A 288,358-nucleotide genomic window follows, 5' to 3' on the forward strand; every position below is an offset into this window, starting at 1 on the left:
CTTCGCAGTCCCAGGACATCACTGCAGGAGTTCCTCAGGGATACATTCTCGGATTGTGGGCTTCGCTAGGAAGGCCAGCTCTTATTGCCCATCTCTAGTTCTTTGAACTGCTGAGGTATTCTTTGTAGTGGTTGGATACCAACTGAGTGACTTACCAGGGCAGTTAAGAGCCAACCACTTTGGTGTGGGTCTGGAGTTTCCTATAGGCCAGACCAGGTAAGGCCAGCAGGATTCCTTCACCAAAGGGCACTAGCGAACCAGTTTGGTTTCTACGACAATCCGATAGCTTCATGGTCACTTTTTTACTGATACCAGCTTTCAATTTCCCAATTTTTTAAAAACAGCAATTCAAGTTCTGCAACTGCCTCGGTGGGATTCAAACTTGCGTTCTCTGGATTACACAACCGTACCCAGATGGGACTTCTTAAAGCTTCTCCATCAGATACAAGGCTCAAATCAGAAGTGTGATGGAATGCTCACCTGGATGGGTGCAGTGCAACTGCATTTGAAGCTCGACACCATGCAGGACAGAGCAAGTCACTTGATTCGTGCTCCTGTCACTGAGCTCAATATCCACCTCCGCCCCTGGCATACTGTGGCTGCAATATGTACGATGCACTGCAGAAACTCACCAAGATTACTCCGACAGCACCTCTCTCCCCCCATAACCTCTACCGCCAAGAGCAAGACCAGCAATATCATGGGTACATCACCTCCAAGTTCACCTCAAATCTCACACAATCATGTAGGCCCAGCAGTATAATTCAGCGATGTCAGCTCTGCATTGCCTAAATGAGATATTGGAACAAAACAACACCTGCAATAAAACCACCGTAAAATACAAAATCATGAGAGTTTACAGAGGAGTGTATTGTGGCTGCAAAATTCACTGGACTCCATCCGTCTCCCTGGCAACTGTCTGATGCTGAACCAGACCATTCGCAACCTTGGTGCCTTATTTCACACCAAGATTAGCGTCTGACCACATACCCGCTCCACCTCAGTAACATCGCCTGACTCTACCCCTGCCTCAACTCATCTGCTGAAACCCTCATCCATGCCTTTGTTACCTCTCGACTTTGACTATTCCAATGCTCTCATAAGAACATAAGAAGTAGGAGCAGGAGTAGGCCATACGGCCCCTCGGGCCTGCTCCGCCATTCAATAGGATCATGGCTGATCCGAATCTAGACTCGCGTCCACTTCCCTGCCCTCTCCCCGTAACCCCTAATTCCCTTATCTGCTAGGAAACTGTCTATCTCCATTTTAAATTTATTTAATGTTGCAGCTTCCACAGCGCTCTCGGGTAGCAAATTCCATAGATTTACTACCCTCTGAGTGAAGAAGTTTCTCCTCATCTCAGTTTTGAAAGGGCAGCCCCTTATTCTAAGATTATGCCCCCTAGTTCTAGTCTCCCCCATCAGTGGAAACATCCTCACCGCATCCACCCGATCAAGCCCCCTCACAATCTTATATGTTTCGATAAGATCGCCTCTCATTCTTCTGAACTCCAATGAGTAGAGTCCCAACCTACTCAACCTTTCCTCATACGTCAACCCCCTCATCTCCGGAATCAACCGAGTGAACCTTCTCTGAACCGCCTCGAGAGCAATTATATCTTTTAAATATGGAAACCAAAACTGCACGCAGTATTCCAGGTGTGGCCTCACCAATACCCTGTATAACTGCAGCAAGACTTCCCTGTTTTTATACTCCATCCCCCTTGCAATAAAAGCCAAGATTCCATTGGCCTTCCTGATCACCTGCTGCACCTGCATACTAACTTTGTGTGTTTCATGCACCAGGACCCCCAGATCCCTTTGTACTGTAGCACTTTCTCTCCATTTAGATAATAACTTGCTCTTTGATTTTTTCTGCCAAAGTGCATAACCTCACACTTTCCAACATTATATTGCATCTGCCAAATCTCTGCCCACTCACTTAGCCTGCCTATGTCCTTTTGCAGGTTTTTTATGTCCTCCTCACTCACTGCTTTCCCTCCAATCTTTGTATCGTCGGCAAACTTGGATATGTTGCACTCGATCCCTTCCTCCAAATCGTTAATATAGATTGTAAAGAGTTGGGGTCCCAGCACTGACCCCTGCGGAACACCACTGGTTACTGATTGCCAGCCCGAGAATGAACCATTTATCCCAACTCTGTTTTCTGTTAGATAGCCAATCTTCCACCCATGCCAGTATATTACCCCCAATCCTGTGATTTTTTATCTTGATCAGTAATCTTTTGTGTGGAACCTTGTCAAATGCCTTTTGGAAGTCCAAATACACTACATCCACTGGTTCCCCTTTATCCACCCTGTATGTTACGTCCTCAAAGAATTCGAGTAAATTTGTCAAACATGACTTCCACTTCATAAAACCATGCTGACTCTGTCCTATTAAATTATGTTTATCCAAATGCTCTGTTACTGTTTCCTTAATAATGGACTCCAACATTTTGCCAACCACAGATGTTAGGCTAACTGGTCTATAGTTTCTGGCTTTTTGTCTACTTCCCTTCTTAAATAAGGGTGTTACATTAGCAGTTTTCCAATCTGCCGGGACCTTTCCTGAGTCCAGGGAGTTTTGGAAAATAATCACCAATGCATCCACAATCCCTACCGCCACTTCTCTCAAGACCCTAGGATGTAGGCCATCAGGTCTGGGGGATTTATCTGCCTTAAGTCCCATTATTTTACTGAGTACCATCTCCTTAGTGATTTTAATCGTGTTTAGCTCCTCCCCCGCCCCCCCCCCCCCATTGCCCCCTGTTTGTCCAGTGTTGGGATATTTTTAGTGTCCTCTACTGTAAAGACTGATACAAAATATTTGTTCAGTGTCTTTGCCATCTCCATGTTCCCCACCACTAGTTTCCCGGTCCCATCCTCTAAGGGACCAACGTTCACTTTAGCCACCCTTTTTCTTTTTATATAGCTGTAGAAACTCTTGCTATCTGTTTTTATATTTTTTGCTAGTTTACTTTCATAATCTATCTTCCCTTTCTTAATTAATCTTTTAGTTATTGTTTGCTGGCTTTTAAATGCTTCCCAATCTTCTATCCTCCCACTAGATTTGGCTACTTTATATGCCCTTGTTTTCAGTCGGATACTATCCTTTATTACTTTACTAAGCCACGGAGGGCTGTCTTTTTTACTCCCCCTTTTTCCTCAGTGGAATATATTTATCTTGAAAGATGTGAAATAGCTCCTTGAATGTAGACCACTGTTCTTGTACCGTCTTACACTTTAATCTGTTTTCCCAGTCCACTTTAGTCAATTCTACTCTCATACCTTCATAGTCTCCTTTATTTAAGCTCAGTACGCTGGTTTGAGATCCGACTCTCTCACCCTCAAACTGAATTTGGAATTCAACCATATTATGGTCACTCATTCCAAGGGGATCCTTTACTAGGACATTTTTTTATTAATCCTGTCTCATTACACAGGACCAGATCTAAGATTGCCTGCCCCCTGGTTGGTTCAGTTACATACTGCTCAAGGAACCCATCCCTAATACACTCTATTAACTCTTCCTCAAGGCTGCCATGCCCAATTTGACTAGTCCAGTCAATATGAAAGTTAAAATCCCCCATGATTATAGCTGTTCCCTTATTACAAGCCCCAACTATTTCCTGATTTATACACCGACCAACAGAGTTGCAACTGTTAGGAGGCCTATAGACTACACCCACTCCTCCAACACTACCTCCTGGATCCCCGTACCTGCCTCACTTCTAGTCACACCATCCTGACCCTGGCCACGGACTACATCTGAATTAATTAATCTAATTGGTGTGACTACCTCCTGAAACACAGAGTCCAGGTAACTCTCCCCCTCCCTGATGTGTCTCAGTGTTTGAAGCTCGGACTCCAGCTCTTCAACACGGAGCCGGAATTCCTCGAGCAGCCAACACTTACTGCAAATGTGATCACCGTGAACATCAATGGTGTCCACCAGCTCCCACATATTGCAGCAGCAACACATCACCTGATCTCCCATTCTATGTAATTAATTACATTTATTAATATTATTTTTAAATACCCTCTGCCCCGATTCTAGATGATGAATATCGCACCCTAGAAACTAAACCAGAGTTTAAGTTTAAAAAGAGAGAAATACCAAACAATCACTTACCTGCTTTCTGGTGACGTCACACTTCGATTTCTTTTTACCTCTCTCCTTCCCTCTGTGTTCCGAGTTCGGAGACTGGTCTCGGGAGCCTTTTATAGACCCGCTCTGCCGCTGAAACACCTGCCGACGCTCTGAGGCCTTACCTGGGTCTCGGGAGCCTTTTGTAGCCCCGCTCTGCCGCTGAAACACCCGCCGATGCTCTGAGGCCTTACCTGGGTCTCGGGAGCCTTTTATAGCCCCGCTCTGCCGCTGAAACACCTGCCGACGCTCTGAGGCCTTACCTGGGTCTTGGGAGCCTTTTGTAGCCCCGCTCTGCCGCTGAAACACCTGCCGACGCTCTGAGGCCTTACCTGGGTCTCGGGAGCCTTTTGTAGCCCCGCTCTGCCGCTGAAACACCCGCTGACGCTCTGAGGCCTTACCTGGGTCTCGGGAGCCTTTTATAGCCCCTCTCCTGGCCAGCCTCCCATCTTTGACCCTACATAAACCCAGAGCTCATCCAAAACTCTGCTGTCTGTATCCTAACTCGCACATAGTCCCTTTCACCCATCACTCCAGTGCTCACTGACCTACATTGGCTCCCGCTCTGGCAAATGCCTCAATTTAAAAATTCTCATCCTTGTCTTCCAATCCCTCCAATGGCCTTGCCCTTCCCTATCTCTGTAACCTCCTCCAGCCCTACAACCCTTCAAGATCTCTGTGCTCCTCCAATTCTGGCCTCTTGCGCATCCCCAATTTTAATCGCGCCACCATTGGTGCTGTGCCTTCAGCTGCCTAGGCCCAAAGCTCTGCAATTCCCTCCCTAAACCTCTCTGCCTCTCTACTGCTCCTCCTTTAAGACGCTCCTTAAAAGCTATCTTATCCGTCCTAATATCTCCTTATGTGGCTCGGTGTCAAATTTTGTTTGATAACACTCTTATGAAGCGCCTTGGGACGTTTTACTACATTAAAGGCGTTATATAAATGCAAGTTGTTGGAGTTTTGTTCAATAAATGCTGCCAAATATAACGTGATGTATAACCCTATAGTGATGGAACATGTGATCATTTCTGTTATTGGGTTACTGAGTGGGCGATACTGGCAAGGCTGCATTTCTTGCCCATCCCTAGTTGCCCTGAGAAGAAGCTGGTGGGCCTCCTCCTCCAACCGTTGCAGTCTGGAAACGGTGCTCTCACGATGGTGTTCAGTAGGGAGTCCCAGGAATCTGTATACCCAAGGCAGGGTGGAGTGTGATTTGGAGTTTCTGATGTTCCCATGATATTGCTGCTCGCCCCTCTAAAGAAAGACTTGCATTTATATAGCGCCTTTCACGACCTCAGGACGCCCCAAAGCGCTTTACAGCCAATTAAGTACTTTTGAAGTGTCGTCACTGTTGTAATGTAGGAAACGCAGCAGCCAATTTGCGCACAGCAAGCTCTCATAAACAGCAATGTGATAATGGGCAAACAATCTTTTTTTTTGTGATGTTGATTGAGGGATAAATATTGGCCAGGACACCGGGGATAACGCCAGCTCTAGGTGGCAGAAGGCGCTTGGTGAGTTGCTGCAGTGATCAGTTGGTCAGATGAAAGATTATTTGAGATTCTGTCGGCACTGGTAATGAAGATTAGTGCCCTTTCACCTTATTGTAACCGAATTTAATCCAGTTTGCGGCATAACATTGAACCCTGAAGCAATACCTGTATTTTACGTCATCTGATGTTCAAATATAGAGTCAATGTGCGAAAGTAATTACATTAAATTTTGATTATTGTACACATTAAAAAAAAAAGACAAGTTGGAGCTTTTAAATAGTAGCGCTGGGAGACCTGCGGGCGGAACATGAGTGCCGCGTCCTGATTGGTTCCCGGACGCTTTAGTTTGGATACATTCAGGTCCCGCCCGCTGATTGGCTGTGCGGCTGGTTTGTATCTCTTTGCTCTGTTAGTTACACCGTGCTGTTTGGCTTTGGGAAGAGGGTAAGTGGAGTGAATGGTTTTTGCAGCAAACATATACACACACACACACACACACACAACTCAGGTTGCTGCCACCCCAGGGTCGGTAGTGTAGGAAGTGCTGACTCACCAGGGTTTGTCTGCAAAGTGCACGCTGTTTCTGTGGGTGCGTTCAGTTTAATTGCAAGTAGGCCGGACCCGTTCAGTCTTTGATTTTATAACACGCTCGGGGTTTGAGCAACTGTCCAGCTGGAGGTCATTCAGATCTTCGTGCGAGACCTGGTACTGCAATGTATTGCTGTGTAACCGGGCTGCTCTGAGACCGCGCTTGTGATACAATAAATTATATCGAGCGATGGGGCTCAACCAGGTCTGCAGCTTGTAACTGGCCTGAAGTCTCAGACTGGGGATGTGCACGGGGTATTGTTGGGTCGGTCCTTGGCAAGCACCACAATGTGACCTTTAGAAATAACAACAGAAAATGCTGGAAAAACTCAGCAGGCCAGGCAACATCCGTGGAGAGAAAATAGAGTCAACGTTTCGGGTGAAAACCCTAAAGAAGCACAGGAAATGAAATAGATTAAGAGGCCAGGCTGGGAGAGAACAAAAGAGAAGAGATATTAAGAGGTATTCAAAACCAGACGAGATGGTGATAGGACTAGTGGAGACAAAAGACGGCTCTAGATTAGGTGTGAAATGTGCTGGCAGAATGGGAGACAGCTGCCATGTGGGAGAGAGAAAAAAGGGGGGGGGAAGGGCCAAAACAAAGGTGGGGATAAAACAAATAAGTAAAAATGTAATGGGGGCCGAGGTTATGATTGAAATTGTTGAACTCGATATTGAGTCCGGAAGGCTGTAAAGTGCCTAATCGGAAGATGAGGTGCTGTTCCTCGAGTTTACGCTGAGCTTCTGTGGAACAATGCAAGAGGCTGCGGACGGTGAGGTCTGAGTGGGAATGGGACGGTGAATTAAAATGACAGGCGACCGGAAGCTCGGGGTCACCCTTACGGACTGAACGGAGGTCTCCCCTAATGTTTCAGGTCGATGGCCTTTCATCAGAAGTGGAAGATGTTCAAAATGTAACCGTTTACAACCAAAAGAAAGAACAAAACGAGGCAATCTGTGATGGGGTGGAGGGCAGGAATGATTAAATGACAAAAGGGATGATGGTGGTGTGAGGCAAAATGCGGTGATAATGGGGCAAGTAAAGGTGACGGATTTACCTTTCCTCTGAGAAGATATCTGCCCTCTTATTCAGCTCATCGTACTTGAGCCGAGCATCAGTGCAAAAATAAACAATTGTAAACTAGTTTGAAAATTAAACTCTAATTTTGTTTGGGTAGCCAAAGACAGAAAGGAGATGTTTGAGCAAACTGGACACTGAAATAATTAAATCGATCGACAAGAACTAATTATGTTAGTAGCATAAAAAGAGAAAATGCTGGAAATACTCAGCAGGTCAGGCAGCATGTGTGGGGAGAGAAACAGAGTTAATGTTTCAGGTCGATGACCCTTCGTCAGAACTGGGTCGGGGTCGGAGCCGGAGACAGTTGCTGAGGAAAGAGACGAGGCTGTGAAAGCAAGTTTTGGTAGATGCCTGATCAGTTCTGACGAACGGTCGTCGACCTGAAACATTAACTCTGTTTCTCTCTTCCACCCTCCTCCCCCCCTTCCCCCCCCCCCCCCCCAAACGATCTGATGGGTTGGAAATCTTGCCTTGTGATGTGCAGGAAACTTTTTTTAGGTACGAGAGCTCCGTACACAGCAACAAATCCAGGCTTCCCTGTTGCTTAGCAACAGGTGCAGGTACCCCGGCCACAGACCAAGCGTTCCTGTTGCTTAGCAACAGGTGCAGGAACCCCGGTTACACAGCCACAGATCCAAGAATGGCCACTAATATGAAATAAAACTTACCTGAACCTACTCCTGAATTTTGCCAGTTAACAGAGATTTCCGGTAAATCGAGAGTTTCCTGTAGTAACATAGAATTTACAGCACAGAAACAGGCCATTCGGCCCAACTGGTCCGTGCCGGTGTTTATGCTCCACACGAGCCTCCTCCCACCCTGCTTCATCTCACCCCATCAGCATATCCTTCTATTCCTTTCTCCCTCATGTACTTATCGAGCTTCCCCTTAAAAGGCATCTATGCCATTCGCCTCAACTACTCCCTGTGGTAACGAGTTCCACTTTCTCGCCACTCTCTGGGTAAGGAGTGGAGGTATAGTGGGACCTGGAGCCTGGTTGTGATGTTTAGCTGCTAACCAGCAGCCTCGAGCTACTCCAAGTGCCTGAGGCCAATTGCAGCACCCTACTACCACCAACTAAATCAGCCGAGACCAAGGATCAAACCTGGAACGTTTTGGTGGACCACAGATAGAAATTTCCATTCTGGTGCGTTAATGCATTCTTATGAAATCCCTGTTTTTTAAAAATTCATTCATGGGATGTGGGCGTCGCCGGCAGGGCTGGCATTTATTGTCCATCCCAAATTGCCCTTGAGAAGGTGGTGGTGAGCCGCCGCCTTGAACCGCAGAGGGCAGTTAAGAATCAGCCACATTGTTGTGGGTCTGTAGTCATGTATAGGCCAGACCGGGTAAGGACGGCAGATTTCCTTCCCTAAAGGACATTAGTGAACCAGATGGATTTTTATGACAATCTGACAGTTTCATGGTCACCATTACTGATACTAGCTTTTTTTTAAATTCCAGATTTATTTAATTGAATTTAAATAGCAAAGGAATTTTATCCAAATGCACGGACACGTTTGTTACTAATATCACAGAACGCAAACTCGGCCCATGAGAGATTTTTTAGTTCATTAGATTTCCAACTTCCTGTTAATTGTATCTATGTTGTTTCTTGTAGCTGGGTTATATCGGTGTGTGGGATACAACAGCACAAGAATCATGGCCTCAGCTAACCATAGTTTGGATTGTAGCTGCTGTTCTCATGGCTCCTCAGTGCCGAGAGATGTACACCAGACACTGGAGGAAATGGACTTTGACAGAGGTACAGGGGAATTTTCCCTCTAGTTGTTTTTTTGGGTGCGCGGCCCCTTTAACGGACTGTGGGGCCCATTCAAATTTCCGCGCATGCGCGTTTTTTTCCATTTTAAAGCCGGTGAGCCGGCTGCGTGGGACCTCCAGACTGCCGTGCGGCCGCACAGCTTAACAAGAGCATTGTACAGGGGCATTTAAGTTTTTAGCAGGGGTGGTCCGGTGAACCGGCATGTTGATGTTTTCCCACGCGGCATTCGTTGGCGGCAATCTCTTTTGTGCTCGGATTTACAAGAATGGTTCTGGGATGAGGGACTTCAGTTCCGTGGATAGACTGGAGAAGCTGGGGTTGTTCTCCTTGGAGCAGAGCCGGTTGAGAGGAGATTTGATAGAGGTGTTCAAAATCATGAGGGTTCTGGACAGAGTAGATAGAGAGAAACTGTTCCCATTGGCGGAAGGGTCGAGAACCAGAGGACACGGATACGTGCTGGTACGAAGGCAAGTTGGATAGAAGAAAGAGCTTGCATTTATATAGCGACTTTCACAACCTCAGAAAGCGCTTCACGGACAGGGAAGTACTTTGAAGATGTTGCTTGAGGGATAAGTATTGGCCAGGACGCTGCGAGAACTCCCGTGGGATCTTTTACATCCACCTGAGAGGGCAGACGGGGCCTCACTGGAAAATATTGATGGGGCATTTTGCTCCTGAACAATTAATGAGTCAGCCTAGATTATGTGCTCAAGTCTCTGGAGTGGGGTTTGAACCTGCAACCTTCCGACTCGGAGGTGAGAGTGCTACCCACTGAGCCACAGCTGACAGCTTGATGCCAGGCACATACTTATTTTTATATATATATAGATTTTTTTTAATGTTTCTGTAGAGCGTCCCTGTTGACAGTAGGAAGAATACAGCAGGGTGAGGTGGCCCTGTAAACCTACCAATAAGTAACGGAGCTGTGCAGACCCAGGAGATCCCAGGTTTGATTCTAGTCTTTGCTGAATTAACTACTCTCGGCCAGTGCGTGTTATGGGTGCAACAACTGGGCTCAGTAACTCTGGGCTGGGGCAGAGGAAAGCAAGCAGGGTCCCGCTCCTGTATCCAGGGAATCTTTGCTGGAAGTGCATGTGTGTTGATGTCCGAGGAGGACAGGATAAGCAGCTTAATTATTTAGCAGTTGGCAGGTTCCTGTTCCTCCTGTGCTCTTCGCCCCTCTAGGCTTGGATGCGATGGTTGGTGGGGAGAGTCGGTCATATTTGATACTCAGGAAGGGAGGTCAGAGGCTTTGGTAGTTTTTTAAAATTTCCCACAGGAAAGAAAATCGGAGGGAGAGACACCCCATGGCTGCTTAGCTGCACCTTCCAGCGGCTTGTCCCTTGGAGAGGGCGCAGAGGAGATTTACTAAATAGTTCCAGGGATGAGGGACTTCAGTTATCTGGAGAGGCTAGCGTTGTTCTCCTTAGAGCAGAGAAGGTTAAGAGGAGATTTGATAAAAAGAAAGACTTGCATTTATATAGCACCTTTCATGACCACCGGACATCCCAAAGCACTTTACAGCCAATGAAGTAATTTTGAAGTGTAGTCACTGTTGTAATGTAGGAAACGCGGCAGCCAATTTGCGCACAGCAAGATCCCACAAATAGCAATGTGATGATGACCAGATACTCTCTTTTAGTGATGTTGGTTGAGGGATAAATATTGGCCAGGACACCGGGGATAACTCCCCTGCTCTTCTTCGAAATAGTGCCACGAGATCTTTTACACCCACCTGAGAGAGCAGACGGGGCCTCAGTTTAATGTCTCATCCGAAAGACGGCACCTCTGACAGTGCAGCACACCCTCAGCACTGTACTGGGAGTGTCAGCCTAGCTTTTTGTGCTCAAGTCTCTGGAGTGGGACTTGAACCCACGACCTTCTGACTCAGAGGCGAGGGTGCTACCCACTGAGCCACAGCTGACACTATAGAGGTGTTCAAAATCATGAATGGTTTTGATGGAGTAAATAAGGAGAAACTGTGGCAGGAGGGTCAGTGACCAGAGGACACAAACTTCAGGTAATTGGCAAAAGAACCAGAGGGAGAGATGAGGAGAAAGCTTTTTACGCAGTAAGTTGTGATCTGGAACGCACTGCCTGAAAGGGCGGTGGAAACAGATTCAATAGTAACTTTCAAAAGGGAATTGGATAAATATTTGAAAAGGAAAAATATGCAGGGCTATGGGGGAAGAGCAGGGGGGAGTGGGACTAATTGGAGAGCTCGTTCAAAGAGCCGGCACAGGCACGATGGGCTGAATGGCCTCCTTCCGTTCTGTATCATTCTATGTTTGTCAGAGCTAAGTAGAGGCGGAGGCTTGGGAGCTGGTCTCCTGCCTTCCATCTCCAGCAGGGACAGTGACAAGTAGGGCAAACCATTGAAAAGGGGACTGGGATTGGGGGGGAAAAAAAAATCTTAATGTAAATAAAAAGCCACCTTCCCAGGGCCACCGGCTGAGAGAGAATGCACGGCCCGTGGGCACCAAAGGAAAGAAATAAGAATAAGTAGCTTTGGGAAAAAATGGGAGGAAGTTACATTCAAGGTGAAAGTTGTGTTGGTTGAATCAGTGGAATGTCTTTTGACCCAGTTTCTCCTCTTCCCTCGTGCAGGCATCTGGTCAGCTGCCAGTAATGGTGACTTCAGCCGGGTGCAGAGTTTTCTGAAGAAGGGAACCGACCCTAATTCGCCCGATTTGTCGGGCTACACCGCTTTGGTGAGTAAAGAACATAAGAATTAGGAGCAGGAGTTGGCCATTTGGCCCCTTGAGCCTGCTCCGCCATTCAATAAGATCATGGCTGATCTTCTACCTCATCCCCACTTTCCTGCACTATCCCCATACCCCTTGATTCCCTTAATATCCAAAAATCTATCGATCTCTGTCTTGAATATACTCAACGACTGAGCCTTTATTCTGAGACTGTGACCCCCCGGTTCTAGACTCCCCAGCCAGGGGAAACATCCTCCCTGCATCTACCCTGTCAAGCCCTGTAAGAATTTTGTATTTTTCAATGAGATCACCCCTCATCCTTCTAAACTCCAGAGAATATAGGCCTAGTCTACTCAATCTCTCCTCGTAGGACAAGCTCTGCAGTCCTGCCACATTTTTTTTGCTGGAAATCACAGCAGGTCCGGCCGCATCTGTGTAGAGCGAACAAGCCAACGACGACTTGAGTCTGGATGACCCTACGTCAGGTGGGGTTACATGTAGCGTGACAAAATGTTTTTTTGTCTGCTTTTTGTTTTTCATACAGACCCCAGCATCTGCAACATTTGACCCCTTGTGACCCCACCTCATTGTTCTTTGATGTAATGTTTTCCTGACTGACCTGTTTGGACACCATTCACACCTTTGATTGCTGTGATTATCTCTCTGCCGAGGTGTGATAAATGGCAGTTAGAAAGATTACCTGTAATCATCTGGCATTATTCTCTGACTATATAAGCTGTGTCTTTATGCATCTCTCCACTTCACCTGACGAAGGAGCAGCGCTCCGAAAGCTTGTGATTTCAAATAAAACTGTTGGACTATAACCTGGTGTTGTGTGACTTCTTACATTTGTCCACCCCAGTCCAACACCGGCATCTCCACCCCATCCTCAATGATGGTGGAGCCCAGCACGTGAGTGCAAAAGACAAGGCTGAAGCGTTTGCAACTATCTTCAGCTAGAAGTGACGAGTGGATGATCCATATCGGCCTACTCCCGAGGTCCCCACCATCACAGAAGCCATTCTTCAGCCAATTCGATTCACTCCACATGACATCAAGAAACGGCTGAGCGCACTGGATACAGCAAAGGCTATGGGCCCCAACAACATCCCGGCTATCGTGCTGAAGACTTGTGCTCCAGAACTAGCCACGCCTCTAGCCAAGCTGTTCCAGTACAGCTACAACACTAGCATCTATCCGACAATGTGAAAAACTGCCCAGGTGCGTCCTGTCCACAAAAAGCAGGACAAATCCAGTCCAGCCAATTACCAGTCTACTCTCAATCATCAGCAAAGTGATGGAAGGTGTCATTGACCGTGCTATCAAGCGGCACTTACTCACCAATAACCTGCCCACTGCTGCTCAGTTTGGGTTCCGCCAGGACCACTCGGCTGCCGACCTCATTAAGCCTTGGTCCAAACATGGACAAAGGAGCTGAATTCCAGAGGTGAGGTGAGAGTGACTGCCCTTGACATCAAGGCAGCATTTGACCGAGTGTGGCATCAAGGAGCCCTAGTAAAACTGAAGTCAATGGGAATCGGGGGGAAAACGCTCCACTGGCTGGAGTCAAACCTAGCACAAAGGAAGATGGTTGTGGTTGTTGGAGGTCAATCATCACAGCCCCAGGACATTGCTGCAGGAGTTCCTCAGGGCAGTGTCCTAGGCCCAACCATCTTCAGCTGCTTCATCAATGACCTTCCCTCCAACATAAGATCAGAAATGGGGATGTTCGCTGATGACTGCACAGTGTTCAGTGCCATTCACAACTCCTCGGATAATGAAGCAGTCCATACCCACATGCAACAAGACCTGTACGACGTTCAGGCTTGGGTTGATAAGTGGCAGGTAACATTCGCACCACAGAAGTGCCAGGCAATGACTATGTCCAACAAGTGAGAGTCTAAACACCGCCCCATGACATTCAATGGCAATACCATCGCCAAATCCCCCCACCATCAACATCCTGGGGGTCACCATTGACCAGAGACTTAATTGGACCAGCCACATAAATACTGTGGCAACAAGAGCAGGTCAGAGGCTGGGTATTCTGCGGCGAGTGTCTCACCTCCTGACTCCCCAAAGCCTTTCTACCATCTACAAGGCACAAGTAAGGAGTGTGATGGAATACTCTCCACTTGCCTGGATGAGTGCAGCTCCAACAACACTCAAAAAGCTCGACACCATCCAGGACAAAGCAACCCGCTTGATTGGCACCCCATCCACCACCTTAAACATTCACTCCCTCCACCACCAGCGTACCATGGCTGCAGTGTGTACCATCTACAAGATGCACTGCAGCAACTCGCCAAGGCTTCTTCGGCAGCACCTCCCAAACCCGCGACCTCTTCCACCTAGAAGGACAAGGGCAGCAGGCGCATGGGAACACCACCACCTCCAAGTTCCCCTCCACGTCACACACCATCCTGAGTTGGAAGTATTTCACCGATTCTTCATCGTCGTTGAGGCAAAATCCTGGAACTCCCTCCCTAACAGCACTGTGGGAGTACCTTCACCACGCGGACTGCAGCGGTTCAAGAAGGCGGCTCACCACCACCTTCTCAAGGGCAATTAGGGATGGGCAATAAATGCTGGCCTTGCCAGCGACGCCCACATCACATAAAAAACGAATTTAAAAAAAAATCCCTCCATCCCTTGTGCAATAGTGACTATCTCCACAGTAAACAGCCAGTGGGCCGCAAGCTCGGCACAAATAGTTCAAATTTAACAACTTACAGCCAGGAGAGGCAATGGCGGAGGAGATTTTCGGTAAGTTAAAGAGGGAGCTTTAGATAGACGTTCAGTGGAGAAAGCGATTAAGGGCCGTGGGAGGTAGGGTCGTGCGTGGTCATTCTTGAACTTGGGGATGGACCAGACGGATCAATGGCATTTACTTCCAAGTTGGGCTGAGATTTATGTTTTCATCCCCGAGATATGGAGGTGAAATCCCGTCACTTGCCCAGCCGCTTTGAAACTTCACCGTTTATTCTGCAGATAGTGCTGGAGTCATTATTTTGGACGGATTTGTTTCCCATGAGCCGAAGGCACTTTCTGCCCCAGGCCTCTATCCATGCAGTTCTTGAATCAGCCACTCGGAGGCATGCAAGAGCAGTCTGGGCTCAATGTCTGGGCTTGTACATGAATCGTTGCAGGTTGGCAGGACATGTTCAGAAGGCTGTTTTTAAAAAGAGCATACGGGAACCTGGGATTTATAAATAGAGGCACAGAGTACAAAACCCAGGGAGTTACGCTAAACCTTTATAAAACACTAGTTTGGCCCCAGCTGGAGTATTGTGGCCAATTCTGGACACCGCACTTTAGGAGAGGGTGCAGAGGGGAGATTTACTGGAATGGTACCAGCGATGCGGGACTTCAGTTATGTGGAAAGATTAGCGAAGCTGGGATTGTTCTCCTTGGAGCAGAGCCGATTAAGGGGAGATTCAATAGGTGCTCAAAATTATGAGGGGTTTTGAAAGAATAAATGGGCAGAAACTGTTTCCACTGACGGGAGGGTCGGTAACCCGAGGACACAGATTTGAGACAATTGGCAAAAGAACCAGAGGGGAGATGAGAGAGGTTTTTACGCAGCGAGTTGTTGTGATCTGGAATGCGCTGCCTGAAAGGGTGGTGGAAGCAGATTTAATAGTAACTTTCAAAAGGGATTTGGCTAAATATTTGAGGGGGGAGGGGGTGAAAAAACCATTTCGGGGCTATGGGGAAAGGGCAGGGGGGGGAAAATGGGACTAATTGGATTGCTCTTTCAAAGGTCTGGCACAGGTATGATGGGCCAAATGGCCGCCTTCTGTGCTGTATCGCTCGATGAAGAACAGGCAGAGGGGGCCGCACCCCAGCTCCAGTCGGCTGAGTTAGGGGAGGAAAATTAAAGGCCAGAAGGTTTTGCTTTCCATTCCGCCCTCCTTCCGAGTTATCTCTGCATTTCTTTTACACAGCACTATGCCAGTCGCCGAGGGGATTACGAGATCTGTGAGTATTTACTGAAGAACGGTGCGCACAGCAACGCTCAGACTAAAGGAGGGGCAACCCCGCTCCACAGGGCTGCCTACTGCGGCCACCTTCCCGTCCTCCAGTTGCTACTGTCCTACGGAGCCACCCCCGCGATCACAGACGACGATGGTGCAACCCCTTTACACAAGGTACGGGTGCAGCGATGTGGCGTTCGGCGCAGGCTCCGCTACTCCTTTTGTTTTTTCAAAATTCTCCTGCTGCCTTCACCCTTTCCCCATGCAGCATCCCTGGCCAAGATGGGTTCCCAAAGAACAGGTTTACAATTTCACCAGAAGTAGCGGTCAGGGTTACGGTGTCGCTTGCGCCCAGCGGCGAGAGGAAATCTTTTAATGTACAGGAAACTCTTTTATCCAGCACCGGCGTGGTGCCGGTTTATCAAAAAGTCCGGATTACAGAGAGGTATAGTAAAGGGTACGAGAGCCCCGTACACAGCAACATATCCAGGCTTCCCTGTTGCTTAGCAACAGGTGCAGGAACCCCGGTTACACGGACACAGATCCAGGAACGGACACTAATATGAAGTAAAACTTACCTGAACCTACTCCTGCATTTTGCCGGTTAACAGAGATTTCCAGTTATTTAGGTGCCGGTAAATCGAGAGTTTCCTGTATTTTAATTTCTCTCCCATTTGATGATGAATTTCTCTTTGTGGCCACGTGGTGGCGCTGCATGGTGCCCCAGAATGCAGCACAGCAGGTTCCTCACCTCAACAGCCGCATCTTGCATTTCTATAGCGCCTTTAACATTGTAAAACGTCCCAAGGCCCTTCACAGAAGCGTCAACAGACAAATTTTGATACCGAGCCACACGAGGAGTTACTAGGACAGGTCAAAGAGGTGAGTGTTAAATGAGGAGAGAGAGGCGGAGAGGTTTAAGGAGGGAGTACCAGAGCTTGGGGCCTCGGCAGCTGAAGGCACGGCCGCCAATGATGGAGCAAAGAAAATCGGAAACGAGCTAGAATTGGAGGAGTGCAGTGATCTTGTAGGTCTGGAGGATGTGTAAGATTCTGGTCTCTGCCTTATCTTATTAATTAATAGGTTTGAGAGTCTAGTTTCAGTTACTTTAAGAAATACCTGTATAAGATTTAGCGTCTGCCTTATCTTGTACATGTACACATATCAATCATAGTGGACAACACATGATATACGTCTACATACTTGCAAATGGACAACCCCATTGGCCAGAGCTCCAACACCCTGAGCTTGATCTTTAGTCCAAACTCTCCACAGAATACATTGCATTTTAGATTAATAGTTTTACTACAAAGCACCCTATTTTGACCACAGGGTATGATGTAACCATTGTGTCAGCCGTGGCTCAGTGGGCAGCACCCTCGTCTCTGAGTCAGAAGGTTGTGGGTTTAAGTCCCATTCCAGAGACTTGAACACAAAAGTCTAGGCTGACACTCTAGTGCAGTGCTGAAGGAGTGCTGCACTGTCGGAGGTGCCGTCTTTCGGTTGAGACGTTAAACTGAGGCCCCGTCTGCTCTCTCAGGTGGACGTAAAAGATCCCATGGCACTATTTCGAAGAAGAGCTGGGGAGTTCTCCCCGGTGTCCTGGCCAAAATTTATCCCTCAACCAACATCACTAAAAACAGATGATCTGGTCACTAATTTCATTGCTGTTTGTGGGATCTTGCTGTGCACAAATTAGCTGCCTTGTTCCCTACATTACAACAGCGACTACGTTTCAAAAGTACTTCATTGGCTGTAAAGCGCTTTGGGACATCCTGAGGTCGTGAAAGGCACTATAGAAATGCAAGTACTTTCCTTGAAAGCAGTCATTCATTCATCTCTCTGTCTGAAAATGACTAAAACCATGTGATATATAAGTTCCGTCCTAAGAGACTGTTGTGGAAACCCAGTTTTATAAGAATATACATTTCATTCCCTGAACCAGCTGTGTTAACTTGCTCATATTGTCTTCTGCACAGAATTGTCTCTGGCATGTGCTGCTCTCTCTCTCGGTAGCTCTCTATACCAAACTCAACAACAACTTGTATTTATATAGCGCCTTTAACGTAGTAAAACGTCCCACGGGAGTATTCTAAGACAAAAAAATTTGACACCGAGCCACATAAGGAGAAATTAGGGCAGGTGACCAAAAGCTTGGTCAAAGAGGTAGGTTTCAAGGAGCGTCTTAAAGGAGGAAAGATTCACCCAAATCAAGCTGTTAACCTGTTCTATTGCATGTTATTTCTACAGTGGGGAAGGCCCATGTTACAGCTCGGGCTCCTCTCCGGATGCTCAGCGAAAGCGAGGAGTTCTCTACAAGCCACTTTCCCGCACCTTCTGGCGGCAGGCTGGGGGTGATAAAAACTCGGCCCCTATTACATTTTTATATATTTTTTATCCACACTTTTGGTTTGTGCCTTTTCCTTTTTTTTTCTCTCTCCCACATGGCAGCTGTCTCTCACTCTGCCAGCGCATTTCACACTTCATCTAGAGCCGTCCTTTGTCTCTTTACCTGTCCTATTACCATCTCGTCTCGCCTTGAACATCTCTTAATGTCTCTTCACCCCCCACAGACTTTCCCTTTTGTTCTTTCATCCCCTCCCCCATTTCCCAGCCCCCAAACTGGCCTTTTAATCTGTTTCATTTCCTGCCTTTTTTCTCAGTTCTGACGAAGGGTTTCGACCTGAAACGTTGACTCTATTTCTCTCTCCACGGATGTTGCCTGGCCTGCTGAGTTTTTCCAGCGTTTTCTGTTGTTATTTCGGATTTCCAGCATCCGCAGTATTTTGCTATGGTACTCTTGGGTGTAATTGCGTGACCCGGGGTGCTAGCAAAATGGTGGGGGAGGGGAGGGAGGGCTCTCAAATAAAATGTTTAAACGACGAGTATCAATGACTTCAGCTTCGTGCTAATTTTGAAGAGTTTGTGGGAGGCACCTGGGCTAAGATCAGTCGTGGAGCAGTCCACATTACAGCCTGCTTGAGCGATCGTGCCATTTGATCTGTGAGCATGTCATTCTCCCAGCCAGCTTCCCTTGACCATCGCAAGTTTAATTAACCGCAGGGCTCCAGCTCTAGTACGATAGCAAAATACTGCAGATGCTGGCAATCCGAAATAACAACAGAAAATGCTGCAAAAACTCAGCAGGTCAGGCAACATCCGTGAAGAGAGAAATAGAGTCAACGTTTCAGGTCGAAACCCTTCATCAAGACTTTGTCTTTACAAAGGGTTTGACCCGAAATGTTGACTCTATTTCTCTCTCCACGGATGTTGCCTGGCCTGCTGAGTATTTCCAGCATTTTCTGTTGTTATTTCGGGCTCCAGCTCTAGATGTCCATTCTTTTGATGGGATTATTAACAGGAAGGTCTTTTCCGGGTGGATGTCTTTTGTCCGTAGGCTGCGGAGAGGGGTTACCAGGAGGTGTGCGAGGCCCTGCTTCAGCAGAATCCAGCCTTAAGGACTGTGAAGGACCGAAGAGCCCGAGCGCCTCACGATCTGGTGACGGACCATCCAGCTCTGAAGCAGTACCTGCAGCCCGAGATGTTAACGTGAGGACCAGGTTCGAGGTTTGATGTGTTGACGTATCTGCCCTGCCAGCACGGCACTCTCAACACCAACCTCGCCTTTGTTGGCACAGGTACAGCACTCCGCTCTGCAGTATCCACGCCGTGCTGGTGCATTGTCTCATGGAGCAGCAAGCTGACGTGGCTTGCTGCAGAAGTGTGCTGATCAAGTCGTGGCTGATTAACAACACGCGTAACGAAATCCTCACTCAACTCGGGAATATCTGACGGGACAGCTGAAGACCGGGATTTTCTTTCCTTTCCGGTTTATTGAATGCCACAATAATGAAGAAGCCAAACTTTGTTTTGTACTCCTGAAACAGACTGATGTTTTAAGGTATTAAAATGTTCAAATCAGCTGGCTGTTCTTGTCCATCGCTTTATTTTCCCCGCTCCGGCTTAGCTTTTCCATCTTTGCTACCCTCCTCAGCAAGTTAGCCCCAACCCAAAAGGACATTTTCACCATATTTCCCCTTCAAGCTAGTCCATCACAGATCTTCCCAATCCTTAATAACAACAGAAAACGCTGGAAAAACTCAGCAGGCCAGGGCAGCATCCGTGGAGAGAGATACAGAGTTAACGTTTCAGGTCGAAGACCTTTCGACAAAACCAATCCTTGCTTGGGAAGCCAGGGTGAGTGGCTATCCCAATACTACATGCCTTGGCAGACTCGTGCGGGAGCATGCTTTCAGTCAAGGCAGAGATTAATGATATAAAATCAAGTTATGGATAATAGCAACAGGTCTATAATGTAAAGATTAGATAGGGATTGTGGAGTTGAGCTTTACTGACCTTTAGAGCAACGGGAAGGAAGGTTCCCCAGGAGAGTAAGTAGGGGTTGGGGTAGAGTCCACATTTTTGGATGTTTGCTAAATTCAAGAGAAAGGAATCAACAAATGAGCCTAGAACTTTTAATGTCCGTCAGTGGCTCAGTTGGTAGCACTCTTGCCTGAGTCAGAAGGTCATGAGTTCAAGCCCCACTCCAGAGACTTGAGCACAAAAATCTAGCCTAACACTCCAGTGCAATACTAAGGGAGTGCTGCACTGTTGGAGGTGCCGTCTTTCGGATGAGACGTTAAACCGAGGCCCCGTCTGCTCTCTCAGGTGGACGTAAAAGATCCTATGGCACTATTCGAAGAAGAGCAGGGGAGTTCTCCCCGGTGTCCTGGCCAATATTTATCCTTCAATCAACATCACTAAAACACAGATTATCTGGTCATTATCACATTGCTGTTTGTGGGCTCTTGCTGTGCACAAATTGGCTGCCGCGTTTCCCACATTACAACAGTGACTACACTCCAAAAGTATTTCATTGGCTATAAAGTGCTTTGGGACATCCGGTGGTCATGAAAAGCGCCCTAGAAATGTAAGATCTATTGAAGGGAAAGTCTTTGAGAGATTAGTAAGTGAACAGTGAAAAGCCCAATTTGTTAAAGGGCAATCTGTGGATTTGGAAACGAGAGATCACCTTTAACCAACCTGGTGGAGTTTTTCAGAAACATTCAAAACAGGCAAAATGCAATTGATGTTACACAGCTGGATTGTCAGAAAACCATTGAGAAGATCAGAGACTAAAGCAATTGGAGGTGAAAGATTGTGTTGGCTAGATTTTGTTTTAAGAGCAGGAAATGTGGGATAGCCATAAGTGCACATTTCCCAGGCTAGAAAGAAAGACTTGCATTTATATAGTGCCTTTCACGACCGTAGGACGCCCCAAGGCGCTTTATATCCAAAAAAGTACTTTTTGAAGTGGAGTCACTGTTGTAATGCAGGAAACGCGGCAGCCAATTTGCATACAGCAAGCTTGCAAAAACAGCAATGTGATAATGACCAGATAATCTGGTTTAGTGATGTTGATTGAGGAATAAATATTGTCCAGGACACCAGGATAACTCCTTTGCTCTTCTTCGAAATAGTGCCATGGGAATCTTTTACGTCCACCTGAGGGCAGACGGTTTAACGTCTCATCCGAAAGACGGCACCTCTGACAGTTCAGCACTCCCTCAGTACTGCACTGGAGTGTCAGCCTAGCGTTTTGTGCTCAAGTCCCTGGAGTGGGACTGTGAACCCACAACCTTCTGACTCGGAAGGAAATTGCGAGCGAGCGATCCCAAGGGAGCCCTTGCTTTTAGCCAGCAAAATCTTCAAGTTTATAGATGATATCAAAGTAGAAATAAAGAAATACTTGTATTTATATAGCACATTACCGTGTTACTGAGACACCTCAGTGGTTCGCACAGTGAATTACTGGGAAAAAGAACTGCTATATTTGACGAGAAGTAAGCCAAAAAATGAGGAATAATGCAACCAGATTCAAGAATGAGATCATTTGAGGTAACTGGGCAAACAGGTTCTATTTGGAATTCAACGCATTTAACATTTGTATGGGATTCAGCAACCACAAAGGGGGGGGGGGGAGCATATGTTAAATGGGTCAGTCATACGGTGCACCGATCATAAGGAAATACAGAGGTTATAGTCGGGTAAACCAATGAAAGGCAGCGTGTGTCTGCCTCAAATGCTCCCTGATCCATGAGTGTGTGTCTAATTCCATTTGGCCTGGTTCGTACTTTCCAGCGCTTTCCCCCGAGGCAGTCATCAGGGCCATGAGCCATCCAGCAGCTTCAGTTTCTGCTTTGGAGACGGGGGAGTAGGTGGAAAGAATATTTCCAGATGCTGCCGTGTTAAATTGAGTTGGTCTTGAAGCACTATCATGGGCCAACGACAGGGCAAGGAGCAAAATCATGGTGATGGGGAGACTTTCACACCACGCCTGCAAGATTACTAAGAATTGTATATGTTCCTTCTGTATGCACGCTTTTCCATTGTCTGGATGTAAGTCTGCCTCTTCTAGCCTACAAGATTTATATTGCTGTTTGTGGGAGCTTGCTGTGCGCAAATTGGCTGCCGCGTTGTAAAGCGCCTCACATCACTTTTGGGTTTCATCAATGAAACCGGACAGAGCTTCCTGCTACTGCAGCCAAGAAGGAATATTCACATCTTTATCTGAATAAAAGCTAGTTTGTGTCATCAGGCATGCCAACCCCACCGTCTCATAAACCAAGAGACAAACTCTTTGAAAAAGAGATTTGCTATATCTACACTCTGTTCCCTGGCCTGCCCTCACTTTTGATACCGTCCCTCTGACCGAAAGACACCAGCACCCGCTCGCTGTACACCTTCAGCACCAGATCGTGCGGGTAGCTGAAGGTTTTCTCCGCGTCGGCGCGGGGGGCGAGTAGCTATCGTACTGGTAAACCAGACCGCCAGCTTTATTTACATAGACGCTGGAAACGGCCATCTCTTCACCGTGCAGGGGGTGGCTGCTGTGAAATGCAGTCCCTCTGCCCTCATGCAAAGACTGGAACTCCGCAGGCTTGAGAAATTCATCCGATGCATCCCAAAAAAAATCCCGAGATTGCAGAGTTCCATCGTGAGATCATGAGTGATGCTTTATTTCACTCGGATATCGCATCCCTCGCAATAAATTCGCCAGAGTTGGCAATACTGTGTCATCCTGATTTGCTAATTATCTTCTCTCTTTTCCCTTTGGGACTTACTCTTTCGCTCTGATTCCTCAATAACGCCAGAAATGGAAATTCAGTGCGAGGTTTGTGTTTATGTCTCCAGATGCCACTCCATTTCCAGCAGCGACAACTGCAAATTGGCTGCAGGGACTTGCTCCGGGCAGTGGCTGGCTCCATTCAGGAAACATTGTGATAAGACGGCTGTATAAGTTGCACCCAAGAAGATATTTCACCCACAGATAAAAGCTGTGCGGTTCGCACTGCGAGTTCCTGTAACTGTTGAACATTAGCAGCTTGATCGTCTGTCCATGGGGATCCTTCACTGCAGGAAGCCCAGCTCATTGGTGGGAGCTGCTCCCGCGCCACGTGGCTATGGCCCCGCCCGTTGTCACGTGACGCCCATTGTTGCTCATTGTCACGTGGCGCCCATTGTTGCCCGCTGTCACTTGCCCTGGTTCCAGCGCTGTCACGTGGCCTCCATTGTTATTCACTGTCACGTGGCTTTGGTTCCATCGTGCTGTCACGGGGCCTTGGGTCAGCCGCATTGTCACATGGCACACATTGTTATTCACTGTCACGTGGCTTTGGTTCGAACGCTGTCACATGGCGCCCATTGTCACGTGGCACCCATTGTTGCTCATTGTCACGTGGCACCCATTGTTGCTCATTGTCACGTGGCGCCCATTGTTGCTCATTGTCACGTGGCACCCATTGTTGCTCATTGTCACGTGGCGCCCATTGTTACCCATTGTCACGTGACGCCCATTGTTACCCATTGTCACGTGACGCCCATTGTTACGTCACCCATTGTTGCCCTTTGTCACGTGGCACCCATTGTTGCTCATTGTCACGTGGCACCCATTGTTACTCATTGTCACGTGGCACCCATTGTTGCTCATTGTCACGTGGCACCCATTGTTGCTCATTGTCACGTGGCACCCATTGTTGCTCATTGTCACGTGGCGCCCATTGTTACCCATTGTCACGTGACGCCCATTGTTACGTCACCCATTGTTGCCCTTTGTCACGTGACACCCATTGTTGCTCATTGTCACGTGGCGCCCATTGTTACCCGTTGTCACGTGACGCCCATTGTTACGTCACCCATTCATCACAGAATCACAGAAACCCCACAGTGCAGATCGAGGCCATTTCGGCCCATCGAGCCTGCACCGACACATATCCCACCCGATCCCCGTAACCCCTACACCAACACATATCCCTGTAACCCCACGTATTTAATCCCCCTAACACTAAGGGTCAATTTATCATAGCCAATCAACCTAACCCGCACATCTTTGGACCATTGTTGCCCTTTGTCACATGTCTCCCATTGTCACGTGACGCCCATTGTCGCCCACTGTCAGGTGACCTAAGTTCCAACGCCGTCGCGCGATGCCCATTGTTACTCTCTGTCAGGTGATGCCCTCTCCGGGGGCTTGCGGCTGGTTGTGGCGCAGGTTTGCTGGATCCCGGCCCGGGAAGCCATGGGGAGGGGGCGGGCAGAGTGGAAAGCCGCGGGCCGTGAAGGCGGCGGGCTCCGGCCGGCCGGCACCCAGCGACACGGCTGCTGAAGATGCTCAGTGTGAGCGGACTGTCCGCCTTCCGGCCCGAGCGGTCCCGGCTCTACGTGTCTGTGCTCTTCAGAGGTGAGCAGGAGGGGGCTGGGGCTGAGCACACTCCTTCAGCAATGGGCAGTCCCGGTCCACAGAGCCTCGCAAACACCGCGGTCACTCGGCATCAGCCTCCTGTCAATGGCACCATTCAGACTCGGGAGCCTTGGCTGGGAAGGGCAGCAGGAGAGCCACCGAGCCAGTGGCAACCCAGACACTAAAAGCCTGCCTACCCTGGCTGCTTCCTGCATGTGAGACCATGTTTGTTCCCAAAGCTCTGTCTGACTTCCCCCTTTTGCTTTTGAATAAGCCAAAAAGTGGCCATTCGGCCCCATATTGACTATTCCTGGCCGGCCTCCCTCGTTCTACCCTCCGTAAACTTGACCTCATCCAAAACTCAGCTGCCCGTGTCCTAACTCGCACCAAGTCCCGTTCACCCATCTCCCCTGTGCTCGCTGACCTACATTGGCTTCCGGTTAAGCAACGCCTCAATTTTAAAATTCTCAACCTTGTTTTCAAATCTGCCCATGGCCTCGCCCCTCCTTATCTCTGTAATCTCCACCAGCCCTGTAATCTCCTCCAGCCCGATAACCTCCCCAGCCCTCTGCCCTCCACCTTTTCTGGACTTTTGAACATCCCTGAGTTTAATCGCGCCACTGTTGGCGGGCATGCCTTCTGTTGCCGAGGTCCTAAGCTCTGGAATTCCCTCCCTGTATCTCTCCGCCTCTCTACCTCCCTTTCCTCCTTTAAGACACTCGCCTTAAAACCTACCTCTTCGACCAAGTTTTTGGTCACCTGCCCTAACATCTTGTATGGATCGGTGTCAAATTTTTTTTATATTACACTCCTGTGAAGCGCCTTGGGACGTTTTATTACGTTAAAGGCACTATATAAATATAATAAGTTGTTGATGGTGACTGTGCTAACTCTTTGTTAAAGCAAATCCAACACTGTCCTGTGCTCCCTCTATAACCCTGTATCTTCCTCAGCTTCACATATTTATACAATTTTGTCTTTGCCTCAACCGATCCCCATGGCGACACATTCCATGCTCCAACAACCTTCTGCACAAAGACATTTCTAACCTCTAAAGGATGAGGTGTTACTTTAAGCACCTTGGGATTTTTAATTTATTCACTCATGGGATGTGGGTGTTGCTGGCAAGGCCTGCATTTATTGCCCATCCCTAAATGCCCTGGAGAAGGTGGTGGTGAGCCTCCTTCTTGAACCGCTGCAGTCCGTGTGGTGAAGGTGCCCCCACAGTGCTGTTAGGGAGGGAGTTCCAGGATTTTGACCCAGCGACGATGAAGGAACGGCCGATATATTTCCAAATCAGGGTGGTGTGTGACTTGGACGGGATCTTGGAGGTGCTGGTGTTCCCATGCGCCTGCTGCCCTTGTCCTTCTAGGTGGTAGAGGTCGCGGGTTTGGGAGGTGCTGTCGGAGACGCCTTGGCGAGTTGCTGCAGTGCATCTTGTAGATGGTACACACTGCAGCCACGGTACGCCGGTGGTGGAGGGAGTGAATGTTTAAGGTGGTGGATGGGGTGCCAATCAAGCGGTAGGAAGGTGGTAATCCACAGGTTTCCTTGCCCATGTTCGATGTGCTATGTTAAAGGCACTATATAAATGCAAATTGTACTTTAAAGTATAAGAATTAATTATGAACAGTGCCAAGTTACAAGACAGGCTGCACTTATTTGGCAAACTACTTTAAGGTATTAGAAATATTAAATACAATAAAAGACCATTTAACCCAACAATGCTGGCTGATACCGCTGGTATTTCCACTCTCATCCAGATGCGCTTCACCCTTTAAATGAAGAATTTTTTGCTGGTATCTGATTTCATTTTATTTTCCACTAGTTTCTACCTCCGACCCCTGGTCCCACTCTCCTGTGTTACTTTTAAAATATTCATTATTTGTATTATCTAAGCGGTTCAATCATTTATACCCAGAGAGTGGCGGGAATGTGGAAATCGCTACCACAGGGAGTAGTTGAGGCGAATAGTATCGATGAATTTAAGGGGAAGCTAGATAAGCACATGAGGGAGAAAGGAATAGAAGGTTATGTTGATAGGGTGAGATGAAGTAGGGGTGGGAGGAGCCTCGTGTGGAGCATAAACACCGGCATGGACCAGTTGGGCCGAATGGCCTGTTTCTGTGCTGTACATTCAATGTACAGTAATGTGTAAATGTGTTAAGTGTTTGCGCACTTAAAAGACTTGCATTTCTACAGCCCCTTTCACAACCTCAGGACATCACAAAGTACTTTGCAGCCAATGAAGTACTTTTTGAAGTGGAGTCATTGTTGTAATGTAGGAAACGTGGCAGCCAGTTTGCACACAGCAAGCTCCCACAAACAGCAATGTGATAATTGTAGTGTATGTAACCTGTACCACCTTAAGAGGCTACCTTAAGGTGATGGACTACTTTCTGATGGCTCCTGTACATTGTAGTACCGGTGGTGACCACACCGGCATATAAACCCTGTGGAGCAAAGTGTATTTCAGTTCAGCCCTGACCCTCAGTTACTAAAGACCTGTTTTAAGTATTCTGTAGTCTGTGTCCAGTTATTCAGCATAACTACACTTGAAAGCACAGACTCAACAGTGGCGACGAGTCTGATCGTACCTAGCGGCAGTTTTGCATCCAAGGAAGCTTCGTCCTCAGAACGGGCGTCGAAAAGGGGCATCCGCCCTCAACATCCTGCTGAGCACTGCATCGCACGGGAGGCCATCGGGAACCCGGGTTGGTTTGCTGGCCACGAAGTCCACCATCAGCAACAGGCAGTGATCATCCCTTCTACGACAGCGGCGGGTAAGCCCGATCGAGCGGCACGGAGGGGAAGTCGGCCGAGTTGTCAGTGGGAGAAGGGGAGGGAAAACGAAGAAAAGGGCGGAGAACACGACCGCAGCCGGTGTCAGGGGCCGGACTGCAATCGGGGCAGAGATGCGCAGCAGCTAGAAAAGCGTTGATGTCCACAAGGACCGCGGGAGCGGCGGGGAACAAGAGCAGCAGCGTCGGGGGAAATAAAGGACCGCTGGGAGGCGAGAACGGCAACAGCGCGGTAATCGCCATTTTTAGTCGGCGGGGGAAGAAGACAAGCGCGGGAAAAGCCGCCAAGCGCGGGAAGCCGCCATTTTGAAAAATAAAATGAAATAAAGGAAACTCAACAAGGATGCCAAAAACAGGTAACATCGCTGCTTTTGATAGCGATGTGGAAGATTGGGCCACTTATGTGGAACGCGTTGAAGTTTACTGTACAGCGAATGAGGTACCGGTGGATAAGAAAGCACTAACCCTATTAAACTCGATGGGTGCGAAGACGTACGGGTTATTAAGGCACCTTGTAACACCAGATAAACCGGTAGGAAAGAGTTTCGCGGATATTGTTACTATCCTGCAAGAGCATTTAAACCCCACGCCGCTGCTGATAGCGGAACGATTTAAATTTTACAAAAGAATTCAACTTAAGAGGAAAGCAACGCTGAATTCTTAATCGAACTGCGCAAGTTATCAAAGTACTGTCAGTTCGGTACAGGACTAGCAGACGCTCTGAGAGATAAGTTTGTGTGTGGGCTACTAAGGGAAGGAACCCAGAAGCGACTGCTAGAGGAAAAGGCTCTTACGCTGGACAAAGCTTTCAGCATTGCAGCATCGCACGAGGCAGCAGCACGAGACACTGCAGAAATGCAGCAAAGGCCATTGGAATTCAGCACCAATGAAATGGCATTGGGCGCAGTAAAGTGCTATCGTTGCGGAAGGACAACGCATGACCAGAACCAGTGCTGGTTCAAAGATAAAGAATGCAGGCAATGTGGCAAACTTGGTCACATAGCGAGAGTATGCCGGTCAGGAAAGAAGACCAGCAGCAAAAAGTCGCCGCAGGAGAAGTACAAAAAAGTACACAAGGTGACAGAGAACAGTTCGGATAAACAGAAGACGGATTCAGACTCCAGCAGTAAGGAACTGGGTTGTCTAAAAATACATAATGTGGGTAACACGGCAGACCACCAAACTATCTGGGTCATGCTTCGGATAGCAGGAGTCCAAGTGAAGATGGAATTGGACACTGGATCGGCATTGACGGTCATGAATAAGCAAGATTACAAAAGGTTATTCTCACACATTCCCCTGAGGGATACGGAGATTGTATTGAAAACATACACGGGGCAAAGAGTATACCCCATCGGAAAGATAAAGGTAAAGGTGGTCTACAATGGTAAAGAAAGTCAGGAAATGGACTTGTATGTGTTACCTGAGGGAGGTCCGCCACTACTGGGACGGGAATGGATCCGGAGAATAAATGTGGACTGGCATTCCTTACAAGCACTAACTGTAGATTCCTGTAAAGAGGACGACGTCAAACCTAAACGACTGTCCAAAATATTGAACGATGCTAAGGAGGTGTTCCAACAGGGACTGGGAACACTGAAAGGAATTACGGCAAACATCAAGGTTGAAGAACATGCAAACCCAAAATTTTTCAAAGCCTTTCTGCAGTGCCTCGTGCTGCTGCCTCGTGCGATACGACCCGCTGTGGAAGCAGAGCTGGAAGGGCTAGAACGTTCAGGAGTACTGTCAAAGGTGGACTGGAGCGAATGGGCCACACCCATTGTTCCCGTCATGAAGCGTTCGTTGAGCAACAAGCCGGGGGAACCTGGGAAGGTTCGCATCTGTGGCAATTTCAAGATCACTGTTAATCCGGTTCTCCACACGGTGCAATATTCGCTTCCGAGGATTGAGGATATCTTCGCTTCGCTGTCTGGCGGGAAACACTTCACCAAGATAGACCTGGCGCAGGCGTACCTACAGATGGAAGTTGATGAAGCGTCACGCCAGTATCTCACGATCAACACACATAAGGGCTTATATCGGTATAATAGACTGGTTTTTGGAGTGGCATCGGCTCCAGCGATTTGGCAAAGGGCCATGGAGCAGGTATTGCAGGGAATTCCAGGCACACAATGCTACCTGGACGACATTCTGATTACAGGAGATGATGATAAGGAACACCTTGCGAATTTGGAGCAGGTGCTCACCAGATTGAAAGAATATGGACTCGAGAGTTAATCGCCAGAAATGTGAGTTCTTTCAGAAGCGAATCTCGTACTGCGGCCACGTCATTGACCAGGAGGGGCTTCATAAGTCACCTGACAAGATCGAAGCTGTTGTGAAAGCTCCCGCTCCGGAAAATGTATCCCAGTTGAGGTCGTTCCTTGGGTTGATTAACTATTACCACAAGTTTCTTCCAAATTTATCCACGGTGTTACACCCGCTGAACTCTCTTTTGCAAATGGGAGTACCATGGCAGTGGAGCGAGGACTGTAAGCGGGCTTTTCAAAAAAGCAAGGCACTGATCACCTCTAAGGAAGTGTTGGCTCACTTTAACCCAACGCTGCCTATTCGCTTAGCTTGTGATGCTTCTCCATATGGTATCGGGGCAGTGCTCTCACATAAGTTGCCAAATGGCTTGGAAAGGCCAGTCGCGTTCGCATCCAGATCATTGACCTCCGCAGAGTGTAACTATGCTCAGATAGATAGGGAGGCTCTCAGCCTCGTGTGGGGAGTTAAGAAATTTAACCATTACCTGCAAGGCCAAAAGTTTACGCTGCTGACAGATCACCAGCCGTTGGTTTCCATTTTTAACCCTAAGAAGGGTGTTCCGGTTATGACGGCGCAGAAGCTTCAGAGATGGTCCCTTTTCCTAGGGGCACATCAATATGATATCGAATTCAAAGGTACAAAGCAACATGGTAATGCTGATGGGCTGTCGCGCCTGCCACTACCTACAGCGGAAGAGGCACCGGCAGTTGACCCTGTCGAGATATTTCACTCAACCATCATCGAATGCTTACCAGTCACCAATGCGAGTATTGAGAGAGAGACCCAAAACAACCCGACACTGTCTCGGGTCTACTATTTGACAGTGAAGGGATGGCCAGCACATGGCGAACCACTGTTACCTGCATTCTCAGCCAGACGAGAACAGCTGTCCGTCTGTCAAGGAACATTGATGTATGGAACAAGGATGATTATTCCTCCTAAATTAAGGGAGAGAGTTCTGAAGGAACTGCATGAAGGTCATCTGGGGGGAGTCAAGATGAAAAGCCTTGCTAGGGCTTATGTGTGGTGGCCAGGTATCGACAAACAAATAGAGGATCTGACTAAAAGCTGCTCAGGGTGCCAAAAAGTTCAAAACGCACCTCCAATTGCACCGCTGCATCCGTGGGAATGGCCTTCAACCCCATGGCAACGTGTGCATATCGACTTTGCAGGTCCATTCATGGATTCCATGTTTTTGATAGCGGTAGACGCACATTCTAAATGGCCAGAAGTGATTAAGATGCCGACCACTACCTCTGAAAAGACGATTGCAGTTCTAAGAACCATATTTGCAAGGAATGGGTTGCCGGAACAAATATGTTCAGACAACGGACCATAGTTCGTGTCAGAAGAATTCCAGAAATTCATGAAAAAGAATGGGGTGAAACACTATACATCTGCCCCATATCATCCGGCTACCAATGGGTTGGCCGAGAGATTTGTACAAATGTTCAAAAAGGCGATAAAGGCCATGAGCGAAGACCATATTCCACTACAACACAAGGTGGACAATTTCCTGATGGCATATCGAAACGCCACGCATGCAGTGACAAATCAAAGCCCTGCCATAATGTTCTATAACAGGAGGTTGCGGTCCCAGTTGGATTTGTTAAAACCCAATGTGCGTAGGGAAGTCGAAAACAAGCAATTCCAGCACGTAAATAACAAGGCCACTTAGAGTTTCGAAATAGGACAACCAGTGTTGGCCAGGGACTATAGGAATGATAAATGGCAATCCGGAACAATTCGTGCCCGACAAGGACCCTTGATGTACACGGTAGACGTTGGTGAGAACGTAATACGACGTCATGCTGACCAACTTGTGGAATCGAGAACAAGGGTCGACCCCATGTCTACGGCAGAGACACCAGTTGAAGAAGTTATTGAGCCTGTAGCATCTACCTCAGACTCGAACGTACATGATGATGTTCAATCCATAGGAGATCAAATGGATGAGTCACCCCAGCAACGAGAACCAGAGACCCCTGAAAGGCGTTATCCAGCCCGGATCAGGAGGCCTCCTCAGAGACTGAATCTTTGAACAGTTTTGTGTGAAAGTTGTATATATGTTATCCATGTTATGTTTAAATTGGGGTGTACACTGTTAAGCTAAAAGGGGAGGAATTGTAGTGTATGTAACCTGTACCACCTTGAGGCTACCTTAAGGTGATGGACTACTTTCTGATGGCTCCTGTACATTGTAGTACCGGTGGTGACCACACCGGTATATAAACCCTGTGGAGCAAAGTGTATTTCAGTTCAGCCCTGACCCTCAGTTACTAAAGACCTGTTTTAAGTATTCTGTAGTCTGTGTCCAGTTATTCAGCATAACTACATTTGAAAGCACAGACTCAACAATAATGAACCAGATAATCTGTTTTTAGTGATGTTGGTTGAGGGATAAATATTGGCCCCAGGACACCGGGGAGAACTCCCCTGCTCTTCTTCGAAATAGTGGCCGTGGGACCTTTTACGTCCACCTGAGAGAGCAGACGCCGCCTCGGTTAAACGTCTCATCCTAAAGACGGCACCTCCGACAGTGCAGCACTCCCTCAGTACAGCACTGGATTTTGTGCTCAAGTCTTTGGAGTGGGCCCACAACCATCTGTCTCAGAGGCGAGAGTGCTACCCACTGAGCCATGGCTGACTCCTTGGTCTAGGTGGGCACAGTGGGATAGACGCTGGCTCCTGGCTTTAAATCCAGCCCGACTGATGGGATGAAAATCTCCTCTGTGCTGGCTGTTGAGGTCCTCTGTGAAATGAGTGTGGCCAGCCTCCCTCCAGATCCTGGTGGGCCCGAGCCAGCACCATAGGATGGCTGGTGTGGGAAATGGAAAGCACGTCACACGGGTGCAGTGGGGGGAGTTCTGCTAAGGCTGTATGCTGAGGGTTGTCCAGTCGAAGTAGAGGGAGCTTTACTCTGTGTCTTACCCCAAAAGTGCTGCATGAGAAATGTTCCATTTCGAGCATTAACGCCTCTGCTTAGCGCAAAGCTCTATTTTGCTTTTAAAGAAACAAGAAGATTTTAAACAGTGGTAGAAATTAAACATTTATTTCTTCTACCCCTTTCTGGTCTCCCTGTGTCACATACTAGTCCCTTCTTCTAGACTTGTGGCAATGCTTCTCTTGGCCCAGACACTGAAGGTAGGAGAGGCAGGCTCACTCGACCTTTGGTTACTTTTCCGTTTTATCCAATTGTCCAACTGTTGACTTTAACCCTGCGATGTTGAGTGTTAACATGTTGCGAACCTACCAGCTCAGTACTTTTTAAAAATTTGTTTATGGGATGTGGACGGCGCAGGCAAGGCCAGCTTTTATTGCACATCCCTAATTGCCCTTGAGAAGGTGGTGGTGAGCCGCCTTGTTGAACAGCTGCAGTCCGTGTGGTGAAGGTCCTCCCACAGGGCTGTTAGGGAGGGAGTTCCAGGATTTTGACCCAACGACGATGAAGGATCGGTGATATACTTCTAAGTCAGGATGGCGTGTGACTTGGAGGGGAACTCAGAGGTGGTGGTGTTCCCATGCGCCTGCTGCCCTTGTCCTTCTAGGTGGAAGAGGTCGCAGGGTTTGGGAGGTGCTGTTGAAGAAGCCTTGGCGAGTTGCTGCAGTGCATCTTGTAGATGGTACACACTGCAGCCATGGTACACCGGTGGTGGAGGGCGTGAATGTTTAAGGTGGTGGATGGGGTGCCAGTCAAGCGGGCTGCTTTGTCCTGGATGGTGTCGAGCTTCTTGAGTGTTGTTGGAGCTGCACTCATCCAGGCAAGTGGAGAGTATTCCCAACACTCCTGACTTGTGCCATGTAGATGGTAGAAAGGCTTTGGGGAGTCAGGAGGTGAGACACTCACTGCAGAATACCCAGCCTCTGACCTGCTCTTGTTGCCACAGTATTTATGTGGCTGGTCCAGTTATGTTTCTGGTCAATGGTGACCCCCCAAGATGTTGATGGTGGGGGAATTTGGCGATGGTAATGCCATTGAATGTCAAGGGGAGAAGGTTAGACTCTCTCTTGTTGGAGATAGTCATTGCCTGGCACTTCTGTGGCGCGAATGTTACCTGCCACTTAACAGCCCAAGCCTGAATGTCGTCCAGATCTTGTTGCAGGCAGGGAAGGTTCTATTACACCCCATAAATCCGGAGATAAATGGTAGTGAGCACAGAGGACCCTCCATGCTATGCGCTCCCATTATCTGCCAATTATCCACAATCATTTGTCTGGGAATCATCGCCTTATTGTGTAGCCTCCTGTTATGTGATACAAACTTCATCACAGATTATATTGAACTGCTCCCCGGGCCTTGCTGTAGTGACACCTGAGAATAAAAGTTGGGGAACTCTTATTATAGGGAATCTGCAGCACAGAAACAGGCCATTCAGCCCAATAGACCCATCCCAGTGTTTATGCTCCACACGAGCCTGTTTTCTGACCGTTAACCAATCCTCAATCCATACTAGTATATTACTCCCAATCCCATGAGCCCTAATTTTGTGTAATAAGCTCTTGTATGGCACCTTTTTGAATGCTTTTTGAAAATCCGAATACACTACATCCACTGGTTCCCCTTTATCTACCCTTCTGGTACAACCTCAAAAAACTCTTAATAGATTTGTCAAATACGATTTCCCTTTCATGAATCTGTGTTGACTCTGCCAAATCATATTGTGATTTTCTAAGTGCCCTGTTACCACGTCTCTAATAATAGATTTTAGCAGTTTTCCTACTATTGATGTCAGGCTAACTGATCTATTGTTCCCTGTTTTCTCTCGCCCTCCTTGAATAGCGGGGTTACGTTTGCTAACTTCCAATCCACGGGGATCGTTCTGAAATCTAGGAAATTCTGGAAGATCAAAACCAATGCATCCACTACCTCTGTAGCCACCTCTTTTAAAACTCTAGGATGTAGGCTATCAGGTCCAGGGGATTTTTTGACTTTTAGTCCCATTAATTTCTCCAGTACAATGTCTTTACTAATACTAATTTCTTTTAAGTTCTTCATTCTCGTTAGACCCTTGGTTCCCCACTATTTCCAGAATGTTATTTGTCTTCTACCGAGAAGACAGATACAAAGTATTGGTTGAATGTCTCTGCCATTTCCTTATTGCCCATTATAATTTCTGCTGTCTCTGCCTGTAAGGGACCCATGTTTACTTCCACTAATCTCTTCCTTTTTTCATATCTATAGAAGCTTTTGCAATCTTTTTATGTCTCTTGCTAGTTTACTCACATATTCTCTTTTCTCTTTCTTTATCCATTTCTTAGTCATCCTTTGCTTAATTCCAAAATCCTCCCAATCCTCAGTCTTACTATTTTTGGCAAAACATTATAAGCCACTTCCTTTAATCTAATATTATCTTTAACTTCTCTTGGTAGCTACGGTTTGACCACTTTTCCCATGGGGTTTTTATTGCTTAAGGGAATGTATATTAATTGCGAATTGTGAATTACTTCTTTAAATGTTTGCCATTGCTTACCTACCATCATATCTTTTAATCTAGTTTCCCAATCTACTTTAGCCAACGCGCTTCTCATACCTACGTAGTTTGCTTTGTTCAGATTTAAGACCCTAGTTTCAGACTTAACTAAATCACACTCAAACTCAATATAAAATTCTATCATATTATGATCACTGCTCCCCAGAGGCTCCTATACTACAAGGTTAATAATTAACCCTGTCTCATTGCACAATATTAGATCTAAAATAACCTGTTTCCTAGTCGGTTCCTTGACACACTGATCTAGAAAACTAGTTTGAATACGTTCCACGAACTCGTCCTCCACGCTATTACTGCAAATTTGGTTTGCCCAGTCTTTATGAAAATTAAAGTCCCCCATGATTACCGTATTACCCTTGTTACTCTAGTAAGCACCTCTAATTTCCTGATTTAACCTGTGCCCGACACTCCAACTACTGTTTGGGGGCCTATAAACTACTCCAACCAGTGTTTTCTGCCCCTTGTTTCTTAGCTCCACCTAAACTGATTCTACATCTTGGATTTTATGAGCTAAGATCCTTTCTCTCTACTGTCTTTATCCCATCCTTTATTATCAGGGCTACCCCTCCTCCTTTTCCATTTTGCCTATTTCTTCTAAAAGTCAAGTATCCTGGAATGTTTAGTTCCCAACCTTGGTCACTCTGCAACCACGTCTCCATGATGGCTATTAGATCAAACCCATTTATTTCTGTCTGGTGCTATTCAACTATTTTGTTGCGAATGCTTCACGCGTTCAGATATTGTGCCTTTAGCTTTTTTCTATTTTTCCCTGATGTCACCTCAGTTAAGCTCTCTGCCCCTTCCTGACCCACTCTGCTTATTTTTTTTTACCTGAATCGCCACTCTGCAGCTTTGACATTTCTCTCGCTGCTTTTGCATTTTCCCTTTCCTGAATCAGCCCCCCCCAATTAGTTTAAAGCCCTGTCTACCACCCTAGATATTCAATTCGCCAGGACACTGGTCCCAGCCCGGTTTAAGTGGAGCCCGTCCCAACAGAACAGCTCCCTCTTTCCCCAGTACTGGTGCTAGTGCCCCTTGAACTGAAACCCCTTCTTCCCACACCACTCTTTGAACCACGCATTTAAACCTCTAATCTGTTTGTCCCTATGCCAATTTGTGCGTGGCTCAGGTAACAATCCAAGGATTATTACCTTTGAGGTTCTGTGTTTTAATTTCGACCCTAGCTCCTCAAATTCTCTCAGCAGAATCTCATTCACACTTCTCCCTATGTTGTTGGTTCCTATGTGGACCATGACAACTGGATCCTCCCTCTCCCACTCCAAGTTCTGCTCCAGCTGTGAGGAGATGTCCTTAACCCTGGCACTGGGCAGGCAACACAACCTTCGGAACTCCCGGTCACAGCTGCAGAGAACAGTATCTATCCCCCTGACTGTACTCTCCCCTACCAATACCACATTCCTTTTCACTCTCCGCCCCCCCCCCTTGACTGGCCTACTGTACCATGGTGCCGTGGTCAGTTTGCTTATCCACCCTGCAGACTTTGCTCTCGTCCACACAGGCAGCGAGAACCTTGTACCTATTAGATAAGGGCAAAGGCCGAGGCTCCTTCAGCACTGCAGCTGGGGTCCCCTTACCTGCCTTGACTCGCAGTCACACCCTTCTGTCCCTGACCACTAACCAGACCTGTACCACTACCCAATCTAAGGTGTGTGACTGCTTCCTGGATCAAAGTGTCCAGGTAACTCTCCCATAGGAACAGGAGTAGGCCATTGAGCTCCTCGAGGCTCTTCCGCCATTCAATGAGATCATGGCTGATCTGTGACCTAACTCCATCTACCCGCCTTTGGCCCATATCCCTTAATACCTTTGGTTAACAAAAAGCTATCAATCTCCGATTTAAAATTAACAATTGATCTAGCATCAATTGCTGTTTGCGGAAGAGAGTTCCAAACTTCTACCACCCTTTGTGTGTAGAAGTGTTTCCTAATTTCACTCCTGAAAGGTCTGGCTCTAATTTTTAGACTATGCCCCCTAGTCCTAGACTCCCCAACCAGCGGAAATAGTTTCTCTCTATCTACCCTATCTGTTCCCCTTAATATCCTGAAAACTTCGATCACATCGCCCCTTAACCTTCTGAATTCTAGGGAATACAACCCTAATTTGTGTAATCGCTCCTCGTAACTTAACCCTTGAAGTCTGGGTATCATTCTGGTAAACCTACGCTGCACTCCCTCCGAGGCCAATATATCCTTCCTAAGGTGTGGTGCCCAGAACCGCTCACAGTGCTCCAGGTGTGGTCTAACCAGGGTTTTGTACAGCTGCAGCATAACTTCTACCCCCTTGTATTCTAGTCCTCTAGATATAAAGGCCAGCATTCCATTAGCCTTTTTGATTATTTCCTGTACGGGTTCATGACATTTTAATGTTCTATGTACCTGAACCCCCCAGTCCCTTTGGACCTCCACTGTTTTTAGCCTTTCACCATTTAGAAAGTACCCTGTTTTCTCCATTTAGGTCCAAAGTGGAGGACCTCACATTTGTCTACATTGAAATCCATTTGCCACAGTTTTGCCCATTCACTAATCTGTCGATATCCTTTTGTAATTTTATGCTTTCATCTACACGGCCCACAATTCCACCTATCTTTGTGTCATCGGCAAATTTGGATATATGACTTTCTATGTCATCATCTAAGTCATTAATAAATACTGTGTGTGAATAGTTGAGGCCCCAACACCACTAGTCACATCCTGCCAATTTGAGTACCTACCCGTTATCCCTACTGCCTGTCTCGTGCCTCTCTGATCAACTGAAAATTTTCAAGGTGTTCAGCGTCACCCTATCCTTAATAATGGACTCTAGCAATTTCCCGACGACAGATGTTAGGCGAACTGGTCTACAATTCCCTGGTTTACCCCTCTCACCATTCTTAAATAGCGGAGTGACATGATCAATTTTCCAATCTAAAGGAATGGTTCCTGAATCGAGAGAACTTTGGAAGATCATAGTTAGGGCATCTGCACTGTGCTCACCTACTTTAAAACCCTGGGATGGAAACCATCTGGCCCTGGGGATTTGTCACTTTTTAGTGCCATTATTTTCTTCATTGCTGTTTGTGGTAAACCACTGTTATACCTGTCTGTAAGTGTATGTGTATTCCACTAGGTACAGGTCTGGACATGCCTCGGCTGACTCCTCCCACTATTCCAGGTATATAAGTGACTACCTCCCAGTCCCTTAGTATTCTGGACGGGTCGACCACTCGAGACAAGACCGTCGTTCTTTAGTTAATAAAAGCCTGGTTGTTACTCGCTTAACCTCAGTCTTTTGAGTAATTGATGGCGCATCAATTTTATTAACTAAATTTTTTATAATGGAGAAGATCCTCACACCAGCATGCCTGGACCTGGACAGTCGGGAAGCGGACGCTTCCACCAAGTTTGCTCACTGGCTCATGTGCTTCGAGACATTCCTGACTGCCTCCACTGCGGTCGTAACGGATGCGAACAAACTGTCTGTCCTGATCTCCAAGGTGAACCACCAAGTGTACTCAGTCATCCGGGACGCGACCTCGTACACAGCCGCCCTCCAGCTCCTCAAGACCAAGTACACGCGCCCTGTGAACGAAGTGTACGCCAGGCACCTACTGGGGAGTCGCAAGCAACAACCTGGGGAATCGACTGAGGAATACCTCCAAGCTCTGTCCGTGCTTGGCCGGGCCTGTGGGTGTAAGGCGGTAACGCCCACTACGTACACGGAGGAATTGATCCGGGATGCCTTCGTAGCGGGCCACAGGTCCAACTACACCCGACAGCGACTGCTGGAGCAGAGTGACCTCACCCTCGACAAAGCCTCCGAAATTGCACTAACGCTGGACGCAGCCTACCGGGGCATGGATGCCTACTCCTCTGCACCGTGGACGCCACGGGGAACAACAACCTGGGACACGGTAGGACAGCCCCATAGCACCGTGCCACCCCAGCCACAGCCCAACGACGGCCCAACTACCGCAGCAGTGTCCCAAAGCCAGACAGCAGTATCCCAAGGCCAGAAATGCTACTTCTGTGGCCAGGCCAAACACCCCAGAGCGCGTTGCCCGGCGAAGAATGCGACCTGCTCGGGCTGCGGGAAAAAGGGACACTGCGCCAGCGTCTGCAAGGCCAAAGACACCCCGAACGCCAGCAGCGCCGTGTGTGGGCCGTGCGGGCCGCCATCTTGGGCCCCCAACAGCGCCGCGTGTGGGCCGTGCGGGCCGCCATCTTGGGCCTCCCCAACCATGTGCGAACCACCGCAGCAGCAGCCATCTTGGACGACTCCAGCCACATGGGAATCATGGACGCCGCCATCTTGGACACCAGCCGGGACGCAGCAGGCCGCCAACCCCCCCCCATCTGATACCCGCAGCGACATGGTCAACCTGATCGTGCAGTATCGCGTCTTTTCGACCATTGACCTGAAATCAGCGTACCACCAGCTCCCCATCCGCCCTGAAGACCGCCAGCATACTGCTTTTGAGGCAAACGGCCGCCTCTATCACTTCCTTAGGGTTCCCTTTGGCGTTACCAACGGGGTCTCCGTCTTCCAAAGGGAGATGGACCGGATGGTCGATCAAAACGCGCTGCAGGCCACTTTCCCTTACCTAGACAATGTGACCATCTGCGGCCATGACTTGCAGGACCATGACGCAAACCTCGAGAAATTCCTCCACACCGCCCAACTCCTGAACCTGACCTATAACAAGGAGAAGTGCATATTCCGCACAGACCGCCTCGCCATCCTTGGCTGTGTTGTGGAACACGGGGTCATCGGTCCCGACCCGGACCGGATGCGTCCCCTTATGGAACTCCCACTGCCTAAAAGCTCTGAAGAGGTGCCTAGGGTTTTTTTCCTACTACGCTCAGTGGGTCCCCTACTATGCAGACAAAGCCCGTCCGCTGATCAAGTCCACCTCTTTTCCCCTGACGGCAGAGGCCCGCTTGTCCTTCCACCGTATCAAGGAGGACATTGCCAAAGCCACCATGCACGCAGTGGACGAATCCATCCCCTTCCAGGTGGAAAGCGACACGTCCGACTTTGCCCTGGCCGCCACCCTTAATCAGGCTGGGAGACCTGTGGCCTTCTTCTCACGAACACTCCAGGGCCCGGAGACCAGACACTCCGCGGTCGAGAAGGAGGCCCAGGCCATTGTGGAGGCTGTGCGCCATTGGAGGCACTACCTGGCCGGAAAACGATTTACCCTGCTCACTGACCAGCGTTCAGTTGCTTTTATGTTCAACAACAAGCAGAGGGGCAAAATCAAAAATGACAAGATCTTGAGGTGGAGAATCGAACTTTCTACCTACAATTACGAGATCTTGTACCGGCCTGGGAAGCTCAATGAACCCCCAGATGCCCTATCGCGTGGCACCTGCGCCAGCGCGCAGATCGATAGGCTGAGGGCCCTCCACAATGACCTCTGCCACCCGGGGGTCACCAGGTTCTTCCACTTCATCAAGGCCCGCAACCTGCCTTACTCCATCGAGGAGGTCAGGACCATGACCAAGAACTGCCAAGTCTGCGCTGAGTGCAAACCGCACTTTTATAGACCAGACAGAGCCCACCTGATAAAAGCCACTCGCCCTTTCGAACGCCTGAGCGTCGATTTTAAAGGGCCTCTCCCCTCCTCCGACCGCAATGTGTACTTCCTCAACATCATTGACGAGTACTCCCGTTTCCCGTTCACTATCCCCTGCCCGGACATGACCAGTGCCACGGTCATTAAATGTCTGAACAGCCTCTTCACCCTGTTCGGTTTCCCCAGCTATATCCATAGCGACCGGGGCTCATCGTTTATGAGCGACGAACTCCGCCAGTACCTGCTCGCTAGGGGTATAGCCACAAGCAGGACCACCAGTTACAACCCCCGGGGGAACGGACAGGTGGAAAGAGAGAATGCAACAGTTTGGAAGGCCGCCCTACTAGCCTTAAAGTCTAGGGGCCTTCCGACCTCCCGCTGGCAGGAGGTGCTCCCCGATGCGCTCCACTCGATTCGGTCACTGCTCTGCACTGCCACCAATGCCACCCCTCACGAGAAAATGTTTGTCTTCCCAAGGAAGTCCACATCGGGGACATCGTTACCGCCATGGCTGACGTCCCCAGGGCCGGTACTACTGAGAAGACACGTGAGGACCAATAAAACGGACCCCCTGGTCGAGAGGGTCGACCTCCTCCACGCCAACCCCCAGTACGCTTACATTGCGTACCCGGACGGGCGGGAGGACACAGTCTCCATACGAGACCTCGCACCCTCGGGGACCGCTGTAACCCACTACCCATTACCACCCCCCCCCCCACGACCCGATATCCAACCCCAGCAGCCGGCACGCCTGAGCCCGTCACCCACGAGGACTACACTCCAGTGCACCAGCCTACACGGGACGCGACGCCGGAAGCTCCACCACCCCTGCCGTCGCCACGTCGATCACAGCGGCAGATAAGACCTCCGGAGAGACTCCAATACACGAACTTTTAAATACACTTCACCCCGCCGGACTCATTTTTAAACAAGGGGTGAATGTGGTAAACCACTGTTATACCTGTCTGTATGTGTATGTGTATTCCACTAGGTACAGGTCTGGACATGCCTCGGCTGACTCCTCCCACTATTCCAGGTATATAAGTGACTACCTCCCAGTCCCTTAATATTCTGGACGGGTCGACCACTCGAGACAAGACCGTCATTCTTTAGTTAATAAAAGCCTGGTTGTTACTCGCTCAACCTCAGTCTTTTGAGTAATTGATGGCGCATCACTGTTATTTTACTTATGTTAATTTTATTGAGTCCCTGTCCCTGATTCAGTATTAGTTTCCTTGGGATGTCCGGCATGCTATCCTCTTCCTCTACTGTAAATACTGACGTAAAGTGATTATTCAACATGTCTGCCTTTTCCTTATTATCATTGATAATATCACTGCTTTCAGTTTTTAAGGGGCTAACATTGCTCCTGACTACCCTCTTTTTCCTAATATAATTGTAAAAATTATTTGTGTTGATTTTGATATCCCTTTTTGTAGCTCTTACATGTTTTGTGATCCTTTACTGTTTTTTGTATCCCAGTCGCCAGGATCTGTGGTATTTTTTGCATTTTTGTATGCTTTTTCTTTTAGTTTTATGCTGTCCCTCACCTCTTTGGCTGTCCATGGCTGTTTTTTTGGCAAGGGGTTATACCCTCAGAGGTGTAAACTGGTTCTGCATCACCTTAAATTCTTTTTGAACATCTCCCACTGATCATCTGTCATTTTACCCATTAACAGATTTGCCCAGTTTACTGCGGACAGTCTCTATCTCATCCCATCGAAGTCGGCCTTACCCAAATCTAGAATCTTAGTAGTTGTTTCGTGTTTCTCCCTTTCAAACGCTACGTTGAATTCGATGATGTTATGATCGCTATTGGATAAATGTTCACGCGCAGTTAGGCTGTTAACTAAATCTGACTCATTACTAAATCTAATATGGCATGCCCCCTTGTTGCCGCTAGGACATATTGTTGTAGAAAACTATCCCGGACACACTCCAGAAATTCACTACCTTTCTGACAGGTGCTAGTCTGCATATCCCAATCTATATGAAAGTTAAAATCCCCAATGAAAACCACTCTGCCTTTACTACATGCTTGTCTAATCTCTGCATTTATACAATCTAGCACTTCACAGCTGCTACCAGTCTTAAATCCTTTCCTATTTCTTAATCCTACCCATAAAGTCTCCACTGCCTGCTTACCTCTTGTTTTTTGATTTCAGTGATTTCATCTTTAATCACTAAGGCTACTCCTCCCCTTCTGCCATTTTCCCTCTCTTTCCTGTAGACCTTATAACCTGGTATATTTAGTTCCTAGTCCTGACCGTTTTGAGCCATGTCTCAGTAATGGCTACCATGTCATACCCTCCAATTTGCGCCTGTAGTTCATTCAATTTATTCCTTATACTCCATGCGTTTGTACAAAGAACGCTTATTTGGGCCACACCTACTGTCCTTCAGTCTAATGTTTTACTCATTTGTTTCTTATTTCTCTCTGGTTTAATCGCATTACATCTTTTAGTTTTCCCTTTTACCTGTTGTGCCTAAAGCACAATTTCTGACTGTTACTCTACTCTCTTCTCTTTCATTTGTTTTTGAGCTACTATTTTTACTACAATTTCCACCTGAGCCCTCCGCCCCCAGCATTTAATGGTTTAAAGTCCTATTTATCCTTTCCGCTGGGACCCTGGTCTCAGGTGGAGCCTGTCCTAACGGTACAGTTCCTTCCTGTCCCAATACTGGTGCCAATGCCCCCCTCCCTGATGCCCCGCAGTGTCTGCACCTTAGATTCCAGCTCAACACCTCTAAGCTGAAGTTCCTCGAGATGCAGACACTTACTGCAGATATGGTTGTCCGGGATCGCGATGCTCTCCACAAACTCCCACACGCTGCAGTTGTGACGCACCTCCTGCACTGCTATCCCTTTATAACCTTGTTTTATTTATTTCATTATTTAATTAAAATTAAAATTAGGGGCTCCTTTTTAAACTGCTCTGGTTCCCATTCTTTTTCTCTGCTCTGGACCTTGTTTTTTGCTCATTAGCTCCTTTATTTTATTATTTACTTAACTCTTAATTATATATGTCAGATTTTAATTTAATGAAAATTTGCAACCCTTTAAAGTCAGTATCCTCTATTTAGTTAATTCATTAAACACTAAACTTAATTATATAATAAATTACACATTTGACTTAGTTATAAAATAAATGAATTGCTTAGCTGTAGTTCCTGGGGCTCCACCACTCCTTGGATTTAGAATTATTTTTTCAGATTCTTCCCTGTGTCACAGAGAGACCGCTCCTCTCAGCCGCTTCTCCCGTTCTTTATGACCGCTTTATAAACTTCTCTGCTTTTGAATTCTATCCCTTTAGAAATGACCCCCAGTGCTTGGGTTGCCTTTTTTAAATAGCCTTGTTAACCTGCGTCACTACTTTTAGTGATCTGTGTATCCGTACCCCTAGATCCCTTTGCTCCTCTATCCCATTTATTTTCCAAGGAGTGTGTGGCCTCCTTATTCTTCCTACCAAAATGCACCAACTCACACTTCTCCGCATTGAAATTCATTTGCCAATTACACGCCTGTTATAAATCTCATCATCATGAAGAAACGACTCATGAAATAACACTGGACGGCCAGCTGGTGGCGCCGTCCAAGGAGTATAAATACTCGGGCGTGGGCCCAGCTTGCTCAGGGACATTTTGTAAGACAGGGAACTAGTGAAGTACAACTAGACCTCCATGTTCTGAAACAAATTGATTAAAGCCTTGCTTTATGCTCAAACCAAGTACGTAGTGAGTTTTATTACGTCAACGCCCATTCTGCAAGTTTCTTAATGCCTTGCTGTAATACCTGCTGCTTTCCATTAATCTTCTGGGGGAAGGGGGATCATGGAGACTGCAGAAAGCGACGGCGAGTTGTAAGGCGCGATGCTGAGCTGTGATTTTTACTTTGCCAGGAAAAAAGAAGAGGACAATCTTATCGGACGAGGATAAACATGTACGGTGGAATGAGGCAAGTGGAGAAGCAATGTCAGAATGTGAAGTTTCCAGGTAGTTTGAAGGTCTGAAGCTGACACACCAGCTACAACCCCCAGGGTTGTTGAAGGGGTAGTTGGTGGGGGCACCGTTGGTCGATGTTCTTCCGGGGGTGATGAAAGGATAGTGGGTGGGTAAGAATTGCTGTGATCGTTGTTGCTGTTGTTGTCGTTACCGGCTGGGGCGACGTCTTTTATGGACACGGTGTCCTCCCTTCCGTCGGCGTGCCGGACATACGCGTATTGGGGGTTGGCGTGGAGTAGGTGCACTGACTCCACGAGAGGGTCCGTCTTGTGGCCCCTCACATGCCTTCGTACAAATACCGGACCTGGGGTGGAGAGCCATGACGGCATGGATACGCCTGAGGTGGATTTCCGGGGAAAGACAAACATTCGTTCATGAGGCGTGGCATTAGTGGCAGTACACAATAGCGACCGTATCGAATGGAGCACATCTGGGAGGACTTCCTGCCAGCGGGAGATAGGGAGGCCCTTGGTCCTTAGAGCTAGGGTGACTACTTTCCATACTGTCCCGTTCTCTCGCTCCACCTGGCCGTTACCCTGGGGGTTGTAGCTGGTGGTACGGCTCGTGGCGATCCCCCTGGACAGCATGTACTGGCGTAGCTCTTCACTCATGAAGGACGCCCCCCTATCCGTATGGATGTAGCTCGGCATACCGAACAGGCAGAACAGGCTGTTGAGGCATTTAATGACCGTGGCGCTGGTCATGTCTGGGCAGGGGAAGGCGAATGGGAAACGGGAGTATTCGTCCACAATGTTCAGGAAGTAAACATTGCGGTCGACGGACGGGAGGGGGCCCTTGAAATCTAAGCTGAGCCGCTCAAAGGGCCGTGTAGCTTTGATTAAGTGGGCTCTATCTGGGCGGTAGAACCGAGGCTTGCACTCAGCGCAAGTGCGGCAGTTCCTGGTCAGAGACCGAACTTCCTCAATCGAGTAGGGTAAGTTGCGGGACTTTATGAAGTGGAACAGCCGCGTGACCCCTGGGTGGCAGAGGTCGTTGTGGAGGGTCTGTAGCCGATCCCCGGGCGAGGCGGCCGCAACTGAATTTGGCCATCGGGCCGGAACAGCATTGCAACCGGGGCGCTGCGCACACCGATGATGTCATCGGTGCCGGCGCAGCGCTACCGGCTAACGCCGATGTTAGGGTCCATCTGAATTTCGGGCGATAAAAAACTCCAGGCGCAAACCACTTTATAGCCAATAAGTGGGCGCAAACGCGACTGAATTTCTAGGCCATAGAGTCATAATGGCGCAGAAGGTGGCCATTCGACCCATCAAGTCCGTGCTGGCTCTCTGTAGAGCAATCCAGTCAGTCCCACTCCCCCGCCTTATCCCCGGAGCCCTGCAAGTTTATTTCCCTCAAGTGCCTATCCAGTCTCCCCTCGAAAACATTGAGTGTCTCCGCTTCCACCACTTCCGTCGGCAGCGAGTTCCAGTTCATCACCACTCGCTGTGTAAAAAAGTTTTTCCTCACGTCCCCCCTGTATCTCTTGCCCAAAACCTTAAATCTGTGTTCCCTAGTCCTTGTACCATCAACTAGTGGGAACAGCCTTTCCCCGTCTAGCCTATCCAAACCCGTCATAATCTTGTACACCTCTGTCAAATCACCCCTCAACCTCCTTTGCTCTAATGAAAACAAATCCAGCTTCTCCAACCTGTCCTTATAGCTAAGATCCCCCATCCCCAGAACCATTCTGGTAAATCTCCTCTGCACCCTCTCGAGGGCCTTCAGATGTGTCGTTGCAGTGTGAGACATGGAGAGGTGTGCAGTATAAGGTGAGACAGGGAGAAAGAAAAGAAAGACAGACTTGCATTTCTATAGCGCCTTTCACGACCACCGGACGCCCCAAAGTGCTCCACAACCAATGAAGTACTTTTGAAGTGTAGTCACTGTTCTAATGTAGGAAACGGGGCAGCCAATTTGCACAGCAAGCTCCCAGAAACAGCAATGTGATAATGGCCGGATAATCTGTTTTAGTGATGTTGGTTAAGAGATAAACATTGGCCAGGACACTGGGGATAACTCCATTGCTCCTCTTCAAAATAGTGCCATGGGATCTTTTACGTCCACCCAAGAGAGCAGACGGGGCCTCGGTTTAACGTCTCATCCGAAAACCGGCACCTCCGACAGTGCAGCACTCGCTCAGCACCGCACCGGAGTGTCAGCCTAGATTATTGTGCTCGAGTCTCTGGAGTGGGACTTGAACCCACAACCTTCAGACTGAGAGGAGTGCAATAGAGGGTGAGACCGGGAGGGAGAGGCGTGCAGTAGAGGCTGGGCCAGGGTGGGAGGCAGCCTCCTTTCAAGGCCAATTGCTGTTTGTGTTGAAATTTAAAAAAAAAATGTAATCAGTCCTCTTCATTCTTTTAGAGGCTGGAATTTAAGTTGAAAGGAAATCCTTTAGACGCAAAATCCTCTCTGCAGATTCACCTGAAAGGCAACGACCAACGTGGAAAGGGCAGGTAACATTATTCTGCATTTTGTGAAGAGGCTGTCCAGCACGTCAGCCGGTGCCCCGTGAACACGCGACGCGAAACAGCCACTGAGATTATAAATCCACAGCAGGTCTCTGAGCTGTTGGACAGAGATACGCCATTCTGGGTGTAGACCCTTCTTCAGAACTGGAGATCGAAGGATAAATGGGACCCCCAAATGGAACAAAATATGGGGAGGGGAGGGGACGGACGGGCGGAGGGAGGGGCGAGGGGACGGGGCGGAGGGAGGGGCGAGGGGACGGGGCGGAGGGAGGGGCGAGGGGAGGGGACGGAGGGAGGGGGGAGGGGATGGAGGGGCGAGGGGACGGAGGGAGGGGCGAGGGGACGGGGCGGAGGGAGTGGCAAGGGGACGGGACCGAGGGAGGGGTGAGGGGACAGGGTGGAGGGAGGGGCGAGGGGACGGGGCGGAGGGAGTGGCAAGGGGACGGGACCGAGGGAGGGGTGAGGGGACAGGGTGGAGGGAGGGGAGGGGACAGAGGGAGTGGCGAGGGGAGGGGACGGAGGGAGGAGAGGAGGTGGCGAGGGGGGAGGGAAGTGAACAGCAGGTAGTGGTCATGAATCAGGAGCGCTGGCTCCTGTCACGGAGATGCGAATGCTCATTAAATGAGATTTACTTTTTGAAAGAGTCACGATGGACCGAATGGCGGCCTCCTGTGCTGCACCATTCTATGATTCGCGCACCTGTGACCCTTTGCCCACCACCCTTCGAAATAAAGCTGGGTTCTGCTTCCCATGTTGAATTGTCAATAATGAAGATAGATAAGCGGACGGAATGGCATTGTGTTCAGTCATAATTTAACCCGGGATTTGACGGGATTTTATCTTGCTTGTTTTCTTCAGGCTTCTTGGGTCTGCCAACATCCGGCTTGTCTATCTGATTGGAGAGAAGAGCAAAGATCTAGCCTTTGTCAAAGTTCCTCTGCTGGATAAGAAGAAGCAAAAAACTAAAGTAAGGCTTCTGTGGTGCTGCTGAGCTGACCCAGCTCCCTCTGGACCGACCTCCCATCTCCCACCCTCCATAAACCCGAGCTCATCCAAAACTCTGCTGCCCGTATCCTAACTCACACCGAGTCCCGTTCAGCCATCACCCCTGTGCTCGCTGACCTACATTGGCTCCCAGTCCGGCAACGCCTCGATTTTAAAATTCTCATCTGTGTTTTTAAATCCCTCTGTGGCCTCGCCGCTCCCTAACTCTGTAATCTCCTCCAGCGGGCCTCTTGCGTATCCATTTTCTACCTTCTGTAAACTTGAGCTCATCCAAAACTCTGCTGCCTGTGTCCTAACTCACACCCAGTCCCGTTCACCTATCACCCCTGTGCTCGCTGACCTACACTGGCTCCGGTTAAGCAATGCCTCGATTTTAAAATTCTCATTCTTGTTTTCAAATCCCTCCATGGTCTCTGTAACCTGCTCCAGCTCTACAACCCTTCGAGATAACTGCACTCCTCCAATTCTGGCCTCTTGAGCATTCCTGATTTTAATTGCCCCACTATTGGTGGCCGTGCCTTCAGCTGCCGAGGCCCTAAGCTCTGGAATTCCCTCCCGAAACCTCTCTGCCTCTCTCTACCTCTCTCTCTCCTCCTTAATGATGCTCCTTAAAGCCTACCTCTTTGACCAAGCGTTTGGTCACCTGTCCTAATGTCCTCCTTATGTGGCTCAGGGTCAATATTTGTCTGAGTACGCTCCTGTGAAGCGCCTTGGGAGGTTTTGCTACATTAAAAGCATTATATAAATGCAAGTTGTTGTTGTAAGGCCCTCCGTGATTGAATAGCCTGCGACACTCATCTGTGAAATGTGATCATTTGGTGAGGGTGCTGGAGGGCGGCCAGTGCCTGTATCCCAGCAAGGGGCAGGTGGGTGGATAGGCGGTGGGGGCGGGTTGGCCTTGGGGTGGCGGGTGGGGGGCGCGGGTTGGCCTTGGGGCGGTGGGTGGGGTTTGGATGGGAGGGGGCCTGGGGGGCAGGTTAGGCTTGGGGTGGGGGGGCGGGCTAGGCTTCGGGTGGGCGGGGTGGTAGTAAAAGAAAACAAAGAGCTGGTGGGAATTTAGCTTTCTGATTTTCATCTCCCTCTGGTTTGCAGAACACAATAAGTTTTGAAGTATCCCATGAACCAGCCGCACCAGATATAAAAGCAAAGCAAGGTGGTAAGTGAGGTGCTTTATAAAACTTTTTTTTGGCGAATTTTGTGGTAAACAACAGTGACTACACTTCAAAAGTGCTTCATTGCCTGTAGAGCACTTTGAGATGCCCTGAGGCCGTGAAAGGCGCTATATAAATGCAGACTTGTGCTAATCAACACGCGGGGCGATGGTGCTGGGAACGGAGCACATTTCCCACGTCAGGCACTTGGTGTCCGCACCAAAGAATGGGGGTAATTGGATGGATGGTGTTGGACTGCTTTCTTCCTCTTTCTTGTTTTGTTGCTTTAAACGTCAGATTACACACACACTCAGTTGTAGTCTTTATTGAAACCTCACACTATCCACAGCCAGTATGAGTGCACAAGTCTTTGCATACTACGCAAGACCAGTATGAGAGCTGCTGAGACACACACTATCCGATTCCAGTGCGAGCTACTAAATAGTGTTCCCTTACATTTCTTGTACCAATTTTCACCATTGATTATTAGATTCCATGCAAACCTAAATAAATCATAGTACATCAAAGATGCACACAAATACCAATAGAATAACAACATAAACTAAAACAACCAGGCACGTGACTCTTTTCATTGTTTTATTGCTGTAATTAACTCTTCCCGTCCATTTTATTACTATAAACACAAGTGACCAAGCTGACACATTCCAGACCATTACAGATATGGCTGACTGACCCTCACACATTCTACCATCTTCTTTCCTGAAATCCTCTTACCCAATTTACTGTACAACCCATGCTCAGCAGAAAGCTGTTTTAACTTTCAACTCATCGTGTGCTGGTCTCACAGACTGCTCCGAAAGAATAGCGAGGTACCCCAAGTAGTGTGGGCCCTTGTTCCCGCAGATGGGTTAATGGACCCGCCCCAGATATGCTGATGTGTTGATATCAAACACTCCCCGATCCGGTATGGCGCAGTTTGGTGCAGAGTAAAGCCCCTGGACCTGGTTTCAAATCGAGCCCCAATACGAAAGTCTTTGCTGCCTCTTCGCTGTAAAGATTATACAGGTTGAGCGTCCCGAATCCGGCAACCTCGGGGCCGAGGCCGAGCCGGTTTTTCCAGAGTTTGGAACGTGTTTCTGATTTCCGACGTCCGGAAATATCGCAACCCGGGCTCGGGCATTTCCGGAGTTCGGACATCAGAAACAGGTTCCGAGTCCGGAAATGCCTGGGCCCAGGTTGCGGTTTGACAGGATGTCTGGATTCCGGAACATTTTACGGATTCCGGACGACCCTGCCACCAATCGGTCCGGAGTCCAGATTCCTAAACATTCCGGATTCCGGAATTCTGGATTTTGGACGCTCAACCTGTATGTGAAATGAGTGTGACCAGCAAAAAAAAAAACCTCCTCAAATCTGACACTAATCGGTTCTAAACTTGCCAATCGGAGACAACATAATGGCTGTTGTTGAAAAGAATATCACACTGGTGCAGTAAGTAGTGTGGACGGGAGCATAAAATTACAACGAGACATGGATAGATTGAGTGATTGGGTAAGACTGTAGCAGATGGATTTCAACGCAGGTAAGTGTGAGGTCATCCATTTTGGACCAAAAAAGGATTGATCCGTGTATTATTTAAACGTTGAAAAGCCAGGAACAACGGAGGTCCAAAGAGATTTAGGGGGTCCATGTACACTGATCACTAAAATGTAGAGGTCAGATTCAAAAAAGCTAATGGAATGATAGCCGGTTAGAATGTAAAGGGGAGGAAGCTTTTCTACAGCTACACAAAGCCCTGGTTAGACCACATCTGGAGCCCTGTGTACAGTTCTGGGCACCACACCTTAGGAAGGATATATTGGCCTTGGAAGGAATGCAGTGCAGATTCACCAGAATGATACCAGGGCTCCAAGGGTTAGATTATGAGTAGAGATTACATCAAACTAGGCTTGTATTCCCTGGAATATAGAACGTTAAGGGTGATTTGATTGAGGTTTAACTCCTGATGCTGACGTTGGGTGACTGGAATGTGAGATTGCTCCATTCCCCAACACAAAGGCAAACGCATAAACTTAACCCCTTCATTGACTGGCCTGACGGGCACAGCTGGGACGAGGGGAGTGTGTCTGTTGCTCCCAAACCTCCGTCAGTCTCTGGAGCCAGTTCTGTGTAAGTGTGGAGACTACCTGGCCGTGACTGTACCAGTGTCCCTTCCGACTCCCCCTTCCCCTTGCTCGGGGAGCTATTTTATATTGTTAATTGTGAACATGAAGCAACAATTCTATTGTTAGGGTGAAACGAGATTTATCACCAGCGGAGTTTGGTCATTTCCCTTCTGTCTAATCACAGAGAAGATGTACATGTGTGTGTATGTACACGCGTGTGTGTTGCACGTCTGCACATTTGTTTGATGCCTGTGTGTGCACGTTGCATGTGTGTGTTGCGTTTGTGTCTGTGCGCGTGTACTCATGTGTTGCATTTGTGCGCGTGTTGTAGTTGCGTGTGTGTGCGCACGTGTTGCATGTGCGCGTGTTGTCTGTGTGTGTTGTCTGTAAACCGTGCTGATCTGCGTCCTTTTCAGGCAAAGCAGAGCATATACAGCAGGAAGACGCCGCAAGTATCACCAGATTACAGGAGCTTCCAGGAAGAACTCGACCACCGTCTCCAGAACAAGGTGCAGCCAAGGGAGCCTCGAAGCCTCGAACCTTTGCAGACAAACCACAGGACTTCCAGGTAGAGGGGAAGTTGTGTACGCAAACCGTATGTGTCATTGTGGAAAAAAATCACTTGTGCACAATCACCCAGTTGGCTGTAATGGGTGAATAAAATGCTCTTTGCTTCAGGTCTCGTGGCCGGAGTCGGGAATGTAGGGAGCCATGTAGGTTGGCGCAACGCCGCTGTTCTTCCCTGTTTATTCAGTTGGAAGAAAGGATGATCAGTTAGGGAAAGGTATACACTGAGGCTTGCTTGTAACAAGTGAATGTTCTAACAGAGCCTTGCATTTGAGGGTCTGATGTCATGCTAGAATCAGCACCCCGATGTTAAACATCCCACTGTTTGAAGAAGAGCAGGGAGTTCTCCCAAGTCTCCTGGCCAGCATTCATTCCCCCAAACAATCAATCAGCAAAAACAGTTAACTGGTCGTTTATCCTGTTGCTGTTTTGTGGGACGTTCCTGCCCAGAATAGTTGCCGACTTAATGACCGTCACTGCACCTCGAGACTAACCTGCCCTGCAAGGCGCGGTGTGTGACAGTTCGCTGCGATATAACACTACGGCCGATTTTCCAAATTTGCGCGGCTGGTGGGAGCCTCACGTGTTGCCGGTGAATATCGGGAGGTAGGCGGTGTGTCGCGGCTAGCCAGCGAAGCTCCCCACAGGTGCAGTGACCTCGCAATTACCCCGCTGTATAAAGGCGCAGGACCCGTCACCGTTTCATTGGAAGCTAGGGCTCAAATAACAGGAATATGGGAGGGCTTTAATGGAGAAACTGTTTCCACTGGCGGGATGGTCGGTAACCAGAGGACACAGATTTAAAGTACAGGAAACTCTTGTTTAAACGGCACCTAAATATCTGGAATTCTCTATTAACCGGCAAAATTCAGGAGTAGGTTCAGGTAAGCTTTACTGTATATTAGTGGCCGTGTAACCGGGGTTCCTGGATCTGTGGCCGTGTAACCGGGGTTCCTGCACCTGTGGCCGTGCAACAGAGACTCCTGGATCTGTGGCCGTGCAACAGAGACTCCTGGATCTGTGGCCGTGCAACAGAGACTCCTGGATCTGTGGCCGTGCAACAGGGACTCCTGGATCTGTGGCCGTGTAACAGGGACTCCTGGATCTGTGGCCGTGTAACAGGGACTCCTGGATCTGTGGCCGTGTAACCGGGACTCCTGGATCTGTGGCCGTGTAACAGGGACTCCTGGATCTGTGGCCGTGTAACAGGGACTCCTGGATCTGTGGCCGTGTAACCGGGACTCCTGGATCTGTGGCCGTGTAACTGGGACTCCTGGATCTGTGGCCGTGTAACTGGGACTCCTGGATCTGTGGCCGTGTAACAGGGACTCCTGGATCTGTGGCCGTGTAACCGGGACTCCTGGATCTGTGGCCGTGTAACAGGGACTCCTGGATCTGTGGCCGTGTAACCGGGACTCCTGGATCTGTGGCCGTGTAACGGGGCTCTCGTACCTTGATCGGTATACATCTCCGTTATCCGGAATTTTTAATCAACCGGCACCATCCCGGTCCCGTAGGTGCCGGATACCAAAGAGTTTCCTGTAATTGGCAAAAGAACCAGAGGGGAGATGCGGACACCTTTTTACGCAGCAAGTTGTTGTGATCTGGAATGCACTGCCTGAAACGGCGGTGGAAGCAGATTCAATAGTAACTTTCAAAAGGGAATTGGATAAATACACAGAAAGAAACAAATTGCAGGGGTATGGGGGAAAGGGCAGGGGGGAGTGGGGCTAATTGGAGAGCTCTTTCAAAGAGCCGGCACAGGCACGATGGGCTGAATGGCCTCCTTCCTGTGCTGCATCATTCAATGAAGACAAGAGTTGTGACATTTCCTTGTCGTTAGGTTCGAATCCGGATTATCGAAGGCCGACAGCTGCAGGGTGCCAATATCAAACCTGTTGTGAAGGTGTACGTGGGGGACGCTGTCTTCCGAACCAGAATCAAACGGGGAAACAATCCTGTCTTCGATGAGGTAAGGGGAGTGGCTTTGTGCTGCAGAAGGTGAATTCCAAGTGCACAAGAAGGTAAGGGTGACCCCGAGCTTCCGGTCGCCTGTCACTTTAATTCTCCGCTCCACTCCCACTCCGACCTCTCCATCCTCGGCCTCTTACACTGTTCCAATGAAGCTCAACGTAAGCTCGAGGAACAGCACCTCATCTTTCGATTAGGCACTTTACAGCCTTCTGGACTCAACATTGAGTTCAACAATTTCAGACCATAACCTCTGCCCCTATCTTTTTTTTCTGTCTCTCACATGGCAGTTGTCGATCATTCTGCCAGCGCCATTTACACCTCATCTAGAGCCATCTTTTGTTTCTTAACTTGTCCCATTACCATCTCCTTTTGCCTTGCACCATCATCCCTGTTGTCTCTTAATCTCTCCTGCCTTCCATCCTATCACAGACCGTCCCTTTTGTTCTTTCCTCCCCTCCCCCCTTTCCCAGCCCCTACACTTGCTTAAAACCTGTTCCATCTCTGACTTTTTCCAGTTCTGACGAAGGGTCATCGACCTGAAACGTTAACTCTGTTTCTCTCTTCACAGATGCTGCCTGACCTGCTGAGTATTTCCAGCATTTTCTGTTTTTATTTCAGATTTCCAGCATCCGCAGTATTTTGCTTTAGCGCAAGATTATAATCTGACTGGTGCTGATGTCACTGTATAGTATCAATAACCAGGTGGTATCAGGACCCCAAGCAGGTTGAGGGGCGATCCAATTGAGGTTTTTTACTAGGCTAGATGGAGCGAACTGTTTCCTCTGGTGGGGGGAGTCCGGAACAAAGGGGCATAATCTTAAAATTAGAGGTAGGCCGGTCAGGGGTGTGATGTCAGGAAGCACTTCTTCACACAAAGGGTGGTAGAAATCTGGAACTCTGTTCCCCAAAAGGCTGAGGGGCAATTGCAATTTGACTGAGATCGATAGATTTTTGTGAGGAACAAATTGAGTTGAGGTACAGATCAGCCATGATCTCGTCGGATGGTGGAACAGGCTTGAGGGGCTGAATGGCCTCCTCCTGTTCCTATGTAAGTATGCGAAGAAGTCATTTAAAGCTCCTGCTAGTGGGTCCGTGCACTGCCTGGCGTGGGACTTGGCCAAACAGACCGGGGAGTCGCTGCTTCAAACCCTGGATCCTGCTGTGCTGGTTGATCTGAGCTGGGGGAGGAGTTGGGTGCTAAAGCTAGACTCAGTGCCCCGGGCCCGGCTAGGGAGGAGAGAAACAGCCGCGATTCTCACTGCTGATCACCAATGTTCCCGCTAATTTTTCTTTTCGGCTGCGCGGCCCCTTTATTTGGCGGGCGAGGGAGGGAGGGGGCGAGGGACGGGAGGGGACGGGCGAGGGCCGAGATGGGGGCGGGCGAGGGACGGGATGGGGCGGGCGAGGGAGGGAGGGGGCGGGCGAGGGACGGGATGGGGGAGGGCGAGGGACAGGATGGGGCGAGGGGCGGGCGAGGGACGGGATGGGGCAGGCGAGGGACGGGAGGGGGCGGACGAGAGGGGGCGGGCGAAGGTGGGAGGGGGCTGGCGAGTGTGGGAGTGGGCGGGCAGCTTGCAGTTGAGATTCCATGTTCAGTATGTAATGTTTTTAATTGAATTTGTTTGATGTGGAGTGATGAGGAACCTGCTTTGGTTTTCTAGTTTCTCAGTACAGTAGCTAAATTAATGCTGCGTTTCCCTTTGATACAGATTTTCTTTAAGAATTTTCATAAAACGCCATGCGAAGTCTTCAACACTTTAATCCACTTGCAGGTAGGTTGACCACAGGCTAACACAGCGTTTAAACCGCTCTCAAATCACAGCTGAAGACAGCCTGAGAGTATTTCCGCCCCACTGCTGACGTTGATGAATAAAATAATTTGCCAGTTAGGAGAATTACAGAGTATTTACAGCCCAGAAACAGGCCATTCGGCCCAACGGGTCCATGCCGGTGTTTATGCTCCACATGAGCCTCCTCCCACCCTGAGACTGTTGCGGCTCAACTCCTGCGATGACTTGGCGGTGATCGTGCTCCCAGTGGGGCTGTGCTTCTTGCTCACTCATCGCCAGTGAATGGAATGTTGAGCCCTTACATTTAAACATAAGAACTGGAGCAGGAGTCGGCCATCCGGCCCCTCGAGCCTGCTCCGCCATTCAGTAAGATCAAGGCTGATCATCGACCTCAACTCCACTTTCCTGCACTATCCCCATATCCCTTGATTCCACTAAAGTCCAGTTGATCTCAGCCTTGAATATACTCAATGATTCAGCATTCACAGCCCTTTGGGGTAGAGAATTCCAAAGATTCGCAATCCTCTGAGTGAAGAAATTCCTCCTCACCTCGGTCTTAAATGGCCGACCCCTTATCCTGAGACGATGCCCCCCTAGTTCTCGACTCTCCAGCCAGGGTGGGCGTGTGTGCTGTGAGGAGGATGCAGAGAAACTCCAGTGTGATTTGGACAGGTTGGGTGATTGGGCAGAAGCATGGCAGATACAGTATAATGTGGATACAGGAAACTTTGGTTTATCCGGAGGTTAACTGTCCGGAATGCTCGAGCCACCGGCAAAAATCAGGAGCCGTTTCATTAGGTTTTTTTTCTTTTCGTTGCTTTTTTTTCACCAGTCAGGCTCTGCAAGGTCTCGCTGAAGCTGTTGCTAAGCTACAGAGACACTTGCAAGGTACAGCTGACTGTTTAGAAGCTGTTGCTAAGCAACAGGGTTTGTTGCCAGATACGGAGCTCAAAATCTCCGTATGTTTCAACATTAGCGCTGGTTTGTCCGGCAGTTTTGATGGGACGGCAACAACTCGGTCCCGTCGGTGCCGGATAGCACAAAGTTTCCTGTAAATGTGAGGTTATCCACTTTGGTGGCAAAAACAGGAAGGCAGATTATTATCTGAATAGATTGGGAGAAGGGGAAGTGCAACGAGACCTGGGTGTCCTTGTGCACCAGTCGCTGAAGGTAAGCATGCAGGTGCAGCAGACGGTTAAGAAGGCAAATGGTATGTTGGCCTTCGTAGCGAGAGGGTTTGAGTACAGGAGCAAGGATGGCTTGCTGCAGTTGTACAGAGCCTTGGTGAGACTGCACCTTGAGTATTGTGTGCAGTTTTGGTCGCCTTATCTGAGGAAGGATGTTCTTGCCATGGAGGGAGTGCAGCGAAGATTCACCAGACTGATACCTGGGATGGCAGGAATGACGTATGAGGAGAGATTGGGTCGATTGGGCTTATACTCGCTGGAGTTTAGAGGAATGAGAGGGGATCTCATTGAAACTTATAAAATTCTAACAGGACTGGACAGACTAGATGCAGGAAGGATGTTCCCGATGGTCGGGGAGTCCAGAACCAGGGGTCACAGTCTAAGGATAAGGGGTAAGCCATTTAGGACAGAGATGAGGAGGAATTTCTTCACCCAGAGAGTGGTGAACCTGTGGAATTCTCTACCGCAAGGCAGTGGAGGCCAATTCATTAAATATATTCAAGAAGGAGTTAGATATATTTCTTAAGGCTAAAGGGATCAAGGGATATGGGGAGAAGGCAGGGACAGGGTACTGAATTTGGATGATCAGCCATGATCTCATTGAATGGCGGAGCAGGCTCGAGGGGCTGAATGGCCTACTCCTGGTCCTATCTTCTATGTTTCTATAACAATCTCTCAGCATTTACCCTGTCAATCCCCCTCAGAATCTTATATGTTTCAATGAAATCACCTCTCATTCTTCTAAACTCTAAAGAGTATAGGCCCAATCTCCTCATCGGACAACCCTCTCATCCCAGGGATCAACCTCATGAACCCAGGAAGCTCGCATGTCCGGCTTGAGTCCGGCTCACTGATCTCAGCTGGGACTCCAATTGGTTTAACGCCACCAAACCCCTGGGCTAGGGAGGGAGAAGAATCAAACCGGGTTCCTGCTGTTGCTCACTCCCTACTGAAGCCTGCCGGCAAACCCGTGTATGTAGGCTCACTGGGGTCAGTGCTGACTTTGGGCGATAGTGTAAAATGGGCGATAGCGAGTTGGCCTCCCGTGTTGCGTCTCTCCCCATTTTTATTCAGATCTACCCCCCTTGGATGAGGAAAGGATTGGGTTTAGCTGTGAGTCCATTCAAGGTCGAGCAGCCTGCTAACTTGTCGCACGTAAAGAATGGGCACTGGGGCGAGATAGCGGAGGGGGGCTAGTGTCATCTAATCCAGGTGTTTAAGATGATTAAAGGAGTCGATAGGGTAGATAGAGAAACTATTTCCTCTGATGGGGGAGTCCACAACAAGGGAGCATAATCTTAAAATTAGAGCTAGGCCATTCAGGAGTGAAATCAGGAAGTACTTCACACAAAGGAAATCTGGAAAAAACTCTCCCCCAAAAGGCTGTGGATGCTGGGGGTCAGTTGAAGCTTTCAAGACAGAGATCGATAGATTTCTGTTGGGTAATATCAAAGGATATGCAGCTAAGACGGGTAAATGGGTTTGAGGTACAGATCAGCCGTGATCTAATTGAATGGCGGAGCAGGTTAGAGGGGCTGAATGGCTTCCTCCTGTTCCTAAGCATGAGGGTGTACCCCAGCTACAGCCAGTGTCTTCAGGAAGGGGTGTGGGGGGGGAAAATGGAGAAAAAGGAAACAAAAGCAGCCTCCCAGTCATGCTCTCTGTCACAATGTAACGCTGAGAGAACCATCTTCGGAGTTCCTCCAGGCAGTCTGTTAGAAAAGACAGAGGAGAGAGTGTGTGCCGGTGTCTGGGAGAATGTTGGTGTCCCCCCCGCACAGTGATGATAGCACTCTGTGGCCCAGAAATTCGGGTCGGGGGCTTCCCGCGGGTGCAAGCCTCCGACCTGCACTTACCTAGCGCACCGGCTGTTGTGCTGTGGGCCCGCGTGGGATTCCGATCCTGGGCCTGCTCCAACTGCCGGCGCGCAGTGCTTGCGTATCCCAGGGGCGCAGTTAGTTCGAAGCGTCCCCTGGGATCACGTGGGCCATGGAGAGCCAATCGTAGCAGGGAATCGCTATTCATAGATTTGACAGGAAGGCCTGTCAAATCTATGAATACAGTTCAGCCCCAAAACATCACTAAAACTTCAAATAAATTTTTTTTTAAATCACATTTTTAAAATAACTATTTTAAACAATAATTTAAATTTTTGAAAAAGTTAATTGCAGTTTCTAACGGGGCTAAAAATAAACTTACCTTTCTTTAAAGTATTTAAAAATAATAAAACTGGAAAAAATGTTTTAATTTTACTTCGAACTAACTGCGCCCCTGGGATACGCAAGCACTGCGCGCCGGCAGTTGGAGCAGGCCCAGGATCGGAATCCTACGCGGGCCCACAGCACAACGGCCGGCGCGCTAGGTAAGTGCAGGTCGGAGGCTTATAGATCGAAGCCTCCGACCCGAATTTCTGGGTCACAGAGTGCTATCATCACTGTGCGGGGGTACACCAACATTCTCCCAGACACCGGCAGACACTCTCTCCTCTGTCTTTTCTAACACACTGCTTTTTAACAGCGTAGCTCCTGGAGACTTACCCTCCCGGAGAAACCTGCAAAAAAAACGGAAGTTCCAGGCGTACGCGCTGCCTCTCCGGCGCACACGTTCGACCTGTGAACCCCTTCCTTTAAGGGAACGGAAGTTGCGGTTTCCCGCGCATGCGCAGTGCATGCACGAAACCGGCACTTTCGTTGGGCCTACGCGTGAGTACCCAGCGCGTACTCACCCGTGGGGACCCGAAGTTCTGGCCCTGTATATTATCGTGCCCTCTCTTCTCCGCTGATACATCACAAAAAACAAGACCTTTAATAAAGCAAGCCAACCAAAATGGGGGTGTACGGCTGGTGCCATGGGGGCGAGGACATTGTTCTTTTAAGCTCCAGGACCTGGGGTTTGAATCAATGTTCCCTCTAATTTTTTTTTGACGCCGCATAGCCCATTCAAAATACCGCGCATGTGCGGTTTTTACATTGAAAAGCCGACTCCCTGGAGTACTGCGCAGCCACGCAGCTTAAAGGCAATGTTGGTTTGAGTCCAGCCCTTTCTGCTCGGATGAAAGCCTCCTGTCTCCGTGTTAGCTGTAAGGGTTCTATCATGTGAAAGGTCTATGGGGCAGTCTTGGCGCAGTTCCTCGTGTGAGTGGGCCCACGACACAGAACTACCCCCTAATTTGACAACCTCACTCACAGGCAGATTTCTATACCCCGCCCTAGTCCAGGCGACCGAGGCTGCTTGTAACACCTCAACCTCCTTCCCTCGCACCCAGGACCTTCCTGGTTCAGTCCCATACTGTGCGGTGAATCTGGCAACCGAACCTTGGAGAGGGTGCAGACGAGATTCACTAGAATGGTACCAGGGATGAGGGACTTCAGTTATGTGGAGAGTCTGGAGAAACTGGAATTGTCCTCCTTAGAGCAGAGAAGGTTAAGGTGAGATTTAATTGAGGTGTTCAAAACACAGCAAGTTGTTGTGATCTGGAATGCGCTGCCTGAAAGGATGGTGGAAGCAGATTCAATAGTAACTTTCAAAAGAGAATTGGATATGTATTTAAAAAGGAAAAATTTGCAGGGTTATAGTAAAAGAGCTGGGGAAGTGGGACTAATTGGAGAGCTCTTTCAAAGACCCTGCACAGGCAAGATGGGCCGAATGGCCTCCTGTGCTGTAAGATTCTATGGGGGGAAAATTTGGTTGCTTTGCGCCTCCCGTTGGTGCACTCTTAGGGCGCTAACGGGGCGCAAAGCAACTAGCGCCCGGGCGCAGCGCCGCCAACACCTCCCGCGAAATTCAGCGGGAGGTTAGCAGCGGCGGTAACCATTAGCGCCCCGTGGCGCTGCGCCGCCGGCAATGATGTAATCGCCATGCACAATGCCCCGGCCGCGATCTTCGGTAGCACCCCCTGACTTACCGCCGGACGCTATGTCCAACGGGGTATGGGGGGACTACCTGCGGCTGGGGCGGCCATTTTTGTTGCTGGCCACCTGCCAGCACTTGCCCCTGTTGCTGTCCCCGGCCTCCTCTTTGGGCCCCCCCCCCCCCCCATGGGGTGCCGGCTGCGCTCCGTGAGCCCGGCACTTCTCTTGAGTGCCAGGCTCTTCTGCCGGCACTCCGATCCCTGGTGGCCCAGCTTGGCCCCAGGTCGCGCTGCACAAGGTCCCTCCCCTATAAGAAGGGGAGGAAGGCCTGGAGTACCGTGGCGCGACATGATGCAATATTCCCTCATTTTTCCCCCTGTGACTTGTATATTCTGGAGAGGGCACCTATGTCCTATATTGTAATGTTTTGGATGAACTGTAACTCCCTGTCACATGTGAAAATCAAAATGGAAAAAAAATTAAATATCTGATCGTCTGTATGTTTGTAAGTAATCTTACTTCTGTGTTTGCATTATAAATTCCTATATCCACATTTATAATGGGAATTTCCCATGTAAACTTGTCACGCTGTAATTACACTCTCCTGCCAGTGATGGCGCTGTTTTGCATCTCTCAGCTCCCCGGCCTGTACTGCAGAGAAACCCCTGTGCTCTAACCAACTCTGCTTCCCAAATTTCTGTGCAATTTGCTACTTAATCATAAATAATGATATAAAATGCTTTGCAAAAATAGGGATAGAATTTCTAACTTTAAAACGGTGACTGAATTATGTTTGCACGTCTTGGTCGAGTTATAACCTGGTCTCTGGCATATTTGGTCTTAATTACGTGCGTGCAACCTCACGGGCGATCACCGCGTGTATCCAAAGGTTCCTTTTATGAGTGTGACCATTTCTGAGTGTGTGTGGTGAGATTAGATGGTTCTGCACATCAGATACGGAGCTGAGCATTGCCAGCTCTTTAGCACCGAGCGTGGTAGTTTCCTGTTATCCTCATAGACCTTCCCTATTTTTAAAGGTGTTAAATTCACACTCGCTTCGAGCTGACTCCATGATCGGTGTTTTCAAGGTGAGTGTTTTCACACCGATTGATGTCTCGCATGTTTCAGGTGCGGTATAAATTTTAATTAAAAAGTCTTTGTTTTTGGAGTGCCCAATGGAAATATTAATAGGTGCATGAAACCCTGTCTACAGTGCTGCCCTTGGTAATGATACGAAAGAAATCCCACAAGATTTAAAAGGGTACGGGGAAAGGGGCAGGAGAATGAAACGAATTGGGTTGCTCTTTGAGAGAGCCGGCACAGTTACGATGGGCCGAAGGGCCTCCATACTGTGCTGCAAAATTCTATGGGGGAAAAATTGGGTTGCTTTGTGCCTCCCGTTGGCGCCCCTGGTGCTAATGGGGCGCGGCGCCGCTAACGCCTTCCGCGAAATTCAGCGGGAGGTTAGCGGCGGCGGCAGCCGGTAGTGCCCCGCGGCGCTGCGCCTCCGGCGATGACGTCATCGCCATGCGCAGCACCCCGGACGCAAACTTTAGTTGCACCCCCTGACCTATCGCTGGACGATATGTCCGACAGGGTCAGAGTGGCGTTTTTGCAGCCATTTAAATTAAAGGGCAGGTGTCAGGCGGCGGTTGTTTTTTTCTCCACTTGAGTTGTCGGGCTGCTTGCCCAGCACCCAGCTCCCCGGTGGTCTAGCAGGGCCCCGGTGTGCGCAGCACTAGGCCCCTCCCCTTTAATCAGGGGAGGGAGGCAATACCGCAGCGCTACATGCTGACGCGGGTGGCGCTGTTGCATGCAGCGCCGCGATATTCACTTGTAGCGCCCCAAGAAGGAGGGGGAGTGCTTCCAGTAGCGCCCCGCCTCCTGCTTGGGTCGCTACCACTGAATTTACGGCGCAGGGGCGCTAACTGTTTCGGGGCGCTAAAAGGGGGGCGCCAGCGAATTTTTCCCCCTACGGGACTCTACCTTTTGCAAGGTACTGTGTCAGAAAGGGAAAGTAGCTGTTCTACTAAAGGAAATTTATATGAAATAAAACCAGAAAATGGCGGCAATAAGCAGCGGATCTATCAATGCCTAAAATAGGGACGGCAGGCTAGAAGGAAAGAACCTGCATTTATATAGCACCTTTCACGACCTCCGGACGTCCCAAAGGGTTTCACAGCCAATGAAGTACTTTTGACGTGTGGTCACTGGTGTAATGGAGGGCTAGGTGTAGACCGTTAACCAGAACTGCATCCAGAATGCCAGCCTGCCTTCTCTCTTTACAGGCGAGCTTCGAGCCTGCCACCTATCTCTCGGCATTCTCAGTTTTTAATTTCAGATCCCCAGTTTTTGTCTCCACATGGTTTGTATGATTTCTTTTCAAACACCGTTGAATCTGGTTAGCGGGGATTCGGTTCACCCAAGTGATCAGAATTAGCCAATGCTGGCTCTACCGGACTCCCCCGATTGTTCTGCTGCTCACCCGTTCAAGTTGCCAGTCCGAGCCAAGTGGAGTTGGGCTCCGGCGTGCCGGTTTTGGACTAAGTCGGCACGACGGGAAAAGCAGCAGCATTGAGAGCAGCTGGTGCTGAAGACACACATGTTCGACATACTGTTTAAATTGCTGCTCACCTGAACTTTCAGAAGACGAGAAACGTCAGGAAGCAGCAACGCGGTGGGATTCCGGGATGAAGCTGATGGATGGGAAATGCTCAGAGGATTTCAGCATCACAGGAGAGATCCTACAAGCAGCATAGAAGATAGGAGCAGGAGTAGGCCATTCGGCCCCTCGAGCCTGCTCCGCCATTCAATGCGTTCATGGCTGATCATCCAAATTCAGTACCCTGTCCCTGCTTTCTCTCCATATCCCTTGATCCCTTTAGCCTTAAGAAATATATCCAACTCCTTGAATATATTTAATGAATTGGCCTCTACTGCCTTCTGTGGTAGAGAATTCCACAGGTTCACCACTCTCTGGGTGAAGAAATTCCTCCTCATCTCAGTCCTAAATGGCTTACCCCTTAGACTGTGACCCCTGGTTCTGGACTCCCCCGCCATCGGGAATATCCTTCCTGCATCTAGTCTGTCTAGTCCTGTTAGAATTTTATAAGTTTCAATGAGATCCCCTCTCATTCTTCTAAACTCCAGCGAGTACAAGCCCAATCGACCCAATCTCTCCTCATACGTCATTCCTGCCATCTCGGGTATCGGCCTGGGGAATCGTCGCTGCACTCCTTCCGTGGCAAGAACATCCTTCCTCAGATAAGGCGACAGGGAGCAGGTCTCGGGAAATACCAACAATGGCGGACAGGAAAAGACCCTCTGGTCCATCCAGCCTGTCCCACGCGACTGCGATGCCCTGTGTATCACAACATAATACATCCCCCACCCCACCCAAACCCGGGTGATCTCCTGGGAGAGGCGAATAGCCAGATTAAAAACCCAGGCCAATTAAGGGGGAAATAGCTGGAAAATTCCTCTCCGACTCCCTTAGGCGATCGAAACAAGTCCAGCAGATCCCTCTGGCCCTGATTAATGGCTACCTCTTTTACAAGGTGATCTCCGCCCCAGCCAGAGACAGGCCCAGCTCTCGCTTGAATCGGCCTTCACCACACGAGACGGCAGCCTGCTCCACAGGTCCGCTATTCCCTGGGGGAAAGAACCACCTCCTGACCATCTAACCTGGATCTGGCCTTGTACAACTTAAAGATGTGCCCCTTAGTCTTCCCCAACCTGTTTAGTTGAACCAAACTGTCTGCACGAACACAGTCTATCCCCTTCATTATCTTATAAACCTCGATCAATCTACGCTTCTCTAAAGTGTAGCGTCCCAGCTCTTTTGAGCCTATCTTGGTAACTAACGTCACATCCACAGGGACGTGACTTTGAGCCCAAGATCAGCCATGATCTTATTGAATGGCGGAGCAGGCTCGAGGGGCCAAGTGGCCTATTCCTGCTCCTAATTCTTATGTTCTTACGTTCTGCTGCACGGGAGTGTTTGCCTAGATTTTTGTGCTCGCATCCCTGGAGTTTGACCTGAACCCACAACCGTCTGACTTGGAGGTGAGGGTGCCCCCACTGAGCCAGGACTGACACCTAAGTAATGCTTGCGTTCCTCTATAGCCCCTTGTCTCTTCAACACACCCGATAGAGCTTCACACAATAACTTACGGGTTGCAAAGACGTTTTATGTAAGAAAACCAGGCCACCATTTTGCGTGCAGCAACATCCCATAAACAGCAAGTTTTTTTTTTTGGGGCAAGACCGACCCGCTTTGACCATGCTTTGAGTCACCTCTCCTAACATCTCCTAACTCGGCTCGGTGTCACTTTCTAGCTGAGGACGCTCCTGTGAAGCACCTTGGGACATTTTTCCCCACATTAAAGGCGCTGTATAAATGCAAATAGGTGTGGTTTGAGGGAGGAATGTTGGCCAGGGTATAGAGAACTACCCGAGTATTGTCATGGGGATCCTTCCTGTGCACCCAGACCGCGGGGGCAAGCTTGGGTTTTATTGTTTCATCCACAAGCTGACCCCTCTGACCAATGTTCCCGTTAAGCCGCGCGGCCGTCTGGAGGTCCCGCGTGGGCCGCTTGCCGGTTTTACAATGGAAAAACCGCGCATGCACGGAAATTTGAATGGACCCGCTGCCCCTTAAAGGGGCCACGCGCCCCCAAAAAAATTAGAGGGAATATTACCTCTGACAACAGGCCCTCAATCACTTCGATGCCACGTCTAGTGCAGCCACAGAGGAACTTGACAAACTGTTACCCCCCCCCTCCAGTCCAGCTATCAGTTTTGTGAACTGTGTGATACCTTCTCTTACAGCTGGACATCGGCTCTGTCTATGATCTTCCAGGTATGTGATGTTACTGTCATTCTGTGCAATATAAACTTTAGCTTTGAAAGGTGTCGGGGAGGGACCTATCGGGGCTAAAAATGGTTAAATTTTGAGGACAGGTTACATAGACTCGGCCTGTATTCGCTCGAGTTTACAAGATTAAGAGGTGATCTAATTGAGGTGTTTTAAGATGATTAAAGGAGTTGATCGGGTGGACAGAGAGAAACTATTTCCTCTGGTGGGGGGAGTCCAGAACAAGGGGGCAGAACCTTAAAATTAGAGCCAGGCTGTTCAGGGGGTGATGTCAGGAAGCACTTCTTCACACAAAGGGCAGTGGAAATCTGGAACTCTCTTTCCCACCCCCCCCCCCCCCCAATAAAAGCTGTTGAGGCTGGGGGTCAATTGAAAATTTCAAAACTGAGATCGAGAGGTTTTTGTTAGGAATGGGTATTGAGGGTTACGGAACCAAGGTGGGTAAATGGAGTTAAAATACAGATCTGAGGGGTGAGCTGATACAGGTCTTCAAAATTATGAAGGGTTTGATAGGGTAGACATAGAGAAGATAGTCACCAAGAAATCCAATAGGGAATTCAGGAGAAACTTCTTTACCCAGAGAGTGGTGAGAATGTGGAACTCGCTACCACAGGGAGTGGCTGAGGCGAATAGTATAGATGCATTTAAGGGGAAGCTAGATAAACACATGAGGGAGAAAGGAATAGAGGGATTTGCTGATAGGGTGAGATGAAGAGGGGTGGGAGGAGGCTCGAGTGGAGCACAAACCCCAGCAGAGACCAGTTGGGCCGAATGGCCTGTTTCTGTGCTGTACATTCTGTGTAATTCTCTGGCGGTGTCCTGCGACAGATCACGCGGTGTTACGGAAATGGCTGCTGCTGTACGAGCCGGATGAGGTGCACACCATGGCCAAGGGTTACCTGAAAGTCAGCATCATTGTCCTGGCAGTAGGCGACGAGGCACCGGTGAGCACAACCGCATTGTTCAGCCAATGTATGACTGGTACTCGGTCTGACACCAGCTTTATGAGTTGACTTGTGGTTCAGATAAAGAATGGAATAAAGAACTTGCATTTCTATTGCGCCTTTCATGATCTCGGGACGTCCCTAAGCGCTTTACAGACGGTGAATGATTTTTTGAAATGTTGTCGCTGTTGCAATGTAGGAAACACGTAGGCAATTTGCGCACAGCAAGCTCCCACAAACAGCAATGTGATGATGGACAGATAATCCGTTTCAGTGATGTTGTTTGAGGGATAAGTATTGGCCAGGGCACCGGGGAGAACTCTCCTGCACTTCTGCAAATAATGGGCTTGGGATCTTCTGCATCCACCTGAGAGGTGGAGGGAGCCTTGGTTTAATGTCACATCTGAAAGACGGCAGCTCCGACAGAGCAGCGCTCCCTCAGAACTGGACTGGGGTGTCGGCCAGGATTAGGGGCTTGGGTCTCGAGTGGGACTTGAACCCACAACCTTCTGACTAGAGGTGAAAGTGCTACCCACTGATCCACTGCTGACACCTGATGTCAACCACAGACATATGGAGAGGCCAGCCAAAGGGCAGGCGATGGACTGTTCCCTGACCCCTACCAGTGACATAAGGGCAACCTGACCATGATTTACCCGCCTCCTCCAGGAGAATCCAGGACTCCGCTCCATATCTCAACACACTGGAGGATTGAAACTCTGCCTCCACCCTGTGACGACGTGAATTGAGGCGCAAGTGGAAAAACTGCCTGGGTCCCTTTCTTTTTCTTCACCAATTTGTTCCCCTTCTCTCCATAAAGCATTAACTCCCATACTAGGGCACGGTTCAGGGGTCAGTGGGTGCTGCCTGGTTACTAACTCCCCCTCCCCTCCCCCATCTCCATTATCCTTGATTAATAAGCTACGTGACTGGGGAGAACACCTAGCCGAGTCCAGTCCGCTATCCTCGCCCAACCTCCGCTTGTGGAGTACTGCGTAGAGTTCTGGTCACCACATTACACTGGAGAGGGTAGTGAGGAGATTTACGAGGATGTTGCCAGGACTGGAGAATTTTAGCTATGAGGAAAGATTGGATAGGCTGGGGTTGTTTTCTTTGGAACAGAGGAGGCTGAGGGGAGACTTGATTGAGGCGTATAAAATTATGAGGAGCCCAGATAGAGTGGATAGGAAGGACCTATTTCCCTTGGCAGAGAGGTCAATAACCAGGGGGCATAGATTTAAAGTAATTGGTAAAAGGATTAGAGGGGTGTCGAGGAGAACTTCTATCACCCAGAGGGTGGTGGGGGGTCTGGAACTCACTGCCTGAAAGGGTGGGAGAGGCAGAAACCCTCATCACATTTAAAAAGTACTCGGATATGCACTTGAAGTGCCGTAACCTGCAGGGCTACGGACCAAGAGCTGGAAAGTGGGATTAGGCTGGGTGGCTCTTTACAGCCGGCACAGACACGATGGGCCGAATGGCCTCCTTCTGTGCTGTAAATTTCTATGATTCTGTGTGCACTTCTAACAGGCATCACTGCATGGTGATCAGGGGCAGGAGCCCTTTCCCAATACAGGGCATGGCTCCAAACTGTAGTAGCCCTTCCATCAGCAAATTTAGCTCAGACTCGGGATGGAACTTGTGGTCTTTCTACTGTGTGGGATTCAAAGATCACGACTTCAACTCATAAGCTCTTGTTTCAAAATGCCCGTTGACGAATTGGCTTGCTACACAACTAAGTGAGGGAACGTGTGAACGCCTCCATAATTGCCCATGCTCAGAGGGTGTCTGATCTCAGAAGAAGTGTAGGGAGAAGTTGGGAGTTGATGGCAAGGGTAGAGTTGGTGGCGGGGCCAATGACGATGACTTCAGGCTTCCCATTGTTTAGCTGGAGGAAATTATGGGCCATCCAGGACTGGCTGTCGGACAAGCAGTCTGACAGCACAGAGGTGATGGAGGGGTCGTGAGAGGTGGTGGAGGGGTCGTGAGAGGTGGTGGAGAGGTCGAGGTGGGTGTCTGCAGGTGCTGTCGGGGCAGTGTGTAGATGAGGAAGAGGAGGGGGTCAAGGATGGATCCTTGGGGGGGATTCTGGAGGGAATGGTGCGGGTTTAAGAAGCCGTTTGGCTGTGGAGAAGAGAAGCCAGGGGTTACCTTTGCATTCTAGGATGATCCTGGAGTCGGGGATGGTTTTAGCAGAGGAGAGTGAGGCCCAATCATGCTTAATGTGGTCCAGCCAGATCTGGTGATGGACGGCTAAGCCAATTGTGCACCTCCGATCCGTGCTTCTTGGACTCAAGGGAGTGCGGATGGCGGCATATCGGGGGTGGGAAATGACCAGGATGGGAGACAATAAAGGATTTGTTGGGGACAAGGACATCAAAAGTGGAGGTGAGGGAATGGTTGAGCAAATGGATAGCTGCAGAAGTATCGTGAGAGAAGGGCCAAAGCTGAGAGAGTTGGGAGTTTGAAAGTGCCTTTGTAAGTGACCTGGGGAAGATTTTTCAAGGGGTGGATGCAGAAAGGAGTGAGTTTGGACGGGGATAGGGGGGTGTGGGTGGTGAAGGAAATACAGGAAACTCTTTTTTATCCGGCACCGACGTGGTGTCGGTTGATCAAAAAGTCCGGATTACAGAGAGATACTTACCAAGGTGTGCAGGAGCCCCGGTTACACGGCACTTGTGCAGGAGTCCCGGTTACACGGCACTTGTGCAGGAGTCCCGGTTACACGGCACTTGTGCAAGAGCCCCGATTACACGGCACTTGTGCAAGAGTCCCGGTTACATGGCCACAGATCCAGGAGTTCCTGTTGCACGGCCACAGGTGCAGGAACCCCCGTTACACGGCCACTAATATATAGTAAAACTTACCTGAACCTACTCCTGAATTTTGCCAGTTAAAAGAGAGTGTCCTGTAGCTGAAGCTGCTCTAGACATTAATTGCGACCATGGGATTAGAGAGACTATGGGAGATGGCAAGGTCAAGGGGGTGGCCGTGAACACGGGTAGCAGAGATTATACGGAGGGAGAAGAATGTTTTTTTTTTGTGTAGTTGCAGAACTTTAAAAAAAAAGTGAATATAATTCTTTTGTAATTGAAATCTGTTTCCTGCACCAGATAGACAAGAAAGGGACCAGTGAAGAGGATGACGTGGAGAGTAACTTGCTCCAGCCAGCTGGCATCCTTTCCCGATGGGTCACATTCATCCTGAAGGTCTACAGAGCTGAGGACATTTCGCACAGTATGTCACAGAGACACGTATCGGGGTTGGTTTCAAGCGAGTGCCGATTTGGAGAGTATAGCTACGCCCTGACTGAATTTTGCCGCTCTCTTTCCCCACCCCCAATTCCAACCATGAGATTCTCCCTATCTGCCGACCACTGCCACCCCATGTATCTCGTGGCTTCTCCCTGCTGTCCATTCCGTTTGGCGTTGCGATCGAGAAGGATTGCCACCTGGGGTCCACCCAGGTGCTGGCAGCCTTCCAGCACTTTGCCAGAGTGACGACTGTTTACCAGGTTTACAGGTTTCTCACCGGACATCCACCTGTGGGCTTTCCAGCAGGACTCCCTGAACAGTAGCCAAGGGCGGGAAAGCAAGCTTCCTCCGACCAAGGACAGTGAGACTAGCGCTGCCCCGTGACCAGGCCACTTCGCATCACACCCGAGACCTCTCCAGTGCGTCCGGTCGAGAACCACACCGCAAGGTACCTGACCCATGTTTAAGGAGTTTCGTTCCCGAGGGGACTCTGTGCAGGTGTGTACGGTCTCTTGTTGCTGCGTCCCGCCAGTTCCTTATATTGAGAAATCACAGGGAAGGGTTGTCATAGGTCAGACCACCATCAAAGTTGGAAAGAGAAGACTATATAAGTCAAGGAATAATGGGTCGGTGTTGCCTGAGTTTGGGCTCGAACATCCTGCAGATTATAAAATGAAGGAAGACTGAGGGAGACTAAAAACTTCACGGTACTGAGATCCTGTGAAAGTACGGGGCAGATCTTGACTTGATGCGATCATGTAAAATGGGTGATAGCAAATCAGCAGCCAATTTTACACCTCTCCCCAGTTTTATTTACATTGAAAGAAAGAAAGAAAAGACTTGCATTTATATAGCGCCTTTCATGACCTCAGGACCTCTCAAAGTTCTTTACAGATAATGAAGTACTTTTTGAAGTGCAGCCACTGATGTGATGTGGGAAACGCAGCAGCCAATTTGCGCACAGCAAGCTCCCACAAACAAATGTGATAATGACCAGATCATCTGTTTTTAGTGATGTTGGTGGAGGGATAAATATTGGCCCAGGACACCGGGGATAACTCCCCTGCTCTCCATGGGATCTTTTACATCCACCTGAGAGAGCAGACGGGGCCTCGGTTTAATGCCTCATCCGAAAGACGTCACCTCTGACAGTGCTGCACTCCCACGGCACTGCACTGGAGTGTCAGCCTAGATTTTTGTGCTCCAGTCTCTGGAGTCAACGGTGGAAATTAAAATGGGGAGATGTAAAATGGGCTGCCGACTCGCCATCGCCCGCTTCACACTACCGCATGCAGTCACGATCTACCCCAGGAGTCAATAAATGGGTCTCTATTTTGAACTCTGCGAAGACTCGGGGGAGGAAGACTGGGCTGGACAGGAGACTTGGAATGTTGGAAGAAAGAAGGGAGGAAAATTCCGAGGAGCGCAGACAATATATATTTCAACAAAATGGAGAGGTGAGGGTAAAAATGCTTGTAGGCTGAAGCATTTATTCTGTTTCTTTTTTTCAGTGGCGAAAGGGCTCATGACAAACTTGAAGCACATATTTGGGGTGGATACTGATAAAAAGGATGGTGTTGACTCCTTTCTTGAAGTTAGCTTTGCTGGCAATAAGGTAAGCAGCTGGTAATCCTCATCGGGTCAGCCAGCGGTGCAGTGAGTTAGTACAGTGGGTACCCGAGCCCTAGAGACCCGAGTTTCATATCCCAGACTGTGTAATGATGGTGGTGGCGGGTACCCCAGGGTGGAGGGCGTGACTGCCCCGGGGCAGGGCAGGGGAGGGGTGCGAGTGTTCCGGGGCGGAGGGCGTGAGTGCCCGGGGAGGGGACGTGAGTGCCCGGGTAAGGGGCGCAGGTGGGGGGCCAGGAGGCCCCGAGGCAGAGGAGGTGGGTCATCATCCTGGGCCGGGGTGGGGACCAAGTGCCCCGAGGCAGAGGAGGTGAGTCATTGTCCTGGGTCGGGGTGGGGGCCAAGTGTCCCGGGGTGGAAGGTCAGTGTCCCGGGATGGAGTGGGGCCCGAGTATCCCGGAGGGGGAAAGAGCAGCCAGTGCTTTTTTATTATTCATTCTTGGGATGTGGGCGTCGCTGGCAAGGCCGGCATTTATTGCCCATCCCTAGTTGCCCTTGAGAAGGTGGTGGTGAGCCGCCTTCTTGGACCGCTGCAGTCCGTGTGGTGAAGGTGCTCCCACAGTGCTGTTAGGGAGGGAGTTCCAGGATTTTGACCCAGCGACGATGAAGGATCGGCGATATACTTCCAAGTCAGCATGGTGTGTGGCTTGGAGGGGAAGTTGGAGGTGGTGGTGTTCCCATGCGCCTGCTGCCCTTGTCCTTCAAGGCGGTGGAGGTCGTGGGTTGGGAGGTTCTGTTGAGTCGGTGCTCCTGAAGCGGAAACTGATTGTGTGATTCCTGCTGGCCACTTGCTGACGTACTGTGGAACTGTATCCCAGTGAGAGTAGATATTGCAGAGTGCTGACCGTGCCTCATCCCCACTCACACTTCGGGAAGAGCACTGTAAATGCAAGAGTTTGTTTAGTCGCGAAGGTGGTCTGTCGAAAGTTGGGAGGGAAATTAAACTTAACGGATTCGCCAAAGACCTGGTGAAAGGCGGGAATTTAACTCTATCCTCCTTGCAGGTAGCTACAAAAGTGGTAGAGAACCACATAAATCCTGAATGGAACCAAGTGATTTACCTGAGAAGCAGGGTAAGGTTTGAATTTTCACTTTTTAATCATAAACTGAGAATCAAAGGGGCCGAGGCTCAAGGTGATGGGGACTGCACAGAGTAGCATTGATACTGAAGCCAAGGAGTTACTGCTTGGGTTCTTAGTGTATGAAAGGGGTTAACACAGGTTGTGACATTCCCCTTGTCCACAGGTTTTAAATAAATGGGTTAAAGCCTCCTGCAAATAGTAGAGAGGGCAATGTCATCCAAGGCTCTACGGCTTTTGAATGGTAATATCGCCACCAGAAATACCAGGGCTAAAAGGGTTAACTTAGGAGTTCAGGTTGCATAGACTAGGCTCGTATTCCCTCAAGTATAAAAGATTAAAGGGCTGATCTAATCGAGGTGTTTGAAGATGATGAAAGGATTTGATCAGGTAGATCGAGAGAAATGATTCCTGATTGCCACACCACGGCGTTGCAGGAAGGAATCAAGAGTACACGGTTCGGTGTCTTTCGAGGCGAGAAGATAGTGCGGAGGATTGACCAGAGTTTTGAAGTCCCCAGAAAGAATTAATTGCTGTAGGTGATGACTTGCAAAGAAAGATGGAAGGTTTTACAGTGAAGTCGTGCTTGCCATAAAGGAAATGGTGCTGTATCGGGCAGCAGACAGTGTCGGGCAGTGTGCGCAGAGTGTCGCAGTGTCGGGCAGCAGACAGAGTGTCGCAGTGTCGGGCAGCAGACAGAGTGTCGCAGTGTCGGGCAGCAGACAGAGTGTCGCAGTGTCGGGCAGCAGACAGAGTGTCGCAGTGTCGGGCAGCAGACAGAGTGTCGCAGTGTCGGGCAGCAGACAGAGTGTCGCAGTGTCGGGCAGCAGACAGAGTGTCGCAGTGTCGGGCAGCAGACAGAGTGTCGCAGTGTCGGGCAGCAGACAGAGTGTCGCAGTGTCGGGCAGCAGACAGAGTGTCGCAGTGTCGGGCAGCAGACAGTGTCGCAGTGTCGGGCAGCAGACAGAGTGTCGCAGTGTCGGGCAGCAGACAGAGTGTCGCAGTGTCGGGCAGCAGACAGAGTGTCGCAGTGTCGGGCAGCAGACAGAGTGTCGCAGTGTGGGGGGCAGAGTGTCGCAGTGTGGGGGGCAGAGTGTGCAGAGTGTCGCAGTGTCGGGCAGAGTGTCGCAGTGTCGGGCAGCAGACAGAGTTATCAGAGATCTCTGGAAATGCAGGGAAAGATATCGGCAGGCCATCGATGAAATGAAACTTTATTTTCTCCACAGTTCCCGTCCTTGTGTGAGAGTATCCGCTTTACCGTGTGTGATCGGTAGGTGAATGTTACTTTATTTCATCCACCCTTGCTGTTAAACCTGCTCCAGACTCCTGTGCCGCAAGGGTCTGCTCCACTTTGCCGCTTTTTTCATGCTGCCATTTCTACCTTCCCCACAACGCACTGCCTCAGCTACGTTCCCTGTGTCTCATAAATGTCTTTTTTATGTCGTTGATTTCTCTCATTCTACCTCCAGTTGCCTCATGCTAATATCACCTCCCCTGTTGAACTATCTCCTGTTTTCCCACTTAAGTCTATTTATTTTCTGGCGCATGGGGATGTACATGTCTGCATGCGCGTGTCTGCGAGCACATGTGCCTGTGCGTGTGTGTCTGTGCCTATATCTCCCCCCACCTCCCCTTGCCGCTATTCCCTTTGTTTGGTTCCTTTTTAAACGTTACTCATCTATACGATGTCCTGTTCCCCCAATCCACTCACGATTCCTCTTAGTGTTAGTCAGTGTTTTTATATCTATTTCCCTCTCCCCTTTTTCAGCCAATTTGCACACAGCAAACTTACACAAACAGCAATGTGATAAAGGACCAGATAACCTGTTTTTGTTTTGTAATGAAGGATAAATATTGGCCAGGACAACGGGGGATAATTCCCCTGATCGTCTTCGAAATAGTGCCATGGGACCTTTTACGTCCACCTGAGAGAGCAGACGGGGCCTCGGTTTAACGTCTCATCTGAAAGACGGCACCTCCGACAGTGCGGCACTCCCTCAGCACTGCACTGGGAGTGTCAGCCTAGATTTTGTGCTCAATTCGCTGGAGTGGGACTTCAACCCACGACCTTCTGACTTGGAGGCGAGAGTGTTGCCACTGAGCCACAGCTGACACCTGTATGGTTCCATTCGCCACTGCACAGTGCGTTTAGGCACCGAAGCATCGAGGTTGGCGGGGGGGCGAGTGCTGCAAACATTTTTTCATGTCTCGGAGCCGATCCTGGCACCCTTGACTGTGCTGCTCGCAATCTCCTGATAGCATCTCCAGCTAGCGTGGCTCATTGTAAGTGGCACAACCACTGAATACTCAACTAAAACATTTATTTAAAGTCGGGACAATTGTAAGAGTTGTGGAACGGAGCAGAGACTCCGGCTCGTGTTTATAGATGCTCAGTACATTAGGGCATCAGAACTGCGCAGAACATTAAGATCTTAACTGGTTCATATTTTCAGGAAGAGTGCAATCAAAAGTAACCCTTTAGGAACGACATTCTTGAGCATCTCAAAAATCTCCTCCAGAGGACCCGGGGCAGAAGGTAAGGGATATTAGTCTGCGTGTTCAGGAGGAGGCCATTCAGCCCCTCAGACCAGCTCCGCCTTTCAATTAGATCATGGCTGATCTGCACCTCAACTCCCGTGTTTCCGCCTTTGCTCCATATTCCTTGGTACACTTACCTAACAAAAATCTGTCGATCTTGGCCATGAAAGCTCCAATTGTGCCCCAACATCCACAGCCTTTATATTACTCACTGATCCTTTGTAACGTTGCTCAAAATATGTCAGTGGACAGGAGCATTATACGAAAGTAAGAAAAACTGGCATTTCTACAGCGCCTTTCATGACCTCAGGATGTCCCAAAGCGCTTTACGGCCAATGAAGTACTTTTTGAAATGTAGTCATAGAGTCAGAGTTATACAGCACAGAAAGAGGCCCTTCGGCCCATCGTGTCCGCGCCAGCCATCAAACCCTATCTATTCTAATCCCATTTTCCAGCACTTGGCCCGTAGCCTTGTATGCTATGGCGTTTCAAGTGCTCATCTAAATGCTTCTTGAATGTTGTGAGGGTTCCTGCCTCTACCACCCTTTCAGGCAGTGAGTTCCAGATTCCAACCACCCTCCGGGTGAAAATGTTTTTCCTCAAATCCCCTCTAAACCTCCTGCCCCTTACCTTGAATCTATGCCCCCTGGTTATTGACCCCTCTACTAAGGGGAAAAGTTCCTTTCTATCTACCCTATCTATGCCCCTCATAATTTTGTACACCTCAATCAGGTCCCCCCTCTGCCTTCTCTGCTCTAAGGAAAACAACCCCAGCCTGTCCAGTCTCTCTTCATAGCTGAAGCGCTCCAGGCCAGGTAACATCCTGGCGAATCTCCTCTGCACCCTCTCCAATGCAATCACATCCTTCCTATGGTGTGGCGACCAGAACTGCACACAGTATTCCAGCTGTGGCCTAACTAGCGTTTTGTACAGCTCCATCATAACCTCCCTGCTCTTGCCTTCATTAGTCGAGGCATAGAATATAAGTATCCCATATGCCTTTTTAACCTTATCTACCTGTCCTGCTGCCTTCAGGGATCTGTGTACATGCACACCAAGGTTCCTCTGTCCTTCCTAGGGTCCTACCATTCATTGTGTATTCCCTTGCTTTGTTAGTCCTCCCAAAATGCATCACCTCACACTTTTCAGGGTCAAATTCCACTTGCCACTGTTCTGCCCATCTAACCAACCCGTCTATGTCGTGCTGTAGCCTGAGGCTTCCCTCCTCGCTATTTACCACTCCACCAATTTTCGTGTCATCTGCGAATTTACTGATCATACCTCCTAGTCACTGTTGTAATGTAGGAAACGCAGCAGCCAATTTGCGCACAGCAAGCTCCCATAAACAGCAATGCGATAATGACCAGATAATCTGTTTTTAGGTTTTAGTTGAGGGATAAATATTGGCCAGGACACTGGGGAGAACTCCCCGGTTCTTCTTTGAAGCAGTGCCTTAGGATCTTTCGCGTTCACCTGAGAGAGCAGACGGGCCTCGGTTTAATCCGAACGACGGCACCTCCGACACTGCGGCACTCCCTCGGTACTGCACTGGGCGTGTCGACCTAGATTTTGTGCTCAAGTCCCTGGAGTGGGACTATGAACCCACGACCTTCTGACTCGGGGGCCAGAGTGCCACCCACTGAGCCACAGCTGGCGTTGCTTAAAGTACGTCAGTGGATCCACAGTTCGAAAAGGACAGGAGCATTATATGAAGCGCACAGTGTATTACAGGAAACTTTGGTTTATCCGGAGGTTAACTGTCTGGAATGCTCGAGCCACTAGCAAAAATCAGGAGCCGTTTCGTTAGGTTTGTTTTCTTTTCGTTGCTTTTTTTCCACCAGTCAGGCTCTGCAAGGTCTCGCTGAAGCTGTTGCTAAGCTACAGAGACGCTTGCAAGGTACGGCCGACTGTTTAGAAGCTGTGCAACAGGGTTTGTTGCCAGATACGGAGCTCAAAATCTCTGTATGTTTCAACATTAGCACTGGTTTGTCCAGCAGTTTTGATGGGACGGCAACAGCTCGGTCCCGTCGGTGCCGGATATCACAAAGTTTCCTGTATTCAGCTGCGTGTTCCTGACGGGCACACAGTAGAGCCAGTTAGAGGCTGTTTTCCAATCCAGAGCGCCTGGTAATGGCAAGTTTATGTTGCGGGTCTGTGCCATTTAAAAACTGGCTTGACGTTACCTCCATCTATCATCTACTGGTCTAAGTGGGGGGTGAACCCAAGTACTAGAGATGAAAAACAAGTGTTTAACCCACTACATAGCACAGTCCCTGTGTTAGAGGAGGGGTAATTGTGTGGGTTCTTGCTTGTAATTTACTCCTCAAATTAATAGGGTTCGCAACATTTAATGTCAAATGTTCCAACACTCACTTTTTCTACCTTTTTTCACCCCTTCTACGTGACTATTCACATGTTTCATAGTTATATTACATAGTTATCATTCAACGCTGATTTGATTTGATTGTGCCCTGCCCTTACAGCCATAGATCCGTAACTCCCTAACATGACCACATTCCCTAACTTTCCAGATCTATGGGCCTAGAAATTCACTATGGCCCCGCCAGCTGGCCAGCACCCAAAGAAAGCCAGTTGCGACCGTCAGATATTCAGTTTTTGCGCCCCAAGTCGGAACCGGGCGCTATTCCAGGGTGTGCCCGCCCCCGCTTGGGGCGCTGAAACTGAATTTCAGCGCTCTAGGTGCCGCTGCGACACCCGATGCGGTGCGGCAGGCTGCGGTACTGCAGGCCTCCTCCTTCTCTTAAGGTGGAGGTGCCTGCAACGGGGAGATCGCCGCTGGATTGTGCCGGCAAATGAGCCCGGCACCACGGAGAAGTGCCGGGCTCGCGGAAAGCAGCCGGCAATGCCGCGGGGGGGGGGGTGGGTGGTGGAGGAGGCCAGGGAAGGAGGTGCGGGCATGCGGCCGCCGAAAAAGCGGCCGGCCGCACCTCCACCTTTATGCGCCCCACTAAGGCTGCAGTAAGGCCCTGGTCTCCGGATGTTAGTAGCAGCCGCCACGGAGGAGGCGGCGACAACTGAATATGGGCGTCGGGGCGGAAACGGGGCACTGCGCACACTGATGACGTCATCGGTGCCGGTGCAGCACTACCGGCTGCCGGCGCCATTACCGCCGAGCTCAATATCAGCGAAACCTCCTCTATTGGCGCAGAAGCCCTCTTTGGGCGGTAACTGGCCGCAAAGCTGGCAGCGCCTTAGTGAATTTCTAGGCCATGGTCTTTCCCAGGCAGGTGCTTATTTTCAGGGTCTCCCCTTCCAATAAATGAACAACAGGAGCTTTTCTGTCTCGGTGACTTCTAACCATTTTACAAAATTACGATTTGAGAATCATACATCCCTACTTTGTTCCCTTATCGCTAGTTTCACTCTTTCTTACTATTCTACCAAGTGACACTTCTAATTATAAACCTGTCTTCTGAAAAGGATGATGCAGTCTCCGATGTTCCCTTCTGCAGAATTGTTATCAACTAATTAAAGTTCTCCATTAGGTTTATTGTCTAAACTGACATTGCTTTAAGGTCAGTCTTAATTCAACCGTTCAGCGAGCGCCAACGTTCCCTCTAAGCTGCGCGGCTGTGCAGCGGTCTGGGGGTCCCGCGCAGGCTGGGACTGGCTTTCCAAATGTAAAGTTTCGCGCATGGGTGAAACTGTGAATGGGCTGCGCCATCCGTTAAAGGGACGGCGCACCCCGAAAAAAATTAGGGTGAACATTGTTGTTCTAAACTGCATCTAAATTGCCATATACTTCCTCGCTCAACAGGCAGAAGCTACAGGTTACGATTGCCACCATATAAAGGGAAATCAGTGGCAGTATAACATTAGCAGACTTCAGGACAGTCTGATTAACTCTTTCCTTACATAGAATTTACAGCACGGACACAGACCATTCGGCCCAACCCTTCCACATGAGCCTCCTCCCACCCTACTTCATCTCGCCCTATCGGCCTATATGAACATAACTACGAACATACGAATTAGGAGTAGGAGTAGGCCATTCGGCCCCTCGAGCATGGCTGATCTGATTACTCCACATTCCCGCATACCCCTGATAACCTTTCACCCCCTTGCTTATGAAGAATCTATCTACCTCTTGTGGTAAACCACTGTTTGTATTCCACTGTGTACATGCCTGGACATGCCTCGGCTGACTCCTCCCACAAGTCCTAGTATAAAGGTGACTGCTCCCCAGCCCTTTGTATTTCTGGACCGGTCGACCACTCGAGGCAGACCTTCATTCTTTTGTTAATAAAAGCCTTTAGTTACTCTCTTAACTCTCAGTCTTTTATGAGTAATTGATAGCGCATCACCTCTGCCTTAAGAATAGTCAAAGACTCTGCTTCCACCACCCTCTGAGGAAGAGAGTTCCAAAGACTCACTATCCTTCTATTCCTTTCTCCCTCATGTATTTATGTAGCTTCCCCTGAAATGCATCTATGCTGTTCGCCCCAACAGTTCCACATTCTCACCACTCTCTGGTTTCTCCTGAATTCCCGATTGGATTTATTAGTGACTATCTTACATTTATGAGCCCCTTCCACCTGGTGACGTAAGAAAACTACGAGGCACTTGGTCTAAGCGTTAAACAAAGCTTTAATCAACTGTTTTTCAACATGGAGGTCTAGTTGTGTCCTTCACTAGTTCCTGTTAAGAATGTCCTGCGCAAGCTGGGCCCGTGCCCGAGTATTTATACTCTCCCTGGACAGCGCCACCCGCAGGCCGCTCAGTTGATTCATGTCACCTGGTACTTGTTCAGTTGACACCTCTGCTCACAGTTTAGGTCAGCTCTCTCCTGTCGGCACCTACTTTATTTAACCCTCGTTGTTGATTGTTTGGTAACAATGCACATTGTTTTCTAACCAAACAGAAGAGGAAACAGCCGGGTTCCTTCCAGCTTTCGGGCCGTGCTTTTTAAACCTTTACGGCAGCCCCAGGGAAGGCATCGAGCGTATCGACAAGGACGATGAGCTCAATCTTGGCAAGGTGTTTAACTTATTTACATTTTTTTTTATTGAGCGAGGTTGCAAGACCCCATGGGGGACAAATTCAGTTGTTTGCGCCTCCCATTAGCGCCTTAAGAGGGCGCTAACGGGGCACAAAGCAACTAGCGCCCGGGCACGGCGATGTTTGCGCCGCTCGCGAAATTAACTAGACATTTTGCGGCGGCGCTAAACACTACCGCCACGATCTCCTGCGCCAGCAGATTGTGACGTCAGTCGAGTGCGCAGCACCCCGGACTGGGTATTGAGTGGCGCCCCCTGCCTTACCGCCTGTCGCTAGCAACGACAGGTTGAGAGGAGCGTTATGCTGTCGGAAAGGGACTAGGGGAGCGCTATTTAAAGGCGACCGCTTCCTGCCTTTTTTTGTTGGTGACATTTTTGCACCACGCATTCTGAGAGAGAGAGACTTCTGGAGAGATTCAACGCTGTGTGAAGGAGTTTTGGGTACTGAGCAGCACTTTGCAGGTTTATTTTGATTTGCCCTTCCTTGCTTCGCCAGCGCTCTGAGGTAGCGCCTCGCTCCTCGGCCTTTGCACCTTAAGACAGTGTGAAGCGCCTGATTTAGCGCTCCAATCACCTCCAGGGGCGATAAAAGCCAAGTTTGCTGTCGGAGGTGATAATTAGCGCCAGGCGCTAAACTTTGCGCATGGCCGATATTGGCGCCCCAACTGGGGCGATACCGAATGTTTCCCCCCATAAGTGCAGGCAACTGCCAAAGTTTAAAAAGAGGAGAGAAGGCAAGAGGTAATGATTAGAATCATAGAGCGATACAGCACAGAAGGAGGCCATTCGGCCCACCGTGCCTGTGCCGGCTCTCTGAAAGAGCGATCCAGTTAATCCCACTCCCCCCTGCTCTTTCCCCGCAGCCCTGCAAATTTTCCCTTCAAGTATTTATCCAATTCCCTTTTGAAAGTTCCTATTGAATCTGCTTTCAGGCAGTGTATTCAAGACCAGAGCAACTCGCTGCGTAAAAAAATTCTCCTCATCTCCTCTGAAGTAAGAAAACTACTAGGCAGTTGGTCTAAGCGTTAAACAAAGCTTTAATCAACTGTTTTACAACATGGAGGTCTAGTTGTGTCCTTCACTAGTTCCTATTAAGAATGTCCTGCGCAAGCTGGGACCGTGCCCGAGTATTTATACTCTCCCTGGGCAGCGCCACCCGCAGGCCGCTCAGTATTATTTCATAAGTCTTTCTTTCATGAATGACTGAATCATGTCAGCCTCCCTGGCTTTTTTGCCATTTACAGGAAACTTTTTTTTATCCGGCATCGACGGGACCGGCGTGGTGCCGGTTTATCAAAAAGTCCGGAATACAGAGAGGTATAGTAAAAGGTACGAGAGCCCCGTACACGGCTACAGATCTGGGCATGGCAACAGGCGCAGGAACCCCGGCCACAGACCAAGCGTCCCTGTTGCACAGCAACAGGTGCAGGAACCCCGGTTACACGGCCACAGATCCAGGAATGGCCACTAATATGAAGTAAAACTTACCTGAACCTACTCCTGAATTTTGCCGGTTAACACAGATTTCTGGTTATTTATGTGCCGGTAAATCGAGAGTTTCCTGTATCTTAAATCTGTGTCCTCTGGTTACCGACCCTCCCTCCACTGGACACAGTTTCTCCCCAACTACTCTATCAAAACCCCTCATATGTTCATCTCCCATTCTTCTTTTTGTAAAGGGCAACAAGTTCATCTTGGGCAACGACAGGCTAGGGTTTTGAAAATCTGTCAGATTGTAGGAAGAGGTAAAGACTGTGAGGAAAGTGAGGAGGTCCTGGGAAAGAACCAAGAGTAGGAGACGAGTCTTCACTTCAACACGGTGAGGATACAGAGAAGAGGCAGAGTGTGAAGGTTTCTGTATTTGGACATTTTAAGAGAAACCAGTGAGGTGAACTTCAGAGAAGCGTAGAAGATTCAACGTAACCGAGGGAGGCTGGAGGTGAGATGGGAAAGAGGGATCACCTGTCACACAGTTGTTTCTTCCATCCTGTTCAGTGTGAGGAGGTGCTCGAGAGTCCGTATTCAAACCTTTGGGCAGATGTTGGCGTAACATAATGGTCGAAGCTATTGAGGGAACAAGAAGTATGAGCTGCAGCGTTTTCCGGGGAGGAGATGTGGAAGGAGGTCCAATTTTTTTTATTTGTTCATGGGATGTGGGCGTCGCTGGCAAGGCCAGCATTTATTGCCCATCCCTAATTGCCCTTGAGAAGGTGGTGGTGAGCCGCCGCCTTGAACCGCTGCAGTCCGTGTGGTGAAGGTGCTCCCACAGCGCTGTTAGGGAGGGAGTTCCAGGATTTTGACCCAGTGACGGTGAAGGATCAGAGATATACTTCCAAGTCAGGATGGTGTGTGACTTGGAGGGAAAGTTGGAGGTGGTGGTGTTCCCACGCACCTGCTGCCCTTGTCCTTCTAGGCGGTAGAGGTCGTGGATTTGGGAGGTGCTGTCAAAGAGGTCAGATGAGACACTGGGTGCAGCAGTGGCAAGGAGCACCCAGGAGGAGTGGTATCTGGGGTTGGATAGTTGGGTTATTCTGCTCGTGTATCCCTTTTATTTTAAACAAAAGGGTAATTGTCCCTGAGGGAAAACAGTAGAAGGGAGTATTTGGTTGAATAAAACCTCCCTACTGTTTATTTTTCCAATTTTCTCCCTTCCTTTCCACAAGGTGTTGATTCTTGTTCCTTGGGTATCATCCACCTTCCAGTACCTAACACAAGTGGTGATGCGGGGAGGTATGAGTCTCAGTAGTGAGTCGGCTAAGGATCGGAACCATGGACGGATCCACCGTCCAGGAAAGTTTAAGCACGATTAACTCTACCCATTTACAGGCCATCCTTCGCCATTATTGCACAGAATGAAGTCTTGAGGTAGGAGAGGGTGAAACCTGCCACGTTAACACAGTATAAAGTTCGAATTGTTCTCCTTTCTCGTTCCCTCACAGGGTGAGGGAGTCTCCTACCGAGGTCGGATTTTGATAGAATTAATCACGAGGATGGAGGACAATTGGGGAAAAAGCATCGAGAATTTGCACGTTGAAGAGTGTTTGGGCGTACAGGTATTGATGTAATAGATTCAGCGACGACAGGCTTGCCTGGGGAAATGTACTGCCTTTTCTTTCCACACACCAAAAAGGTCCGTGGTTTGATTCCCGGTATCGGGAATTATGGAAGAGTAGATGTTTGTTTGAATGATCTAGTTCCTGTGATTTGAAGTGGGATTTGGTGCTAGATTCAATTGGGCTGCTGTTAAATTGCTAATGGCTGCATTTGATGTAAACCGCATAAGTTCCCACATTCTAAAAGAAGACCCTTCAAGTCTCATTTTGTTGATGCTCATGGCTCTGAGAGGAGAACACGAGGAGTTCTATATCTCTACTTTGCTGAACTGCAGGCTGTTGTGTTTGTGTAATCATATGAGGCCCACTCACTGGCGGTGGCACTTGTAACTGGTCCCCTAATCCCCCCCACCCGCCCCAACCCTGCCCTGCCCTCGCCTCAACCCCTCCTGTCATACATCCAGGGGACAGAGAGGATTCCTTCAGCTCATCAATCTAGACTGGATTTTAACCCAGGTTCCAGAAGTAAATAAAGGAATCACAGAATCTGACAGCACAGAAGGAGGCCATTCGGCCCATCGTGCCTGTGCTGGCTCTTCGAAAGAGCCCCACTTCCCCCCCGCTCTTTCCCCATAGCTCTGTAATTTTTTCCTCTTCAAGTATTTATCCAATTCCCCTTTGAATGTTGCTATTGAACCTGCTTCCACCGCCCTTCCAGGCAGTGCATTCCAGATCATAACAATTCTCAAAAAAAAATTCTCCTCATCCCCCCTCTGGCTCTTTTGCTAATTATCTTACATCTGTGTCCTCTGGTTACCGGCCCTCCGACCAGTGGAAACAGTTTCTCCCGATCTACGCTTATCAAAACCCCTCTTAATTTTGAACAGTATTTTGAATCATTAAATCTCCCCTTAACCTTCTCTGCTCAAGGGGAGAACAACCCCGGTTTCTCCAGTCTTTCCACATAACTAAAGTCCCTCATCCATTCTAGTATATCTACCCAGCGTTCTCATTGAAGGAATGTGCAAGCCTTTTGCACCCAGTCCACTAGTGATTTTATTTTTAACGATCGGATTATGATTGCAATGCTCAGAGGGTTAACAGTAGGGTTCCATTGACTAAGCAATGGGGCCCTGCTGTAACATCGGACGTCTCTGCCCCCCGCCTCAGCACCTCTGCTACAAAACCCTCGACCATGGCTTTGCTACTTCCAGACTCGACTATTCCAACGCTCTCCTGGCCGCCACCCATCTTCCATCCTCCGTAAACATGAGCTCATCCAAAACTGCTGCCCGTATCCTAGCTCGCACCAAGTCCCGCTCACCCATCCCCTCTGCTCACTAAACTACATTGGCTCCCAGTTAAGCAACACCTTGATTTTAAAATTCTCATCCTTGTTTACAAATCCCTCCATGGCCTCGCCCCTCCCTATCTCTGTAATCCCTCTAGACCGACAACCCACCGAGATCTCTGCACTTCCCCAATTCCGGCCTCTTGCGCATCCCCGATTTTAATCGCTCCACCATTGGCGGCCGTGCCTTCAGCTGCCAAGGCCTTAAGCTCTGGAATTCCCTCCCTAAACCTCTCCGTCTCTCTTTCCTCTTTTAAGACGCTCCTTAAAACCTACCTCTTTGACCAAGTTTTTTAGTCACCTGCCCTAATATCGCCTTGTGTGGCTCGCTGTCACATTTTGTTTGATAACGCTCCTGTGAAGCGCCTTAGGATGTTTCACTGCTTTAAAGGTGCTATATAAATGCGAGTTGTTGTTGTCGTAAGAAGTGAGAGTGTCGTTTTGATTGCACGGTTTCAGAGGTACTTGCACAGGCGGAGGTACGGCCTTTGCGTCGTGTTCTACTCGGCCACGCAACTGCAAGAGATCAAGGAGCCGGTCCAGTTCGAGGTCAGTGTGGGGAATTACGGGAACAAGTTTGACAAGTCGTGCAAGCTTCACGCGTCCACCACTCAGTACAGCCAAGCCATGTTTGACGGTAAGTGGCAGCACAGGATGGTAGGAAAGGTCGTCACGGGACTGCTGAACAAGAAGGGTTAAAATAATTTAGTCATGTGTGTTTTTTTTTTTTTAATTCCCTGCTTCCAACAAGAGATTCTTGTAAACGTTGATGTAGACAGATGGGGAAATAAAAGCTGCTCCTGGTCTGTGCTGAGCGAACTGTTCTCGAACAAGGTAGCAGATAGTGCACTGGGATTGGCCACAGCCCTTCCCTTCCAGTGACTGCTGCTGGTAAGTGGGAGTTGAAATGACATCGGATACAGAGGAATGGGAAAGGAAAAGAGAAGGGAAATGGGACTGCCGCAGATAGCTTCAGTGAAAGATAGGAAGATCTTGCATTTCCATAGCACCTATTACATCCTCAGGACATCCCAAAGCACTTTACAGCCAATTAGGTGCTTTTTGCAGAGTAGTCACTGTTGTAATGCAGGAATCGCAGCAGCCATTTTGCGCACAACAAGCTCCCACAAACAGCCATGTGATCATGTCCAGATAATCTGTTTCTTAGTGATGTTGGTTGAGGGATAAATAATGGCCAGGACACCGGGGTTAACTCCCTTGCACTTCTTCAAAATAGTGCCACCTGAGAGGGCAGATGGGGCCTCGGTTTAACGTCTCACCCAAAAGATGGCACCTCCGACAGTGCAGCGCTCCCTCAGTACTGCCCCTCCGACAGTGCAGCGCTCCCTCAGTACTGCCCCTCCGACAGTGCAGCGCTCCCTCAGTACTGCCCCTCCGACAGTGCGGCGCTCCCTCAGTACTGCCCCTCCGACAGTGCGGCGCTCCCTCAGTACTGCCCCTCCAACAACTGTCTGAGGCGGAACCAGACTGTTCGCAACCTTGGTGTCATATTTGACCCTGAGATGAGCTTCCGACCACACATCCGCTGCATTACTAAAACCGCCTATTTCCACCGCCGTAACATCGCCCGTCTCCTCCCCCTGCCTCAGCTCATCTGTTGCTGAAACCGTCATCCATGCCTTTGTTACTTCTAGGTTGACTATTCCAACATTCTCCTGGCCAACATCCCATTTTCCACCCTTCATAAACCTGAGCTCATCCAAAACTCTGCTGCCCGTATCCTAACTCGCACCAAGTCCTGTTCACCCATCACCCCTGTGCTCGCTGACCTACATTGGCTCCTGGTTAAGCAACGCCTCGATTTTAAAATTCTAATCCTTGTTTTCGAGTCCCTCCATGGCCTTGCCCCTCCATATCTCGCTAACCTCCTCCAGCCTTACAACCCTTCGAGATCTCTGCACCCCTCCAATTCGGGTCTCTTGCGCATCCCCAATTTTAATCGCTCCACCATTGGTGGCCGTGCCTTCAGCTGCCGAGGCCCTAAGCTCTGGAATTCCCTCCCTAAACCTCTCTACCTCTCTCTCCTCCTTTAAGACGCTCCTTAAAACCTACCCCTCTGACCAAGCTTTTGGTCACCTGCCCTAATATCTCCTTATGTGGCTCGGTGTCAAATTTTGTTTGATAACGCTCCTGTAAAGCGCCTTGGGACATTTTACTACGGTAATAGCGCTGTATAAATACAAGCTGCTGTTTTTCTAAATCTACACTTGTTGAATTGTACACGGATACGGTAGTGTAGTGATTATGTTACTGGACTAATAATCCAGAGGCCTGGACTAATAAGCTAGATAGCGTGAGTTCAAAACCCCACAACGGCAGTTTGGGAAATTGAATTCAGTTTTAAAAAGCTGGGCTCAGTAAAAGTGATCAGGAAGCTGTCGGATTGTTGGGAAAACCCAACTGGATCACTAACGTACTTTAGGGAAGGAAACCTGCCGTCCTTACCCGGTCTGGGCCGACATGTGACTCCTGTCCCACATCAACGTGGCTGACTCTTAACTGCCCTCTGAAGTGGCCAAGCGAGTAGATCAGATGCGTCAAACTCGGGGCAACGAGGGATGGGCGTGGTCAGCCCACGTTCTGAGAATGAATATTGAAGGGATAATTACAGTCCTAGCCCTTTTGAGCTACCCCAGATCAGGCGTATTCCCCAGACGTTCACCTTCAACTTAAGTTAGAGATAGCCGAATTCTATAAGATGCTTAAATGGGTCTAAAGGTCCAGGCTATCTCTCCCTAAAGGAAAGGAAAGACTGAAGATGTTACCATCCTCTGGATAGTACTTTTAATAAGTTGAACTAGACTGTAACCTTCCAGATATTATGAGGGTCCAGAATACCCCCCAGAATTCTGCAACTCCTTATAAAAGAGTGTACAGAATTTGTGGGTTCGCGAGTCTGTACAGAATTACTCTGAGACAATTCTAAAAAATAATATAGTTTTATTTAAGAGCCGACATTCAGTTAACAGCTGTTGAATCAGTCGCAACATTAACAATTCAAAATACAATTAGCTTACATTTCTTATTTCTCAGAGATCCTTATTCTCAAATCTTTACTTCGTTACATTTCTTATTTCTTACTTATTTCTAAATCCAGAACATCCACCAAAATCAAACACTTTGACTTCCCGAGACTCATAGTTAAAGACTTACAGAGATGCCTCTGAGTTGAGAAACGCTTTGTCCGCTCAGCGAGTTCTGACTTTCTGTTAAAAAGGTCTTATTTTTATACCCTTTTGGCAGTGGTTTCTCCTTTGATGTTCTCTGCTGATGTCAGCTAATTGTTTTTATTGATACCTCTTTCGAATGCTTTCTATCTTCAATTCAACTATTGCATGCATAATTATTTCTCTATCTTTTAGGTGTTCCAAAAACCATCATAAAAACAATGACAGCTATGGTTTCTGTTTGATGTCATTCTTATCGAAGATTCTTCATTCAATTCTTAATATTGGCTTTACTGGTTTTTTGCAGACATGTGACCCTGTTACTGCAACAAGTTCAATACAAACACAATGCAATTGCTTGGTGTCTCTATTGAAGTCATATTTTCAAAGCCTTCTTGTTGGTATTATATTTACAATATGTAAATCAAAACCACTTTAACTGTGTGTTTACTTGTTTTCTAGCTATCTCGATTGGTTGCATATTTAATCTTATGGTTCCTGTTTTCCAAGTTTAACATAAAACTATTTGACCAGCAGGTTTCTTTACTTGATGTCATGTTTCAAAGGCACATGCCTCTTTTAATGTTTGTATTTCTGTTTTACGTGTTAGCTCTTCACACTTTAAACTGGGTCTTCTCATTGTATTGGTTGCAAACCGTAGACCTTTCGGAAGCACCAATGGTTTGCTTCAATCTTTCATTGTTTTAGAATATTTAACTAATTCCCATTTCAAAGCTTGTTTACAACTTTGTTATCAACTGCTCTTTATCTCAGAAGCTTGTATTTCTGTTTACAGCCTGTCTGCTGAGACTTGTGTCTTTTAAACCCAGTATATCTTTTATTAATAATATTAGAAAATCTGTTCATAGTATCGTGTATTGCTCTGAATCATGGCTATTCCTTCACATATAAAAGAAAATTGGGGCAGTGTTTAGGGGTGCAACTGCAATGACTGGATTGTTTATGAATTATTCCACAAAGTTGGTCTGCGAAATTAATTGTGGGTCAAGCTGTTTTGGCAAGAGACTCTCGGCATGGCACACCTGGATGTCCAGATGTGCACAAGCAAGTCGCGCAAGTAAATAGAAATAGAAAGAAAGACTTGCATTTATGCGATGGTTTTCACATCCTCCGGGCGTCTCAAAGCACTTCACAGCCAACGAATTACGTTTAAAGTGCAGTCACTGTTGGTCAGTAGGGAAACGCGGCAGCCAATTTTTGCACAGCAAACTCCCACAAGCAGCAGCGAGATGAACGAGCTGTTGATCTGTCTTTGTCGGTGTTGCTCAGGGACACTGGGAGAACTCACTGCTCCTGCAGCGAGACCCAAGGACCTAGTCCAACTCAACCAACACAACTGAAGCAAGATGCTGGAAATCGGAAATACAAACAGAAAATGCTGGAAATACTCAGCAGGTCAGGCAGCATCTGTGGAACGAGAAACAGAGTTAACGTTTCAGGTCGATGACCATTCATCAGAACTGGAAGATGTTAGAGATTTAAAAAAACAACAACTGGCATTTGCTGATATTAGCCTTCGATAAGGTAGACTCATAGTAGACTCGTGACTGAGGTCAGAACATGTGGAGTCAGGGAATAAGTAACAGAATGGATAGCAAGCTGTCTACAAAACAGAAAACAGAACGAGGAGGTTAAAGGTAGTTAATCGGATTGGCAATTGGAGGGAAGTGGTGTTCCACAAGGATCGGTGCTGGGACCGCTGCTGTTCACCATTTACATAAACGATCGGGACTCGGGAATCGGAAGTACGATTACAAAATTTGTGGCTGACACCAAATTGGGGGAGTGCAGTTAATACAGAGGAGGACTACGACAAAAGACATGAATAAACTTGCAGAATGGGCGTGTAATTGGCAAATGAACTTCAATATAGATAAGTGCGAGGTGATACATTTTGGTGGGGAGAATAAGGAGGCCACACACTCCTTGGAAAATAAGTGTCTAAGGGAGGTCGAGGAACAGAGGGATCTGGGGTACAGTTACACAGATCACTAAAAATAGCGACACAGGTTAATAAGGCCATAAAAAAAAAAACAAGCACCAGGGTTCATTTCTAGAGGGATAGAATTGAAAAGCAGAGAAGTGATGTTACACTTGTATCGAACCTTGGTTAAAACACACTTGGAGTACTGTTCACAGTTCTGGTCTCCATATTGTAAAACGATATAGAGGCACTGCAGAGGGTGTAAAAAGGATTTACTAGAATGAAACCTGAACTGAGAGGTTATACCTATCAGGAGAGATTGAACAGGCTGGGGCTCTTTTCTCTAGAATGAGAAGACTGAGGGGTGACCTGATAGAGGTCTTAAAGATTATGGCCTAGAAATTCAGTATAGCCACTTTTGGGGCGGTAAAGTCGGGCGGGCGCTAAAGTTTGCGCCCGGCGCAAAGTCGATGGCACTTCGCCGATATTCAGTAGCTTCGCCCTAAGAGGTTGCTTGAGCGCTAAAACTGGCGATGCACGCCTATCTTTAGGCGCTAAGCCGGCGGTGCTGAGGGATAGCGCCGAGGCCGGGCGCAGCGCAGGTGCGGTCATTTCTTGATTAACAGCAGACACCGTGGCGCCGGCCAGCTCTTAAAGGGGGAAGGGTCGACTTGCTCTGCTGCAATGGCCTGCACACTGCAGCCTTCCAGCTAGGCCTGAACACTGCTGGTGATCAGAAGGAGCCATGGCAACGGTACAGAAGGCCCGTGAGCGTGCCCTGCGCTTCTCAGCCCATGACTTGAAGGTGATGGTGAGGGCCTTGGAGAAGAGACAGCACATCTTGTTCCCTGACACTGGCAGGAAGCCTCCCACCAGCGTCTATAGGAAAGCCTGGAGGGAGGTCGCCCGCTGGGTGTCGGCCACCGGCGATGCCCCCAGGGACAATGTCCAATGCCGGAATAAGTTTAATGACCTGACCAGGATTGTCAGGGTGAGTACCCTTTCCAGTCTCCTCCTCATCCTTGCATGTACACCTGACATGATGGGCAAAGGGACCTGAAAGCCCTAATGGCCAGCCCTCAGCCAGCAGCTATGGGACAGTCATGAACATCAATTGCACATTCTGCACTTTACACCATGGGAGGCAGTGCACACCACATCAGGGCTACACACTGGCCAAGCTATTCCACCATGGGAGGCAGCGCACACCACATCAGGGCTACACACTGGCCAAGCTATTCCACCATGGGAGGCAGCGCACACCACATCAGGGCTACACACTGGCCAAGCTATTCCACCATGGGAGGCAGCGCACACCACATCAGGGCTACACACTGGCCAAGCTATTCCACCATGGGAGGCAGTGCACACCACATCAGGGCTACACACTGGCCAAGCTATTCCACCATGGGAGGCAGCGCACACCACATCAGGGCTACACACTGGCCAAGCTATTCCACCATGGGAGGCAGCGCACACCACATCAGGGCTACACACCGTACTTACAGGCCGTCCTTTCTCTTGCAGGCAAAACTTGCCAACAACCGAAGGCACCAGGAGCAGACCGGGGGAGGCCGCCCCCAGATCCAGGAGCTCACTCCCCTGGAGGAGCGCGTGAGTCGCCTCATGGGACCCCGGGTGATTGGGCCCGTCGCCTGTGGAGATGCCGACCCTCTTCTGGGCCACAATGGTATGGACATCACCTTTTGGACCTCTCTCGTCGCACTTGCGCATCCGATCTACCTCCTTTGCCATTGTCCGACCAATGCGCTGAATGCCACCAGTCATGCCTCCCTCGCTGACGCCCTCTCCTCACTCTAAAGCTACTCTTGTGCCTTCCTGCTTTCAGCTGGTGACGAGGAGCTCCCTGAAGCTGCCAGTGACAGCCCCTCCGAGGAGGAGGAGGAGGAGGAACAGGAAGGCGGACCATCAGGGCAGCAGTCAGGTGCGGCTGCAGATGCCGAAGTAGTGGACACGTCTTCCCTGGAGGAGAGCCTGGAGGAAGTGTCGGAGGGGAGTGGAGCTGCTGGGACCAGTGGCGTCCAGCAACCCAGGAGGGCTGCGGTTGGTCCGCGGCCTTCCCCCCCAGAGGGGGGAAGGATCGGAGGGGAGTGCAGTTGCTGGGCCCAGTCGCCGCCGGCAACGTGGCAAGGGTCGGGCAGCTCTGCCCCCTGCTCCCCAGCGGGAGAGTCCGGACTCCAGTCCGGCCACGTTCAACTCAGAGGAGGCGCGCCACCTCGATCAAATGGCCCAGGATTCGGATCGCCGGCACACCGAGCTGATGGGGGTAGTGGCACGGATGCCTGAGGCGATCAAGTCCCTGGCTAGTAGTGTGCGCGAGTTCGGGGCCTCACATGCCGCGAGTGGCCGGCTGATCAGTGATGCCGTCCAGACAGTGGCTGCTCTGTTGCGGTCGCAGACCAGGGCAACAGGGGCACTGACTGCTGCCACACGCGCTGCATCAGCCAGGCATCACCTGGACACCCGCCGCGCTGCAGCAGCACAGTGGGCTGCCCTTCGGCAGATTGGTGCGCATGCTGCAGTGCAGGCCCGGGCGAGTGCCAGAGTACCACATCACCAGCCAGGGCCGACCATCCGCCAGATTGCACACATTCCTCCAGCCGTCACCGCCACTCCCCCAGTGGCGCCTCAACGGCAAGCGGCTGCGAATGATGTTGGCCAGGCACAGCTGCGCCAATCACCAGCTGGCCCCTCGAGGGGCAAACCCCGTCTAGGCCGCCCCCCAAGGGCATCTGCCGGAAGGACATCTGACCCTCAGGAGCCTTTCCCCAGCCTCGCAGCAGCCACTGGGCAGAGCTTGCGGAGGAGCAGCAGGCCGGGCAGGGGCCCCAAAAGGCTCGACAAGGTCTCGCCCTCGCGGCCCAATAAGTAGACGGTGTGGCCAAGTGTTATTTTATATGGCGATGCCTATGTTTCTTTTGGGGATGGTTGTTTTGTTTCTGGGGATGTTTTTTGGGTTAAGGCCGAGGATGAAGGCCATTTTTGTACAAATGTTCAGTTATTCCTCCCCAGGTTGTGGGAGTGAGTCATTTGATGTACTGTTTTTTGGGGCCGTTGAATGTTTCTGGGTTTCATGTGGGAAGGGGTTTCATTGGTCTAAAATAAAGATTTCTCTTTATTCAGAGAGTGTCCATGTTTGTTGCTGTAAGTGTTTGTTGCCTTCGCCGGCTGAGGGCTTGCGGAGCGGCTGCGTTCATGTTCCTTCATGGCCACAAGGCATTCCCTGACAGGGGGCTTAGAAGTGACGTTCAATAAGCCGCCGACGGACGGCCCTTGGACCTTCTCGCTCCCTCCTGGGATGGTACTCCTCCTCCTCCTGCTCCTCCTCCTCATGCTCCTCCTGCTCCTCCTCCTGAGGTGGTGGTCCAACGTGAGGTGGCAGTGCCTGAGTCCTGCGGAGAGCCAGGTTGTGCAGCATGCAGCAAACAACAACGAATTGGGACACTCGGTCCGGGGAATACTGCAGAGATCCGCCGGAACGATCCAGGCAGCGGAACCGCTGCTTGAGGACGCCAATTGTTTGTTCGATTATGTTCCTGCTCGCTTGATGACTCTCGTTGTATGCCTCTTCAGCAGGGGTCCTGGGCACGCGGAGCGGGGTCATGAGCCAGGTACACAAAGGATAGCCTTTGTCCCCGAGAAGCCACCCTCTTGGGGGAGGCTGTGCCTCGAACATGTCACGCACAGTTGTCTGCCGCAGGATAAAGGCATCGTGGCTGCTGCCTGGAAAGCGGGCATTGACAGCTAGGACCAGCTGCACATTGAGGGAATGGTAGCCCTTCCGGTTGCGGTAATCCTCGGCATGCTCCACAGGTGCCCGCAAAGCCACATGCGTACAGTCAATGGCGCCCTGCACCAAGGGGAAGGCCGCGAATCTTGCAAATCCCAGTGCACGCTGATGCTGCCTCTCCAGGGCCATGGGGAAGGAGATGAATTGGCGTCTCCTTCTGAAAAGGGCATCGGTCACCTGGCGGATGCAGCAATGCACGGCGAACTGGGATATGTTAGCAATGTCCCCAGCAGCGGATTGGAAGGAGCCGGTGGCATAGAAGTTCAAGGCCACCGTCACCTTCGCCTCCACCGACAGAGACGTCCTGCTCCTGAGCTTTGGACGCAGATCTCTGCGAAGCAGATGGCAGATCTCTGCAACCACCTCCTTTCGGAATCTCAGCCTTTTTACACATCGCGCGCCACTCATGTTGAGGTAGGAGCGCTGCTGGCGGTATGCCCTGACTGGGTAAGGCCTATGTTGCCGACGCCTGTTGCCCCCTCTGCGTCTAGCCAGGGCTGCCCCTCTCACACCGCGTCTGCGAGCCCTACGGACATGACGCTGAAACTCAGCGTTGGCACCCCATGCAGCCCCCATAATATGCTGCCAAACAGTCAAATATCCAAGAGGCCACTCGCAACGCTCTGGCCTGAAGCCAAAAATACCTGAGCTAGTGTTGGCCCAAACCAGAAAGCTGTCTTCCTTGGTCTCTCTCCAGAAATCCGTTGCACAAGAGTGTTTGCTGCAAAATGCCTGCCCTTTATAGTGCAGGGTAAGTGCCCTTTAATTTACGCTCCCCGGGGCCCGCGTCGGCTCTGTTGCGTTCCACTAAACAAGCGTGCGGGCCGCCGGCCGCACAATGGGGCGGTCCCACTGAAGTTCTGGATCGGGGCGCGCAAAGGGCGTTGCACGAGGATATGACGTCATTTTCTGCGCACGCAGGTGAGCGCGCGCTAAACTTTGCGCCGGCGCTAAATGTCTACTTAATTTGAGGCGAGGCGCAGATTGCGCTGCGCCCGGACGCTACACGCATAGCGCCCGAAATTCACTTCTCTTAAGGCGCTAACGGCTGGCGCAAGCAACTGAATTTCTAGGCCACTGTTTCCACTTGTGGGGAAGACCAGAACTAGGGGCCATAAATATAAGATAGTCACTAATAAACCCAAAAGGGAATTCAGGAGAAACTTCTTTACCCAGAGAGTGGTGAGAATGTGGAACTCGCTCCCACAGGGAGTGGTTGAGGTGAATAGTATAGATACATTCAAGGAGAAGCTGGGTAAACACGAGGGAGAAAGGAATAGAAGGATCCGTTGATGGGGTGAGATGAAGTAGGATGGGAGGAGGCTCGTGTGGAACATAAACACCGACCGGCATGGACCTGTTTCTATGCTGTAATACTTGGTAATATGCCATCTGTACAACCTCACACTCGCGTGAGAGAAAAACCAACCAGTGTTACGTGAAATAATTTTACTGGAATCTGGATCATTTTATTTGTTATTTTTGGCATTTTCAAAGCAACAGTTTGATACCTGGGATGGCAGGAATGACATATGAGGAGAGATTGGGTTGATTGGGCTTATATTCGCTGGAGTTTAGAAGAATGAGAGGGGATCTGATTGAAACTTATAAAATTCTAACAGGACTAGACAGACTAGATGCAGGAAGGATGTTCCCGATGGTGGGGGAGTCCAGAACCAGGGGTCACAGTCTAAGGATAAGGGGTAAGCCATTTAGGACAGAGATGAGGAGGAATTTCTTCATCCAGAGAGTGGTGAACCTGTGGAATTCTCTACCACAGAAGGCAGTTGAGGCCAATTCATTAAATATATTCAAGAAGGAGTTAGATTTATTTTTTAAGGCTAAAGGGATCAAGGGATATGGGGAGAAAGCAGGGACAGGGTACTGAATTTGGATGATCAGCCATGATCGCATTAAATGGCGGAGCAGGCTCGAGGGGCCGAATGGCCTACTCCTGCTCCTATCTTCTATGTTTCTATGTTGAGACTGGCCTGAAAAAAATATCCCAGTTAGTTTCAGGGACACTAACCTCTCCGTGTCACCATGTGTTTGCAGGTAATTACTATTACTACCTCCCCTGGTGTGACACTAAACCCGTGGCCGCTGTGACATCGTACTGGGAAAATATTGACCACCGGCTCGATAGGTTAAATATTCTGCTGAAAATCATTGACAAGCTGGTGAGTATTTTATGCAATAAAAACCAAAAATGCTGGAAACACTCAGCAGGTTCGGAAGACTCTGTGGAGGGAGAAACAGAGGTAACGTTTCGTTAAAGGTCGATGATCTTTCATCAGGATTGGAAGATGTAAGGGAACGGTAGCATAGTGGTCATGTTACTGGACTACTAATCCAGAGGCCTGGATTAATAACCTGGTGATAAGAGTTCAAATCCCACCACGGCAGCTGGGGAATTTTAATTCAGTTAATTAAATAAATCTGGAATAAAAAGCTGGTATCAGTAATGGTGAAACTACCAGATTGTCATTAAAAAAACCCATCTGGTTCACTAACGTCCTTTAGGGAAGGAAATCTACCGTCCTTACCCGGTCTGGCCTATTATGTGACTCCAGACCCACAGCAATGTGGTTGACTCTTAACTGCCCCTCAAAAATGGCCTAGCAAGCCACTCAAGGGCAATTAGGGATGGGCAATAAATGTTAGAGGGGAACAGCAGGAGGCCATTCAGCCCCTTGAGCCTGTTCTACCATTCATGGCTGATCTGTATCTTCAGCACCATTTACCCGCCTTGGTTGCATAACCCTTAATACCCTTTGACATGAATCAGTCATTCATGAAAGAAAGACTTATGAAATAATACTGAGAGGCCTGTGGGTGGCGCTGTCCAGGGAGAGTATAAATACTCGGGCACGGGCCCAGCTTGTGCAGGACATTCTTAACAGGAACTAGTGAAGGACACAACTAGACCGCCATGTTGTAAAACAGTTGATTAAAGCTTTGTTTAACGCTTAGACCAAGTGCCTAGTAGTTTTCTTACGTCACTCTTGCCTAACAAAAATCTATACATCTCAGTTTTGAAAATTTTCAGTTGACCCCCCCCCCCCCACCAGCCTCGGCAGCTTTTTGGGGACGAGAGTTCCAGCGTTCCATTGCCCTTTGTGAGCGTTTAACTTAGTTTCCACTTTCTCCTTCTGTGCTCTCCCTTAGGGGAAGTGATTCACCTCGAGGCTGCTGGGAGGAGACCATAAAAAAGCCACCTGGCGAATAGCCTGTGCCTTCCAGCCTGTGCTGTGCCAGGAAGGTAACACCAGTCATCTGTCCCGTCGGTGAGCTCCAATGAACCAAATACTGGAGTTGTTGAACTGCTGGCTGAAGGGAAGTTGAGTAAAGAATCTAATCTCTGCACAGCCTTCAGAAGAGGAGGGTAGAAAAACAATCAGTCGCTAAAGTACGATGCTGCTGCAGTTGAACAGCCTTCTGACACACAGGGCTGGATTTTCCCAGCCCTGAGGAGACGGGTCTGGAGGCAGGACTGCTGGGAAAATCAAAAAGAATGGGAGCGGGTCCCGAACCCGCTCCCAAACCGCCTCCAATCAGTCTTCCCGGGAGTTGGGTCCCTGATTTGCGTAGGGACCTGACTCCTAGCGGCGGGAAGAGGATTACAGCCACTTAACTGCCTGTTAACAGATAGTTAACAGGCAGTTAAGAGACTTTTTCCCATTTTGAGACTTCTGCGGGCTTCCCAGCGTCGGGGAAACCCCGCCAGGCTAAGTAAGGCGTGCTGTGGGTCTGTTGTTATGTTGGTGTATAGATGACAGCTGCAGAAATGGTGTGAAGGATGCAATGGGACACTGGTGAGTATCAGAACTAAGGAGATGTTGGGAAAGTCATTTTTAATGTGTTTAGATTTTTCTGTAGGTGACGAGCTTTGAAGTGTTTGTGTGGCCTCACCTCATTGGGAGAAGTGACAGATCGCTTCTGTAACTTCACCTGCAGCTGCCATCTGTTTTATCCTAAGGAGGGAGTCATTGGAGAGCCTGGGTGCAAGGGCTCACCTTTGTACAGTGATTGTCAGTGTTTGACAGCACCTCAATGCTGTCAAACACTGTAATCGTCTGTTAAAAATAAATGGTTCATGTCCCTTTAAGAAAACCGGCAGATGAAGTGTCATCATCTGACACCGGCTTTCCTGTAATTGGCCAGCAAGCCCGCAGGGCGGGGCTTAACAAGGCCAATCGGGGGAAAATCGCGTCTGTGCGTCGGACGTCGCTGGGGGCGGGACTAGAACCCGGAAGGCAGCAGTCCCACCCCGAACTCGTCTCGGCAGGTAAAATCCAGCCCACCATGTCTAGACTTGCATATGAAAAATGGCCACTTGGAAGGGGTACGGGAGGGCTCCCTCAGGAAGAGCCACTGCCTTCTGATTGGGTAGGGGCACACAATCACGGCAAGTAGGGTAACATTTTTGATGCCGCTGCATTATTATTTTATGTCTTTCAGAAAGCCAATTTGGAAGACATCAGACAAACCTTGCCATCTGAAGGGACTCGCCTCACTGGGATGTGGGTGAAGATGCTTGACCGTGTTGTGAAAGATTGCAGGTAGGTCGACGAAGCAACCACCCCCAAAACGCCCACCTTACACCCTGGGACCAGAGAGCACCTCAGACTGAGGAAATTAAAGTCTCATCAACTCCTCTCTAATCCTTCTACCAATGACTTTAAATCTATGCCCCCTGCTTATTGACCTGGTTATTGCTCGTTCAAGGAACTGTCGAACAGCAATCACCTCTGCTAATTGAAAAATTGCACACTTTGTATAACTTGAGTCCACCCTGGGAAAGATGATTATTTTAATGGCTTAAACGCCTACTCGGTTAAAAGCTGGAGGTTGTAATAGGAATAAAGTCAAATGAAAGAACAGTTTCACTCACAGTTTTGAGGGCTACAGCATGGCAGCTGCCTCAGACTGGTGAAACCCTCCTCTTCCCGCCGGCTGTAATGGTCCGAGGTAAAGTGAGTCTGGGGGCATTGGAGCCCGGTCTTGGGCACTCGGAATCTACAGTGGAAAGCTACCCACAGCTCGGCAAGGCGGATACTTGCTGTGGAAATACCGCACTGATCCTCGGAGGATGCGGTTAAGGCACCTCATTGGGCAGGTCCTGCTTAATACCTGATTCATCCTATAACTGACCAGGGGAGTGTTGGACACCAGAATTTGGGGTGTAAAGTGGAAGATTTGCAATTCCCTGCATTGCCATCCCTCACTTTACATTTTTATGACCTTACCCAGTCTGCCCCAGCAATGAAAAACAAAGAAATGTCTTGGCTTTGTAAATATCGTCCGCACCCCCCTCCCCCCCTCTCTCGGACAGCCCCTCCCCCTCCTCACTCAGACAGCCCCCCCTCACTCGGACAGCCCCCCTCCCCCCCCCGCACTCTGACAGGATCGAAGGCCGAACTAGTCTGTGATTTTTATTCTTCTCTTCCTCCCTATTGCAGTCGCTCACTCCCACCATTGAAAAAGCTTCCCCAAGTGACTGCCCTCGATCACCACATGCATGACCAGCAAATGTTGGTTCTTAAGATGATTAAAAAATCAGCGGAGAAACTGAGAGACAAAAACATCAATGTGCGGGACAGGCTGCCTGAAGTGGAAGAGTGGATCGCGAGGCTCACGTCAGTAGCAGAGGAGGTTTGCTTTCTTGTGTCTAATACAAGTGTAAGGGGGGATATTCCAATGTGACGTAATTATGCTCCTTGTATAAAGAAAGACTTGCATTTCTGTAGCGCCTTTCACGACCTCAGGACGACCCAAAGCGCTTTACAGCCAATGAAGTATTTTTTGAAGTGTAGTCACTGTTGTAATGTAGGAAACGCGGGAGCCAATTTGTGCACAGCAAGCTCCCACAAACGGCAATGTGATAATGACCAGAGAATCTGTTTCAGTGATATATAAATATTGGTCCGCGCACCGGGGCTAACTCCCCTGCTGTTCTTCGAAATAATGGCCATGGGATCTTTTACGTCCACCTGAGAGAGCAGACCAGGCCTCGGTTTAACGCTTCATCTGAATGATGGTGCATCCGACAGCGCGGCGCCCCCTCAGCACTGCACTGGGAGTGTCAGCCTAGAATTTTGTGCTCAAGTCTCTGGAGTCGGATGTTTAGGGCGCGACAGCACCCCGGCCGAGGAGGGGGGGAAAGGTAGCCAGTGTTTCTGCTCCTGGTCGCTTCCGACATCAAGATGAGGGTGCGATCGGGCTCCGCTGTGGTGGTCGATGAGCCTGCCAGCACTCGGTGTCCTCGGCAAGAGGAGGTGGGATAGTCGGCAGTTCTAGCCCGAGAGCAACAATTGGCAGTTCACGCGTTCTACTTTTCCGCCCCTTGCAGCCTCAGAACAGCCTGCCCGACGTAATACTTTGGATGCTGTGCGGGGAGAAGCGAGTTGCTTACGCTCGGATCAAAGCACACTCGGTCCTGTTTTCCAGAGACAGCATGAAATCCTGTGGGCAATTTTGTGGGAAGCTCCAAACGGTGTTTATGAAGGTAGGTCAAAATTCGCCTCAAATGTGTGTTGCTTCCGTAGATATGACTTTGTTCTGCATTTCATGCTGCAAATTCCTCCCCCCACCCCCATTCCACGCACTTTACTTCCTCCCCGCGTCCTCACCACTTTCAAATCAAAGGAGCATGCGACACATTTCAGCTTTTCTAGTTATTTTACTGAAACTTAAGATAAAACGGCTAATGTAAGAATTACGGGTCGGATAAAATGTGGGAAACGGAGTGGGTCTTTCTGACTCATGGTAAAAACATCTTAAAGCTAACAAACAGGAAGGCATTCCGGCAGAGACGAGTGTAATGAAAGATAGTTGGCCGCTGCCTCTACCTTCAGACAATGGCACCGGATATTGGTGAGGTCGGAGCCCTAGAATTCTTCATGTTCAGCCATCCGTTCAATAACTAAAGAGTCATAAAATGTCCAGCAAAGTTAAACTTGATGACCTAGGCATCGCTCACAAGCTGAAACTTGCTGACATTTTGAGTCGATCGGGCCTATACTCTCTGGCGTTTAGAAGAATGAGAGGTGACCTCATTGAAGCATATAAGATTCTGAGAGGGCTCAACAGGGTAGATGCTGAGAGGGTGTTTCCCCTGGCTGGAGAGTCTAGAACTAGGGGGCATAGTCTCAGGATAAGGGGTCGGCCATTTAGGACTGAGATGAGGAGGAAATTCTTCACTCAGAGGGTTGTGAATCTTTGGAAACATCTACCCCAGAGTGCTGTGGATGCTGAGTTGAGTATATTGAAGGCAGAGATCGATAGATTTTTTGGATTCTAGGGGAATCGAGGGATATGGAGGAATTGGGCGAGAAAGTGGAGCTGATGTAGAAGTTTGGCCGGGATATTATTGAATGGCGGAGCAGGCTCGAGGGGCCGTGTGGCCTACTCCTGTGCTGTGACCATTCTATGATTCTATTTCTTCTGCTGTTAAGTGAATTGTAGAAGTCACAAACATGACCAATGAAACAGGTGTAAAAAAAGAAGGAAAAGTGCGTTGAAATTTGTCGCTTTGAGAGAACAGGGGAAGCTACCGATCCCCAGCCGTGAGCCCCGAGTGCGAGTCGGCAGCCAGCTGCTTATTACGAATAGATCTGATAGACTTTTGTTAAAACTGTCTGCATGGACTTTTGACAAACTGACGTCTCGTGAGTTAATTGGAACCACATGTTACCAGAGTAATTCCGTGACCTTCCCCTGTCAGGAAGTCGCCGGCAAAGCCCGTGATTGGCTCTCTCGTTAGCGGAAAGTCATGCGTTGCTGACCCGCGATTTCCGGAGGTGCCAGGTCGTAGAATCGCCCCCTCAATACTCGTGCAACTCAGTTACTTTGTGGCAGGGCGCATTGGGGCATTCTGGAAGGAGAGGCCCTCATTGTACAATCTCTTAACTCATCCAAAACTGTCGCCTTTCATTCCCTCACTCTGTCCGTTCTCCTACAATCCAGTGGTTTTCCAAACTCAAACTTACATAGAATGTACAGGACAGAAACAGGCCATTCGGCCCAACTGGTCCATGCTCCACGCGAGCCTCCTCCCGGCCCTCTCCATCTCACCCTATCAACATATCCTTCTATTCCTTTCTCCCTTGTGTTTATCTAGCTTCCCCTTAAATGCATCTATACTATTCACCTCAACTAACCCTGTGGTAGCGAGTTCCACATTCTCACCACTCTCTGGGTAAAGGAGTTTCTCCTGAATTCCCGGTCGGATTTATTAGTGACTATCTTATATTGATGACCCCTAGTTTTAGTTGCCCTCACAAGTGGCAGCATCTTCTCTCCATCTACCCTATCAAACCCTTTCATCAGTTTAAAGACCCCGATCAGGTCACCCCTCAGCATTCTGGTGTCACTGAACCATGACTTCACCTCACTTCTTTCTCCCGACTCTCCTTATCCCTGCCGGTGTCCTGTGCTACGGGCCTTGACCCTTCGCCCAAGCCTCCTCGATGAACAGTTAATAATCCGGTCAGGTGCAGGTATCGAGTTAGTTGTGTCTGCACCGGGCTGGAGATTGGAGGGTTTCCCCGGGAACAGGTGAGAGCAGAGGTGGCTGCAGAGAGTTTGAATCAACTCTCCCCATCTTTGGACGCTCAACATTGTAACTATTAGCAACTGTACATCAGTCTGCACTCGTATTTGGCCAGCCGGTCACACTGTCAGGAACATTCCTCCCATTGGCTGCTGCTATGCATTTCATGTCCCAGAAATTCGGGTCGGGGGCTTCCCGCGGGTGCAAGCCTCCGACCTGCACTTACCTGCGCGCCGGCCGTTGTGCTGTGGGCCCGCGTGGGATTCCAATCCTGGGCCTCCTCCAACTGCCGGCGCGCAGTGCTTGCGTATCCCAGGGGCGCAGTTAGTTCGAAGCGTCCTCTGGGATCACGTGGGCCATGGAGAGCCAATGGTAGCAGGGAATCTCTATTCATAGATTTGACAGGAAGACCTGTCAAACCTATGAATAGAGTTCAGCCCCAAAACATAACTAAAACTTCAAATACATTTTTTTAAAAATCACATTTTTACAATAACTATAAATTACATAAAATAACTTTTAAACAATAATTTACATTTTTGAAAAAATTTATTACAGTTTCTAACGGGGCTAAAAATAAACTTACCTTTCTTTTAAAGTGTTTAAAAATAATAAACCTGTGGAAAAAATGTTTTAATTTTACTTAATTTACCACTTACCTTGTTAAAAGCAGGCCTTGCGACAGCTTTTTAAAAGCGTAGCTCCTGAAGACTTACCCTCCCGGAGAAACCTGCAAAAAAAAAGTTCTAGGCGTACGCGCTGCCTCTCCGGCGCACGCGTTCGACCTGTGAACCCCTTCCTTTAAGGGAACGGAAGTTCCAGTTTCCCGTGCATGCACGAAACCGGCACTTTCGTCGGGCCTACGCGTGAGTACCCAGCGCGTACTCACCCGTGGGGACCCGAAGTTCTGGCCCATGTGTTGCAATGAACCTGTACGATACGTCCAATATCGTAACTAATATAAACTAAATGGTGCAATTTTAAAGGGGGTGCAGGAACAGAGAGACCTGGGGGTGTATGTACACAAATCATTGAAGGTGACAGGACAAGTTGAGAAGGCTGTTAAAAAGGCAAATGTGACCCTTGGCTTTATTGATAGAGGAATAGAGTATAAAAGCAAGGAAGTTATGCTAAAACTTTATGAAACACTGGTTAGGCCTCAGCTGGAGTATTGGGTCCAATTCTAGGCACCACACTTAGGCAGGATGTCGGGACCTTTGATCTCCAGAGGAGATTTTACCAGAATGGTACCAGGGATGAGGGACTTCAATTATGAGATAATTGGAAAAAGAACCAAGGGGGAGATGAGATGAATTTTTTTTACGCAGCGAGTTGTTATAATCTGGAACCCACCAGCTTCTCGAGGGCAACTAGGGATGGGCAATAAATGCTGGCCTTGCCAGCGACGCCCACATCCCAAGAACAAATTTTAAAAAAAAAGAGGGTGGTGGAAGCTGATTTAATAATAACTTTCAAAAGGGAATTGGATAAATGTTTGAAAAGGAAAGCTTTGCAGGGCTGTGGGGAAAGAACAGGGGGAGTGGGACTACTTGGAGAGCTCTTTCAAAGAGCCGGCACAGGCACGATGGGCCGAATGGCCTCCTGTGCTGTATTTTCTACGATTCTATCATGGCCCAGCAGTCTTGTAGCAGAGTCTGCACTGCAGCTGATGGCTGCGTGACCAGGCTGGGGTGTTTTGCAGAGAGAGTGCTGCAGTAGAGCGCCTTATGATGAGGACGAGGTGTGTACACTGAAACTTGTGATGCCTTAAAATCTCCGTCGTGATTTAACAGTGTGTGTTGTTTTTTTTTTTAACAATGGTTCCGTCACATTTTTGACTGTTGCCGTGCCCTGTGGGGGATATTGCCTGACCGTTTTCGAGAAGCATCACCCAGAGATAATGAAGTGACTGCTCTTTGTTGTAACCACTGTGGTGCCTGTCGGGGCCACTGTGGACTTTGCGGTTGCCAATGAAGACTAATTGCTGAATTGTTGTGCCGATGTTGATAGCACCCGCTGGACAAGACCCAGGAAATGAGGAGTGTGGCCCAGCTGCGTGTGCGCGTCTGGATGGGGCTGTCTTCAGATGAAGAGGAATTTGAAAAGTACATCGACGGAAAAATGTTGGTAGCTGCAGAAAGAGTGAGTTGAGCCAGTCGTGGAAAGTTTAAAATGTGTGTATACAGGAAACTCTCGATTTACCGGCACCTAAATAACCGGAAATCTCTGTTAACCGGCAAAATTCAGGAGTAGGTTCAGGTAAGTTTTACTTCATATTACTGGCAGTTCCTGGATCTGTGGCCGTGTAATTGGGGTTCGTGCACTTGTTGCTAAGCAACAGGGATGCTTGGTCTGTGGAGGGAGTTCCTGCACATGTTGCTAAGCAACAGGGAAGCCTAGATTTGTTGCTGTGTACGGGGCTCTCGTACCTTTTAACTATACCTCTCTGTAATCCGGACTTTTTGATAAACCGGCACCACGCTGGTCCCGTTGGTGCCGGATAATAGAGTTTCCTGTATATATATTTTATGAAAAATACATTTTGGGGAACAGCGTAGCAATCATCGGGTTCACTTACTCCTCCAAGGCAATTCCCCCAGAGACGTGACCGAGAGAGACTTGCCTCATCGCCACATGGTATTCGGCAATGACCACCCCCCCCCCCTATTTTATTTCGGGTGCGCAGCCCAATCACAGTTTCACGCATGCTCGGAATTTAAGCTGGGAGAAGCCGGTCCCGGGCTGTGCGCAGCGACGCGGCTTGGTGGGAACCTTGGGGCAGGATTTTCATTGGACCGTGGAGGCGGGATTGGAGGCGTGTGGGGGGTTAAAATCTTGAAATCGGGGGGGGGGGGGCACGAACCCATCCCGCCCCCAACCCGCCTCCATGCCAGTTTCAAAAGAGGCGGATACCCGACCTGTGCTGGGAGCCGCCTCCCCGAGGCGGGAAGGGGATTAGTGCCAATTAACTGCCTGTTAACAGGCAGTTTTTAGCCTAATCCCAAGTGTGGGATTCCCAACGGCTCCAAACCACGCCAAGTTAGCGAGGCGGGCTGAAGGGCTTGGAGGGTTTGAGATGTCCGGTGTTCAGGTGAGTGATGGGTGCATGAGTTCAGAGGTAAGTGTGTTTGGTGTGTGTAAAGTGTTTAAAGAAGTTTTACTTACATTTACTTACCTTTACAGCCTTCCTTCCTTCAGGTGTCGGGAGTCCCTCATCTCACCGGCACAGAAAGCAGAATGGCCGCGAGCTGTCAAAAGTTGCAGCATTCAGCTTTCTGTTCTGGAGAGATCTTTAAATCAGCCTGAGAGGAAGGAATTAACCTGGAATACAGATTGTCAGTGTTTGACAGCTTCAAAGTGCTGTCAAACGCTGATATTTCATCTGTCAAAAGCTCTTGACAGATGAAAAGTCAATCTGTGATGTCACCTGTTGCCGGGTGCCCCTTAATTGGCCTGCTGAGCCCAATGGAGGCGTGGCTACAACCCTGAAAGTTGTAGTCCCACCTCCTACACGCCTCCTCAATAAAAATCCAGCCCTTGGTGTCCGTTGGCGATGCTGATCGCTGAGGACGTACTGTGTGACGGAACGGCAGGCAGCCCCGGCCAGCCTCCTGCTCTCCCTCCGCATCCTGCAACGTGCTACTTGTTCCATCACAGTCCGGAAAGGCTGAGCGCAACCTCCAGGGATTCGAGCCCAGAATCCCGCCAGGCGAGTGCTGGACTGAGCTGAGCTACCCAATTATTAGTGATGTGATCGGGACCGTGTTCGTCCTTCCGCTATTCCCCTTTTTGTCTTCTCCGGGAGGACTGGTGTACGGTCCCACGGACATCAGCAGCCCTCTGATATCTCGCTTCCAAGCCCATTCATCATGCATGTGTCTGCACAGTGAGCGTCCGCAAGCTATCTGGTCATGTATGTTGGGCTTATATAGGATATTGTCCTTTTTTTAAATTCGTTTATGGGATCTGGGCATCGCTGGCAAGGCCAGCATTTATTGCCCATCCCTAGTTGCCTTTGAGAAGGTGTTGGTGAGACGTCTTCTTGAACCGCTGCAGTCCGTGTGGTGAAGGTGCTCCCACAGTGCTGTTAGGGAGGGAGTTCTAGGATTTTGACCCAGCAACGATGAAGGATCGGCGATATACTTCTAAGTCAGGATGGTGTGTGACTTGGAGGGGAACTTGGAGGTGGTGGTGTTCCCATGCACCTGCTGCCCTTGTCCTTCTAGGTGGAAGAGGTCGCGGGTTTGGGAGGTGCTGCTGAAGAAGCCTTGGCGAGTTGCTGCAGTGCATCTTGTAGATGGTACACACTGCAGCCACGGTGCGCCGGTGGTGGAGGGAGTGAATGTCTAAGGTGGTGGATGGGGTGCCAGTCAAGCGGGCTGCTTTGTCCTGGATGGTGTCGAGCTTCTTGAGTGTTGTTGCAGCTGCACTCATCCAGGCAAGTGGAGAGTATTCCATCACACTCCTTACTTGTGCCTTGTAGATGGTGGAAAGGCTTTGGGGAGTCGGGAGGTGAGACACTCACCGCAGAATACCCAGCCTCTGACCTGCTCTTGTTGCCACAGTATTTATGTGACTGGTCCAGTTAAGTTTCTGGTCAATGGTGACCCCCCAGGATGTTGATGGTGGGGGATTCGGTGATGGTAATGCCATTGAATGTCAAGGGGCGGTGGTTAGACTCTCGCTTGTTGGAGAGAGTCATTGCCTGGCACTTCTGTGGCGCGAATGTTACCTGCCACTTATCAGCCCAAGCCTGAACGTCGTCCAGGTCTTGTTGCATGCGGGTATGGACTGCTTCATTATCTGAGGAGTTGTGAATGACACTGAACACTGTGCAGTCATCAGCGAACATCCCCATTTCTGACCTTATGTCGGAGGGAAGGTCATTGATGAAGCAGTTGAAGATGGTTGGGCCTAGGACACTGCCCTGAGGAACTCCTGCAGCGATGTCCTGAGACTGTGATGATTGACCTTCAACCACCACAACCATCTTCCTTTGTGTTAGGTGTGACTCCAGCCACTGGAGCGTTTTCCCCCTGATTCCCATTGACTTCAGTTTTACTGGGGCTCCTTGATGCCAGACATGGTCAAATGCTGCCTTGATGTCAAGGCCAGCCACTCTCACCTCACCTCTGGAATTCAGCTCCTTTGTCCATGTTTGGATGAAGGCTGTAATGAGGTCTGGAGCCGAGTGGTCTTGGCGGAACCCAAACTGAGCATCAGTGAGCAGGTTATTGGTGAGTAAGTGCTGCTTGATAGCACTGTCGATGACACCTTCCATCACTTTGCTGATGATTGAGAGTAGACTGATGGGGCGGTAATTGGCCGGATTGGATTTGTCCTGCTTTTTGTGGACAGGACATACCTGGGCAGTTTTCCACATTGTCGGATAGATGCCAGTGTTGTAGCTGTACTGGAACAGCCTTGTGTGGAGGTATTATTGTCAATCCTTTGCCTCTAATACAAGTTTGAGGAGTTGGAAACACTGAAAATGTCTGGTTAATACTCTTTATTAAATCAAGTCAATGAGATAATAAAACACAACCCCTTGCATGCACTGTACACGAGATATCGGCATGAATTACACTCGCATACCAAGGACTCCTTCAGGAGATCATAAGCCTGTCCCCTTGACTGCTTGTGCTAGCCTCAGTAAGACTAGGTCAGAAACCCTCGGGAGTTCCAGTGTGTTGTATCTTTTATACATAGGACAGATGTGGGCAGCATATCTCGTCATGTTCTGTGTGTATGCTGTTGATATAGATGTTATTTTAGTGTTAAGGTTAGCTGTTACCGTTTGTTGTGCATGCCTTTGATGCCTTATCGCTTCCAATCTTTATTGCAAAAGGCCCTATCGACACTGGAGTCCATTCAGCAATTGAGATTTCCTTCTCCCACTCCCTCCCTGCTGTGCTTAAAGCCTGCCTGGTTGATCTGTGTGTCTTTCTGAAGTGTGCTTTAAACAACGGTGTATCGACACTGCAGTGTCAGCCAATGAGTTGGAGGCAGGGTGGGACATACGGCAGGACTTACAGCAGACAGAGTCTACTTTGCAGCAGACAGAGTCTATTTAAACATGACTGAAACTCTCCTGAGGGTCTCCTGATTAAAGCAGGATTATTTCTCCAACGAAAGGCAGAGTGGGGGATAGTTACATACAGTAATACAAATTCTGTATGTAAATTTAATCCCAGTCACTTACTCTCCAGGAGTGATTGACGAGGGAATTACCCAATCATCTCCATTCTGGCCAGGACACGCGGTGTCATTATATGCAACCTTTAAACAAATAAGCTTACAGTACTCTCTCTCTCTCTCTCTCATTTTATATAATTCTATATAATGCCAACTAGCTTGTTCTATGTAATCTATACGTGCCTATTCTTACAGCGTATGGCATCACAACTAGAGGCCAGCCCTTTCCCAGCTGTTGTCCAATTAGATCGCAGTCACGAGTGGGAGGCCTGGCTCAGAGGTACTGAGGCAAACACCCGAGCTGCTGCCGTGGCAGAGACCTTCGAACTGAACCGGGACAGAGGATTGAACCAGAGTCTTTCCTGCTCCTATGCATCTCTGTTCTACGCTGGGCAGTGCTCTCTACCACTGAGCCTTCACGGGAGCTGCATGCATCTATTTTTGCCCATCCCTAACTGCCTTCTTGAACCGCTGCAGTCCGTGTGGTGAAGGTGCTCCCACAGCGCTGTTAGGGAGGGAGTGCCAGGATTTTGACCCAGCGACGATGAATGGACGCCGATATATTTCCAAGTCAGGATGGTGTGTGACTTGGAGGGGTACTTGGAGATGGTGGTGTTCCCATGCGCCTGCTGCCCTTGACCTTCTAGGTAGAAGAGGTCACGGGTTTGGGAGGTGCTGTCGAAGAAGCCTTGACGAGTTGCTGCAGTGCATCTTGTAGATGGTACACACTGCAGCCACGGTGCGCCGGTGGTGGAGGGAGTGAATGTTTAAGGTGGTGAATGAGGTGCCAATCAAGCAGGCTGCTTTGTCCTGGATGGTGTCGAGCTTCTTGAGTGTTGTTGGAGCTGCACTCATCCAGGCAAGTGGAGCGTATTCCATTACACTCCTGACTTGTGCCTTGTAGATGGTGGAAAGGCTTTGGGGAGTCAGGAGGTGAGACACTCACCGCAGAATACCCAGCCTCTGACCTGCTCTTATTGCCACAGTATTTATGTGGCTGGTCCAGTTAAGTTTCTGGTTAATGGTGACCCCCAGGATGTTGATAGTGAGGGATTCAGCGATGGTAATGCCGTTGAATGTCAAGGGGCGGTGGTTAGACTCTCGCTTGTTGGAGATAAACATTGCCTGGCACTTGTGTGGCGCAAATGTAACTTGCCACTTAACCCAAGCCTGAATGTCGTCCAGGTTTTGCTGCATGCGGGCATGGACTGCTTCATTATCTGGAACTGAACAATCATCAGAGAACATCCCCACTTTTGACCTTATGTTGGAGGGAAGGTCATTGATGAAGCAGCTGAAGATGGTTGGGCCTAGGACACTGCCTTGAGGAACTCCTGCAGTGATGTCCTGGGGCTGTGATGATTGACCTTCAACCACCACAACCATCTTCCTTTGTGCTAGGTATGACTCCAGCCAGTGGAGATTTTTCCCCTTGACTCCCACTGACTTCAATTTTACTCGGGCTCCTTGATGCCACACTCGGTCAAATGCTGCCTTAAGGTCAAGAGCAGTCACTCTCACCTCACCTCTGGAATTTAGCTCTTTTGTCCATGTTTTGGACCAAGGCTGTAATGAGGCCTGGAGCCAAGTGGTCCTGGTGGAACCCAAACTGGGCATCAGTGAGCAGGTTATTGTGAGTAAGTGCCGTTTGATAGCGCTGTCGACGACACCTTCTATCACTTTGCAGATGATCGAGAGTAGCCTGATGGGGCGGTAATTGGCCGAATTGGATTTGTCCTGCTTTTTGTGGACAGGACATACCTGGGCAGTTTTCCACATTGTCGGGTGGATGCCGGTGTTGTAGCTGGACTGGAACAGCTTGGCTGGAGGCGCGGCTAGTTCTGGAGCACAAGTCTTCAAGCACGACAGCCGGGATGTTGTTTAACGGTTGCGATTTCTGTTTTAATTTGCAGTACGAAAATCAGACGAAAGTAATGGGCCATTGGGGCACCAGTGGGTTGCTGCAGCACCCAATGTTCTCCGATGCGATGGGTAAAATGCGGCTGTCAAAAAAAGACTTCTATCCTCTGAAAGGCTGGCATTGGGATGGCAAATGGACGATTGACCCCGAGCGGTGGTGAGTTTGTTTTATCCCTTATTACACCTTGGCGTTTTCCAAATCATTTTGACTGGTATTAATGCACGCCTCATTTTTGTTTAAAATTCAGAAACTCTGAATAAAGACTTGCATTTATGTGAACATAGAAACACAGAAGATAGGAGCAGGAGTCGGCCATTCGGCCCCTCGAGCCTGCTCCGCCATTCAATACGATCATGGCTGATCATCCAAATTCAGTACCCTGTCCCTGCCTTCTCCCCATATCCCTTGATCCCCTTTAGCCTTAAGAAATATATCTAAATCCTTCTTGAATATATTTAATGAATTGGCCTCTACTGCCTTCTTTGGCAGAGAATTCCACAGGTTCACCACTCTCTGGGTGAAGAAATTCCTCCTCATCTCTGTCCTAAATGGCTTACCCCTTATCCTTAGACTGTGACCCCTGGCTCTGGACTCCCCGACCATCGGGAACATCCTTCCAGTGTCTAGTCCTTCACAACCTCAGGAGGTCACAAAGCACTTTACAGCCAATTAAGTACTTTTTGAAATCACTTTTGTAATGTAGGAAACGCAGCAGCCAATTTGCGCACAGCAAGCTTCCACAAACAGCAATGAGTTAATGAGAAGACAATCTGTTTGTGCTGTTGGTTGACCAATAATTATTAGCCAGGACACCGAGAATAACTCCCCTGCTCTTCAAAATGGCGCCCTGGGATCTTTTACATCCACTTGAGAGGGCAAACGGGGCCTCGGTTTAACATCTCCTCTGAAATACACCTCCGACAGTGCAGCACTCCCTCAGTACCGCACTGGAGTGTCAGCCTGGATTTTGTGCTCAAGTCTCTGGAGTGGGGACTGTGAACCTTCTGACTCCAAGGCAAGGCGCTACCTCTGAGCCCTGGCTAACAACGCAGTGGTCAAGCCTAGTTGTCCACTGTGGCTGAAAAGAGCAGGAGAGCAGGTTCATAGAACATAGAAACTAGGAGCAGGAGTAGGCCCTTCGAGCCTGCTCCGCCATTCAATGAGATCATGGCTGATCATCCAAACCCTAGCACCGACAGCCATCCCACCCAAGCCCTATCCCCGTAACCCCACGTATTTAATCCCCCCTAACACTAAGGGCCAATTTTTATCATGGCCAATCAACCTAACCCGCACATCTTTGGACTGTGGGAGGAAACCGGAGCACCCGGAGGAAACCCACGCAAACGGGGAGAATGTGCAAACTCCACACAGTCACCTGAGGCCGGATTTGAACCCGGGTCCCTGGCGCTGTGAGGCAACAGTGCTAACCACTATGCCACCGTGCTGCCCTAAGAACTAGGGATGGTGATGTCTGAGCTTGGGTGAAGACTGAGGGAGGGAAGTGAGTTGCCTGTTTTTGAGGTGCTGGGCAAGGATGAGTCCGAGAGGAACTTCGAACAGAGAGAGTTGAGGGAGAATAAAAGCAAAAAGGGAGCAGAGGCATAAAAAAAACTGTTGAAAATCTGAGGAACTAAAAGGGCACGGAGGATAAAGGGAAATTAACTAAACAGAAAGTGATTAAATGAATGAGGGATATCAGGAAAGGCAGAGAGGGGAAAGACGGGCCTGGCCACCAGTTCGTTTGATTTAACCATAACTAGTTTTACACCATTTCCTGCTGAAATAAAAGGAGCAACTTCGGTATTCATCTTTAGAACCTCAACTCCAAATACACATTGGGTTATTGATGTCCAAACCGTGACTTTGCAAAGAGGAGCCTTCAAGGTGATCTAACCAATGTTTTCAACATCATATGAATGGATTTGACAAAGTTGACCCAATTGTTCAATAAAATGAAGAGTTCAAATGTCAGGAGACGCAAGCTTAAAAACTGGAAAGTTAGGAGTAAGGAGGAAATTCAGGATTAACAAAGGAAATAGAATTGTGGAGTAAATTGAAAGGTCAGCCATTTAACCAGAGACTTCAAGAGGCAATTTGAAAAGCTTATGGAGAGAAGGGATATTAAGGGATCCGGTGCCAAAGTGGAACCAGAGGGCTGAATTCTGCCGGCGCTCCGAGTGCAGGTTTGGAGGCGGGTCCGCTGTCAAAATCGAAATGATTGTCAGCGGGTTGGGAACCCGCTCCGAACCCGCCTCCATGTTGGTTTCCAAAGTGTCGGGTCTGCGAATTCAGAACAGACCCGACACCAAGCGGTGGGGGAGGCACTTAAGATAGTTAAATGCTTGTTAAACGCTTGTTAACTATTTTGCCAGCCTATTTCTATTTTCCCACTTTTTCAAGGAGAAGTCATTCGGAGATCACGTCAGGTAAATAGGTCGGGTTCTCTGTCTCTCCATTGATGTGAATAGGTGACAGCTGCAAAAGTGGTATGAAAGCTCCCATTTCACAGCTGGTCACTTTCCAATGTCAGAAGCTTGAGCCTTCAGGACTTGGAAGACACTTTTGAGCTTTATGCAGTTTGGAAGTGTTTGGAGAAAACTCTATCCACTGTCACCTCCTTGGAGCAAGCTCTCTCACCACTGACAGATCACTTCTGTCATCTCAACTTCAGTTGCCATCTATTCCAGCAACATCGGTGCCCTTGGAAAAAATCTCACCTTGGTCCTCTGACTTCCCTCCATGATCAGCCCCAGCACCAACATTACCAACAACAATACCAACCTTGTCCGCAATCACCTGATGCTCCACAGGACTCAGGCCATCAGCACCCGACCACATTACTGCCCGGGAGGCCAGGGATGGCCTCTCCATGGTCAGATTGACTTCACTTGACGCTGTACACCCTGGCTGCCACATGATGCGCCAGGTTGACACCACCCCTCACCAGCACCATAAAGCATCCCTACAATGTCCAAGCCATTTCTTTCACACTCATCGCAATTGGCCGGGGGTGGGGAAGAGTTATGTCTCAACATTCACTGAAACTCACGAAGACACTTCCAAAGGTGAGCACAGATCTGTCCAATAAGGTAAAGTGATGAAAATATAGATTTCAATGTTTGACAACACATTAACAGAAACTTCACATGAATGTTGGCTAAACCACCCAGATGTCTACCCTTGTGTGTTGTTAGTTGGTATGATTGGACTAGGATGAGGGTGAGTGTGAGGGGTGGCTAGTGAGATGGAGAAGTGATAATGTAGATAGAGAGGGATGGGTGGAGGTGCAAGGTAAGTTGGTGTGAGTAAAGATGTGTAGGGTAGGGAAGGCAGAGTGATGTGGATATGATGAGTGGCAGAGCAGGATGAGGTTGAGTGTGGCTTGGCAGTAACATAAGAACATAGGAAATAAGAGCAGGAGCAAGCCATTCGGCCCTTCGAACCTGCTCCGCCATTCAATGAGATCATGGCTGATCTTCTGCCTCAATTCCATTCACCGGCCCTATCGCCATATCCCTTGATGCCCTTACTAGTCAGAAATCTATTGACTTCTGTTTTGAATACACCCAATGACTGAGCCTCCACAGCCATCTGGGGTAAAGAATTCCAAAGATTCACCACCCTCCGTGTCAAGAAATTTCTTCTCATCTCAGTCCTGAATGGCCTACCCTTTATCCTGAGGCTGTGGCCCCTGGTTCTAGACTCCCCAGCCAAGGGAAACATTCTCCCAGCATCCACCCTATCAAGCCCTGTAATAATTTTGAATGCTCTAATGAGATCCCCTCTCATTCTCCTGAATTCAAGCGAATACAGGCCTAGTTTACTCAATCTCTTCTCATACGACAGTCCCGCCATCCCAGGAATCAATCTCGTGAACCTTCGTTGCACTCCCTCTATGGCAAGTATATCCTTCCTTAGGTAAGGAGACCAAAATTGTACACAGTACTCCAGGTGTGGCCTCACCAAGACCCTATATAATTGGAGTAAGACTTCTTTACTCCTGTACTCAAATCCTCTTGAAATGAAGGCCAGCATACCATTTGCCTTCCTAATGGCTTGCTGCACCTGCACATTCACTTTCAGTGACTCATGTACAAGGACACCCAGGTCCCTTTGAGCATCTGCATTCCCCAATCTTTCACCCTTTAGGAAATATTCTGCCTTTCTCTTTTTTCTACCAAAGTGGATAACTTCACATTTATCCACATTATATTCCATCTGCCATGTTCTCACCCACTCACTGAGCCTGTCGAGATCCCCTTGAAGTCTCTTCGCAGCTGACACTGCCACCTAACATTTCGTGATCTTCTCGGATCATTGAGAGGTTTGCGCCACTGCAGCCTTGTCCTCCTGTGCAGTGTGCAACCAGGCTGCGTTGGTCTCCTGGGGAGGTCTCTTCTGTCCTTGGAAGGGAAGAGAACCTCCCTGTGTGCTGTGACTCCCTCCATAAGCATTCGGAGGGAGTCATAGGAGAGCCTGGGTGCAGCCATGCACCTCTGTGCAGTGCTTGTCAGTGTTTGCAACGCCTCAATGAATGTCAAAATGAATGTGGCCGTGGCCCCTTTAAGGAAACCGGCTGATGATGCGTCGTCAAATGACGTCATCAGACCCGCTTCCTTTTAATTGGCCGGGAACCTCGCAGGGCGGGCTTAACGAGCCCAATCAGGGGAAAATCCTTTTCACAGAGCGGCTGGAGCCGGGGGCGGGACCGGGACCCGCCAGCGACCTCTCCCACTGTGATTCCGCCTCCGATGGCGAAATCGCGGCCATAGACTGTAACAGCACAGACCACCAATCAGCCCATCGTGCTTGTGCCAGCTCTCATTAATCCTCTGCCCTGTCTAAATTTTCCCTTTTCAAATAATTATCCACTTCCCTTTTTAGAAGCTGTTACGAATTCTGCTTCCACAACTTTCTGATAGGGCATTCCATGTCTCAACAATTTTAAAAAATTGCATTCAAAAAAAATTATTTCAAACCCCTCTCTGTCCTTCTGTTAATGATCTTAAATTTATGGCCTTGAAACATAAAAAACATAGAAGATAGGAGCAGGAGTAGGCCATTCGGCCCCTCGAGCCTGCTCCGCCATTCAATGCGATCATGGCTCCTCAGTACCCTGTCCCTGCCTTCTCCCCATACCCCTTGATCCCTTTAGCCTTAAGAAATATATCCAACTCCTTCTTGAATATATTTAATGAATTGGCCTCCACTGCCTTCTGTGGTAGAGAATTCCACAGGTTCACCACTCTCTGGGTGAAGAAATTCCTCCTCATTTCTGACCTAAATGGCTTACCCCTTATCCTTAGACTGTGACCCCTGGTTCTGAACTCCCCGACCATCGGGAACATCCTTCCTGCATCTAGTCTGTCCAGTCCTGAGTTACTGACTCCCTGACCATTAGAAATAGGTTTCCCTGATTTACCTTGTCAAAATGCTTAATAACTTTGAGCACCTCTCGCAGATCTCCTCTTAATATTGAGAAGAACCTCCGTTTCTCTCTGAAGTAAAGTCCCTCCCCCTCGGTACCCCATCGCTGGATGTGTTCTACACCCTCTGCATGGTCTTGGCATCCTTCCTAAAGTCGGGCTTTCAAGACTCCACTCAATATTCTAACTGCAGCCTAACCAATGATTTGAATAACTTTAGCAATATGATGCCCCTCACGTCCCATATGATTTCTTTTAGCAGCTTTATCAACTCCTCCTCCCACTTTTAGGTGAGGTATTCTGAAAAGCTTGTTGGAACCTCGTGGTCTTTTTGTCTGTTTACAAAAATTCTTGATTGTCACTTTTAATTTTCAGTATATTTTTCACATCTTGGAGCAAGTTCTCTGCTATTTTATCGGGAAGGGTCTCCCGTTTACACTAAACAGATTAATGTCACCCTCGCCTCCTGAGTCAGAAGGTTGTGGGTTCAAGTCCCACTCCAGAGACTTAAACACATAACCCCCCAGGCTGACACTCCCAGTGCAGTGCTGAGGGAGTGCTGCACTGTTGGAGGTGCCGTCTTTCGGATGAGATCTTAAACCGAGGCCCCGTCTGCCCCCTCGGGTGGACGTAAAAGATCCCACGGCGCTATTCGAAGAAGAACAGGGAAGTTCTCGCCGGTGTCCTGGCCGATATTTATACCTCAACCAACATAACTTTAAAGAACCCAGATTATCTGGTCATTATCACATTGCTGTTTGTACATAAATATAAGAAATTAGAGCAGGAGTCGGCCATTTGGCCCCTCGAGCCTGCTCCGCAATTCAAAAAAGATCATGGCTGATCTTCTACCTCATTTCACTTTCCTGCCCGATCCCCATATCCATTGATTCCCTTAATATCCAAAAATCTATCGATCTCTGTCTTGAATATCCACAATGACTGAGCCTCCACAGCCCTCTGGGGTAGAGAATTCCAAAGATTCACCACCCTCTGAGTGAAGAAATTTCTCCTCATCTCAGTCCTAAATGGCCGACCCCTTATTCTGAGACTGTGACCCCTGGTTCTAGACTCCCCAGCCAGGGGAAACATCCTCCCTGCATCTACCCTGTCAAGCCCTTTAAGAATTTTGTATGTTTCAATGAGATTGATGAGATTCAATGAGGTTTGTGGGACCTTGCTGTGTGCAAATTGGCTGCCGCGTTTCCTACATTACAACATTGACTACACTTCAAAAAGTACTTCTTGGCTGTGCTTTGAGACGTCCGCTGGTCATGAAAAGCGCTATATGAATGCAAGTCTTTCTTTTTAAAGTTAGCAGAGAAAGGAATCCCATGAACTAGGTAAGTGCTTGGATGCTATAATTGGAAGAGACAAATTATAACCTTGCTGTGGTCGTATGTACAGTATCCTATTTATCGTGAATGAAAGCCTTGATTTCCTGTGTTTTGAGATTTCACTGATGGCTTCTTTCTGTTTCTCCCTCTCTTTAACAGCTTGTTGTTTGATCCGGATGCGGGACACACTGAATTTATGGATGATGTGTTTGAGAATGAAACTCATTTGGCCGGAGGAGAGTGGAGCCCAGCTCTGGAACAGTACACAGATGCAGTGGGTGTCTCCCAACTCACAGTTTCCATAGAAATCAAACTGAAACATGTTCAGGAGTTTAAAGATTCCACTGGTCCCCAAATGCAGGACTTGAGGCCCAGTGCCGTTATTAGCCGTGGCATAGAATACAAGAGCCGGGGGGTTATGCTTCAACTGTATAAAACACTAGTTAGGCCTCAGCTAGAGTACTGCGTGCAGTTCTGGTCACCACATTACAGGAAAGATGTGATTGCACTAGAGAGGGTACAGAGGAGACTTACAAGGATGTTGCCGGGAGTAGAGAATCTTAGCTGTGAGGAAAGACTGGATAGGCTGGGTTTGTTTTCCTTGGAACAGAGGCGGCTGAGGGGAGACCTTATTGAGGTGTATAAAATTATGAGGGGCCTAGATAAAGTGGATAGAAAGGACCTATTTCCCTTAGCAGAGGGGTCACAAACCAGGGGGCACAGATTTAAAGTAATTGGTGGAAGGTTTAGAGGGGATTTGAGGGGAAATTTCTTCACCCAGAGGGTTGTGGGGGTCTGGAACTCACTGCCTGAAAGGGTGGTAGAGGCAGGAACCCTAACCACATTTAAAAAGTACTTGGATGTGCACTTGGGATGCTGTAACCTGCAGGGCTACGGACCAAGAGCTGGGAAGTGGGATTAGGCTGGATAGCTCTTTGTTGGCCGGCGCGGACACGATGGGCCGAAACGGCCTCCTTCCGTGCTGTAACTTTCTATGGTTCTAACTTCATGACTGGCAGACATCAATGCCTGACTGATTGGGATGAAAACTAATCTGCACAGAATGCTTTTAGTTTCCTAATTATTTAATTGTGGGCATGATTATCAAAACTATCTAATGTAAATGATTTTCAAACGCCTGTGACACTTCAGGTGCCACAGTGTCGATAGTAAATGGAAAACAAAAGTTAGTTATTTCTTGCTGAGTTCGGTGGCAGGTTACCTTCTGTGGCTGAAGGAAGTTTGCTTGGAGCTGTAAATTTACCAGCACCTGGCAGTGGCAAACTTCCCTCACTTAACCAGTAATTGACCTCCGGGCCTGCACAAGACCACCTCCCCACAGCGAGTTTTTTAAAAATTTGCTTATGGGATGTGGGCGTCGCTGGCAAGGCCGGCATTTATTGCCCATCCCCAGTTGCCCTTGAGAAGGTGGTGGTGAGCCGCCGCCTTGAACCGCTGCAGTCCGTGTGGTGAAGGTACTCCCACAGTGCTGTTAGGGAGGGAGTTCCAGGATTTTGACCCAGCGACGATGAAGGATCGGCGATATGCTTCTAAGTCAGGATGGTGTGTGACTTGGAGGGGAACTTGGAGGTGGTGGTGTTCCCATGCGCCTGCTGCCCTTGTCCTTCTAGGTGGAAGAGGTCATGGGTTTGGGAGGTACTGCCAAAGAAGCCTTGGCGAGTTGCTGCAGTGCATCTTGTAGATGGTACACACTGCAGCCACAGTACGCCAGGTGGAGGGAGTGAATGTTTAAGGTGGTGGATGGGGTGCCAATCAAGTGGGCTGCTTTGTCCTGGATGGTGTCGAGCTTCTTGAGTGTTGTTGCAGCTGCACTCATCCAGGCAAGTGGAGAGTATTCCATCACACTCCTTACTTGTGCCTTGTAGAGTACCTGAACATTGGCCTCCAAAGGCATTGGACAGCAGGTAAACGTCACGAGGAGGGTCCTTACAGTAGGCGGAGAAGAAAGACTTGCATCTCATGGGTCTGGGCTGGATTCCAACCCAGGTCCCAGAAATAAAAGGGCAGCGTGCTAACGATTCGTACAACACGGTCCCCGCCATTTTCATTTTTGTTTAAGAAGCGGTGTTAAAGAAAGAACCTTCCGTTCTAGAGCACTGTACAGTTTCTCTCTCTCTCACTTTTAGAAATGGAACAGACACCTATCGATGGAAGAGATTGAATGTCCTGTTGGGTGGGAATGGAAGGAGGAATGGAGCCCAGATCTTAATTGGGCAGTAGATGAACATGGTAAGTAGGCATGTGCCCAATGGAGATGAGTTTGTGACTGGCCGACAGCATTTCACTTTTGGACTGTAACTACCTCCATTCATTGTGTCTGAATATTTCTGAATTACAGATGAATTTGGCTCCTGGACACGATGAACAAAATCTTCATTCTATTGAGCTCACCAAGTCAGCTGCAAAGCTCTTAAAAAATATACAGGAGACAATTTTAACCTCACTCGCCGGGTGGGAACCCCGAGTGGAACGCCGGTTTCACACCTCGCCCAAAATTGTTCTCCACGGAGTGAAATTGGGCAGGGTGTGAAACCAGCGTTGCACTCGATCCCATCAGTTTTCCGATGGGCGGGTTAGGCTAATATTGCCCCCCCCATGTACACTAAGCTCTCTCTGTCTCAACCTTTCTTGTCTCTATTTAATCAATGCCACTAAGCTCAGTGCTCTTCTGAGCGTCTCTCTTATTCCTCCGAAGCTGTAAATACACCATCCTATACGCTGCTCTTCCTCTCTGCATCTTCATTGTCAGCCCGTGGCTCAGTGGGCGGCACTCTTGCCTCCGAGTCAGAAGGTTGTGGGTTCAAGTCCCACTCCAGAGACTTGACCACAGAAATCCAGGCTGACACTCCCGGTGCAGTGCTGAGGGAGTGCTGCACTGTCGGAGAGGTCGTCTTTCGGATCAGGCGTTAAACCGAGGCCCCCGTCTGCTCTCTCAGGTCGAGGTAAAAGTTTCCACAGGACTATTCGAAGAAGAGCAGGGGAGTTCTCCCCGGTGTCCTGGGCCAATATTTATCCCTCAACCAACATCACTAAAACAGAGGATACGGTCATTTATTTCACTGCTGTTTGTGGGACCTTGCTGTGTGCAAATTGACTGCTGCGTTAGAACAGTGACTGCACTTCAAGAGGTATCTCATTGGCTGTAAAGCGCTTTGGGACACCCTGAGGTCATGAAGGCACTGTTATAAATCTCATTATTCATCAAGAAACTACTCATGAAATAATGCTGGACGGCCAGCTGGTGGCGCCGTCCAAGGAGTATAAATACTCGAGCATCAGCCCCAGCTTGCTCAGGGACATTTTGTAAGACAAGGAACTAGTGAAGTACAACTAGACCTCCATGCTCTGAAACAAGTTGATTAAAGCCTTGCTTTATACTCAAACCAAGTGTGTAGTGAGTTTTATTACGTCAGGCACTATATACATGCAAGTCTTTCCTTTCTTTAAGACTCATCACATTCTCTCCTACTCTAACGTTCTTTCCCAGGATCTCAAGACTGTTTTTGTTATCTACCTTCCTTAGTCTTGCCTTCCTGCTCCCAAACTACAGGCTTTTTTGAAGTCCAAGCTTGGTGTGGTCTAACCATGACGTCTTAATTCATCTCATCCTCTCCTCTCCTGCTCACTGATGTGCCGATACAGGAGCCCCGGCAACCTCGGCTGTGTTACAGATGATTTGGTAAATATTTTATAACGTGTTTTCTGCTTCATGAAGGATGGGAGTATGGGAAAGTTGTCCCACCAGACAGGATCCCAAACTACTGGAATCCCACCGAGAAAGCCTACCACACGCACAGACGCCGTCGATGGGTGCGAAAGCGGATCAGGAAGCTCGACTGGTCTCGTCACGTTAAGGTGCAGTATCACCGGGATCGATCCTGGAATTCGGAGCTTGTACGCCCCATTAGTCACTGTAAAGCAGAGGTTTTAAAGTGGGGTCTGAGGAGGGGGAGAGGGATTGGATTGGGGATGGTGGGTCCCGTCTTTTGAATGGGACGTTAACCCGAGGCCCCGTCTGCCCCCTCAGGTGGACATAAAAGATCCCACGGCACAATTCGAGTAAGAGTAAGGGAGTTCTCCCCGGTGTCCTGGCCAATATTTATCCCTCAACCAACATCATTAAAAAAAAATTATCTGGACGTTCTCTCATTACAGTTTGTGGGAGCTTGCTGTGCGCAAATTGGCTGCCGCGTTTCCCACATTACAACAGTGACTACACTTCAAAAATACTTTGGTGGCTGTAATGTGCTTTGGGACGTCCTGAGGTCGTGAATGGCGCTACAGAAATGCAAGGGGGAAAGAATTCGGTATCGCCCATTTTGGGGCACTAATATCGGCCGAGCGCAAAGTTTAGCGCCCAGGGCTAATTATCGCCACCGACTGCAAAATTCGCCTCTATCGCCCCTGGAGGTGATTTGAGCGCTAAATCAGGCGCTACACACCTCTCTTAAGGCGCAAACGTCGGGGAGCAAGGCGCTACCTCAGAGCGCTACCGAAGCTCAGGTGATGCCGGTTACCATGGAAGCCAGACAGACTGGCGCCATCCAGTTCTTAAAGGGGAAGGGCCATCTTGCTGCCCAGTCACACCCTGCTCATTGCAGCCTTGAATCTCGGCCTGGAGAGGCCTCAAAAGCAATTGTGTTGGAAGCACTAATGGATAAGCCCAGGGAAAGAGCTCGGCGCTTAGCAACCTCAAAAGTACAACTGAGGGCCAAAACTCCTTAGGACAGCATTAAAACCAGAAATTTTGCCAACAAGAAAAGGCAGAAAGCGCCCACCTTTTTAAATAGTGCTCCCCCAGCCCCTTCCCGATTTGAAAACGTTCCCCTCTACCTGTCGTTCCTAGCGGCAGGCGCTAAGGCAGGGGGTGCGACTCAATATCCGGTCTGGGGCGCTACCGGGGCGTTGCACGCTTGACTGATGTCACGATCTGTGGGCGCAGGAGATCGTGGCGGTAGTGTTTAGCGCCGCCGCAAAACGACTGGTCAATTTTGCGAGCGGCGCTAAAATCGCCGCACTAAGTTCCTAGCGCCTCGTTAGCGCCCCCGGAGGAGCTAACGGGAGGCGCTAACCAACTGAATTTCCCCCCCCAGTCTTTCTTTCTGTCATTCCTGCACAGTTATTAGATTTGTGTCACTCTGGGGCCAGGCATTCTTCACCCCTTGAGCGCAGGGATTCCAGCATTCTGTACTTCCCTTCACCACTTGACTTACTGACTCGTGGTTTCTGCTTTTGTCTATTTTTAAGAGTGCTGCTTCCCAGCTGATGCTATTTTTTTGGAAGTCCAGACAAGTGGCTCCCCATATGTGTGTCGATATTTGCGACGGATGACCTGCTAGAAATGCTCGAAACGTAACTGCTGCAAACATTTCGGAGAGTAAAAGTTCAAACATTCAACTTAACCTTTTCCCTCCTCCCAACATTTTGAGCAGGGCTTTTAAACAAAAAATGTTGCCGCAGTTTCTATAATTTGCCGCCTTTTTCCTCGTTCGTTCTTGGTTTTCATTCTGTTTCTCTTTGTCTTTCTCTCGTTATATCCACCTCTTTCTTGATTTATTTCCCTTTTTTTGACTTTTCTAATCTTCATTTATTTCTTCCTTCTTATTCATTCAGGGTCCCACACGCTCTCTCCCATTCAGCCCCTCCTCAATCACATTCACAATGCAGGAAATATACCCCACACCATCGCCCTTTCTCTCAGCCCCATGCCTTCCCCGAGGCTGGCGTCCGTGCCATACTTGCAGACCATTAGAGTTTATCGACTTGTCTTGTCTGCTCATCCCGTCTCCTTTCCGTTACATAGAATACATACAGCACAGAAACAGGCCATTCGGTCCAACTGGTCCGTGCCGGTGTTTATGCTCTTCACGAGCCTCCTCCCACCCCTCTCCATCTCACCCTATCAACATATCCTTCTATTCCTTTCTCCCTCGTGTTTATCTAGCTTCCCCTTAAATGCATCTATGCTATTTGCCTCAACCACTCCCTGCGGTAGCGAGTTCCACATTCTCACCACTCTCTGGGTAAAGAAGATTCTCCTGAATTCCCTATTGGATTTATTAGTGACTGTCTTATATTTATGACCCTTAGTTCTGGTCTCCCCACAATCGGAAACATCTTCTCTACGTCTACCCTATCAAACCCTTCATCATTTTAAAGACCTCTATTATGTCACCCCTCAGCCTTCTCTTTTCTAGACAAACGAGCCCCGGCCTGTTTCCTGATAGTTATAATCTCTCAGTTCTATCATACTCGTAAATCTTTTTTGCACCTTCTCCAGTGTCTCTGTATCCTGGAAGACGAGAAACATGTTGAACTCAATCATAGCAACAGGACATCATCAACAACAACAACAACTCGCATTCATATAGTGCCTTTAATGTAGTGAAATGCCCTAAAGCGCTTCACAGGAGCATTGTAGGAGCAGGAGCAGGCCATTCAGCCCCTCGAGCCTGTTCTGCCATTCAATGAGATCATGGCTGATCTGTGACCTCACTCCAGCTACCTAGCTTGGCTCCATATCCCGTAATACCCTTTCTCGCAAAAAATCAATCCACCTCAGATTTAAAATGAGTAATTGAGCTGGTAACTGCTATTTGTGAGCGAGTTCCACCCTTCTACCACCCTTTGCATGAAGTGTTTCCCAGCGTCTCTCCTGAATGGCCTGGCTCTGATTTTAAGGTTATGTCGCCTTGTCCTAGACTCCCCCACCAGCGGGAAAACGTTTTTCTCTCTCTCTCTACCCTATCAATTCCTTTCAAAATCCTAGTTTGTGTAATCTCTACTCCCTTGGAGCCCTGGTAACATTCTGGTGAATGGACTGCACTCCTTCCAAGGCCAATATATCCTTCCTAAGGTGTGGTGCCCAGAACTGCTCACCGTGCTCCAGATGTGGTCTAACCGGGGCTTTGTGTAGCTGTAGCAAAACTTCCTTCCCTTTGTATTCTAGCCCGCTCGCTATAAAGGCTAACATTCCTTTATGTGATAAGGGAATTAGGGGTTACGGGGAGCGGGCAGGGAAGTAGACGTGAGTCTAGGTTCGGATCAGCCATGATCCTATTGAATGGCGGAGCAGGCCCGAGGGGCCGTATGGCCTACTCCTGCTCCTACTTTTTATTCCATTAGCTTTTCTGATTATTTTTTGTACCTGACCTCTACATTTTAGTGATCGGTGTACATGGACCCCTAAATCTATTTGGACCTCTGCTGTTCCTGGCTTTCCACCATTTAAATAATACTCGGATCAATCCTTTTTTGTTCCAAAATGGATGACCTCACACTTACCTGCGTTGAAATCCATCTGCCACAGTTTTGTCCACTCACTGAATCTATCCATGGCTCGTTGTAATTTTATGCTCCCATCTACATTACTTACTATGCCACCAATCTTTCTGTCATGAGCAAACTTGGATATCTGGCTCTCTATTGCATTACCTAAGTCATTAATAAATGTAGCGAATAGTTGAGGCCCCAGCACAGATCCTTGTGGGCACCACTAGTCATTTCCTTCCATTTTGAGTACATACCCATTATCCCTATTCTCTGTCTTCTACCGCCTAACCAATCTCCTAATCAGGTCAATAATTTGCCTTCAATTCCATGAGTTTTAATTTTAGCTAACAGTTACGTGGAACCTTACCGAATGCCTTCTGGAAATCCATAAAAGCTACATCCATAGACATTCCTCTGTTTACTACCTTAGTTACTTCCTCAAAAAATTCAATTAGGCTCGTTCGACATGACCTACCCTTTACAAATCCACGTTGGTTCTCTCTAATCAGCTCAAATTTCTCTAAGTGCCCAGTCACTCTGTCCTTACTTATAGATTCCCACAACAGATGGTAGATGGACAGTTTTTTTGGTTTCTCTCTCTCGCCTTTCTTAAATAGTGGAGTTACATTTGTTATCAAACAAAATTTGACACCGAGCCAGACAAGGAGATGTTAGGCCAGGTGACCAAAAGCTTGGTCAAAGGGGTAGGTTTTAAGGAGCATCTTAAAGGAGGAGAGAGAAGTAGAGAGAGGGAGAAGTTTAGGGAGGGAATTCCAGAACTTAGGCGATAGCAAAATACTGCGGATGCTGGAAATCTGAAATAACAACAGAAAATGCTGGAAATGCTCAGCAGGGCCAGGCAGCATCCATGGAGAGAGAAACAGAGTTAACGTTTCAGGTCTGGGACCCTTCATCAGAACTGCTGAGTATTTCCTTTATTTTCTGTTGTTATTCCAGAACTTAGGGCCTAGGCAGCTGAAGGCAAGGCCACCAATGGCGGAGCGATTAAAATCGGAGATGCGCATGAGGCCAGAATTGGAGGAGCGCAGAGATTGGGCAAGAGCTAGCAGCCATCACTGCACTCACGCTGTAGAATATAGGAACAAGAGGAGGCCTCAGCCCCTGGAGCCTACTCGGCCATTCATTTAGATCATGGCTGATCTGTACCTCGGCTCCATTTACCCCCCTTTTGCTCCATATCCCTTGATACCCTTACCGAACAAAAATCGATCGATCTGTGTCTTGAAAACTCCCAACTGTCCTTCAGCATCTACAGCCTTTTGTGGGAAAGAGCTCCATTGTGAAGAAGTGCTTCCTGATTTTGCTCCTAAATGACCTAGCTCTAGTTTTTAAGATGATGTCTGCTCATTCTTGCTTCCCCAGCAGAGGAAATAGTTTTCCTGCATCTACCCTGCCCCAATATGTTACTCAAGTGATTGATTAAAATGGAACTTGTAAAACAAATTGTGACTCTTTCAAATTCTGAATGCTGTGCTAAACTAACTCTCTGAGTGCAACAAAACCGGGAGCTTTTAATTTGAGGATCTGATGTGCCGCAGAAAGAAGAGTTTGACGTCGATGGCTGGGAATACGCCCCTTTATTTGGTTGGAGGTTCCATGTAAAACCGAACAAGGGAGACACTTATCGGCGCAGGCGCTGGAGGAGGAGGATGATCCCCAGGGAGCAGCTGGGCCCAGCTGCCATTTTCAGACTGGAAGGTTCTCTGGTACGTGTCTTCCTGCGCGACGGTGGCCCATTAAAAGCATGAGAGATTTTAAAAAAAACAAATCATTTAAAGGCTTTTGTCATGATACGGTGAGCAGGCGCACAAACGCATCCGAGAATGGCAGCGGCGATTTAGTGGCCTGCGACAGTAACCAAACGTTTTCCAGATATTCGACGGGCTCGTCCGTATTGTTGCACTAACTCATTTTATTGAACCGACGATGGCGCCACAAATTAGCGATTAGGTGATAGATTCGTACAGCACAGAAAGGAGGCCACCCGGCACATCGTGCCGGTGCCTTTGAAAGAGCTCTCCAATTAGACCCACTCCCCTGCTCTTTGCCCACAGCCCTGCATATTTTTCCTTTTCAAAGGTCTAGCCAATTCCCTTTTGAAAGTTACAATCGAATCTGCCTCCACCACCCATTCAGGTACTGCATTAATCGTCCCTGCTCCAAGGAGAACAATCTCAGCTTCTCCAGTCTCTCAGCATAACTGAAGTCCCTCATCCCCGGTACCATTCTAGTAACTCTCCTCTGCACCCTCTCCGAGGTCTTGACATGCTTCCTGAAGTGTGGTCCCCAGAATTGGTCACAAAACTCTAGCTGTAACCAGTGATTTATAAAGGTTTATCAGGACTTCCTTTCTTTTATAGTGACTGACGTAAGAAAACTACTAGGCACTTGGTCTAAGCGTTAAACAAAGCTTTAATCAACTGTTTTACAACATGGAGGTCTAGTTGTGTCCTGTTAAGAATGTCCTGAGCAAGCTGGGCCCATGCCCGAGTATTTATACTCTCCCTGGACAGCGCCACCAGCAGGCCGCCCAGTATTATTTCATAAGTCATTTCCACATGAATGACAAGATTCATGTCAGTGATACTAGGTTGCAGAAGGAAGGGAAGAGTGCGGGAGCTAAGGAGTCCACAGAGTTGCAGGTGGAGTTGGAGGCTGGGCAGTGAGTGGAGGTTGGCGCATTTGGAGCTCAGGTTGGAGACGAGGAAGAAAAAGAGAGGGTGGAGATTAAAGACGAGGGATGGATCCTGTATTGGATAATGAGCTTTGCCTGGTGTTTGTCCAGGACAGAGGTCTTAAAAGACCCTCATACGCCAGGAACTACCAACACCACTCAATTAAAATGGGAACCAGAGGACTGGGCGATCGAGTGGCCTAAGTGTGAATCTAACCCAGAGTAATGGAAAACAAGTCACGGGTGTCTGGCTGTAACGGTCCCATGTACTGCTATACAGATATGATTAAATGTAAGGGATTTAGGACAGAGTGCAGGAGAATTTTTTTTTTTTTTACACAGGGGATTGTGAGGCTGTGCATTGCACTACTGGATTTAGTGATTGAAGCAGATACCATGTCAATATTTACAAATAGGCTACATACATGGTTGAAAGAAAGAGGAAGATAAAGGGATATCTGTATCTCCCTGTACCTGCCCTGGGAGTGTTTGATGGGACGGTGTAGAGGGAGCTTTACTCTGTATCTAACCCGTGCTGTACCTGCCCTGGGAGTGTTTGATGGGACAGTGTAGAGGGAGCTTTACTCTGTATCTAACCCATGCTGTACCTGCCCCGGGAGTGTTTGATGGGACAGTGTAGAGGGAGCTTTACTCTGTATCTAACCCATGCTGTACCTGCCCCGGGAGTGTTTGATGGGACAGTGTAGAGGGAGCTTTACTCTGTATCTAACCCATGCTGTACCTGCCCCGGGAGTGTTTGATGGGACAGTGTAGAGGGAGCTTTACTCTGTATCTAACCCATGCTGTACCTGCCCCGGGAGTGTTTGATGGGACAGTGTAGAGGGAGCTTTACTCTGTATCTAACCCGTGCTGTACCTGCCCTGGGAGTGTTTGATGGGACAGTGTAGAGGGAGCTTTACTCTGTATCTAACCCGTGCTGTACCTGCCCTGGGAGTGTTTGATGGGACAGTGTAGAGGGAGCTTTACTCTGTATCTAACCCGTGCTGTACCTGCCCTGGGAATGTTTGATGGGACAGTGTAGAGGGAGCTTTACTCTGTATCTAACCCATGCTGTACCTGCCCTGGGAGTGTTTGATGGGACAGTGTAGAGGGAGCTTTACTCTGTATCCAACCCGTGCTGTACCTGCCCTGGGAATGTTTGATGGGACGGTGTAGAGGGAGCTTTACTCTGTATCTAACCCATGCTGTACCTGCCCTGGGAGTGTTTGATGGGACAGTGTAGAGGGAGCTTTACTCTGTATCTAACCCGTGCTGTACCTTCCCTGGGAGTGTTTGATGGGACAGTGTAGAGGGAGCTTTACTCTGTATCTAACCCCTGCTGTACCTGCCCTGGGAGTGTTTGATGGGACAGTGTAGAGGGAGCTTTACTCTGTATCTAACCCGTGCTGTACCTGCCCTGGGAGTGTTTGATGGGACAGTGTAGAGGGAGCTTTACTCTGTATCTAACCCGTGCTGTAACTGTCCTGGGAGTGTTTGATGGGACAGTGTAGAGGGAGCTTTACTCTGTATCCAACCCGTGCTGTACCTGCCCTGGGAATGTTTGATGGGACGGTGTAGAGGGAGCTTTACTCTGTATCTAACCCATGCTGTACCTGCCCTGGGAGTGTTTGATGGGACAGTGTAGAGGGAGCTTTACTCTGTATCTAACCCATGCTGTACCTGCCCTGGGAGTGTTTGATGGGACAGTGTAGAGGGAGCTTTACTCTGTATCTAACCCCGTGCTGTACCTGCCCTGGGAGTGTTTGATGGGACAGTGTAGAGGGAGCTTTACTCTGTATCTAACCCGTGCTGTACCTGCCCTGGGAGTGTTTGATGGGACAGTGTAGAGGGAGCTTTACTCTGTATCTAACCCGTGCTGTACCTGCCCTGGGAGTGTTTGATGGGGCAGTGTAGAGGGTGCTTTACTCTATATCTAACCCGTGCTGTACCTGCCCTGGGAATGCTTGATGGGGCAGTGTAGAGGGAGCTTTACTCTATATCTAACCCGTGCTGTACCTGCCCTGGGAATGCTTGGTGCTGTCACAGAGTGCCTGAAGTGCTAAAGTGTTCTGATTCTCCAACACAAATATCCTTCGCTTAGTGAGCGCAAAAATGACAAAGAAAGGCGTGAAAGTGGACAGGATATCTGGGCAGAGAAGTGGTGGTTTGTGAGTGTTCACAGTGACGGTGCTGTGCCTGACAAGATGGCTTGGTCTTTTTACAGTATCGAGAAAACGGTGACGAGCTGGCAGAGGAGTTGGCGCATAAAGAGGAGAAGGCAGTTGGGAATCAGCAGCTTTATGGGATGACTGCGCCCTTTATATCCTGTCTCCTGGACCGTAAGTTTAAAGCAGTTAATGTGTCAGCCGTGGCTCAGTCGGCAGCACTCTCTCTCACCTCCAAGTCAGAAGGTTGTTGGTTCAAGTCCCACTCCAGAGACTTGAGCACAAAATCTAGGCTGACACTTCAGTGCAGTGCTGAGGGAGTGCTGCACTGTCTTTTGGATGAGACATTAAACCGAGGCCCCGTCTGCTCTCTCAGGTGGATGTAAAAGATCCCATGGCACTATTTGAAGAAGAGCAGGGGAGTTCTTCCCGGTGTCCTGGCCAGTATTTATCCCTCAATCAACATCACTAAAACAGATTATCTGCTCATTATCACATTGCTGTTTGTGGGAGCTTGCTGTGCGCAAATTGGCTGCCGCGTTGCCTACATTACAACAGTGACTACACTTCAAAAGTACTTCATTGGCTGTAAAGCGCTTTTGGACGTCCTGAGGTTGTGAAAGGCGCTATAGAAATGCAAGCCTTTCTTTCCTTTTTTACAAGGGCTGACTCCTGTTTCCCCCTCCTGCTTGAGACTCGGGGCTGAGTGGGGAGATGATGGGTTGCGGTTTCAGTTCCGAGCTTTTCTTTAGCAATGATGACATTCCTGCAATCTTGAGATGCAGAAGCGAAAGGTATTCAGCTTACACTTTAAGACATGTCTTTGGGGGAAAAAAAAATCTTTGTTCAAACGGTGGTAATTGTTTGGACTATTCTGCCCAGGTAAGATAGTGGGATCAGAGACATTGGGACAGTCACAGTGCAGTTACACAGGATATACAGCACATTCGACCCAACCAGTCCGTGCCGGTGTTTACGCTCCACTCGAGCCTCCTCCTGTCTTTCCTCATCTAACTCTATCAGTATAACCCTCTATTCCCTTCCCCCTCATATGCTTGTCTAGCCTCCCCTTAAATGCATCTATACTATTCACTTCAGCCACTCCCTGTGGTAGCGAGTTCCACATTCTCACCACTCTCTGGGTGTAGTGTATGTAACCGTCTACCTTTAAGAGACTATGTATGTAACCGTTCACCTTTAAGAGAACTATTTTAGGTGTGGCACTACTTGTTTGGCTTCTGTATACGGTAATACCGACGGTGACCACACCGGTATATAAGTGCTGTGGCATGACTTATTGGGCAGATTCGCCCTGACCTTCGAATAGTAAAGTCCTGTTGTATGTTACTCCTGAAGTCTGTGTCGTAATTAACTGCACAACCCACAGACTTTACAGTGGCGACGAGTCCGATCGTACCCTGCGGCAACAATAATTTCAAAGCAACGAAAGAGCGTCGAAAAGAGGCAACCGCCCTCGTCATTCGGCTGGGAGAAAACTCAAGGCTGCAGCAATAGAAAGGAGGAAGACTTTAGCAACAAAAACTTCCATCAGCAACAGGCACTGACTGTCCCTTCTGCCACGGTGACTGTGAGTAAGGGAAAGTGAAAAGAATAGCCGGAGGATAAGGGCTGGGCACTCGACCACGGTCGAGGGGGAAAAGGAGCCGGACAAAAAGTCGGGTCCAACGGCGTCGTGAGAGACCGCGACCGGCGGGAAAAGCCGGGCGGTGACCGAAGCCACGAAGCGCTGCGACCGGGAGCGTAGGCGCGGGAAGAGAGAAACTCAGCCGCAGCCGGGGAGAGAAGCACCGGATTGCGAGAGGGCTGGGAGGCGCGATTGGGGTCCGAGCGAGCGGGAGAGGCAGAGCCGAGCAAGGGGAACTGTGCGAGAGCCAGTCCAGCGGCTGAACTGTCCTCCGTCAACGGGGTCTACCCAGCGCCTGTAGAGCCGAGCGAGCGGGAGAGAGACACAGCCGAGCAAGGGGAACTGTGCGAGAGCCAGCCCAGCGGCTGAACCTGTTCGCCGTCGACGGGGTACCCAGAGCCGGTCGCCCTGCCGTAAAATTTAAAAAAAAGGGAAAGCCTTGAAGCCGACGCGCAGGCTGTGAACCTGAAAGCCAGCGACCGTCGCCCGTGGGGAAAGTGTACCCCTCCCGCCAGGGAAGAAACGCGGGAAGCCGCCATTAGGCGGGGAAGAAGACAGAAGCGGGAAACCGCCATTGAAGTGGGCGGGGAGAGAAGATAAGAGCGGGAAACCACCATTTTCGCGGGAAAACCGCCATCTTAGGAAAAAAAAAAGAAATAATAATTTAAAGAAATACTTGTGTTGTTCCCAAAGAGAGGAAGATGCCTAAGCGTGGTAACATCAACGATTTTAATTCCGAGGTAGAAGACTGGGCCACGTACGTGGAATGCATTGAGATCTATTGTGAGGCCAATAAAATAGAAGAAGATGACAAAGCTATAACCTTGCTGAACTCGATGGGCGCAAAGACATACGGGCTCTTGAAGCACCTACTAGCACCAGCTAAACCGGCGGATCAGACTTTCGATGATATTGTGGCTGTCCTGAAGGACCACTTGAACCCTACACCGTTGATGTTGGCTGAACGATTCAAATTCTATGCGAGAACGCAACGGAAAGACGAAAGCAACGCGGAATACTTGGTTGAACTGCGGAGGCTAGCGAAAGACTGTCAGTTTAGGGACAACCTGGAAGAGGCACTGAGAGACAAATTCGTGTGCGGAATGTTGAAGGAAGAAACACAAAAACGACTGCTTGAAGAGAACGATCTTCCACTTGATAAGGCTGTCCTTATCGCAGCATCAAGCGAAGCCGCAGTGAAAGGAACTGCGGAAATGCAGCTAAAGGCAGCGGCACTCAGGGTACAACAAATTACTTCGGGTACAACGAAATGCTATCGTTGTGGAAAGACAACACACGACCAGAACCAATGCTGGTTTAAAAACCAAGAATGTAGGAAATGTGGCAAGCTTGGTCACATAGCTAAGGTATGCCGGTCAGGGAAGAAGACCAACAATAATGAGTCACCACAAAAGTGGTACAGAAAGGTACATGAGGTGACTAGGAAGAGTCCGGAGGAACAGAAGTCGGACTCACACTCCAACTGCAAAGGACTGGATAGTTTGAGAATTCACAATGTGAATAATGAAGCTGACCGGCAAACTATCTGGATCACACTACAGATTGCAAAAGTCCAAGTGAAAATGGAAGTGGACACCGGATCGGCGCTGACGGTCATGAATAAGCATGACTATAAAAAGTTATTCAAGCATATTCCACTACGGGATACGGAACTAGTACTACAGACATACACGGGGCACAAAGTATTCCCCATCGGAAAGATAGAAGTCAAGGTGAGATACAAGGATAAAGATTACCAAAGGATGGACCTGTATGTGTTGCCTGAGGGAGGTCCACCACTTCTGGGATGGGAGTGGATCCGGAAAATAAAGATAGACTGGCATTCACTAAACACCATGACGGTGGATTCCGGAAAGGAAGATGTCAAACCTGAACGGTTGTCCAGAATATTGGACGAAGCTAAAGAGGTATTCCAGCAAGGACTGGGAACACTGCGAGGAATTAAAGCAAAGGTTAAGATTGCAGAACATGCAAGCCCAAAATTTTTCAAAGCCAGATCGGTACCTTATGCGATACGACCAGCTGTGGAGGCAGAACTGGAAGAACTTGAACGATCAGGGGTACTGTCAAAAGTGGACTGGAGTGAGTGGGCCACGCCCATTCTTCCCGTCATGAAGTCTTCACCAAGTAATAAGCCAGGGGGACCGGGGAAGGTCCGCATCTGCGGAGACTTCAAGATCACAGTGAATCCGGTGCTTCACACGGTACAATACCCGCTTCCGTGGATTGAAGATATCTTTGCTTCGTTGGCTGGAGGGAAACACTTCACCAAGATAGACCTGGCTCAGGCATACTTACAAATGGAAGTCGAGGAAGAGTCACGCCAGTACCTCACCATCAACACACACAGAGGATTGTATCGTTATAATAGACTGGTTTTTGGGGTAGCTTCGGCTCCAGCAATTTGGCAGAGGGCCATGGAGCAGGTATTACAAGGAATTCCAAGCACGCTGTGCTACTTAGACGATATCCTAATTACGGGAGAAGACGAGGAAGAACACCTCACAAATTTGAAACTGGTGCTCACCAGGTTGAAGGAATATGGCCTTCGAGTTAATCGCAAGAAGTGTGAGTTTTTCCAAAAACGGATCTCGTACTGCGGTCATGTCATTGACCGAGAGGGGCTGCACAAGTCACCTGACAAGATAGAAGCTGTCGTGAAGGCCCCCGCTCCAGAAAACGTATCACAGTTAAGATCATTCTTGGGGTTGATTAATTATTATCACAAGTTTCTGCCAAATCTATCCACGGTGCTGCATCCGCTGAATGCTCTGTTGCGGAAAGAAATACCATGGAAGTGGAGTGAGGAATGTAAAAAGGCTTTTCGCAGAAGCAAGGAGTTGATTACCTCTGAAGAAGTGTTGGCTCATTTCAACCCAACGTTACCCCTTCGTCTAGCTTGTGATGCTTCCCCTTATGGAATTGGAGCAGTACTTTCACACAAGTTACCAAATGGCTCGGAAAGGCCAGTCGCATTTGCGTCCCGATCATTGACCTCCGCTGAGCGAAATTATGCTCAGATAGATAGGGAGGCCCTCAGCCTTGTGTGGGGCGTGAAGAAATTCAATCATTACCTGCAAGGTAAGAAGTTCACATTACTGACAGACCACCAGCCGTTGGTGTCCATATTCAACCCAAACAAGGCCGTTTCCACCATGACAGCACAAAGGTTACAAAGGTGGTCCGTGTTACTTGGGGCACACCAATATGACATCGAATACAAAAGGTCCAAACAGCATGGAAATGCTGATGGGTTATCGCGCTTGCCATTGCCGATAGTAGAAGAAGCGACTACAGTGGACCCGGTAGAGATGTTCCACTCATCCATAGTGGAGTGTCTACCAATAACAAATTCGATGATCGAAAACGAAACAAGAAATGACCCGACTCTTTCACGAGTCTATGATTTAACGGTGGAGGGATGGCCAGCACAGGGCGAACCAACACTGCAAGCATTTTCACAGAGGAAAGAACAGCTGTCAGTGTGTAGAGGAACCCTGATGTGTGGATCTAGAGTGGTGATTCCACCCAAACTTCAAAAGAAAGGTGTTAAAGGAGCTGCACGAGGGACATCTGGGTGGAGCGAAGATGAAGAACCTAGCAAGAGCGTTTGTATGGTGGCCAGGCATCGATGTAGACATCGAAGAAATCACTAAGAACTGCCTAGGATGTCAGAAGGTTCAGGACGCGCCACCACAGGCTCCACTGCATCCATGGGAGTGGCCCTCATCTCCTTGGCAAAGGGTACACATCGACTTTGCTGGTCCATTTATGGACTCAATGTTCCTAATAGCGGTGGATGCACACTCCAAGTGGCCGGAGGTAATAAAGATGACCACCACCACCACGGAAAAAACCATCACAGTGTTAAGGACTATGTTTGCTAGGAATGGCCTGCCGGAACAGATCTGTTCTGACAATGGACCGCAATTTGTGTCTGAAGAATTCAAGAAATTCTTAAAGAGCAATGGGGTTAAGCACTACACGTCAGCCCCATACCATCCCGCCTCCAATGGATTGGCTGAAAGGTTTGTCCAGACCTTCAAGAAGGCCATCAAGGCCATGGGTAATGAAGACATTAATTTACAACATAAGGTGGATAGCTTCTTGTTGGCGTACAGGAATGCAACACATGCAGTCACAAATCAAACTCCCGCCATGATGTTTTTTAATAGACGACTAAGATGCCGGCTGGATTTGCTCAAGCCAAACGTCAGAAGGGACATAGAGAACCGGCAATTCCAGGGCATGAATGAAAGGGCCACTAGATCTTTTCAGATAGGTCAACAAGTTTTGGCTCGGGACTACCGTACCGAGAAATGGCAGCCTGGAACTATTGGAAAAAGACTAGGGCCGTTGATGTATACGGTGGATCTTGGGGACAGTATAATAAGGCGCCATGTTGACCAGATCATAGGGTCAGCCACAACTGGCCAACCTACTTCACCACCTTACCCGGTTACTGTTGAAACCGAGATACCCAGAACACCTACCTCCGATCTGGTAATACTGGAATCAGAGGAACCTGACACTGTCTTTCAAGCCGAATCGACTTTGTCAGAAGCACCTACTACCCCGCCAGGAATGACGACACCACTGAGGCGTTATCCGGACAGAGTCCGGAAACCTCCAGAGAGACTGAATCTGTGAACTGTCTTGCATAAAGTTGTATATATGTTATAATGTATGTTTAATGGGAAATACGTATGTTGTAAGCTAAAAAGGGAGGATTGTAGTGTATGTAACCGTCTACCTTTAAGAGACTATGTATGTAACCGTTCACCTTTAAGAGAACTATTTTAGGTGTGGCACTACTTGTTTGGCTTCTGTATACGGTAATACCGACGGTGACCACACCGGTATATAAGTGCTGTGGCATGACTTATTGGGCAGATTCGCCCTGACCTTCGAATAGTAAAGTCCTGTTGTATGTTACTCCTGAAGTCTGTGTCGTAATTAACTGCACAACCCACAGACTTTACACTGGGTAAAGAAGTTTCTCCTGAATTCCCTATTGGATCATTCTATTTTGGACACCCAGTATAAGTGTCAAGCAATCCCAAGGTCAGGTGCAGAGTGAAGCCCCTTTTCACCCCCCTTCAACTCAAATAAGCAGCTCTATTGTACCAGTTTTAACATTTTCCATTTCCCACACCAGCCAACCTGCCCTCCTCTACGAACTAAAAATAAAATGCTACAAGTGTAAGAAATATGAAATCAAAACAGAAAACAATGGAATTATACTTTGCAACCCACTTTATTTTATATTGGCCCGGAATTTGCGGTGGGTAATAACAGTGAATGAACAGCATTCGCTGTTACTGCCCCTTTGAAACTGATCGCAACTTCAGGATGTAGCACACGTGCGTTCTAACGGGGAACTCCTGAAGTTGCGGTCAGCCATTCAGCACTCCGACACTGTCGTATCACTTCTTCTTCTTAGGCAGTCCCTCGGGAACCGAGGATGACTTGCTTCCACACTATAAATGAGTTCTCAGGTGACTGATGAGTCCAATGCGGGACCTACAGTCTCTGTCACAGGTGGGGCAGATGGTGGTTGAAGGGGCGGGTGGGTGGAGTGCTTGTGTTGACGTGCGCTCCTTCCGCTGTTTGCACTTGGCTTCCGCTTGCTCCCAGCGAAGAGACTCGAGGTGTTCGGTGCCTTCCCAGATGCTTCTCCTCCACTTTGTGCGGTCTTGGGCCAGGGATTCCCAGGTGTCGGTGGGGATGTTGCACTTTTTCAAGGAGGCTATGAGGGTGTCCTTGAAGTGTTTTCTCTGCCCACCTGGGGCTCTCCTGCCATGTCGGAGCTCCGAGTGGTGCGCTTGTTTTGGGAGTCTCGTATCGAGCATGCGGACGATGTATCACTAGTGTTAAAAGCAGTACCAAGGGTTGGTGTAGTTACTACAGTCTCACTAGTACTTAGGGATTTCAATGTCTGTTTCGCGGTTCTGGGAAGAGCTGAGCAACACCCCTGACCGCTGCTGTTACTTTCTCTTCCTCCGTGCAGCGCCCACTGCTTTCCAGTTTCGCGGCTACATCTATCAGGCAAGAGGTTTACTTCCCACCGATAGGAGCAGCTTTGCAGGTTAGCACATTAACAAGAGATTGTTGCTTTCGCATCTGTGTTTGTAGGTGCATGTATGGGTGTGTGTGTGCGCGCTCACGGGTGTGTATGCGTGTGCGGGTGTGTACAGGGGTGCACGTGTGCCTGTACAGGGATGTGCCTGAGGAGGGGGCGTGGCAGCAGGGAAGGGAACAAGTTACAGGGAGCATGGGAAGTGGGGTCCTGCGGTCAGTGAGTAAATGCACTACCTGCTCCTGAGCTGCCCTGACCAGGCTCACTGTCCAAGGAGGTTTTGTTAGCTGGTGCAGCAGGAGAGGGGGCTGCAAATGGGTCTCACTTTTCCTCCGATAGGGAGGGGGAACAATAAAATCAGCTGGGTGTCCCGCTCCTGATGGTTGTGCTGGGGTGTGTTGGTGCGCAGGGTGTGGACTGGATTTGATTCTAACACGATATCTTCTGCAGGTAGTTAGCCAAAATGCAGGTGAACCTCCCGGCTGACGTGTGGCGAACTCCCACCCCAGTGGGGTACCGGAGAGAGAGGAGCCAGCACCCTTGGCACTGCAAGCAAGGGTCAGGGCCACCAGAGGGGAGAGCACTGAAGCAGAAACCGAATGTTTTCTGAACCTAATCTGTAACGGGAGGCAGGACAGTGGGCCTCACTTACACTTCTGCGAGGGTTGAATTGCAATTCGATTTTTGTTTCAGATCCTTGCATCCAAATGTCATTCTTGTACCAGAGTAAACGGACCGAGGTTGTGAAAGGGACTGTAAACCCAACCTGGGACCAAACACTGATATTTGAAGAGATCGAAATCTATGGCAACCTCAGGGAAATAGTTGAAAGCCCGCCTTACGTCCTGCTTGAACTGTTCGACAGTAATCATGTGGTAAGTTACATTTCTGGGGTTTAAAAAAAAATCCTCGTTTTGATTTAATCGACACCACTGTTATTCCCCAGCCCCAGTCCCAATAATTGTCACTAGCCCTATTGATTTATACGGGCAGGTCTCCTGTGGTGTTGCTCACAGTAAGCTGGCAGATACAATGTTGTATAATGACAGGAGAGTTACACCATGGGTTGTGCAGTTTGCTGTGGGGTAGATGCTACACTTTGTGCCGTTTGCACAGGGCAACAGAAGCGTCGAGCGAGAATTCGAGTGTGTGTGCCTCCCGTGGTCTTCTGTCTCTTTGCAGGCAACACTGATTTACACCGTGTGATCTTGATCACGTTTCTTTCTGTCACCAATCGTGCATTTCCGAACCGTGTGCTCACCAATCATGCATTTCAGAACCGTGACCTCACCAGTCGTGCATTTCAGAACCGCGTGCTCACCAATCGTGCATTTCAGAACTGTCACCTCACCAATTGTGCATTTCAGAACCGTCTCCTCACCAATCGTGCATTTCAGAACCGTCTTCTCACCAATCGTGCATTTCAGAACTGTCTTCTCACCAGTCGTGCATTTCAGAACCGTGTATTCACCAATCTTGCATTTCAGAAACGTTTGTTCACCAGTCATACATTTCAAGACCATATGTTCGTTCAGTTTGATGAGCTGGTCATTTTTTACTGAAAAAAGTGGTCATTCTCCTGGATTTTTTCCCCCTTAAAGATGAATGTAAACCAATCACAGACCCTGCAGTCCATGACACTGGTCCTTGTTGGCCAGAAACATCAGTCTTAGGCGGCTGTCTGACAAAGGTTACCTGACCCGATGGGAGGCGAGTGATTTACAGACAGGAGGACATTTTGCCCATCGTGCCTGTTCCAGCCCTTTGCCAGAGCAATCCAGAACCAATCACTTGTCTCGCACGAACACATGAACACTGACGGACAGGTGACGACCCTCTGGTCCATCGAGCCTGTCCCACACAATTGCAATACCTTGTGTATCACAACGTATACTCTCCACCCTGCCCGATCCCATGTGATCTCCTGGGAGAAGCAAAAAAGAAAGAGAAAACCCAGGCCAATTTTGGGGGGGGGAGAAAATCAGGGAAATTCCTCTCCAACCCATCTAGGCGATCAAAACTAGTCGAGGAGCTCACTCTAGCCCTGAATTCTCTGCAGTACCTACTTTCTGTAAAAGATGATCTCCGCCCCAGCCAGAAACAAGCTCAGTGCGCTAGGACTTAACACCTCCCTATGCAACTGGATCCTGGACTTCCTGACGGGAAGACCCCAGGTGGTGAAAATAGGCAGAAACACCTCCGCCACACTGATCCTGAACACGGGAGCGCCCCAGGGTTGTGTGCTCAGCCCCCTTCTGTACTCCCTGTTTACTCACGACTGCGTGGCCACGCACAACTTCAACTCCATCAAGTTTGCTGATGACACGACCGTTGTAGGCCTGATCACAGATGGCGACGAGACAGGCTACAGGGAGGAGGTAAGAGCCCTAGGAGAATGGTGCAAGTACAACAACCTCTCCCTCAACATCAGCAAAACAAAGGAGATGATCGTGGATTACAGGAAGCGGCAGGTGGAGGGACACACCCCAATCTACATCGAAGGGGCTGAGGTGGAGAGGGTCAGCAGCTTCAAATTCCTGGGTGTATTCATTACAGAGGACTTAACGTGGTCTCATCACATCGACGTTGTAACCAAGAAGGCATGCCAACGCCTGTTCTTCCTCAGGAGACTGAAGAAATTTGGAATGGCCCCCCAGATTCTCACCAACTTCTACCGGTGCACCATCGAGAGTATCCTGTCCGGCTGCATCACTACCTGGTATAGCAACTGCACCGCCACAGACCGCAAGGCTCTACAGATGGTAGTGAAAGCTGCACAACACACTATAGGAATTAAACTACCTGCTGTGCAGGTTATCTACCCTGAGAGGTGCCGGGGGAAGGCCCTGAGAATCATTAAAGACGCGAGTCACCCCAGCCACAACCTCTTCGCCCTGCTCCCGTCCGGTAAGAGATACCGAAGCATACGGTCTCGTACCAACAGGTTTCGAAACAGCTTCTATCCCCAGGCCATAAGACTCATGAACAATTAATTTATTATTATTTATTACTGTTTTATTTATTATTACTGTCTTTCTATTAGTATTTATATTAGTATTTTTATCATTGTTATGCCATATTTATTCCAATGTTGGGAGGACTCATAAAAATCAACATTTCATTGTGCAGTACACACGTCTGCTGCATATATGACAAATAAAATTGAATTGAATTGAAAAACAGGTCCAGCTCTCACTTAAAGGAATTGAGCGAGACGGCAGCCTGTTCCTACAGGTCCACTATTCTCTGGGGAAAAGAACCACCTCCTGACCATCTAACCCAGATCTGGCCTTGTACAACTTAAAATTGTGACCTCGGTCCTCCATAATCGAACCTATTTAATCGTGATTTGTCTCGGTCCCGCTCACCACAGGAGACCCTGGAGGTAACTGCTGATTTGAAAACAAGTGACGTGTTCCCATCAGGGAAGAGCTGTGCTGATATTTGTCCAATGTTTTTCTAGGGCAAGCAGGAGTACATGGGTGCTACCCTGTGCTACCCGAGTGTGAAGCTGGACTCTACAGCGCAGTACGTTCCCACGCTGCAGTGGCATCCGGTCTTTAGAGGAGAGAGGTTCTGCGGCGAGCTTCTTGTTTCTTTCGAACTACTGATGAAACAAAAAGTAATTGATTTATTTATGTGCTTCCAAAATAACAAATCCACCTGATGCGAACAGGTAACCTGAAAGAGGTTCTTTCAGTGATGTGGAGAGACTGGAGAAGCTGGGCTGGTCCTCCTTAGAGCAGAGAAGGTTAAGGTGGCGATTTGACCGAGGTGTTCAAAATCAAGAAGGGTTTAGACAGAGTAAATAAAGAGAAACTGTTTCAACTGGCAGGAGGGTCAGTAACCAGAGGATTTAAGGTAATTGGCAAAAGAACCAGAGGGACAGATGAGAATTTTTTCACACAGCGAGTTGTTGTGATCTGGAATGCGCTGTATTCTGCCCTTGCAGCGCGTTCCTATGCAGAGCTAGACAGGTAGCTAACATCTTGATATCTTCCCATAAAAATCACAAGGCTTGACTTTTCTTGTAAACTTTACTGATTCTTATTGTGAAACTGAAATACAATACAGAAATGGAAGCACACATTAGTACACAAGCACATAACTGATATGCATACACAAATTTAGGTAAGTCTGAGCAACACAGTACATTTGGCATGTAACTTACCAAAACACGTGGAAACACAGCTTACTGTGAATATACATTTAGCAAACTGAAAGGCATTCTCTTACATTCACTTTAAATTAGCTCTGTACATAGTGCATCAAAATACAGCTACAAGTTAACCAGCTAGACACAGAGAGCGAGCACTTCACGGCTAGCTGTGCAGGTTTGCTTACAGAGAAAGGTTACAAACTAAACATTTTCTGCAAAATATAGTGTACACTAATCATCTATAACATTCTCAAGTACTTGCAGACAAATAGTGTCCAAGGCCGAAGCGTAACAAGAAAATAACTGCAAGACCATGTGTCGAGCTGCAGGTATTGTCCTATACAGCAGTTTATTTTACTGCGCTTTACTGCACTTGCTAGGTACCAAATATCCACTAGGTGGCGGCACACAATGGAAATCGACCCAAATTACTCAAACCCCTGAATTAACTTGAAAACTAACATAAATTCCTAAAGGAAGGCAGCACACGCTGCCTGATAGGGCGGTGGAAGCAGATTCAATAGTAACTTTCAAAAAGGAATTGGATAAATACTTGAAAAGGAAACATTTTCAGGGCTATGGGGAAAGAGCAGGGGAGTGGGACTAATTGGAGAGCTCTTTCAAAGAGCTGGCACGATGGGCCAAATGGCCGCCTTCTGTGCAGTATGATTCTAGGTTGTAAAGTAAAAGGATAGGTATTTTTCGCTGTCACAGCCTGGGTAGTGATTTGACAGAACAGATCAACCGGCAACGAGAATGGAAAGGGTCCTGTGACGGGCGGGCAAGCATTTCGCTCAATCATATCACTGTGCGGGGGCTGAAGGTACAAATTACCCTCTGCTTCACTCTACTCCGGCGATGGCGATGGAAGGTCCGGGAATTTTGCAGTCGGTCGGTCAACATCTGGAAGAGAAAATGCAGGTGAATCAGGCAGTTCCCCCACAGTACTTCCAACAGTACCCCCTCCCAGCTGTAAGGCCAGCAGCCCCCTCTCTGCACCGCACGACCAACAGCCCCTCCCCCACACACCGCACGACCAGCAACCCCTCCCCCACACACCGCACGACCAACAGCCCCTCCCCCACACCGCATGACCAGCTGCCCCCTCCCCCACACCGCACGACCAACAGCCCCTCCCCCACACGCCGCACGACCAGCAACCCCTCCCCCACACACCGCACGATCAACAGCCCTGCCCCCCACACCACATGACCAGCTGCCCCCTCCCCCCACACCGCATGACCAGCAGCCCCTCCCCGCACGACCAGCAGCCCCTCCCCCCACACCAATGTTCCCTATAAGGTGCGTGGCCGTGCAGCGATCTGTAAGGTCCCGCGGTGAGCTGGAGCGAGGGCGGAAAGGCCCAATATCCAACGGCCAAGTGCGAGTGGGAAAAGGTCCACTGATTATTTACACGTTCTCCTGTGCATGTACCCGTATGGTGGGGGGTGGGGCCTAAACACCATCCCCCGCATGCGCACAGACATTGCGGCTGCACCGGAGGGCCCTCGTCAGTCCATTGCGCGCGATCTGCGGGCAGGCTGGCGGGCGCAGGCCTCAGCAGTAGGCCGCGGCCTTGGGGCATCAAGGCAATGGGCCAAAGTTCCCAAACCCGGCGCGAATCAGTCGAGGACGCCAACCCGGGCCCCGATGTTTAAATAGCAAAAATACTGCGGATGCTAAAAATCTGAAATAACAACAGTAAGTGTTGGAAACACTCGGCAGGCCAGGCAGCATCGAGGAGAGAGAAACAGGGTCAACGTTTCGGGTCGGGGGACCCTTCGTCAGAACTGGAAAAGGTTAGGGAGGAGAGATTTTTAAGCAGGGGCAGGGAGGAGGGGAGGAAAGAACAAAGGGAAGGTCTGTGATCGGGTGGAAGGCAGGAGAGAGTGACTGACAAAAGGGATGATGGTGCAAGGCAAAAGGTAATAGGACAAGTTAAGAAACAAAAGATGACTAGATGATGTGTGGATGATGATGGCAGCAAAATTAACAGCTACCATGTGAGGAAACGAGGGAGAAAAAAAAAGAAATACAGGGGTCAGTTTATGGACGCCAACTCTCTGATGCCTCCTCCTACCTCCCCCTGGACCATGACCCCACTACCGAACATCAAGAAATCGTTTCCAAGACTGTCACAGACCTCCTCTCCTCTGGAGATCTTCCCTCCATGGCCGCCAACCTCATAATCCCTCAACCCCGCACAGCTCGCTTCTACCTCCTTCCCAAGTTCCACAAACAGGCTGCTGCACATAGCGCCGTGATACTGAATGTTAGTGCCCCAAGAGGGAGGGGGGAGTGCGTCCAGTAGCCCCGCCTCCTGCTTGGGGCGCTACCATTCAGTTTTGGGCGTGGGGACACGAGCCAATTTTCCCCCCTAAGAGTCATAAAAGTTGAGCCTCCCTTTGTCTCTGGCCACTTCTCTTGCTCTCTTAGTTAAAGTCTTTATTCTCTCGATTATTTATAGTAATATTAATTAGTTTATCTAGTTAAGTTAGAGAAAAAAAAAGTTAATACCCACCAGTCACCTACCTGCTGTCCTGTGACGTCACTCCTTGATTTTGCTGATCTTTTGGAATTCGCCGGATTTGTTCTGCCTCCGGTGCTGCCGACTTTTCTCAGGTCCCTGATGGCACCACCTTCCGTTTGTCTCTCCTGTCTCCGCGCCACCTCCCCATTGTAAGATTGCCCAATTCGCAAACTTTGGCCTTTTGCCTTCATTCTGACCTAGCTATCGGTAGCGGACCCCTTCCGCCTGCTCTCCTTGTAGAATCGAGCCGGAGAGGCAAGCGGGGCTCCGACACCCCCGGGATCCCCTCGCGCACACTCGCCGAGGCCGCAAGATGGTCAAGCTCGACCGGGTGAGTGGGGCTTTAAACATCGGGGCCCGGGTTTCCGCCCTCGGCTGATTTCCCGCTGGCTTTGGGAACTTCGACCCACTGCCTTGAAGCCCCAGCCGCCGCGGCTGCGGACTCCCACCTCGAGGCCGCGGCCTACTGACCCACAGATCGCTAACGATGGATTGACCCCGCCCTCCGATGCGCATGTGCGGGACCGTATTTAGGCCCCGCCCCTCCCAAACGGGCGCATGCGCAGAAGGACACAAGACACAGCTTTACATGGGATATACGGCACAGAAACAGGCCATTCGGCCCAACCAGTCCATGCCGGCGTTTATGCTCCACTCGAGCCTCCTCCCATCTTTCCTCATCTAAATCTATCAGCATAACCCTCTATTCACTTCTCCCTCACATGCTTATCAAGCCTCCCCTTAAATGCATCTGTACTATTCGCTTCAACCACTCCCTGTAGGAGCGAGTTCCACATTATCACCACTCTCTGGGTAAAGAAGTTTCTTCTGAAATAAAAACAGAAAATGCTGGAGATGTTCAGCAGGTCAGGCAGCATCTGTGAAGAGAAAAACAGAGTTAACGTTTCAGGTCGATGACCTTTCGTCAGAACTGGAAAAAAGTAGGAAATGGAACAGATTATTAAGCAAGTGCAGGGGCTGGGAAATGGGGGAGGGGATGAAAGCACAAAAGGGAAGGTCTGATTGGATGGAAGGCAGGAGAGGTAAAGAGACACTGGGGGAGAAATTGGGTGGAGCCGCAAACGGGGCGCCAATCTCGCCTGGGCGCCGGAATTAGCGCAGCGTTTGGAGCAGTTGCGACCGCCGGAAATTCAGCTTGAGAACCCCAAGAGGGACACGGGGCGAGGCTCGAGGCGCTCCGCGTCCCTCTTAGGGCGCTGAAGCTGAATATCGCAGCGCAACGTGACGCAGCGCCACACGCTGCGGCACGGCGCGCTGCGGTACTGCAGGCCTTCCTCCCATTCTTAAGGGGGAGGGGCCTGCACCAGCACGATCGGAGATTGCGAGTGCCGGCAAAAGAGCCCGGCACCGAGGAGAAGTGCCGGGCTCTCAGAAAACAGCCGGCAATGCCGTGGGGGGCGATCAGGAGGCCGGGGGATAGAGGTGCTGGCAGGCGGCTGCCGAAAAAACGGCCGCCCCGCACCTCCACCTTAATTTGCGCAACTGTCGCCACAGGAAGGCCCCGTGAACCGGGCGCCATTTGCGAACGGCGCTACAGAGGCAGTCGCTGCCAAATATCGCGATCGGGGCAGTAGCGGGGCGCTGTGCACAACGATGACGTCATCGGAGGCGGTGCAGCGCAACAGGTGAACGCCGCCATTAGCGCCCCAGCTAAATATCGCGGCCAGTGGTGCTAAAGCCACTGAGTGCCCTCTTTAGGCGCTAACTGGTGGCGCAGCCCACCGAATTTCTAGGCCATTGAGATATTCAAGGATTTGCCGATTTTTAAAAACTTTTTTTCTTTATTCATTCATGGGAGGGATGGCTGGCAAGGCCAGCATTTATTGCCCATCACTAATTGCCCTTGTTTCTTCTGAATTCTCTATTGGATTTCTTGGTGACTCTCTTATATTGATGGCCTCTATTTATGCTCTTCCCCACAAGTGGAAACATTCTCTCTCCATCTACTCTTATCAAATTTATAGGCATTTATTGCCCATCCCTAATTATCCTTAACTGAGTGACTTGCTGGGCCATTTCAGAGAGCTGTTAAGAGTCAACCACATTGCTGTGGGTCACATATAGGCCAGACCGGGTAAGGGCGGTAGATTTCCTTCCCTAAAGGACATTAGTAAACCAGATGGTTTTTTTTGACAATCTGGTAGTTTCATGGTCACCATTACTGACACTATTCCAGATTTATTCAATTAACTGAATTTAAACTCCCCAGCTGTCGTGGTGGGATTTGAGCTCCAGATCATTAATCCAGACCTCTGTATTACTAGTCCAGTAACACAACCACTATGCTACCGTTCCCTCTGTTCCTGCTGTGCTAATCAGGCGGGTGGCGGACCCTCCGGATGGCCAGGCCTCGTTAGCACACAGCCAGCCAGCTGCGAGGGCCAACAGGCCGCATGTCCGATCCTGGGGAGGTGGGAGATTGGCGATTAGAGGGGAGGGGCCATTGAGGGGAGGGGAAGGGAGAGCCCTAGAACCGCAAACCGACCGCTCAGGTCAAGTGGGGTACACTCGCTGCCCCGGGGGGGGACACTCGCTGCCCCGGGGGGGACACTCACTGCCCTGGGGGGGGACACTCACTGTCCTGGGGGGGGACACTCGCTGCCCCGGGGGGGACACTCGCTGCCCTGGGGGGGGACACTCACTGCTCCGGGGGGGACACTCGCTGCCCTGGGGGGGGACACTCGCTGCCCCGGGGGGGACACTCGCTGCCCCGGGGGGGACACTCGCTGCCCCGGGGGGGACACTCACTGCCCCGGGGGGGACACTCGCTGCCCTGGGGGGGGACACTCGCTGCCCCGGGGGGGACACTCGCTGCCCCGGGGGGGACACTCGCTGCCCCGGGGGGGGACACTCGCTGCCCCGGGGGGGGACACTCGCTGCCCCGGGGGGGACACTCACTGCCCTGGGGGGGGACACTCACTGTCCTGGGGGGGGACACTCGCTGCCCCGGGGGGGACACTCGCTGCCCTGGGGGGGGACACTCACTGCTCCGGGGGGGACACTCGCTGCCCTGGGGGGGGACACTCACTGCCCCGGGGGGGACACTCGCTGCCCCGGGGGGGACACTCGCTGCCCCGGGGGGGACACTCACTGCCCTGGGGGGGGACACTCGCTGCCCCGGGGGGGACACTCGCTGCCCCGGGGGGGACACTCACTGCCCCGGGGGGGGACACTCGCTGCCCCGGGGGGGGACACTCGCTGCCCCGGGGGGGACACTCGCTGCCCTGGGGGGGGACACTCGCTGCCCCGGGGGGGACACTCGCTGCCCCGGGGGGGACACTCGCTGCCCCGGGGGGGACACTCGCTGCCCTGGGGGGGGGGGGACTCACTGCTCCGGGGGGGACACTCGCTGCCCTGGGGGGGGACACTCGCTGCCCTGGGGGAGGGACACTCACCGCCCCGGGGGAGGGACACTCACCGCCCCGGGGGAGGGACACTCGCCGCCCCGGGGGAGGTATACTCGCCGCCCCGGGAGGGACACTCACCGCCCCGGGAGGGACACTCACCGCCCCGGGAGGGACACTCGCCGCCCCGGGAGGGACACTCGCCGCCCCGGGAGGGACACTCACCGCCCCGGGAGGGACACTCACCGCCCCGGGGGAGGTACACTCGCCGCCCCGGGGGAGGGACACTCGCCGCCCCGGGGGAGGGACACTCGCCGCCCCGGGGGGACACTCACCGCCCCGGGGGGACACTCACCGCCCCGGGAGGGACACTCACCGCCCCGGGAGGGACACTCACCGCCCCGGGGGAGGTACACTCGCCGCCCCGGGGGGGACACCCACCGCCCCGGGGGGACACTCACCGCCCCGGGAGGGACACTCGCCGCCCCGGGGGAGGGACACTCGCCGCCCCGGGGGAGGGACACTCGCCGCCCCGGGGGAGGGACACTCGCCGCCCCGGGGGAGGGACACTCGCCGCCCCGGGGGAGGGACACTCGCCGCCCCGGGGGAGGTACACTCGCCGCCCCGGGGGAGGGACACTCACTGCCCCGGGAGGGACACTCACTGCCCCGGGGGAGGGACACTCACTGCCCCGGGAGGGACACTCGCCGCCCCGGGGGAGGGACACTCGCCGCCCCGGGAGTTACATTCACCGCCCCGGGAGGGACACTCACTGCCCCGGGGGAGGGACACTCACTGCCCCGGGAGGGACACTCACTGCCCTGGGGGAGGTACACTCGCCGCCCCGGGGGAGGGACACTCACTGCCCCGGGAGGGACACTCACTGCCCTGGGGGAGGTACACTCGCCGCCCCGGGGGAGGGACACTCGCCACCCCGGGGGAGGTACACTCGCCGCCCCGGGAGGTACACTCACCGCCCCGGGGGGACACTCACCGCCCCGGGAGGGACACTCGCCGCCCCGGGGGGACACTCGCCGCCCCGGGGGGGACACTCACCGCCCCGGGAGGTACATTCACCGCCCCGGGGGGACACTCGCCGCCCCGGGGGGGACACTCACCGCCCCGGGGGGACACTCACCGCCCCGGGGGGACACTCACTGCCCCGGGGGAGGTACACTCGCCGCCCTGGGGGAGGTACACTCACTGCCCCGGGGGAGGTACACTCGCCGCCCTGGGGGGACACTCACTGCCCCGGGGGAGGTACACTCACTGCCCCGGGGGAGGTACACTCGCCGCCCTGGGGGGACATTCACTGCCCCAGGAGGTACACTCACTGCCCCGGGAGGGACACTCGCCGCCTCGGGGAGGACACTCACTGCCCCGAGGGGGTACACCCACTGCCCCGGGGGGACATTCACTGCCCAGGGGTACACTTCGGGGATGCGTTTTGTGAACCGGGATCTCTTCCTGCGACATTTTTTGCCCGGGGACACAGAACCTCATCCGGGACAGTCCCTGGAAAACGGGGACGTATGGTCACCCGACATTATAGGGAACATTGCTGGCACCATGGATTGGCTCTGAACCTGGGAGGTGATGAGGGAGTTAACGGCCGCGTTCATGAGGTTAGAAAGTACCACGAGCGTAGGGACAAAGGAGGTAGAGAGGGATGGCCTTTCTTGGGGTAGGGCACGAGGGCATTCCCTCGAGAACAGGTGGACTGGGCATGAGAGAAATTGAAGGGGGCACGGTTTCTGGAGGCAAGCATCCTGATGTTAGTAGGAGGGATGCTGACACTGGTGACCAGAGAGCATGTCATCCAAGAGCACAGCGGGGAAGTAAGGGAAGAGTGGGGAGAAATATTTCAAAATTGCACAGGTTACTTTAGTGAGATTGTGGTGGTGTTTTTTGCCATTGCAGGATGAGGATCAGAACTTGCCACCTCGCCCACCAATGAAAGACGCTGAAGCGTACATGGTGCCACTGGGAGTCCGACCACAGCTACAGATGACCACGATTGAGGTGAGGTTGCCTTATCTGTGCCGCGTGCTTCTCTCTCCGCACACCCCCCTGCCCCCCCACACTACCCGCCCCCATGCCCAACATACGCGCCCCACATTATCATTGCTGATTGTGGGAGCTTGCTGTGTGCAATTTGGCTGCCGCATTTCCTACATTACAACAGTGACTACATTTCAAAAAGTACTTCATTGACTGTAAAGCGCTTTGGGATGTCCCGATTTTGTGAAAGGCGCTGTAGAAATGCTTTCTTTTTATTTCTGTTGGTTGAGGGATGTATATGCCCACCTGCCCCTTCAACCACCGTCTGCCCCACCTGTGACAGAGACTGTAGGTCCCGCATTGGACTAATCAGTCACCTGCGAACGCATTTTTAATGTGGAAGCAAGTCATCCTCGGTTCCGAGGGACTGCCTAAGAAGGAGAAGATTGGCCAGGACACCAGGAGAACTCTCTGCTCCTCTTTGGGTGGGGGAGTGAGAGTGTGAGGGTCGCAGGGATGGGTCTGCAGTGCAGGGAAAGGAAGAGTAAGGCACTCTGGGGTGGCTCCAACTTTTTTTTTCGTTCCTGGGATGTGGACGTCACTGGCAAGGCCAGTATTTATTGCTCATCCCTATTACAACAGTGACTGCACTTCAAAAGCACTTAAATTATTGTAAAGGGATTTGGATGTCCTGAGGTTGTGAAAGGCGCTATATAAATGCAAGGCTTTCTTTTCCTCAGGTTCTTGCGTGGGGATTGAGAAACCTTAAAAACTACAACATGCTGAAAGTGACGAGCCCGAGCCTAGTGGTGGAGTGCAGCGGAGAAATGATTCAAACCCCGCCAATCAAAAACTACAGGAAGAACCCAAACTTCGCGAGCCCCATCTACTTCATCACAGTGGTTGGTTCAAGTGTTAATTCTCGCTCTGATGTTCTCGGCATGAAAGCAGCTCTTTCGACCCTATAGTTTGGGGTCTCACATTGACACGTGCTCATAATGGTTTTTTTATTCGTTCTGGGATGTGGGCGTCGCTGGCAAGGCCAGCATTTATTGCCCATTCCTGAGAAGGTGGTGGTGAGCCACCTTCTTGAACCGCTGCAGTCCGTGTGGGGAAGGTGCTCCCACGGTGTTGTTAGGGATGGAGTTCCAAGATTTTGACCCAGCGACGATGAAGGAATGCCGATATATTTCCAAGTCAGGATGGTGTGTGACTTGGAGGGGAACTTGGAGGCGGTGGTGTCCCCATGCGCCTGCTGCCCTTATCCTTCTAGGTGGAAGAGGTCGCGGGTTTGGGAGGTGCTGCCAAAGAAGCCTTGGCGAGTTGCTGCAGTGCAACTTGTAGATGGTACACACTGCAGCCACGGTGCACCAGTGGTGGAGGGAGTGAATGTTTAAGGTGGTGGATGGGCTGCCAATCAAGCAGGCTGATTTGTCCTGGATGGTGTCGAGCTTCTTGAGTGTTATTGGAGCTACACTCATCCAGGCAAGTGGAGAGTATTCCATCGCACTCCTGACTTGTGCTTTGTAGATGCTGGAAAGGCTTTGGGGAGTCAGGAGGTGAGACACTCGCCGCAGAATACCCAGCCTCTGACCTGCTCTTGTTGCCACAGTATTTATGTGGCTGGTCCAGTTAAGTTTCTGGTCAATGGTGACCCCCAGGATGTTGATGGTGGGGGATTCAGCGATGATAATGCCGTTGAATATCAAGAGGGGGTGGTTAGTCTCTTGCTTGTTGGAGATGGTCATTGCCTGGCACTTGTGTGCCGCAAATATTACTTGACACTTATCAGCCCAAGCTTGAATGTAGTCCAGGTCTTGCTGCATGCGGGCACGGACTGCTTCATTATCTGAGGAGTTGCGAATGGAACTGAACACTGTGCAATCATCAGTGAACATCCCCACTTCTGACTTTATGATGGAGGGAAGGTCATTGATGAAGCAGCTGAAGATGGTTGGGCCAAGGACACTGCCCTGAGGAACTCCTGCAGCGATGTCCTAGGGTTGAGATGATTGACCTTTTACAACCACAGCTAGCTTCCTTGTGCTAGGTATGACTCCAGTCAGTGGAGCGTTTTGCCCCTGATTGCCATTGACTTCAGTTTTATTGGTCAAATGCTGCCTTGATGTTGAGGGCAGTCACTCTCACCTCACCTCTGAAATTCAGCTCCTTTGTCCATGTTTGGACCAAGGCTGTAATGAGGTCTGGAGCTGAGTGGTCTTGGCGGAACCCAAACTGAGCATCAGTGAGCACGTTATTGGTGAGTAAGTGCCGCTTGACAGCACTGTCGACGACACCTTCCATCACTTTGCTGATGATTGAGAGTAGACTGATGGGCAGTAGTTGGCCGGGTTGGATTTGTCCTGCTTTTTGTGGACAGAACATACCTGGGCAATTTTCCACATTGTCGGATAGATGCCAGTGTTGTAGCTGTACTGGAATAGTTTGGCTAGCGGCGCGGCTAGTTCTGGAGCACAAGTCTTCAGCACGACAGCCGGGATGTTGTCGGGGCCCATAGCCTTTGCAGTATCCATTTCGGCACTTCTGGCTGAAGATGATTGCAAGCGCTTCAGCCTTATCTTTTGCACTCGCATGCTGGGCTCTGCCATCATTGAGGATGGGGATATTCATGGAGCCTCCTCCTCCTGTTAGTAGTTTATTTGTCCACCACCATTCGTGACTGAATGTGGCAGGACTGCAGAGCTTTGATCTGGTCTGTTGATTGTGGGATTGCTTAGCTCTGTTTATAGAATGCTGCTGTTTAGCATCCATGTAGTCCTGTGTTGCAGCTTTCCCAGGTTGGCACCTCATTTTTAGATATGCCTGGTGCTGCTCTTGACATGCTCTTCTACACTCCTCATTGAACCAGGGTTGGTCCTCTGGCTTGGTGGTAATGGTAGAGTGGGGGATATGCTGCATCATGAGGTTACAGATTGTGGTGGAATACAATTCTGCTGCTGCCCCACAGCACCTCGTGGATGCCCAGTTTTGAGCTGCTAAATCTATCCCATTTAGCACAGTGGTAGTGCCACACAACACGATGGAGGGTGTCCTCAGTGTGAAGGCGGGACTTCGTCTTCACAATGACTGTGCGGTGGTCACTGCTACCAATACTGTCATGGACAGATGCATCTGCGACAGGTAGATTGGTGAGGACGAGGTCAAGTAGGTTTTTCCCTCATGTTGGTTCTCTCACCACCTGTCACAGGCCCAGACTGGCAGTTATGTTCTTCAGGACTAAGCCAGCTCGGTCAGTAGTGGCGCTACTGAGCCACTCTTGGTGATGGACATTGAAGTCCCCCACCCAGAGTACATTTTGTGCCCTTGCTACTCTCAGTGCTTCTTCCAAGTGGTGTTTAACATGGAGGAGTACTAAGTCATCAGCTGAGGGAGGACGGTAGGTGGTAATCAGCAGGAGGTTTCCTTGCCCACGCTTGACCTGAAGCCATGAGACTTCATGGGCTCCAGAGTCAATGTTGAGGACTCCCACGGCCACTCCCTCCCGACTGTATACCACAGTGCCGCCACCCCTGGTGGGTCTGTCCTGACGGTGGAACAGGACATACCCAGGGATGGTGATGGAGGAGTCTGGGACATTGGCTGAAAGGTATGATTCTGTTAGTATGTCTATGTCAGGTTGTTGCTTGACTAGTCTGTGGGACAGCTCTCCCAATTTTGGCACTTTGCAGGGTCATGAGGAGGTCATGTCCGAAGCCTAGGTCAATGCCGGGTGGTCCGTCGGGTTTTATTCTTATTGTTTCTTGTAGCGGTTTGTTACAACTGAGTGGCTTGCTCGGCCATTTCAGAGGGCAGTTAAGAGTGAACCACATTGCTGTGGGTCTGGAGTCACATATAGGCCAGACCGGGTAAGGATGGCAGATTTCCTTCCCTAAAGGACATTAGTGAACCAGATGGGTTTTTACGACAATGCGATAGTTTCATGATCACCGTTACTGATGCTAGTTTTTTATTCCAGATTTATTTAATTAACTGAATTTAAATTCCCCAGCTGCCGTGGTGGGATTTGAACTCGGGTCTCTGGATCATTAATCCAAGCCTCTAGGATTACTAGTTCAGTAACATTACCACTATGCTACCGTTCCTGGTAACTTTACAACTTAGTTACGGTTCACTGTTTCAAACTTTTTACAAACAATTCCCCTGCCCTCTCCTCCCCAACAGGTGCTGATCCAGGTTGGGCGTGGGATCGATGGATGCTGGCTACTCTCTGATACATCATCCAAGGTGTTCCACACATGGGCTTTACAGCGGTATCACTGGGCAGTGATCAGGAGCAGGAACCCTGGCTGATTTCCCCCTCTCTCTAACCCAGGGGTCACTGGACTGTGATCAGGAGCAGGAATCCGGGCTGATTTCCCCCTCTCTCTAACCCAGGGGTCACTGGTCAGTGATCAGGAGCAGGAATCCTGGCTGATTTCCTCTCTCTCTAACCCAGGGGTCACTGGACAGTGATCAGGAGCAGGAATCCGGGCTGATTTCCTCTCTCTCTAACCCAGGGGTCACTGGACAGCGATCAGGAGCAGGAATCTGGGCTGATTTCCTCTCTCTCTAACCCAGGGGTCACTGGACAGCGATCAGGAGCAGGAATCCGGGCTGATTTCCCCTCTCTCTAACCCAGGGGTCAGTGATCAGGAGCAGGAATCCTGGCTGATTTCCCCCTCTCTCTAACCCAGGGGCCACTGGGCAGTGATCAGGAGCAGGAATCCAGGCTGATTTCCCCTCTCTCTAACCCAGGGGTCACTGGACAGTGATCAGGAGCAGGGACCCTGGCTGATTTCCCCCTCTCTCTAACCCAGGGGTCACTGGACAGTGATCAGGAGCAGGGAACCTGGCTGATTTCCCCCTCTCTCTAACCCAGGGGTCACTGGACAGTGATCAGGAGCAGGAACCCTGGCTGATTTCCCCCTCTCTCTAACCCAGGGGTCACTGGACAGTGATCAGGAGTAGGAACCCTGGCTGATTTTTTACCTCCTTAGTCCCTGGTGCGGATGCTTATGCAGACTTATACTGCCACTTAGATCTGCTAACTCAGACTGGGGATGGAAATCTGGGATGTTCCTGGTGAGTGTGGCTCAGTCGCAGAGCATTTACCCAGCATAATCCAGACACCTTCATGCCTGGTTTCCTTGCTGGTGGAAGGGGAGACTGATAAAGGCCAGATATCCACCTCTGTAACATCGTCCGACTTCACCTTACTGCTGAATCCCTCATCCATGTCTTTGTTACCTCCAGACTCGACTATTCCAATGCACTCCTGGCCGGTCGCCCACCTTGCACCCTCCGAGAACTTCAGCTCACCCAGAACTCTGCTGTCCCGTGTCCTAACTCGCACCAATTCACATTCACCCATCACCCCTGTGCTCGCTGACCTCCATTGGTTTCCGGTACGGCAAGGCCTCAATTTTAAAATTCTCATTCTTGTTTTCAAATCCCTCCTTGGCCTCGCCCCTCCCCATCTCTCTAACCTCCTCCAACCCTACGAGATCTCGGGATTTTAATCGCTCCACCATTGGCGGCCGTGCCTTCAGCTGCCTGGGGCCTAAGTTTTGGAATTTCCTCCCTAAATCTTTCCGTCTCTCTCTCTCTCCTCCTTTAAGATGTTGCTTAAAACCTACCTCTTTGACCAAGTTTTAGGTCACCTGTCCTGATATCTCTTTCTGTGGCTCAGTGTGAAATTTTGTTTGAATACGCTCCTGTGAAGCACTGTTATGTTAAAGGCGCGACATAAATCTAAGTTGTTAACAAGAAACAGATGACTTTTTTTTGCTAAATTTAGAAAGGACAAAAAAAAAGGTTTAAAAAGTTCCCAGACATTCCAACCCTTAAACTTTGCTTCTCAAGGGTTGCAGTTAGCCTCCTGTCTCAACTCGAGCTGATTAGCCGCACAGCTGAATTACCCTGCGCAGGTACCTCATAACTGGCCTCTCACGGGTGTACCCCGAGTCACCTTGTGCGGCAGGGCTGAAGTTCCGTGAGTAATTGAGGAGAGGGACATGGGGAGTGAGCACGCTCCATCCTGCAGCGACCTTGTCACGGACGTGTCGTCCACTGTGTGAATCAGTACGCATGTCCAAATGTAGTTCATGTCACAGTCTCATTGGCCCGGTGAAGAGAAGATGTTTGGATGAATGAGATAGCTGCTTGCCTGTTAGCCGTGTGATTGTTACTAGTTGTTCAGAAGCGATACTGTGATTTATGATCGTCACCTTGCCTCAGTTTCTACCTATAGATGCCATCTACAGCCCTCCGATTGTGCTGAAGGTGATGGACTGTCGAGCATTCGGATACAAGCCAGTGGTGGGACAGACAACGGTGAAATCCCTCCGCGAGTTCGCCTGTGACGCTTACGCTGGGTCAGGTGATGCGGAAGGTAACCAGCATTAATATTTTACTGTCGACCTGGCGCTGGCACAGTGGTGACCCACGGTTCATCCATTCCCTCCTCACACGCAACAATCACCAATCCAACCACAGCAAAACAAACTTACAAACAGCAGGTGTCGGTAATGGTTCTGCTGTAGCCATTTACACCTCCTCGAGACCCATCTTTTCTTTCTTTACTTGTCCCATTACCATCTCGCACCATCATCCCTTTTTGTCATTTAATCTCTCCTGCCTTCCACCCGATCACAGACCTTCCTCTTTGTCCTTTCCTGCCCTCCCCCCTTTCCCTGCCCCTGCACTTGCTTAAAACATGTTAAGCGGTGTGACTGCCTCCTGGATCAAAGTGTCCAGGTAACTCTCCCCCTCCCCGATGCCCCGCAATGTCTGCACCTCAGACTCCAGCTCAAAAACTCTGAGCTGAAGTTCCTCAAGATGCAGGCACTTACTGCAAACGTGGTTGTCCGGGATCACAATGCTCTCCACAAACTCCCACATGCTGCAGGTGCGGCACACCGCCTGCACTGCCATCCCTATATGACCTTATTAAATTTAATTAAATTTGTAATTGGGTAACTTAGTTTACAGTGTAGTTTCTTGACTACTTACTTGATCTAGATTAAGTTATGGGTACTGAAATTAAATATCTACCTGTAACACAAAGCACCACAAGTAGTGAAGGCAAAAAGCAGCAACTCCTTCCCCCTCTTCTCCAAATTCCCATTCTTTCCAAATTCCCAAATAAAACACCCTGTTCAAGTCCACTCCATTTTAATCCCGCTCTGTGCAGACCGCTCCGTGCTCCAGAACTGAGAGATTTTAACTATCAGGAAAGACTGAACAGGCTAGGGCTCTTTTCTCTAGTAAAAAGAAGGCTGAGGGTGTGACCTGATAGAGGTTAATGTTATGAAGGGGTTTGATAGACGTAGAGACGAAGGGCTGGAATTTCATTGAGGAGACGTGTAGGAGGCGGGACTACAACTTTCAGGGTTGTAGTCCCGCCTCCATCGAGTTGTGGCCAACCCACGCGATTTTCCCCTGATTGACCTTGTTGAGCCCACCCAGCGGGCTCAGCAGGCCAATTAAGGGCCACCCGGCAACAGGTGACATCACAGATTGACATTTCATCTGTCAAAAGCTTTTGACAGATGAAATATCAGCGTTTGACAGCTCTTTGAAGCTGTCAAACACTGACAATCTGTACTCCAAGTTAATTCCTTCCTCTCAGGCTGATTTAGAGATCTCCCCGGAACAGAAAGCTGAATGCTGCAACTTTTGACAGCTCGCGGCCATTCTGCTGTCTGTGCCGGTGAGATGAGGGACTCCCGAGACCTGAAGGAAGGAAGGCTGTAAAGGTATGTAAAACTTCTTTAAACACTTTACACACACCAAACACACTTACCTCTGCACTCATGCACCCATCACTCACCTGAACACCGGACATCTCGAACCCTCCAAGTCCTTCAGCCCGACGGCCCGCCGCGCTAACTTGGCGTGGCTTGGAGCCGTCAGGAATCCCACACTTCAGCAATAAAAATAGGGATTAGGCTAAAAACTGCCTGTTAACTACCTGTTAACAGGCAGTTAATTGGCACTAATCCCATTCCCGCCTCGGGGAGACGGGTCCCAGCACAGGTCGGGTATCCGCCTCCTTTGAAACTGGCATGGAGGCGGGTTGGGGGCGGGATGGGTTCGTGCCCCCTGATTTCGAGATTTTAACCCCCCACACGCCTCCAATCCCGCCTCCACGGCCCAATGAAAATCCTGCCTGATGTTTCCACTTGTGGGGGAGTCCAAAACTAGGGGCCATAAATATAAGCTCGGCACGAGTAATTCTAAGAGGAAATTCAAGAGAAACTTCTTTACCCAGAGAGTGGTGAGAATGTGGAACTCGCTACCACAGGGAGTGGTTGAGGTGAATAGTATAGATACATTTAAGGGGAAGCTGGATAAGCACATGAGGGAGAAAGGAATAGAAGGATTTGCTGATAGGGTGAGATGAAGTACGGTGGGAGGAGGCTCATGTGGAGCATTTTTTTATTTGTTCATGGTATGTGGGTGTCGCTGGCAGGGCCAGTATTTATTGCCCTTGAGAGGGTGGTGGTGAGCCCCCTTCTTGAACCGCTGCAGTCCGTGTGGTGAAGGTACTCCCACAGCGCTGTTAGGGAGGGAGCTCCATGATTTTGACCCAGCGACGATGAAGGATCGGCGATATATTTCCAAGTCAGGATGTTTTGTAACTTGAAGGGGAACTTGGAGGTGGTGGTGTTCCCATGTGCCTGCTGCCCATGTCCTTCTAGGTGGTAGAGGTAGTGTCTTTGGGAGGTGCTGCCAAAGAAGCCTTGGCGAGTTGCTGCAGTGAATCTTGTAGATGGTACACACTGCAGCCACGGTACGCCGGTGGTGGAGGGAGTGAATGTTTAAGGTGGTGGGTGGGTTGCCAATCAAGCAGGCTGCTTTGTCCTGGATGGTTTTGAGCTTCTTGAGTGTTGTTGGAGCTGCACTTTTCCAGGCAAGTGGGGAGTATTCCATCACATTCCTGACTTGTACCTTGTAAATGGTGGAAAGGATTTGGAGAGTCAGGAGGTGAGACACTCGCCACAGAATACCCAGCCTCTGACCTGCTCTTGTTGCCACAGTATTTATGCGTAAACACTGGCATGGACCTGTTGGGCTGAATAGCCTGTCTCTGTGCTGGAGACTCGATGCTCCATACACTCCGCAGCACTCGGTGATTCCACTCTATCCTTTTTGCCTTTGCTCCCTTCCTCTCCTGAAAGCATGGCCCTTGCTGGGGTGCAGCTTTACAGGTGGCCCCTTCCTTCAGCGCCTCTGCCAAGCACCCATCCTTCATGCGTGAGCCAAGGTAGTGAGTATTCAACCTGCCGAGGCACCACATTGCAAGCCCTCTCCTGACACCCAACGTACACGCCCGCACACTTGCCTGCAGAGATCAGAGGAGGGAAACCCGGCTAATTGTTCCCCCATTAGCCATGGGGCAGGTGTAGAACCTCTTGTCTCTAAAGCTCAGTACCACGCTGGGCAGTGCAATTCTCCGATGAGCCACTGGGGTAGAACACTCAGAATGAAGGCAAAATTTTGTTGTGCTCTGAACTTAAATTACATAGAATGTACAACTCGGACACAGGCCATGCAGCCCAACCAGTCCATGCCGGCATTTATGCTCCACTCGAGCCTCCTCCTGTCTTTCCTCATCTAAATCTATCAGCATAACCCTCTATTCCTTTCTCCCTCATATGCTTATCTAGCCTCCCCTTAAAGGCATCTATACTATTCGCTTCAACCACTCCGTGCTGCAATTTCCACATTCTCACCACTCTGGGTAAAGAAGTTTCTTCTGAATTCTCTATTTGATTTCTTGGTGACTATCTTGTATTGATGATCTCTACTTTTGTTGGCCTTTATATCTAGAGGACTAGAATACAAGGGGGTAGAAGTTATGCTGCAGCTATACAAAACCCTGGTTAGACCACACCTGGAGCACTGTGAGCAGTTCTGGGCACCACACCTTAGGAAGGATATATTGGCCTTGGAGGGAGTGCAGCGTAGGTTTACAGAATGATACCCGGACTCCAAGGGTTAAATTATGAGGAGAGATTACACAAACTCGGGTTGTATTCCCTGGAATTTAGAAAGTTAAGGGGTGATTTGATCAACGTTTTTAAGATATTAAGGGGATGGATATGGTAGATAGAGAGAAACTATTTCCGCTGGTTGGGGATTCTAGGACTAGGGGGCATAATCTAAAAATTAGAGCCAGACCTTTCAGGAGTGAAGTTAGGAAACACTTCTCCACACAAAGGGTGGTAGAAGTTTGGAACTCTCTTCCACAAACGGCAGTTGTTGCTGGGTCAATTGTTAATTTTAAATCTGAGATTGATAGCTTTCTGTTAACCAAAGGTATTAAGGGATATGGGACAAAGGCGGTTACAGGGTAGACCAGCCATGATCTCATTGAATGGCGGAACAGGCTCGGGACTAAATGGCCAATCCTGTTCCTATGTTCCTTTTTCCCACAAGTGGAAACATTCTCTCTGTGTCCACTCTATCAAAACCTTTCATAATTCTATTAGGTCACCCCTCAGCCTTCTCCCAGCCTGTTCATCCTTTCCTAATAGGTATACCCTCGCAGTTCTGGTATCATCCTTGTAAATCTTCTCTGCACCCTCTCCAGTGCCTCTATATCCTTTTTATAATATGGCGACCAGAACTGTACGCAGTACTCCGAGTGTGGTCTAACCAAGGTTCGATACAAGTTTAGCATAACTTCCCTACTTTTCAATTCTATCGCTCTAGAAATAAACCGTAGTGCTTGCTTTGCTTTTGTTCTGGCCTTGCTAACCTGTGTCGCAACTTTTAGTGATCTGTGTATTTGTACTCCCAGATCCCTTTGCTCCTCTACCCCATTTAAGGGGAAAAATTGGATGGCGCCCCGAAAAATTTAGTACCCCTCCGCCGGAAATTCAGTAGTAGCGCCCCATGTAGGAGGTGGAGCGCTACTGGAAGCACTCCAACTCCTTCTAGGGGCGCTACAACTGAAGATTGCAGTGCTATGTGCAACAGCGCCACACGCGTCAGTACGTAGTGCCGCGTCATTGCAGACCTCCTCCCCTGATTAAAGGGGAGGGGCCTAGCGCTGCACGCACCGGGCCCTGCTGGACCACCGGTGAGCGGGGTGTTGTGAAAACAGCCCAGCACTCAAGCGGAGTGTCGGGCTGAGCGATCGCGGTCGGCACCCCGAGATAAAAAGTGGAAGGGGGCAGTTGCTGGCAGTCGGCCAAAAAAAAATGGTCGCCCGTCACCTACCCCTTTTACTAGCGCCACCGCCGCTGCAAAAACGCCCCCTGACCCTGTTGGACATATCATCCAGCGATAGGTCAGGGGGGGGCACAAGCGAAGTTTGCGGCTGGGGCGCTGCACATGGCATTGGTGTCATCGCCGGCTGATTTTCACGGGAGGTGTTAGCGGCGCCGCGCCCAGGCGCTAGGGGATTTGCGCCCTGTTAGTGTCCCCCGGGGGCGCTAACACACGGTGCAAATCAACCCAATTTTTCCCCCTTAGATTCTTATTTTGTAAGTACAGTAATATGTGGCCTCTTTACTTTTCTTACCAAAATGTAATACCTGTTATCTGTTAAATTTAATTTGCCAATTATATGCCCATTTTGCAAGTTTATTAATGTCGTCTTGTAATTTGTTGCAGTCCTCCTCAGTGTTGACTGTCCCTCCCAATTTGGTGTCATCTGAAAATTTAGAAATTGTGTTTTTGATTCCAAAGTCTAAATTGTTAATATAAATTGTGAACAACAGTGGTCCCAGCACTGATCCTTGTGGGACCCCACTTACCATCTTCTGCCACTCTGAATAGCTACTCTTTACTCCTACTCTCTGCTTTCTGTCTTTCAGCCAGCTAGCTATCTTATTCTACTTGTCCCCTGACTCCGCATGCTCTGACCTTATTCATTAGTCTATTATGTGGTACCTTATCGAAGGCCTTTTGGAAATCTAGATATATTACATCAACTGCATTACCCTTGTCTACTCTCTCTGTTACCTCTTCAAAGAATTCAATGAGGTTGGTCAAGCAAGACTTTCCCTTTTGAAATCCACGTTGACTATTCATTGTTATATTTTTGGTTTATAGATGTTTTTCTGTTTTCTCCTTTAGTAGGGATGCCATTCTTTTTCCAACCACTGATGTTAAGCTGACTGGCCTATAATTCTCTGGAAATGTTCTATCTCCCTTTTTAAATATATGTATTACGTTAGCTACCCACCAGTCTTCCGGCACTACACCTTTTTCTAATGACTTATTAAATATGTGTAATAGTGCCTCAGATATTTCTTCCCTAGATTCTTTTAAAATGTACGGATGTAATCCGTCCGGACCAGGGCTTTTATCCTCTGAGTTTGATTAGTTTATTTAATATTTCTCCTCTATTTTAAATGCGATTATTTTAAATGCGATTATATCATTTCTAATTTCATCTTCTGATGTCATGTCCACTTGATCCGTCTCTCCGGTAAACACTGAAGCAAGATAATTATTTAAAATTTCTGCCGTTTCGCTATCACTGCCTGTAGTTTTATCCTGACCATCCCTTAATGGTCCTGTTCCTATCCCGACTTCCCTTTTTTTATTTATGTGCCTGTAGAATATTTTACTTTTTTTGTTCCTTGATAATTTAATTTCATAGTTCCTCTTTGTCTTCCTAATTGTTTTTTGACTTCTCTCCTAGTCTCTTTCTATTCTTCCTCGTCATGCTCGCTCCTGCTGTCCATAGTAGCATAGTGGTAATGTCACTGGGCTAGTAATCTAGAGGTCTGGACTAATGATCAGAGATAACAACAGAAAATGCTGGAAAAACTCAGCAGGCCAGGCAACATCTGTGGAGAGAGAAACAGAGTTAACGTTTCAGGTCGACGACCCTTCATCAGGACGAAGGGTTTCGACCTGAAACGTTGACTCTATTTTTCTCTCCACGGATGTTGCCTGACCTGCTGAGTTTTTCCAGCATTTTCTGTTGTTATTTCGGATTTCCAGCATCCGCAGCATTTTGCTATCGTACAAATATCCAGAGATGTGAGTTCAAATCCCACTCACGGCAGCAGGGGAATTTAAATTCAGTTAATTAAATAAGTCTGGAATAAAAAGCTAGTCTCTGTAATGGTAACCATGAAAAGAGAGGGGGCGTTTCCAGACTTGGTTTTAGGGAATGAAGCTGGGCAGGTGGAAGGGGTGTCAGTGGGAGAGCATTTTGGTGATAGTGATCATAATTCAGTTAGATTTAGCGTAGTTATGGAAAATGACAAAGATAGACCAGGAGTAAAAGTTCTCAATTGGGGAAAGGGCAATTTTAGCAGAAGTGGACCGCAAACAGCTACTTGAAGGTAAATCAGTGTCAGAGCAGTGGAAGGCATTCAAAAAAGAGATACAGGAAACTTTCGATTAACCGGCCCCTAAATAACCGGAAATGTCGGTTAACTGGCAAAATTCAGGAGTAGGTTCAGGTAACTTTTATTTTTTTTACTCCATCTGTTGCTGTGCAAGGGTGTGGCTGCAGCTGTTGCTAAGCTACAGAGACGCTTGCAACTTGTGGCCATTGATTTGAACCTGTTGCTAAGCAACAGGGTTTGTTGCTTTATACGGAGCTCTCTGCTCCGTATCTTTTACTATAGCGCTCGGTTATCCGGAATTTTTGATGAACCGGCACCACGTCGGTCCCGTCCGTGCCGGATAAAAAGAAAGTTTCCTGTAGTGAGGGTTCAGAGCAAATATGTTCCCACAAAGAAAAAGAGAGGGACTCCCAAATCTAGAACCCCCAGGATGTCAAGGGACATACAAGGTAGGATAAGGCAAAAAAGGGAAGCTTATGTCAGATACCGAGAGCCTAGAGGAGTATAGAAAGTGCGGGGGTGAAATTCAAAAAGAAATGAGGAAAGCAAAGGGAGGGCATGAAAAAATATTGGCAAATAAAATCATTGAAAACCCAAAGATGCTTTATAAATACATAAAGAGCAAGAGGATAACTAAGGAAAGAGTAGGGCCCATTAGAGACCAAAAGGAAGCTTGTGTGTGGAGGTGGAAGATGTGGGCATGGTTCTTAGTGAATACTTTGCGTGTCTTCATAGGAGAGACGATGCAGACATTGTAGTTAAGGAGGAGTGTGAAATATTAGATGAGATAAACATAGTGAGAGAGGAAGTATTATGAGGTTTAGCATCGTTGAAAGTAGATAAATCGCCAGGCCCGGATTAAATGTATCCCAGGCTGTTAAGAAAAGCAAGGGAGGAAATAGCGGAGGCTCTGACCATCATTTTCCAATCCTCTCTGGCTACAGGCTTGGTGCTGGAGGACTGCTAATGTTGTACCATTGTTTAAAAAGGGAGAAAGGGATAGACCGAGTAATTACAGGCCAGTCAGCCTAACCTCTGGTGGGCAAATTGTTGGAAAAAATTCTGAGGGACAGTATTAATCATCATTCAGAAAGGCACGGATTAATCTAGGACAGTCAGCATGGATTTCTTAAGCAAAGATCATTTCTGACTAACAGCAGAAAATGCTGGAAACACTCAGCAGGCCAGGCAGCATCCGTGGAGAGAGAAACCGAGTTAACGTTTCAGGTTTTAAGCAGGTGCAGAGACAGGGAAAGGGGGGTGGGGGGGAGGGGGGGAAGGAACTAAAGGCACAGTCTGTGCTAGGATTGAAGGCAGGAGAGATTAAATGTTGCAAATGGGGATGGCAGAACCATCAACTGCTGCTGCCTGAAAAAATGGGGGGGGGGGGGGTGGTTATAGTCTGAAATTGTTGAACTCAATGTTGAGTCCAGAAGGCTGTAAAGTGCCTAATCGAAAGATGAGGTGCTGTTCCTCGAGCTTACGCTGAGCTTCAGTGGAACAATGTAAGAAGCCGAGGACAGAGAGGTCTGAGTGGGAATGGAGTGGAGAATAAAAGTGACAGGCGAGCGGAAGCTCGGGGTCATCCTTACGGACTGAACGGAGGTGTTCCGCAAAGCGGTCACCCAATCTGCGTTTGGTCTCCCCAATGTAGAGGAGACCGCATCGTGAGCAGCGAATACAGTATACTAGATTGCGAGAAGTACAAGTAAATCGCTGTTTCACCTGGAAGGGGTGTTTGGGGCCCTGGACAGTGGGAAGGGAGGAGGTATAAGGGCAGGTGTTGCATCTCCTGCACTTGCACGGGAAGGTGCCGAGGGGAGGGGAGGGGCTGTTGGGGGTGATTGAGGAGTGGACCAGGGTGTTGCGGAGGAAGTGGTCCCTTCGGAATGCTGAAAGGGGAGGGAAGATGTGTTTGGTGGTGAGATCTCGCTGGAGGTAGCGGAAATGGTGGCGGGTGATCTGTTGAATGTGAAGGCTGGTGGGGTGAAAGGTGAGGACAAGGGGAACCCTATCGTGGTTCCGGGAGGGCAAAGGGGTGAGAGCAGAAGTGCAGGAAATGGAACTGGGTCCCACATGGCAGACTGGTCAGAAATGTAAAAGCCCATGGGATCCAAGGAAAAGTGGCAAATTGGATCCAAAATTGTCTCAGTGGCAGGAAGCCAAAGGTAATGGTCAACAGGTAATTTTGTGACTGGAAAGCTGTTTCCAGTGGGGTTCTGCAGACCTCAGTACTAGGTTCCCTGCATTTTGTGGTATCGAATCATTGAATGGTTACAGCACAGAACAAGGCCATTCGGCCCATCGAGCCCGTGCTGGCTCTCTGCAAAATTATTTCAGGTAGTCCCACTCACCCGCCCTTTCCCTGTAGCCCTGCAAATTTTTTTCCTTCAGGTACTTATGCAATTCCCTTTTGAAAGCCACGATTGAATCTGCCTCCACCACCCTTTCAGGCAGTGCATTCTTTGCAGAACACCTCCGTTCAGTCCATAAGGGTGACCCCGCGCTTCCGGTCATCTGTCATTTTAATTCACTGCCCCACTCCCACTCAGACCTCACCGTCCGCAGCCTCTTGCATTGTTCCACAGAAGCTCAGTGTAAGCTCGAGGAACAGCACCTCATCTTCCGATTAGGCACTTTACAGCCTTCCGGACTCAATATCGAGTTCAACAATTTCAGATCATAACCTCGGCCCCTATTACATTTTTATATATTTTTTATCCACACCTTTGGTTTGTGCTTTTTCCCTTTTTTTTCTCTCCCACGTGGCAGCTGTCTCTCACTCTGCCAGCGCATTTCACACTCCATCTAGAGCCATCCTTTGTCTCTTTACCTGTCCTATTACCATCTCGTCTCGTCTTGAATACCTCGTAATGTCTCTTCACTTCCCTTTTGTTCTTTCCTCCCCTCCCCCATTTCCCAGCCCCCAAACTGGCCTTTTAATCTGTTTCATTTCCTGCCTTTTCTCTCAGTTCTGATGAAGGGTTTCGACCTGAAACGTTGACTCTGTTTCTCTCTCCACGGATGTTGCCTGGCCTGCTGAGTTTTTCCAGCGTTTTCTGTTGTTATTCCAGATCCTAACTACTTGCTGTGTAAAAAGGTTTCCCTCATGTCGCCTTTGGTTCTTCTGCCAATCACCTTAAATCTATATCCTCTGGTTCTTGACCCTACTGCCAATGGGAACAGTTTCTCTCTCTCTACTCTGTCTAGACCCCTCAGGATTTTGAACACCTCTATCAAATCTCCTCTCAACCTTCTCTGCTCTAAGGAGAACAACCCCAGCTTCTCCAGTCTATTCACGTAACTGAAGTCCCTCATCCCTGGAATCATTCTTGTAAATCTTTTCTGCACCCTCTCGAAGGCCTTCACATCCTTCCTAAAGTGCGGTGCCCAGAATTGGACACGATACTCCAGTTAAAGCCGAACCAGTGTTTTATAAAGGTTCATCATAACTTCCTTGCTTTTGTACTCTATGCCTCTATTTATGAAGCCCAGGATCCCGTATGCTTTTTTAACTGCTTTCTCAACCTGCCCTGCCACCTTCAATGATTTGTGCACATATACCCCCAGGTCTCTCTGTTCATGTACCCCCTTTAGAATTGTACCCTTTAGTTTATATTGCCTCTCCATTCTTTCTACCAAAATGTATCACTTTCCTGCATTAAATTTCATCTGCCACATGTCTGCCCATTCCACCAACCTGTCTATATCCTCTTGAAGTCTATCACTCTCCTCCTCACTGTTCACTATACTTCCAAGTTTTGTGTCATTGCAAATTTTGAAATTGTGCCCTGTACACCCAAGTCCAAATCATTAATATATATCAAGAAAAGCAGTGGTCCTAGAACCGACCCCTGGGGAACACCACTGTATACCATCCTCCAGTCCGAAAAACAACCGTTCACCACTGCTCTCTGTTTCCTGTCACTTAGCCAATTACGTGTCCATGCTGCCACTGGCCCTTTTATTTCATGGGCTTCAACTTTGCTGGCAAGCCTATTATGTGGAACTTTATCAAACACCTTTTTGAAGTCCATGTACACCACATCAACTGCATTGCCCTCATCAACCCTCTGTTACCTCCAAAAAACTCAATCAAGTTAATTAAACACGATTTGCCTTTAACAAATCTATGCTGGCTTTCCTTAATTAATCCATACTTGTCCAAGTGACTGTTAATTTTGTCCCTGATTATTGTTTCTAAAAGCTTCCCCACTACATAAGAACATAAGAAATAGGAGCAGGAGTAGGCCAATCGGCCCCTCGAGACTGCTCCGCCATTCAATAAGATCATGGCTGATCTGATCCTAACCGCCAATCCACTATCACAGAACCATCTCCTGCATCTAACAGAATTAGACACACGAAATAGGAGCAGGATCAGGCTACACGGCCCCTTGGCCCGCTCCGCTACCCACAGGGCCATGACCAATCCGAACCTAGACTCATGTCCAAATTCCTGCCCGCTCCCCGTAACCCTTAATTCCCTTTACTTCTAGGAAACTGTCTAATTCTGTTTTAAATTTATGTAATGATGTAGCTTCTACAGTTTTTTGGGGCAGCATATTCCATGGACCTACCACCCTCTGAGTGAAGTAGTTCCTCCTCACCTCAGTTTTGAAAGAGCAGCCCCTTATTCTAAGACTATGCCCCCTAATTCTAGTTTCACCCATCATCGGGAACATCTTCCCTGCATTCACCCGATCCAACCCCTTCACAATCTTATACGTTTCAATAAGATCGCCTCTCATTCTTCTGAACTCCAATGAGTAGAGTCCCAATCTACTCAACCTCTCCTCATATGTCCATCCCCTCATCCCCGGGATTAACCGAGTGAACCTTCTTTGTACTGACTCGAGAGCAAGTATGTCCTTTCTTAAGTATGGACACCAAAACTGTACGCAGTATTCCAGGTGCGGTCTCACCAATACCTTGTACAACTGAAGCAATACCTCCCTATTTTTATATTCTATCCCCCTAGCAATGAAAGCCAACATTCCATTGGCCTTCTTAATCACTTGCTGCACCTGCATACTAACCTTTTGAGTTTCGTGCACCAGGACCCCCAGATCCCTTTGTACTTCAGTACTTTCCAGTTTCTTGCCATTAAGATAATAACTTGCTCTACGATTTTTCCTGCCAAAGTGCATAACCTCACACTTTCCAGTATTGTATTCCATCTGCCAAATCTCTGCCCACTTACTTAGCCTGTCTATGTCCCCTTGAAGGTTTTTTATGTCCTCCTCACTCACTACTTCCCCCCCATCTTAGTATCATCTGCAAACTTTGATATGTTACACTCGGTCCCCTCCTCCAAATCGTTAATATAGATTGTAAAGAGTTGGGGACCCAGCACTGACCCCTGCGGAACACCACTAGTTACTGATTGCCAGTCTGAGAATGAACCATTTATCCCAACTCTCTGCCTTCTGTTAGATAGCCAATCCTCTATCCATGCCAGAATATTACCCCCAATCCTGTGATTTTTTATCTTAAGCAATAATCTTTTGTGTGGCACCTTGTCAAATGCCTTTTGGAAGTCTAAATACACTACGTCCACTGGTTCCCCTTTATCCACCCTATATGTTACTTCCTCAAAGAACTCCAGCAAATTTGTCAAACATGACTTCCCCTTCATAAAACCATGCTGACTTTGTCCTATTAAATTATGATTATCCAAATGTCCTGTTACTGTCTCCTTAATAATGGACTCCAAAATTTTACCTACCACAGATGTTAGGCTAACCGGTCTATAGTTTCCAGCCTTCTGTCTACTGCCCTTTTTAAATAAGGGTGTTACATTAGCAGTTTTCCAGTCTGCCGGGACCATTGCCGAGTCCAGGGAGTTTTGGAAAATTATTACCAATGCATCCACAATCCCTACCGCCACTTCCCTCAAGACCCTAGGATGTAAGCCATCAGGTCCAGGTGATTTATCCGCCTTGAGTCCCATTATTTTACCGAGTACCACTTCCTTAGTGATTTTGATCGTGTTTAGCTCCTCCCCCCCTTTAGCCCCCTGTTTGTCCAGTGTTGGGATATTCTTAGTGTCTTCTACTGTAAAGACTGATGTAAAATATTCATTCAGTGTTTTTGCCATCCCCATATTTCCCACCATTAATTTCCCGGTCTCATCCTCTAAGGGACCAACATTTACTTTAGCCACCCTTTTTCTTTTTATATAACTATAAAAACTCTTACTATCTGTTTTTATATTTTTTGCTAATTTACTTTCATAATCTATCTTCCCTTTCTTAATCAATCTTTTTGTTATTTTTTGCTGTCTTTTAAAGTTTTCCCAATCCTCTATCCTCCCACTAGATTTGGCTACCTTATATGCCCTTGTTTTTAGTCGAATACTATCCTTAATTTCTTTACTTAGCCATGGATGGCTGTCTTTTCTTTTACACCCTTTTCTTCTCAGTGGAATATATATTTTTTGGAAGTTGTAAAATAACTCCTTAAATGTATACCACTGATCATGTATCGTCTTACCCTTTAATCTATTTTCCCAATCCACTCTACTCAATTCCGCTCTCATACCTTCATAGTCTCCTTTATTCAAGCTTAGCACGCTTGTTTGAGATCCAACCTTCTCACCCTCTAATTGAATATGGAATTCAACCATGTTATGGTCACTCATTCCAAGGGGATCCTTTACTAGGACATTTTTAATTAATCCTGTCTCGTTACACAGGACCAGATCTAAGGTTGCCTGCCCCCTGGTCGGTTCAGTTACATACTGCTCAAGAAACCCATCCCTAATACACTCAATGAACTCATCCTCAAGGCAGCTCTGCCCAATTTGATTTGTCCAATTAATATGATAGTTAAAATCCCCCATAATTATAGATGTTCCCTTATTACAAGCCTCAACTATTTCCTGATTGATACTCCGTCCAACAGAGTTGCCACAGTTCGGAGGCCTATAGATGACGCCCACTAGTGTTTTTTTCCCCTTATTATTCCTAACCTCCACCCAAACTGTTTCATTGTCCTGATCTTTTGACCCAATATCATTTCTCTGTATTACAGTGATTCCTTCCTTTATTAACATAGCCACCCCACCTCCCCTTCCTTCCTGCCTGTCCTTCCTGATCGTTAAATAACCTGGTATGTTTAATTCCCAGGCATTGTCACCCTGCAGCCATGTTTCTGTAATGGCCACAAGATCATACCCATATGTAGTTATTTGTGCCATTAACTCATCTATTTTGTTACGAATGCTACGTGCATTCAGATAGAGAACTTTCAAAGATGTTTTGTGACACTTAGTTCCTGCTTTTGCCCTTTTTATTACTTTACCTTTTACTCCATACCTTCTGCCCCTTCCTGACCTGCTCTGGTTTTTAATTTCCCCACTGCTACCTAAGTCTATGACCTTCTCTGTTGTCATTAGTATTATTTGCTCTCTAGGAACCTCCCCCCCACTAGTTAGTTTAAAGCCCTCTCTACAGCCCTAGTTATATGATCCGCCAGGACTCTAGTCCCAGCACTGGCCAAGTGAAGCCCGTCCCAACGGAACAGCTCCCTCCTGCCCCAGTACTGGTGCCAGTGTCCCAGGAAGCAAAACCCATTTCTCCCACACCAGTCTTTGGGCCACGCATTTAACTCTCTAATTTTATTTGTCCTAGCCAAATTCGCTCGTGGCTCAGGTAATAATCCAGAGATTATTACCCTTGTGGTTCTGCTTTTTAATTTGGCCCCTAGCTGCTCAAACTCCCTCAGCAGAACCTCCTTCCTTGTCCTATCTATGTCGTTGGTAACAACATGGACCACGACAACTGGATCCTCCCCCTCCCACTCCAAGTTTCTCTCCAGTCCAGAGGAGATGTCCTTAACCCTGGCACCGGGCAGGCAACACAGCCTTCGGGACTCTCGCTCTCGGCTGCAGAGAACTCTATCTATCCCCCTAACGATACTATCCCCTACCACTACAACATTTCTTTTAACTCCCCCCACTTGAATGACCCCCCGCTCCACGGTGCTGTGGCCAGGTTGCTCATCCTCCCCGCAGTCCCTGTTCCCATCCTCACAGGGAGTAAGAGCCTCGAACCTGTTGGACAAGTGCAAGGGCTGCGGCTCCTCCAACACTACCTTCTGGATCCCCGTACCTGCCTCAGTTCTAGTCACACCATCCTGACCCTGGCCACGGACTACATCTGAATTAATTAATATAATTGGTGTGACTACCTCCTAATACACAGAGTCCAGGTAACTCTCCCCCTCTCTGATGTGTCTGTGTTTGAAGCTCGGACTCCAGCTCTTTAGCACGGAGTCGGAATTCCTCGAGCAGCCAACACTTACTGCAAATGTGATCACCGTGAGCATCAATGGTGTCCACCAGCTCCCACATATTGCAGCAGCAACACATCACCTGATCTCCCATTCTATGTAATTAATTAAATTTATTAATATTATTCTTAAATACCCTCTGCCTCGATTCTAGATGGTGAATATCACACCTTAGAAACTATAAACCAAGGAGATTTAAGCTTAAAAAGGGAGAAATACTTACCAACCAATCACTTACCCGCTTTGTGGTGACGTCACACCTTGAATACTTTTTACCTCTCTCCTTGCCTGAGATTGGAAATTGGTGAGGCCTACCAGAGCCTCTGGGGCCTCTTGTAGTCGCTCTGCCGCTCAGCTCCGCCTCCACCCGCTGCCGATGCTGCACTGAGGCCTACCTGAGCCTCTGGGGCCTCTTGTAGTCGCTCTGCCGCTCAGCTCCGCCTCCACCCGCTGCCGATGCCGCACTGGGGCCTACCTGAGCCTCTGGGGCCTCTTGTAGTCGCTCTGCCACTTAGCTCCGCCTCCACCCGCTGCCGATGCCGCACTGAGGCCTACCTGAGCCTCTGGGGCCTCTTGTAATCGCTCTGCCGCTCAGCTCCGCCTCCACCCGCTGCCGATGCCGCACTGAGGCCTACCTGAGCCTCTGGGGCCTCTTGTAGTCGCTCTGCCGCTCAGCTCCGCCTCCACCCGCTGCCGATGCTGCACTGAGGCCTACCTGAGCCTCTGGGGCCTCTTGTAGTCGCTCTGCCGCTCAGCTCCGCCTCCACCCGCTGCCGATGCCGCACTGAGGCCTACCTGAGCCTCTGGGGCCTCTTGTAGTTGCTCTGCCGCTCAGCTCCGCCTCCACCCGCTGCCGATGCCGCACTGAGGCCTACCTGAGCCTCTGGGGCCTCTTGTAGTCGCTCTGCCGCTCAGCTCCGCCTCCACCCGCTGCCGATGCCGCACACCACTACTGAGGTTAAACTGACTGGCCTGTAGTTGCTGGGTTTATTCTTACACCCTTTTTGAACAAGGGTGTAACATTTGCAATTCTCCAGTCCTCTAGCACCACCCCCGTATCCAAGGACGATTGGAAGTTTACGGCCTGTACTGCCGCAATTTCCACCTTTACTTCCCTCAGCATCCTAGGATGCATCCCTGGTGACTTATCTACTTTAAGTACAGCCAGCCTTTCTAGTACCTCCTCCTCATCAATTTTTATCCCATCCAGTATCTCAACTACCTCCTCTTTCACTATGAATTCGGCAGCATCTTCCTTGGTAAAAACGGATGCAAAGTACTCATTTAATACCTCAGCCATGCCCTCTGCCTCCATGCGTAGGTCTCCATTTTGACCCTAATTGGCCCACCCCTCCTCTTACTACCCATTTATTATTTATATGCCTATAGAACACTTTTGGATTCCCTTTTATGTTAGCTGCCAATCTATTCTCATACTCTCTCATTGCCCCTCTTATTTCCTTTTCCACTTCCCGTCTGAACTTTCTATATTCAGCCTGTTTCTCACTTGTATTCTCAACCTGACATCTGTCATATGCCCCCTTTTTCTGCTGGTGTATATATCAATGATTTAGACTTCAATGTAGGGGACATGATTAAGAATTTTACAGATGATACAAAAGTTGGCCATGTAGTTGATAGTGAGGAAGAAAGCTGTAGACTGCAGGAAGGTATCAATGGACTGGTCACGTGGGCAGAAAGGTGGCAAATGGAATTCAATCCAGAAAAGTGTGAGGTAATGCATTTGGAGAGGACTAACAAGGTAAGGGAATACACAATAAATAGTACTGTCCTGAGAATTGTAGAGGATCAGAGGGACCTTGGAGTGCATGTCCACAGATACCTGAAGGTAGCAGGACAGGTAGATAAGGTGGTTAAGAAAGCATATCGAATACTTTCCTTTATTAGCCGTGGCATAGAATATAAGAGCAGGGAGGTTATGCTTGAACTGTATAAAACACTAGTTAGGACACAGCTAGAATACTGCGTGCAGTTCTGTTCACCACTCCATACAGGAAAGATGTGATTGCACTAGAGAGGGTACAGAGGAGATTTATGAGGAAGTTGCGAGGTCTGGAGAATTTTAGCAATGAGGAAAGATTGGATAGGCTGTGGTTGTTTTCTTTGGAGCAGAGGAGGCTGAGGGGAGGCTTGATTGAGGTGTATAAAATTATGAGGGGCCTAGATAGAGTGGATAGGAAGGACCTATTTCCCTTAGCATAGAGGCCAATAACCAGGGAGCATAGATTTAAAGTAATTGGTAGAATGATTAGAGAGGAGTCGAGGAGAACTTTTTTCACCCAGAGGGTGGTGGGGGTCTGGAACTCACTGCCTGAAAGGGTGGTAGAGGCAGAAACCCTCATCATATTTAAAAAGTACTTGGATATGCACTTGAAGTGCCGTAACCTACAAGGCTACGGACCAAGAGCTGGAAAGTGGGATTAGGCTGGGTAGCTCTTTGTCGGCCGGCACAGACACGATGGGCCGAATGACCACCTTCTGTGCCATAAATTTCTCTGATTCTATGATTAGTGTTTAGTTTGTTCTTGTTTTTTAAGCAGAATATATTTTTCTTGTACTCTGTTGAACACAGTTTTAAATGTTTCCCATTGCTGTTCTCCGTCATTGTTTGCCAATATTGTTGTCCCTTTTATTTTCCCAAGTTCTATTCTCAGCCCCTCAAAATCAGCTTTTCTCCAACCTATTACCCTGGTCTTCGTCATACTTATGTCCTTCTCAATTACCTTAAAGCGTATTATATTATGGTCACTATTGCCTAGATGTTCCCTACTTTTACTTCTCTTATCTGTTCTGGTTCATTTCCCATTACTAGATCCAATAGTGAATCCTCCCTTGTTGGGCTTTTTACATATTGGGTTAGAAAGGAGTCCTGTACACATTGTAGGAACTCCAGTCCCTTATCCCCTTTTCCTACCTCTTCTGGCCAATTAATTTCTGGGTAGTTGAAATCCCCCATGATTATTATTCTATGTTTGTTACTTATTTCCCTAATTTGTTTGCATATTTTGTCCTCCACTATTAGGTGGTCTGTAGACTACTCCTATTAGTGTGATTAATTCTTTTTTATCTCTTACCTATATCCACATGGATTCTATTTTTGTCTTGCTGATAGCTGTGTTACTTTTTTCTACTGCCATTATGTTATCTCTTAATAAATACAGCTACTTCACCTTTCCTTTTTCCCCACTCTTTTCTAAGTATATTATACCCTGCAAAAGTTTAATTCCCAGTCCTGATTTTTCTGTAGCCATGTCTCAGTAATCCCTACTATATCTGGTTCCTCACAACATATTATTGCCTCCAGTTTCCCTGTTTTATTATGGACACTGTGTACATTGCTGTACAGACAGTTAAACTCATTTTTAATAGCAGTTCCTCTCATTTTAGTTTTCACCATCGTTTTACACTCCTGTTCTATAACTCTCTTTATTCCCAGGCCATTTATGTCCTCCATTAGTTTTGTCTGTCCCCTGCTGTCGTTTCCTGTTTTTTGTTTATATTTAAGCTTGTTTCATTTCTTGTAGATCCCTTCCCCCTCTAGAAGTTTAAAGCTTTTGCGACTTCGCTCTTTACCCTTTCCACTAGGATGCTGGTGCCATTCCGGTCCAGGTGGAGCCTATCCCATCGGTACAGCTCCTTCCTGTCCCACTACTGATGCCAGTGTCCCGTGAAAAGGAACCCCTCTTTGCCACACCAACCCCTTAGCCACGTGTTAATTCTCCTATCTGTCTGTCTCTATGCCAATTTGCACGTGGCTCAAGCAGTAATCCAGAGATTATTACCCTTGAGGTCCTGCTTTTTAATTTAGTTTCTAACTCCTGATACTCCCTCAGCAGGACCTCCTCCCTCTTCCTACCTATGTTGTTTGTTCCAACATGGACCACGACAACTGGATTTACTCCCTTTCCAAATTCCTCTCCAACCATTTGAGATATCCCTTACCTTGGAAACACACCCTTCGGGACTCTCATTCGTGGCTGCAGAGGATGCTATCTATCCTCCTAATTATAGAATTCCCTATAACTATGACATTTCTATTCTGCTCTTTCCTCCCCCCCCCCCCCCCCCCCCCCCCCCCCGTGTCCTTGGGCAGCCTTCTGAGCCATGGTGCCTCAGTCTGCATTGTGCCTGTCCTCCCCGCAGTCTTTCTCCTTGTCCTCCGAGGTAGCGAGTACATCGTACCTGTTGGACAGGACCAGTGTCTGCAGGACCTCCTTCTCAATGAAACCAAAGTTTATATATCTTTTTAACTGAAATATATCTTTTCTTCCTAAGATGCCACTTTGACTACTACCAAGAGTTTTCATATTGAAACGCCCAACATTGAGGTAAGATGTTTTGTGTACAAACGCTGGAAAATATGAGGAATAATGGATGATGAGAGACAACAGCGTAACCGCTGGGGAATGAGGGAGATGTGCCACCCCCCAAATTATGTTTGATAGAGGTTTTGTTTCTTCCCCCCCCACCACCCCCTCTATTCTCATCCTACATATCCCCTGATGTGTTCCCATGTGGCTGCGTCGCTGTGGGGACAGGATTGTACGGGTGTAAATCAGATGGGATTCTGAAAATGTCATTAACTGTCCTTGAGATCAGATCCCCACTCAACGCAGCTTTGTAATCCTTGGGCATCCTGTGATGTGCCAACCACTCTCGAGGGTTAATAGTACAACATGGGACATTAGTAATGATCTGATTAACGCTATTCCTCTCCTGGGAGTGTTTGATGGGACAGTGTAGAGGGTGCTTTACTCTGTATCTAATCCATGCTGTACCTGCCCTGGGAGTATTTGATGGGACAGTGTAGAGGGAGCTTTACTCTGTATCTAACCCGTGCTGTACCTGCCCTGGGAGTGTTTGATGGGACAGTGTAGAGGGAGCTTTACTCTGTATCTAACCCGTGCTGTACCTGCCCTGGGAGTGTTTGATGGGACAGTGTAGAGGGAGCTTTACTCTGTATCTAACCCGTGCTGTACCTGCCCTGGGAGTGTTTGATGGGACAGTGTAGAGGGAGCTTTACTCTGTATCTAACCCACGCTGCACCTTCCCTGGGAGTGTTTGATGGGACAGTGTAGAGAGAGCTTTACTCTGTATCTAACCCGTGCTGTACCTGCCCTGGGAGTGTTTGATGGGACAGTGTAGAGGGAGCTTTACTCTGTATCTAACCCGTGCTGTACCTGCCCTGGGAGTGTTTGATGGGACAGTGTAGAGGGAGCTTTACTCTGTATCTAACCCGTGCTGTACCTGCCCTGGGAGTGTTTGATGTCAGATATTGGAAACGGGGCTTATGGCGGGGGTCGGGGGGGGGGGGAGTAGAATGCCTGAGAGCTTCCAAGATTTATTGGATTGATTAATAATAACTGAAAAAACAAAGTTGATTATTTCCATAAATATCATTACCTGCAAAAGGTACTTTTGATTGAAAAAGAAAAGTGAATAGCTGGAAATCTTCGTGTAAAGGAGATGAGCCATGAGGAATTGGAGAACTTATAGAAGGTTTAGTGGGAGTGTTGGTGCTGGATGTAAAATATTAATTGGTGCAGGTAAGATCAACACAGAATATCACTTCATAAAGAGCAGCCTGTAGCAGCTGAGAATGGGAATTTAAATTCGTGAAAAGCAGCGTTAGAATGGATGTTAAGAAGTGGGATAGCGGGCAGAATCATTAAGATGTTGAACGTGGCCGGATGCTGTGATTTTTAACTGCGCTGAGTTGAAGCTGTATTGTCTTTCAGAGTTCCACCGCAGGGGAGGAAAAGAAATCGGAGCAGGACGCCGCTGAAGGAACTCTGGTGAGTCAGCAGTGGAAATGGCGTAGAGTCTTGGTTTCTATCTCAGGGTGGGATCCTGCCCTTGTGTTTTTCTGCCCTGCCGTTTCTGGATCTGATACAAACGCCGAGGCACCTCTGGGGATCTGCCACCCTGCCGTGACTCTGCAGCCCCTCGCAGAGCGGGCGTGACTCTCCACCTCAATTCCCTTTCCTCCTGTCAGCAAACACTTGGCCTCAGTTTGGCCTCTTTTCGGAGCAGCGCAGCTGAGTTCCGATTCCGTGGTGTAGAACGTGTGCCGCCTGAAGAGTGAATCTGGGGCCCCCTTTTTTTCTTCGCCTCTCCTGAATACGTGGGCACCATCTGCCCTCCAGTACCTCACCCAACGGTCATTCTTCGTGTCAGCCTTGGCAAGCTGTTCATTTGTGGAGGACACCACTCCTTTGATGAATGCAAACACCACCCACGCAATCGCACACGCACGCACACACACCGGGCTCTCTCTCTCTCTCACACACACACACACACACACACACACATGCGCACACCCTGCCGCATACACCACACACACACACACCACACACACACTTTCTAGCAGGGGTCATTGGAAAGTGATCCAGAGCGAGAGACCCTGGCTGACTTCTTTTCCTGAGCCCCGGGGAACTTAGGCCAATAGTAGCGCCTCTCTCACCACCCCAGCAAAGATCAGCTACCTCAACACAGATTGTGAATGGAAACTGGGTGCTTCCTGGTCTCGGGGGCTCAGAACCTCACCAAGTCCATTTACAACAGAGCCATTTCTCTGTGTGAAGCCTGTCACTCTTATGACTTATATGGAGAGACTGGAGAAGCTGGGCTTGGAGCAGAGAAGGTTAAGAGGTGTTCAAAATTATGAGGGGATTTTGATAGAGTAAGTAGGGAGAAACTGTTTCCACTAGCAGATGGGTCGGTAACCAGAGGACAAAGATTTAAGATAATTGGCAAAAAGTCAGCAGGGAGATGGGAGAATTTATTTTACGCAGCGAGTTGTTGTGATCTGGAATGCGCTGCCTGGAAGGGCAGTGGAAGCAGATTCAATAGTAACTTTCAAAAGGGAATTGGATAAATACTTGTAAAGGAAAAATTTGCAGGGCTATTGGGGAAGAGCCAGGGGCGCGGGACTAATCGGAGAGCTCTTTCACGGAGCAGGCACAGGCACGATGGGCCGAATGGCCGCCTCCTGCGCTATTAGATTCTCTGAGAATGGAATCTCACGGCTTTGTTCTGTATATAAGTACAAACTCTGGTGTCTGCTTCAGAGAATGTTTGCCACAAAAACAGTACCGATAATATATTTCCTTCTGTTTTTTTCAAGGAAGATGACTCCATTGATTGGTGGTGTAAGTTCTACGCCTCATCCGAGGAGCACAACGAGTACATGGACTACCTGTTACAGGGATTCGACACGATAAAGGCAAGGCTCTTTTTTTACCTCTGGGCCGCCTGACTTTCTGTCGCTTGCCACCTACTTACTGGACATTAAAATCGTCTGGGGCCAAACCAAGTCCCGTTCGCCCATCACCCCTGCGCTCGCTGACTTACATTGGCTCCCGGTCCGGCGACGCCTGGATTTTAAACTTTTCATCCTTGTTTTCAAATCCCACCTTGGTCTCATCTTGAAAGCACACATGCAGGTGCAGCACGCAGTTAGGAAGGCAAATGGTATGTTGGCCTTCATTGCAAGAGGATTTGAGTACAGGAGCAAGGATGTCTTACTACAGTTATACAGGGCCTTGGCTGGAGTACCGTGTGCAGCTTTGGTCTCCTTACCTAAGAAAGGATATACTTGCCATAGAGGGAGTGCAGCGAAGGTTCACCAGACTGATTCCTGGGACGGCAGGACTGTCGTATGAGGAGAGATTGGGCCGACGAGGCCTGTATTCACTAGCGTTTAGAAGAATGAGAGGGGATCTCATTGAAACTTATAAAATTCTGACAGGGCTGGACAGACTGGATGCAGGGAGGATGTTTCCCCTGGCTGGGAGGTCTAGAACGAGTGGTCACAGTCTCAGGATACGGGGTAGGACATTTAGGACTGAGATGAGGAGAAATTTCTTCACTCAGAGGGTGGTGAACCTGTGGAATTCTCTACCACAGAAGGCTGTGGAGACCAAGTCACTGAATATATTTAAGAAGGAGATAGATAGATTTCTAGATACAAAAGGCGTCAAGGGGTATGGGGAGAGAGCGGGAATATGGTATTGAGATAGAGGATCAGCCATGATATTGAATGGCGGAGCAGGCTCGAAGGGCCGAATGGCCTACTCCTGCTCCTATTTTTCTATGTTTCTATATCTCGCCCCTCCCTACCTCTAACCTCCTCCAGCCCTACAACCCTCCGAGATCGCTTCGCTCCTCCAATTCTGGCCTCGCGCATTCCCTATTTTAATCGCTCCACCTTAGGTTGCAGTGCCTTCAGCTACCAAGGCCCGAAGCTCTGGAATTTCCTCCCTAAACCTCTTTGACCTGTCCTAATATCTCATCTGGCTCGGTGTGAAATTTTGTTTGATAACGCTCCTGTGAAGCACCGTGGGGCGTTTTACTATGTTAATGACTCTGTATAAAAAGCAAGTTGTTGTTGTTGTGGTAGGCCACGCTCGCACCCGGGAGTTACAATTCACCCCAATGTGTTCCCAGAGTTTATCAAGTTTATCAAGTTCCCGATGGCGGGGGAGTCCAGAACCAGGGGTCACAGTCTAAGGATAAGGGGTAAGCCATTTAGGACAGAGATGAGGAGGAATTTCTTCACCCAGAGAGTGGTGAACCTGTGGAATTCTCTACCACAGAAGGCAGTTGAGGCCAACTTATTAAATATATTCAAGAAGGAGTTAGATATATTTCTTAAGGCTAAAGGGATCAAGGGATATGGGGAGAAGGCAGGGACAGGGTACTGAATTTGGATGATCAGCCATGATCTCATTAAATGGCGGAGCAGGCTCGAGGTGCCGAATGGCCTACTCCTGCTCCTATCTTCTATGTTTCTATGGACAATTGGAATTGTTGCCTGATTGGCCTTGGTACCACATATTGCCTTTTTTGTCTTAGCCAAATGGTCATTCTTTATGTGTGAGCTTTGACGTTGATTGTTGGCATTTGTGGAGGACATCACTCCTGGTACTGATCGTTTAAGATGGTGGATGGCTCTAACTCAGTTCTAACACTGTTCACATAAACATGAACAGCCCCACTCTATCATAAGGTCAGAAATGGGGATGTTCGTTGACAATTACAGTGTTCAGCTCAATTCGCAGCTCCTCAGATAATGAAGCAGTCCGCGCCCACATGCAACAAGACCGGGACAACATCCAGGCTTGGGCTGATAAGTGGCAACTAACATTCGCGCCACACCAGTGCCAGGCAATGACCATTTCCAACAAGAGAGAATCTAAGCACTTTCCCCTTGACATTCAGTGGCATTAGCATCACCGAATCCCTCCCCATCAACATCCTGGGGGTCGCCATTGACCAGAAACTTAACTAGACCAGCCACATAAATGCCGTAGCTACAAGAGCAGGTCAGAGGCTAGGTATTGTGCGGCGAGTGACTCACCTCCTGACTCCCCAAAGCCCCTCCACAACCTACATGGCACAAGTCAGGCGTGTGATGGAATACTCTCCACTTGCCTGGATGGGTGCCGCTGCATCAATACTAAAGAAGCTCAACACCATCCAGGACAAAGCAGCTCGCTTGATTGGCACCCCATCCACCACCTTAAACATTCACTCCCTCCACCACCAGCGCACCGTGGCTGCAGTGTGTACCATCTACAAGATGCCCTGCAGCAACTCGCCAAGGCTTCTTCGACAGCATCTCCCAAACCCGTGACCTGCACCACCTAGAAGGACAAGGGCAGCAGGTGCATGGGAACATCTCAAAATTCCCCTCCAAGTCACACACCACCATCCCGACTTGGGCATATATCGTCCTTAATCTCCCGACCTAACAGCACTGTGGGAGCACCTTCACCACACGGACAGCAGCAGTTCAAGAAGACGGCTCACCACCACCTTCTCAAGGGCAACCACGGATAGGCAATAAATGCTGGCCTTGCCAGCGATGCCCACATCCCAAGAATTAATTAACAAACAGTCCTTTGAATTGCTGTGATTGTGCAGTTAATGTAAATGGGAGTTAACAGAATAATTCTGGGAAGTGGCTCCTGGATGCCGGAAGCGATAGGAAAACCACTGTGAACACAATTGGAGAGAGGGCCGGAGGGGCGGTTGGAGAGAGGGCCGGAGGGGCGGTTGGAGAGAGGGCCGGAGGAGCGGTTGGAGAGAGGGACAGAGGGGCGGTTGGAGAGAGGGCCGGAGGAGCGGTTGGAGAGAGGGACAGAGGGGCGGTTGGAGAGAGGGACGGAGGGGCAGTTGGAGAGAGGGACAGAGGGGCGGTTGGAGAGAGGGCCGGAGGGGCGGTTGGAGAGAGGGACAGAGGGGCGGTTGGAGAGAGGGACGGAGGGGCAGTTGGAGAGAGGGACAGAGGGGCGGTTGGAGAGAGGGCCGGAGGGGCGGTTGGAGAGAGGGACAGAGGGGCGGTTGGAGAGAGGGACGGCGGGGCAGTTGGAGAGAGGGACAGAGGGGCGGTTGGAGAGAGGGCCGGAGGGGCGGTTGGAGAGAGGGCCGGAGGGGCGGTTGGAGAGAGGGACGGAGGGGCGGCTGGAGAGAGGGACAGAGGGGCGGTTGGAGAGAGGGCCGGAGGGGCAGTTGGAGAGAGGGACAGAGGGGCGGTTGGAGAGAGGGCCGGAGGGGCGGCTGGAGAGAGGGCCGGAGGGGCGGCTGGAGAGAGAGGGCCGGAGGGGCGGCTGGAGAGATGGACAGAGGGGTGGCTGGAGAGAGGGCCGGAGGGGTGGCTGGAGAGAGGGACAGAGGGGCGGCTGGAGAGAGAGGACCGGAGGGGTGGCTGGAGAGAGGGACGGAGGGGCGGCTGGAGAGAGGGACAGAGGGGCGGCTGGAGAGAGAGGGCCGGAGGGGCGGCTGGAGAGAGGGACGGAGGGGCGGCTGGGGAGAGGGCCGGAGGGGCGGCTGGAGAGAGAGGGCCGGAGGGGCGGCTGGAGAGATGGACAGAGGGGCGGCTGGAGAGAGGGCCGGAGGGGCGGCTGGAGAGATGGACAGAGGGGCGGCTGGAGAGAGGGACAGAGGGGCGGTTGGAGAGAGGGCCGGAGGGGCAGTTGGAGAGAGGGACGGAGGGGCGGTTGGAGAGAGGGCCGGAGGGGCAGCTGGAGAAATGGACAGAGGGGCGGTTGGAGAGAGGGCCGGAGGGGCAGCTGGAGAAATGGACAGAGGGGCGGTTGGAGAGAGGGCCGGAGGGGTGGCTGGAGAGAGGGCCGGAGGGGCGGTTGGAGAGAGGGACGGAGGGGCGGTTGGAGAGAGGGCCGGAGGGGCAGCTGGAGAGAGGGACAGAGGGGCGGTTGGAGAGAGGGCCGGAGGGGTGGCTGGAGAAATGGACAGAGGGGCGGTTGGAGAGAGGGCCGGAGGGGCAGCTGGAGAAATGGACAGAGGGGTGGCTGGAGAGAGGACCGGAGGGCCGGTTGGAGAGAGGGCCGGAGGGGCAGCTGGACAGAGGGCCGGAGGGGTGGCTGGAGAGAGGGCCGGAGGGGCAGCTGGACAGAGGGCCGGAGGGGCAGCTGGACAGAGGGCCGGAGGGGTGGCTGGAGAGAGGGCCGGAGGGGCAGCTGGAGAGAGGGCCGGAGGGGCAGCTGGAGAAATGGACAGAGGGGTGGCTGGAGAGAGGGCCGGAGGGGCAGCTGGAGAGAGAGGGCCGGAGGGGCAGCTGGAGAGATGGACAGAGGGGCGTTTGGAGAGAGGGCCGGAGGGGCAGCTGGAGAGATGGACAGAGGGGCGGTTGGAGAGAGGGCCGGAGGGGCAGCTGGAGAGAGGGACAGAGGGGCAGCTGGAGAAATGGACAGAGGGGCGACTGGAGAGAGGGCCGGAGGGGCGGCTGGAGAGAGGGCCGGAGGGGCAGCTGGAGAGAGGGACAGAGGGGCAGCTGGAGAGAGGGACAGAGGGGCAGCTGGAGAGAGGGCCGGAGGGGCGGTTGGGGAGAGGGACGGAGGGGTGGCTGGAGAGAGGGCCGGAGGGGCAGCTGGAGAGAGGGCCGGAGGGGCAGCTGGAGAGAGGGCCGGAGGGGCGGTTGGAGAGAGGGACAGAGGGCCGGTTGGAGAGAGGGACAGAGGGCCGGTTGGAGAGAGGGACAGAGGGGCAGCTGGAGAGAGGGCCGGAGGGGCAGCTGGAGAAATGGACAGAGGGGCGGTTGGAGAGAGGGCCGGAGGGGCGGTTGGAGAGAGGACCGGAGGGGCAGCTGGAGAGAGGGCCGGAGGGGCAGCTGGAGAGAGGGCCGGAGGGGCGGTTGGAGAGAGGGCCGGAGGGGCAGCTGGAGAGAGGGCCGGAGGGGCGGTTGGAGAGAGGGCCGGAGGGGCAGCTGGAGAAATGGACAGAGGGGCAACCTTCATAATATAAATAAAATCCAACCTTTTTTCCCTCTCGAACAGCAGTGTCCTAGCTTTCACTTTTTGTGGGCCCATAGATTCGTCCCATCGAACCTTGTGGGCCTTGAGGTGCTTGATGCCCAGGGCTCATGGAATGATACGACACAGAAGGAGGCCATTCGGCCCATCGTGCCTGTGCCGGCTCTTTGGTAGAGCTCTCCAATTAGTCCCACTCCATCTGCTTTTTCCCCATGGCCCTGCAATGTTTTCCTTTTCAAGTATCTTACCCAATTGCCTTTTTTAACGTTACTATTGCAGCTGCTTCCCCACCCTTTCGGACAGCGCGAGTTCCTGATCACAGCTCGCTGCGTTGTAAAAACGTTCCCCTCATTTCCACTCTGGTTTCTCTTGCCAACCATTGTCTTAAAGCTCACGAAGGCAGGTGCAAGCCTAGTGTAATACTGCGTCTATCTCAAGTGGCTGAGGCGAGCCAGACATTGGGCTTGTGATTTAGGATCTGTCTGTCAATGAGGCGACAGCGCTAAGAGCGACCTTTTCGATGCTCCAGGCAGGTCAAACGGAAGGGGCCTCGGCGAATAAGAAACACGGGACCAATTTTCCCCATGTGCACGGCCGTGACTCCTGATGTAAAAAGACTACTGAGAGCTTGGTTTGAGTATAAAACAAGGCTTTAATCAACTGGTTCACAACCATGAGATTCTAGTTACATCACTAGTTCCTGGTTACAGAAACATCCTGAGCAAGCTGGGCCCGCGCCCGAGTATTTATATTCCTTGGATGGCGCCACCAGCTGGCCGCCCAGTGTTACTTCATGAGTCATGATAAGATTCATGACAACTCCTGAGATTTCCCATTCGTTGATTCCAGTCGCAGTACAGAAAGCACCCGAGCGAATAGGGCCGTGTTTGTCTGGCTTCGTGAGGGGTGGGTTTGCCAGGGCCAGAGTTTGGACACCACTGCTCATGAGGTATTGTGACACCGTGATTTCTCTCTCTCTCTCTCTCTCTCTCGTGCAGGTGTATCCATGCCCGCTGGAAGATGTGCCTCAGTTCAAGGGGCTTCAAGATTTCTGCAACACTTTCAAACTGTACCGGGGAAGAGTGTACAGGGACAGCGAGGATCCGATGGTTGTGGGCGAGTTTAAGGTAATCAATGAAAGGGTTGTTCAGCAGAAAGTGCAGTCATCCCCTCAAACCCTTGACAGTTCCAGAGAATTTCAGTCTCCCTGAGTCAGCCATTCTGGATGTTTTTCATCCAATTTCCATCGCTCCACCATTGGTAGCTGTGCCTTCAGCTCTGGAATTCCCTCCCTAAACCTCTCCACCTCTCTTTCCTCCTTTAAGACGCTCCTTAACCTGTCATAATATCTCTTTATGTGGCTCGGTGTCAATTTTTGTCTATTGACGCTCCTGTTACTACATTAAAGGTGCTATCTAAATGCAGCCGGCTGCTGTTGTTGCTTAGGACTGCAGCATGCTTCAGCCTAGATTATAGACTGAAGAGTGGGACTTGAACCTATGGCCTCGCGACTCAGAGGTGAGAGTGCGACCCACTGAGCCATGGTGGACACTGGGAGATACCCAAGCCTCCCCGATAGAATAACTACAATGGAACTGAGCCATAACAAATCCTTGGTCTGTGCAGAGTTAGCCAATCCCAGCAGCGGCGCCTCAATTCTGGGCACCACACTTTAGGAAGTACGTGAAGGCTTTGGAGAGGGTACAGAAGAGATTTACTAGAATGGTTCCAGGGATGCGGGATTACAGTTACGTGGATAGACTGGAGAAGCTGGGGTTGTTCTCCTTGGAGCAGAGAAGGCTAAGAGGACATTTGATAGAGGTGTTTAAAATCATGAGTTTTGATAGAGTAAATAAAGCGAAACTTTTTCCAATGGCGGAAGGGTCGATAACCAGAGGGCACAGATTTAAGGTGATTGGCAAAAGAACCAGAGGCGACATGAGGTAAAACTTTTTTACACAATGAGTGGTTAGGATTTGGAATGCACTGCCTGATAGGGTGGTGGAGGCAGATTCAATAGTGGCCTTCAAAAGGGAATGGGATAAATAGTTGAAGGAGAAAAAAAAGCAGGGATATGGGGAAAGAGCGGGGGAGTGGGACTAACTGGATGGCTCTTCGAAAGAGCCGGCACAGACTCGATGGGCCGAATGGCCTCCTTCTGTGCTGTATTATTCTATGATTCTATACTCCTAGGGTAATGAATGCTTGGACTAATCTGCAAAGCAGGGAATGAGGCAAAGTCATTGGAGGGGGTGGTGTTCAAAATGTCGTTGGGTGCTAGGCTGGGAGTCTAGGGGGGCACTGGAATGATGAGCTTGATGGGCTGAAGTTCTTGTCTCGTCCCTCGCTGTCCTTGTGAGTTTTATGCCATTCTGGATTGTCGTTTTATTTTCTTTTTTTTTAGGGTTCATTTCGAATCTACCCTCTGCCAGAAGACCCTATGAAGCCTCTCCCCCCATCCCAGTTCCGCCAGTTGCCTTCCAGCGAGCCACAGATCTGCTTGGTGAGGGTTTACGTCGTCCGAGCTCTCAGCCTCCAGCCGAAGGACCGGAGCGGGAAGGTATGTGTTTGAATGAGAAAGGGGAAATCTTCTGCACGGAGCGAAAAAGTATCCAGTGCTAGAAATACACAATGGGTCAATGAGCCTCTAATAGAGGAAATACTACAGGAAACTTTGGTTTATCCGGAGGTTAACTGTCCGGAATGCTCGAGCCACCGGCAAAATTCAGGAGTCGGTTCAGTAAGTTTTTTTTCTTTTTGTTGCTTTTTTTTCACCAGTCAGGCTCTGCAAGGTCTAGCTAAAGCTGTTGCTTTGCTACAGAGACGCTTGCAAGCTACGGCCGACTGTTTAGAAGCTGTAACAGGGTTTGTTGCCAGATACGGAGCTGAAAAGCTTCCATATGTTTTAACATCAGCGCTGGTTTGTCCGGCAGTTTTGATGGGACGGCAACAGCTCGGTCCCGTCGGTGCCGGATATCACAAAGTTCCCTGTATTTTGCATGGAAGCTTTTGTACACAGGGTGTTGTTGTGATCTGGAATGCTCTGCCTGAAAGGGCGGTGGAAGCAGATTCAATAGTAACTTTCAAAAGAGAATTAGATATGTGCTTGAAGGGGTGATATTTACAGGGTTATGGGGAAAGAGCAGGGGGAGGGGGATTAATTGGATAGCTCTTTCTGAGAGTTGCCACAGGCACGATGGCCCAAAAATGTTTTTATTCGTTCTCGGGATGTGGGCGTCGCTGGAAAGTCCAGCATTTATTGCCCATTCCTAGTTGCCCTTGAGAAGGTGGTGGTGAGCCGCCTTCTTGAACAGCTGCAGTCCGTGTGGTGAAGGTACTCCCACAGCGCTGTTAGGGAGGGAGTTCCAGGATTTTGACCCAGCGACGATGAAGGAACAACGATATGCTTCCAAGTCAGGATGGTGTGTGACTTAGAGGGATACTTGGAGGTGGTGGTGTTCCCCTCCAAATGGCAGCCTCCTGTGCTGCATGATTCTCCATTCGGCCCAACTGGTCTGTGCCAGCGTTTATGCTCCACACGAGCCTCTTCCTACTCTACTTCATCTAATTCTATCAGTATATATCCTTCTATTCCTTTCTCCCTCATGCATTTATCTAGCTTTCCATTCAATGCATCTGTGCTATTCGCCTCAACTACTCCTTGTGGTAGCGAGGGCAGTGTCCTAGGCCCAACCATCTTCAGCTGCTTCATCAGTGACCTTCCCTCCGTCATAAGGTCAGAAGTGGGGATGTTCGCTGATGATTGCACAGTGTTCAGTTCCATTCGCAACTCCTCAGATAATGAAGCAGTCCGTGCCCGCAGGCCGCAAAATCTGGACAACTTTCAGGCTTGGGCTGGTAAGTGGCAAGTAACATTCATGCGACATAAGAACACAAGAAATAACAGCAGGAGTAGGTCATTCGGCCCTTCTAGCCTGCTCCGCCATTCAGTAAGATTATGATCTACTTCAACTCCACTTTCCTACACTGTCCTCATATCCTTGGGTTCCCTTAGTATCCAAAAATCTAGCGATCTCTGTCTTGAATATATTCAATGACTGAGCATCCACAGCCCTCGGGTCGAGAATTCCAAACATTCACAAGATCTAGGCAATGACCATCTCCAACAAGAGAGAGTCTAACCATCTCCCGTGTCATTCAGTGGCATTACCATCATCAACTCCCCCACCATCAACATCCTGGGTGTCACCATTGACCAGAAACTTAACTGGATCAGCCACATAAATACTGTGGCAACAAGAGCAGGTCAGAGGCTGGGTATTCTGAGATGAGTGTCTCGCCTCCTGACTCCCCAAAGCCTTTCCACCATCTACAAGGCACAAATCAGGAGTGTGATGGAATACTCTGGGGTAGATTTTCCGGAAGGAGGCGGGACTACAACTTTCGGGTTTTTGACCCGCCTACTTCGACGTCCGGCCAATCCGCGCGATTTTCCCTTGATTGACCTTGTTGAGCCCGCCCAGCGTACTCAGCAGGCCAATTAAGGGCCACCCGGCAACAGGTGACGTCACAGACTGACTTCTAACCTGAGTCCTTCTACACAGACTCAGTTAGAACTGTCACCGGCAATGAAAGCTGAAGGCTGTCACTTTTGACAGATCGCAGCCATTTTGCTTTCAGTGCCGGCTGAGCGATGGACTCCCGAAACCGAGAGGAAGAAAGGCTGTGAAGGTAAGTACAGGTAATTTAAACTTCTTTACACACTTTAGACACACCAAACACACTTACCTTTGCACTTATGCACCCATCACTCACCTGAACACCGACATCGCGACCCCTCCAAGTCCTTCAACCCGACGGCCCGCCTGCTCTAATCTGGCGTGGTTTGGAGCCGTCGGGAATCCCACACGACACCCCTCAAAATAGGGATTAGGCTAAAAACTGCCTGTTAATTGGCACTAATCCCTTCCTGCAGTGGGTTCCAGTGCGGGGTGGGTATCCGCCTCCTCTGAAACTTACGTGGAGGCGGGTTTTGGGTGGGATGGTGTCGGGACCCCCGATTTCGGGATTTCCCCGCCCCCCCCCCCACACGCCTGAAACCCCGCCTGACGGCTCCAGAAAAATCTACCCCTCTATGCCATGAATCTTACTATTTATGTAGAAATGACTCATGAGATAACACTGAGCGGCCAGCTGGTGGCGCCGTCCAAGGAGTATAAATACTCGGGCGTGGGCCCAGCTTGCTCAGGATGTTTCTGTAACCAGGAACTAGTGATGTAACTAGAATCCCATGGTTGTGAAACAGTTGATTAAAGCCTTGTTTTATACTCAAACCAAGTGCTTAGTAGTTTTCTTACGTCACTCTCCACTTGCCTGGATGAGTGCAAGTCCAACAACACTCAAGAAGCTCGACACCATCCAGGACAAAGCAGCCTGCTTGATTGGCACCCCATCCACCACCTTAAACATTCACTCCCTCCACCACCGGCATATCGTGTCTGAATTGTGCACCATCTCGTAGTGTGTGCAGCAACTCGCCAAGGCTTCTTCGACAGCACCTCCCAAACCTGCGACCTCTACCACCTAGAAGGACATTGCCAGCAGGCGCATGGGGACACCTCCATCTCCAAGTTCCCCTCCAAGTCGCACACCATCCTGACTTGGAAATATATCGCCGTTCCTTCATCGTCGCTGGGTCAAAATCCTGGAACTCCCTCCCTAACAGCACTGTGGGAGCACCTTCACCACACGGACTGCAGCGGTTCAAGAAGTCGGCTCACCACCACCTTCTCAACGGCAACTAGGGAGGGGGCAATAAATGCTGGCCTGGCCGGCGACGCCCATATCCTGTGAATTAATTTTTTAAGAGTTCCACATTCTAATCACTCTGAGTAAAGAAGTTTCTCCTGAATTTGGTTTGATACCTTTTGTCATAACTTTACAAGCCCCATGCACTTCCTCTTCTTTGTGAGATGGAGTTATTTCTTGTCCTCATCCTATTCCCGGCAACTTTGGTCGCTGTTTGTTCAGCGACTGTGTCCCTGTCCAGTGCCCTTCCCCCCTGTCAGAATCAGAACCCCCCTCTTTGGTGATGCCTTCACCCCTCCCCAAGTTTCTTACAGCCTAGTCATCTGGAAAATTACAGATTTTTGGGGGGTAATTTTACCCTAATTCACCTGCCTGAAAACCATGGCATCGAGTGTAATGCCGGTTTTACACCCTGCCCAATAATGCTCTCTGTGGAGTGGAGAGTAAAAGCAGCGTCACATCTGATCCCGTCACTTTCCCGACGGGCGGGTTAGGTCAAAATTGACTCCTTGATCTCGGCACCATTTCTTCCGTGAACTTTGTGCTCATCGAGATGAAGGATGTCACAGATGGGGGGATTGGAACCCTTTCCATTTCGGGGATCCAGTGTCACCATCAAGCACTCCTGGGAGGAGCAGGTACGTCCTGGGTCAAAATGACGCTGTCCTGTGCTCCGCTCTGCTCTGCTCCACTCCGCTGCAGTCATCGGCCTCTACCCAACCTCGGAAGAGTGGACCAGTGTGACACTTTGTACATTACCTACACTAGCTACCCATGGCCTCTCAAGGTAACCCTCCGAGACCTCTGCCTTCCTCCATTCCGGCCTCGCAGCATCCCGGATTTCCATCGCCCCTAACAGCCTTCAGCTGCCTAATCTGGAATTCCCTCCCTAAACCTCTCTAGCTCTCTATCTTTCTTTAAGACACTCCTTAAAACCTACCTCTTTGACCGTCATAATATCTCAACAACAACTTGTATTTATATAGCGCCTTTAAAGTAGTAAACGTCCCAAGGTGCTTCACAGGTGTATTATAAGACAAAAAAATTTGACATCGAGCCACATAAGGATAAATTAGGGCAGGTGACCAAAAGCTTGGTCAAAGAGATAGGTTTTAAGGAGCGTCTTAAAGGAGGAAAGAGAGGCGGAGAGGTTTAGGGAGGGAATTCCAGGGTTTAGGGCCCAGGCAACAAAAAGCACGGCCATCAATAGTTGAGCGATTATAATCAGGAATGCTCAAGAGGGCAGAATTAGAGGAGTGCAGATATCTCTGGGGGAGGGGGGGGAGTGTTGTGGGGCTGAAGGTGATTGCAGAGATAGGAAGGGGGCGGGGCCATTGAGTGATTTGAAAACAAGGATGAGAATTTTGAAATCGAGGTGCAGCTTAACCGGGAGCCAATGTAGGTCAGCGAGCACAGGGGTGATTGACGAACATAATATCTCCTTATGCGACTCAGTGTCAAGGTTTGTTTGATACCGCTCCAATGAAGCACCGTGGGTCATTTTCCGACATTAAAGGCGTGATATAAATGCAAGTTGTTGTTGTTGTTGTTGCGAATAGCCAGTTGGTGTTGATTTAGGACTTGTGGGCACAAGATCACCAGGAGTTGGATTGATAGAATATTCTGTTTGCGTTCGCAGGTTGAGGGAGCTTCAAAGAATGAGGTAGATCTCAGCAAGAATAGGTTGTCAAACATATATTACGAGTTCATTGACTGTGACTCTTCTTTTGGTAGTGTGACCCCTACATTAGAATCTCGCTTGGAAAGGCATTCGTCGATGATCGAGAGAATTACATTCCCAATACCCTCAACCCTGTGTTCGGCAGGTAAGTTGCTTCTGAAACTTAAATCGAAAAACCAAACTGTAAAAAAAAAGTGCAGTGATTCTCTTTGTTATTTGCCATTTCTCCTCCAGTTTTACAACCCATCCTGAGATAGCAGCAGTCTCGCAGGCAGTGCTACTCTTCTGGCGCCTCCCCGAAATTGCCATCCGTCTTGGGTTGTCAGCCTTGGCTCCTTGGTAGCATTCTCGCCTCATAGTCAGAGGGTTGTGGGTCCAAGTCCCACTCCAGAGAGACTTGAGCACAAAAATCTAGGCTGACACTCCAGTGCGGTGCTGAGGGAGTGCTGCACTGTCGGAGGTGCCGTCTTTCAGATGAGATGTTAAACCGAGGCCCCGTCTGCTCTCTCAGGTGGATGTGAAAGATCCCGTGGCACTATTCAAAGAGCAGGGTGTCCTAGCCAATATTTATCACTCAAGCAACATCACTAAAACAAATGATATGGCCATTGCTGTTTGTGGGAGCTTGCTGTGCACAAATTGGCTGCCGAGTTTCCTACATTACAACAGTGACTCCACTTCAAAAGTACTTCATTGGCTGTAAAGTGCTTTGGGATGTCCTGAGGTGGTGGAAGGTGCTGTAGAAATGCACGATCTTTCTTTCTGGTGTGACTCTGGGCAATGAGTCTCGGTCAGGGGGGACACCCAGGAATGTATAGGACCAGAAAAGACCAACACAGTCAACAGGGAAATATCATATCGTGCGATATGTTATATGAAATTATAACCAGAAGGCACAGATTTAAGGTAATTGGCAAAAGAACCAGTGGGGAGATGAGATTAATTTTTTTACACAGTGAATTATTATGATCTGGCACTCACTGCATGAAAGGACGGTGGAAGCAGATTCAATAGTAACTTTCAAGAGGGAATTGGATATATACGTGAAAGGGAAATATATTTCAGGGCTCTGGGGAAAGAGCAGGGGGAGTGGGACTAATTGGAGAGCTCGTTCAAAGAGCCGGCACAGGCACGATGGGCCGAATGGCCTCTTTCTGTGCTGTAAGATTCTATGATTCTATATATCTCGAACCCTCTATCAGGCTTCTCTCCAGGGACTAATCCAACTCTCTCTCGAATTCGCTGAAACGTCAGCCCCCCCCCCCCCGCCCTCGCCTGTCCTCCACAGTCCATTTCCCACACTCCCCACCTTTTGCATAAAGTAGCGGAATCTTGGTGGTAATTTTACCCTCCCTCTACTAATTTTAAGGCTGTGACCTCTTGTATAATTACATATAATATACGGCACAAAAACTGACCATTCGGCCGAACCAGTCCATGCCGGTGTTTATGCTCCACATGAGCCTCCTCCCACCCCTCTTCATCAAACCCCATCCACATATCCTTCTATTCCTTTCTCCCTCATGTGTTTTATCTAACTTGCCCTTAAATGTATCTGTGTTATTCGCCTCAACCACTCCCTGTGGTAGCGAGTTCCCCATTCTCACCACTCTCTGGGTAAAGAAGTTTCTCCTGAATTCCCTATTGGATTTATTAGTGACTCTCTTATATTGGTGACCTCTAGTTGTGGAACTCCCCCACAAGGAGAAACATCTTCTCTATGTCTACCCTATCAAATACGTCATAATCTTGAAGACCTCCATCAGATCCCTCCCTCCGCCTTCTCCTTTCTAGAGAAAAGAGCCCCAGCCTGTTAATCTTTCCTGAATCTGTGGGGGGTCGATCTTGGCTTTGTGCGATAGCATAAAACAGGCGACAGCGAATCGTTAGCCCGTTTTACATCTCCCCATTTTAATTTCCACCATTGACTTCAATGGAAATAAAAATGGGGAGCGAAGTAAAACGGGCTGGCGATTCGCTGTCGCCTGTTTTACACTATCGCACAAAGTCACAATTACCCCGCGACTTTTAAACATACTGGGGGTGAAACTGTTCCTGGGAGGTGGCGCAATGCCGGCTTTAGCCAATCGACAGCCTGTTGTAGAGCCCGACGGATTTTCCTTTCCACGGATGTCAATAGAAAAGTAAATGGGGCGAGATGTGCGACAGACTTCCCGTTCACGATAGCCCACGGCCAATTTCACCCCCCATTGGCATCGCCCTTGTCCGCACCCTTTAGGATCTTGAATTATTCAACGCGATCAGCCCTGAGCTGCCTCTTTAGTCCCAGCATTCGCAGCCTGTCCTCATAACTACTCGCGATAAATTCCCATCGTTCCGCTCAGCAGTGTCGACGGGGCTGATTCTCAGCCCAGTGTTTGACCGTTGCTCCTGTCGCTGGTTTGTGCCCATCACCCCAGGCAGGGTCTCCGGGCCGTGAGCCTTGGAGCCACTGGTGAGAGCTGGGTGATCGGAAGGACTCACTGCTGGTAAAAACACCGTCTGGGTGCGGTAATTTGCAGTGCTGAGGTGCTACTTTTAAGGCTCACCCCATACACACTTCTCCTCATAACTAAGATGGTTAATCCCAGCTACCAATTTAGTATCTGTCTGTGCGTGTCCGCCTCCGTGGGCAGGGCGTCTGCCTCTGTGGGCGGGGCGTCTGCCTCTGTGGGCGGGGCGTCCGCCTCTGTGGGCGGGGCGTCCGCCTCCGCGGGCGAGGTGTCTGCCTCCGCGGGCGGCATGTCTGTCTGCGGGCACATGTTCGCGTGTGTGTGTGTGTGTGTTTATCAGGAGAGCAGAATCAAGCTCAACAGTGATGACTTGCATGGTAGAAAAGCCTGCCAGCACTCACCACCTGGGTTCTGCGATGGAGACTGGCCCGTTGGGGGATACAGGGAAGGGCTGTTGGTGTCTGTGAAACTCTAAACCCAGCCAGAGTCAGCACCTTCAGGAGAGGTTGGGAGAGAACTGATTTAAAAAAAATAAAACCGGTTTATAATGGTGAAGGTTCTTTCCACAGAATGTATCAACTTTATGCCACCATTCCACTGACTAAAGATCTGAAGGTTTCCGTGTACGACTATGATTTAATCAGCCAGGATGACAAAATTGGAGAGACGGTTGTTGACTTGGAAAACCGATTCCTGTCGCGTTTCGGAGCTCACTGCGGCCTGCCCCGAACATACTGCACGTGAGTTGTTTCAAACTCAAACCATGGGAAGGGACAGGGCAACAACTTGCATTTAGATAGCGTCTTTAACGTAGTAAAAAATGCCCCAAGGCCTTTCACAGGAGCGATTATCAAACGATCATTTGACACGCAAGGAGATATTGGGAGAGGCGACCAAAAGCTTGGTCAAAGAGGTAGGTTTTAAGGAGCGTCTTAAAGGAGGAGTGAGAGAGGCGAAGAGGTTTGGGGAGGGAATTTCAGAGCTTAGGGCCCAGGCAGCTGAAGGCACGGCCGCCAATGGTGATGAAAATCGGCCTAGTGCAAGAGGTCATGAGGTTGGTAGCGGGGAGAAGGTGGTCTAATCGCGGGAGGAGAGGGTGGGGGAGGAGGTGGTCTAGTCGCAGGAGGGGGGGTGGGGGAGGAGGAGGTTCAATCGCGGGAGGAGAGGGTGGGGGAGGAGGTGGTCTAGTCGCAGGAGGGGGGGTGGGGGAGGAGGAGGTTCAATCGCGGGAGGGGAGGGTGGGGGAGGAGGTGGTCTAGCCGCGGGAGGGGAGTGTGGGGGAGGAGGTGGTCTAGTCGCGGGAGGGGAGTGTGGGGGAGGAGGCGGTCCAATCGCGGGAGGGGAGGGTGGGGGAGGAGGCGGTCCAATCGCGGGAGGGGAGGGTGGGGGAGGAGGTGGTCTAGGGGAGTGTGGGGGAGGAGGCGGTCCAATCGCGGGAGGGGAGGGTGGTGGAGGAGGCGGTCTTGTCATGGGAGGGGAGGGTAGGGGAGGAGGCGGTCCAATCGTGGGAGGGGAGGGTGGGGGAGGAGGCGGTCCAATCGCGGGGGGGGGAGGAGGCGGTCCAATCGCGGGAGGGGAGGGTGGGGGAGGAGGTGGTCTAGTTGCGGGAGGGGAGGGTGGGGGAGGAGGTGGTCTAGTCGCAGGAGGGGGGGTGGGGGAGGAGGCGGTCCAATCGCAGGAGGGGAAGGTGGGGGAGGAGGCGGTCTTGTCGCAGGAGGGGAGGATGCGGGAGGGGAGGATGGGGGAGGAGGCAGTCCAATCGCGGGAGGGGAGGGGGGTTGAGGGATGAGGGAGGAGGTGGTCTCGTCGCGATGTTCCAGGCATCATGGGTGTGGGGCAGACTCAATGGACCAGCTGATATTTTCCGTCCCATTGGTTTTGTATGTTTAGCTCGCAGCTCAGTTATAGCAGGTCCCCTCCCGCAGTCTATCCGGGGTTAGCACAGAACCTCTCCACACCAGTTCCTGGGAGCCAGCCGGCAGTTACTGGGGAGCACCGCTCGGACTCCCATAAACCACTGAGTTTTCTACTCTGTTCAATGAGGGGGCGAAGTGGAGGTTGCACACCTCCTACGAAGCAAGTACTTACTCAACAGGCTTAATGCTCGGGCTTTCTGTGAGGTTTGAGGGACCAGGCAGAAGCAATGACCATCCCGACTCCTCTGAGAGCGAATGTGCTGTGCCAAGGTCCTCAAGTCTAACTCTCCACAGTGTTTAGGAGCATATTGCAAACATCTTCTTCTGTGTAGCCATGTCAATGTTTTCTTGACTAATTACTCATTTTCTTTTAATTTTGCTTCACTTTTTGAATTTACACACCAGTGCTGGCCTGAAGGCACTGTCAGAAGGGCCGTACTGAGGGAGCGCTGCACTGTCACAGGGGCAGTACTGAGGGAGTGCTGCACTGTCAGAGGGGCAGTACTGAGGGAGTGCTGCACTGTCAGAGGGGCAGTACTGAGGGAGTGCTGCACTGTCGGAGGGGCAGTACTGAGGGAGTGCTGCACTGTCGGAGGGGCAGTACTGAGGGAGTGCTGCACTGTCGGAGGGGCAGTACTGAGGGAGTGCTGCACTGTCAGAGGGGCAGTACTGAGGGAGCGCCGCACTGTTGGAGGGGCTGCACTGAGGGAGTGCTGCACTGTCGGAGGGTAGTACTGTCGGAGGGGCTGCACTGAGGGAGCGCTGAACTGTTGGAGGGGCAGTACTGAGGGAGCGCTGCACTGTCGGAGGGGCAGTACTGAGGGAATGCTGCACTGTCGGAGGGGCAGTACTGAGGGAACGCTGCACTGTTGGAGGGGCAGTATTGCGGGAGTGCTGAACTGTCGGAGGGGCCGTACTGAGGGAGCTGAATTATCGGAGGGGCAGCACTGGCCAATATTTATTCCTCAACCAACATCACTAAAACAAATAATGCGGTCATTTATTTCATTGCTGTTTGTGGGACCTTGCTGTGTGCAAATTGGCTGCCGCGTTTCCTACATTACAACTTCAAAATGGACTTCATTGGCTGTAAAACTTTGGGACATCTGAAGTCGTGAAAGGTGCTGTAGAAATGTATTTTTTTAGGTTTTTTTCTTGCTACAGGGTATAAGTTTGGAGGTGTGGGGATCACAGGTGTGATGGGGAGAACCATGGGACTGTGCGACAGGATGTGCAAGCTGGGCCGAGCGGCCTCGCAACGGAAGCAGATGCTGGGAGCCGCCTGACAGGGAAGCAAGGGAGAGCCCGTGGCTGAGGGTCCTGAAGGCTGATTCTCAGTCCCTTTACAGGTGTATGTGATGGGGAGGATAGCAGATATTGGGCAGCCAGTCAGTTGCCTGATCTCCCCCTTCAGCGCATGCGGCAAAATCTGGTTAAGACCAAAGTGAAGGGGAAGGAATGTGAGAAAAATCTTAATAATAAAACAGAGAAAGGAAAAGGGTTGCATTTGGTCTTGTTTTTTTCCAGAGGCGGCTCCACTCAATGGCGAGATCAGCTGACACCGATAGAGCTGCTGAACAACTTGTGCAACATGAAGAACTACGCCTCGCCCGTGATTCGCGGCAATGGGCAAAAAGTTACCATCGGAGAGAGGGAGTTCTTGCTGAAGGACTTTGGTAAGGAGCCAGCCCATGTAGAGTGGCAGGAGGAAAGGCGTGATATATTTGTCGGGGGTACGCAAGGGCTGATTGCACGACAGAGCTCAGGGTCGGCGATGATTCCAAACTGAACAGTTTGAGCAGGACAGTGACCGGATGCCAATTCTGTAACTAAACGTTGGGCTGTGTCCGGGTATTTCATACTTTAACCTCGTAGGATGACACAGCACTAAAGGAGGCCATTCGGCCCACCGTGCCTGTGCCGGCTCTTTGAAAGAGCTCCCCAATTAGTCCCGCTCCCCTGCTCTTTCCCCAACTCCCTGCAAATTTTTCCCCTTGCGGTATTTGTCCAATTCCCTTTTGAAAGTTACTGTCGAATCTGCTTCCACCGCCCTTACAGGCAGTGCATTCCAGATCACAACAACTCGCTGCGTAAAAGAAATTCTCCTCATCTCCTCTCTGGTTCTTTTGCCAATTAACCTAAGTCTGTGTCCTCTGGTTACCGACCCTTCTATGACTGGAAACAGTTTCTCCTTATTTACTCTATCAAAGCTCTTCATGATTTTGAACACCTCTATCAAATCTTCCCTTAACCATCTCTGCTCGAAGGAGAGCAATCCCAGCTTCTCCAGCCTCTCCACGTAACTGAAGTCCCTCATCCCTGGAACCATTCTAGTAAATCTCCTCTGCACCCTCTCCAAGGCCTTGACATCCTTCCTAAAGTGCGGTGCCCAGAACTGAACACAATACACCAACCGAGGCCTAATCAGTGTTTTACAACTTGATAAATGTTTCATAATGTGCAACTCTTTGTTTATTTTTTAAACTTAATTTTTTTTTTTACAACAACCGCTTCCTCTCCCTGCCCTTGGACTGTGGAAAAATTACTTTCACAGGATCATTCCTGTGGGAGTGGGAGTAACACATCTCAAAAGATCAAAGCGGGAAGATTTCCATTGCTCGCTGTTTATAGGGAAACCTCAAAAGCACGTGTTTACAATTTCCCTAGAAATTGAGAATCGAGCTTTCAGTGGAGCCATCTGCCCCAAGTGCCATTGGTAAATGCTCAAACTGCTCACACACTTCAGGATTCCTCCTTAGTTTTTCGCACATTATTGCCGCCTGAAATGCTTCTCCCAGCAGGGGCTTAACGTCACACACAGAATTGCAGAATCCCCACAGTGCAGATAGAGGCCATTTCGGCCCATCGAGCCTGCACCGACACATATCCCACCCGATCCCTGTAACCCCTACACCAACACATATCCCACCCTATCCCCGTAACCCCACGTATTTAATCCCCCTAACACTAAGGGTCAATTTATCATAGCCAATCAACCTAACCCGCACATCTTTGGACTGTGGGAGGAAACCGGAGCACCCGGAGGAAACCCACGCAAACACGGGGAGAATGTGCAAACTCCACACAGACAGTCACCCGAGGCCGGATTCGAACCCGGGTCCCTGGCGCTGTGAGGCAACAGTGCTAACCACTATGCCACCGTGCTGCCACCGTCCTTTCCCATGTATTGATCCTGTGTGCACAGATGCATTGACGGTAGAAAATATGACTTGGGCCAGGCCATTGGTTTGATAAATATTTGGATAAATATATAAATCCATTTGGATGATAAACCACTTTCAGTGAGTTGGAAAGACCTTTTTTAACTTTTTATTTTATTTCGGTGAGTGCTGTGCTCATCAAGGTGAGGTGATGTTGCCGCTGTGGAATGGACCACTCTTCCTGTTGGGGAGATCCCATTATCAGCAGCAAGCGTTCTCAGGCCAGATGTGGAAGGAGTCAGATACAGTGTTGAAGCTTCCTCGACACTGGCCCCAACGATGCGCTTCAGCCACCAGCTCAGAAGAATGCCCCCTCCTGTGTGCGGTGTGACATTTTCCCCTCGTTCCCGCGCTGGCCATCCTGCGGACTTGCTGGGTAATTTAGTACAGATTGTACCATTCCCGCTAGTAATTGGACGGAGACTGCCCAAACCCAGGACTGGTACAGCCAGCAGAGAGAGGCCACTTTCAGCCAAGTTCTACTTAGCATTCAGCTGTCTCAGCCCTAAGCTATAGAATTCCCTCCCTAAACCTCTCCGCTTCTCTACTTTTATCTCCGCTCCTTAAAACCTGCCTCCTGAAGCTTTTGGTCATCTGTCCTCATACCTCCTTATGTGCATCGGTGTAAAATATTGTTTAATAACACTCCTGTGAAGCGCCTTGGGACATTTTACTGCGTTGAAGGCGCTCTATAAATGCAAGATGTTGTTGTTCTCTGTTTACATAGAAACATAGAAGATAGGAGCAGGAGTAGGCCATTCGGCCCTCGAGCCTGCTCCACCATTCAATGAGATCATGGCTGATCATCCAAACTCAGTACCCTGTCCCTGCTTTCTCCCCATATCCCTTGATCCCTTTAGCCTTAAGAAATATATCCAACTCCTTCTTGAATATATTTAATGAATTGGCCTCCACTGCCTTCTGTGGTAGAGAATTCCACAGGTTCACCACTCTCTGGGTGAAGAAATTCCTCCTCATCTCTGTCCTAAATGGCTTACCCCTTATCCTTAGACTGTGACCCCTGGTTCTGGACTCCCCCGCCATCGGGAACATCCTTCCTGCATCTAGTCTGTCTAGTCCTGTTAGAATTTTATAAGTTTCGATGAGATCCCCTCTCATCCTTCTAAACTCCAGCGAGTATAAGCCCAATCGACCCAATCTCTCCTCATATGTCATTCCTGCCATCCCAGGTATCAGTCTGGTGAATCTTCGCTGCACTCCCTTCATGGCAAGAACATCCTTCCTCAGATAAGGCAACCAAAACTGCACACAATGCAGGGAGTATCTTTCACCATGGCTAATTAAATCTCCCTCCTTTCTTTCTTGCCGTACAGAGGTGAAGAAGGTTCCTTATAGCTTCCCGGGTCCCCCGGAAGAGCGGCTCGCTCTGCACATTCTCCGACTGCAGAATCTGGTGCCGGAGCATGTGGAGACCAGGACCTTGTTCAACAACACTCAACCAGGGATTGAGCAGGTAACCTCCAGCAGCCTTTGCTGATGTTTTGAAAGTTGGCCGTTTGTGCAGTATTAACGATCTCGTCCCATTCCTTCCCTCAGAAACACAGGAAAGTGCCAAGCCATAGAAGACTCGTAGAATTGCATCGAAATTACAAGACTTGTAATGTTAAACTTGTATCTAACAATTGGTTAGACCACACTTGGAGTACTGTGAACAGCTCTGGTCTCCGTATTACAAAAAGGATACAGAGGCACTGGAGAAAGTGCAAAAAAGATTCACAGGGATGATACCAGAATTGAGAGGCTATAACTATCAGGAAAGACTGAACAGGCTGGGGCTCTTTACTCCAGAAAAGAGAAGTCTGAAGGATGACCTAATAGAGGTCTTTAAAATTATGAAGGGGTTTGATAGGGTAGACGTAGAAAAGATGCTTCCACTTGTGGGGGAGACCAGAACTAGGGACCATAAATATAAGAGAGTCACTAATAAATCCAAGAAGGAATTCAGGAGAAATCTCTTCACCCAGAGAGTGGTTGGAATATGGAACTTGCTACCACAGGGAGTAGTTGAGGCAAACAGCAGAGCTAGAAACATAGAAGATAGGAGCAGCAGTAGGCCATTCGGCCCCTCGAGCCTGCTCCGCCATTTAATGAGATCATGGCTGATCATCCAAATTCAGTACCCTGTCCCTGCCTTCGCCCCATATCCCTTGATCCCTTTAGCCTTAAGAAATATATCCAACTCCTTCTTGAATATATTTAATGAACTGGCCTCTACTGCCTTCTGTGGTAGAGAATTCCACAGGTTCACCACTCTCTGGGTGAAGAAATTCCTCCTCATCTCAGTCCTAAATGGCTTACCCCTTATCCTTAGACTGTGACCCCTGGTTCTGGACTCCCCCGCCATCGGGAACATCCTTCCTGCATCTAGTCTGTCTAGTCCTGTTAGAATTTTATAAGTTTCAATGAGATCCCCTCTCATTCTTCTAAACTCTAGCGAATATAAGCCTAATCGACCCAATCTATCTTCATACGTCATTCGTGCCATCCCAGGTATCAGTCTGGTGAATCTTTGCTGCACTCCCTCCATGGCAAGAGCATCCTTCCTCAGATAAGGTGACCAAAACTGCACACAATACTCAAGATGTGGTCTCACCAAGGCCCTGTACAACTGCAGCAAGACATCCTTGCTCCTGTACTCGAATCTCTCGCTATGAAGGCCAACATACCATTTGCCTTCTTAACCGCCTGCTGCACCTGCATGCTTACCTTCAGTGACTGGTGCACAAGGACACCCAGGTCTCGTTGCACTTCCCCTTTTCCCAATCTATTGCCGTTCAGATAATAATCTGCCTTCCTGTTTTTGCCACCAAAGTGGATAACCTCGCATTTATCCACATTATACAGGTAGACTATCCTTTATCCGAAAACCTCGGGACCAGCCGTGTTTCGGTTTTCGGAAAATTTCGGATTTCAGAAGGTATTTTATAAGACTGGGAAATTTGTCGGGGGTCGGGGTCGGCGGGGGTCGGCGGGGGGGTCGGGGGTGGGGTTCGGCGGGGGTCGGGTCGGCGGGGGGTGGGGGTCGGCGGGGGTCGGGGCCGTGTGCACGACTTACGCTGAACGAAAAAACTTTTGGTTTTCAGAGGATTTCGGTTTTCGGAAGTGCGGATAAAGGATACACTATCCCTTATCCGAAAGGGTGGGGGGTCGGGGGCCGGGGTGGGGGGGGGAGAAAAGAATATCGGACAGGCCGCTGCAGCTATCGGACGGGCCACTGTATTGTTGGGTTCACTCTCCCGGTATACCTCCTTCACATTGCCCGGCTCGGCCTGCAATCTCCTACCCAGGAGGGAACTCAGTGACCCTCTGCCCTGCTCAGCGTAAGTCGTGCGCCACTCTGGTCATGTCGTGCGCACGACTTACGCTGAATGAAAAAACTTTCGGTTTTTGGAGGGTTTCGGTTTTCGGAAGTTCGGATAAAGGATAGACTACCTGTACTGCATCTGCCATGCATCTGCCCAATCACCCAACCTGTCCAAATCATACTGGAGTTTCTCTGCATCCTCCTCACAGCACACATGCCCACCCAGCTTTGTGTCATCTGCAAACTTGGAGATATTACATCTAGTTCCCTCTTCTAGATCATTAATATATATTATTGTGAATAGCTGGGGTCCTAGCACCGATCCCTGCGGTACCCCACTAGTCACTGCCTGCCACTCGGAAAAAGACCCGTTTATTCCAACTCTTTGCTTCTTTATGTTGATAGGGTGAGATGAAATAAGAGTGCGAGGAGGCTGGTGTGGAGCATAAACACCAGCCTGGACCAGTTGGGCCGAATGGCCTGTCTCTGTGCTGCAGATTCTATGTAAGATGGAGCCAGGCCCTTTGGCTGAATCGGTCCGTGTTGGTGTTTGTGGTATACTTGAGCAGTCGCCCTGATCCCATGAACTCCATGGAGCCAATCCCCAAAAGCAAATCCCTGTCCATCACCCACTTGCTCAAATAGCTAGCCAATCCTTAGCTTAAATTTTTCCAGTTTCTTCATCTGTCCCGGATAGCCATTCCTCGCTTTCACCGCCCACTTTTAAAACTAGCCCCGTGTAAAGTGTCTGCGTTCCTTCCCCTCTCCGAAGCTGGAGCCCGTGTCCCCTGGTGCTCACGTTGGTGACCATATCCCCTTCTCCTCTCCTGAAGATGCTGACTTTCTGGAGTGTGGCTCCACAGTTGATGGTGGTAATTAGTCAACAACTCCGTCTTGCGATTCCAGGGATGGTAGAAGGCAAACTGGATGGGCCTTGGGTCTTTTTTCGCCTAGCATTCCCTACGTTCCTAAGTGCCAGCCGCCTTGCTCAAGCGTGGCCGTTCTCCATGTGCGAGCCTAGACACTGAGTGTCGGCAGGCCATTCGACTGTGAAAGGGTGTCTGCAGCTGAGCTTGATCCTGTGCTTAACCCACTCTTGTGCAGGAGGCAACTTTAACTTTATTTCTTGTGCAGGGGAAGCTGCAGATGTGGATCGACATCTTTCCCAAAAAGTTGGGTCCCCCCGGCCCGTCCTTTGACATCGCCCCTCGGGCCCCTCGGAGGTGAGTGCAGAGTGCGGACGCCAGCTGGTGAGGATAACTGAGTGGGGAGTATAATGTGCCACACTCAACGGTGTCTGATGTAAAAAGACTACTAAGCACTTGGTTTGAGTATAAAACAAGGCTTTAATCAACTGTTTCACAACCATGAGATTCTAGTTACATCACTAGTTCCTGGTTACAGAAACATCCTGAGCAAGCTGGGCCCACGCCCGAGTATTTATACACCTTGGACGGCATCACCAGCTGGCCACCCAGTGTTACTTCATGAGTCATGACATCGTCTGTTAGCCACCCGAGCCACAATGTAGTAGGGCTAATTCCGGGACCCTGCACTCTCAGCGGGCAGCTGCGCCTGCTGGGTGCCCTGCGCAGAGAACCAAGGGAGCATCGTTGTGCCCCAATCTCCGACCCCATGCTCCCTTGGGTAGTTTGTACGTGATTTACTCGCCCCTCCCAGTGCGACAGTGTCCAAGCAGACGTTCTCAGCGGTTTGCGTGCGACAGTTTGTACTGGTAGCGGCGGAGCAGAAGATAGCGCTGCTGATTCCATCGCTGACGGTCAAAGGCCTTTATGTTCACCGCTTTGAATTTGTGATACTGTATTTAGGATCGATTTTTAGGTGTCAGCTGTGGCTCAGTGGGTAGCACTCTCGCCTGAATCAGAAGTTCTCCCCGGTGTCCTGGCCGATATTTATCCCTCAACTAACATCACTAAAAAAAAAAGATTAACTGGTCATTTACCTCATTGCTGTGTGCAAATTGGCTGCTGCGTTTCCATGTTCCCACAGTACTTCATTGGCTGTAAAGCGCTTTGGACATCCTGAGGACATGAACGGCGTTACATCAATGCTAGTTCCTTCTTCTGATCCGTTGCCCAAGTCTCCGTTCTTTCTGCATTACTCTAGACTGCAAGTATGGGTGGGCTATTCAACTGCGCAGGCGTCAGAGTTGACCCTGTTCTTGTTATCCCCTGACACGCCCCACAGCTGTACTTTCCAGCAAGATCAGGTGATGCCGAACAGAAGCTCTTGTTTCATTTTTCCCCTCCCTAGTTCAGGGGCGCTGAGGCCACTTGTAGCGAGTTCACTGCTGCCCTTCCCTGAGAGAAGCAAGCACAGCGCTGACTGGGGCTGGAACTAGAGAGGCCTCCCTGGTCTGTGCAGCTCAGATGAGAGTTAATCCAACTGAGCCATTGGGGTCCTTCATCGGGAGACTTAGTCACCGAATAACCTTTACTCTAATGACCATATCCTACCTGGTATGGGGAAGAGGGTTGAACAAGGGACGAGTTGCTGTTAGTCTGGCCCTATAGTCTCGTTCTTTTCTGATTTCTGAGTTTCCTGTGGATTTTTCAGGTACGTTCTGCGCTGTATAGTCTGGAACACAAGTGATGTCATTCTGCAGGAAACCAGTATAATGGGAGAGAAGATGAGTGACATTTATCTTAAAGGGTAAGAACAATATCCAATAGATAAATCCTCTGTAACCGTCAGTATCAGATTTCGTGCTGGTTCTTGAGTACGTAAACTAGACCAACACTTCAGTGCAGTACTGAGAGCTCGGCATTGTTCATGGTGCTGTCCATTTGTAGGGGGGCATCTTTTAACTGGTTTACGGTAATTTACCTGGTCAGGCAGCCTTTGCCTGCACTCTGACCAATTCCAACCTTTTACCTGGTTTACGGTAATTCACCTGGTCAGCAGCCTTTTGCTGCTACACTGTAAACCAATTTCGAATCGCTACCCCACCTTCCAGTTCTGACTGAAGGACTTATAATTAATGATATCAAATGGTCTGGATGAGAGAAAAATCAAGCTTTATTAACTGAAAGAAACTATACCACACGAACACAGTAATTACAGTAAAATGCTTAACAGGGGAAGGCAGACAGCAAAAACGAGGGGTAAGTGGCTACAATATTAATTTAACAATCTTAGCAATATCCCCTTAATTACCACCCCCTAACTCCTTACTAGGCTGCCTTGCTGAGGAATCAGAAACCCTGCTCACCTGTGGTCCAGCGAAGTAAGAGAGCGATAGCTTCTCAGGGGCTATCTTTATACCTGGTGAGCTCCTGCTGTTCTGCTGTCTGCAAAATTCGCGCCCAAAAGTTCCAATATACAAGAGAAGGGCCGTGATTGTCTGATTCAAAGTGGTTGGAGTGATTTAATGTGTCTACACTCTGGGGCCGGGATGTTCCCGCCCACCTCTGGAGTTCCCCTGGCTAAAACAAAGGGGCCTAGAAATTCGGTATGGCCCCGCCAGCTCAGTTGCGCCCAAACGTTTGGGCAGCACCCAGAGCCCGTTGCGCCCGCCAGAAATTCACTTTTAGCGCCCCAAGTCGGAACCGGGTGCTGTTCCAGGGTGTGCCCGCCTCCGCTTGGGGCGCTGAAAGTGAATTTCAGCGCTCCAGCTGCCGCTGCGCCACCCGATGCGGTGCGGCAGGCTGGGGTACTGCAGGCCTCCTCCTTCTCTTAAGGAGGAGCTGCCTGCAGCCGTGAGATCGCCGCTGGATTCTGCCGGCAAATGAGCCCGGCACCACGGAGAAGTGCCGGGCTCGCGGGAATCAACCACCAATGCCGCGGGGGGGGGGGGGGTGGTGTAGGAGGCCGGGGAGGGAGGTGCGGGCAGGCGGCCGCCGAAAAAGCGGCCGGCCGCACCTCCACCTTTATGCGCCCCACTAACGCTGCATGAAGGCCGTGTTTCACGAACGTTGTTTGCGGCCGCTGCGGAAGAGGCGGCTGCAACTGAATATGGGCGTCGGGCCGGCATCGGGGCGGAACCGGGGCACTGCGCACACCGATGACGTCATCGGTGCCGGCGCAGTGCTACCGGCTACCACCGCCATTAACGCTGCACTCAATTTCCGCGCTACCAACCCCGCCGGCGCAGAAGACCTCTTTAGGCGCTAAGTGGGCGCAAGGCCCACTGAATTTCTAGGCCAAGGAATCCAACTGTCGTATTGTCTGAGTCAATGGGTGATTCAAAACCTCATTCATACTGATCTGTCCCCTATCAAAGTCCTTTTCACAGTTTCAGTGTGCCTCATTGGGTGTGTAGGGAGTTTGAATGGGTTTGGATTTCTGTGTAAATAGAAGCCGATTGTTCTGCGTCTCAAGTGGGCTAATCTCTTAAGTAAATAAACATCCTGCAGTTTCATATAAACAAACCTTGCCTATCCACAAAAGGGAACCTCCCTGGTTTGATTGACAGGTCTTTCACACAGACACATTACAAGCTGCTTTTCCAAACCCCACTGTTCTTGGCCAATGCTTTCTGTGGCCATTTTAAAACCTTTTGCTTTCACCAAACTCCAGGGAACAATTTTATTGATAAAAGTACTGTCTTAAGGTGTGTGAATATTTTCCACGAATTTCCTCGATTCCGGTGTTGTCCATGTGCAGCCCAGCTCAGAGCAGTCTTTCGTGGCTCTGAGTATGCTTTAAAAACATTGATCCAACCCAGAGGCAATTCAAAACACATAATTCTTCATCCACGATGTGGACCAATATTTCCTGATCTTCAGGGAAAAATAGGGGAATTTTGCGAACCCCTACACATTGAATAAGAGATGAAACCCAGGTCCCTGGTGCCTGTTCGGAGAAGAGCAGGGAGTTCTCCTGACGTCCTGGCCCGACATTATTCTCTCTTCAAACACCACCAAAAAACAGATGAACTGATCATTCGCCTCAAGGCTGTTTGTGCGATGTTTCCAATGCAGAATGGCTGCTGTGTTCACTGGTGACGTTCTGATGAAAGGTCATCATCCCAACTGTTTCACTCTCCACAGCTGCTGAGGGTTGTCCAGCGTTTTTAATTCTAATTTTAGATTTCTGTTCCCTAGTGTTGTTTTAAGAAAATATGATGTCAGGGGATGTACAAATAAGAGAACCATTGTCATCATTCAGGGGTTTTGGATATCGGTTTCACCCCTAGCCAGTAGCACTGCCGAGAGTTCTTTCGGGCAGGACTGTAGTTCAGCCCAAAGAGATCGACTGGGCATCTTCTACTCTTTGGCAGCTGTTGGGGAAGCGCCTTGACTCACCTCGGTTACCTTTCCCTGGTGGTGTAGTTGAGACTGAGAATCCATGGCAGGTGTGGAACATAACCGCACTGAAAATACGTTCAAGCATTCGAAATTGACGGGCAGGAAAAGGCCAGCTGGTCCATCAAGCCTGCCCCACACTCATGGTGGCTAAAGCATCAGAACATAAGAATTAGGAGCAGGAGTCGGCCATATGGCCCCTCGAGCCTGCTCCGCCATTCAATAAGATCATGGCTGATCTTCGACCTCAACTCCACTTTCCCGCCCTATCCCCAGATCCCTTGATTCCCTTAATATCCAAAAATCTATCGATCTCTGTCTTGAATATACTCAACGACTGAGCCTTCACAGCCCTCTGGGGTAGAGAATTCCAAAGATTCACCACCCTCTGAGTGAAGAAATTCCTCCTCATCTCAGTCCTAAATGGCTGACACCTTATCCTGAGACTATGACCCCCTAGTTCTAGACTCTCCAGCCAGGGGAAACAGCCTCTCAGCATCTACCCTGTCAAGCCCTCTTAGACGTTTCAATGAGATCGCCTCTCATCTTTCTAAACTCCATAGAATATTGGCCCATTCTACTCAATCTCTCCTCATAGGACAACCCTCTCATCCCAGGAATCAATCTAGTGGACCTTCGATGCACTCCCTCTAAGGCAAGTATATCCTTCCTTGGGTATGGAGAACAAAACTGTGCCCAGTACTCCAGGTGTGGTCTCACCAAAGCCCTGTACAATTGCAGCAAGACTTCCTTACTCTTATACTCCAACTTCCTTGCAATAAAGGCCAACATGCCATCATGACTAAAAACCTCCCCCCCCCCCCCCCACCCCTCCGCAGCCATGTAAATCTCCTGGGAGAGGCAAAAAAAAAAACAGGACCAAGAAGGGGAAAAGTTGCCCTCCGACCCCCTCAGCCAATCAAAACCAGTCCAGGGAATCACACAGACCAAGTGTTGTCTATAAAGACACTTATTCTCATCCTTGTTTTCAAATCCCATTCTCATCCTTGTTTTCAAGTCCCTCCATGGCCTCGCCCCTCCCTATATCTGTAATCTCCTCCAACCCTACGAGATCTCTGCGCTCCGCCAATTCTGGCCTCTTGAACATCCCCGATTTTCATCGCTCCACCATTGGCGGCCGTGCCTTCAGCTGCCTAAGCACCGGAATTCCCTCCCTAAACCTCTCCGCCTCTCTTTCCTCCTTTAAGACACTCCTTAAAAGCTGCCTCTTTGACCATCTGCCCTGTTAGCTCCATATGTGGCTCAGTGTCAAATTTTGTTTGATAACGCTCCTGTGAAGCGCCTTGGGACATTTTACTACGTTAAAGGCCCTATATATGAATACAAGTTATTGTTGTTACCTTCTGTATGAAGTGACCGCAGCCCCAGTCAGGACCCAGTCCAGTTCCCTCAGCAGACATCTGGGGTTTCACCACAGGTGGGACGTCTCACGTTTGTTTTCTCCGTGACTGCAGTATTTCCTACACTGCTGGGGGGGCACACATCACTGACACACGCCTAAAGTAATAGTAATTGTTAACTAACCTGTTGTTGCTTCACTAGCTGGATGACTGGGATGGAGGATCAGAAACAGAACACCGATGTGCACTACAGGTCTCTGGATGGAGAGGGAAGCTTTAACTGGAGGTTTATTTTCCCCTTTGAATACTTAACAGTGGAACGAGTCCTTGTCATCAGCAAAAAGGTAGGAGCCAAGTAATAGTGAAAGAAAGGAATGATTTAATCCAGCCGTAGAGGCAGCCATACCTGGTGCAGGTAGAATTCTACCGCAAACATGTTCCAATGGACCCAACTGATTCCCTTTCACTCATTGTGTAGAAACCCAATGGACCAAACCACTTCCCATTATCTCCGATTGTATACAATCCCAATGGACCAAACCCCTTCTCATTCACTCCCATTGAATCCCATTGTACATAATCCCAATGGACTCGACCCCTTCCCATTCATTCCCATTGTATACAATCCCAATGGACAAACCCCTTCCCTTTTACTCCCATTGTACACAAACCCAATGGACCGAACCCCTTCCCTTTTACTCCCATTGTACACAAACCCAATGGACCGAACCCCTTCCCTTTTACTCCCATTGTACACAATCCCAATGGACCGAACCCCTTCCCTTTTACTCCCATTGTACAGAATTCCAATGAACCAAACTCCTTCCCATTCTTTGCTATTTCCTGTAATCTCAATAGAACAAACCTTTTCCTGTTCACTTCCAGTGAGCATACCCAATGCTTTTGGTCAATTGGTATTCCCATTCACTTACATTGTATCCCATTGTATACAATCCCAATGGTCCAATCCCCTTCCCTCTCACTCCAATTGTATACAATCCCAAAGGACCAAATTCCTTCCTCATTCACACCCATTATATAAAATTCCAATGGACAAACCCCTTCCCTTTTACTTCCATTGTATAGAATTCCAATGGTTTGGTCCATTGGGATTGTACACAATCGGAGATAATGGGAGGTGGATTTGAATGGTCCATTGGGACTGTATACAATCGGAGATAATGGGAAGTGGATTTGAATGGTCCATTGGGATTGTACACAATCGGAGATAATGGGAAGTGGAATTGAATGGTCCATTGGGATTGTACACAATCGGAGATAATGGGAGGTGGATTTGAATGGTCCATTGGGATTGTATACAATCAGAGATAATGGGAGGTGGATTTGAATGGTCCATTGGGATTGTATACAATCGGAGATAATGGGAAGTGGAATTGAATGGTCCATTGGGACTGTATACAATCGGAGATAATGGGAGGTGGATTTGAATGGTCCATTGGGACTGTATACAATCGGAGATAATGGGAAGTGGAATTGAATGGTCCATTGGGACTGTATACAATCGGAGATAATGGGAGGTGGATTTGAATGGTCCATTGGGACTGTACACAATCGGAGATAATGGGAGGTGGAATTGAATGGTCCATTGGGATTGTATACGATCGGAGATAATGGGAGGTGGATTTGAATGGTCCATTGGGACTGTATACAATCGGAGATAATGGGAAGTGGAATTGAATGGTCCATTGGGATTGTATACAATCGGAGATAATGGGAGGTGGATTTGAATGGTCCATTGGGACTGTATACAATCGGAGATAATGGGAAGTGGAATTGAATGGTCCATTGGGATTGTACACAATCGGAGATAATGGGAGGTGGATTTGAATGCGAAGAGGTTGGTTCATCGGGAAACTGGGTTCAGTGAGAAAGACCCATTCACTGTCACCAGATTCAGTTTGTTTGAATGCACTTTGGAGGTAGAAATTGATTTGTGTGTCGATTAACATGTTTGTGTAAAATTGCCTTGTTAATTTTAATACAGTTGCTGATTTTGTTGAAATGCCGGGTGGGAGTTGGACCTGAGCAAGTCAACCAATTCACAAAGTCGTCTTTCTAAATGTTTCAATAAGGAACAATTTTGAGCGAGTATTTCTGCTTCTTTTAGAATTATATTTGGAGCGTGGATGAGACGGAAATGAAAATGCCTCCTAAGCTAATCATCCAAGTTTGGGACAACGATAAATTCTCCTTTGATGATTATATAGGTAAGTTTAATGGACTGTTCCAGATTACACAGCACCTACATAGGATTACATTGGATATACGGCACAGAAACAGGCCATTCGACCCAACCAGTCCATGCCGGCGTTTATGCTCCACTCGCGCCTCCTCCTGTCTTTCCTCATCTAACTCTATCAGCATAACCTTCTATTCCCTTCTCCCTCATTTGCTTGTCCAGCCTCCCCCTAAATGCATCTATAATATTCGCCTCAACCACTCCCTGTGGTAGCGAGTTCCACATTCTGGGTAAAGAAGTTTCTTCTGAATTGCCTATTTTTCTTGGTGCCTATCTTATATTGATTGCCTCGAGTTTTGCTCTTCCCCACAATAACAACAACAACAACTTATATTTATATAGCGCCTTTAACGTAGTAAAATGCCCCGAGGCGATTCACAGGCGAATTATAAGACAAAAAATTTGACACCGAGCCACCTAAGGAGAAATTAGGGCAGGTGACCAAAAGCTTGGTCAAAGAGGTCGGTTTCAAGGAGCATCTTAAGGAGGAAAGAGAGGTAGAGAGGTTTAGGGAGGGAATTCCAGAGCCTAGGCAACAGAAAATGGAACACTCTCTCTGTGTCTACTCTATCAAAACCTTTCATAATTTTAAAGACCTCTATTAGGTCACCCCTCAGCCTTCTCAGAGACCCCCTGTCCCATCACCGAGTGGGGGAATCACAGACACAGATCCCTGTCCCATCACCGAGTGGGGGAATCACAGACACAGACCCGCGCCCCATCACCGTGTGGGGAAATCACAGACACAGATCCCTGTCCCATCACCGAGTGGGGGAATCACAGACACAGTCCCGCGTCCCATCACCGTGTGGGGGAATAACAATAACAGACCCGCATCCCATCACCGAGTGAGGGAATCACAGACAGACCCGCATCCCATCACCGAGTGGGAGAATCACAGGCACAGACCCACGTCCCATCACTGTGTGGGGAAACCACAGACACAGACCCACGACCCATCACTGTGTGGGGAAATCACAGACACAGACCCCTGTCCCATCACCGAGTGGGGGAATCACAGGCACAGACCCACGTCCCATCACCGTGCGAGGGAATCACAGGCACAGACCCCCGTCCCATCACTGAGTGGGGAATCACAGGCACAGACACTCGTCCGCTCACCCAGTGGGGGAATCACAGGCACAGACCCCTGTCCCATCACCGAGTGGGGAAATCACAGACACAGACACCCGTCCCATTACTGTGTGGGGAAATCACAGACACAGACCCCCGTCCCATTACCGTGTGGGGAAATCACAGACACAGACCCGCGTCCCATCACCGAGTGGGGGTAATCACAGACACAGACCCGCGTCCCATCACCGAGTGGGGGTAATCACAGACACAGACCAGTGTCCCATCACCATGTGGGGGTAATCACAGACACAGACCAGTGTCCCATCACCATGTGGGGGTAATCACAGACACAGACCAGTGTCCCATCACCGTGCGAGGGAATTACAGACACAGATCCCCGTCTCATCACCGTGTGGGGAATCAGAGACACAGACACATGTCCCATCATTGTGCGTGGTGATCGCAGGAACAGACCCATGTCCCATCTGCGATGCATCGTGTTGCAGTTTTCCTGAGGGCAGCTGTCACTGGGGTACAGTCCCACAGACACTGACTCTCACTGGGGTACGGGTTCCACAGACACTGGCTCCCGCTGGGGTACGTGTTCCACAGGCACTGACTCTCACTGGGGTACGGGTTCCACAGGCACTGACTCTCACTGGGGTACGGGTTCCACAGGCACTGACTCTCACTGGGGCACAGTCTCACAGACACTGACTCTCACTGGGGTACAGTTCCACTGCCACTGATTCTCACTGGGGTACAGTTCCATAGACACTGACTCTCACTGGGGTACGGGTTCCACAGACACTGACTCTCACTGGGGTACAGTCCCATGGGTACTGACACTCACTGGGGTACAGTTCCACAGACACCGACTCTCACTGGGGCACAGTTCCACAGATACTGACTCTCACTGGGGCACAGTTCCAATGTGTGTGTGAAACTCTCTTAAGTGAACACACTTGTATGGAGGAGGCGTCCCCTATTTTACGCACGCTTGCTTCTCTGCCCTTGAGTCACACCCCAACCTTCGATTGAGAACAGAATCGCCCAGCTCCTGCCCGTTGAGTAGGTACCTGGGAGCGTGCGATCGTCCGCGCGTGAATGATACTCGAGCAGCCATCCTTTGTGGACACGATTAGATGATGGGCGCCAGCGGACTGTTTGACTTGTGGGGGTTAGTGCGCAGTCATCGCCAGTGGAAATCCTGGCTAATCACTCGCTCCCCCCAGCCCCTGTAGACTGACGCCAATCGTACTGTTCACGACACTGCTGCTTGCTGCGGTCAGCAGACCAGGACCAACCCCCCCACCCCTCAGCTAATCCAGCACAGACCAGGACCCCCTCCAGATAATCCAGCACAGACCAGGACCCCCATACCGCCACCCCCCCCCCCAGATAATCCAGCACAGACCAGGACCACCCCCCCTCCCCCAGATAATCCAGCACAGACCAGGACCCCCACACTGCCCCCGCCCAGTTATTCCAGCACAGACCAGGACCCCCTCCAGATAATCCAGCACAGACCAGGACCCCCATACCGCCACCCCCCCCCCCCAGATAATCCAGCACAGACCAGGACCCCCCCCCTCCCCCAGATAATCCAGCACAGACCAGGACCCCCACACCGCCCCCGCCCAGTTATTCCAGCACAGACCAGGACCCCCTCCAGATAATCCAGCACAGACCAGGACCCCCATACCGCCACCCCCCCCCCCTCCAGATAATCCAGCACAGACCAGGACCCCCTCCAGCTAATCCAGCACAGACTAACCCCCACACCGTCCCCACCCAGCTATTCCAGCAAAGACCAGGAACCACCCCCCCCCCCCCCCCCCAGATAATCCAGCATAGACCAGGTCCCCTCCCCAGCTATAGCGGGAACGGTAGCGTAGTGGTAATGTCACTGGGCTAGTGATCCAGAGACGTGAGTTCAAATCCCACCATGGCAGCTGTAGAATTCAGTTAATTAAATAAATCTGGAATAAAAAGCTAGCATCAGTAATGGTGACCATGAAACTACTGGACTGTTTTAAAACCCATCTGGTTCACTAATATCCTTTAGGGAAGGAAATCTGCCGTCCTTACCTGGTCTGGCCTATATGTGACTCCAGACCCACAGCAATGTGGTCGACTCTTAACTGCCCTCCGGAATGGCCCAGCGAGCCACTCAGTTGTAACAAACCGCTACGAAAAACAATAATAAGAATGAAACTGGACTTCACCACACGGACTGCAGCAGTTGAAGAAGGCGGCTCACCACCACGTTCTCGAGGGCAATTAGGGATGGGCAATAAATGCTGGCCTTGCCAGGGACGCCCACATCCCATAAACGGATAAAAAGAAAATAATCCAGCACAAACCAGGACACCACCACCCCCCCAGCTAATGCAGCACAGAGCAGGACCCCCACCCCCCAGCTAATGCAGCACCGAGCAGGACCCCCCACCCCCCCTGCGGCGAGATGGTTACTGGCTTGAACGAGCTGTCGTGGACCTGATCAGGACTGAAGATCGTGATTTATTAACAAGTCCCGGCTCCATGTTGACCCCTGGGTGTTTTTTTTTGTTTCTGGCAGGTTATACCGAGATTAATCTGAATGCTTTCCGGAGTCCAACAAAGTGGCCGGAGAACTGCACCTTGGAGCGGTTCTTTAAGCTCGAGGACTCTTCGCCAGACGATTTGCAGAAGATGGTTTCACTATTCAAGCAGAAGTGTGTTAAGGGCTGGTGGCCGTGTGTTGCAGACAAAGATGGCAAACCTTCTTTAACAGTAAGATCATACTCTTTTTTTTTTCCGAGTGTTTCTGCGTTCACATGTGTAAGTCACGTTCTTGCTGTGCAAGAGGGAGGGAACTGCTCCCTCACCCAAAAGGTTTCGGCATGGATCCAGCTCCTTCTTCCTCTGCTCCAGATCCCTGAATGCCCCCTGATGTGCCTTTCCCCTCCGTCCCCCCACCCCCCAGTTCTGTATCCCTTAATACCCTTGCCTAACACAAATCTAGGAATCTCAGATTGGAAATTTCCAATTGACCCCCAGCCTCGACAGCTTTTGGGGGAGAGAGTTCCAGATTTCCACCACCCTTTGTGTGAAGAAGTGCTTCCTGACATCACCCCTGAACAGCCTGGCTCTAATTTTAATGTTACGCCCCCTTGTTCTGGACTCCCCCCACCAGAGGAAATAGTTTCTCTCTATCCACCCTATCAACTCCTTTAATCATCTTAAACACCTCGATTACATCACCCTTTAATCTGCTATACTCGAGGGAATACAAGCTGAGTCAATGCAACCTGTCCTCAAAATCAAACCCTTTTAGCCACGGTGAGTAGGCTATGTAGAATTGACTGCTTCCTCCTGGAGTCAGTTCCACTGATGCGTCACCAGGGAAGAAAGCTCCCCCCCTGATCTCAATACTTGCTCAACCACTTCAGGAGACGTGGGGATACAATTGGAGGAAGTAAAAGGGAATGCAAAAAGGGGGAACCTACGCTCCCGACACAGTGATTTTAGGGAGTTGGGCACAATGGGGGGGAATTTTAACCCCCAAAAAAGGGACGGGTTGGCGGTGGGTAGGAGTTTAAAGTGTTAGTATTCTGAATCCCGACCCCGACCTGCCCACTTCCGGTTGTAACGGAGGCGGGATGGGGGGGATGGACAGCCAACCCGCACCCAGGATGCGGGTTGGCACTTTAAATATGATAATGAGGATGCATGCCTCACTGGGAATCACCATTTTAAATTTAACTCTGGGCGGCCGGGTTTCTCGGGCCTCTGAGAACCCGGCAGCTAAAGGAAGGCGAGAACTGCTGGATCCAGGGGGCAAGTGCCTTTCCACTTACTTGCTGGATCCAGCATACCTGCCTCACCAACCCCCCGCGATCGGACACCGCCTGCCCCCCCCCCCCCACCCCCCCGCCGCCTCCAAGGTCAAATCCTGCCCAATGTTGTCAGAAAGAGCAGAAAGCCCAGTCTTTCCCTCAGTGCATGGGACGGGGAAGCAGTAACCCTGGGCGCTGGTGTTTCATTTGGTCCTTTGCTTGGGCTCTACTGATTGCTGGGAGATACAGTACAGCAGCTCCATGGGAGCCTCTCTGTCTCCCTCTCCCTCTCCCTCTCTCCCCCACTTCCCTCACACCTCCCTCTCCCACCCCACTCTGACCTCTGACCCCCCCACTCTGACCCCCCACCACTCTGACCCCCCACCACTCTGACCCCCCACCACTCTGACCCCCCCCCGCACTCTGACCCCCCCGCACTCTGACCCCCCCGCACTCTGACCCCCCCGCACTCTGACCCCCCCGCACTCTGACCCCCCCCGCTCTGACCCCCCCCGCTCTGACCCCCCCCGCTCTGACCCCCCCCCGCTCTGACCCCCCCCGCTCTGACCCCCCCCGCTCTGACCCCCCCCCGCTCTGACCCCCCCCGCTCTGACCCCCCCCCGCTCTGACCCCCTCCCCCACCCCGACCCCTCTTTCTCTATCCCTCGCTCTTGCGCTCTCTCTCTCTCTCTCTCTCTCTCAATTCAATTCAATTCAAATCGCTTTATTGGCATGATAAGTTACATCTTATGTTGCCAAAGCATCAAAATACATTTATGGTTGAGCACATAAACGCAGTTCTATTCATAGTGTATAAACAGGTATATCCCTGAGTGTATAAATATACATTCGCATTGTTTATATATATTCTTTTCTTAGTTTACTGGTTGTCCCTCTGTTCATGGCAAGCTGTAACATAGTGTGCCGCCAGTGTTACACAGCTTCTCTCCTCTCCCAGTAGGAATGGGAGTTTTTGGTTGTCATTCAGATTTCTGAATTCAGGGCATATTTGTGAGAATTTTTGGTAGAAATTCTCCCTGATGTCCTGATATTTTCCACAGGCTGTGAGGAAGTGCATCTCTGTCTCCACTACTCCCTGACTGCAGTGAGAGCATATCCTGTCTTCTCTTGGCAGCCTGGTCTGCCTCTCTCTCTCTCTCTCTCTCTCTCTCTCAGTCTGATTTTCCCGACCCATATGCTTTCCGACAGTGTTGTGCCTGACTCCCTAAAATCACCGTGTCGGGAGCATTAGATCCTCATCTGTGCATTCTCTTTTTCTTCCTCCCATTATATCCCCGCGTCTGCTAAAGAATGAGTCTGCTCACACGGGAGTGTCCTATTGTATGGGTGCGAGCTGCCCCAGGGTAACCTGTCCAAATCCGCGCAATGTTCGACAATGGAGGAGCTGTATCCTTTCCTCACTCCCAGTTAACATTCGCGTCATTTCCACAATTGACTGGTATGGGCTCGGAAGTGGTTGATTTGTGTTCCCTTTTCCCAACTCCACAGCCAATCGTGATGCCTCATAACCCCACTCTGGCCGACCTCACTCAGAGCCACACCGAGCGGTATAGCTACCATCGTAACATCCTAAAGGTACAGCTTACTAAAGGTGCCGTCTTTCGGATGAGACGTGGAACCGAGACCCCGTCTGCCCTCACAGGTGGATGTAAAAGACCCCACGGCTCTATTTCGAAGAAGAGCAGGGGAGTTCTCCCCGGTGCTGTGGGCCAATATTAATCCCTCAACCAACATCACCAAAACAGATGATATGGCCATATATTCCATTGCTGTCTGAGCGTTTCCTACATTACAACAGTAACTGCACTTCAAAAATACTTCATTGGCTGTAAAGCGCTTTGGGACGTCCCAAGGTTGTGAAAGGCGCTATAGAAATGCAAGTCCTTTCTTTCTTTCTTGTTACTCAAGCTCCAGAGGTGTGTAGTGCGCAGTGCCCCACCCACTCCTCCAGGGGTCAGTGCACATGGAGGACTGCGGGTCCTTGAACTATCGCGGTCCGGGTCCGCGCTGACACCATGGGGAGCTGCTGCCGCCATTTGACGCCTTATTACTTATGTGTTTATTTCCATATTTGGTCTGTTTAGGGTAAAGTAGAGTTGACCCTGGAACTGGTGACGGAACGTGAGGCTGACGAGCGACCTGCTGGAAAGGGGAGAGAGGAGCCCAATATGAATCCCAAACTGGAACCACCAAAGTATGTTCCCAGCAACTGAGTCACCAAAAAATACTCCCCAGCTGTCAGGAAAACTAAGCTCCAAAGTTTGCATTGTGCCAATAATCTCAACCGGCTAACCTAAAAATCAGGAGCACAGACCCTAACAAACCAGGACAAATAGCCAAAGTCAGGGACAGTTTCATTCACTGTGTGTGCAGTGCCATAAATATTCTCATCTTTTGTACTAATTAATATCTGTGCTTCTAATGAGCTTGACGAATTGTACCATTTCCACAAATTAAGGGAGCTTCAGTCTATTACGCGCTCCATTTGTTTCCCTTTGAAATGATAAGATGAATTAACATCTTGTGTTTTAATGGTACATTAATTAAGATTTGAGCCATTAGGATACAACATTCTCTGACTGAGATGTATGAAATAAAACAAATGAATGGCGTACCATTCTGCCTTCATCCCCGCACCTCCGTATTACCGGAAAGAAATCTTGATGGTCACAGTAGTCCCGGGAGCACTTTGGAGTGCCACTTCCAAATTAGACAGCCACTCGCACCAGAAATTGGGCCAGTTGCGATATGGCTTGGATCCCAATACTGTATTTAAATTCAGAGTGATTATTGACACCACTGTGTCAACCAGTGAGTTGGAGGTGGGTGCGGGACTTGTGGTTTTGATTTACAGAGTTTCCAAACTCATGACCGAAACTGCAGCAAAACAGAGTCTCCCGACTACAGCAGGGGGATTTCTCCAGCGAATCGCAGTGAGTGGGGGATAGTTACACAATACAAATTGTGTGCGCACAATGACTCCAGGCATGACTGACAGGGGAATCGCCCAATCATCTCTGACATGAATCTTGTCATTCATGTGGCAATGACTTATGAAGTAATACTGGGCGGCCTGCTGGTGGCGCTGTCCAGGGAGAGTATAAATACTCGGGCATGGGCCCAGCTTGCTCAGGACATTACTTAACAGGAACTAGTGAAGGACACAACTAGATCTCCATGTTGAAAAACAGTTGATTAAAGCCTTGTTTAATACTCAGACCAAGTGCCTTACATCAATCTCCATCCTGGACGGGACTTGAGGAGTCACTATATGCAGCCAAGGAGTTTCTCTTTACTTACTCTGTCAAATCCCTTCATAATTTTGAACACCTCTATCAAATCTTCCCTTAACCTTCTCTGCTCTAAGGAGAAAGGTGATGTGGTGTTGAACAATAGAGTAGCCGAGTGGTTATGGTACTGGGACCATCTGATCATGGGCAAGTCTTTGAACACATCCGTCACCCATCCAGACTTGGCCTGACTTATATGTGACTCCAGTCCAGCATTATGTGGTAAATTCTTAATACTCTTTAGAGTGACTAGGGATGAGCATTAAACACCGGCTCCTTTGCCAGTGTCATCTCCATTCCGGCCAGGACTTGTGGTGCTACAATATGCAGCCGAAACTGTTTCCACTGGCAGGAGGGTCAGTAACCAGAGGACACAGATTTAAGGTAATTGGCAAAACAACCAGCGGGGAGATGGGACTTTTTTTTTTTACGAGTTATGATGATCTGGAATGCACTGCCTGAATGGGAGGTAGAAGCAGATTCAGAAGGGCCGAATGGCCTACTCCTGCTCCTATCTTCTATGTTTCTATGTATTAACTTTCAAAAGGGAATTGGATAAATGCTTGAAAAGGAAACATGAGCAGGGGAGTGAGACTAATTGGATAGCTCTTTCAAAGAGCCGGCACAGGCACGATGGCCCGAATGGCCTCTTTCTGTGCTGTATCATTTTATGATGACACTAGTGGAGAAAAATCTAAAATTAGGATGTTAGAAGTAAGAAGGGAAAGCAGATGGACATTTTTTATCCATAGCATAATGGACTTGTGATGAAGGCATGGAACTAGTTTAAGAGGCAACTAGGTATGTTTGAGAAGAGAGGAGAGTTTGAGGGATACAGTGAGAAGGTAGGGGGATGGAGTTGGGATCTATCAATAATGGAAGAGCTTGTTGGTCCTCATAGCTTTTTTATTTATTTATTAGTTCACGGGATGTTCGTGTCGCTGGCAAGGCCAGCATTTATTGCCCATCCCTAGTTGCCCTCGAGAAGGTGGTGGTGAGCCGCCTTCTTGAACCACTGCAGCCCGTGTGGTGAAGGTACTCCCACAGTGCTGTTAGGGAGGGAGTTCCAGGATTTTGATCCAGAGACAATGAAGGAACAACGATATATGTACAAGCCGGGATTCTGTGTGACTTGGAGGTGGAGGTGTTCCCATGCGTCTGCTGCCCTTGTCCTTCATGGGTTTGGGAGATGCTGCCGAAAAAGCCTTGGCGAGTTGCTGCAGCCACTGGTACACACTGCAGCCACGGTACGCCGGTGGTGGAGGGAGTGAATGTTTAAGGTGGTGGATAGGGTGCCGATCAAGCGGGCTGCTTTGTCCAGGATGGTGTCCAGCTTCTGAAGTGTTATTGGACCTGCACTCATCCAGGCAAGTGGAGAGTATTCCATCACACTCCTGACTTGTGGTGCAAAGGCTTTGAGGGGTCAGGAGGTGAGACACTCGCCACAGTATACTCAGCCTCTGACCTGTTTTTGTAGCCACAGTATTTATGTGGCTGGTCCAGTTAAGTTTCTGGTCAATGGTGACCCCCCCCAGGATGTTGATGGTGGGGGAATCGGCGATGGTAATGCCATTGAATGTCAAGGGGCGGTGGTTAGACTCTCGCTTGTTGGAGATAGTCGTTGCCTGGCACTTCTGTGGCCCGAATGTTACCTGCCACTTATCAGCCCAAGCCTGAATGTTGTCCAGATCTTGCTGCATGCGGGCACGGACTGCTTCATTATCTTGTGGAATTGCGAATGGAACTGAACACTGTGCAGTCACCAGCGAACGTCCCCATTTCTGACCTTATGATAGAGTGGGGCTGTTCATATTTATGTGAACAGTTTTAAAACTGAGTTAGCGCTATCCACCATCAGAACTGAAATAAAAGATCAAAAATTCCAATTGTCCAACTTGATAAACTCTAGGGAACACTTTTGGGGGGAATTTTCACTCCCGGGCATGAGCATCAGCGAACATCCCCACTTCTGACCTTATGATGGAGGGAAGATGGTTGGACCTAGGACACAGCCCTGAGGAACTCCTGCAGCGATGTCATGGGGCTGTGATGATTGGCCTCCAACAACCACAACCATCTTCCTTTATGCTCGGTATGACTCCAGCCAGAGGAGCGTTTTCCCCCTGATCCCCATTGACTTCAGTTTTGCTCGGGCTCCTTGATGCCACATTCGGTCAAAGGCTGCCTTGATGTCGAGGGCAATCGCTCTCCCCTCACCTCTGGTTACTAAAAATTCTTACATTCGTACGTTTTCCCACTGTTTCTGGCCCCTCTTGACCAGGTAGCAATCCGCAACTGGGAAGGTAAGCAAGAGTGTGTTATAGAGCTCCGACATTGTGTGGTGTATGATTCTATAACTAGCGGAGGCTTGCTTATATGGTTTTTAACTACTTAGTAGGGTACACGGATTGAGTATTTAACCAACAGCTCGGCCTTTTCTCCACCTCATCCCATTCCCTTTCTCCCTGTTCTGCAGCCGGCCCGACACTTCGTTCTTGTGGTTCCGGTCTCCCCTGAAGGCCTTGAAGCATATTGTCTGGCGCAAGTACAAGTGGTGGGTTATCTGTGTGTTGCTGCTGGTGGTGCCTGTGCTTTTCCTCATAGCTGTCCTCAACGCATTACCTGTAAGTATTCAGAAAGAGCCGCGATACAAAGAAATACAGTGAAACCTGTGTAAACAGAGACTCCAAAACCAACGGACACTTTACCGAGGGACCCAAATAACTTGCATGGTACAACATACCAGAGGCACTCTGAAACCACGGACACTCGCACGTTATGAACTAAGGACCAGTTTCAATGCACCAAGTACCTTTTAACAGCTTAGCACGCGGCAGCAGCGGGTTTCTGTGAAAGAGACGGCTTCTGTGGAATGGCCGCACATGGAATATCCATAGCAGCAGAGAAACCGCTCTCTCTCCGGGATTGAATGCTTGCACAGCTGGGGATAGAGGGGTTTCCCTGCCGCTATGGATGCTGGGTAAAGAGCTCTCCATTCGACTGATTTTTTTTTTACAGTACATACAAAGACCATCTCGAAAATAAGGACACAACAACAACAACTTGCATTTATATAGCGCCTTTAACGTAGTAAAACGTCCCAAAGCGCTTCACAGGAGCGTTTATCAAACAAAATTTGACATCGAGCCACATAAGGAGAAATTAGGACCGATGACCAAAAGCTTGGTCAAAGGTAGGTTTTAAGGAGCATCTTAAAGGAGGCAAGAGAGGTGGAGAGGTTTAGGGAGGGAATTGCAGAGCTTAGGGCCTAGGCAACAGAAGGCACGGCCGCCAATGGTGGAGCGATTAAAATTGGCGATGCTCAAGAGGCCAGAATTAAATGAGCGCAGATATCTCGGTAGTTTGTGGGGCTGGAGGAGATTACAGAGATAGGGAGGGTCGAGGCCATGGAGGGATTTGAAAACAAGCAAGATCATTTTAAAATCGAGGCATTGCTTAACCGAGAGCCAATGTAGGTCAGCGAGCACAGGGGTGATGGGTGAACAGGACTTGGTGCGAGTTAGGACACGGGCAGCTGAGCTTTGGGTGGCCTCAAGTTTATGGAGGGGAGAACGTGGGAGGCCGGCCAAGAGTGCGTTGGAATAGTCAAGTCTAGAAGTAACTAAGGCATAGCTGAGGGTTTCAGCAGCAGATGAGCTGAGGCAGGGGCGGAGTCGGGCGCTGTTCCGGAGAACCAGGCGGTCTTGTGGTAACGCGGATATGTGATCGGAACCTCAGCTTGGGGTCAAAAATGACACTAAGGTCGCGAACAGTCTGGTTCAGCCTCAGACAGTTGCCAGGGAGAGGGATGGAGTCGGTGGATCGGGAACTGAGTTTATGGTGGGGACCGAAGACAATGGCTGAACTAGACTGTTTCCATCCTTGGTGTCATATTTGACCCCAAGATGAGCTTCCGACCACATATCTGCTCCATCAGCAAGACCGCCTACTTCAACCTCAGTAACATTGCCCGACTTCACCCCTGCCTCAGCCTATCCACTGCTGAAACCCTTATCCATGCCTTTGTTACCTCAAGACTTGACTATTCCAACACACTCCTGGCCGGCCTCCCACGTTCTCCCCTCCGTAAACTTAAGCTCATCCAAAACTCTGCTGTCCGGATCCTAACTCACACCAAGTCCTATCACCCCTATGCTCACTGACCTACATTGGCTCTCGGTTGAGCAACGCCTCAATTTTAAAATTCTCATCCTTGTTTTCATATTTCTCCACGGCCTTGCCCCTCCCTATCTCTGTAACCACCTCCAGCCCTACACCCCCCACCCCGAGATATCTGCGTTCCTCCAATTTTGACCCCGATTTTCATCGCTCCAACATTGGCAGACATGCCTTCCACTGCCAAGGCCCTAAGCTCTGGAATTCCCTCCCTAAACCCCCGATGATGGGTGAAACTAGAACTAGGGGGCATAGTCTTAGAATAAGGGGCTGCTCTTTCAAAACTGAGATGAGGAGGAACTACTTCACTCAGAGGGTGGTAGGTCCATGGAATATGCTGCCCCAAAAAGCTGTAGAAGCTACATCATTACATAAATTTAAAACAGAAATAGACAGTTTCCTAGAAGTAAAGGGAATTAAGGGTTACGGGGAGCGGGCAGGAATTTGGACATGAGTCTAGGTTCGGATTGGTCATGGCCCTGTGGGTAGCGGAGCGGGCCCAGGGGCCGTGTAGCCTGATCCTGCTCCTATTTCGTGTGTCTAATTCTGTTAGATTCAGGAGATGGTTCTGTGATAGTGGATTGGCGGTTAGGATCAGATCAGCCATGATCTTATTGAATGGCGGAGCAGGCTCGAGGGGCCGATTGGCCTACTCCTGCTCCTATTTCTTATGTTCTTATGTTCTACCTCTCTTTCCTCCTTTAAGACGCTCCTTAAAACCTATCTCTTTGACCAAGCTTTTGGCCATCTGTTCTAATATCTCCTAATGTGGCTCGGTGTCAAATTTTGTTTGATAACACTCCTGTGAAGCACCTTGGGACGTTTTACGACGTTAAAGGCGCTACATAAATGCAAGTTGCTGTTGTTGTGGGTTTGATACTATTGAGTGCCTTGCTAAGCCACCTCAAACAGCCGTTAAGAGTCAACCACGTTGTGTGGGTCTGGAGTCACAAATAGGCCAGACTGGGTAAGGACGGCAGGTTTCCTTCCCTAAAGAACATTAGCGAACCAGTTGAGTTTTTATGATAGTACATGGACACTTACTGGTAGCAGCCGTTTATTTCCAGGTTTGAAAAAAAGTAAACTAAATGCAAACTCTCAAAACTGCCATGACTGGATTTGAGCTCACAGATCTCTGGATTATGAGGCCTTTGGATTACTAGTGTAGAAACAGCCACTACACTAACCTCTGCCTCTCAGCTGAAAGCTCAGACTGCACTCCTGCCCCGCTCCAAGGGCATTGGGACACTTTGTTAGGACAATGTAGAGGGAGCTTTACTCTGTATCTAACCTGTGCTGTTCCTGCCCTGGGAGTGTTTGATGGGGTAGTGTAGAGGGAGCTTTACTCTGTATCTAACCCGTGCTGTTCCTGCCCTGGGAGTGTTTGATGGGGACAGTGTAGAGGGAGCTTTACTCTGTATCTAGCCCGTGCTGTACCTGCCCTGGGAGTGTTTGATGGGACAGTGTAGAGGGGGCTTTACTCTGTATCTAACCCGTGCTGTACCTGCACTGGGAGTGTTTGATACTGCAAATGGACAGCGTTTCAGTTCCCTCACCCCTTTAAAAAAAAAAAAAAAAGTTTGTTTGTGTGTGTATATATATATATCTAATATATATATACAGTATATATTATAATATATATGAGTTGCTGCCCCTGTACAGTGCAGGCAGGACAATTCAATTCTCTCCAAAAAGATTTTTCTTAAAGAGAAAATGCTGTGTCTTTCTTCCACCTGTCCATGGTCCATGAAGACTGCATCTTCATTCAGAGAACGCTCATTGCTGTATTTAATGGTTTGTCTTTTGTCTTTAGTGATGCATAGTCTGAAAAGTGGCAGCTGCGATGCTGCGCCACTGGTTTAAACTGCGGAGTGTGTGAAAGTGAAGCAACTCGAGCGGTATAGCTCTCACACCAGTGAAGACAGACCAGTGACTTGGTATCTAATGGCACAGTGTTAACTTTATTACATGGTCTCGGTTTGTCTTGCCCGCGCTTCGATTGGCATCTCGCATGAAGTGTGAAATGCCCGGTCTGTGCTGAGTCAGTGAGTCTCAGCCAAGGCGGTGTCAGGGCGACAGCTATTGGGCTCAGGGCTCCTGCGTTAGGGAGGGGATGTGGGGCGGAGAAATCCTCAAACTTCCCAGCTCCTGATCGCCATCCTGCTGGAAAGTGCGTGTGTGGACTTTGAGGTGCGGACGGTGTGATTGCCCCCCCCATAATCTGCCCACACTCAGACTCACGCATGCAGATCACACTGGTGCCAGGGCCTGAGGAGGACTGACCGTCCTCGTGGAACCCCAGGAGCTGAGGGGAGAAAATTGGAGTGGAAACGAAAGTGAAAATGTCGTGGCCGGACTCCATGAATCACAGAATCACAGAAACCCCACAGTGCAGATAGAGGCCATTTCGGCCCATCGAGCCTGCACCGACACATATCCCACCCGATCCCTGTAACCCCTACACCAACACATATCCCACCCTATCCTTGTAACCCCACGTATTTAATCCCCCTAACACTAAGGGTCAATTTATCATAGCCAATCAACCTAACCCGCACATCTTTGGACTGTGGGAGGAAACCGGAGCACCCGGAGAAAACCCACGCAAACACGGGGAGAATGTGCAAACTCCACACAGACAGTCGCCCGAGGCCGGATTCGAACCCAGGTCGCTGGCGCTGTGAGGCAACAGTGCTAACCACTATGCCACTGCAGTGAATACTGCAGGGGAACTGTCTGCAGCAGTTCTGGGCAGTTGGGCCTGCGGAGGACCAGTTAGCAGATTACAGCCTGTCCGTTGTCGTCTTCTTAGGCAGTCCCTCGGAACCGAGGATGACTTGCTTCCACATTAAAAACGAGTTCGCAGGTGACTGATGAGTCCAATGTGGGACCTACAGTCTCTGTCACAGGTGGGGCAGACGCTGGTTGAAGGGGCGGGTGGGTGGGGTGCTTGGGTTGACGTGCGCTCCTTGCACTGCCTGCGCTTGGCTTCCGCTTGCTCCCGGCGAAGAGACTCGAGGTGTTCGGCGCCTTCCCGGATGCTTCTCCTCCACTTTGTGCGGTCTTGGGCCAGGGATTCCCAAGTGTCGGTGGGGATGTTACACTTTTTCAAGGAGGCTTTGAAGGTGTCCTTGAAGCGTTTCCTCTGCCCACCTGGGGCTCTCTTGTCAGTAGAGATTGCTTGCATCCTTCCTGCAGGTATTTCGTCGCACTCACTAGTGAATGAAGCTAATGGAATAAGTTGGGTTTTATTTTTTTTTTATTATTTTTTTTTTCCTTGAATTTGTTTTTTTTTAACAGAATGCTCTAGCAAACTTTTTGTTGCAGTCCACTAGATTTCATAGAAAGAAAAAGTGAAGAGAAGCCAACCAGAGCAGAAGGCAGCCAACCCAACGAGAGGCTCGGCACAGAGGGGAGCGACAACCGAGAAGCGTGCATCCAGCTCGTTCACTTTTCCTTGACTTATTTTGGCGCTGCTTGTACCCGGGAGAGCTGTTGGGTGTGTGTGTGCGTGAGAGACACACACAGGACATCAGGGGGGTGACGAGGGCACCTGATCCCGCGTTTGTTTGCGAACTTTCCAAGAAAGACTTCACCCAGCCAAAAGGGAACCCCCCGAGGTTCCAACCCCCAAGGCTGCCTCCACCTTCCCGTCATCAAACAGAACGTCCATGCCGAAGGTTTTGAAGAAATGAGTGTTTAAAATCACAGGGATTGATCCCACGCAGGGCTTCCGTTTGCCGGCACGTTGTAGAATTGTTCCCTGTTTATTTGCATTTTTTTTTTTTGAAAACTGTTTTTAAAGGGGATTTTTTTTCAAAGAATTTGTTGAAATAACCTATAAAATATTTTGTACTTGTTAAATATATATTGACCCAGTGTAAATAAAACACAAAAGTACTCTGACTTTGCTCACTACTAATTTTGTTTGTGATACTGGAAATAACAGATACTTGGGTGAGAGAGATTACAGGGGCAGGCTGGAGTCTGATTGAGGGGTTTGGAAATGTTCCCTGTATAGTAACAGATACCCAGGAGTGAGTTACAGGCTGGGTCCTAATGGAGGAGTTGGATTGGTTTCTACATAGAATCTATAATGGATACCCCATGGTTATAATTTGGTCGAGGAGTTCAGCGACATGAGAATGGCCTTTAATTGTCTTCCTGAGATCTGTTTTTATGTGATGTGAATAATAAGAGACAGGGGGAGTGATTTCAAAGTTGTAATCTGAACTCGCCAATCTTGTGGCTGTTGTAAAGGTCTGAAGATTTGCTCTTGTGGTTTTTGACATTGTTTGAACTGATTTTTTTTACTGGGAAACCAAAGGGCTGAGGGCCATGATGGGAAGAGTTGGGGATAATATGAAGAAGTGAATATTAGGTGATGCCACTCTTGGGTTTTTGAACACTGAGATTGTGGGAAGGAGGTCAGATTGTAGGAGGTGGGGAATAGCACTGGTAAAGAATGAGTTACAGTGGGAGACGGTGCACTTGATTTCAACACTGGGAGGAGGGATAGCGTGTCGGACGAGGTATTTGGAGCTTAGCGAATGAGGAGAAGGATTGCAACATGTGGCAGACTAGAGGTAAGGGACAGGTTATCTCTCAGACAACAAACTGCTCCTGTACCCTGTCCAGGGGTCTGAGTGGGGTGCGAGGCATCTGCCCAGGTGTGGAAATGGGGTGCCCTGACGTGGAAGCAGTATTCAAGTCCTAAATAGATTTTATAGAGTTATGAATGATCGGAAAAGAAGCATTTGGCATTTAAGAGGAAGCAGAGATTCTTGGAGATGGCTTTAGCCCCGGGAGGGCCACTTCTGATTACAGAAGCCAGTGAGACCCAGAAGGACTCGGGTGGGACCAGCAAAGGGAAGAGGCCCAACTGTGTAAAGAAAGGGGCACCCATTGGAACTGCTGACTGTCCCGCATCAACTTCGCAGCTTTCCCTCCGAACGCTTGTATTCCCCTGCGTTAATCGAGAACATTTGGTCGTTGAGTCTTTCAAATGCAACCACTTGTGTTCCAGAATCTCAGCCGATGGCCCAATGAGTAGGTGGGGCAGGTGGTGTGAGGCTGGCTCATTCACACCTGGAAGGATCCAGATCTCTGCTTAGTTGACTGAGAAAACAAATACATCAGCCAGGGACCCCACTCCCGATCACTGTCCAGGAACGTGTGTGTGAACACGCTCAGGATTCATTTTAATGCTCCCCAAGACCGAATAGCCTGCTGATATTCGCTGTCTGGGGTCAATCGTGAGGAACGGCCACCGGGGCTGGGTATGTGAGGGCTGTCAGTGTCAGCAGTGGGAGTCAATAACTTCAGGAGGGTCGGAAAGAGAATGGGGAACAAAACAGAAGCCAACAGCAAACCCCAGTGCCCACCGCCCCTCCCTCCACCATATAGGCCAGCAAGTGTGGCCAAGTAACAAAAGAAAATGCTGGAAAAGCTCAGCAGGCTAGGCAACATCCGTGGAGAGAGAAATAGTCAACGTTTCGGGTCAAAACCCTTCGTCAGGACTAAAAACACTGGAAATGAAACCGATTAAAAGGCCAGTTTGGGGGCTGGGAAATGGGGATTAAAGAACAAAAGAGAAGTGAAGAGACATTAAGAGGTATTCAAAACCAGACGAGATGGTGATAGGACTAGTGGAGACAAAAGACGGCTCTAGATTAGGTGTGAAATGCGCTGGCAGAATGGGAGACAGCTGCCATGTGGGAGAGAAACTGAAAGCAATGAAGATGAACAAGGTTGAAGAGCCAAACGGAGATCCCGTCGAAGAGAAGAGCAGAACTTCTTCAAGGTAGGCATTCCTAGAAGAGCTGTGGCAGTGAACCAAACACTAGTACGATAGCAAAATACTGCGGATGCTGGAAATCCGAAATAACAACAGAAAATGCTGGAAAAACTCAGCAGGCCAGGCAACATCCGTGGAGAGAAAAATAGAGTCAACGTTTCAGGTCGAAACCCTTCGTCAGGACTAAAAAAAAAACAGGAAATGAAACATTAAAAGGCCAGTTTGGGGGCTGGGAAATGGGGGTGAAAGAACAAAAGGGAAGGTCTGTGGGGGGGTGAAGAGGCATTAAGAGGTATTCAAAACCAGACGAGATGGTGATAGGACTAGTGGAGACAAAAGACAGCTCTAGATTAGGTGTGAAATGCGCTGGCAGAATGAGTGTGTGGCCATGTATCCAGGTTGCAGCTCCGACAACACCACCCTTCACCTGATAGCCTCGGGGCCACAGCTGGCTCCAACATGTCTCAGCTGTGGCTCAGTGGGTCGCACTCTCGCCTCTTAGTCAAGAAGGTTGTGGGTTCAAGTCCCACTCCAGCCACTTGAGCCCAAAATCCAGGCTGACACTCCAGCGCAGTTTTGAACGAGCGCTGCACTGTCGGAGGTGCCGTCTTTCGGATGAGATGTTAATCCAAGTCTGCGCTCTCAGGTGGACGTAAAAGATCCCACGGCATGATTTCGAAGAGCAGGGGAGTTATCCTTGGTGTCCTGGCCAATATTTATTCCTCACCTGACAGATTATCTGGTCATTATCACATTGCTGTTTGTGGGACCTTGCTGTGCGCATGTTGGCTACTGTGTTTCCTACATTGCAACAGTGACTACGCTTCAAAAAGTACTTAATTGGCTGTAAGGGACTTTGGGACAGCCTGCGGCTCTGAAATGTGCTATAGAAATGAGAGTTCTTCTTTCTAACAGCCCCTGCACAGCCATTCCTCCCCTGGACCCTTTGTCATGTGATATTAGCTCCCTGTCCCGCTGCCCATGTCTCGCCTTCATCCATTCTCTCCCACAAGTCCTCGCTGCCCTACATGTGTTTCCCGCTCCCCCCTCTCTGCGCTGGCAAATCGCGTGCTCCCATGAAGTATCTCGGCCTGTTTGCACCACACACATCCTCCCAGCCTCACAGGAGCTGGTATATTGATCACACGGCTCGCTCCTCTGTTTATTGGCTGCCATGAGAAAGTCGAGCACCCCAGGGAGAACTGCGTGGCACGGGCCTGCTGCCCTTTCACCTTTGGGACCCGTCCTCTCATCCTGCCTGACACGATTGCTGGATGTTACGGTTTTATGAGAAATGAGTTTGGTTCAGTTCCTAGCACGACTGTGCTCAGAACCCAAAACTGCCCCTAATAGACTGTCAATCTCACTCATAAGGCACCACGCTGATGGATCAGACATGGAATACTGGCATAAAGCAGGATCCGCTTATGAGATTGCGACTGAGAGGAGGGAGCTTTACTCTGTATCTAACCCGTGCTGTACCTGCCCTGGGAGTGTTTGATGGGATAGTGCAGAGGGAGCTTTACTCTGTATCTAACCTGTGCTGTACCTGCCCCAGGAGTGTTTGATGGGGACAGTGCAGAAGGAGCTTTACTCTGTATCTAACCTGTGCTGTACCTGCCCCAGGAGTGTTTGATGGGGACAGTGTAGAGGGAGCTTTACTCTGTATCTAACCTGTGCTGTACCTGCCCCAGGAGTGTTTGATGGGGACAGTGTAGAGGGAGCTTTACTCTGTATCTAACCCGTGCTGTACCTGCCCTGGGAGTGTTTGATGGGAGAGTGTAGAGGGAGCTTTACTCTGTATCTAACCCGTGCTGTACCTACCCTGGGAGTGTTTGATGGGACAGTGTAGAGGGAGCTTTACTCTCTAACCCGTGCTGTACCTACCCTGGGAGTGTTTGATAGGACAGTGTAGAGGGAGCTTTACTCTCTAACCCGTGCTGTACCTGCCCTGGGAGTGTTTGATGTGAGTGTAGAGAGAGCTTTACTCTGTATCTAACCCATGCTGTACCTGCCCTGGGAGTGTTTGATGGGACAGTGCAGAGGGAGCTTTACTCTGTATCTTACCCATGCTGTACCTGCCCCAGAGTGTTTGATGGGACAGTGTAGAGGGAGCTTTACTCTGTATCTAACCCGTGCTGTACCTGCCCTGGGAGTGTTTGATGGGACAGTGTAGAGGGAGCTTTACTCTGTATCTAACCTGTGCTGTACCTGCCCCAGGAGTGTTTGATGGGGACAGTGTAGAGGGAGCTTTACTCTGTATCTAACCTGTGCTGTACCTGCCCTAGGAGTGTTTGATGGGACAGTGTAGAGGGAGCTTTACTCTGTATCTAACCTGTGCTGTACCTGCCCCAGGAGTGTTTGATGGGGACAGTGTAGAGAGAGCTTTACTCTGTATCTAACCCGTGCTGTACCTACTCTGGGAGTGTTTGATGGGACAGTGTAGAGGGAGCTTTACTCTCTAACCCGTGCTGTACCTGCCCTGGGAGTGTAGAGGGAGCTTTACTCTGTATTTAACCCGTGCTGTACCTGCCCTGGCTGCTTTAAATGCTGATGTTGGTTTTTATGCTCCAGCAGGATGCTTTAGCTTGACTTGGAAAAACTGCTCTAAACAGCCCAGGAACAGACAATAACCAACTTGTTTCATATAAATTTCCATGTGTTTTAATTATCTTTAAACAGTAACATGAACAAATTGCTGCCCCAGTTGTCTGGTAATACAGTGCTGACTACTTCAGGCAGTCATCGGCATTCCAACCCGTCTCGATTCGTCATTCGTCCGGCTTTTAAAAAGGATTCTGAACACGTTTTTTAAAAAACAATTACAAAGGCAGTAAAACGGCATTGTGCAAATCATTCCCAATCGTCCGTGCACCATTCAGCTGAGCCGTGCAGTCTGTGTGGACAGGGACTCCGAGCACCGCTGACAACTGCCCATTTCATTTGATGCAAATACGTTACAATCAAATCATATAAACAAAAAAAAGTACAGTAGTATAAACACTTTAGGGCTGACGTGCTCCGTCTTCGTCAACTGCAGTGCAAAGGTAGATCTGGCGATAGTGCTTTTTATACAAGTCTACGTTTTGCCACTAAACTGAATGGAGCGGAATTTCGCATTTGCTGCGCCCGGCGTGAAGGCGGTGCTGGGGACACAGCAACAAGCTTCGACACTATACAGTTGTTGCATTTGAAAATCTGAAACATTATACTCAGTGAGTGGCGGGCTGTAGATGGCATGAACGCCACACCCTATAGCTGCAACCTGTAGCAAGCAGCAACTCCAGCTGCTTTCTCGTGGGCCTTCGAGGATGCTTACACTGCCTGGAAGAAAACGCAAATCACCTTACACCGGTGTCCTGGTCAATATTCATCCCTCAATCAACAGATTATCTGGTCATTATCACTTTGCTGTTTGTGGGAGCTTGCTGTGTGCAAATTGGCTGCCGCATTTCCTACATTACAACAGTGACGACACTTCAAAAAGTACTTCATTGGCTGTAAAGCACTTTTGAAGTCCAGTGGTTGTGAAATGCGCTATATAAATGCAAGTCTTTCTTTCTTGCACACTTGATTTTATTTGAACTAAACTGACCCGTCCTTAAATTCTAGACCAATCCTTCACCCGAGTGTTGTCACTGTCAGAAAAGGGGGGGGGGGGGGGAAAAATCACTTTTAATGTGTGATACTTGAATTTATCACCTAAACCAGCTCCCAGCCTCATTCCCACCAATACCTCACCCAGTGTTAGCCAGCTCACAGTGCTCTCTCCACAAGTTTGGACGAGCAAAATCTGGAAATGCACTGCTGGGTGTTTTAAAGTGGAGAGTGTGGACATTTTCCACATTGTGCTGGAATCCCAGCGACAACACTGCTTCCCCACCCACATTTTACAGTTCATTCCATTATCAACAGATGGTGCCAATATTTTCTGCGGCACACTGTTAGCCCACCTGTTGCCGGACAGGTGCTACAACTGGGCCGAGTGCCCGGGGCAGACAGAGTTCCTGCTCTTGATCACCAATCAGTGGGCCAGACTGGAATTTGTGGGGGGGCAGAGATAGGACCGTGCCGAGGTGGGACCTCACACCTGGTTAGAATATCCTGCCGGGCATTGGGTGACAGAGGCTGCCAGAGACCCCTGTCACTGGGGGTGGGGGGGGCGGGTGATGATTTTCCTGGGATTGGGTGGGCGATTTTCCTGCGGCAGGCTTCTTTTCCTCACCGGGAAGGGGGTCAGGGGAATTTCTCCCACTGTAACTCCAGCCTAAGTGGGATCTCCACTAAGCTTTGGCTGTGTGGCCCTCGGGAGCGGATCAGGATGGGGTTGTAGCGTTCCCGTTCCAGATAGCCTGCTCATGGTCACTGCGCTCAGCGAGGTGATGGAGGGCCGTTAACACAGCAGCGTGTTAACTCAAGGGTGAGTGCTTGTGAGAGAAATTCTTCCCAAGAATCCCCCCCTTCCCAGGTTTGTGCATTTTCTGTGGATTTTCTTTTAAGATGAAATCAGGAGAACGGTCAACTTTTTATCCTCAAGACTTGCAGCTTAAAATGACAGTGGGCTTCTGGTGTGGAAGAATGTCAGAGTCTCCAGGTTCATGCCATGGGATAGAATCTACCTCTTCAGGAACAGTTCCAGATGTTCCCTGCAGATCAGGGGCTGCACAGCAGAAATAGGATGTCCTGGCCAATATTTATCCCTCAACCAACACCTAAAAACAGATTATCTGGTTGTTATCACATTGCGGTTTGTGGGAGCTTGCTGTGCACAAATTGGCTGCTGCATTTCCCACATTACAACAGTGACTACACTTCAAAAAGCACTTAATTGGCTGTAAAGCACTTTGGGACGTCCCGAGGCGGTGAAAGGCGCTATATAAATGCAAGTCTTTCTTTTCGGATGTGTGGAATTACTCGAAGCCTTGTATGAACCGAGCAACACCATTAACTTTAAAGGCCTAAGGGTGTGGGAGGGAGAAAATAATGGGAGATGCGGATTGGCACTTTGCCTGTTATATTGACGAGCTCTTTCAAAACTACATGCAATTTTGCATCTGGGGCGGCGTGATGGAATACGCCCTCCAACAGCATAAAATGAAGCCTTTTTGCTGTTGTCATGTTCCCCAATTCACCCTCCTGCCCATATCCAGGTGCTCGAACACACACCATCCAATTCACAGCCCCATCTCCATATGCTGCCATCAGGGATTGCCAATTGAATGCTTCACTCCATTCTGACGGGTGAGAGAGACACAGAGACAGAGACAGAGAGAGACTGGTCACCTGGTGTAGTGTCACAGAGGGAACTGCGTGTGAAATAACCATTGTATAATGAGAGAGGGGGAAAAAAGTAGTTTCAACTATCGGCACCAGAATTTCTGTATCAATCATGGGACAGTGCCGGAGTCCACTGTATGCAAAAACCAAAATGCAGGTAGAATGAAGATCTGGAATGAGAGAGAGAGAGAGAATGCTGCCAATGGGTACAGCTGAGAGAGCTTGACGTTTCAGGTTGGACCCTCAGGCTTATTGAAAGATCCCACCCTGCGGGAATCCCCACCCCCAACCTTTCCTCTTCAGATACTGAGCGACTTGCAGCATTGTGTTTTATTTTCGTTTACCAGCTCATTCCTCGGTTGTACACTTTCTGCCCCTTCTCCTGGTTTTACATGTTTTTTTTTTAAATAAAAAGATTAGCAGCCCTTTACCAAGGGGTCAGCTACCTTGGGCCACCTTCCTTACCCCTTTCTCTCCCCCACCCCCCAAATTACAAAGTCAACACATCAGGAAGTGGAGTCCGACAAATTAGCCCAGTCACATCTGGCCAGATGGCAGTAGCAGAGTCTTAAGACGGCGTCGCCACTGCCCGGACACACAAGGCTGGGCTAATGACGGAATTATTCGCAGCACTAACGAGCACCGTTAAAACAGCCCCAACCTTGCAGGGAGCAAGGCCGTCCTTGCTGCTCGATGTGGACCAGACACACCACCCCAGCACCGTCCATCAACTCAGCCGCCCCGCCTTTTAAAGCGAGAGTAAAGTTCATGGGGAACAAATAGAAGCATCTGATCTGCAGCTCCGCGTGGCTGCGGTTGTCTTGCAGACAATGGGGCATTGATTCCGGTGCTCGATCAACAAGGAGGAAATAAAATACTCGCCCCAGTCCCCATGAAAAAAAAAGGCCTTTTACAGCTCTCTCTCAAACTTGAATCGCTACCAGTCCCAAATCCCTCTGCATTTTTACAAATAAAAAACTACTCATTTGAACACAAAAGTACGAAACATTTTAAGTGCCACTTCTCTCTACCCCGGAGAACCAACACAGATGGACGTAACAAACTCACGACACAGCACACAGCAGCATCAATTGCTTACGCTCGCGCCTTCGTGTGATTTTTTTTTGTTTTTTTCATTTTTTAAAAAGGGGAACAGTCACAAAACGATTTTCTTCCTCATTTCAGTTTTGCTCATTTTGATTTTTTTTTTAAGTAACTAGTGACAGCTGGCAACCGTCTGTTCAGTAATTCGAAAAATTTGCTCGCAAAGCTCATTATTACAACTCGGCCACCTTGTTCTGAGGAACACTGCGAGATTCTCCACAATATTTAGGGAGCGATACGGTGCTGGACGTGCAGAGTGGTCCCAAAGCCCCACACAGCCAAGTGTGGCTAAATCAGACTTGTTGGGGGGGCGAGAACAGAATAAATGGCATAAATCTGAATCTTCTTCCGCCACTGTTGGTTTCCGAGATCAGGTTATTTCTGTAGCACTGATTGCAAGTCTCTCCTGTGGACTTGGGATCGTACACCAGGAAACTCGTTCAGGTAAGTGCGATGCAATTCTTCACCATTCGCACCTCTCCCTCTTCCAAACCATAGGATTCACCCGTCACCCAAGTCAAGCACGGAGACAGTGGGGACGCTCCTTGTGTATAACGTGTCAGTAAGGTGTGCGTGTCCCCTCAATAGCAGTACACCCAGAAATAACATTGAAGAACCACGTTGGTGATGATCTAGTGAGGCATCTCCGACAGAGGAAAATAAACCTGTGCTGTGTCTGTTCCCGATTGCGGGTACTGAGATTATTATTATTATTTTTTTTTTTTTTTTTTTTTTTTAAGTGCCGCCTCGCCCTCAGTAGAAGCGTTTGCGGCTGTGATCTTGCCATTTCTGGAAGACGATGATTCCAATCACCGCGAGCACCACAAGGCCCACAAGCGAGAAGAAAATGATGAAGAACAGTGTCACCCCACTCATTGGCTCGGAATCCAGATCATCTGCTTAAAAGAAAAACACAAAAATAAGTAGCACTGGGCAGCTGCGAAACTAGTGACGGGTCACAGTCTAGGCCCAACACAGGAAGAACTGGGCACCTGGCGGATATCGGATTCATACCCAACCAACACCTCGATTTTACAATTCTCATCCTCGTCCTTCCATGGCCTCGCCGCTCCCCGTCTCTCTAACCTCAGAGTCAGAGTCATACAGCACAGAAAGAGGCCCTTCGGCCCATCGTGTCTGCAACAGCCATCAAGTCCTATCTATTCTAATCCCATTTTCCAGCACTTAGTCCGTAGCCTTGTATGCTATGGCATTTCAAGTGCTCATCTAAATGCTTCTTGAATGTTGTGACGGTTCCTGCCTCTACCACCCTTTCAGGCATTGAGTTCCAGATTCCAACCACCCTCCGGGTGAAAATGTTTTTCCTCAAATCCCCTCTAAACCTCCTGCCCCTTACCTTGAATCTATGCCCCCTGGTTACTGACCCCTCTACTAAAGGGGAAAAGTTCCTTTCTATCTACCCTATCTATGCCCCTCATCATTTTGTACACCTCAATCAGGTCCCCCATGGATTGAGAATTGGTTAACAGACAGAAAACAAAGAGTAGAGATAAACGGGTCTTTTTCAGGATGGCAGGCTGTGACTAGTGGACTACCGCAAGGATCGGTGCTTGGGCCCCAGCTATTCACAATCTATATCAATGATTTGGATGAGGGGACTAAATGTTAACATTTCCAAATTTTCTGATGATACAAAACTAGGTGGCGGTGTCAGTTGCGAAGAGGCTTCAAGGGGATCTTGACAGGCTCAGTGAATGGGCGAGAACATGGCAGATGGAATATAATATGGATAAATGTGAAGTTATCCACTTTGGTAGAAAAAACAGAAAGGCAGAGTATTTCCTAAATGGTGAAAGATTGGGGAATGCAGATGCTCAGAGGGACCTGGGTGTCCTTGTACATGAGTCACTGAACCTCCTCCAGCCCTACAACACCACCACCCCCACTCCTCCCCCAGAGATCTTTGCGTTTCTCCAATTCTGGCTTCTTGTTCACCTCCACTTCATCCCGCCACTGGTGGTCGTGCTTCAGCCATTAGCTCTGGAATTCCCTCCCTAAACCTCTCCACCCTCCTTTAAGACGCTCCTTAAAACATACCTCTGACCCACCTGCCCTAATATCTCCTTATGTGGCTCGGTGTCAAATTTTGACTGATAACGCTCCTGTGAAGCGCCTTGGGACGTTTTACTATGTTAAAGGCGCTGTATAAATGAAATTTGTTGTTGTTGAAGGGATTAGCAAAACAGAAATAAAATTCTAATGTTTCTATGACTGGGGCAACACTCAGCTACTCAGATCCTCCTGCTTGAAATCAATCCCTGCTCCCTGCTTTTAGACTCCTTTTTGTGAAATGGTGGTGCACATTTACCAAGCTAATCCCAATGTGTGGCTCGGCCCCATTGCATTTATCTGGGAGTTAAATCTGTTCCTGCATCACAGGTGTATTTATACTCGTCTAAAGACGTCAACTCCATCTCTTTGGACAGTGAGTGATAGCACAGCTGTGAGCGTTTCAGTTACACACACCCTGTTGCGAGGACAAGGGCACAGCAATGGCAAACTTCACCAACAAAGGGAAACCGTTTCTGCAGCCAGTCCGAGTACAGAATTAACAATTTAACATTTCGACCAGTGGTCACTGTGCATTGAAGCGGCTTCCATTAAAATGAAGGAGACCGGTCTTGTCCCACTTCCCGTCTCCTCCCAGGATTACTGTCGCTCGTATCCAAGCGGTGATTTTATTTCACAACACAAGCTAAACATACCATCAATAAAGACAGGGTAAGGTTCACCACACAGTTTCTGTTGAGAGGCAGCAACTCCTGTACAAGTTGTGCAGTGTTATGGCAGATGCAATAGAAGGTGGATAAATGTGAGGTTATCCACTTTGGTGGCAAAAACAGGAAGGCAGATTATTATCTAAATGGCAATAGATTGGGAGAAGGGGAAGTGCAACGAGACCTGGGTGTCCTTGTGTACCAGTCGCTGAAGGTAAGCATGCAGGTGCAGCAGGTGGTTAAGAAGGCAAATGGTATGTTGGCCTTCATAGCGAGAGGGTTTGAGTACAGGAACAAGGATGTCTTGCTGCAGTTGTACAGGGCCTTGGTGAGACCACACCTTGAGTATTGTGTGCAGTTTTGGTCGCCTTATCTGAGGAAGGATGTTCTTGCCATGGAAGGAGTTCAGCGAAGATTCACCAGGCTGATACCTGGGATGGCAGGAATGACGTATGAGGAGAGATTGGGTCGATTGGGCTTGTACTCGCTGGAGTTTAGAAGAATGAGAGGTGATCTCATTGAAACTTATAAAATTCTGACAGGACTGGACAGACTAGATGCAGGAAGGATGTTCCCGATGGTCGGGGAGTCCAGAGCCAGGGGACACAGTCTAAGGATAAAGGGTAGGCCATTTAGGACAGAAATGAGGAGGAATTTCTTCACCCAGAGAGTGGTGAACCTGTGGAACACTACCACAGAAGGCGGTGGAGGCCAGTTCATTAAATGTATTCAAGAAGGAGTTGGATATATTTCTTAAGGCTAAAGCGATCAAGGGGTATGGGGAGAAAGCAGGGACCGGGTACTGAATTTAGATGATCAGCCATGATCTCATTGAATGGCAGAGCAGGCTCGAGGGGCCGAATGGCCTACTCCTGCTCCTATCTTCTATGTTTCTATGTTATTCAGGTCCGCATCGACTTTAGGCAAGAGCTGATTGCCTCCAGGATTTAGTCGCGCACGGTTTATGCTTCAGGCCAGGTATAGTTTAAAGGCAACTGGTGCCACAAGGCTTTTTTTTTTATTCATTGATGGGATGTGGGCGTCGCTGGCTGGCTAGGCCTGCATTTAGTGCCCATCCCTAATTGCCCTTGAGAAGATGGCGGTGAGCCGCCTTCTTGAACCGCTGCAGTCCATATGGTGTAGGTACACCCACAATGCTGTTAGGAAGGGAGTTCCAGGATTTTGGCCCAGCGACAGTGAAGGAACGGCGATACAGGTCCAAGTCAGGATGGTGTGTGGCTTGGAGGGGAACTTGGAGGTGGTGATGTTCCCATGCGTCTGCTGCCCTTGTCCTTCTACGTGGTAGAGGTCGCGGGTTTGGAAGGTGCTGTTGAAGGAGCTTTGGCGAGTTGCTGCAGTGCATCTTGTAGATGGTACACACTGCAGCCACAGTGCGCCGGTGGTGGAGGGAGTGAATGTTGAAGGTGGTGGATGGAGTGCCAATCAAGCGGGCTGCTTTATCCTGAATGGTGTTGAGCTTCTTGAGTGTTGTTGGAGCTGCACTCATCCAGGCAAGTGGAGAGTATTCCATCACACTCCTGACTTGTGCCTTGTAGATGGTTGAAAGGCTTTGGGGAGTCAGGAGGTGAGACACTCGCCGCAGAATTCCCAGCCTCTGGCCTGCTCTTGTAGCCACAGTATTTATATGGCTCTCACCACTCCACCACTGGCGGCCGTGCCTTCAGCTCTCTAAACCTCTCCGCCTCTCTCTCTCCTTTTAAGGCCACCCTTAAAACCTCCCTCAATACAATAGCAAAATACTGCGGATGCTGGAAATCTGAAACAGAAGAAAATTCTGGAAACACTCAGCAGGCCAGGCAGCATCGAGGAGAGAGAAACAGAGTTAACGTTTCGGGTCAAACCCTTCGTCAGAACTGGAAAAGGTTAGGGAGGAGAGATTTTTAAGCAAGGGCGGGGAGGAAAGAACAAAGGGAAGGTCTATGATAGGATGGAAGGCAGGAGAGATTGACTGACAAAAGGGATGATGGTGTAAGGCAAAAGGTAATAGGACAAGTTAAGAAACAAAAGATGGCTCTAGAAGATGTGTGGATGATGATGGCAGCAACAGTAACAGCTACCATGTGAGGAAACAAGAAAAAAAAGAAAAATACAGGGGCTAGTTTATGGACACCAACTCTCCTACCTCCCCCTGGACCATGACCCCACTACCGAACATCAAGAAATCGTTTCCAAGATTGTCACAGACCTCCTCTCCTCTGGAGATCTTCCCTCCATGGCCGCCAACCTCATAATCCCTCAACCCCGCACAGCTCGCTTCTACCTCCTTCCCAAGTTCCACAAACAGGCTGCTGCACATAGCGCCGTGATATTGAATGTTAGCGCCCCAAGATGCTGCCGGACCTGCTGAGTGTTTCCAGCATTTTCTGTTATTTCTTAAAACCTACCTCTTTGACCACCTGTCCTGATAAATCATGTGGCTCGGTGTCACACTGTGTCCGATAACGCTCCTGTGACACGCCGCGGGACGTTTTACTGCGTTAAGGGCGCTGTATAAAAGGCAAGTTGTTGTAAACTTCTTTTTTAATTTGTTCCTGGGATGTGGGCGTCGCTGGTAAGGCCAGTACAGGAAACTTTCTGGTATCCGGCACGGACGGGACCGACGTGGTGCCGGTTCATCAACAATTCCGGATAACCGAACGCTATCGTAAAAGATACGGAGCTCAGAGCTCCGCATAAAGCAACAAACCCTCTTCAAAACAAAATCGGCACAAGTTGCAAGCGTCTCTGTAGCTTAGCAACAGCTTCAGCTACACCCTTGCACAGCAACAAATGGAGTAAAAAAAGTAACTAAAAGTAAAAAAAAGTTACCTGAACCGACTCCTGAATTTTGCCAGTGGATAGAGCGTTCCGGTTATTTAGGGGCCGGTTAATCGAAAGTTTCCTGTATGTATTGCCCATCCCCAATTGCCCTCGAGGACTGCAGCGGTTCAAGGCGGCGGCTCACCACCACCTTCTCAAGGGCAATTAGGGACGGGCAATAAATGCTGGTCTCGTCAGCGACGCCCACATCCCATAAACGAATTTTAAAAAAGGTGATGGTGAGCCGCCTTTCTGAACCGCTGCAGTCCGTCTGCTAAAGGTAGCGGTTTGGTACAACGGAGTAGCTCGCTAGGCCATTTCAGAGGGCAGTTAAGAGTCAACCCCATTGCTGTGGGTCTGGAGAAACATATAGGCCAGACTGGGCAAGGATGGCAAATTTCCTTCCCTAAAGGACATTAGAGAACCAGATGGGTTTTTAATGACAGTCTGATTACTGATAGTAGCTTTTTTTTTTAAATTCCAGATTTACTTAATTAAATGAATTTAAATTCCCCGGCTGCCGTGGTGGGATTTGAACTTATGTTTCCAATCAGCCGAACCTTAACTGGCACTGGGACGCTGTGGAGTGGAGCTGTGTGTACACAAACATGGCTGGCCAGAGAGTGACATAGAGCAGGCACCGTGATTCCGCTCTGGTGTCCCACAGTCCAGCACTGCGCAGTGAAAGGGGTTTAAAGTGAATCGAGGGTTGTGGTGGGGAGAGGAGGGAGGAGTGCATGAAGAATTCCTAGTCTAAAAGCTGCTCTTCAGTCTCCGCATTTAACCTGTGCAAGAAAGAGTTTTCTGTGAAACACTCAGCTTTTAAACAGATTCTCATTTTAAGATAACTGGCAAAGGAACCGGGGAGAGGGGGGGGGGGGGCGGAAAGAGATGAGGAGAAATATTTTTACGCAGCAAGTTGTTGTGATCTGGAATACGCTGCCTGAAAGGGCGGTGGAAGCAGATTCAATAGTAACTTTCAAAAAAGAGAATTGGATAAAATACTTGAAAAGGAAAAATCTGCAGGGATATGGGGAAAGGGCAGGGGAGTGGGACTAATTCAATAGCTCTTTCACAGACACGATGGGCCGAATGGCCTCCTTCTGTGCTGTATGATTCTAGGGTTTTCCCTTTCAATGGCATTGTTGAAATTCCACGTTCTAGTCACCCTTCTCTGCTTGCGGAAAGTCAGGATGATTTTCCTTACCTCCTTGCAGGCCGAAGTTGTCCACGCTCGGAACCAGCACTTCCTCATCCGCGTCCTCCTCCTCAGGTGTTCTTTCCACTGTCAGCTGGTAGACCTTTATTGATATAATGTCGTGGTTATCTACAGGAAAAAAAACAAGATTCAAAGCTCCACATCAGCTATCGCTGCCGCTGCAATGCATTGCATCTTGGAAAAGCTCTCTCAGTTCAGATACCTTGTATTGGTGAGACCGCACCTGGAATACTGCGTACAGTTTTGGTGTCCATACTTAAGAAAGGACATACTTGCTCTCGAGTCAGTACAAAGAAGGTTCACTCGGTTAATCCCGGGGATGAGGGGATGGACATATGAGGAGAGGTTGAGTAGATTGGGACTCTGCTCATTGGAGTTCAGAAGAATGAGAGGCGATCTTATTGAAACATATAAGATTGTGAAGGGGTTGGATCGGGTGGATGTGGGGAAGATGTTCCCGATGATGGGTGAAACTAGAACTAGGGGGCATAGTCTTAGAATAAGGGGCTGCTCTTTCAAAACTGAGATGAGGAGGAACTACTTCACTCAGAAGGTGGTAGGTCCATGGAATATGCTGCCCCAAAAAGCTGTAGAAGCTACATCATTACATAAATTTAAAACAGAAATAGACAGTTTCCTAGAAGTAAAGGGAATTAAGGGTTACGGGGAGCGGGCAGGAATTTGGACATGAGTCTAGGTTCGGATCGGTCATGGCCCTGCGGGTAGCGGAGCAGGCCCAGGGGCCGTGTAGCCTGATCCTGCTCCTATTTCGTGTGTCTAACTCTGTTAGATTCAGGAGATGGTTCTGTGATAGTGGATTGGCGGTTAGGATCAGATCAGGCATGATCTTATTGAATGGCGGAGCAGGCTCGAGGGGCCGATTGGCCTACTCCTGCTCCTATTTCTTATGTTCTTATGTAAGCAGAAGGCAAGGGACCCAATAATTTCATCCAAGCCATTCGGTTCTGGGGGCAACTCAACACCTAGTGTTCACTTTCCAACAGGAATGATCAGGAGGGGGTTATTTCTCCCTTTCCTAGCCGAGAGGCCCCGAGGCTATTTGTAACACCCCTACAGGTCCGCTGCGGCTCAGTGGGCAGCACTCACGGCTCAGAGTCAGAAGGTCGTGGGTTCAAGTCCCAGAGACTTGAGCACAAAAATCTAGGCCGACACTCCAGTGCAGTACTGAGGGAGTGCCGCACCGTCAGAGGTGCCGTCTTTCGGATGAGACGTTAAACAGAGGCCCCGTCTGCTCTCAGGTGGATGTAAAAGATCCCATGGCACTCTTTTGAAGAGGGTCTACCCGGTGTCCTGGCCCTTTACAGCATTGGCTTAAAGCAGCTAACTTGCAGATTGGACTTGGAGCTTAGGACCTTCTTGGTCTGTGTGAATCAATTCCATACTAAACAGTGTTTTTACAAACCAGGACGCCAGAGGACTGATGACCACCCGACATCCACGTCACCTCTGTCCCCACTCTTTGGCCCACAAGATTGGATCAGATGGAGAGGTCCCTACAGCCCGTCGGATTTCGTCCTTCAGGAATACCAACCCTACCATCAGCCCATTACACCACCTAATTTTTCTCAAATGAGTCCTGGCCGTAAGCTTCAGCCGTGGCTCAGAGGGTAACGCTCTCCCCTCTGAGTCAGAAGGTTGTGGGTTCAAGTCCCACCCCACAAAATCCAGGCCGACACTCCAGTGCGGTGCTGAGGGAGTGCTGCACTGTCGGAGGTGCCGTCTTTTGGATGAGATGTCTGCCCTCTCAGGTGGGCGTAAAAGATCCCACGGCACTATTTGAAGAGGAGCAGGGGAGTTACCCCCGGTGTCCTGGGCCAATACTTATCCCATCAACATCACTTTAAAAAAAACAAATTATCGGAGTTTGGAGTCATTTCTCAACAACAACTTGTATTCTCATGCAATTTATTCATTACTAAGTTAATTGTTTCTTGTGGCTAGTGAAAGATGGCATTTTGCTATTGGGACAACTACCTTTAGGGTTGCGCGCTCAAGGCAGACGAGGGAGAATTCAGGATGGAGGGTGGCGATGATGACTCAAGGACAGTTTGCCTTGGCGTTGGTGCAAATGATGACTTGCACCTGGTAGAAGCAGAAGGCTTAAATATTGAAGGCAAGAGCACGAAGGTCACATTGGCAGCTCTGAAGTGGTCAGTACAGCCTACAGTTAGTTTGGGAGGATTTGAAACCGCACCATCGGTGACATTCAGACTCAAATCTGGAGCAGGTCCTGTGTACATCAGCGGGCAACACCTCACTGCATTGGATGAGGATGAATTTGAATCTGACAAAGAGGGTGACAGCCTGCTGAATAGGAGGGGAAGGGGAAGGGGGAAGGGGAGTTGCATTTCTAGGGTGCTTTTCACGACCACTGTTCGTCCCAAAGCGCTTTACAGCCAATGAAGTATTTTTGAAGTGTAGTCACTGTTGTAATGTAGGAAACGTGGCAGCCAATCTGCGCACAGCAAGCTCCCACAAACAGCAATGTGATAATGATCAGATAATCTGTTTTAGTGATGTTGGTTGAAGGATCAATATTGGCCCAGGACACCGGGGAGAACTCCCCTGCTCTTCTTCCAATGGTGCCACGGGATCTTTTACATCCACCTGAGCGCGCAGACGGGGCCTCGGTTTAACGTCTTATCCAAAGGACAGGCTTCAGAGTCCAGGCTTCAGAGCATACACACCTTTATTTACAGAGGCACACAATACATACCATGCACCCCCCCCCAGATAAGCTTTCCCCACTTCCTGAGCCTGCTCCCATATATATGAACAGGAGAGAGACCCCATTAATACCCACCGCCTGAACACAATTAACACTGGGCATCATACTGAAGCGAACAGTAAAACGACAAGCTACCGGGGCATCCAAAATAATGTAGCTAGAGAGTGGAAGAGAATGATAACAATGACAAGTTATCAAGGAACTTTGGGTCTGGACGCAAACCATGGATGGGAAGTAAAGAGAACCGCAGAAGGAAATAGTTCAAAATTGCTGTGAAAATTGTACTCTGTTCATGCATAATAAAACAGTCTGTTTTACAAATTTTTTTTTAATTTTTTTTTTTTTTAATAAAAGTAAGTGGTGCAAGAACAAAGAGACCTGGGAGTGTTTGTGCACAAATCTTTGAAGGTGGCAGGACAGGTTAACAAAGCAATTAATAAAGCATACGGGATCCTGGGCTTTATAAATAGAGGCAGAGAGTACAAAAGCCAGGAAGTTATACTAAACCTTTATCAAACACTAGTTCGGCCCCAGCTGGAGTATTGTGTCCGATTCTGGGCACCGCACTTTAGGAAGGATGTGAAGGCTTTGGAGAGGGTGCAGGAGAGATTTACTGGAATGGTTCCAGGGATGAGGGATTACAGTTACCTGAATAGACTGGAGAAGCTGGGGTTGTTCTCCTAGAGCAGAGAAGGCTAAGAGGGGATTTGATCGAGGTGTTTTATTTACTCTATCTAAACCTGTCATGATTTTAAAGAGAAGCTGCTTCCAATGGCAGAAGGGTCGATAACCAGAGGGCCCAGATTTAAGGTGACTGGCAAAAGAACCAGAGGCGATAAGAGGAAAAACTTTTTTTTACACAACGAGTGGTTAGGATTTGGAATGCGCTGCCTGACAGGGCGGTGGAAACAGATTCAATAGTAGCCTTCAAAAGGGAATGGGATAAATACTTGGAGAAAAAATTGCAGGGATATGGGGAAAGAGCGGGGGAGTGGGACTAATTGGATTGCTCTTCGAAAGAGCCGGCGCAGACTCGACGGGCCGAATGGCCTCCTTCTGTGCTGTACTATCCTACAATTCTATCCTTGCTGTTTGTGGGAGCTTGCTGTGCACAAATTGGCTGCCGCATTTCCTACATTAACAACAGTGACCACACTTCAAAAAGTACTTCATTGGCTGTAAAGCTCTTTGGGGCGTCCGGTGGTCGTGAAAGGCGCTACAGAAATGCAAGTCTTTCTTCTTTCCTTTCTCAAGCACTTTTCCTGGCGATCCAGCACAATATCAAGTGTAGGAAAAGGGAGAAAAGAAACATACCCGTCAAGTCTCCGGTGGCTGAAGAGGCACCAAAGTAATATCCTAATGGCAGCTTGACACCTGGAATATCAATGCAGTCTTTCCATTCATTCTTGCCATCAATGTCGACCATTACCTGCAAAGGGGCAATTTTCATCAACTCAGCGATCTCTTAAAAGGTTCCCTGATGTCAAGAAGCCGGCAGATAAAACACTAACAAAACAGGGCAGCTCATATCCAAAACCAGTGGCAATGTTTAAGGAACATTAAGTTAGGATCCTAGATCTGTCACAATTATGGCTCCAGCCATTCCCACATCTCAACTACCTTCCCAGCCCCTTCCTTGGGGCAGCTCGTGGCATTTGGCGTTATGTTGCTGACTGCTGTGCGACTGGGAAAGCTTTGCCAGGTTGAACGCCCCCGATTGTAGCTGGAAGTTTACGGAGAATGCTCAGTCACGCTGAGCATCGCGACAGCGGGACAGGAGGGGCAGAGTACGGCCAGCGCCCCTCCATAAATTGAGACACAGACGGTGTGGCTCAACGGCAACCAACAGAATTACCTCACCGTGAAACTTTACCTGCCAACACTTCACATATTAAAGCACACAAGCAACGTTTTGGTAACACTGTACAGGAGAGGACAGGATCTGTTGCAGCTTTTTTATTACAAAATTTCAAAGAATGTAAATCTTGATCTGTCACAAGCACCTTTGCTTGGATTTTTTTTTATAAAAAGGTTTATGTTGGGCAAGCACGATAGAAGAGACCCGTCTCAAAAGTGATGCTCTGGTCGGTTTCAATATAATTTGCGTTGCTTGTCTTTGTATTACATAGAATCTATAGCCATTCGACCTAAATGGCCATTGCCGCTGTTTGCGCTCCACACGAGCCTCCTCCCACCCTGCTTCATCTCGCCCTATCAGCACACCCTTCTATTCCTTTCTCCCTCGTGTGTTTAATCTAGCCTCCCCTTAAAAAGGCATCAAAATATTGGCCAGGACACCGGTGAGAACTCCCCTGCTTCTCTTTGAAAAATTACCACGGGGATCTTTTACATCCACCTGAGGGGGCAGACGGGGCCTCAGTTTAACATCTCATCCGAAAGTCGGCACCTCAGTACTGCACTGGGAGTGTCGGCCTAGATTATGAGCTCAAGTCTCTGGAGTGGGACTTGAACCCACAACCTTCGGACTCGGAGGCGAGAGAGTGCTGCCCACTGAGCCACGGCTGACACTTGTACACCAAAGACGACAGATTGCCCGCTCCCCGATGTTGTATTGGATGAAGGTGCCACTTGGTGTCGGGCTTGTCCGGACCAACCAGGTCCCAGCTCAGAGAACACTGAAGTTGCTATAATTAGACAGCAGCCCTCAGTTAGGGAGGGGAGGGGTGAGAAACCAGCAAGGGTTCTTGACGTGATCACTCTTTCCTTTTGGAAAGTTTGCATCGATGTACTTTGGGCGAGGACAGAATGGAGGCTTAGCAGTGACGCCAATGTCCAGGTTCCCACGTGAAGAATGGTTACTTGGGTGAGGTGCGCGCAGGTAGCTGGCACCAGCAGAATCAGCACCCCAACAGGAGCCAGAACCTTCAGGAGGAGAGGGGAGAGAGTTGGACTTATAAGTACATAAGAAATAGGAGCAGGAGTCGGCCATTCTGGCCACTCGAGCCTGCTCCGCCATTCAATAAGATCATGGCTGATCTGATCTTGACCTCAACTCCACTTCCCTGCCCACTCCCCATAATCCTTGATTCCCTTATTGTTCAAAAACCTGTCTATCCCCACCTTAAATGTATTCAATGACACTGCTCTCTGGGGAAGAAAATTCCAAAGATTCACGACCCTCAGAGAAGAAATTCCTCCTCATCTCCGTCTTAAATGAGCGACCCCTTATTCTGAAACTATGCTGGGGAAGACCGTGAGAGCTGTCCAAACATTTCTATCCTGAAGACAAGGCCCCTTGAGTTGAGCACGCAAATCTCTGGTCAGATCTAAGAGTTTTTCCTCTGGTCAACGCTTGTTGCCAACACTCACCGTGAGCCTTCTCTTCAGGTAGCGAATCACGACAAAGGTGTCATGGTTGAGATTACGCACAAGGGTGGTACATCCTCCAACGGCTGTGGGCCGCCCGTCTCTCGAGTGATCATAAGACAGGCTCCCGTTGTTCACCATCGCCGAGACGTACGGGAAGACTCGCTACGAGGCAAAAATCAGTATGTGAACAGAGAGGTCAGGGTGCGCAGCGACACCTTTCAAACTCAAGGGAACAAAGGTGAACCCTGGACCGTAGCTTTCTAATCTTACTACAGGAAAACTTTGGTTTATCCGGAGGTTGTATGTCCGGAAACCTCGATCTACCGGCAGAAATCAGGAGCCGTTTTGTTAGGTTTGTTTTCTTCTCGTGGCTTTGTTTTCAACAGTCGGGCTCTGGAAAGTCTCTCTGAAGCTGTTGCTAAGCTACAGAGACGCTTCCAAGGTACGGGCCGACTGTTTACAAGCTGTTGCTAAGCAACAGTGTTTGTTGTCAGATACGGAGATGAAAACCTCCGTATGCTTCAACATTAACTTTGTATGTCCGGCAGTTTTGATAGATCGGCAACAGCTCGGTCCCGTCGGTGCCGGATATCACAAAGTTTCCTGTAAAAGGCCGTTCATGTCATGTGAAGCTTGAGCCCCTTATTCCATTTTATTTTACTCTCTTTTCCTCCCCCAGACCCCAGTGGCGTTTCCTGCCCTCAAACAATCTTCTCCCACTGGGAGAACTAGCTCGGCTCCAAAATTGGTCAATTTAGCTACAGGAAACTTTTTTTTATCCGGCACGGACGGGACCGACGTGGTGCCGGTTCATCAAAAATTCCGGATAACCGAACGCTATAGTAAAAGATACGGAGCAGAGAGCTCCGTATAAAGCAACAAACCCAGCTTCAGAACAATGGCCACAAGTTGCAAGCATCTCTGTAGCTTAGCAACAGCTGCAGCCACACCCTTGCACAGCAACAAATGGAGGAAGGCAAGTAATAAAAGTTACCTGAGCCTACTCCTGAATTTTGCCGGTTAACCGAGATTTCCGGTTATTTAGGTGCCGGTAAATCGAAAGTTTCCTGTACTTAGTTGCTTAGGCCACTCTGCTCCATCAGCCCACTCGCTGCTGTGTCCTGCAACCCAGACAGAACCAACAATTTGAACCCAAGTCTCTGCTAGAGCACATCAAGGAGGGGCATCAAGGGCGGACACCAAGGAGGTGACCCCCTCCAGTGACTCAGTGGGCAAATGCTCTGTGTGGTGCGGAACTGAGTCAGAGAGAGTCGGGAGGTCCCAGGTTCAACCCCTGGTCTCTCCTGAAGGAGCTGATGTCAACTGGGGGCGGTGAAAGGTGCTATAATTGGACCCTCTGGGTTGGGAAGAGAAAAAAAAAATTGGGACCGGGGTTCCCACTCCTCGCCGCTGTCCAGTGACATCTTCGGGAAAGTGCATGTGTGGAAATTGGTAGGTGGTCAAAATTAGGCTCCCCCCCCCCCCCCCCCACCCACCCCAACCCCCCAGTACTCTGGTCAATGTCTAGGCAGAAACATTAAGTATGGTCACTTGGGTGAGGTTCGGAGAGCAGCTGGTGCCTGTAGAATCCTACTTCAGAAGGAGGGAGGGGTGAAGCTACCTGACATACAAGAACGTAAGAAACGCCAAGGACAAGAACAGGCCATTTAGCGCCCTCAAGCATTCAAACTCTCCCAGTGCAACACCCTTCAGATAAATCCCTTGATTTTATAAAACCCAATGCATTCACGGAATGTGGGCATCGCTGGGAAACCCAGCATTTATTGCCCATTCCTAACTGTCCTCAGGTGGTGAGTTGCCTTCTTGACAACTGCGTGGCTTGCTGGGCCATTTCAGAGGGCAACTAAGAGTCAACCACATTGCTGTGGGTCCGGAGTCACATAATAGGCCAGACCGAGTAAAGACGGCAGATTTCCTTCCCTAAAGAACATTAGTGAACCAGATGGGCTTCTAAGACAGTCTGGTAGTTACATGGTCGTCATTACTGATACCATTTTTTCTCCCTAAATTTAAATTCCCCAGCTGCCGTGCTGGGATTGGAACTCATGTTTCCAGATCATTAGTCCAGACTGCTGGATTACTAGTCCCATAACATAACCACTATGCTGGAGTGGGCCTTTGGCGTAGTGGTAGCATCCCCGCCGCTGGGCCAGAAGGCGTAGGGTTTCGAACCCCGCTCCAGACAGTCCCGGTAAGTGGAGTCGGAGCTCCGGCTCTAAATTCTGGGTTGACATCCAGCGGGATACTTGCGTCCGTGGGTGTGGGTGGCCCCCCCCCCTCGTATGGGTTGTGGGAGCCCGTAAAACCCTCCCGCCATAGGACTAACCACCCTAATGGCTGGTACGAAGATGGTTACGGTCACGGAAGGAGCGTTAATCGCGGCCAGAAATCCTTCCACCATTTCATACAGTTCCCCAAAGGGAACAGTGTGAAGACACGTACGACGACCACTATGCTACCATTTCCGATACCTTGTACAGGAGCTGGGACTCCTCAATGTATGTGTTTGAAGAGTCTCCAAAGATACTGGATGACAAGAAGATGTTACACCATCAAAGCAATACACAAAGCCTAGAAACCTCAAACTCGTTTGGTATCCCCTCACAAAAATGATCAATTAAAAAAATATAAATATGGCAGAATGACAAACAGAAACAGGCAAAGAAAAACATTCACTCTTTGGAAAAGAATAAATTAGCACATGCCATGGAGCACGAAGAGTGGAAACTGCAGCACAGGACTACCTGATTGGAAGGTGTATATCTCCTCTTCTTAGTCTGTACATCCCCGGAAATAATGCCAAACAGTAGCAACATGAGATAAAACAGGTATTTCAATAACTCATCATTGCTTTCAATCAAACAAGTGGCATGCATTTCCTGCAAACAGCAATCTGCCTCTCTGAGATTAACCGTGCGTTTACAAGCAACTAACACATGGACTTACTTCCCAGGTCAATCTCTGTGGTGCCCGTGTATTGCCCAAGCACTCCATTCCCTGGTGAGGCTTTACTGTAACTGTTCAGGTGTGATGTCGGACAGAGGCGTCAGTAATACATTTAATCACTAAATGACTTGTACGTGGAGGCATCACTTGCATGTTATTGTATTTTGGTACAACCCATTTCCAAATGGATTCCTTTCCAATTTTGTCACAATCTCTTCGAGGTGAATTCCGACTGGGGTACAGGTACAGTTCTTTTGACACCAGCAGAAATGGATCAGGATTAATCGAACCATATAGTTCTAGTCAGACCACAACCTTGAGGATTGTGTCAAGTTCTGGTCAGACCCACCTTGAGGACTGTGTCCAGTTCTGGTCAGACCCACCTTGGGGACTGTGTCCAGTCCTGGTCAGACCCACCTTGAGCACTGTGTCCAGTTCTGGTCAGACCCACCTTGGAGCCTGTGTCCAGTTCTGGTCAGACCCACCTTGGGGACTGTGTCCAGTTCTGGTCAGACCCACCTTGAGGACTGTGTCCAGTTCTGGTCAGACCCACCTTGAGCACTGTATCCAGTTCTGGTCAGACCCACCTTGAGGATTGTGTCCAGTTCTGGTCACAGACACAAGGGAGACATTCAAGCTCTGGAGGCAAAGCAGAGAAGAGCCACATGAGGCTGATCCCTAGTGTTGGAGGGCTCCTGTATGAGAAAAGACTGGAGAGACTTGGGATTTTCCGTCAGAGAGGAGACCTTAGTTCAGGGAATGGGAACGTAAATCCAAAAAATGTCAAAGCGAATTGAGACACTTTCTGTAGTTGACCGCTACCAACTGGGCTCATGCGCAAAGGACGGACGCTTGGGTTTTATTGGGGCTGTGGAGTCCGTCATTCATGAAACTGTACCTCACCAAACCTCGACCGATATCCATTACACGCAAAACCTGTGTCCAGTTCTGATCAGACCCACCTTGAGGACTGTGTCGAGTTAACCCTTTCCATGAAGTAGACTTTCTTTCCTCTATTTCTGTGGCAATCTCATTTCTCTCCGTTTTATCCTTACAACTAAGGCCATTGCTCCTTTTGTTTCTCTAAAGTTTCAATGACGCACCCTCACTGTATTTGAAATCAAGACTCACCAACTCCTACTCTCCACATTCATTCCTTCTCCAGCCCTCCGAACTATCGAACTCAGACCTCCAATCTGGTGCCAGCTTGGCTCCACTGTTCCTTTGCCCACCTTTGAATTCAAAGATTGTGGGTTCGAGCCCACCTCAGGGCTTGAGCACAGAATCTACGCTGACAGTCCAGTTCGGGAGGAGGGAGTTGGAGGTGTCGGCCATCTAGGTGGAAGTTAACTATTCTATTTGAAGAAAAGTAGGTAGGTCTCCGAGGGTCCTGGCTGATAATCCTTCCTCAGCCAACACCCTCAAAGCCTGATTAACTGTTTACCACATGGGCTTTTGATGTGTGCAAACTGGACTTCAAAAGCAATTAATTAAATGTGAAGCACTTTGCGACATTTCTGAGAGATGTGCTAAGGTGCGATATAATTGCAAGTTTTTTGTTCTTTAGGCTTTAAAAACCCAACCATTTTCTGCCTCGCTGATGGCGCTCAGTGCACGTGTGGTAGCACTGACTTTGTCCAATTCCTGCACAGGGATTTCTCTCAGAGCTGCCCGAAGTTCAGCAAACTCGACTGTCTAAAAGCTCTCGGTCCTACCAGCGAATCGTAACTCAATGCAGAGAGAAATGTTATAGAGCCAAGTAGGAGATCCGGATATTGGTCACGTGTGCAGGAGAGCGAGCGGGCAAGCGTGCGAGAGAGCAAGTTGTGAGTTCCTAAAGCCACGACATAACTCAGGTCAGCCAAAAGGAACAATGCTGCCAAAATTGGCTCCGATCTTTATTGCCATATTTAAGGTCCCCAAAAGAAGCTTAATTAAACAGGGCAATAAATCTGTATGTAGGAATTTGAGTTATTTTGCTGCACTGTTACTATTGCTTCAATAAATGACGTTGATAAAGGCCATTGGGAGTTTAAAGATGTAATGCAATGGAGCTGACAAATCGAAGGACAGAAGAGAGATTGTGTGGTATTTTGGGAAGTCACTGGTCACGCGGAACACAGCAAGTTATCTGTACATGGACCGTGACCCCGAGCTCACCTCGTGCTGTTTCTCCTCATTTGGATAGGTATCTATGAATATTCCCAGTCCGGAAAACAGATCCCTACTCCCAAACACCGCACCTGTAGAGGTAAACATTAAGAAAAAATCCACAGTAAAGCCAGCTCTGCCGTCACCCCTTCTCCAAAAGTATATTGTGCTTTTTCTGCATTGAATTATCTCCTGATGGCACTGACTGATGCTGGAGTACAGGCTACACAAGTGGCAGCAGCCGTCTGGTAGCTTGCCCCAAGTGGACGCCCCTCGGTATGCATTGGCAGGCTATTCCACCATGAGCAGGGGTGGGGGGGGGGGGGGGGGGGGGGGGGGGGAAGACAGATCAGGAAATCCTGCCTTCACCAGATGTCCATTCGCATGGACTTTGCAGCAGGGCTTGCGGGATTATAGCAACCAATGATGTTTCCCCCCCCCCCCCCCACCCCTCACTAATCCAGGGGTGAAGAGGTCAACTGACCTGCCCGAGATCAGGTCAGGTACAGCACTGAACCAGGGACCTCCCAGGTGCGTATGGCTCAGTACTGCAGTTACTACCAGGGAGAGTCCTAGTGCCATCTTGTTCCCTCCTGTCATTAGGTTCCAGCTAACAAACGCAGAGCAAGAATTTGCATCCGAAGTAATGTTAGTTTGTGGGCAGCACTCTCACCTCTGAGTCAGAAGGTTGTGGGTTCAAGTCCCACTCCAGAGACTTGAGCACAAAAATCTAGGCTGGCACTCCAGTGCAGTACTGAGGGAGTGCTGCACTGTCAGAGGTGCCGCCTTCTGGATGAGACGTTAAACTAAGGCCCCGTCTGCTCTCTCAGGTGGATGTAACGGATCCCATGGCACTATTTCGAAGAAGAGCAGGGGAGTGCTCTCCGGTGCCCTGGGTCAATATTTATCCTTCAAGATATTGGCCCAGAAATTCGTGTCTCGGCAGGTGAGTACGCACGGGGTACTCACCCGTAGGCCCGATGGAAGTGCCGGTTTTCTGCATGCACTGCGCATGCGCGGGAAACCGGCACTTCCATTCCTCTGAACGAAGAGGTTCAGAGGTCGAACGCGTGCGCGGGAGAGGCTGCGCGTGCGCATCAAACTTCAGGGTTTTTTTTTTATATACAGGTTTTCACGCGAGGGTAAGCCTGCAGAATTTAGAAATATAAAAAGCAGGCGTAAGGCCTGCTTTTTACAAGGTAAGTGGTGAATTAATTAAAATTAAAACATTTTTCCCCCCACAGGTTTATTATTTTTTAAATACTTTAAAGCAAGGTAAGTTTATTTTTAGCCCCGTTAGAATATAAAATTATTTTTCAAAAATTTAAATTATTGTTTAAAATAGTTATTTCATGTAATTTATAGTTTATATTTTAAAAATTTGATTTTTTAAAAATGTATTTGAAGATTTAGTGGTTTTGGGGCCGTAGTATTTATAAGTCTTGACAGCATTTCCTGTCAGACGTATGAATGGAGCATTCACTGCTCCGATTGGCTCCCCATGGCCCACGTGATCCCAGGGGACGTATCGCACTAACTGCGCCCCTGGGATACACAAGCACTGCGCGCCGGCAGCTGGACCAGGCCCCGGATCGGAATTCCACGGGGGCCCACAGCTCAATGGCCGGCGCGCAAGATAAGTGCAGATCGGGGGCTTGCACCCGCGGGAAGCCCCCGACCCGAATTTCTGGACCATTAAGAGGGACAGATAGGGTAGATAGACATCAATCAACATACTAAAACAGACTATCTGGTCATTATCTCAGTGCTGTTTGTGAGAGCTTGCTGTGCGCAAACTGGCTTCCGCGTTGCCTACATTACAAAAGTGACTACACTCCAAAAGTACTTCATCGGCTGTAAAGTGCTTTGGGACGTCCTGTAAGACGTGAAAGGCGCTACAGAAATGCAAGTCTTTATTTTTTTAGTTGCTCCCTTTTGTTATTAGTGTCAGAACGCTGTACCTGGTTGCATGCGATCTTTGGTGTACCATATTGCAAACCCATCACCATTCAGGTTCTTCTTTCCTTGTCCATGGATTTTGAAATGGACCTGTACTTCCCAGTCTCGCAGTAAACAGGCCTGCAGACACACAGAGGGGATCACACGCAATCTCCAGAGATATTAAACAGTGAACACCAGCATAAGCAAAATATGTCACCAAATGGCTTGGGTGGAAAGTGCACAGACCTGTATAGTACTGAGCAACACAGACACCATTTCCTACGTTTCATTCCCTGTGCCTGGGAGTGTTTGATGGGCCAGTGTAGAGGGAGCTTTACTCTGTATCTAACCCATGCTGTACCTGTCCTGGGAGTGTTTGATGGGGACAGTGTAGAGGGAGCTTTACTCTGTATCTAACCCATGCTGTACCTGTCCTGGGAGTGTTTGATGGGGACAGTGTAGAGGGAGCTTTACTCTGTATCTAACCCGTGCTGTGCCTGCCCTGGGAGTGTTTGATGGGACAGTGTAGAGGGAGCTTTACTCTGTATCTAACCCGTGCTGTACCTGCCCTGGGAGTGTTTGATGGGACAGTGTAGAGGGAGCTTTACTCTGTATCTAACCCGTGCTGTGCCTGCCCTGGGAGTGTTTGATGGGACAGTGTAGAGGGAGCTTTACTCTGTATCTAACCCGTGCTGTACCTGCCCTGGGAGTGTTTGATTGGACAGTGTAGAGGGAGCTTTACTCTATCTAACCCGTGCTGTACCTGCCCTGGGAGTGTTTGATGGGACAGTGTAGAGGGAGCTTTACTCTGTATCTAACCCGTGCTGTACCTGCCCTGGGAGTGTTTGATGGGACAGTGTAGAGGGAGCTTTACTCTGTATCTAACCCGTGCTGTACCTGCCCTGGGAGTGTTTGATGCCAACACTGGATAGAGTTAATAAAGAGAAACTGTTTCCAATGGCTGAAGGATCGATAACCAGAGGGCACAGATTTAAGGTGATTGGCAAAAGAACCAGAGGCGACATGAGGAAAAACTTTTTTACACAACGAGTGGTTAGGATTTGGAATGTGCTGCCTGATAGGGTGTTGGATACAGGTTCAATAGTAGCCTTCAAAAGGGAATTGGATAAATAATTGCAGAGATATGGGGAAAGACCTGGGGAGTTGGATTAACTGGATTGCTCTTCAAAAGAGCCGGGGCCAACTCGACGGGCCGAATGGCCTCCTTCTGTGTTGTACTATTGTATGATGCTATGAAAAGCATTTCACTTCCCTGTGCTAACATTCTTATTACAAGATCAAAAATTTATGAAAATGATGAATGAACTCTTACTACACGGTTCCAGATCGCTCCCTGCTTGCTCTGTAGATCGGGAGTGAGTCGGACAAAATGAGTGGTCACCATTGTGTTTCCATTAAGATCCCAGTGAGTACCGGAACTAGAAGCTCCCAAACCTACAAGAGACAAAGAAACAGACGGCACTTATGAGTCAAGGAGGCTGAACACAGATGAGCTTTCCTCTGGAGCCACAAGCAGATGAATTAAATCAAGAAGTGGGGGTAGATAATCCAAAATCTGGTTTTAAAAGCCTGTAGACTGATTTCAAGGTGAAGGGAAGCCATGAATAGATAAGATGGTGTAATGAGTCTTGATTACAAGAGGGAGAGGATGTAGAGACACACATTTGGCATTCGGAAAGTACAGAAGTTCAGAGTAGTATTGGCCATAGTTGGACAATGCAAGAGGCCAGGGAGAGAGATGGGAGGGAGAAGCTGGACAGAGGAAAAGGAGGCAGCAATTCAGCGCCTCAAGCCTGTTCCACCTTTCAATGAGATCATGGCTGATCTGCGATCTAACTCCATGTACCCACATTGGTCCCACATCCCTTAATTCCTTTGGTTAACAAAAACCTCAGTCTCAGATTTAAAATTAACAATTGATCTAGAATCAATTGCCGTTAGCGGAAGATAGTTCCAAACTTCTACCACCCTTTGTGTGTAGAAATGTTTCCTAATTTCACTCCTGAAAGGTCTGGCTCTAACTATCCCCCTAGTCCTAGAATCCCCAACCAGCGGAAATAGTTTCTCTCTATCTACCCTATCAGTTCCCCTTAATATCTTGAAAACTTTGATCAGATCACCCCTTAACCTTCTAAATTACAGGGAATACAACCCTAGTTTGTGTAATCTCGCCTCGTAATTTACCCCTGGAGTCCGGGTATCATTCTGGTAAACCTACGCTGCACTCAGCTAGATTTTTCTTGTATCCTGTCCAGAAGTGCGAGAAAGAATGGATTACACAGAATCACAACAAAGAACCAGGACATTCAGCCCAACCAAGGCCACCTTGGTGTTTATCCTCCACACGAGTATTATAGGAGCAATATTAAACACCTTACACTCGGCTTTGGAGAGAGTGCGGAGATTGTTAACCGGATAAGTTTTTGGCATGAGAGAAATTAAGCTCTTCAGGAAATGAAGGTAAATCGATCAAAGAGAGAAATATGAGACAATCACATCAGAGTCAGTGTGTCTGGGATCTGGTGTTTTTGTCGAGTACTCTCGTTCATGGAAAACCTTTCGATAAAAAAATCCCAACATGATGGGTAAACAGGGCAAAAATAGTTTACAAGGCAAAGGGCTAAAAATTCGATTGCCCCTGAAAACAGGTGCAGGGATTGCGATGCACAATGAACCCGCAGGCAGCATGCAGACTTCGTGCTGCCTGCTAATTATAAGGATTGTGGCGTGCAGCTCAGCGCGGAACGTGCTGCTGAGTGGCTGCATGCCTCAACAGGGGGCCCCCCCAAGTTCGTGCGAGGCTAGCACCAATTAAAGCTATCCTGCACTTCTTAAAGCCAGCCTGCACCTCTTAAAGGGGAGGTGCATTCTGACTGCAGCAGTTACTGGAAGTCGTTGTAGAGGAGTGAGGATGGTGCAACCTGGCAGAGAGAGAGGGCTCACAGATTTTTGATTGCAGCACTCAAGGCCCTGGTAGTAGGCACTCAAGGCACTCAAGGAGGTAGACCGGAGAGGTGTCCTCTATCCACAGGAAGCCAGGAGGCGCTCCAGACAGATGCGGAGAAGAGAATGGGAACAGATAGCCGTCGCTGTCAATGCAAGCAGTGGAGCCTCGAGGACCTGGATGCAGGGCAGGAAGAAGTTTAATGACCTCACACGGTGGTCATGATCAGGGAATTCATCTTCAAATGCCATATTCTTACAAGTGAACCACGAGGCTCCGACACTGCTCAATTCACCACCCCCTCCCCCCCTTCACTCACCTACTAACAATCTCTATCAATCATGACTCTGCAGCATGTGGGAATTTCTGGAGACCAGCGCGATCCAGAGCAACCACATCTGCAGCTCGAGGAACTTCGGCTCAGAGTCGTTGAGGTGCAGACATTGCGGGGCATCAGGGAGGAGGAAAGTTACCTGGACACTTTATTCCACGAGGCAGTCACACCCCTTAGATTAAGTAGTACTTTAGAGTTTGTCAATGGTCAGGGACAGGAAGGTTTGACCACAAGTCAGGAAGGTATGGGGTCCCAGGATGTAGTGATGGAGGAGCCTCGGCCCTTGACTTTGACCAACAGATATGGGATACTTGCTACCTGTGGGGATGAGAACAAGGACTGCAGGGTGGATGAGCAAACTGACAATGGCACCATGGTGCAGGAGGCCATTCAAGTCGGGGGAGTGAAAAGGAATGTGGCAGTGGTAGGGGGCGGTATCCAAGAAGGAGTTGGATATATTTCTTAAGGCTAAAGGGATCAAGGGGTATGGGGAGAATGCAGGTACCGGGTACTGAACTTGGATGATCAGCCATGATCGCATTGAATGGCGGAGCAGGCTCGAGGAGCCAAATGGCCTACTCCTGCTCCTATCGTCTATGTTTCTATGTATCGTCAGAGGGATAGATACTGTTCTCTGCAGCCCCGACCGGGAGTTCCAAAGGTTTTGTTGCTTGCCTGGTGCCAGGGTAAAGGGTGCCTCCTCGCAGCTGGAGAAGAACTTGGGAGTGGGAGGGAGAGGATCCAGTTGTTGTGGTCCATGTCGGAACCAACGACATAGGCAGAACTAGGAATGAGGTTCTGCTGAGAGTTTGAGGAGCTAGGGTGGAAATTAAAGTGCAGAACCTCACAGGTAATAAGCTCTGGATTATTACCTTTGCCACGCGCAAATTCGGAAACATAGAAGATAGGAGCAGGAGTAGGCCATTCGGCCCCTCGAGCCTGCTCCGCCATTCAATGAGATCATGGCTGATCATCTCAGCTCAGTACCCTGTCCCTGCCTTCTCCCCATATCCCTTGATCCCTTTAGCCTTAAAAAATATATCTAACTCCTTCTTGAATATATTTAATGAATTGGCCTCTACTGCCTTCTGTGGTAGAGAATTCCACAGGTTCACCACTCTCTGGGTGAAGAAATTCCTCCTCATCTCTGTCCTAAATGGCTTACCCCTTATCTTTAGACTGTGACCCCTGGTTCTGGACTCCCCCGCCATCGGGAACAGCCTTCCTGCATCTCATAGAGTCATAGAGTTTTACAGCACAGAAAGAGGCCCTTCGGCCCATCGTGTCTGCGCCGCCCATCCATCCCTGTCCAGTCTAATCCCATTTTCCAGCATTTGGTCCATAGCCTTGTATGCAATGGCATTTCAAGTGCTCATCCAAATGCTTCTTGAATGTTGTGAGGGTTCCTGCCTCTACCACCCTTTTAGGCAGTGAGTCCCAGATTCCAACCACCCTCTGGGTGAAAAAGTTCCTCCTCAAATCCCCTCTAAATCTCCTGCCCCTTACCCTGAATCTATGCCCCCTTGTTATTGACCCCCCTACTAAGGGGAAAAGTTCCTCTTTGTCTACCCTATCTATGCCCCTCATCATTTTGTACACCTCAATCAGGTCCCCCCTCAGCCTTCTTTGCTCCAAGGAAAACAACCCCAGCCTGTTTAGTCTTTCTTCATAGCTGAGGCGCTCCATCCCAGGTAACATCCTGGTGAATCTTCTCTGCACCCTCTCCAAGGCAATCACATCCTTCCTATAGTGAGGCGACCAGAACTGCACACAGTACTCCAGCTGTGGCCTCACCAGCATTTTGTACAGCTCCATCATAACCTCCCTGCTTATATTCTATGCCTCGGCTAATGAAGGCAAGTATCCCATATGCCTTTTTAACCACCTTATCTACCTGTTCCGCTGCCTTCAGGGATCTATGTACATGTACACCAAGGTCCCTCTGACCCTCTGTACTTCCTAGGGTCCTACCACTCATTGTGTATTCCCTTGCCTTATTTGTCCGTCCAAAATGCATCACCTCGCACTTTTCAGGGTTAAATTCCATTTGCCACTTTTCCGCCCATCTGACCAACCCGTTTATATCGTCCTGTAGCCTGAGGCTTTCCTCCTCGCAATTTACCACCCCACCAATTTTCGTGTCATCTGCGAACTTACTGATCATACCTTTCACATTCTCATCCAAATCATTTATGTAGATCACAAACAACAAGGGACCCAGCACCGATCCCTGAGGTACCCCACTGGACACAGGCTTCCAGTCACAAAAGCAACCTTCGACCATCACCCTCTGCCTCCTGCCACTCAGCCAGTTTAGGATCCAACGCGCCAAGGCACCCTGGATCCCATGGGCTCTTACCTACTTGACCAGTCTCCTATGCGGGACTTTGTCAAAAGCTTTACTGAAGTCCATGTAAACCACATCCACAGCATTTCCCTCGTCCACCCCCCCTAGTCACCCCCTCGAAAAATTCAATCAGATTTGTCAGACATGATTTACCCTTGACAAAGCCATGCTGACTATCCCCGATTAATCCTTGCCTCTCCAAGTGGAGACTAATTTTGTCCCTCAGAATTTTTTCCAATAATTTCCCTACCACAGATGTTAGGCTCACTGGCCTGTAATTCCCTGGTTTATCCCTGCTACCCTTCTTGTATAATGGTACTACATTAGCTGTTCTCCAGTCCTCTGGTACATCCCCTGTGGCCAGAGAGGTTCTGAAAATTTGTGTCAGAGCCCCTGCAATCTCCTCCTTTGCCTCCCACAGCAGCCTGGGATACATCTCGTCCGGGCCTGGGGATTTATCCACTTTTTGGCCTGCTAAAACCGCTAGCACCTCCTCCCTCTCGATGCTAATATGTTCAAGTATGTCACAGTCCCCTTGCCCGATTTCTATGTCTGCATCGTCTTTCTCCATAGTGAACACAGATGCAAAAAATTCATTTAAAACCCCGCCTACATCATCTGGCTCTACACACAGATTGCCACTTTGGTCCCTAATGGGCCCTACCCTTTCCCTGGTTATCCTCTTGCCCTTAATATACTTATAAAACATCTTAGGATTTTCCTTTATTTTGCTCGCCAGTGTTATTTCATGGCCCCTCCGCGCCCTCCTAATTTCTTTTTTAAGTATGCCCCTGCACTTTTTATACTCCTCTAGGGCTTCTTCCGTCTTTAGTCTTTTGTAACTGCCAAAAGCCCCCCTTTTATTTCTAATGCATTTTTGTATATCCCTTGTCATCCAAGGTTCCCTTTGCTTGTTGGTCCCACCCTTGACCTTTACAGGAACATGTTGGCGTTGTACTCTCTCTATTTCCCTTCTGAAAGTCTCCCACTGTTTTGATGTGGATTTTCCTATAAGTAGCTGCTCCCAGTCCACTTTGGCCAGATCCTGCCTTATCATATTAAAATCGGCCTTCCCCCAATTTAGAACCCTTATTTTTGGGCCGTCTTTGTCTTTTTCCATGACCACCTTAAATCTCACCGAATTATGGTCACTGTCGCCAAAATGCTCTCCTACTGATACTTCCACCACTTACCCGGCTACATTCCCCAGAATTAGGTCCAGTACCGCCCCCTCTCTTGTAGGACTTTCTACATGTTGGCTCAAAAAGCTCTCCTGGATGCACTTTAAGAATTCTGCACCCTCTAAGCCTTTCACACTCTGACTATCCCAATTTATATTGGGGAAGTTGAAATCCCCCACTATTATTACCCTATTATTTTCGCACTTCTCTGAGATTTGCCTACATATCTGTTCCTCTATCTCCCCCTGACTGTTTGGGGGCCTATAGTACACTCCCAGCAAAGTGCTTGCCCCCTTATTGTTTTTAAGTTCTACCCATATGGCCTCATTAGAGGAACCTGCTAATATATCGTCCCTCCTTACAGCAGTAATTGACTCCTTAATTAATATTGCAACACCCCCTCCCCTTTTACACCCCCCTCTGTCTCGCCTGAAGATTCTATACCCCGGAATATTGAGCTGCCAGTCCTGACCCTCCCTCAACCATGTCTCCGTGATAGCAACAATATCGTACTCCCATGTGTTCAACAACAACTTCAGTTCATCCACCTTGTTTGTAAGACTCCTTGCATTAAAATATATGCCTTCCAGCCCTGCCATATTCCCTTTTGCCTTCACATATTTGCTCTGCCTTCCCAGCTGACTTGTTTTTTCCTCTGTATTTGGCTGTAAATCACCCCCTACTATAGCTCCACTCTGTACCCCATCCCCCTGCCAAGTTAGTTTAAACCCCCCCCCAGCAGTGCTAGCAAACCTCCCCGCAAGGATATTGGTTCCCCTCTGGTTCAGGTGTAAACCGTCCGACTTGTACAAGTCCCACCTTTCCCAGAAGCGGACCCAGTGATCCAGGAAACTAAAGCCCTCCCCCCTGCACCATCCCTTTAGCCCGTCTAGTCCTGTTACAATTTTATAAATTTCAATGAGATCCCCTCTCATTCTTCTAAACTCCAGCGAATATAAGCCCAATTGACCCAATCTCTCCTCATAAGTCATTCCTGCCATCCCAGGTATCAGTCCGGTGAATCTTTGCTGCACTCCCTCCATGGCAAGAACCTCCTTCCTCAGACAAGGTGACCAAAACTGATCAGAAGGTTAAATGCTTGGCTCAAAGAGTGGTGTGGGAGGCAGGGTTTCAATTCATGGGGCACTGGCACCAGTACAGGAAACTTTGGTTTATCCGGAGGTTGTATGGCCGGAAACTTTGCTCTAACGGCAGAAATCAGCAGCCGTTTTAGTTTTTTTTTTTTTCTTCTCCTAGCATTCTGTTAACAGGCAGGCTCTGGAAAGCGTCTTTGGAGCTTCGCAACAGCTTCAGAGACGCATCAAGGTACGGGCCGAGTGTTTACGAGCTGTTGCTAAACAACAGTGTTTGTTGTCAAATACGGAGATTTTCATCTCCGTATGCTTCAACGTTGACTTTGCATGTCCGGCACTTCTGATATATCGGCAACACGCTGGTCCCGTCGGTGCCGGATATCAGAACTTTTCCTGTACTGGGGAAAGAGGGAGCTGTCCCGTGGGGACAGGCTCCACTTAAACCAGGCTGGGACCAGTGTCCTGGCGAATCAAATAACTAGGGTGGTAGACAGGGCTTTAAACTAATGAAGGGGTATGAGAGGATTCAGGAAAGGGTAAATTCAAAAGCAGTAAGGGAGATTTAGTTAAATCCAAAACTAGGGTCCTAAACCTGAACAAAGCAAACCACGTAGGTATGAGGGGCGAGTTGGCTAAGGTAGGTTGGGAAACTAGATTAAAAGATATGACAGTAGAAAAGCAATGGTAAACATTTAAAGAAATAATTCATAATTCACAACGAATATACATTCCCTCGGGAAAAATGGTCTAACCGTGGCTAACAAGAGAAATTAAACACAGTATTAAATTAAAGGAAGAGGCTTATAATGTTGCCAAAAAGAGTAATAAGCTGGAGGATTGGGAGGATTTTAGAATTCAGCAAAGGAGATCCAAGAAATTGATAAATAGAATGAGAGTAAACTAGCGAGAGACATAAAAACAGAATGTAAAAGCTTCTATAGGTATGTAAAAAGGAAAAGATTAGCGGAGGTAAACATGGGTGCCTTACAGGCATTTGATAAGGTGCCACACAAGAGGTAATTAAACAAAATTAGGGATCATGGGATTGGGGGTAATATGCTAGCATGGATTGAGGATTGGTTAACAGACAGAAAACAGAGTAGGAATAAATGGGTCATTTTCGGGTTGGCAGGCTATAACTAGTGGGGTACCGCATGGATCAGTGCTTGGGCCTCAGCTATTCACAATCTATATCAATGATTTGGTTGAGGGGACCAAATGTAATGGCCCAGAAATTCGGGTCTCCACGGGTGAGTACGCACGGGGTACTCACCCGTAAGCCCAATGGAAGTGCCGGTTTCCTGCATGCGCGGGAAACTGGCACTTCCATTCCCCTGAAAGGGGTTCAGAAGCCCTGTTAGAAAATGTAATTATTTTTTTCAAAAATTAAAATTATTGTTTAAAATAGTTATTTCATGTAATTTATAGTTTATTTTAAAAATCTGATTTAAAAAAAAATTTATTTGAAGATTTAGTGATGTTTTGGGGCTTATAGTATTTATAAATTTGACAGGTCTTCCTGTCAAACTTATGAATGAAGCATTCCCTGCTCCGATTGGCTCCCCATGGCCCATGTGATCCCAGGAGACGCTTCGAACTAACTGCGCCCCTGGGATACGCAAGCACTGCTCGCCGGCAGTTGGGGGAGGCCCAGGATCGGAATCCCACGCAGGCCCACAGCTCAACGGCCGGCGCGCTAGGTAAGTGCAGGTCGGGGGCTTGCACCCGCGGGAAGCCCCCGACCCGAATTTCTGGGCCATTATATCCAAATTTGCTGATGATACAAAGCTAGGTAGGAATGGACATTGTGAGGAGGATGCAGAGGCTTCAAGGGGATATAGACAGGCTAAGTGAGTGGGCAAGAAAGAACATGGCAAATGGAATATAATGTGGAGAAATGTGAAGTTATCCACAATTGGTAGGAAAAATAGAAAAGCAGAGCATTTTTTAAATGGCGACAGATTGGGCGATGTTGGTGTTCAGAGGGACCTGGGTGTCCTTGTACACGAATCACAAAGTTAACATGCAGGTACAGCAAACAATTAGGAAAGCAAATAGTATGTTGGCCTTTATTACAAGAGGATTTGAGTACAAGAGTAAAGACGTCTTACTGCAATTATATAGGGCCCTGGTGAGACCACACCTGGAGTATTGTGTACAGTTTTGGTCTCCTTACCTAAGGAAGGATATACTTGCCATAGAGGGAGTGCAACGAAGGTTCACCAGACTGATTCCTGGGATGGGGGGGGGGAATTGTCCTAATGAGGACAGATTGAGTAGACTAGGCCTATATTCTCTAGAGTTTAGAAGAATGAGAGGTGATCTCATTGAAACATACAAAATTCTTACAGGGCTTGACAGGGTAGATGCAGGGAGAATGTTCCCCCTGGCTGGGGAGTCCAGAACCAGGGGTCACAGTCTCAGCATAAGGGGTCGGCCATTTAGGACTGAGATGAGGAGAAATTTCTTCACTCAGAGGGTGGTGAATCTTTGGAATTCTCTACCCCAGAGGGCTGTCGTTGAGTATATTCAAGACAGAGATTGATAGATTTTTGGATATTAAGGGATTTGTGGTGTATGTGCCTTTAAGAGCCCCTGTATACTGTAATGCCGGTAATGGCCACTCGGGCTATATAAGCCTGTATAGTGTCTTGTATCTGTTAGTTCACCTCCAGACTTTGTTCAGTAAACACCTGTGAAACCTACTCCTGCATTCCGTGTCTCCATTAACACACGGATACAACAGTGGCGACGAATTGGAAACGGACTTACCTGCAATTCGGCAGCACCTCAAGGAGATCGATTCCTCAGACGAAAGTCGAAGAAAAACAAGAAAAGGGAAAGACTGTGGTTTCACCGGCTGGCCGAGCTGGTGGCAGGTACTGCAGTGGTCCTTCCTGGGCGGCGGGCTGTGGCTCCATCGGCTGGCTCTGCAGCGGAGCCGAGCAGCGAAGGCGGAGGTAAACAGAGACAGAGGGGGGGAGCACTCGGGAGACGGCCGGCGCTGCAAAGCAGGTCGGCGTTCGGACCAAGCAGAGGGAGGGAAAAGTCCCGGAGAGTCCGGCGGGAACGAGTCTCCACCAATTGAAAAAAAAAACACCTATGTAAATAAAAACCGCGGAGAACAGCGTTGTCAGCAGCAGCAGCGGGAAAGCGCGGGAAGCGCCATTTTTTTTCTGTAGGGAAGAAAGGAAAGCGCGGGAGGCGACATTTTTTGTTCAGGATACCTAAGGCTGGCAATATTAATGCTTTCGATAGCGATATAGAGGATTGGACCACGTATGTGGAAAGAGTGGAGGTATATTGCACAGCAAATGAAATAGAAGATAATAAAAAGGCATCAGTACTTCTAAATTTAATGGGCGCAAGGACATACGGGCTGTTACGAAACTTAATCACTCCAGCCAAACCAAAGGACAAGAATTTTAAGGAGATTGTTGATGCCCTACAGGAGCACTTAAACCCAACACCGCTGCTGATAGCGGAACGATTCAAATTCTTCAAGAGGAATCAGCACAAGAATGAAAGTAACGCTGATTACCTCACCGAATTAAGGAAGCTGTCAAAGCACTGCCAACTCGGGGCAGGACTGGCAGATTCTCTTCGAGACAAATTCGTCTGCGGTCTCCTAAGTGAAGGAACCCATAAAAGGCTACTTTCTGAGAAAGATTTGACACTGGACAAGGCTTTCAGTATGGCTGTATCATACGAAGCAGCTGCAAGAGGAGCTGCAGAGATACAGCAAAAGCCACAGGACTTCGGCACCCATGAAATGACAGGGTTTCGAGAGATGTTATCGCTGCGGCAGATCCACCCATGGCCAGAGGGACTGCTGGTTCAAGGACAAAGCATGCAGGCAATGCGGAAAGATTAGACACATTGCACGTGTATGCCGATCTGGACAAAAAAAATCCACGGACAGGAAAAAAATCAATAAGGAAAAGTACAGAAAGGTACAAATGATGACGGACAGTAGCTCCGAAGACCAGAAGAGCGATAGCGACTCCGGAAACAAGAGACTAAGCTGTCTCAAATTACATAATGTAATTGCCAAAGAAGATTACCAGACCATTTGGGTTACCCTCACGATAGCGGGGTCCCCAGTTAAAATGGAGCTAGATACAGGATCAGCTCTGACCGTCATAAGTCGACGGGATTACGAGCGGCTATTTCCGCATATACCTTTGAAAGACACATCCATTATCTTGAAAACATATACGGGGCAGAAAGTATACCCCAAAGGGAAAATAAAGGTGCCTGTTGTATACAACGGCAAGGAAATACAGAAGTTGTATTTATACGTTCTGCAAGATGGTGGTCCACCGCTGTTGGGACGTGAATGGATCAGGAAGATACGTTTAGACTGGCACTCCATTCAGGCACTGACGGTGACCAGTAAGAAAAAAAATGATGATGACGTCATACCTGAACGATTAAAAGACATCTTGGCCAACGCCAAGGAAGTGTTTCAACAGGAACTAGGAACCTTGAAAGGCGTCACCGCCTCAATAAAAGTGGAAGATGCTGCAATTCCCAAATTTTTTAAGGCAAGGCCGGTGCCATACGCAATTCGTCCAGCAGTCGAGGCAGAGCTGGAGAATTTGGAAAAAGCAGGCGTATTATCCAAGATAGATTGGAGCGAGTGGGCAACACCCATCGTCCCGGTCATGAAGAAAACGTTGAATAAGAACATAAGAAATAGGAGCAGGAGTAGGCCAATTGGCCCCTCGAGCCTGCTCCGCCATTCAATAAGATCATGGCTGATCTGATCCTAACCGCCAATCCACTATGACAGGACTATCTCCTGAATCTAACAGCATTAGACACACGAAAACAGGAGCAGGATCAGGCTACACGGCCCCTGGGCCCGCTCCGCTACCCACAGGGCCATGACCTATCCGAACCTAGACTCATGTCCAAATTCCTGCCCGCTCCCCGTAACCCTTAATTCCCTTTTCTACTAGGAAACTGTCTATTTCTGTTTTAAATTTATGTAATGATGTAGCTTCGACAGCTTTTTGGGGCAGCATATTCCATGGACCTACCACCCTCTGAGTGAAGTAGTTCCTCCTCATCTCAGTTTTGAAAGAGCAGCCCCTTATTCTAAGACTATGCCCCCTAGTTCTAGTTTCACCCATCATCTGGAACATCCTCCCTGCATCCACCCGATCCAACCCCTTCATAATCTTATATGTTTCAATAAGATAATGATAAATCTGAAGAACAGAGAAAAATTCGCATCTGTGGGGACTTCAAGGTGACTGTAAACCCGGTCCTTCACACGGTACAGTATCCTCTTCCGAGGATAGAAGATATTTTCGCCTCACTATCCGGAGGAAAACGTTTCACCAAAATTGACTTGGCTCAGGCATATCTACAGATGGAGGTTGAAGAGGCCTCTAAAAAGTATCTCACGATAAATACACACAAAGGCTTGTACCAGTACAATCGACTGGTTTTCAGAGTAGCATCAGCTCCAGCTATCTGGCAAAGAGCTATGGAGCAAGTCCTCCAAGGGATTCCGGGGACTCAATGCTACCTAGACGACATCCTTGTAACAGGAGAAAACGACAACGAGCACCTTGCCAATTTGGAGCAGGTGCTCACTAGGTTGAGAGAACGGGGCCTACGAGCAAATCGCCCCAAGTGCAAATTTTTCCAGAAACAAATATCATATTGTGGCCACATAATTAACGAGGAAGGGTTGCATAAGTCACCTGAAAAAATTGAAGCAGTCATAAAAGTCCCAGCACCTGAAAATGTCTCACAATTAAGGTCGTTCCTGGGATTGATAAATTACTATCATAAAATTTTACCAAACTTGTCAACTCTTCTGCACCCTCTTAACGAACTTCTACAAACGGGAGTAATTTGGAAATGGAACGAAGACTGTAAACGTGCCTTCCATAAATGCAAAGGCTTGATCACGTCCAAGGACGTTTTGGCTCATTACAACCCATCACTGCCAATCAGACTGGCGTGCGATGCATCCCCTTACGGCGTAGGAGTGGTATTATCGCATAGATTCCCTGATGGCTCGGAGCGGCCGATAGCTTTTGCGTCACGCTCATTGAACTCAGCTGAGCGTAACTATGCCCAGATCGACAGGGAAGCACTTAGCCTGGTATGGGGAGTGAAGAAATTCAACTATTACCTACACGGGCAAAAATTTACCTTGTTGACTGACCATCAACCCCTCGTCTCCATATTCAACCCTAAAAAGGGTGTTCCCATTATGACAGCGCAAAGGCTACAGAGGTGGTCCCTTTTCCTAGGGGCACACCAATATGACATAGAATATGTAATACCCACTGGAAATGTGATGTACGCTAAGTATGGTTATCAATCTGTAACTTAGACACTATTATCATTGTTATAAATCCCTGGGTTAAAGTTGCCCATGTGAAGGTACGGCAAGAACTTTTAAGGACACAATGTGACTAAGAGCAGACTTTCCATAATTCTGCACCAGTATCAACTGTTGCAGACAGTGAGGCTGCGCAGTCTCCAGGCAGAAACCCCAGGAGGAAGGGGTGGAGTCGGGGTTTTCGAGCGGGAAAGAGGAGCGACTGGAAGAGAAGAGGGCAGGAGCTCTGAAAAGAGGGCTCAGGAGGCAAATGGCTGCCGCATCCCGTCCCGGGCTTCCAAACTCGGCCGCCGCCCTTCGTATTAGTAGCTCTGCATCCAGAACTCAAAGTGGGATTCAGTGATCGTGAAGAGAATTCAACGAAGGGGTTCGGAGTCGTAAGTCTTGCAGACATTATACATACCATGAGCTCCAACTTAAGCGCGCCAACGAAAGAGTGCACTCGAATTTGGACACAGGGACAGATTCTCCTTTGAATCCATATAAATGGAGAATGTATGTTTATTATGTCTAGATTCATTCTAATGTATGCAAATGTCTAATTTAGTTCATTGACCTGTAATCTTCTTATACTGTCTGACGTTAAAACTATAAAGTAAGATAATTAGAATTAAGCCATTGTAGTAGTGATCTCCTTACTGGACTATAGAATACTGTCTACAACAGAGACCACATCTCACATATATCTAGAGAACCGTGAAGGGGTTACAAATACAAAGGATCAAAACAGCATGGGAATGCTGACGGTTTATCGCGCCTACCGTTGTCAACGGTAGAAGAGGCACCTACAGTGGACCCAGTGGAGATGTTCCACTCAACCATAGTGGAAATGTCTACCAGTAACAAATTCTGCCATTGAAAAGGAAACGAGGAATGACCCAACTCTCTCACGAGTCTACGATTTAACGGTGAAGGGATGGCCAGCACATGGCGAACCACTGTTGCCAGCATTCTCGCAAAGAGGAGAACAGCTGTCAGTGTGCCGAGGCACCTTGATGTGTGGATCCAGAGTGGTGATTCCACCCAAACTCCAGGATAAAGTGCTAAAGGAGCTTCACGAGGGGCATCTGGGTGGAGTGAAAATGAAGAACCTAGCCAGAGCGTTTGTGTGGTGGCCAGGTATCGATGGAGACATCGAAGAAATGACCAAGAGCTGCCTAGGATGCCAGAAGGTCCAAAACGCCCCACCACAAGCCCCTCTACATCCATGGGAGTGGCCCTCATCTCCATGGCAAAGGGTACACATCGACTTTGCTGGTCCATTTATGGACTCAATGTTCTTAATCGCGGTTGATGCACACTCCAAGTGGCCGGAGGTAATAAAGATGTCCTCCACCACCACAGAAAAAACCATCACAGTATTAAGGACCATATTTGCCAGGAATGGGCTGCCTGAACAGATCTGTTCTGATAATGGACCGCAATTTGTGTCCGAAGAATTCAGGAAGTTCTTAAAAAAACAATGGGGTTAAGCACTACACGTCCACCCCATACCATCCCGCCACCAATGGATTGGTTGAAAGGTTTGTCCAGACCTTCAAGAAGGTCATAAAGGCCATGGGTAATGAAGACATAAAACTTCAGCACAAGGTAGATAACTTCTTGTTTGCATACAGGAATGCAACACATGTGGTTACAAACCAAACTTCAATAGAAGCCTAAGATGCCGGCTGGATTTGATCAAGCCAAACATCAGAAGGGACGTGGAGAACCGGCAATTTCAAGGCATGAATGAAAGGCCAACTAGAACCTTCCAGATAGGTCAACAAGTTTTGGCCCGGGACTACCGTACCGAGAAATGGCAGCCTGGAACTATTTGCACACAACTAGGACCGCTGATGTATACCGTGGACATTGGAGAAAGCATAATAAGGCGCCATGCTGACCAGATCATAGAGTCATCCGAAAAGGGACAACCTACACAACTCTATACGCCTAATGATGAAGCAGAGATACCCATAGTATCTACCTCCGATCCGGTGATACTGGAACCAGATGAACCCGACACTGGCATTCAAGCCGAATTGACCTTGCCAAAAGAACCTACTACACCACCGAGGCGTTATCCGGACCGAGTCAGGAAGCCTCCAGAGAGACTGACTTATAATTGATTAACTGCAGCAAATGTGTAGATTATTGTTCTTGTAATATGTTAATTAATGATTACTTAAAATATTATGTACTGGTTGTCTAAAAGGGGAGGAATTGTGGTGTATGTGCCTTTAAGAGCCCCTGTATACTGTAATGCCGGTAATGGCCACTCGGGCTATATAAGCCTGTATAGTGTCTTGTATCTGTTAGTTCACCTCCAGACTTTGTTCAGTAAACACCTGTGAAACCTACTCCTGCATTCCGTGTCTCCATTAACACACGGATACAACAGGATTCAAGGGATACGGGGATAGTGGAGATGAGGTAGATGATCAGCCATGATCTTATTGAATGGCGGAGCAGGCTCGAGGGGCCGAATGGCCTACTCTTGCTCCTATTTCTTGTGACTCACACCTCACATTCTTAGCTTCACCTCAACCTCATACACTTAGAACTGCTGCAAGCCTCACAACCACATCTCACACCTTGCACACACTGCCAGCTAGTCATCCATGACAGGCACATCACCCAAACACATTGCACCACACTCGCTGACACACTTCCATCTCTCTTGCAGGACAAGGTGGATACAACCGACTACACCCATGTCTGTGGGAGTAAGTGGTCTGAACAGAAGCCTTGAAGTAACCTGCCACACCACTCTGGACACTTCAGCAACTTCAAATAAGATAACAGACCCCCAAGCACTTCTACAAACTCGCCAAGAGCCAGTAGAAATCAATCAATCTGCAACTAACCTGAAAGCAGGTGATGATCCCTTTAAATTCCTTCCTGCTGCTGAATTCATGTCCAGCTGCGCGTGCTAGAGAGGGCATTAGCTGGAGTGTTGAAGTCAGAGATGGCAGCGCGGAAGTCAAATCCACACTGCATGCTGATTGAATCACAATTTGTGTACTCTGCATACTTCCAGCACTAACAACCTACCCAAAATGGCGCCCGCGCAGCCCACACCAGAAGCGTGCACGTACACCGTGAACGCCAATTTGGACCTGAATCAGCACCTGTAGCGCCAGAAAAATGGGAGCTATGGAGCAGCATCTAGCGGCCAATAGGTGCTCAGGTCTCAAAATCCTCTCCCCTCTCTTCCAGGCAACCTCACCACAAAATAAAGCACAAGTTTATCATTCCAATTTTACATATATGGGACAGAGACAGGCCATTCAGCCCAACCAGTCTATGCTGACGTTTATGCTCCACTCGAGCCTCCTCCCATTCTTCCTCATCTAGCTCTATTAGCAGAACCCTCTATTCCCTTCTCCCTCATATGCTTATCTAACTGCCCTTTAAATGCCTCTATACTATTCGCTTCAACCACTCCCTGTGGTAGCGAGTTCCACATTCTCACCACTCTCTGGGTAAAGAAGTTTCTTCTGAATTCCCTATGTGATTTCTTGGTGACTACCTTATACTGATGGGCTGTAGCTTTGCTCTTCCCCACAACTGGAAACAGTCTCTCTGTATCCACTCTATCAAATGCTTTCATAATTTTAAGACCGCTATTAGGTCACTGCTCAGCCTTCTTTTTTCAAAGAGCAAAGAGACCCAGCCTGTTCATCCTTTCCTGATAGGTACAACCTCGCATTTCTGTTATCATCCTTGTAAATCTTTTATTGTAGTGCCTCCATATCTTGTTTTTAATAATAGAGACCGGAACTGTGCACAGCACTCCAAGTGTGGTCTGACCAAGGTTCGATAGAGAACCTGTTGATTGCAATTCCCCAGACTTCGCCCCAAGAGCCCTGGGCTTTGCAGACTGGGGACTGACATGCAATGCACTTTATTAGAATGCTTGCAGTAAACTCAAAAGGAAAGGCAGGCTCTTACCCTGATAGGGTTTCATCAAGCTGTGCTCCCGCTTCAGATACTCCTCCGTCCCCGAGTCAGCCTGGCCCTGACTGCGGGGAACCAGCCTGAGCAAAGCCAGCAACAGCAGCATCGGGCACAGAGCCCAGGCCGGCGCCATGTTGCAAAATTTGCACGCTTCGCCTGGGCCGCGTCAGAAGAAAATGCGCGCCGCCCCCCGCCGCATCTCATTGGCCTGCGCCGCCGTTTGCTTGCTGGTGATTGGCTGCCCCGCGCCGTCAATCACTCTCCGGGTTGGGGGGGGAGGACCCGGCCGCGCGCACCTCGGCGCCGCGTTCCATTTGGGAACCTCGCGCCCGCCCCGGCAGCCGATTGGCTGCGAGCCCGCCTCCGGAAAATGCTACACGGCAGCCGATTGGCTACGAGCCCGCGTCCAGAAAATGCTACACGGCAGCCGATTGGCTGCGAGCCCGCGTCCAGAAAATGCTACACGGCAGCCGATTGGCTGCGAGCCCGCGTCCAGAAAATGCTACACGGCAGCCGATTGGCTGCGAGCCCGCGTCCAGCCAATGCTACACGGCGCCCCACGTGGAGTCCTGAGCCAAAGCTCAGCTCAGCACCGGGACATGCGGGCAACCGAGTAGAAAACTGCTTCTTGCACAGCTTAGCATTCTCACCTACTATACTCCAGAAATAAGAAAGTTCCCACCATCCCCCCACTTCAATCTGTAATGTGAATAGAAAGACTTTGCATTTCTATAGCACCTTTCACTGCCACCGGGTGTCCCAAAGCGCTTTACAGCCAATTAAGTACTTTTTTTAAGTGTTGTACTGTAGCAAACGCAGCAGCCAATTTGCACACAGCAAGCTCCCACAAACAGCAATGTGATAATGTATCCATTGGCAGGATAGGCGCACCAATGTCTGTGTTCTTGCTCATGCCAACATTCCCAGCATCGAAGCTTTGACCACGCTCGATCAGCTCCGATGGACGGGCCACATCGTCCGCACGCCCGATACGAGACTCCCGAAATGAGCGCTCTACTCGGAGCTGCGGCTCGGCAAGAGAGCCCCAGGTGGGCAGAGGAAACGCTTCAAGGACACCCTCCTTGAAAAAGTGTAACATCCCCACCAACACCTGGGAACCCCTGGCCCAAGACCGCACAAAGTGGAGGAGAAGCATCCGGGAAGGCGCCGAACACCTCGAGTCTCTTCGCCGGGAGCAAGCGGAAGCCAAGCGCAAGGAGCGCACGTCAACCCAGCGCCCCACCCACCTGCCCCTTCAACCACCGTCTGCCCCACCTGTGACAGAGACTGTAGGTTCCGCATTGGACTCATCAGTCACCTGCGTACTCATTTTTAGTGTGGAAGCAAGTCATCCTCGGTTCCGAGAGACTGCCTAAGAAGAGAAGAGAATGACCATAAGAACCTAAGAAATAGGAGCCTGCTCCGCCATTCAATAAGATCATGGCTGATCTGATCTTGGCCTCAACTCCACTTTTCTGCCTGCTCCCCATAAGCCTCAACTCCCCTGTTCTTCAAAGATCTGTGTGTCTCAGTCTTGAATTTATTCACTGACTCAGCCTCCACAGCTCTCTGGAGTAGAGAATTCCAAAGATCCACGACCCTCAGGGAACAAATTCCTCCTCATCTCCGTCTTAAATGGGCGGCCCCTTATTCTGAAACTATGAACCCTAGTTCTAGGTTACCTCACAAGGGGAAACATCCTCTCAACATCTACCCTGTCAAGCCCCCTCTGAATCTTATGGGCTAAAAATTCGGAAATGGGGCGCCAAGCTCGCCTGGGCGCCGGAAGTCCCGCCCCGGAAGGAGCCGGGAGCGCCAGCGGAATATTCAGTTTGAGCGCCCCAAACGGAGGCAGGGTGCTGCTTCTTAAAGGGGAGGGGCCTGCACCAGCGCGATCTCCGATCGCGAGTGCCGGCAAAAGAGCCCGGCACCGAGAAGTGCCGGGCCCTTGGGACACAGCCGGCACTGCCCGGGGGGGGGGGGGGGGGGAATCAGGAGGCCGGGGAGGGCGGCGTGAGGAGGTGCTGGCAGACGACCAGCAAAAAAAATGGCCGCCCCGCACCTCCCCTTTAATTAGCGCCACTACCGCCACAGGTAGGCCCCCCTGAACCGATCGCGAATTGCGACTGGCACTCCGGGGGTGGGGGGCGACCCAATATCGCGTTTGGGGCGGTAGCGGGGCGCTGTGCACACCGATGACATCTTCGGTGGTGGCGTAGCGCTACAGGCTAACACCGCCATTAGCGCCCCGCTAAATTTCGTGGGAGGTGTGGCCAGTGGCGCTAAAACCACTAGGTGCCCTCTTTAGGTGCTAACTGGTGGCACAGCCCACCGAATTGCTAGGCCAATATGTTTCAATAAGATCACCTCTCATTCTTCTAAATTCCAATGAGTATAGGCCCTACCTGCTCAACCTTTCCTCATAAGACAACCCCTTCATCGCAGGAATCAACCTCGTGAACCTTCTCTGAGCTGCCTCCAATGCAAGTATATCCCTCCTTAAATAAGGAGACCAAAACTGTACACAGTACTCGAGATGTGGTCTCACCAACGCCCTGTACAGTTGTAGCAAGACTTCCTTACTTTTATACTCCATCCCCCTTGCAATAAAAGACAACATTCCATTTGCCTTTCTACTTACAGTACTTGCTGTACCTGCATGCTAACATTTTGTGTTTCATGTACAAGGACACCCAGATCCCTCTGTACCACAGCATTCTGTAGTTTCCATTTAAATAATAGATAATCTGTTTTCATAGAATCATAGAATGGTTACAGCACAGATGGAGGCCATTTGGCCCGTCGGGCCTGTGTCGGATGTTGGTTGAGGGATATATATTGGCCCAGGACACCGGGGATAACTCCCCTGCTCTTCTTCGAAATAGTGCAATGGGATCGTTTATGTCCACCCGAGAGGGCAGACGGAGCCTCGGTTTAACGTCTCATCCGAAAGACGGCACCTCCGACAGTGCAGTGCTCCCTGGCCCAAGACCGCACAAAGTGGAGGAGAAGTATCCGGGAAGGTGCCGAACACCTTGAGTCTCTTCGCCGGGAGCAAGCGAAAGCCAAGCGCAGGCAGCGCACGTCAACCCAAGCACCCCACCCACCCGCCGCTTCCACCACCGTCTGCCCCACCTGTGACAGAGACTGTAGGTCCCGCATTGGACTCATCAGTCACCTGCGAACTCATTTTTAATGTGGAAGCAAGTCATCCTCAGTTCCAAGGGACTGCCTAAGAAAAAGGAGTGTCAGCCTAGATTTTTGTGCTCAAGTCTCTGGAGTGGGACTTGAACCCACAACCTTCTGACTCAGAGGCGCGAGTGCGACCCACTGAGCCACAGCGGAGATGAAAATTTGAGGGGAAAGTTAAAATGACATCGCTGGCAGTTTCACTGAATGGTGTAAGAAAGACAGGTGCGAACATGAAAGGCCACATCCATAAAGATGCGGTCAAGATAGCTGACCTTTGAAGGCTAAAAAGCAATTAAGTGGAGACAAGATGTCCAGCATTTCAACTGCTTTTAACAGCTTTATTACCTAGGTCGCATTCCAAGGTATCTTTTAATTAGCATTCAGCAGTTTGAGTGATTGATTGAGGAGGCAGCTTACACATGTTTACATTAAGATTCGTAACCAATCCGTGAAGGTGCATGCGGGCCAAGATCCAATCAGGTTGCGGGAATGAATTGTGCATGAGGCTGCCATGCTTATTTGAATGTATAAAAATGTAGTGTTTGCTGTAACAATTTGGAGAAGTCTGGCTAAAGACAGAGCAGACTGTCTCCCCACTGGTGTAATAAAGACAACTTGACTATCGATCTGAAAACCTTGTGTCGAGTGTTGGTTTAAAATACTCCACAACAATTGGCGTCACGAACAGGATCTCCACATGGACGGGAGGCACGGGCGAGTGAAGCTGAGCCAAAAACATGAGTACTTTTAAATACCACGTACAGTTAGGGCTAGGCAACACCGTCTTGTGTCCACCACCCCCTTTGGAATCAAAGAACTAAAAGGTTTGAATCAATAAGCCAAGCGGTCTTGGGGTTCGGGTGAAACGCGCGGAAGTATAGGCGTGGTATGAGTTGCAAGTATTGCGTTAACTTTGGAGTAAAATTTTAAGCATACCTCTGACAACTCGAGTTGCAAGTAGTGCAGAAAGTTTAAGCATACCTCTGGCAACAAATCGCCAAAACAAAATTGTTGTAAGTATGGTCTCACTCTGCGAGAGTAAGCAAGAGTGGTACCTCTAACAACTTCAGTTGCAAGTATCGTCTCACTCTGCGAGAGTAAAGTAAGGGACGTACCGCTAACAACAATTAACCATGGGAAGTGAACAACTCGAGTGGGGACCGGTGGGGTCTCTGACACGCTATTTAGTGGACAAAAATAAAAGATTAATTGACAAAATGGTTAAAAACAATTGGCAACCAAACGACCCACTGGTAAAACAAAGAGAATGGTGGGCTAAAGAAACAACATTAAAGGAAGAAAAGGCCATTATTTTAGTGGCTCGCGTATATTATGAGTTGAGTAGACGTACTCGAATTTGGACCAAAACGGGTGTCAAAATTGTACCCGAGTACCAATAATTTAAGGAAGGGAATAAGGAAAAAAATTAAAGTTTTATTGACACAGATGCTATCAGTTTCTGTCCAAAACAAGTAAAATACAGGATTTGCTGAGTGAAAGGAATCTTAAAAGGAATGCTGGGATCTCAGTTTGTGTGAAAGTGTGTGTTAAAAGTGTGGAAGTTTTCGGTCTTTGAAAGTGTCTGTTGTGTTTGTTTTAGCTCCATCCACTCTTTTGTACAGAGAGCTAAAAGCTGTTTAACCCTTTGAAGACTTGTCTTGAATGATGGGCAAGCGTGCGCTGTTTTAAGTTTGTTAATTGTTTTACAAAAGATAAGCTTCAGCCTTGAAGTTACAGTTGCCAATGTGCCTGGAAGAAAATGAATTTGAATGTTTACAAGGCATGGGTGATTGTTTCTTTGTTAATGTGGCTATGGTTTCTTTCTTTTCCAAGTGATACTGGTTAGTTTAAAAATTTGATCTGGATTGAATTGGAGTTATTGAGGTTAATTAACCTATTAAAACCAGACTTTTATTGTGGCCACGGTGAAATTCTGGTTGGTGTAAATTTGTGTGGACCTGCTAAACACAAGCAAAATAAAGACTGTATCAGACAGAAGGAGGGCGGCTTGGGAAGCAGTATTGATACCCAAGGACAGATCAGTCCAGATTATAAGGGAACATAGAGTCAACCCCACAGAGGGAATGCTTTCGGAGGGCGACAGGACTGACACCGTATGAACTCATGACTGGACAAGCAATGTGTCTGCCGGAAGGAGTAGCATCTGGTAGCGAGGGACTAGGACTCTTAAAAGATAAAATTAGGAAGTACATACAAACATTGGATAATCAATTGAAGGAGCTCAAACAAGAAGTTAAAGAACAACAAGAGATAAAAATACACAAAAGCAGGGGGCCTTGGAGCCCCTACCCAAGGTGGGTGAGTAGGTATTTGTTAAAATATTGCCAGAGAGATCAGGATTCTCACCTAGATGGACCGGACCATTTGAGGTTATCATGACCAGCGATATGTGCGCATGTATAGATATGAGGGGAAAAGGGAGATGGAAACATTGGACCCAATTAAAACAATACAGCAATAACCCACCTGATCTTAAATCCCACAGGAACAATGGAATAAACACCGGAGATAAACTAACATCTGGTGACGACCAGGTTTCTGCTTAATTTACAGGGAAACTTCACCATGAAGATGGGATTGCTGCTGGGACTGAAAATAAGCGAAGGGACATCCCACATTACACGCCAAGTACATGATGAAGAAGCACGATGTTTTAATGGAACAATCACATTCGGAGTCTCATCCATGGCTCCCAATACACAGAAAGAAGAGACAAGCGAACCGAGGATGCTACAATGTCCAGATATGAAACCTGGACCTATGAATGGACTAGTATTATTTACCGAGGGAGAACAATTGTATGATAATGTGAGACACGAAATTGTACCGGTACTAATGAACTTAACCATGTTACAATGGCCAGGATATTGTGAAAGGTTTACTAAAACTAGAGAATTGTATGCATATATGATAAAGAATGTAATTAACCAAGCTGCTGATGTGACAGGGGCTACTAATTTCAGGGGACATGCTGCATTCCACCAAAGGATTAAGAGGAGCTTAGGAATCGATATACTTACAGGAATAAACATGGGAACATCGTTCATTAATGCCCTAGATATACAAGGAGTCCAGAGTAGTGTGAAACAACTACAAAGGGTAATACAACAGATTTTAGAGATGGAAACTGGTTTGGTTCGACAAGGATCAGAGTTAGGAGGACATGTGATAAGGAAATTACTTGAGGGAATCAAGGTTATAGAGGACCATGCTAGCATTATCAACAAACTAAACTATAGAGATGAGGAACAGGCAAAAGACGGGTTAGGGCGAGGCTTGTGTCATGCCTATGGCCAATGGATCACCGGACAGTTAAAACACAATCTGGCACAGACGCAGCGAGACAAGGTACCAGACTGGATTAACAGCTCACAGCTCCATGGCCTGAGCCAGAATCCAGGCCCTCTGAGCGCTTGCACCCTCAAAGGGATGACCAGAGTATATCCAGTGATACAAAAATGTAAAGCAGAAGTGACAGCAATGATAGGCATGGGAGTCCTGATACCAGTGGTGGGACTAGACACGACTCCATACCCACAGTTCCAGGTAACAAGCATAGGCATAGTGAGGGGTGAGACGTACCTCCAATACTATCCAATTGATACCTATGCCATCAGGAAGAATGGTACTATGAGAGGAGTCTCTCTAAACAGATGCCACGGGAAAGGCCCACATCTGGTAGGAGAAGGCCCTAAGGATGAGTGCGGCTATAATAAGACAGAGGGGTGTGTTATCACATGTTGACCACCATCACACCCGCTACGGATATAGGGGAGAAGGGGAGTATTGTATAGCCACCACAGAGACTGAGTACCAATATAGTAACCTTGTATGTGCAATCACAATGCCTAACTTCTGCTTTACGCCAAAGATCCCTGTGACAATTGGACACACCAGATTGGTGTATGTACATTCAAGGGAGGAGATAAAACTAAATGTGCCAGATAGTTTAAGGGACGAATTGGTCAATTATGAAGATCCGGTAGGGGCCCCAATACCCCGCCTGCAAGAGGATCTGCAAGAAATGAAAGAGGATTTAAGTAAGATGGTGAAACAATACATAGTGTTGCAAAGGAATCTTGGGGAATTAGAAAAGGACATAGAGGTAGAGCTACAGGAATTCCCATGGTATGAGAAGCTGTGGGATTGGGGAATGAATGTCAACATACACCCATGGATCCGCATCATTTCTCATATATTAGTGATGGTACAGTTAGTCATGGCTATAGGACGGGGAATAGCAGCATGCACCACTTGTAAAAAGAAATGGACCAAACAAAGAGCTAAAGCGATTCGGAAAGAGCTGGAAAACACAAGTTTGCTCTAAACATGATGGGTATGCAAGGCCTCCCGAACCAGCGACTGATCACCGCATGGGGTAGGAGGCACAGCGATGCTTATACATGTGGTTTAACTTGGGCAAGGGCCAAGTACCAAAAGGGGGGATTGCAGTGGGGAAAGAGTTAAAATGACATCACTGGCAGTTTCACTGAATGGTGTAAGAAAGACAGGTGCTAACATGAAAGGCCACATCCATAAAGATGCGGTCAAGATAGCTGACCTTTGAAGGCTAAAAAGCAATTAAGTGGAGACAGGATGTCCAGCATTTCAACTGCCTTTAACAGCTTTATTACCTAGGTCGTATTTCGAGGTATCTTTTAATTAGCATTCAGCAGTTTGAGTGATTGATTGAGGAGGCAGCTTACACATGTTTACATTAAGATTTGTAACCAATCCGTGAAGGTGCATGCGGGCCAAGATCCAATCAGGTTGCAGGAATGAATTGTGCATGAGGCCGCTATGCTTATTTGAATGTATAAAAATGTAGTGTTTGCTGTAACAATTTGGAGAAGTCTGGCTAAAGACAGAGCAGACTGTCTCCCCACTGGTGTAACAAAGACAACTTGACTATCGATCTGAAAACCTTGTGTCGAGTGTTGGTTTAAAATGCTCCACAACAAAAATGATGAGTGTTCTGAATTGGCCTCAAATGTTCGGCATAAATCCCTGCTGCAGATTAAGGATGGTACAAATTGCTGTTAGAAAGTTGCTTTTTGTAGAAAATGGTTATTTTTGTTGTTGCTAGTGTTATCATCAAAACTTCCTTCCACAAGCAAACTGATTAAAAAGAAAACCAAGTTCAAAATGGCAGGGCTATGGGGAAAGAGCAAGGTGAGTGAGACTAATTGGATAGCTCTTTCAAAGAGCCGGCACAGGCAGGATGGGCCGAATGGCCTCTTTCTGTGCTGTATGATTCTCTGACTCTATAAATTCCCCAAACTACTTCACATATACCTAGGAGTGAGATACAGCTGGAATCTAACAGAGGGGTTGTAGTCTTTAATGTACAGAGAATAATGGATGCCTGGGAATGCCTTACCATCTGGAATTGAATCAGATCCCTTCGCTGCCTTGTCTCACCTATCTCATGGGGCACTGATGACAATAGCAACACCATAACTAATGCCCGAGCTGAGGCCAGAGTTGGAGGAGGTTACAGAGGTAGGGCGTGTAGTGTATGTACCTTTAAGAGAGAACTACTTTTACAGCTCCTGTATACTGTAGTACCAGCAGTGACCACACCTGTATATAAGCCCTGAGCAGGCATCTGTACTGTTAGTTTTTAGACTACCCTCATCCAGTAAACACCTGTTGATTGTTCATCTGCAGTCTCCGTCTATTTATTGAAGAACACCATACCTTAAGATTCACGGATTTAATAGTGGCGACGAGGTCGATTCGAACCTACCTGCAACTCTGCATTTCCTCCCAAGGATTCGCTCCTGGAGGACAGTGGAAGAAGTCGAGGCCAGAAGCACGGGCGTCGACCACGAGCAACCGCCCAGTCATCCGGCAGAGAGTGAGCATCGCAGGGGAGGCTGTTGAGAGCTGGGCTTGGTTCTCCAGCCACGATGATCCAGCAACAGGCTGGCAACAGGTACAGCGCAGACCCTTCCCGGACAGCGGCGGCTGGAGCTGACCAACGGCACAGAAAAGGCCGAGCAGCGTCCACGGGGTAAGAGAGAGGGTAAAGCACACAGGGCGCAGCCGGGGGTTGAAGACCGAGCGGCGTCGATGGAAAACAAAAAGAGAGAGAGGGTAAAGCACAGCCGGGGGTTCAGGACCGAGCGGCGGCAACGAGAGAGGCACACAGGAAAACGCGCAGAGCGCAGCCAGGGCTCAAGGGCTGAGCAGCGAGCACGGGAGACGCCATTTCTGAAGCCGCAGCGGAGAAGAAGGGCGAGCGCGGGAAGAAAGGGAAGCGCGGGAGACGCCATTTTGAGCCAGCGGAGAAGAAGGGAGAGCGCAGGAGATGCCATTTTAGCCAGTCTAACCACACCCAGGGATGCCGAAGAGTGGCAGTGTCACAGCGTTCGACAATGAAGTCGAAGATTGGGTGACATATGTGGAACGCATTGAGGTGTACTGCAAGGCGAATGAAGTGCCAGATGCCAGGAAAGCACTGGTTTTGTTGAATTCCATGGGTGCAAAAACGTATGGCTTACTGCGAAACCTAATAACCCCAGAGAAGCCAGTGGATAAGGATTTCGAAAGCATAGTGGAAATCCTACAGGACCACTTAAGCCCCACACCGCTGCTGATAGCAGAAAGATTTAAGTTTCACAAAAGGAACCAGCATAAAGACGAAAGTAATGCTGAGTATCTAACGGAACTGCGCAAGCTATCGAAACACTGCCAGTTTGGAACGGGACTAGCAGATACGTTAAGGGACAAGTTTGTGTGTGGGCTTCAAAGTGAAGGAACCCAGAAATGGCTTCTATCAGAAAAGGATCTTACGCTGGAAAAGGCTTTCATTTGGCAAAGGGCAATGGATCAAGTCCTGCAAGGGATTCCAGGGACCCAGTGTTATTTGGACGACATCCTGGTCACGGGCGAAAATGACAGGGATCACCTCGCCAACCTGGAGCAGGTGCTCACTAGATTGAAGGAATATGGGGTCCGAGCTAATCGCCACAAATGCGAGTTTTTCCAGAAGCAGATCTCGTATTGTGGCCACGTTATTGATGAACAGGGGTTACATAAGTCCCCTGAAAAGATTGAGGCAGTAGTCAAGGCTCCAGCACCGGAAAATGTGCCACAACTGAGGTCGTTCCTCGGGCTGGTGAACTACTACCATAAGTTCTTGCCGAATTTGTCTACAGTATTACACCCACTGAACACCCTACTGCAAACGGGGGTACCATGGAAGTGGAATGACGAATGTAAATGAGCTTTCCAGAAGTGCAAAGAATTGATCACATCAAAAGAGGTGTTGGCCCATTTCAACCCAGCACTACCAATTCGGTTGGCGTGTGATGCATCACCCTATGGTATTGGAGCGGTGCTGTCGCACAAATTCCCAGACGGGTTGGAGAGGCCAGTAGCCTTTGCGTCTCGGTCACTAACCTCAGCCGAGCGCAACTACGCCCAGATTGACAGGGAGGCCCTCAGCCTAGTATGGGGAGTAAAAAAGTTCAACCACTATCTGCACGGGCAGAAGTTCACTCTGCTGACTGACCACCAACCACTTGTCTCCATCTTTAATCCAAAGAAGGGCGTTCCGGTGATGACTGCGCAACGGCTACAAAGATGGTCCCTTTTTCTAGGGGCGAACCAATATGAAATAGAGTATAAGGGCACGAAACAGCATGGAAACGCTGATGGGCTATCACGCCTGCCACTGCCTACTGTGGAGGAAGCACCAGCAGTGGACCCTGTCAAAATATTTTATTCGTCGATAATTGAACGCTTGCCAGTAACTAACGCGGATATAGAGAAGGAGACCCGAAATGTTCTGACACTGTCTCGGGTATATGATTTGACGGTGAAGGGATGGCCAACACATGGCGACTCACTGTTGCCAGCATTCTCATCCAGAAGAGAACAGCTGTCAGCGTGCCAGGGGACAGTGATGTGTGGATCCCGAGTGGTAATTCCACCCAAGTTAAGAGAGAGAGTGCTCAATGAGCTTCACGAAGGCCATCTGGGAGGGGTGAAAATGAAAAGCCTTGCTAGGGCTTATGTGTGGTGACCGGGAATCGATCAACAAATCGAGGACCTAACAAAGAGCTGCTCAGGATGCCAGAAGGTCGAAAATGCACCACCACATGCCCCTCTACACCCATGGGAGTGGCCGTCCTCTCCATGGCAACGGGTGCATATTGATTTTGCTGGTCCATTCATGGACTCAATGTTCTTAATAGCAGTGGATGCGCACTCGAAATGGCCTGAGGTGATCAAAATGTCCTCCACCACTACGGAGAAAACGATTGCAGTCCTACGGACCATATTTGCCAGGAACGGCTTGCCAGAGCAGATTTGCTCTGATAACGGACCACAGTTTGTGTCCGAAGAATTTCGGAAATTTATGAGAAGGAATGGGGTAAGGCATTACACATCCGCCCCGTATCATCCAGCCACAAATGGATTGGCTGAGAGGTTCGTACAAACCTTTAAAAAGGCAGTAAGGGCCATGTGCGATGATGACATTCCACTGCAGCATAAGGTGGACAATTTCCTGTTAGCCTACAGAAATGCGACACATGCAGTTACCAACCAGACCCCGGCCATGATGTTCTTTAACCGAAGGTTGAGATCTCGTCTGGATTTGCTCAGACCAAATGTGCGAAGAAATGTTGAGAATAAGCAATTCCAGCACATCAATGAGAAGCTGACAAGGAGCTTCAATGTAGGACAACCAGTCTTGGCCCACGACTACCGAACAGAGAAATGGCAACCCGGAACGATATGCACACGGCAGGGGCCACTAATGTACACAGTGGATGTCGGGGAGAACATTGTGAGACGCCATGTCGACCAGATCCTAGCATCACAGGAACGAGTCAACCCCATGTCTCGCGTACCTGGTGATGAACCCGACATACCGGTAGCATCTACCCCAGAAACAGTAGCATCGGAAAATGATGAACTCACTGGCGACAGGGGGGCAGAATCGCCTCCGCACCAAGAACAAGACACTCAGGAAAGGCGCTATCCAGAAAGGATCAGGAAGCCGCCCCAAAGACTGAATCTATAAATGGACTATTTCAGTAAATGTTGCATGTTAAAAGTGTTAACTGTTATTTGAATGTTATGGTACTGTTAATCTAAAAGGGGAGGAATTGTAGTGTATGTACCTTTAAGAGAGAACTACTTTTACAGCTCCTGTATACTGTAGTACCGGCAGTGACCACACCTGTATATAAGCCCTGAGCAGGCATCTGTACTGTTAGTTTTTAGACTACCCTCATCCAGTAAACACCTGTTGATTGTTGATCTGCAGTCTCCGTCTATTTATTGAAGAACACCATACCTTAAGATTCACGGATTTAATAGGGCGGGGGCGAGGCCATGGAGGCATTTGAACACATTCTGGCAATCAAACCTGGGACCATCTGGCCTGTGACTCAGTGCCACACCAGGTGGTGCCGGAACTCAGTCGAGCCATTGTAGGAACTTTGCTCCAGATACTGTAGGAGGCGTGATCTGTGTTGGGAATCTCCGCAGTCTCTGAATTTAGTGAGAATTCAACTAAATGTTGCACTGGAGGCTCTCAACAATCCCTGCATCTCAATTTGGCTGCCTTATGCCTCGGGAAAGTCCACTGGGGAATCACCCTGAACTGTGTGGTGGAGGGTGGTCAGACCAGGTACTAAGCTTGCTTGGTCAACTGTCCCTGGTTGGCTTGCCTACTGGAACCATAGTAGCTTACAGCTCAGAAAGAGACCATTCAGCCCATCGTGTGTGTGACGAATGGGCCATTTGCAAGCTGCCATGATCTCTTCCTGTGCCATTGCCCTCAAATAAGGTGGATGAAGCTGGGGAAAATTGATGGTGAAATCTTGAGCAAACAAGAGAATAATAGCTTTTGACATTTAAAAAAATGTAAATCATTGCCCATTCCTAGTTGCCTGGCAGTGATTATTTTTTTGAAACAACTGGGTGATTTGCTAGGCCACTTCAGACGACGTCGAGACACAACTAGATAGTGTAGCATCGGAGTCACGTGTAGCTCGGGTAGAGGTGCCAGGTTCTCCTTCCTGAAGGACATTAGTAACCAACTTGGTTTTTACAACAACCCAGCAGCTTTCATGTTTCCACGACTTGGCACAGTGGGATTTGAACACACGACTGCTGAGCTATTAATCTGGAACCATAACCACCTCAACTACGGCACCCAGGTCTGAATTTTGAACTATATTTGGCTCTATTTCCCGCCCAGTGCTAATTTTAGCAAAGAAGTAGTGGTGATATTTTTGGCTAACAAAGGCTGTTATTTATTGCGACCTTGGAATTCAAGTGAAAACAGCTTGAAACATCTTTGGATTAAAAAAAATATCTTCAATGGATAGGCTTCTCCGGCTCCAATCTTTTATTGAATCGTGTTCCTCCTCCAGTTCTCGCCTTCCTCACCTGAAGACGCCAGCTCGTGCTGGGCACAGTTCGATAGGTGCCATTCATCCGCCAGTACATCATTCAAGTGACCATTCTTCATGTGCAAGCCTAGACAGTGCGTGTCAGCAGGCTATTTGACTACAATGGGCAAGAGTCCAACTGGGAGGAGGGGAGCCGGGAATGGTGGCCAGAGGGTGAGCGGGAGAAGCAGGCCACCACACGTGGAGCCGAGCCGGCAACAGTGAGGAGGAGGCCGCGGTGACGAGGAGGACGGAGCGGCTGAGGGACATCGTGCTCCCACTGCCACTGGATGCCAAAGAATTGACTTTCTGAACACGGCGCTGTAAGAATAGCTGACGTGTCCCGACGGGGAGTAAGCATTCCATTGTACTAGTACATATAGCAAATAAAATTGAATTGATTGATTGAATTGAAGTCCAGTTTTGATCTCCCCCAATGGCCACACACCAGGATCACTGGGTGATTATTTTCCTCTATTAATAGCTTGGACATTGAGGCCAATCATACTGCCTTGGTTGAGACCAGCCAAGTCAACACATTAACCAGTGTTCTACTTGGTTTGGAAGGCTCAGTTCTCACATTGGGAAGTGGATTTAAACTGAATTTTACCAAATTCACATGGGAAAAGTTTCAAAATTACGTAGCAACCTTTTCCCCATTTTTACAGCACAAAGCCTGAACCAGTGGCTCAAGTATAAAGTTCTTCAGTGAATTCTAGTCGGCAATGAACATTTTCCTTTCAATTCTCTTTTTTTAATCACCATAGGGAACATAGCGTTTTGCTTCAAACAAGCATTTTGTTTCTAAATTTAAATGTTATCTACCTGACAGTTTTCAGTATGCTGCACTGTAATAAAGTTGTCTGGCCAAATATTTTTAGACAGAATTACAGAGACAGCAATAGCTGGCTGTCAGTGAGACGGAAGGCACTAATTGAGTTGAAGAGTTTTGAAGATGTAAGAGTTTTTTATGAATGTCTAGTTGGAGCTTAACTTTGTTATGCATGGGTAGTGGTATTTTTAATGGTAGGTATCTTAAAATGTTTCTTTGAAAACTTTTCTCCAGTAATAAAGAGTGACAAAAATAAGATTAACCTTCCAATCTCCAACCTCCCTTTCCTCTCCAAAGTCCTTGAACGTGTTGTCGCCTCCGAAATCCGTGCTCATCTTTCCTAGAACTACATGTTTGAATCCCTCCAATCAGGTTTCCGCCCCTGCCACAGAACCAAAACAGCCCTTATCAAAGTCACAAATGATATCTTATGTGACTGTGGCTGTGCTAAACTATCCCTCTTTGTCCTTCTCAACTTATCTCTTTGACCAAGCTTTTGGTCATCTGTCCTAATATGTGGCTCGGTGTCAAATTTTATTTTATAACGTTCCTGTGAAGCACCTTGGGATGTTTTACTACATTAAAGGCGCTATATAAATACAAGTTGTTGTTGTTGTATTTGAACCTTGGTCTTAGGGTTCCCCATTCACCATTACAGAATGCAAAAATGTTTATAACTGGCAGACAGGTGGCAGGGAATCTTAGGTTTCAAATGAGGCTAGAGACTTTGGCTGATTAAAATAGATTACCTGGTCATTTATCTCATTGCTGTTTGTGGGACCTTGCGGTGCGCAAATTGGCTGCCGCGTTTCCTACATTACAACAGCGACCACACATCAAAAAGTACTTCATTGGCAGTAAAGCACCTTGGAATGTCCTGAAAGGCACTATATAAATGCTATTTATTTTCTTTCTTTCTTAAAGATGCACCTTTCATCAGAACATTTGACTGAGTGTGGTATCAAGGAGCCCTAGTAAAATTGAAGTCAATGGGAATCAGGGGGAAAACTCTCCACTAGCTGGAGTCATACCTAGCTCAAAGGAAGATGGTTGTGATTGTTGGAGGTCAATCATCTCAGCCCCAGGACATCGCTGCAGGAGTTCCTCAGGGCAATGTCCTAGGCCCAACCATCTTCAACTGCTTCATCAATGACCTTCCCTCCATCATAAG

At 49.1% G+C, this 288,358-nt stretch overlaps 3 protein-coding genes across 6 annotated transcripts; 2 read left to right on the forward strand and 1 right to left on the reverse strand.

Moving 5' to 3' along the window:
* The first annotated feature begins 5,977 nt into the window (after positions 1-5,977).
* Positions 5,978-19,697, forward strand: ankrd39 (ankyrin repeat domain 39). The gene is made up of 5 exons (XM_085971278.1): positions 5,978-6,085; positions 8,932-9,075; positions 11,701-11,804; positions 15,746-15,949; positions 19,173-19,697. The coding sequence occupies exons 2-5, from the start codon at positions 8,973-8,975 to the stop codon at positions 19,326-19,328; spliced, it is 567 nt and encodes a 188-aa protein (XP_085827404.1). The 5' UTR covers positions 5,978-6,085; positions 8,932-8,972; the 3' UTR covers positions 19,329-19,697.
* Positions 19,698-44,592: 24,895 nt separating this feature from the next.
* Positions 44,593-226,310, forward strand: LOC147098052 (myoferlin-like). Its single transcript, XM_085970809.1, has 52 exons — positions 44,593-44,658; positions 47,024-47,115; positions 47,989-48,097; positions 49,228-49,291; positions 51,829-51,980; positions 53,823-53,951; positions 55,663-55,725; positions 61,819-61,869; positions 65,612-65,642; positions 66,486-66,601; positions 69,715-69,838; positions 71,367-71,470; positions 72,489-72,557; positions 73,790-73,833; positions 75,017-75,099; positions 79,984-80,099; positions 83,059-83,172; positions 84,983-85,160; positions 95,523-95,647; positions 97,929-98,029; positions 98,930-99,122; positions 99,820-99,975; positions 104,032-104,163; positions 110,130-110,293; positions 117,063-117,177; positions 119,051-119,153; positions 120,640-120,779; positions 125,756-125,923; positions 129,116-129,230; positions 136,733-136,810; positions 137,495-137,676; positions 140,265-140,423; positions 148,776-148,877; positions 149,597-149,758; positions 155,094-155,247; positions 174,767-174,819; positions 176,230-176,286; positions 177,618-177,716; positions 183,765-183,893; positions 185,171-185,326; positions 190,270-190,361; positions 193,239-193,409; positions 196,113-196,261; positions 199,141-199,280; positions 202,266-202,354; positions 203,709-203,804; positions 207,962-208,103; positions 209,888-209,987; positions 213,678-213,871; positions 217,023-217,132; positions 220,705-220,852; positions 225,705-226,310. Exons 1-52 carry the CDS (start codon positions 44,593-44,595, stop codon positions 225,759-225,761), a joined length of 6,036 nt encoding a protein of 2,011 aa, XP_085826935.1. The 3' UTR covers positions 225,762-226,310.
* A 4,529-nt stretch (positions 226,311-230,839) lies between these two features.
* On the reverse strand, positions 230,840-272,898 carry lman2la (lectin, mannose-binding 2-like a). 4 transcript variants are annotated; one of them, XM_085971280.1, is made up of 9 exons: positions 272,722-272,898; positions 255,831-255,952; positions 254,518-254,635; positions 252,566-252,648; positions 250,204-250,236; positions 247,439-247,600; positions 245,423-245,537; positions 241,348-241,467; positions 230,840-235,481 (listed from the first exon to the last, which is right to left on the reverse strand). In XM_085971280.1, the coding sequence occupies exons 1-9, from the start codon at positions 272,858-272,860 to the stop codon at positions 235,336-235,338; spliced, it is 1,038 nt and encodes a 345-aa protein (XP_085827406.1). In that variant the 5' UTR covers positions 272,861-272,898; the 3' UTR covers positions 230,840-235,335. The 4 variants fall into 4 exon arrangements, with proteins under 4 accessions (XP_085827406.1, XP_085827407.1, XP_085827408.1 ...); XM_085971281.1 differs by having other exon boundaries at positions 230,840-235,478; positions 272,722-272,896; XM_085971282.1 differs by lacking the exon at positions 250,204-250,236 and having other exon boundaries at positions 272,722-272,897.
* Between the last annotated feature and the right edge of the window lie 15,460 nt (positions 272,899-288,358).

The sequence above is a fragment of the Somniosus microcephalus genome, chromosome 30 (assembly GCF_052327205.1).
Source record: "Somniosus microcephalus isolate GS21.2 chromosome 30, FLI_Smic_1.0, whole genome shotgun sequence".
Lineage (NCBI taxonomy): Eukaryota > Metazoa > Chordata > Chondrichthyes > Squaliformes > Somniosidae > Somniosus > Somniosus microcephalus.

Excerpts from the sequence above, each read along its gene's own strand:
- ankrd39 (XM_085971278.1), top strand. The coding sequence starts at position 8,973 with ATGGCCTCAGCTAACCATAGTTTGGATTGTAGCTGCTGTTCTCATGGC. Across the intron at positions 11,805-15,745 it reads TGTCGGGCTACACCGCTTTG|CACTATGCCAGTCGCCGAGG; the intron begins GTGAGTAAAGAA and ends TCTTTTACACAG. Across the intron at positions 15,950-19,172 it reads GTGCAACCCCTTTACACAAG|GCTGCGGAGAGGGGTTACCA; the intron begins GTACGGGTGCAG and ends TTTTGTCCGTAG.
- lman2la (XM_085971280.1), bottom strand. The coding sequence starts at position 272,860 with ATGGCGCCGGCCTGGGCTCTGTGCCCGATGCTGCTGTTGCTGGCTTTG. Across the intron at positions 255,953-272,721 it reads CTTGATGAAACCCTATCAGG|GTTTGGGAGCTTCTAGTTCC; the intron begins GTAAGAGCCTGC and ends TGTCTCTTGTAG. Across the intron at positions 235,482-241,347 it reads CAACTTCGGCCTGCAAGGAG|CAGATGATCTGGATTCCGAG; the intron begins GTAAGGAAAATC and ends TTTTCTTTTAAG.
- LOC147098052 (XM_085970809.1), top strand. The coding sequence starts at position 44,593 with ATGTACGGTGGAATGAGGCAAGTGGAGAAGCAATGTCAGAATGTGAAG. Across the intron at positions 149,759-155,093 it reads CCATCTACTTCATCACAGTG|TTTCTACCTATAGATGCCAT; the intron begins GTTGGTTCAAGT and ends ACCTTGCCTCAG. Across the intron at positions 177,717-183,764 it reads AGGGATTCGACACGATAAAG|GTGTATCCATGCCCGCTGGA; the intron begins GCAAGGCTCTTT and ends TCTCTCGTGCAG.